The sequence below is a fragment of the Cygnus olor genome, chromosome 10, assembly GCF_009769625.2.
Source record: "Cygnus olor isolate bCygOlo1 chromosome 10, bCygOlo1.pri.v2, whole genome shotgun sequence".
Lineage (NCBI taxonomy): Eukaryota > Metazoa > Chordata > Aves > Anseriformes > Anatidae > Cygnus > Cygnus olor.
The window spans coordinates 19,115,659-19,360,054 of record NC_049178.1 but is presented as its reverse complement, the minus strand read 5'-3'; the positions used below and the strand labels follow the sequence as shown (position 1 = coordinate 19,360,054).

The 244,396-nt window shown below is 40.1% G+C and overlaps 1 protein-coding gene and 2 long non-coding RNA genes across 13 annotated transcripts; all 3 read right to left on the bottom strand.

Annotated features, from left to right (window-relative positions):
• Positions 1–39,503: 39,503 nt before the first annotated feature.
• On the bottom strand, positions 39,504–168,463 carry CHL1 (cell adhesion molecule L1 like). 11 transcript variants are annotated; one of them, XM_040568696.1, is made up of 29 exons: positions 167,984–168,198; positions 136,548–136,628; positions 97,023–97,212; positions 94,778–94,883; positions 93,146–93,336; positions 84,446–84,568; positions 83,278–83,448; positions 81,641–81,688; positions 79,589–79,709; positions 77,063–77,247; positions 71,486–71,617; positions 70,909–71,046; positions 70,101–70,212; positions 69,180–69,346; positions 67,689–67,854; positions 66,538–66,662; positions 64,299–64,400; positions 63,892–64,089; positions 62,830–62,900; positions 60,019–60,241; positions 57,674–57,789; positions 57,306–57,510; positions 56,947–57,069; positions 55,757–55,936; positions 48,451–48,612; positions 47,642–47,773; positions 46,915–46,987; positions 46,180–46,183; positions 44,792–45,006 (listed from the first exon to the last, which is right to left on the bottom strand). In XM_040568696.1, the coding sequence occupies exons 3-29, from the start codon at positions 97,111–97,113 to the stop codon at positions 45,004–45,006; spliced, it is 3,468 nt and encodes a 1,155-aa protein (XP_040424630.1). In that variant the 5' UTR covers positions 97,114–97,212; positions 136,548–136,628; positions 167,984–168,198; the 3' UTR covers positions 44,792–45,003. The 11 variants fall into 11 exon arrangements, with proteins under 11 accessions (XP_040424623.1, XP_040424620.1, XP_040424624.1 ...); XM_040568689.1 differs by lacking the exons at positions 46,180–46,183; positions 167,984–168,198 and adding an exon at positions 168,314–168,463 and having other exon boundaries at positions 39,504–45,006; XM_040568686.1 differs by lacking the exon at positions 46,180–46,183 and having other exon boundaries at positions 39,504–45,006.
• Positions 168,464–175,338: 6,875 nt separating this feature from the next.
• On the bottom strand, positions 175,339–181,888 carry LOC121075648. Its single transcript, XR_005823078.1, has 3 exons — positions 181,698–181,888; positions 177,219–177,372; positions 175,339–176,104 (listed from the first exon to the last, which is right to left on the bottom strand). It is a non-coding gene; the product is annotated as an uncharacterized LOC121075648 (long non-coding RNA).
• A 3,895-nt stretch (positions 181,889–185,783) lies between these two features.
• Positions 185,784–234,227, bottom strand: LOC121075647. The gene is made up of 6 exons (XR_005823077.1): positions 234,074–234,227; positions 205,678–205,796; positions 188,823–188,992; positions 186,683–186,853; positions 185,966–186,043; positions 185,784–185,868 (listed from the first exon to the last, which is right to left on the bottom strand). It is a non-coding gene; the product is annotated as an uncharacterized LOC121075647 (long non-coding RNA).
• Between the last annotated feature and the right edge of the window lie 10,169 nt (positions 234,228–244,396).

Below are 244,396 nucleotides of genomic sequence, written 5' to 3'. Positions count from 1 at the left end.
AGAAGTCCAGAAGTGAAGAATGGAGAAGCTACCCTTTGGGTTACTTGGGCTTGTTTAAGCCCTGGGAGCTCAACTAAACATCAACCAGAAGACACAAAGAAGGAGGAAAACTGACTGTTAATGACTTCTAAATTAAGAGGTCATTTTTTCTCCATTTCCCAATTTTTCTATGAGCAGAGGTGGAGAGGGTCTCCACAGCATGTCAGCACAGTGAGGAAGTTCCCTGCAGAGCATGAATTATGTTTTCTTGCCTGATAAGTTTTCAACAGTTGGAAGAAAAACTGCATTTTAGACACAGGGTGTAAATCTCACATTTTCAACCAAAACCTCCCCACCCCCATTTCTTGTCAGGTCAGTCAAATTAATTGGTTTCAACTGTTTTTTAATATAAATTCATTAAAATTTTGAAAAACTGTCATTACAAGAAAAAACATAATCTTCAGTTAATAGTATCAAGTTGCTATTACACTGGCTTCTTTTTCTTCTTAATTGGGTATGTTGAACCAAATTCTGTTTAGCAAGCAGTTTTTATTTTGGCAAATCAGCATTTTTTTTTTCCAGTGGGAAAAAAATTGTCAAGAATTTCCAACCGTCTCAAATAATTTCCCAGATGTGGTGCTAACTTAATGAAGTTATAGCCTATTTAAAGCTACATTCTTGTATCTTTTAGGTCTTCCTGAAGTATCAAGGGACAATCAGTCACCACATGCGCTCAATAAACCAGGAGAAGATGATACTACAGGAATCGATGTAGCTCTGTAGAGATTTGGAAGGTGTATAGATATTGGAGAAAGCACTAAATAAAAATAAGGTCTCACTGGAATTTAATTTAAGCATCCAGTGGGTGAGTTTGTACTTAGGTGCGTATATAAATAACTTAGACAAAGGAAAGGGAAAATTGTGAACTTAGTTAAGTATTACTTACTGTACAAAATGTAAGGCCAATGTTATCAAGTTATCCTCAGCTATGCTAATTCTGCAACACTTTTACACAAAGGCCCTTTCTGATTGGATGCACGTAACTTTGGACTTTCCACTCCATCAAGAAAATTCAGTCTGGGGACCTTATAAACTAACATTTCTCCACTTTATTACAGATGTTTCTTTCATAAACAAAGCTCCATTCCTCATACAGACAAGTTTCCACAGCTAACAGAGGGTGCCAGTGGTAGTGTAGGTATGCAGAAAGCATTAGGAGTAATGCTGTGTCAATATTGAGCTAAACCTAATAATGGCAACATTTTTAAAGACTGCTTGGACAACTCACCATTAACATTTATTCAGACTTCTTAAATTATCAACCATTATGAAAATAGACCAAGTCATTGTTTTACCTGTAATAAAGTCAAAGGGATTGCTGGAGATATAGCAAGAGTATTACACACATAATTACCACCAAGGTAATTTATTCAATAACGCTCCCATTTAATTACAGAAACCTATTACACTGAGTGATGTGTTAAATGTGATTTATATGTCAGACGTAAATATTCAAAAAGAGGCCTCCCATAATGAAAGCAGCTCCTGGCTCCTCTCCATCTGCGTTTCACTTGGGGGTGCAGATACAATGGGGAGCACCTAGAAATATAGATAATTTTTTTTCAAAATGTGGAAAATTAAATATTCCTCATAGTTGCAAACTGTTTCCTACCAGTGTGGCATTGCACACCTATAAATGTAGTGTGCTCACAGCTGCCTGTATGCACTCACTGCCCTCATTCCTCTTCTGCCTGTGCCCTTGGGACATCCGAAGGCCAGTGGAGATTCTGCAAAAAGCTTTTAAACCCCAGAATTTTTAGAGGGAAAGATATTTAGCACTGTAATAAGTCTCTGCCTCTGCATGAGCTGTACCTGCGCTGCTTTAATACCAAAAGCTTGGCAAATCACTCTGTTACTTAAGTCTTGTCCTCCACGGATCTCAGAGTTTTCAGCAGAAACAGCTGAACGAAGCTGTTTCTGTTTGAACATAGCAAATTTTTCAACACCCATCTCTAAGAAAATGCTTGCTTCTTTTATCACAAATTTAAACAAGGGTAAAAACTTCAAACTCATTCAAACCTAACTATTTCAAGCCTGACAGAAAGTGATGATGCTCATAAAAGCCACAGCTTTCTAAAGAGATATCTCGCTCTTGGAAAGTGTTAGCCAATTGATAATACAGGTAATATTCAGCATTCTGTGTCTATGCTGATACTGAAAACTGCTGTCAGAGCTGCTCTTTATTGACATCCTCACAAATACTTTGCTCCCTAGGTAAAGACATTCTTGTCAGAAATAGCTGAAAACATTATATAAGATATTTCTCAGTTTAGAAAGTAGAAGTCTATTTTAGAGACTTTTCAAGCTTCCTTAACAACAACAACTTGTGAATTTACTTAAAGTCTCACTTCAAGCCTTCAAAGAGTGTTTTAACTGAAAATTAAACCAGGTCAGTGTCACCGGTCACTACAGCCATGGGCAAGCAGCTGTGTGTGCTCATGCTGCTTCTGGTCTCCCGTGCACAGACCTGGTCAGGGGTCGTACAGACTCAGAGCAGTCCTATTGCCTGCAAACCACCCCTGTTACACCATGGAAGACTTTCTAATGTTCAGGTAGCACTGCTTAGTGCCACAACATGTACTGATTCCAATTTATCATGACATATCTGTATTTTCTGACATTGTCCTTCATGAGCTTTTAATAATGAAGGAAGCACTCAACAACCAATGCCCAAGAGGCTGAAATAAGAAAATCACTCCAGCCACACAGGGCCCCTTGCAGAACTCTGGAGTTGTGTTTCTTTGTCACAGCATGACAAACATTAAGGAGCAACACCGCAGGAATCTGTGGAGGAACAAAACAAAAACCTCCTTGTGCCTATTGCTGCACCCCTTGCTGCATTCCCCTTCAGCATGCACTGAAAATAATGCTGGAAATAAAAAGAATAAACCCTCTGCGCTGACTTTATTTAACCTTGCTTTAATGTGATTGTTAAAGCAAGTCTCCAAAGACCGAATCTACAAAAGATTTAAACATTTGCCACCTAGTGGAGTCAAAACCCACAGTCGCTGGCTCAGGGACTTGTGGCTCAGTCCTGTTGTGGTCTCAGCCCTCACTGATGATCAGAGGGGATCAGCGCTGAACACCGTTTCACCCCATTGCCAACCCCACAGCATTTCATCCCACTCAGCCCTTACCTCTAATCTAATTTGACTGAGATGTAGAAACCTCACACTCTCTAGAGATTGATTCTCCTCAAACACAGCACATAAATGAATATTTTACAAGCTATATAAATGAATGCCTTTCCATTTTTCTTTTTCACGTTTGCTGCATGAAGGGAGATGCTGGTGCCAATTTGCGGATTTAAGCTCCCATCTGAGGGGTCAGGCAGACACTCCCAGCACTCCAGCTGAGCCCTCTCACCATCCTCCCCCTTCTTCGGGCTCTCTCCTAAGTTCCAAAAATAACACATGCTGCTATTCAGGTTAGTGTGTAACTTCGGACATCATTTTAACTCCTGCTCAGCTGCAACGGTTGATTATTAAAAATGTGTAATTGCTCATTTGTTCTGGAAAACATCTTCCAGAGGTTCTGTGCTTCAGAGGTCTTCAGTGACCTCTTTGCTAGTAAGAAACAATCTGCACTGAAATTACTGATGTGTGAAACCCTCTGCAGCAAGAAAACTCTGCATGTGGTTACATCCTTTAGCACTTAGTGGTCAATAGCTGATACGATGTACCTTAAATGTGGCTATGGGGAATTAACACTTGACATGTTAGGATCCCACTGCAATAACCCTATGCTTTTGACTTCAAAGTCAGTAGAAGACTAATGTTGAGATCAAAGACTTCCAGCACAATTACAGTTTTTGAAGTTTGCAAGCCATAGAAATTGGAGGCGTTTTAGTTTATTCACTCTTATAGTTTTCTGAACTCCTGAATACTTTGAGTCATTGTTCAAACTTTTGATGCAAACTAATGTTTTGATGCACAAGGATCTGAAGATGCCAAGGAATTCCAGATTAATCTGTGCTGACGGCAAGGGCTTTCTTTAACTTTCCATTGATTGTGCAGATAGCTTGCAAAGTTTTCCAATGTAAAAAAGAATATATATATATATATATGCATGTATATACATATATGTACATATGCTCTATATTTTGATGAAAAATAAGCTGTTGGGCCAAACACTATCTTTTCAAGTCTCACTTCCTGTAGATTTATTACTTTTGTACCTGCTTTATGAACATACATAGCTTTGGCTGCATGACAACTTTCCATCCTCGGTTGGGAAGGATACAAATGAAGGTTTAATGTCCCTCTTAACACATTAACCAAGGAATACTTCCAGTTCGACTTCCTTTTATGACTGAGATACCAGAAACAAACAGTAAGGCAGACATTCAGAAACCTATGATTTCCTGATGCACTGTGACAGATACACGGTTGTCCATTTTTCTGGTACATACATTTATCAAATCCATTTATCCTTTTCTCTATATGAGCAATCTTTTCCTCTTGCTCATCTACTTGCTTTTATCAATACTGGTTGCCTTGCTTCCTCTGCTGAAAGTTATCTGGACTGCTCCATGATGGATCATTTCTGTGTTTATTGTGAAATTCAGTATTTTTGTGGAAAAGAATTTTTAACTTCTTCCTGGACTGCCATTTGTAACCAAAATCTCAAAAGCACAAAGAATGCTCTATCTCTTTCATTGTTCTTGAATGGAAGAGCAGATGCTGATTTAAGGCTATGATATAATCTGGATTTGTAAGTCAAATAATTGTTCAATTACCATGACAACATGCCTGTGCTCAATATACCAAACTAACTATAAAACATCAGTAGCAAATATTTAAATCAGGCCTTGCAATCCACGTCATTTAGTGACCCTAAGTCATATCAGACAGTACTGCATGTAAAAAGTGACCGATTCAAATTGCATCCCAAGTGCTTTCTTTTCTTTTATGAGAGATAATTTTTGAATGTAGTGGTGCACTGTGTTAACCCCATTTGTCCACAAGACTGTCCTGGGCAGGTAAAATGATTATAAATTCTGGCAATACATTGCATATCTGGGGAGCTAAGGTTGGGTTACATCCTCTTTCTGCATTACGGAGTCCTTGTGAAACAGACTATACATAGCAATAAATCTGTTTATTTTTGTTATGGTTCTTCCATCACTCTCTGACTGCTTCTGTTTTCTTTCTGAAAGCACTTGATTGTACCATTCTCTGTCTGTTTTCAGCATCATAAAATGAAATTCACCTCATTGATCAAACGATGACCTCTATCCAGTGCCTCTTAGATTAGAGATAACAGCAGGCTGCTGTCTAACTGAGAAATAATTTCTTCAGCTCCTTCAGCTCCTCTTTATTATGATTGCTTCCTAAAATATCACTTAAAACTGGAATGGAAAACAAATGAGAATATCTTCTGTCAGTGTTTGTATTTTGACTTACCAACACACATACACTGCAGCACACGTTGTTTTAGAATAATTCATTTTTCCTGTGGAAGATGAAGAAAATATTTAACTGTACGTAACTGATATGAAGAAAGGAGTAAGAACAGATTGACATAATATCTACCTTTTGCCTAAAAGACTTTATGCTTGAAGCAGGAAAATGGTAGATGTGCATTCATGTGAAATTTAAACTGTGTGTATTCAGGAACAGGTTTTTAAATATCAGCATTAAAGATCATGTTAAAATACATTATCACATTCTGCACTATAGCATGTGTTACATATTTGTAACAAGGAAAGCAGGAAAGACTAATCATACGTTATGAATAATGACATGTTTTTATGGTGAGATTTGCAGAGCATTGTCCCAGATGTTCCCTTCTGCCAGGGCAGGAAGAGGGAGTTGTTGCTCCACGCTGTACCTTGCCTGTGCTCAGCATCCACTGCTGGATGATCCTGCTCTGAAGGTGTTAGGTGTTTTGGACATTTGTCCAAAAATAAGCATAAGACGGTGTATTATTCCAGCCATTTCAGGCCTAATGTTGAACTTCAGGAGGGATTTCAGACGGCAGCAGACGCTGCACTTTGTTCTCACGGCCCTGGGCCCTACCACCTTGGCTAAGCAATGGAGTGTTAGGGGGGACTTGTCTGCATCAGTAAAGCCTCTCAGCTTCAGCCTGACCATCCTTCACCATATCAAATGTGCTTTTCAGGAATAAAATGAACTTTTTTCTTTTTCCCCAACAAAACTTTGAGTGCCTCAGACACTGGAATGGGTTTTTGACAGCTGACCTTATTTTATCAAGTAATATATCATCAAAGCAACACAATTCTGATAGTGTATTACACTAGTACAGATGAAATATTACACAAATGTATCAACCAAGTAATGCTGTTTTTATGATCCTTTTGACCTAATATAAGCTACCCAGCAGAAGGCTTTTCGCAGGTACTGAGCTTTTCCTGCTTTATTTAAAGAGAGGTGAGAGTAAGGGTTTACAAACCTTTTTAACGACTGATAATAGAGAGAAAATGTGTTTCTTCGTGCCTGTGGTGTTTACCATTGCCCCTTTCTGGCGATGCAGCAAAAGCTGTGACTGCAGTAGTCTGAGGGAAAATATTATGAAGCTAATAAAAATTAAATCTGCCTTCCTGCTTTGATTAAGGGATATAGTGCAGTAGCCTACTCTGCAGGGTCCTGAGGAAGCTTGCCAGGGTGCATTGGGATGCTGTGTGCAAGGGTGGAAAGACAGCACGCAGCCTCTGCAGAGAGAAGCCTTCCATCTCAGGCATCTATACACAGATTGTACTGCAAAATTTTTAGATTGAGATTACGAGACTGGGCATGAAAGAAAATTCTGGTAGCAGTTCTGCAAGAGGGGGTCATGTTCAACAGATAAAGGATCAACAGCAACAGAGCTTGCCCATTAAGCACACTGGTGACTTTTCGGTATTCTGCCCCAGTAGACAAGCAACAACCTTTAGAGTCTCTAATACCATATCTGCCATGGACTCTTTGTACTTCACTGGCCAGTGGTAATGTCTAAATAAAAATTGACGTGCCCAGGCTTGAAAACTCAGAGCACATTCCCAAGGGAAAAAGGTAGATATTTCTCAAGGTCAATCTCTATCACAGAGTCATAGATAAAGAAAATCTGAACGTCCCTTAGCTGGGAAAATATCATTTGGAAATCATCTGTTTTCTTGAGAAGGGAGTCCTTGGGACACAGAATCTCCTCCGAATAGGCTTGGTCCTTGACTTCATACTGAAATAATATAAACATTAATTCAGAAAACTTGCCCTGTGTGAAACTTCATGCAACCTCCAATGTGTCACTAAATGTTTCTGTGTCATGCAGAAAAAAAAATACATAAATAAATAAAACTTAAAAAATAAAACAAACAAACAAATGAAGAAACAATTGAATGTTTACGGTAATAGCACCACTGTTGCCCTTTAGGTGCAATGAACCCAAATTCTCTGATGGTCAAAGTTGTTTTGAGATAATACCAGATGGTTGACTCATAAAGCATGCAACACATTGCAGTGCAGAGCCTGCCATTGCTTCAGACAACTTTATCCATTCTGTGATTTTCAAGACTAGTAAAAGCACACAGATAGGTTGACAGATACATTTGCTGCATAATACTGGCTCTGCAATGCTAATATTGGCTGTTGCCTGACATTTTATATAACAACATTTATATAACCAAAGTTCCTGTAATTTCTAAGTTACCTGATGCACCATGAAATTTCAAACCAGTGATTCCATTTTCTACACTGATCAACTTAAAGCTGATGATGAATCAAGTAATATCAAAGAAGATAAATTATGTGGCTGTTTATTTACAGTTTACATCCCAGCAGTCAATGTACCTCATGCAGAAATTGACCTTTGGAAGAACTATAGCAGCACATTATTTTTGCAGCAGTAAAATTGATGGAAATTGATGATGCCTGAAAAACACACAATTACAGTGTCTTGATTAAAAATGGAGCACATTTCAATGAACTTTTTCCCTTCTTTGTATGATTATGATACACAAGTACTAGCATTAATGGTATTTTTTTATATAATGAACCATAAAATTACAGTTGGCAGTCAAGAGCACTCTAGCAGATAAGTAAGGCAATTTTCCTCATCATTTTTCCCTTTGTTGTCAATCTTGTTGCATAGCCCATTGCCTTTTCAATGAGCTGTAATGTGAATATTCAAGATCTTGCTTTTCCCCGGTGTATATATTCCAGTTGAAATAATTCAGTTTCATGCCACCCATTTTAATAGGTTTTATTAAGTAAACTTAATATTTTTAGGTTTTCCGGTAGTACCAGAAATTGCCCGCACATTGGCAAAAAGAATAATGGCATCTAAATTATACAGGTTTTATGATCAGCAAAAGTGCTCATTGAGCTTGCTGCGCAAACATGCTTAAAAGTTTGGTTTTGATTTTCCACTAATACTGTCTTTCTCTCTATACAGGAGGTTTTATGAAGTTTAGACATGTTTGAGTACTTACACACATAAGAATTACAATCCAATTAACTATCAGTTTAGACTCAACCAAGTTACAAGAAACATGCATTATAGCTATTAGTTCTCATTTTAAGAAGCATTTACCTTGTGCTATTTCCAATTGTCTGTCAATTTACAACTTGAAGTATATTACAGTTACAGGAGAATGAGAGATGAGTAAAATGTTTCATCACCTCTGTCTTACACAGATTAAAATCGCAATAGAAATTAATATGTTATATAGTTTGGAGTTAGAAAAAAAGAAAAGATGTGAAATGTTCTTGAGGGGAATTATCATTCTTACCTCCCACTACATGTAAACAAATGGCTGTCATATAAAGAGAATTTTCTTGTGCTCCAACAGCAGGATGAAGTCTGGGCTCCACTGAAGATCTGATGTTGGTGAATCTGACCTCCTCCACAGCTTGCGGTGATGGATAGGTAAATCCTTCTCAAAACAAGTCTGAAAACATTACTTTTGTCCCTCAGCTCTAGTATTTGCTCTGAGAGCTTCGCAGTCAGGAAAGATTATTTAGATAGCTCGGACTGGATAAGGATCAACATGTTATCATCACAGTAAGTGCAGAGCTATGAGAAACTCATCTCAGTCCTTTCGCTGTCTGAAAGTCAATCTGGTTTTAGGCTGCCAACTGTTTCCCAATTCTCATTCCTATCTTTCCTGATCATTCTCCTACCCTTTCTTTGTTACTTGCACTTCTACAGGGACAGATGCTCTTTCTTCTTTATTTAAAGACGATGTCAAGATGCTGGTGGGTTTCTATATGGCAACTAGTAATGCTTAAGAATAGCAATAGCATGAGCAAACAAAAACATGTAAACTCCCTGTTCACATGTAGAAACCTCAATTAGAAAAGGCTGCCCTAAAAGTAGAAAAAAAAATATTAAAAAAAAAAATAATCTTATAGTCTTACTTCCTTGCAGAAATCTAGGAATTTGCAAGAATGTACATGTCAAAAGTGATGTTAAAAGAATTAAAAAAAAAAAAAAAAAAGGTATTTTTAACTATTAAATATGCTTTGACTTCAATTAAAGTATTATTTATTTAAAGACTGCATTACTTCACCTATTTTTGTACTGAGCATTACTTGCTTTTGTTTTACCCAAACTACCTAAGATGTTTTTTCGAGGAATAGTATTAAAGTATTAAAGTTTTGGAGGTTATTTCAACATGGAAGTGTTTAGAGCCAGGCCGGATGGGGCTTTAAGCAACCTGGTCTAGTGGGAGGTGTCCCTGCCCATGGCAGGGGGGGGTGGAATTAAAAGATCTTTATGGTTCCTTCCAACCCAACTCATTTAATGAGTATTTAATTGTACTGTTAGTCTGGTAGACCACTGTGTCTGCAATACTGTACTTGACAATGAGTAATGTTATGTGGGGATTTTTGTTTATTTTTGCAATAGCTCTTTTTCTCCACCAGTTTTCACTGCAAGGAAACTGAAGAAGCAACTTGTAGTGGGAGTCATACCTTACTTCTTTAAAAGGGGCGATTCCAGGGAGAATTTCCTGGTGGCATCAATTCTGGTTACTTCTAAAGTTGAGGTCCAACAACTGAATGTTGCAAGGAATTACCGTAAAGAAGTGAGGCCAACTTCCAGGTGAGATGGAGCTGATGAGACCGTGCTGGCTGCCTCTCCAGGTGGCTTTGAAGCAATGGTTACTTTTACCAAATTGAACATGGGATCGACTTTCAACACTCACAGAAGTGTTTACACCCTAGTATTATAATTTCAGTGGGCTGTATTTCAAGTACAGGCTGGCCTGCTCTGTAAAACCTGTTATTAAGCCAGACAAAGTTCATAAAATAAATCAGAGATTAAACAAATAGCAATTAAATTTTTGTATGAGCTATGAATGATGAGATGTATTGCTGATGTAAAATATAATCTGGTGAATAAAGGATCCAGTGTGAAAAAGAAAACACTATGTAGGCTTTTGATACGTGCCCATATAACTTTCATATAAACAGTGGTGGCTAATCTTGATTCAGAGAGCTCAGAAAAGAATCTGCAGCTGAGAAATGGAGAGTGTCAGGTTTGCAATGAGCTAATGTGGCAGAAGGTCAAGGTTGACAAATCAGCACCGGCCTAATGCCTTGAATATATCCACTTCAGTGTTAGACCACGAAAGACGAATGAAGAATCTGTCAGCCAGCTCCAGTCTAAACAATGGGACAATTTAAAGTGGAGGAAATCATAATCTGAAGCAATTTGTTTCGTACTGTACAATCACGATAAGGAGAATCTCATCTTATTTTTCTATCAAATTGGGGTGTAAATAGGAGTTTCAGCTGAAAATCTTCCATCAGAATAAAAGTCACATTTCAAGGTAAACTTAATAATAACAGCCCAGTTTTAACCTCAGTGGTAGTGCAGAGATGAGAAAACAGTTTGGGCTTGGTCATGTAGCAATCAATAAAATGCTTCCACTTGTACTGTCCATTGGAGGTGAACAAGGACAGGTAGTGAAATATGCACTCACAAGACATTGTGCTTAGCAGCAAGTCAGAGGAGCTCTGAAAAGCAAACTGGTGCACATCCCTTGATGAGGAAAATCATATTTTCAATTTATTTCTAGAAGGGGGAGAAGGATATTTACCTTATAAAAGATTCCTCCTGTTCAGGATATTCTCCTATTTTGGTCTCTAAGATAACAAATTGAGAGCAGAGTGCAAGGATTGTTATTTCTCACAGATATACTGATATTTGCTCTTCTGGTCTGTCAAAGACTTTATAGGGGTCTCCACCGTGAGCCACACAAGCAGAACAGCAGAGGGAAGACCCTGGAAAAAGAAATCTGAAGAAATGGGTTATAACGTGTATGTTTCACTACATAAAAATGGTAAAGTAACAGTTAGTACATGTTAAACCCACAAAGTGAAAGAAATTGAAACTTAAAACTCTCACTGATCTGCTCTGTAACTTCACACTTCAGTTATGGATTTTTATTTCAGCTCCTTCATGAGTCTCTGATCTTACGATTTTCTTTCCCATTTTCCAGATTTTAATGAGTCTATCAAGACATTTGTATAGCACTGAAGAGAAGGTTATGCAAAGTCTGAAGTAAATTCAAATTGATTTTGAGTACAAGGCAATTTGACTTAATATGCATCTCCCTCTACTCAAAATGGCTCATTACTACCACCTCACACTTCCAAACTCACTGTGGTTGTATTTAAATAAAACAGGTTCCTGTTATCCTGTGTCATTAATAATTCACGGCCTAATCCTGTTGCTGTTAATACCAATGGGAACTACTCACTATTGGCTCCAAAGGGAAGACGTGTGAATGTGGTGGTGTGAATGTTTCAGCTTCACTCCGATAGGTGGCTGATCTATCAGAGAGCTGATAGTCTGCAGAGACCTTGCTTTTGGGAAACCCAGAGAATATATCTTTACAGTTATAATTATCTGGCTATATTTTTCTCAAATGTAACTATTCCTCATGCAATATTTAGTCCTGGTGACATGGAAGAGACACTCTCTTGTACATACTGAGCCTAGGTGGCCTCACCAAGTTCATCAGCAGTGATGTTCACATGCAATGTTGCTGCTGTTCTTGGGGATCAATCTCAGGTCTTTTCCTCTTGTACTCCAGCAACAGCCTTGAGTGTATTGTTTCCCAGCAGATGACTTCCCAAGCACTGTAGCTGTGCCCCCGCAGGTGGAGGTGGTACGACCATGCAAGTCATCCCAATATTTTACATCCAATATATTTTGCTGGGACCACTCTCCTTTGAGAAAGGGCTGTTCTGGAGTTGTCTCTGCTGATTCTCTGCCATTGCTTCAGTGGATGAAATGGCACCACAAGGACAGAGTGACTGTAATGGCAGTTCATTGTAATAGCAAGAGGCACTTACATTTTCCACTCATTTCTCATGCTTCCATAAACCCACTGTTACAATATGTACCTTGTACTTAAACTTTAATCCCTCAGCTCACATACACTAAGGAGCCCTGGTAACTCCTTACACAAGGAAAATACTTTACTTTTTATTTTTAAAAAATAATAATTCAAACTTTACCATAATGATATCCTGAATGTCATACTATAAAAATAAATAATAACAACATATTTAACAGAGCATTTTAAATATATTTGTATTTCAACAGTCCATGTACTCAAAGTTCTGGTGAGTATAGTATGAATATAGATTTATAGAATAACAAAATCTGAAGCAACAGAATTTTATATTCTTTATATATATATATTAGTTTCATTTCAGTTTCATTTGTAGATTGGAGAATGGCAAAAATAGTCCTTTAAAAAAAAACACACTTAGATTATAATCAATATTTATAGTGAAGATCCATTTAATAGTAGTAGAGAAATCTAGGAAGACACACGTTTAATGAGATGTATATAACACCACAGATTCTTGGATTGAAGGAGCCCAGGTATGATGGAGACATGCACCATAGCAGGTTTCAGAGCACTAAAGGAATTTCCTATCGACAGCTCCCAAAGCCTGCTCATCATTAGGCTTCGACCCATATAGGGTGAGATGTTTTCAGGTGCTATATCCATGCAGATTTTATAATTAAGCGATCTTCGAAGGAAGTTCCATACAGGCAGTAAAATCACTAGCAAAACAGCTGAAGCAACAACAACAATAACAACAAAAACAAAACAAAAAGAGGAAGACAAAGGAGACTGGTCTTAAATTAGTCTGTGTTTTTAGGATATGTCTCACAAAATGATTTTCAGACCATGTTGGTGTAAACCAACCTATGCTATTGACAGAACAATGACAGACTATTGACTCACGTGGGGAAGGATCTGGCCTGTGCATATCACATCTGTCTCACTGGAGTTTGAGCCCTCTAAGGTTACAGAGAATGAATTCTATAAAACTGAACCTAAAAAGTGTATTATTTCTCAGAGGACACAATTGTAACAAGCTTTTCCTGATGGTAAAAATCCAATTATTGCAGTAAAGGCTGTGCTCAGTCGTTTCTCACTTTATGTCAAAGCAAATTGTAAAATAAGGTGCATGGGAACTCTCCTGCTCTACCTTTACTGATACATAAGCTTACACTGTACCTTTTTTGTTGTTGTTAGTAAGACAACAGAGAGAAAAACTGAAGGCTAATGTCATCAACTGCTGGCCAAGACTGTGATATATAGATTTTTTTGTATTTCTCAAGAACTGCAAGGAAAAGTTTAGCATGGATTAGATCAAATATATATTTTTCTTTGGTGACAGAAATAAAGTTATCTTCAACTCTATTGAATTTTTCTTCTTCTTAGATAGTAGTGTATGTTAAACTAGTACAAGTGCTGTTTCTATTTGCTTGGCATAGGAAAAGGAAAAACTCCACTCAAAACTAAAGGCTAAAGCAATTATTCCTAGCTGTATCTTTGGTTTCTGTGATAAGGAAGCAGGACTTGTGAGGAAAGCTAACTTTTATTTTTTAAGAAATAAGTATGAAGACCTTGGCTGATTTTCTGCACCCACCACTGGAAATGATTGATCCCATACTCCTCCCCTGGAGCTCATGGCAATCTAACCTCAGAGCAAAGACCTCTTTGAACAACAGCCCCCTGATTTCCTAGCTGAGTGTCATTAGTGCAACATAACACTTTTTTTTTTTCTTTTTTCCTGTTTTAGGTTTCCTTTCAGATATGTGCCACGTATCTGAAAGTGCTGCTATGCCACGTGCAAAATATAATTAAGAACAAAATCCAGCCTTCTTCATCTCAATGGGATAAAGCAACACTCACAAAGCAGTGAGGAAAAGGCCGGCAGAATTGGGCACAGTAATTAGTTTTGACCTCTTTGCATTACACAGATGTTTGGAACATCTTTGGAACATCAGTGATCATGCACCATGAATACTGTGTTCAGAAAGGTGCTCAGCACTCACAAAGATGCATTACTTGTTGATGGGGAAATGCTATGTCCGTAGTTGAAAATAATGTCTGTTAGCTCAGTCTGAAGATACTAAGTGTACGCCTTCATACACTTATTTGCCATCTCAGGTGAGATAGCATTAATTTGGAATTGTTCTGCTGAAGCTTACTAGGAATAGAGAGAGAGATGAGTCCATAACTGACAACTATGTGCTGTGTGCTAACAATATAATCTGTATTTAGACAAGAATTTCACAAAACAAAGACTAAGCATGCTGCATACAGCGTATATTTGGGAGAGGGCTTGGGGTAACTCCTTTCCAGCCATTCAAGACATTTGCCCATTTTAATTGTTATATGCAGTGATTAGGAAAGAGAAAGAAGGGCTATCCTCAGTGGTCCTGCTTAAGTACATTCATTGGAGTCAGCAATCCCAAATAGCTAAGACTCAGATTCCTTTTCTGTTTGGGGCACGATGTTCAGTAAACATCTAAAACATGCCATCAACAATAAGCTTCTTTCATTCAGAACTCCTCTAAAAACAGAAAACTGCCAAATGCCCTGGCTTGTATAAGAGCCCTGGCTTGTATAAGAAGCAGCGTGGCCAGCAGGTCTAGGGAGGTGATTGTCCCCCTGTACTCGGCTCTGGCGAGGCCGCACCTCGAGTACTGTGTTCAGTTTTGGGCCCCTCGCTACAAGAAGGACATGGAGGTGCTCGAGAGAGTCCAGAGAAGGGCGACAAAGCTGGTGTGGGGTCTGGAGAACAAGTCTTACGAGGAGCGGCTGAGGGAGCTGGGGTTGTTTAGCCTGGAGAAGAGGAGGCTCAGGGGAGACCTCATCGCTCTCTATAGGTACCTTAAAGGAGGCTGTAGAGAGGTGGGGGTTGGTCTATTCTCCCACGTGCCTGGTGACAAGACGAGGGGGAATGGGCTCAAGTTGCGCCAGGGGAGGTTTAGGTTGGATATTAGGAAGAACTTCTTTACTGAAAGGGTTGTTAGGCATTGGAATGTGCTGCCCAGGGAAGTGGTTGAGTCGCCATCCCTGGAGGTCTTTAAAAGACGTTTAGATGTAGTCCTTAGTGATATGGTTTAGTGGAGGTTTTGTTAGTGTTAGGACAGAGGTTGGACTAGATGATCTTGGAGGTCTCTTCCAACCTAGACGATTCTGTGATTCTGTGATTCTGTGAAATCTCAGAAAATGCTGTTGGATGTAGTTACATTTTCTATAAGGCTCTTAGTAATACTAATACATAAAAGGCAATAGAAATGGTTTGTGGGAATCCAGCACAAAACTGTCCTTCGCTCACCCTGAAAGGCTTTTAATAATGGTGTGACACTCAGACATGCTACCACCAAGCCAATATTTATTTATTGACCCCAATTTTGTGACACAGGTCAGGGCTACAAAGGGTTATTTGCCAGACACATGACAGAGGCTTGCCTACTGGCTATTGTCAGAGTCCTTAAGTCTATTTTCATTTATCTTAGCAAAAAATCTTCCCCAAGTAAAAGCTGCAGGGCTTGACTCCCAAGTTTAGAACAGATTCATTTCTCAAATTAAAATTTTATAGAGCCCTGGCTGTCAGGGCAATTCCCAAACATGCCAGCCTTCATCGCTCCCACTGACCCCACCACAGGAGCATATGCCCCTCTTTGCTCCTCCTGCACCCCAGCCCAGGCATGCTGGCCTTGTGCTTTCCATTTCATTTAGTTTACAGGAGCGTTTTATGCAGCCAGGTTTATGATTGCTGTTTCTGCCAAGTCTCGGTCTGGTTTCATTTATCAGTCTAGCTGACAAGGGGTGTAAAACAGTTCTTAAATATGGCTGTGAATGCATAGTTAAAAATAAATAAATAAACAAAACACCATCTCTAATACTGAGAAAAATGCATCTTTTGGAGGAAAATAAAACCAAAGGAAGTAGACAGGTTTACCTGAAAGTAAACTAAGATAAATAAAATTACTCCTGTGGAATATTCCAATAATCTGTTTTTAATATTTAGACTGCTTTAAAAAGCATGTAGGTTAAATTTGATATAGAAGAATTTGCAGCCTCTATTTATTTGTATTGATACATACAGAAGCAACATAAAAACCTCTTGAGTTTGTAGAGGAGTGTGTAGCAAATTTGCAAATAACAATTTCTACAGCAGCAGTGCATAATGTACCATTATAATATACTGGAAAATGTTGTCACTTGTTTGGCAATTAACACTGATATAGGAGGGAAAAGGAAGGAGAGAATATTAACAGATTAATCTTGGTCCCTTTTAGGTCGCACTGAAGTAAGATGACAATTGAGTTTACTCTGACTTCTGTTGGATCAGTGCCCTCTGCTGATCACTGCTTGAATTAATCTCCACACTATCTGCTCCCACACTGCAGTCAAAATATATAGCTTCACATTTAAAGGAAGAAACCATGTATGTATTTAACCCTCAACACCATATTTCTGAGTGAGGCTACAGACAACCGAGGAATGTAGCAACAACAACCTCTACTGACAAAATCACCTAAAAATAAAAGCATCTTAAATTCTGTAGCTCAGCCCAGAAAGAAACAAAAAACTCCTCTGCCTGCTGTCTTGTTTTTAGATTTTGTTTTTTTTCCTCCTTTCTTAGAAAATGATATTTTTTTAATGCATTTTGAAAAGATGTGATTGTGAGTTTCATACTGCAGCTCTATATTGAGGTAAACCACCTCACTTTGCAAATAGCCCGTGCCATGGTACTTGGTACTCAAAGAGTAAGGAAATACATAAGGTGAGTAAAACTGGCACAGCCAAGACCATGGATGTAAAAATAAAGGATCAAAAACTTACTTGCAGCTCTTATGCTGAATGAAGTACAATATAAAATGCCAAACTTTATCTTTCATATCTATAACTTGCTATACATATATTAACAGCTTGATATCCTTTTTTGGCTAATAAGTAAAATGTTAGCATGGGATAAACCTGAGATAGTTACCAGCTGTCATTTCATCCAGCAGATACAGGTGGAAGGGAATTTTTTCCTCAGCTAGAAATAGCACAATGCTGGGGGATGCCCACGCAGCCAGGGTCATACTCCATGACCAAGTGAATGCTGCAAATGCATAAAGCTACAGAAAAATATGAAGACTCTTTGGTTTAAAAAAAAAAAAAAAAGGCAAAAGAAAGGTAACTACAAGAAAACAGAACAGTTATGAAAAGAGGAAAAATCCAATAGCTGGGAAATTTGACAGCAGACCAAGTTTAAATGCTGCCTGAAGGAAGGAAGAGATTGTTCCATGAAGAATAAAAAGAAATGCACGTAGCAGTTTTTAAAAGACTTCTTGGGGTCTATTGATACTATTTACATTTAATTCCTACTTCTTGTTAGTTTGAACTTTCAGCTTATATGAATCAATAAGATTCAGCCAACTTTGAAAAAAAGCACCAGAACCTTTTTCATCTGGGAGCCCATTTCCCAGAGAAGTATTGTAAGCTGCTTTACCGGTATATAAACCCAGCTCACTGTTCACTATTCCTATATTTTTCTATTCTCAGAAATGACAATAGAAGAATATTTCGGTAGTGGTTGTGCAGCCACGTACTCGTTATATGTGCGTGTGCGTGATCTCCTCCAACAGCTGGTACATTTGGGCTCTGGCTTTGTGCTTTGGATTGGCAGATCTCCCCGTGCCACATCCCTGCCTTCTGCAGTGTCACACAGCCCTGCAGCATGAAGCATTCCCCCCAGATATCTGTAACATATTGCAATGGCCAAAGCAAAGTCTGTTACGTATGGGCTGCTGAATATCTTTAGCTGTCCCCAGAGGTACCTTATCTGAAAATGCAGCTAGAAGACAGAGGGCCAGCGTTCATGTAACTCACAAGCCTTGCCACGCTCCCACTCACTGCTCCTGTGCAGGGTTTGTAACACTTGGCTCTCTCGTGGTTGTCCTCTCCGTGCTATGAAAACGTGTTGTTGCACACATTACAATGGGGTGTTTATGCTAGGAAGCAATCAGAAAAAATCACTAACCGTTACACTGAGGAGTGGAAATGAAGAGTTGATGACTTCTTTATCTATTGGCAATCATTTTAAATAGATATCAAATTCCTGCAGCAGGCAGGAACCCCGTCTTTATGTGTGACTTTGCTCCACTCAGCACAGTCCCCCCCGAGCAGAGTAGGGACAGCTCACAAAAAAAAAAAAAAAAAAAAAAAAAAAAAAAAAAAAAAAAAAAAAAAAAAAAAAAAAAAAAAGGCAGCTTAATGGCCAGGTCAGGGCTGGGAACTGGAGATTTTGTGGTTATGGACATGAGTAAGACCCTCATGCCAGGGCTCTGAGTACCCTGGTTTGTCAGCAGCACATAGGGATCAGCATGTATGGCCACAGCCTGAAGCCAGCCTGATACTTGAACACCATTCTTAAGTGCAATGTCAGTATTAGTGCTGATTCAGTGGCACTAATGTCTGCAAGCGTTGCTTTTGGGAGCTAACGTTTAAGCACAACGGTAGTGCTGGCAAGGTACTACTTGGCAGGATAAGAGCGAAAAGTTTGGCAACTATGGGCCGACATGGGTAGCAGATGTTTTTAATGCCAGCTTCCCTCTAATTGTAGAGCAGCAGCAACAGCACAGCATGAAAGGAGAATACCATAAATCTCCAACGTAGGGACTAGTCTGTGAGCACATAAATTCTGCCACTTGTTAGCAGAATTTGCTGACAATCTCCATGCTCCACTTAAAAATGCGTGGTGTGCAGTCCCGTTTGGCTTCCTAATAATAGGCACAGCGAGCTGAGGCTGGGCTTTGAGACACAGGCTACTGTGCTATAGCACACCACAAGAATCACGGGGGCCAATCTGGAGTACGAGGCTGAATCTTGCATAGAGTGAAGCCTTGGTGCCAGGCATCTTCACTCAACAGTGGAGGATTAACACATACAATCAAAGCTTTTTTGGTTTTCAGGCTGCAGTGGTAGTAACAGGCTTTTCCCCTTGCCCGTAGATAAAACTCAAACAAGCTGTAAGGGTCAAGCCTTTGAAAAGGTTTTCACCCCATGAGTATAACTTTGGCTTTGTGCCCTCACTCCCTGAATGCAGCCATCTAACATCTATTTTCCTCCATGGCACTGTAAAAATCCCAGCTCCCTCGTGGGACAGGCAGGGCCTCGTGGTGGGGGGTGGCTCCCTTACGGACAGCAGTCATCAGCAGTCACTGCTGGCCGCCCTCGCCCCAGGTGCTCAACCTGTTAGGATGTGCTCTCATAGCATTCGGAGATGCTCTTTGCTCCTGCAGGTTTTTGTACAAGGAAACCCGTGTGATACTATTCCTCATCCTCAAAGCTGGGTTACCAGGCTTGCACGTTTTTGTCCTGGAAGTGTTAGTGATGTGACTGCTCCCAACAGGGACACCCGGGAGCACGTCGCTGCTCCTCATCCAATATAACTGTGCTGCTTTTGTTAAACACCAGGGGTCAAACCACAAACATAAAAATAGTGATTTAGAGCTGACCTGGAAAGCAAATTATGAAACATTTATTCACTGTTCTGACATCTGGAGGGAGATACTTCATTTAGGTCATGAATTTTTCTGTTTGGATCCAGGCCGATTGCTTGTGGTGACATCTTCCACCCTCTGCTTCTCTGCATCTTCTAGCCCACAAATAAGTTAAAACAGAGAAGGCTGACTATCAAGAAGACTTGCTAAATAGGCTGTTTCCTTTTCTTTTTTAAGTGGTGGGAAACAAGACAGTTCTCATGAAGAGCAAATGTAGGTAATGTTTGAAGAGTGAAGCATTAATCTGAAGGAAAGAAAACCTTGTACATTCATAAAAGTAGAATGAAGAAGTGTCCTCTTGAACCTTGCAGTCAGAGCAATCTGTTCTGAATGAATCAATCACCAAACTACTGATAGGGAAAGAAATGGCTGGTTGGCAAGCTGCTTGCAATGGGTATAGATGGACAGCCTAACATACCAGGCCATTTTTAAACAATTAAGGACAGACTGCCAGCTAATTCAAATCCATAAAGCACCATCCTAATCAATACAGCTGACGTCCTCAGGCTACAGATATTGCTTGTTCAACTTTTATTGTCCTTAGTTTCAAAATTAGAGAATATGGGCTCGACATACAGTGGTCAATGTCACTCCAAGAAATTTTGTTCCTTGGTAGGCAATGCACTTCTCAGCCCCCATAAATGTTAGCAGAAAACTGGAAGGGTATTTTGCAAAGGAAAGGGTGAAAACAGCCAAAGAAGTCAAAACCCATACTTCTGTCTATTACAGTACTTCCTAAGACAGAATCCCCTGAAGGAAGAGACTGTGTGAAAACCGGAGCTGCTTTTCTCTCTTGACAGAGAATGGATTGACAGATTCTGTATTTATTTTTAAAAAATGCCTAACTAAGCAGCATTAGTCACTCATCATCCATATTCCTATCTATAAATGAGAGTGCATCAAGTTATAGAGTCTCCAGAGAAAGAAATTACAATATTAATTTCAACTAAATGACAACGAGGAAAAAGAAAAAAAATTCAGCAAGTTTAAGGAGCTTGGTTCTTTTAGATCCTGATTATGAGAACTACTTCACAAACACCAAAAAACACCAATCACCCATATAATCTTTAAATGAGATCCCTGGAAGGCACTATGAAGAGCAATATCCGTGTAGGAAGACATTTCAGCAGTAATGAATGTGCAAGCTTTCAAGTCTGTCAAGCTGCAAGTTTGACCGTAAAATAGGTTAGATCCCTGAGGTGGGTGAACCAGACACACAGGCAGCCCATTTACTTAGTTAGCTTTATTGGTATCTTTGCACTGAAATTCAAGGAGCTATAGTTTATGACCCAGCTCTATGGGCTGTCCCATGCAACTGGGTGTTGTTCAAAGCCTTGGTGAAGCCCTAAGTGACTCTTGCCTTGAAGGTTTCATGGGTGCATAGAAATTTTCGCTGGAGTGAACCACAAGGGATCATCATTTCCCCACTCAAAGTCAGCCATGAATTTTTCTAAATAATTTTTTAAAATCTCCAAGGATGGCAATTGTGTAGCTTCCTGAGCAACTGGCTCCACTGCTGCTAGAGGAAAATTTAGGACAAAGGGCTCCCCATCCCTTCTCAGACTGGAGACCTGAAAGAAATATTGTAACTTATTCCAGCTTTGAAAGAGGATAGAGGCAAAGTCACAGCAAGACAGTCAAAAGTCCCAAAGGGCTCTGGCTGTCTCCTCGTCTTTACTCACTGCTAGCAAGGTCAGGCCAGTAACCTCTACACTCAGCTCCACTGCACTGTGTGACCACTTCAACACCAGTGAGAGCCTTTGCCCTAATTCAGATCTGAGGCCAAATTCTTCTGATGAAATGGTTTGAGATGACGCCAATATAATGATTGTCTAGTCAATTTACTTAATAACGGAAAACAATTATATACCAAGAACACTCACCTTGTGAGCTATTTTTCTTCTCACCAAATAGTCCTATTGGAAACACATTGGCCTCTCATCCTCAGAGTATCACAGAGTATTTTATCCCACTTGTACAGCTGCCAAACACACGCTAGAATGTGCTCCTGCCAACACTGGCAAGATTGATGGGATGTTGTGTTCTAACTACACTGGCTGTTTCTGGACATAGGTTTAGCTTTTTTTTTTTTTTTTTTTTCCTGGCAAAATATTTCACGTTAAAAACTGTAATAACACAATATTATAAATACATAAAATTGGAAGGGATCTTCAGAAAAATTCCAAGGGACTTCCTACTTCAAACCATCCTCTTAAATGGAGTTCTTTTTGTGAGAAAGGGGGAGTTGGTGATCGCCAAAGCCAGTTTAAAAGTTGTCTTCAAAAGAAAAAAAAAGAAAAAATCCTCCACTCAATAAGCTTCATTAACTTCTAAACATGCATAATTTGTCACAGAACTAAGTCTTTCTTCAGAGGGCTGTGAACACACCTATGTGCCTCTATCTGATGGGCTAAACTACGCCTTGTGGAACAAAATGTCTGGGACATCATGCAGCTGGGAGTCTTTCAGAGAGACAGTATTTTGCAGAAGCTGTGTCATATTTTCTGTTGACTTGGAAAATAAGTGAAAGTGCTTCATTCTCTGTCTTTATCTTTGTCACATAGATTCACCCAAATGAAGATATGAATATAAGAAGCCAAATAGAAGCTGTATCCATTTTCTTGAACTTCTGCCTATGCTTTCAGATCTGACAGATTCAGGTTTCTGACCCCAGTTAAGCAGTTTCATCTCCATACTTCAACCTAGGAAACAAATAGGTAGAAGGGACTCCCATATGTTTTGGTTTTCAGTTCATTAAATCCTTGATTGTGCAAAACCTTTTAAGAGATACTACCCCATAAAACTCACACAAAGCGATATTTTTTGTTGTTTGGAAGAATCTTATTAAACACTTTCTCCAAAGAAATATTCCAACCTTTTGTGAATCAGCATGACACTTAAATGAATTATTCATGCAAGGCTCTGCAAGATGGGCAAGTTTCCTGCCAAGACTTGCACAGTGAGGGGTGTTATAAAACTGAAATTGGAATGTGGAGAGAACTGATGGAAAAGATTTCAAAGATCATCCCTGTTGAAAAAAATTATATATATAAAAACAAACTAAGACAAAAAAAAAAAAAAAAAAAAAAAAAAAAACTTCAGACCTTTAAACTTGCTTCTTCACAGGAGAGAGCCTTTTAAATGTCCTGCTTCATATCCACACCCAAATTCTTCAGTTTTAAAATGTCCTCTCAAGCAGATACACACTTTAAAATGAAGCTGCTGAGTGATGTAAGTGCAATTTCTGAGGATCATTGCAACATTATTCATTTCAGCGATCCTTAAATGAGGCTTCCTCTCTGAAAACTTCAGTAAGATTTCCCTTGCCATCTTTATGGAGGTGCTACCCACTGATGCAGTGGAGATCTTCCTAAATTACCAAGTGCTGGACAAACCAAGAGCTTCCCTGTGCACACATGTACCTCCCTTTTCCAGCCCACCCACCCCCATTTACTTTGTCCCCAACAAGTGCACTGCATTGAATAACTAATAACTAAACCACATTTTAAATAATAGAGCACACACAAGAAGGGACTACTATCATTAATGCAAAGCTACTTTCTACCACCAAACACTGTCTTTGTGGCATTTTCACAGGGGAAAAAAAATAAATAAATTGTAAACACAGAAGCTTGACATAAGCGATTGTTGAGCGCATTTAAATAATTAATTCCACAAGTAAGTGAAGTCTATTTTAATTTCACCTTAGACAGCATTGCTATCTCAGTGGATTAAATTGCAAGTCCTATTCTATTACCGTACCCAGCACTGACACTTTGGAAACGTTACAAAAGCAGCAGGAATGTAATGAAAAATATATATAGTGCTGAGATTTCTGAGCTATCCAAAGAGCTCTTTAAGATCCTGCAGATAATCTTCAGGGAATAATCCAAACAGCTCTGTTGTATAAAGTTACATTAAATGACTGTACATCATGCTGTGATTGAAAAGTCATGCCCCAAAATGCTGATCAGTTTGATTGGACATGGATTCAGTTCCAGCTCCTTAAAAGACCTGTAAAGAACAGCTAATGAAGAAAAATAACTAAAACCACCAAAGTGATCATCTTTGAATGTTTCAGTATGAAACATAATAGAATTATTTATCTGTGAAAGGAACTCCTAAGAGGGTCAGGTGAAAAATAAATAAATAAATAAATAAATAATGTGTAAACCTCTGTCTCTCCTGAGCTAAGATAAAAGCTGCTTTGTCCTGTGCTTTTACTCCTCAAAAGTTTCTATACCAGTATCCCTATGGAAAATGCCACAATACTGCTTTGCAAAGCCCTAACAGGGATCAGTATTTTGTACAAGAAGAATCTCAGCCACAATGAGCAGGAGAGGTGCATGCTTCTGATAAGTGAATGTTTGAATTTACCCAGCTGCCTCCCACACAGTAAGGGTTTGAAATGCATCCCAATTTGGGGGTTAAATGTAGGCCCTCATCATTTATATGTGGTTTGATTTTTTTTCCCCCCCCGCTTTCTTCCAAAGAGACTGGATTTCATCTTGGGAACTCTGGCATTTCTTCTTATCTCACACGTGACTCTACCCCAACGAGGAATCCCTGCTCCCTGGGGCTTTGTCTGCACAGGGGGGACAGCAGCTTCTTTAATGCTTTACTGGAGGAAGTTCTCTCTCAGATCAGAAGGAATGCGCTTTTGGAAGAAAGTTCAGACTTTTCATAAGTATTAGTTCTCAAATGTATTTCTCTGGTACCTGAAAATTCATGGCCCTATTCCAGCTTCGACAGAAGAATTACTGTGGATACAACAGCCATGATGTATGTTTTACAAGAAAAGCTACTTTGCCTTACAATTTCTTTGCATTTTGAACAAAAAGGACTTACAAACAATATAGCCCAAGAGACTGACTTATTATATTGCATCAGGTACACATTTTATGCCTGCTACTCCGAAATGCTACAATTTGAAGTTATGCTCAGACTGTGCTGTAGACCTGCATACTTTTTCTGAGATAAGACCATTGGGATTTTTTGCAGATCAAGTCTCACAAGAAGAAGAGATTATAAACACATGTTACAGAGTTGTCCCAGCCTAAAGTATATTCAGCAAATACATCTTAAGGTTCTGTAAATAAGGTTACTACACATAATCCCACAGGTACCAGTATTATATGTACATATTAAAGCTTAAGATCTTATTCAATTTTCAGGTATTTTATGAGGAAAGATACTGACAGATTCTCAAGGGCCAAATATTTCATTCAAAGGCAAGAAGATATTATCATACTTTGAATAGATATAGTAGTTAGTTTGTACAGCATCTCATAAAAGTGTAATTTACAGACTTCAGGAGAAAAAGAAATGCTTTAAGGAACACAGGGAATATTTATGTAGCTACACAAATTACTTGGTTGAGTGGGGTTGATTCTTCAGAATGATTTTAGAAACTGAAATTACTCCTTGCAATATGACTTTTGCCATTATTATCATCTCTTGCACTTAAAGATATTAAATCCCTGACTTGAAATTTGGTTCATGAACATGCAATTATGATTAAAGCACTTCATCTTTTTGGCCCATTAATTCATCACAATAACTAGCCAAATTCCACTGCATGCAAATTCTAGAATAAATGGAGCTGGCTTAGGCAACCTCAATACAATGTAGCAAATACAACCACAAGATAAGCACATTCCCTTTTTCTTCCAATGACAACACCTCCTCTGTCTAAATATGTATTTTTAAAGTGTAAAGAGTTGATGTGAACAGCAATCTCAAAGTAATGACCCCCAAACCTGTAGCTAATAAGTTAGAATCCTGTTTCAACAAAGGCTTGTCATAAGACGGAAATAGGACTCAAATCTACAATAAAGTGCCCAAACACATTTGAGTATGTTTATTGCTATGTCATGCACTGAAGCCAATAATCACCCCACTACAAACACACACACTTGATTGCTACTTGTGCTCGCACGGGAAAACAGTGATTTGAAAGACTCGTGGGAAGGTATCACATAACAACCAAAGCACAGAACAGCCATCTAAGAAAGGGGCGCTACCTAGAAAAAGGGAGATAGGGATTTCTGAGGAAAATAAGCAAAAAAGTTGCAAACTGAAAAGGCAGGGCTGTTTTCTGTAAATTAAAGGGTTTGGGCTGAGCATGTACAGTTCCTATGAAGTAGCACCAGAAAACAGCCAGGTGCATGTCCAGCTGCTGAGCCTCTGGGTCTCTCTCACTGATGCCAAGGGGTTCACCTGTATTTCAGGCAATATGCAACAAATAGCAGATAAACTGGGTTATCTGGAAAATGAAGTGACTTTCACATTTTCCAACTAACTGTGAAAATAAAATTATTAATATATTATTAATATGAAAGGGAAATTTTCTTGTGCTCAGACAAAATTGCTCCAGAAGGTAGTTTCCTTCCTTCTCTGCTTTCCCTGAATGAGCTGTCTCTCAGACCTGCATGAAACATGTTAGGCTGAAGATGATATTGTTGGAAAACTTGTATTAGATAAGACTGTAAGATTCAAATCATGATATTCAGAAGGGCTCTAGGACTTGAGTGTTAGTATGCTCACTTTATTATTAAAGTTAATGAAGGCCATTGCTTCAGACAAGAAGATATGCCTATCACACGTGTATCTTATCTATCATCACTACATTTAGTCAATAGACAATGATGCTGAACATATCTGTGCAAACATACCTAATTTTTTACCCTGAAAGCTAATCAATAATATTTCTGTTAGCATACCTGAGCTTAAATATTGGAAACAATTGGCTGGAAACATGTAACTGGTATTTCCTCCTTGTCGCATATTTGTGGATACTAAAACCTTATTAAGATGACTTCTAAGCCTTGTAATGACACCTTTGTGTCATGGAAAAAAAATAAACTAAAATCCTATTTTGCTGCACAAACACCCCCACTCTTCCACTCCTGTTCCCCTAATCTGTCATTTATAGCCCCAAAATATCAGGGATACAAAGGTCATGACAGAGAGATGCTGCAGGTGGTCCTCTGTACTCTTCTGTGACTTACACTACTTTGAAAATCATGTACTGAAAATCATACTCTGCTAAGACACCTCTGTTTTGTTTGTTTCCCCTGGCTGTAGTTCCTGATATGTATGCATGATGTTAAAAAAGGAACAAATCTGCTTATGTGATCAAAATTTCATATTAAGTTTCTGATACTTCACTCCCAAGGGACTCATACAGGAACCAGAACCCCTAAATGAAATTACAGCTCCATGTAATTCATAGCCATTTGCAAAGAACATGTTAGCACTAACACCAATGAAAGACAGCTTGACAACACTCAAGATATGTACATATTACAATAAGGAAGACTTCATTAGAAGCCTTGTAAAAAGTGACTTCCATATGTTTCACAAAAATTGGATGTTATCTGCCCATTGATTGTGGTTTTGCTCAGCTATGGAAAGGACATTTTTAAGTATTAAAATGATTAAACACTATATTTTATATTTTTGTAGGACATGGAAGCTGAGGACAATCTGTCAGCTGACCAGAAAACAAATTTTTATCCACTGTAACTCCAACTGGCTATCATTTGACAAAACGAAATCAATTAATAATATTCTGAACATCGCTGATCTCATTAAAAGACATTGCAGTTGCATAGACACCCACTTTTGTCAGTAGTTTCTTTAGTGGCAAAAGCAAAGAAGCGCTCATAAAAAAAAAAATGTTGATTTTCTTATTGTTAAGACTAAAGAGATAGCATATTTAAAAGGCATTCAATTAAGATCTGTATAAATGATGCATACTCAGGAAAAAAAAATATATTTTTTAATTGTTTGGGGTTGAAAGTGATGCTATTCTACTAGTTATATTCCATTGAGTTGAATTTTGTTGATTAGAAGTTAACCTATAAATCTGACATGGTTCCACTCAAATCAACAGAATTCCATCAACTTGCTAGAGAAACATTGATAATCAGGCTCATTAACTTCAAATGAGCAGAAATTGATTTACCAGTCATGAGGAAGAACCAAATCAGACTCCCAAATATATGCTAATTCTAGTAGACATCCTCACAGACATTTTGTGCATGAAGATATCCAGTAAATATTTTAATAATCTTACAAATACAAGCAAAGTTTACAAGTCCTACTGTCCTGAAGAAAGAGGAGAAAAAAACAATTTAGTAAAAAGGGATAAAGAAAGTTAAAGGAAAGTCTGTGAATTTCTGGAAACAAGCATATTCTAGAGACTGCAGCAAGATGTAACCTCATCACAGCAGGGGTGAGATGAATGGGTTGTCAAAGCCGTTAGGAGCCATTCATACTTTCAGAAGAGCCGTGTACTAGGATGATTTTCTGTTGCACTGAGGGACTTCAGACTTCAACTTCCTGAAGTGTTTTTTTATGAGTAGCTATGTCTAGAAGACAAATATTGGCCTATTTTGTGTGAAATATCAATATTAAACTTTACCCACCCAGGAATTAAATGAATGGTAGAAAACTTAACCTAGTGTAGAATGGTAAAAAAAAAAAAAAAAAAAAAGAGAGAGAGAAAGGAATTATTCTACAAAATGAGAACTATAGTTTTCTCCTAGTGTAGGATTTGAAGGATTTCATTTAGTTTTGATCTTTCAAAAATAGAGGCTATCTATTTAAATTGCAAACCGAAACGTTTATAATTTAAATACTCCAAATGAAACCTTCACTTAAAAATAAATAAATAAATAAATAAATACCTGAAATGCTTATATTAATTGGGAAATTTGTCAAAAATATCTTTGTTCCCACCACAGAATATTATTTCCACATCTCCTTAAATCCAGGTGGAAATCAGGATAGTAGTAACCAAGACTGCTCTGCAGCCTCCAGAAGTCCTTCCAAACCAAGTTCCTCCAGAACTCTAGGAGATTTGTGACTTCTTCCTTTTTTTTTTTTTCTAAATACATTTGTGATTATTTTTTCACGTAAATACTTTATCAATGAAGCATAAATGCACAAATTGCATTGGTAGTGCTGCTAATGAAATCAATTAATTCAGAGAAGAAAGGAAGTTAGAAAAGAATCTGGACTGTGCAGGATTTCAGTCATTGTTTAAAATTCAGGAAGGTTGTGAGCAATAATTTAAAGAATGCTATATCTGGAAAATATTTTTAGATTTCGCAGAGTCTGTAGACACCCGTGCATTCTGACTTCCAATGGAGGTGCTAAAAATAGGCTTCAAGGTAGATTTACACTGCGCCTTCAAAAATAGCCTTGTAGCTTGCATGGCTGTTTAGACAACTATAAATAATAGAAGAGCTTATGTAGGAATCACCTCCGAGTGTGGTGGTCAAACACATTTTGGAAACCCGAAGGGTCAATTTTCAATTTCATGTTTTATGGCAAACATGTTTCTTGTTCCTCTGACTCCAGAGGCCTTACTGTGAGATGCACCAAGGGGACACCCCCCCCGTGCCCAGGCCCACCAAAGTCAACAGCAAAGCTCTGCTGACCTGCGGTGGCCACCAGCTGGACCCCAGCACGCCAGGCAAGGACCAGCCAAGGTCCCTCCCAGTTCCTGTGATGGAAGATATTTTTATGAAACAAACAGATTGTTGCAGAGAAATCCAGTGGTGGAAATTTGCCACAATCTCAATTTTTCCGGTCAGTAATTAATGACCCTGATGCAGATGAGCTTCCCAAGTCCAAGCTGCAGCCACTACATTTTCTGCCACTGTTATCCCAGAACGTATTGTCAGAGACTGACTGGAGAAATCCTTTGCCTTTCCTCTGCAGCATCAACAATACCATTTTTTAATGGCTAGCCTGTAAAAAAAAAAAAAAAAAAAAAAAAGTATTCTGCTATTTTTTTCCATGAGCTTCCTCCAAATTTCAGGCAGCTTCACGAATTGTGGACACCAGACCAGGACAGCCGCATTGCTGCCGTGGCTTCCCCAGAAGCAGCGAGAAAGCAAGTTTCTCCACGAACTTATTCAGCATTCTCCTATTGTATGCTGCTCAGGATAAAATTTCCTATCCTGCAAGTATCAGCTACCTTCATTATTCTTGGATATATGACCTTACATTTGGTGGTATGAAACACATATTGATTGAATGCTCATCTGACAGGCCTGTAATTACTCAGGTCATCCCATTTACCCTTTTTAAATAATGGCAGAGCATGAGCTTTCTTCCAGCCTATTGAAGCTTCCCTAGTGATCCAAGACTTATTAAAAATAAACATTAATGATCCAAAGAGTAGCTCAGCTGGCTCTTAAAAATTTTAGGTGCCAGTTACCCAGACTTACCAATTTAACAGAGCCCGACTGCAGGAGCTGCCATTTTACTGCCTGCTAATCACTGCTGGGATGTAAATTATTCCCTCCTGCAATGCTTCCCCCGGGCCGGGGAGGACAGGAGCTCTGACAGCAAATGACTGGTGCATTTGTTAAACTTTTTTTCACTCCTTTCATACCTAAAGGACATTATAAAACAGGTTTAAACTTTCTGGCCGTATGTTTTCTCATGCCCTTTCACTGATCAATCTCACTATGTCCAACTCCCTGTTTGTATTCTCTGCTATACGTTCCTAACTCACCTTTTGGTATAGATTATTTTGCCACGGGCAGGGGGGAAATTTGGGGAGGTTTGTTGTTTTCATCTCTGTGAAATTGGATCTTCTGGAGAACAACTAATAAATTACTGAGACTTGTTTTCCCCATTAGCACATGCTCGATATAATCAAATCATGCCTCCACCAAGCAACCACTACCTTTTCCTTCGGTGATCAATTACCCTCTTGCCATGGAGACGAGATCTGACATAGAGTTGCCTTCTTTTGGTTGCAATGCACCTACAGCTAAGGAAATGTGAACCATAGTGTTTAAGAAACACCCAGAGCAACCTCATCCCAACACTGGAGCCCTCACACCTCCGTGTCTCGGAGGGGAGGACCCCGCGATGCCGATCTGCTCCTCCATAAGCCCACCTCCCTCCCACCCTGCAAGCACGCACTGCAAAACAGAGTTAACAGGACTCTGCACGATTTGTTTTCCTAGCAGACATGGCCAAGTGCCTTATGTCGTATTTTAGCTATTAGAAAACTGAGCTCAAACTGTGGTGGCTCATTTGTATTAATTGTGTGTGACTGAGAAGGGTAATGCACTCTGGTCTAAGTGCCATTTCCCTGTGCCTTCTGCCCGCTTCCTTCTTCCAAAAGAGCAGAAAGAGCCACTAATGGTTATATTCAATACTCTGTATTTCCTGCAAGCTATACCAATTTAATTAAATTTACACAGTTGTAAGTGACCAGCTACAATTCCTCTTGTCTGTTTATACAGGCCACTAGAATTGATATATCTCCACTTCATTGCTGACATCTTCATTTTAAGTGCTCCCTCAGTCCCTTACTGTGACCCTTTTTTTTTTTTTTTTTTTTTTAAAAGAGCTGTTTTCTTATTTTCTGGACTTCACATGCAGCTACTCTCACTGCCCTAGCTGAGGCTGCTTGAAGTGGAGATCCTCTCCTTCCAGAGGAGGCACTGGGAAGTGCATCTCTTTTAAAGCCATTCACAGGTGAAACCAGAGGCTGCAGTGCCTCAGCAGAGACCATCATCATCATCACTGAAGCCTGCTGAGACAGCACTGTAATGGCACCACTCTCCAAAACACAAGCAAACTGGAAAAAAAAAAAAAATCTGGTTTTAACCACCACCTCTTCAAAGAAGCAGGGGTTGCCTTTGAATGGGTGGAAGGAAAGAAACAAAACCAGGTTTTCAGCTGTGTATGACAGGGGGACGGGAGGGTCGTGGCCTGGGCCGGCAGCTCCAGTGGCTCTGCCCGGGGCAGCCTCAGGGCCCAGAGGGATGTCGTGGGACGGTGCCGCTCTGCTCCTGACCGTGTCCTGGGGGATGGCCAGCGCTGCTGCCCTGCCCTCACCCTCGGTCAGAGCACTGCTTTTGGGCGCCTAAAGCTGACTGATGTCTCAAGAAGGTGACAGTTTTACAGGCCAGAAAAAAAGGGAAATTCTGTTTCACTGGAGCAACAAGAGAAAAAAAAAAAAAAAAAAAAAAAAAAAAAAAAAAAAAAACGATGTAAATGGACATGGAGACAGGTTGAGGCCAATGTCACTGCTGGAATGCTGGGGACAAGAAGCCACGTAGAAAGAAATCTGGCTGTCCTCTCTTATCTCCCACTTGCCTCTTATAAGAGCTCATACCAGAACCCTCACTTCATCAGGGAAAGGCATGCAGCATCATCCATGGAAAATTTCTGCTTCGTGTATCCTGCCAAATTTCTGAACATAGTCATTAAGAAAAAGAAAAGTATAAACACTTTAATTTCAACATGTACTGATAATGAATGCATTGTGAGTGGACTTCTATTTTCTGTGGAAAGAAAGGAAGAAAGAAAACAAGGGAAGAAATCCTTTTCTGAAGAGTAAACAATAGTAAACTTATTGAAAAAAAAAAAAATCCACACTCCTGAGCTGAGAGATACGCAAACTGACAATGAAAGTGCAGCTCAAATTAAATATATTGTAAGAATCCCTTTAGAGTTTGTGCCATGTCTAATTCACCTTGAATTGAAGTCATCACTTTTTATTTTTCATGAGAAGTGTAAGAAAAATAAAGGAAGTTTGGCTCTCTACGAAAATAGGGCAAATCTTTAGCACAATGGTAAATTATTTCTAATTCATTGCAAGAGAGTCATAAAATAAATGACACAGCTGTCAAGTAAAATTTATCTAAACAGCTCTACAAATCTCAGAGGGAAACTTCCTTCTTCTCAAAATATAGTTACAAGGAAGTTAGTCAGCTGTATAAATCTGAATGTAAATTCCTCAGTATACTGAATGAAACCACGAGGAAATCTCAGTTTGAATATCTGAATTGATTTATCTCTAATGCAGACAGCAGACTTGTAAGATCTGCACTAGAGGCAAACAGCTTCAATATAAGGACTTCTTAACATCAAGCAAGGGGCTGATGTCAGACCCTGATGCAGAAATCAGGAGTCCTCGCATCTAAACTGACCTTGACTTTGGACCAGCAGAAGATGGAGGATCTTTGACTCTCTCCAGGCTTGACTTGGATTCCCAGAGCATCTTTCTTCATCCTTACTTACCAGCTGGATCCCAAGGTATGGATGTTATGTACAAAACCCAGCTAAAGGAAGATATATATATGCATTCCTTTATATATATAAATTCATATATATATGTACACACATTTTAATTGCTGTGGTCTCGTTGCAGCTCTGTGCACACCTGACCTCTGTCAGAGCAACCCTCAGGCTATTCTCCCCAATTTCTGCTGCAGCTACCACGGGAGGTCTGCAAAGGCAAAGCACTGCAGGGGCTTGGGCCACTTTCTTCTCATCAGACAACTTTCTCCTGCACTACCTGTAGCAAGGAGATTGTCTTCAGAGTCTTACATTCACTGTGAAGATGCATTTGATATGGAGTGAAAGCTAAGCAGACTGATTATACCGCTGTTGCCATGTGTGTTAAGTCAGAGACAGAACTCAAAGCAGCCAAAAGGCAAATCTGGCCCAGTTTCTCCTCTTTCCCTCTAGGGAGAACTCAATCAAGAATTGATTAATGCTTGAATTCTCATCAAGAATTAATGAGTTCCTGATGTGGTGAAAATGAATAGTCTCAGAGAAGCAGCTAAGCTTGTTGTTTTGTACAGGGGAAAAAATATATTTGGCAACTCCGATGCAATGGCTAAGCAACAGAGAGGGGGAATTCTGAATTCCCCAATTGTTTATGTTTTTTTAATAATGTAATGAATGAATTGACTGAAGGCCAGTTCTCACAGATCACTTGGAAGAGATGGTGTTTCCACCGCTGATATCTCAAGCTCGTGTATGATGCTTAGACTCCCTGCACACATCTTGGGAGAGATCTGGGCCCATCCCTTTGCAACCATGGCAGAAGCTAGATCTTCATAAAGAGGAAACCCTGCAGCTCAAGATACCTTTTAAAAGTCTTAAATGTCATGTCTCTCCAGAGCTTTTGCATTTTACTGCTAGGCAAGAACAGTAACTAATGCTGAAAGAAGACTAAAGGAGGTTTTTTGTTATGGGATTTTTATTTTATTTTTATTTTTATTTTAAGCACTCTGATCTCACTGGCCATCTTCGCTGGTTGGAGCACTTATCCAGGAAGAGCTCTTCCAACCTCAGAGATCTCCAGGATGCACCTCCTGTCCCAAGGTCCTCGCCCCCAGGCGACCCTGAGGGGGTCCAGCCCCATCAGTATGGGCACATCTTAAGGACTGGACGTGGTGTCCTGCTGCCCCAGCATCCAGCTAGGTCTGCCATGGTCAAACCTGCTCAACTGAGGCTGTGAGGAAGGAGGCGCAGCTGGCAATCCTTCCTCCACTCGTGCAGGAGGTGCTCTGTACAGTTAAGACTGAGAGCTTTGTGGTACACACATCCAGGAAAGGAACTACAGGGAGACAATAAAATTTAATATTAAAATACAGCTGTGCTTGTATACCTATGGGTGTCAAGCACTTGCAGGTTAGGCCACAGGTAAACAAGGGTTTAAGAATTGGACTGGGATGCGTTAGCTGTTTTGAAGGTCTAGTCTTAAATCCCCAAGCAGCAAGAGTTTCAAGAATAAAAAATAGATGGTGAAACACAGTTGAAACTCAAGAACTGGAGGCAGGAGAGTTAGAGCACACATTATTGAGGTGCAGGGAAGGCTGTCTTTCAGTCCAGGAGGGAGAAAAAGCAGGGAAATAATAATCTCAGGTGATTTCTTACAATCACTATGTCCTCAGATCCTTCCAGAGGACACAGCCAAGGAGGTTATAAAAGTTATTATCTCAAGAGACACAGGAACAAGCAATATCCCTAGCACAATTGCTGCTTGTAATTATCTTGAAGCATTTCCTGGAAGAGTCATCATGCATGTTGCAGCATCTGCCTATTTCCCCGGTGTAACCACAGCAACACTTGCTTTTCTGCTCCGAGTGGCAAAGAACAGAAGGGAGTTGGGATAATAGCAGGGAGCGGAAACGCCAGGTGAAAGCTGCAGAATATGAAACTCTAGAATACATTAGTTTGTATTCAGTAATTGGTTCCTCTTATGAAAAAAAAAAATGTTATCAGTTTGTGAGCATCTGAAATTAAAAAAGCCAAGAACAGCTTCTGTTTGCATCACCAGCAGATGTTTTGGTCTGCAGAAGACGGCGGCATGAAAGATAGCTGTGCTGCGCTGCTCTCGTTGCCAGCCTCGGATGTGGATTGCAAAACTTAGCAATCACAACCAATGATTAAAATTAAGGCAGAACTGAATAAAATACTGCTGTAAAAATAATTAAAACTCTATATCAGGTATCTGTTACATACAGGGGGAGGTTATTTTATTTTACTGCTTGCTGTTCATCTCGGAGTAGAAACCTGAAAGCAGATTTCTGTTTTATTCCGCTCATTTTCTTCTGTTGGTACAGGAAGACTCATTTGTGTACATGCAACAAACTCATAAACATATATTCCCACACAAACTCACATAATATGCTGAATTTCCATGCATAAAATGTGCAAAGGGGAAAAAAAATATGCAAATGTGTGGGACAGGAGATTGGGGCAGGGAGGGAAGGGCATACCGAAGCCCACTAGAGGTGACCGCTGCCTCCTGTCCCAGCTACTAAGCAAGCAGTGCCACAGAAAACAGCCAGTCTCCAGTCAGGGAGTCCATACAGGGCTTTGTTTCTCTTTGACAAAGGAAAAAGATGTGCCTAAATAGTTGATAAGTTGCAAGACAGAAAAGACATTTATATTTAGCCGTCGCTGATACGCGTTTTCTTTCATTCACATGAGTAAAATCAGAGCCGAAACTGCTGCGTAAATCCACTGCTCTTGCTGTACACAGAGCAAGGAACAAATAAAGCTGCACACGTTTCTGCATCTTCGCAGGGCTGTGGGTGTCAAAGTCAGCACAATTCTTTCTTTTCTTCCAGCCCCAAAAACCATGTCCTCGCCATTTTGTGTGGCAAGCGTTTCTTCTAACAACAGTCTTGGAAACCACGTGTCCTTACCTCTGCCTTCCTCCTGCTGGAAAGCGTGGGTACCACAGAGTAAAGGGATCCTACGCCTGGCCTGCTTTTTGCTCATGGATTTTTTCAGGGACTTCACTACAAGAGGATATACCCATGAGCAAACGTGTTTTCTTAAGCAGCTATGTGGAGACGCTGAAAAGGTGGTGAGCAACGCGAGTGGTTTATATTTTGGGAATGCCATGGGTACCCCAACCCATCACACTAACATCACACATCAAACCCGTGCTGTGAGCACCAGTTTCTTGAAGAGCTCCCCACAACCTTATAGGATGGCCCTAAATAGGCCTCCTTATATATCCCTAAGTACTCCTCCTTATAGTGGAGCCCTAAAGCAGAAATCTCCTTTTTGAGCCCCAGCCCAGGCTCCCAACCACATTCTTCAAGGCAGGGCAGTGATGTGGGTCCATATCCAAAAGCATACGTTTGTAACAAAACGGACTGAGCAGTGCCCCAGCCTGACATGAACAGCTCCTTTTGGGAGCATTTAGGGTGCAGCAGCTCAACCACAGCGTGCAGAAATAGCCAACGTGCTTCTTGTGTCCAAAAATAGCTGTGGTCTACACCATTGCAGTAAAGCTCATTCCGTTGCCCAAGGAAAGCTTCACAATATGGTGAAAATAAAGAAAACCACAAAACCAGTCAATAATCTTCTCATCAGAACCTCAATATACCTGTATAGAGTGGTTAAAAATGAGTCTCAGTGTGTACAGTAGGAAAGTGATAAAGATAAGAAATATTTAGTGACATTCTTAGTACCTTCTTCAGCTGCCTGGATAACTCAGATACCTCCCAACACCCCACCTCTACAAAAAAAAAAAAAAAAGAGAGAGAGAGAGAGAGAGAGACATGAAGCTTTAAGACTAATTGAACCAATAATCAAAGGCTGTCTCTAATTCCTGGACTAGGAGGTCAATTACTGAAATAAATTTGACAGCGGATAGATGGTAACAGTGTGCAATTACCATTTAAAGACTTGATAATTATGGCAAGAATTAGTCTGTATTTTCAACTGCAGAAAAATCCATCAGTTTTTAGTGGTTATTATCATGATTATAAGAAATGGCTCAGCTATGTCTTGTCAAACTGACAGAAACCTGAAAATACAATGGGCACTGATAACAGGCTGATGAAATGAGCTGGTTCAGTTTAAAGTTTCTTTTCCTAAAGTGGAAACTTAAATTGCAGATGTGAGAAAATTTTAATGTTCAGACCATTTGGCAGGGAGGGATGTAGACAAATTTACACTCATAAATAATAGGATTGAGAAATGCATATTTTTATGAGCTTTGCCAAAATTAGTCAGAACATGTGCTGCTCATTCAGAGAAACTCTCAATTTTGAAAGCCAGAGTCACAGTCACAATCCTGCCTGTTTGAAGAATTCATGTGCTGCTCTTCCATTCCCCTCTGCTTTTTGAGCCTTTAGGCTGTGCTCTCAGGGCTCCCCAAGCTTGGTGATTAGGTGTGGGTTTTGGTTTTTGGGGTTGACTTTTTTTTTTTTTTCTTTCCTGTTGAAACAAACCCAAAAGAGAAGAGTTAAGCTCTCCCTGTTATTCACAGATCCGAAGTCCTGGGATTCCTGGAGCTGGGAAGTTCAGAAAAGTCAGAGGCAAACATACCCACTTACAAAAGCATTCCTTAGTTCTCCCTCCCTTTTCTTTACTTAAAAAAAAAAAAAAAGAAGTCCACAAAAGTTCAGAGATGTTGACCCATGGCACTGACTTTCAGCATGTCAGAAACATTGCCTAGGTCTTACTGAGTAAGATTTCAAACCCGCAGAGCTCATGAATTTCAGGTGAATAGGGCTGATGAGTGGGGCTGGTGGTATTTCACCACAGGGACGAATGAACAGCGCTGCATTTCAAGCTCGTTAACAGATGGTAAAAGTCTAAAAGTAATGACATTTTATCGTACTATTGAGGACAGAATATAAGATTTTAACTTTAGAAATTATGCTCTGCACTCAAAATACCAATAATGGCAAATTAGTATTAAAAGCAAAACACCAAAGCCAAGAATTATCCCCTCAAGCTTTTGCTGGGGATGTGCAGGCTGGGTGCCACAGGGGCAGCAGGGCTGGGACCTGCAGCCCAGGCTCCTGGCGGTGGCAGCCGCCACTTTGTTCTCCCTCCAGTGAAGCACATGATTGTAAGACTTTTTCTCTCCATTATGTTATTGGGAAAAGTATAAATCTCATTATTCCACAACATGAATAATAATGGAAGTGTGGAATGTCCTTGATACCTTCCTGAAAGGTGAATGCTTGTTAGCACGGTCCTGCTTGTTCCTGCATCTACATTGAAGATATTCAGGAGCTTTTGCAGGTGAAGAAAGCATTAGAAAAGTCCTGAAACCTTCCTGCTAAAGTGAAATATCTAAACACAAGAGAAAGAGAGAAAGAAAGAAGGAAAAAGAGAGAGAGAAAGAGAGAGAGTGAGAGAGAGAGAAAGATGAGCATTTCTCTCCCTAATAAATATTCTCAAGATAGTACAGAAAACTCCCCAGGGTTAGAAGGCAGTGAGCAATTCATGTCTCACACTTGAGCACAGACTAGCAGAAATCTGAAAGATCTAAGGAGGTTGTTTTTTTTTTTTTTTTTTTTTTTAATGGAATTGGTAGCAACATCAGCTGTTACAGATTTGTCTGATGACTTTTAATGAGTTCTCAATAGCAGTGATTTTACTGGTTTGGGTGTAGGACAGGTGTGACACTGCCTGGTTAACTGTTCTCCATGGACAGGCAGCATGGAAATAAAGAAATCATACAGTGCTGAATATTGTGAGAAAACCAACCAAACAAAAACACACACGAAGGCAGGATAACCATTTTAAGACTTAGCAGCAAGAGAACTACAGATATTTTATTTTTCTAATTTCCTTGAGGGGAAAAAAAATCTTAAATTTCTATAAAATAAATACTCTTAGATTTCAGACTTTTAGCATAATTGGGGATTTCCACATGGGAAGAGAAGGAAAGAGAGGGAATTACTAGGTTATCAACTCACTATTTGATAACTACCTTTAATCAGAGGAGCAGAGACCAGCCCTACTAACCTCTCTAGCTGGGTTCTACCACGTGTAGCTGGATCAGGAGCTTTCACCTCTGGTCAGGTCTGGTTGTGCTGTGGCCATGCTGTGCCAAATGTGCTGTGTGGCCAAATGCTGTGCCAATGTGGCTGTGCTGTGGCCAAATGCTGTGCCATTTCATTGCTAAGTGTATATTAATACTGGATAATTTTATTCTTGCAGGTATTTCACCTGCCACTTGGGTTAACGCAGTGTGTGCTTAGGAGGTTATGTGATGCTACTGACACAACCAGAGTATATAATGCATAATATACGTGCTACCGTTACAGAGAATGATAATTTGGTCCAGGAAGTTTTCATGCCATGCACCTGTGCCAGCAGTTCAGGTTCTGCCCTGCTTTGCTTTGGTGTGGGTCAGGCCAGACTGTCTGTCTGTTTGTCTGCAGCCACACAAACCCAGCACACACCGCAGAGGCTATGGATGGAGACTGGCAAAGAAATATTATCCAAAAAAAAAAAAAAAAAAAAAACCATCACCAAAATCACCACCATCAACACACACACAAAAACAAACCAAACCTGCTGATTGCAGCTAAGGCTTTTGAAGATTACATCAAGTCAAACTTTTATTAGCAAAGTTGAATTTCATGTAAAATGAAAATATCTTTTAAAACCATACGTGCACGTATGCATGATACAAACAGCCACTACAGTACAATACGTTTCTCTAAACTTTAATAAATGCACACTAATATTTAGCTCAAAAAGGAACATTAACGGTGACACCACATTTGCTTTGATCTTTTCTCATGAAATTACAAAGTATCTTGTTTAAAGTAAAAATAATAAAAAATGAAACAGACAGAATGCTTTGGCTCAAACCCACGCATTGTTTCCTGCATGACAGCTGAACAAACCAGTGCAGATCACAAAACTCACTTGCTTCATCGTGTAGTTGAAACTTTTACGTGAAAGATACAGAACTGCAATGTAAACATGTACTGGTACTCCAACATTGTTGTACGCCTTACTCTGAAACACTACACATTTAAAGAGATGCAGCTGAGGGCTTGATCTGTTGTCAAAGAAAGGAAATATTCTTGCCGTGAAGAACCGTATTTATTTATTCATTTGTTTATTTTACTGTCCTTTCAGGTACTTGAACTAATCTAGACTTACCACTCACCTGCAAAATAAAAGCTATAAAAAGTTATAATGAGATTTCCTTTCAGAAGTGTCAAAGGATCAGTGAATGTCACTCTAATTTTAGTTTACAAAACTACATGTGGAATTACCGTAAAAACAAACAAACAAACACCACCCAAACATCCTTTGTATAGAAAGATTGTGCTAATATTTTTTTTCATTTCGAAAAGAATAACGGCCTAAAAAGTTTTATTAAACCCTCTTATGCGTTGGATCTGACCCATTAAGTCAATGGAAGCAGCTAGCAGAGAAAAGAGCTACTCATTAAAATTTGTATAATAGAACAACAAAACAGAAAACGTTAAATGATATGCTATTTAAATCCATTTTAACTTGCATAACAGAAGTTTTTATATTGCTACACATACAAACATTTTAATCCAGAGGGGAAAGCCATTTTCTGATTTGATTTTTAATCCTGCTCTCGCTATGGATCCAGCCCCAGAGGAGCTTTGATGCTCAGCCCTACATGCAACTCTCTGCTGAAGAGTGGCACAGAAATAGGGATTTCTTGTGATAGGTTTCCAGATTTTCCCATTTTAGTATATATATGTATTGAATAAAAACTTAGGTCTGAAATTACAATCTATACAAAATCAATGATGCACTGCTCTGTGAATGCAAACTGTTGCTCACTAGCAATGAGCTTGCACAGAGGGTTGTTTTTTTTTCCCCATTAGTTAGGAGGAACTGATTTTATTTGCTTAATCTTATGCACAGTCAAATCCTTACAGCTTTTTGAGAAACATCCGTGCCTCTACTGCTCAAAAGAACTCTGCTTAAGTCTACAAGCGAGGACCTCTGGGGACAGGGAAATGCCTCCTCCTTGCAGGACGAAACTGCATCCAGGGTTGGCGGAGACATCCAGTGTGAAAGTGTCATTTCCCACACTCGTATTGGAAGCAAATTGTAGTGGCACAGCAGAGCCAAACGTAACCAAGTGAACACCCATGGAACCAGGGAATTAATAATTACCTATCCGATGCGGTCTACAGGCTCACACACTGGCCATGGCTGACTTCATCATCCCATTTTAATAAATACTCCTGGCCAGAGCAAAACTATGTTATTTGACTAATAGGCCATTTTGGAACAGCTCTACAGCTGGTGACACTTTTTATTCAACCTGCGTGGCCACATTTCCTCTCACCTGTAACAACGTGCCCTGGACAAAAATTGAACCCATCTCCTGGCAATCACAGAAATCTGCTCAGGAAAGTGCAAGCTTGCTCTGGTAGATTACTTCTGAAAACAAATCTCTGAAAATCCATTTGTATCCTACACTTTCCAAAATACGCTGTGTGAGTGCTGCCCTTACAATGTAAAATAAAATGACAATAGAGAAAAAAAAAGTAAATGGAAAAGAAATGATTGGAAAAGAGAAAAACGTTCCTGTGAGTTAGATTCCCTGGGAGTTTCAGCCATTTGGTTAATATTCATTGTGCATATTCCTCAAAAGTCAGCTCACACTGCACAAATTCCATTGCACATCTTTTTGTCACTGTATGATTTTTAGGCCCTGAGGCATAATGAAACACTAACATTAAGATTTAAGGATCTGAATTAAAATTTTAATCGAAAAAGCACTCATACCAGCACAGATGAGTAGCACATCACAGGAATGTCATAAACATCTCTTAGCAGCAATGGAGCAAGTGATAGCACAGGGGATTTATTCATTCTTCAATAATTTGACACTCGCTAATATGATTTGAAATTTGTGTCTGTTTAACATAGGTGTTTTCTGGGACAATGAGTCTGGTTGATCTGCATCGACCCAAGTACAAGAAAACACGACCATGACTGCTGATGGGTTGCATCCAGCCTTGCACTGAGGAGGGTCCTGGGTGAGGACTCCACGGGTGAGAAAGCTCTGCCTGTTTCAGCCCCTCCTGAGCTCTGCACAGGGAAATTTGTGAAGCCATGGCGGGGAGCCTGCCCTAATTTTATTCCTTGACTGTCCCTTGAACATCTTTGACTAATGACACTCTCTCAGTGTCCCTCCAGGAAAAACGCCCAGGGGTTTTGTAAGCTTATGCAGGTTTGGGAGATGCTAAGGAAGGTGAGGAGCAATGTGAGATGGCGCTGAATCCTTGGTATGGGCAGACCGGTTTTTTCAGGATCCATTTCTCCAAGGACTGGAGAAAGCTGCAGGTGGTCCCCTTTTCACCACTGGAGATGCCCAGTGGCTGGGAGAGAGAAGACTTGGGGGCTCACTTTAATATTTACAAAGTATCAGCAGAAATATCTCAATTCAAAACACAAAACATTTAAATGAAAATGACTGAGAAAACAAAACAATGGCTGCCTGCAATCAGTGTTGCAGTAGTTTGAGCTAGCGTAGATGATTCCTAGAGGAAATACCTTAAAACCAGAAGAAGATTGTAACAGAGGGTGTCACAAGCCTCATCACCTCTTAGTCTTCATCTGGGTTGGGCTACAGCAAGACCAGATGAAGATAAAGATCCTGGTGGGAAATGTCTCTATTGACAAGATGCTAGTTTTCACATTTCTCCAGTTATGCCCTCCCTTCTTTACAAATGAAGATTTTTATTTATTTATTTATTTTTAAAATGAGAATGACTTTTGGACTTCCTCAGCATTTGGACTGAGTGAAACAAACAAAAAAAAGCCTTATAAATAATAAAAAAAAGAATGACTCAGTCAATTCCTTCACACCATCACAGGGGTCATGGACATGGAACAGAACTGTTTTGGATTCAGGGTAGATTCCTGCTCATCCTGCCATGCTCATACAGTTGGGATTTAGGGTGTTTTTTGTTTGTTTGTTTGTTTGTTTTTGTTTTGAGGTGGCTGTTTGGGGTTTCCTTTTTCAAAATCGAGGCTGCAGGAAAAGTCCTTATGAAAAAAAAAATAAAAATTAAAAAAAAAAAAAGAGTAACAGATATTCAAAAGCACTGAGCACCCAAGACCCCTCACTATGTTCAGAAATCACTGAGCATATCTGACAGTCCAGCTGCCCAGTGAGGATCCCACATGCGTGGTTAGCTGCCTGTGGTCCATGGCCTTTCCTCTTCCAGCCAAGTACATCTCTGTGTGCGACTAACAGAGCTTTAGTCATCGGCATTACCTGTAAACCCGTAACCATACGAGTAATCCTTGCTTCCTCTCTTTCTTCCACTGAAGTAATGGAGACCATGAAGGAACCATCAGGGATATTTCCCTAATTAATACCATGACACAAAATGGCTTTTAGGACCTCCTAGAGTAAGTTTTTAAAAAACATTTAACTTGAAGTGACGGTCACTTGTAAGTTCAAAAAGAAATGAAACAATATTAACACTCAACTCAAATAAGCATATTTCAAAATACAAATCTTTTTAAAGAAAATCAGGAGATTCCAATACAAAAAGACCAAAAAAATGTGCTGTACAGCTTTGCTGAGTTAGTGGTGGAAAGGACTGGTAAAGAACAGAACCAGATTCAAACCAGCATTCAGTAAACAAAATATAAAAGAAACTATACCATAATATTTTCTCTTTGCTTTTGCCTTTGTTTATTTAACAGTGAACTGGTGAAAATAAACGATCTCTCAGAAAGTCAGGTAGATCTATTTTATGGGACCCTAGAAGGAAGTAAGACTTATATGACCGGTATACACACAACTCTGTCAAAAACTAGTTTTGCTGGCTGAAACTCATACTGAGAAGCAATTCTATTCCTACACAGCTATACAGACCCATGCTAGCAACATGTCTCATTTCAAAATAAAACAAGGCTAATTTTCACTTGTGTCAATATTAATATCATCTGTACAACGTCTCCATGAAATGTATGCTAGCACACAAATATACAGATATGAGACGGACAAAAAGCGCTTTGCTTAGAAATGCAGCTTGCAGAGACTAAGGAAAATAAAATAAAATTCTTTCCAATGATGGTGAATGGGAACCCTGTTTCGCCTTGCCACAGGAAAGTTACTGCAGCTTAACTTATTTAAGGAAATAGTGCCAGCTACTGGACAGAAGATTTATCCACAAGGCCAGAGCTTCATCTTTTCAGAGCATATTTTCTGTGGATGAAGTTGCATTTCAAAGTACTGATAATTGCAGTCAGCTGTAACCACTAAAATACTTTTAGAATATCAAAAGCAAAGGAGTTTATGTATTTATGAAAAAAATTATATAATATATAGAATATATTTCTTAAGTAGTTTAAAATATCATTTTTCTCGTTAGGATGCACTGTGTCACTTTGCAGAGTAACCTGCCTTTTTGTCCACTTTCCTTGCTCTGTTCTGACCTCAGTAACGCTGAGGTCATGATACATGAGGGAATAGTATGTATAAATGTATGTACAAAGTGACAACAGCCAAACAAGAAAAAAAATATGCTATACAGAGAAACATATTCCAAACCTAAGAAACATGGCAAAGCAGTTAACTATACATATGTAACACTGAGAAATTCCATTTTGGTAAGACTGAGTGACACATTTTGTATAATAAAGAATGTTTTGTTGTGTTTCAATTAGAATAAAACACCTGCAAATTAGGATGGAAAAGTCTCAGAAATCATCTCTTAGTGGCAGTGACTTTTTTTTCTATTACCTGGATGTCAGGTTCCTGACTGTCTCAACTGGCAACCTGCTTCCAATCACTTGTGGTAACTGTGGAGTACTAATCAAGATAAATAGCACAATTAAACATGAATCTTCTCACTAGTATTTTACGCGTGCAGAGGAAAAGTTGCCGTAGAGCTCCCAGTGCTTTCGACTGATCCTTTTTCCTTAGATCCAGAATAAGCTCCAATAAATGAACCATCTTCATTGAACATCCCGTGCTCCCCTTCTCCATAATCTACCAGACTATCAGCACTTTCGGTGGCTTTAATGTCCCCGTTAATTGACCGGAGGCTGCCTTTCAGCGGCTTTTCATCGCTGTCACTACAAAACAAAGAAATGCCTTTCCAAAAATCTAGCTTTTGATTGCATGCACGGAAACAGCTCTTCTACTGTGAAAACAGGAGGGAAGACCAAAGGAACATTTCTCTGTGGGTTGTACATTGAGAACAACATGAACATGAGTTCTGCTTGGTCCAGTGGATATCAGCCAGTTCATCTACACCGACCTATTGTATGCCTGAACTTCCCACAGGTATGATGTTCTGATTAACAGAATTAATAAATAACATATTAATCTGCTCATATAACGTATTTGTTTAATGGCAATTTTTTGGAAATGGACAAACCACCAAAACTAAGAAAAAAACAGAAAATTACATTATCTATTCATCCTAATAGCAATGCAGAAGAACAACCAAAGCAGCCTAACCTCTCCTGACTGAACATGACATTTGGTTGACCTTTACTTATCTCTAAAGAATCAAGAAAACGCTTTCAGCCAAAGGCCACTTTTAACTTCCTGTTAAAAGGAAGTTAAAATTTTGCAGTGCCTTGGCTCACTCAATAAAAAGTGACAGTGAAACCCTTCTTAACTGTAGAGATAGGTCTTACAGCCATACATGGCCATATGCATCTCCCATGTCACTGCTCGTAATGTTTACCATCTCCTGCAAGGTGCCTTCAGCAGCTTTGGCTGTAACTGATTTCTCTGTAAATTGAAGCTGGTCCCAAGCAGCCCGCCATGGCTTGTATGGCTCCAGCATCCTGCACATCCTGCAGGCTGCTCACACACACGGCTAGAGTCTGTCCCTGCCTCTGCAGCCAGACAGGGGCTGAGGGTAAAGGAAACGTTCCAGATGTGTCTGCATATTCTAAACATGCTTTCAGCTCTCAAAAATAATCATACACAAAGGGGAGGGGGAAGGTAGATTAAAAACAAAAATTAGGGCTCTGAACTAGGTACATAATCACTCAAGAATGGTCCTTGCTAACACCAATTCAGTGTGAAAGCTTTGGTGATGTTATATAAGGAAAGACAGAGAAATGCACCTGAACTTTACCTCTTCAGCATATAATCAACTACATGTATAATCTATACAGTAAAAATATTTGCTACTTTTCTGCACATGGCATTTCTATTTATAAAAAAGACAAGTTTGGACTTTGAGGGGAAAGGAGAGGGGGTTAAAGTTATTAACCTCAGGACTTTCTTACCTTTCTAAATATTTGTCCCATTAGAAAGCATTAAAAATTAAATAAAGATGAAATTATGCAGAAAAAAAACCTATTCCAGTACAAATAATGTAGTATATATAAGTGGGATTTCATCAGAAATTTCATGTCTTTAAGGCCAGCATAGCTCTTATAACAATGCTTTTTTCTTCATAACACACTTAAATAATATCGTAAGTTTTAGATATTTTAAAGCAGCCAAAGTGATTATTTCAGTTCTCCTACAGAAACTTCTGTAGTGAGGTGTTTTGTTTGCTCATTTGTTTGTTTTTGTCATCTCTTACAGTATTTCAAACTTTTCTTTGTTTTATTCCACAAAATGAACATCCCCCATATTACATGATTAGGGCCTGACTGGCTTTCAGAAGCCCACTGAAGACATAGAAGTCTTTCTATTGACTTCAGTTGACGTCAGAGCAGGATGCCCAAATTATCAAATATATTTACATTATTCATACAACGCTAAATAATAATAATAATAAAAAGTGAAAAATGACCACTGATACATCAACATTTACTTATATCTCAACCTGGGCGGATTTAAGTATACTGGATATACCTGTATATCCCTACTATTATCCGCTCCTGTCAGGTTTGCTTTGAAAATGAAAAATAGAGTTACTTGCATGCTAGAAAAGTGTCCTAAATAATGATGACATCTGAAAACAAACAAAAGCCCAACAAACAGAAACGCTTGTTAAAGCAAGTCCTATTTACCTATATTCCCCAAAGATTTCATCTTTTATTGATTGAGCTTCGGGATCTGGATGCAAATCTTCTTTTTCTTTCACTGTACAAATAAAATAAAGCACAGATCTGTATGCTGTGTTCCGCTGTGGACTTTTTGTTTTGCAGGCACAATGGGAAAACCACCTGTCATTACCTACAGCCTAAACCTGAGGGCAGCAGCTTGCCCTACGTGTCTGACAGTACCAAACAAGCATGCTTCCACTGAGAGCTTGGTGCCACCACTGAATTGTTAAGAAAGCTGGCAAGTGCTTACACATAAATCCTTACTCGTCACTTTGAAAACTGAAGAATTATGGTTAGCAAAACATCCTGTTGTTCAGCAGTTTGGCTGCACATGGAAGTTATGGCAGTTGTTAAGCAGCATTTATCAGGCTGCAGTGCGCACATGTTCCAGCCAAGGGAGGCTTGGAGGTGCAGCTGGTGAAAAGCCTCTATAGGTGGATTAAGCACTGAAAGATTCAACAAGCAATATCCAGGGCCTGAGCTAGATCTCTGACCAGCACATAGCACTGTCTCATTCAGAGAGCATGGTTTTACTTATATTCATTAAAATCCATTCAGTGGATATTTATCAAAAGCTACAAAACCTAATTGGATGTTTTTGCTTATGGCTTTGCAGCCTCCAGAGATAAAAGTCTGAAGAATGTTTGTTGTTAACATGCGAACATAGCAGAAGGACAATAAATTCACTTACCTGAATATTTTCCTCCTTTATTTCTTCTGACAAAGCAAATAGTTAGCAGCAGTAGGGTGAGCAAGGCAACGGCACACATCAGTCCAATAAACCACCCCTGGGTGGAAATCCCATCGTAAATGCCAGCGTAGGCTTCATGAAACAGAAGAGGAGTTCAAAAAACAAAAACAAAGACATTAATCAGAGGAAAATGGCAACGCCCGCCATTAAATGAATACATAACATTTTCTTCACTGAATCATAATTGAATCAGACTATCACTACTTATCATGTTCAACTTAAAGAAATACAAGACAGAAATATGTCCAGAGCGTGACATTTTTAGACTTAAGGTGAATGTGCTGTCTACAGGGCACAATATAGACATTTTGGGAAGGTAATTCTGAGAGAGTATTTGACTCAAAGGATTAATGCCAAATAGGAAAGCTGAACAGAGAATTGTTAAGCCTCTCATGCAAAAGCAGTTTTGTGAAAGAAACAGAGTTAAAAGTGCACCTGATGCATGCAAAGCACTGGACTGGCACATTTAAAATGGGTTATATCACAGCAATACCCTTTCAAAATCACATAGGAGGTAAAGCTATGTTTTGTAAGGGTTTGTAATTGTTCCAGGCTCTTGTGCTTCAGTTAAAGCACAGACTTATTTACACACCTATGGGACTCAATTGCAAGAGTCAACTTAAAAACCACAGGACACATGATGCATTAATGTCTTTGGTACACTTTCACTGCACAATGTCACATGAAACGTCAACATTTATTGACATTCAAAAGAAATCTTTGTCACCTTGAAGGGTTTCATTTCTCACCTCTCCCCCTTGTCTCAATTACATCTTCAAAAATGCTATTGTTATCAACCCAATTCTTAGTCACTAGACGAACTGTATATTCAGTTCCAGGGTCAAGTGCCTCTATGGGGTGAAACTTTTGGGTGGGGTTTACTGCTTCTGAAATCTTGCCGATCCCTTTACCTATGGAATGTACATATTCAAGTCATATTGATTAATTGAATTCATTGAACAAAAGGCCCGTGAAATACATAGTTACAAATAATGCAAGAAACACAAATATGACACATGAGGACTTTTAACGTTTGTCATCAAATAATCTAATTTTCAAAAACAGAGAGTAAACTAAAAAACATTCCCCCATTTGATTTTTAATATTCCATCAGATAAAACAAACAGCAGACTGAAATAATCCTGATGTTTATGAAGGGTTTTGTACATCTCCCAGGATGAAAGTTAATATTGATGGGGGATTATGGATCTGCTTTAACTAATGCGTGCTTAAAAAATTACAACTTGAAAAATGGGCTTGCTTCGTATAGATAATCTGGGGTTTGATGCTTCTCCCATTGAATGGAACTCAGCAGGGAAGCACAGACAGCTTGTTATCTGGAAATGGATTCTTATATGTCTCATGAAAAAAATTAACATTGGGATTTGTAACTCATTTCTCCCCTGACAGTGATTTTCCATGTCCTTTTAAAGTCCACAGTGCCCACAATGCACTGCTTTAGTTACAGCGGAAACTTTCTTTTAAATCGACATTTAGGTATTTAAATGTTCTTGATGAGTTTATTATTTGATTAAGAGGCAGAAGGGAATTTCCAATAGGTCTCATTTTAGAGCCTCTTTACTTGCAAAAGGCCTGCTGTAACTTTAGTCTGCATTAAGATTGCAGAGTATTAAATATACTTTTTAAAAATATCATTTGTGGGTAAGAGAAAGGACTTCTCTGAACATGAGCACTCACTTTGTGAACACCACAAACAGTCAATTCAGCCAGGCACATTCAGACTTGTGTGTTCACATGGGGAATCTCTGTAGTTAACCAATGGGTACAATACACATGTGCTTGCCCTCGATGTCAGAAAAAAAAAAATTGGAAGCTACCACTGATAAGGGTAGCTCTTTAATTGCATTCAGTTGCCTAATTTGTGTGATTTATCTGGCCATCCTTTTGAAGTCTTTTAAATTAAGGATTGAGCCCATGGTATAATTTGGAAACTACTTGACCAATTAGCACTGAAAGTAAAACGATGCTCATTAATACTTAAACTAGTAAACAAGCAAAGCAAGAAGCTTTGAGAGATTAGGGCTTAGATGACAGCTGAAGGAAAAAAAAAAGATTAAGACCAATGTAAGCACAATCAAAGAAGCAGTTCAAGAAAAGTTTTCGAAGACAAGTGTACATGTATTGCAATAAGCAGTTAAATTAGTAGACCATTGGGACCCACAGGGAACACATACAGCTGAAAAACTGCTGATAGTGAAGCACAGCAAATTAGCATAAATTAATCCATCAACTGGTAGTTTTTGCTAAGTGAAGTATACGAAACTCAGACATAATTTTAATCCAACTACAAATTAAGCAACAGGATACCACAGGTACATTTTAATTGCATGTTCTGAAATCAAGACATCACAAAAATACATTTAATGGAAACAGTATCCATAAAGTAATAAGAATTAATGTGAACTTAAAACCCATTGTGCATTACACACCATGTAACACATATGCATGCCAAGCATAAATGATAATCACATATTCCAATCTGCAAACTGCATAGGTCTCCTTGGGGTCACTGAATTCCTAGGAAGCAAAATGTTCAACACAGAGCTCAATGGTATACCACAGCTGTGGTTCATGGGCATTTTGTTACACCACTCTCACAGGTCCACATATCCCACCTATTTGTTCCCCCCCCTCCCCAGGGAAATGGGGATGTCTTTAAGACTGTCCAGTGATAAGCGATTATGTGATATTTTTTTTTCCACACGCTTTCTTTCTGGTCTGTGTTAGACAATCAATTTGGCACCTAAAGAGGAGAAAGGATTGCTAATTGGGACAAGTGTGGTAGTTGGAATAGAAAAAAAAACAGTGTACCATCCTGAAAAATAAGGAAAAGCTCAACATACAGAAAGGTCAGTGAGCTGCAGAAATTAGCTTCAGAAAATTGAAAGCAGTTGGGTTAGATTTTTAATCTACGATAGGGGAGAAGCATTAGTAATAAAGGCATATCACCAGCACTTCTCATCCTCCCCCACTATTTATCAACCATACCATGGGACTTACATGAACATTAAACACTGAACTGCAATTTTACAATATTCCTACTGGGCTTTGAGATTTATGAGAGCAACAGAACACACTTTTTTTATAGAAGCTTATGGTATAAAGGGAAAAAACAATATAAACTGCCCCCAAAGACTTACAAGTGTGCTAGTTCTCCAAAAGTTAGCACATCCGTTATAAAACACGCCTAACTAAAAAAGCTGGCAGTCTAACAGCTAAATACTAATTGTGGGCAACATCCTAATTTATAACCATACCTTTCTAAATACATCTGCTGCAATAAATGGGAAGATGAACTTTCATTAGTTTTCCCCTATTGCCTGGCTATTAAAAGTGTATAAATATGCATCACAAGTATCCTTCATCTTCTGTGCTTTTTTAGTGCAGGAAGTAATTCATGCTAAATTGGAAATATTTTGAACTGTAGATTAGCAAACCTGCTGTGTGCAAAATTTATTGAGAAGAATTTATAGGTGAGGCTACTGAGTTAGCAATCAACTGTTTGTAGGAGAGATCTGAGCTCAGGCAAGAAGAAAGGTTATAGTTTGTTTCATCTCTTGCTGCGTCTCTTTTGCACTGGCTGCACTGAGGAAGGCTGGTAGCAGAGAAGAAAGGAAGGCACAATACATAGCCAAGGCATACAGCTAACTGCAAATTTGCTTAAAGTACTCAAAGACTGATATATTTAGCATATTACATTTCATATGTTTATTTTTAGGCATATTAGACATCAAGCTCAAAGTGAGAGGGTTTTGAAGCAGTGACATATCACACCCTCCTCCTCCCTGTGCAGCAGGTGCCCCGGCTGCAGCAGAGGCAGCAGAACAGAGAGGCACAAATGATAGAAAAGGAAACTTGTCAGCAAAATTTCAAGTTCTCTTCATTATGACAAAACACGGTATGCTTTCTCCCAGAATCTGGGGCTCTGGTGGTAACAATGCCAGTGGTTACATACAGCTATGGCAGTTATATTTTTCTTCAGCTGTGCCCGTGGCAAAAGAGAACTAAAACCATATGTTTTGTTACAGATAGTTGCTTTCCTCATCTTATGATGTGTGCTGAAGGTTAGTACTTCTGGTCAAGATTCTCAAAAAGCCTGGGGGAGTTAAGTGCCAATTGCCATTGAAATATAATAAAACTGGTGAACTTCTATTCCGTGACTTCTGTGCAAAATAAAGCCACAGTTGTGCAGCTTCCTCTGGATGAAATTTTCATTAAAGCTTGCAATTTTGGACACACAGTAATCATTGTTAACATGTAATACATATTTGGTAATCCTTCGGAAACACTGGTAGTTCTAGATAAAAAGAAGCTTTGTGTTAAAAAAAGAACCGTTATATTAAATGATTTTTTTTCATATATGTAAGACCATTATTTTGTGTTATACTTCTGAGAGCTAATGATCATTGGGAAATCAACATTTTCAAGGGGAAAATTAATTAGTTTGTAGGTCATTTAAGAAATACTGCCTGAAAATGAAAAATTAGAGATAAAACATTTTCTAAAGACAGCATACCTTCATCTCTGGAATGAAACAAAGATAAGTCCACAAAAATTAAACTATTATTTATTTTGCAGTACAATGCAAATACCCCTTTGCCCAGGTTCTTCGTGATTGCCCACAGTATTTTATCAAAAATAGATAAAGACCTTTGGTTGTATTAGAACATTTCATATGTGAGTAATTTTTGAATAAGTTTAAGATACTTCATAGGAAAGTGGTATTTCAGTTAAGGGAGTTTGCATTAGCTGCCAACGTGCGTGGTGTTTGGTCATGCAACAAGGATGCTATAAATGAAAGCTTTTCTATGGCCTACTTCTATTTCTCACTAATTTCAGTGGGTCTGCATTTAACCCTAGAGACAATATTAAACTGTGGTTTTCCCCTGTTAAATAATTACAGGGAGACAGCACCTTCTGACAGAGGCAGCGCTGCGGTGCAGGGGGTTCTGCCACTGCTGCCAGGCACGTGCAGGCTGCAGAGCAGCACTGTTCCACCGAGGAATGAAGGAACAGAGATGTGAGCAGATGTTTTTCTTTTCCTATCACACCCACTCACTGACCTTTTGGTAAAGAGTTGCTAACCAAAGGGACGTGTAACTCCTGATCAACAAAAGAAAAAAAAAAAAAAGAGAGAATCTGAATAGTTCATTCACAGAAGAAGATGCTGCAACTGTAGTCAGAGAGTAGAATTTATCTGCACAGGGATTTATAGTTATTTAATTGGCAATTTTTATTTTTTTTCACTAAATTCAGTCATTCTTGCCTGTCACTGTCAGGAAATGGTTTACACAGAAATTACATGCTTGCAAAATTATCATTTAGAGCATAATAATTTACCCCAGTCAGACTTTTTTTTTTTTAGTGTTGATGCATACACACTCACATATGTTCATATGAAAACAAACAAAAAAAAAGACTTGTCTCTCAGATTCCAGACTATGCCAATAAGGCTAACTACAAAAAAATGAGAGCAATAGAAGTGTTGCAGATCAAGTATATCAATGATAAAATGTGAATGATTTCATTGCTCCTACTTTGACATCTCCACTTTCCTGGCAGAATGCATTGTGAAATTCTGCAATACCCCTGGCACAGCCTGCACAGGCCGTATCGCAGCAGTGGAAGCTATTCAGAGACTTAAAATGAACAATGAGAACTTTATGTTTTCATTACCAAAAGCGGGATGTACTGGATATGGAATCACTGAATCAAAACCCAAAGCAGCTTGGAGTCCTCTGTCATTGAGTTTCATTTCAGAGGGCACCACATTTTATATCTGTCATTTATGTGGGTCATTTTAAGCGATAAACTTTGACTTTTGAAATCACTCCATTTTTTCAAAGGGAGAGATTGGTTTAATTTTGAGCAATCACCTTGCTTCCCATACCACAGTTTAAAAACCCAAGAAGGTCACTGAAAAGTGGTTTTGTTTTTTTTTTTTCAGCCTATCGTGTTTAGTTGAAAAATGTCCAAACAATTTAGCCAGCAAATAATGACACAAAACTCTAATGGCATTTCAGTGACAGATGCAGTGTCCTAACTTAAGGTGGCTTGAGAACGAGCAAATTTGTGCAAGGAGCACACATTCATCACCGAACTGGACCCTTGCAGCTTTTGCTAACTGTACTACTCTATTCTACATGTGTTCCACAGGAAGCAGTTGTTGCCTCTGCTGAAACAAAGCCTTAGGAAAGAAGAGAATGAGAGCAAAATGAATGGCACCATTATTATCATTTTCAACATGTCATTCAGGGATGTCAGAAATCTGACAAGGTTACTTAAAGAAATAATAGACTTTCAAGTTGCCAAAACACATCATTCTGAATGCCCAATGAAGACCAGAAGAGGTACCTAAGAAAGTGAAATTGTGTATTTTTAGCTTAAAAAAAATATCTTTTACTTTCCTTACTAAAGAATAATGTTAACCCATGCTCATTTTAATTCCTACCACAAATACCTGTATATTACAGCACGTCTGGAGTCTCCAGAACATTGGGGAAGGAGCTGACTTGTATAGCAAAGAGGTACCAAACAGTCTGCAAGGATGCAGTGCCTCACCTAAGGTGAATGGTATGGTACAGGCAGCCTACCAAGCACAGCCTCTGTAAGAGGGAGGGGATGACTAGAAAGCCTTGCAACAAAGGCAAAGGGGATTTATCATCAAAACAGAAGTTTTCAAGGTCAAAGTCTGTAAAATCTACAGAGAAATACAATGAAGTAATTTGGGACTTGGACATTCCCTGGGATGATTTTCCACACAAGTCTCTTAGAAACAAGTAGGGAAACCCTGGCCCAGATTTTTTCACTATGCTCCAGCCTGGGCAGGGCAATTTCCTCAAAATAATATCTGTGGGACTGCAGGTGGAAGGGGAAACCACTGCAGAGGGGAGGAAATGCCTGTGTGACAGGGAAGAGCCCTGCGGTGCCCCTGCTCCAGCAGCTGAGGTCAGCCAGGACATTGCTCCTTCAGTTTATGCATCTGTTTGGAGAGATGTGCATTTTGTAACTAGATATGGAGCAGAGAAACATGTACGGTAGCCTAAATTCAGCCAAAAATGGAGGGAAAAAAAAAAACAAAAAAAAAAAACAGAACAAAACAGAATCTTTGTTCCACCAGTGTAGAAAGCAGACAGTATTTAATGACTGGATCCTGATCTGGGACCTCATAAGTTAAAGTACTTCGTACTTGTTTCTTTTGCACAGTTCCAGTCAACGAGGAGATTTTGCAGCTTGGAAGTCTGATAGGACATTGTGCAACACGGACCATTTTTCTATTTTATATCAACATTGTTCCAGACTGTTATCATTGATAAAAATGATGAAGCCAGGGCTCTTTTGCTTATCACGTTCTCCTTCCCCATGGTAATTGCACAGCAATGGTTTCTGATTAATAGCAAGGACTTGTTCCTTGGTACCATAGAGTTTTCAGACTTGCTGAGTACAGTACATTTTATTTCATTTCAACTGTACGAGAAAGATGAGCTATGATACAGTGCCTGTAGAATTTCCTTTAAATCACCGATTGTCAATGTTTTAGGATGTGGTAAAAGTGGCACAAAAATGTTTACTTCCAGTCTCTGATAAAATAATATAAAAAAATGGATTAAATACCCTACAGTCATATTTACGTTCGTACGGATTTCCCATGTCACATAACTGTCCCTAGTACACTTGGGAGTCCCCCATTTTCACACAAGGGCAGAATTTCTTTTTATAATATTGCTGAGGACAGATTTAGATCTTCAATTTTCTGTTCACAACTACATGCAATAGGCTGATCCTAGTATAGCTTGCAGAGCTGATCAGCAGGGACAGAAACACCGTACTTTATGGCAAATGGAGCAGATAAGCTCAGCTTTTCCGAGGAGCTGCATGGCTACATTAAAAACTTCACTGGTTGTTCTTATGGCAAGAAAAACAAATTTATTTCCTCTAATTCCAAAGGAAATGTCAAGCCTGGAACATTCTCAATATTGTTTTCCATTATTGTTAAAGCTTCTTCACATGAAAACATATTGCCCATTAACTTACTCCCTTGAGCCATCGTTAGTCCTTCTTCCGTGACCGGCTTTCCGCAGCCCTTGGCTGTGCAGGCCTTTACATAGAACTTGTACTTGGTGCTGGCGCTGAGGCCCGAGAGCCTCCAGCTGAGCGTGGACCGGTTTGCCACACTGATGTCACTCAGAGGCCCGATTTCATGTGTTTCGTTTACTGAAAGAGAAAGGAAAGTGAGGTCAGATCCGGCATCTAAAGCCTGCAAAGCCTCACAGTGCCAAGGGTGCTCCTGCTAGGGAGGCACCTTGTGGCACACCGCAGGGGTGAAGGCTCGATGAGCACACTGCACCCTCCTGCTGAGCACCAAGATGGGATCACTCCGGCCCATGCCAACCTCCCAGCTGCTCGGTGAGCTATCACTGATCTTAAAAAGCTCCCTGATTCTAGATATGCACACAGTGAGTGGGAGGGAAGAATTACTGTCTCCTAGAACATTAATTATATATGAATTGCTTTTCGCTTTGCTTCCAAACATCTGCAGACTTTCACCAGCAAGTTAACGGTGGCTGTTGTGCCTCATTGAAGCTGGCAGCAGCAGCAGGAGGGGCTGTAGCTCCCAAACTGCCTGAATAGTTGGTCTGAAAGCAAGCCTTCTGTACATTCAGGACTTCAGATCTTACTCGATAACATGACTCAGGTTGCAATTACCTGCATTTCTGCCGAGCTACTGAGCAGGGAAGAGGTGCCTACTGACAAGATGTGAAAATCTTAATGAACACGGCCGAAGCGTTCTCACTATAAAGTGTTTTGTGTTGAACAAATTTCAATTCAGTAAAAAGCACTGACAATTTATTGATTTTCTTAACTACAACATTAGGTATAATTTGTAAATATGAAACAACTGAATTAGCTAACAAAATGTGGAATAAGGCATGGCAGCAATGTGAGCTTACTTGTATCAGTAACATGAACAGAAAACGTTTTGCTCTGGAAAATGACCTTGCCCTGCCCTCTAGCAGGCGGTGTGCACATCACAGCTCGAAACAAGCTGCTCGGATGCTGTGGCTGTTACACAGATAATGGAAACAGCCTTTCTTATCAGCCTCTGTTTTATATAGTTCTGCACATACAACACCCACCCCCACCCCCTTATTTTATTTTATTTTTAAAGAAACTAATAATGCTTAAATTCTAAAATCAAAAATCAAAGCAAAACAAGCACATACTTATCTGGTACTGCAAAATGTAGCCAGTAAGGTGGCCGTTGGCCTTCTTGGGAAGTCCCCACGACAGAGTGACAGAGTCCTTGTCAAAGTTCAGGATTTTCAGAAAACGGGGTTGTTCGGGGACTGAAGACACAGGGATTAGTTTACAGAGAGCACTGCACAGGTCTGTCTCTACATGTGCTTGTTAAACGAGAATATAGTTTAGCTCAATACCTGAAGTTCCCCAAACTACAGTTCCCCTTTCTAGTGAACAGTTTTATGAACACTGGCGATTTTACAACCACTTTAATTTACGAAATCAAGTTGCTTTGTTACTCGGACGATTTCAATTTACTCCCTCCCATCCCACTTTTTCTTACCTCCTTCTGGAGTTTCAAACACCACAGGAGAGCTTTCCGGTCCATCGCCCTTGGAGTTGTAAGCCAGAACAGTCAAGCGGAATTCACTGAAGGGCTCCAGACCAGGAATCATCCCATAGTTTCTGTCTCCTACAAACGTTAGGAAGTGTTTCTCTGGGTGATGCCTTTTCCCATCCAGCATGCTTTTTGTTTTCCACCAGCTGACCTGCATTGAGATTGGCATTTCTATAACAAATTACCTTTGATGGGGCTGAATGCTATATTGATTTCTCTCATCTTCCCAGAAATGAGAGATTGTCATCTATCATTGACAGAGGATTCATTTAATAGTTTGTTAAACTGCATGCAATTAAAGAGAAATTCATAACCTTATAGCCACTTAAATGTCCACGAACTCTGTCCCTTGGTATTCCAAACCAGAAGACTTTGACCAGCGTGCTGTTGACAATATCCACTGAGACGCCGGAAGGAGCAGCATCTGGAGCTGTAAAAACAGGAGCGATGCATATTAAAGATGCTTACGGGAGCTCAGTTTCACACCATTTGTATGCTACAGGGCTTGGCTTTCCAGCTCAAGCTGTGCCAGCTCATGCAGTCTTCCTGCAGGCAAGAAAAAAGTCATACCACCTGCATCCAGTGGGTGAAACAGGCCAATAAAGATTATTTTGCGGTATCAGAGCTTTCTGCTGAGGGCTGGAATACAGGTGCACTGGGACATATGAATTTCTACACCAGTATTTATGATTTCCTGTTTCAAGTAATGCTTACAGTAGTGAGAATAATAAAAAAAAAAAAAAAGATTAACACAGCATTCAGAAAGGCAATCTCATAGTGTTTTTTATTTTTTTACAATCAATTTCATTTTATAGCTAAACTCATTAAACAGTAGGATTTTAATCACTGCACAACAGAGAGAGCTATTATAGAGCCTAAAAAAAGGGGGAAAAAAGAAAAAAAAAGGAATCCACTGACAACTGAATAGTAAGGAAGATTTTCCACTGATAGAAGCAGATGTAAAATTAGATCCACCCTAGACACACAAAGCAAACACGCACGCTATGGTGTCTCTTTATTCTTGCTATCCTCCACCTCTTCTGTGATCCAGCAAATGGAGGAGAGGAAATATCACCAGGGCTCCCCAGTGTCTACCTCTCGCTGGGCAGGGGCTGCTCTCCAGCCCAAGGCCATCCCCAGCGCCAAAGTGTGATGCTGGTGAAACACTCAGGAGGTTTTAAAATCAAACTGGAACTTTTTGACCATTTGATTTCACTTAGGATGAATGGAGCCACCTCACCACAGCTGCTGCAGAAGCTGCAGCAAGAGGAGGGGTGGCTGCAGCACCCCCAGTGACCACAGCGGTGGGAGTGCTGGCTGCAGGAGATGGCCGATAAATGCAGCTCATGGCCGTCTGGGCATCTCACTGAGCATAAAACACATGCTGGTCTTAGCAGGGTAAGCCACTGTAGACCTTCCAAAGGCTATTCAGTCTGTCAGTTTATTTCATTTTGGGGAAAACAGTTGAAAGATTTCAGATTCTGCATAGGATGAAAATTGTCTGCCTTTAATAAGATTAATTGGCAGATCTGAAAGGCAGAGCTCTCGCTGACACCCCTGCCAACTGTTCCCAGCCTCTGCCACTAAGCGTTTGCAAATGCAATAACCATTTGTATTTGGGATCAGGGAAGCTTGGCACCCCACACTAGCTGGCCACCAGGCTGTTTACTCCGTCAGTGATATAAATCCTTAAATCCTACAAAAAAGGTTCTTTTTTTTTTTGAGGTGGTGGTAGTGCTTAACTGGGTTGCTTCCTAAAGGGAGGTTGGCATTTCATTACTGCAAATGGATACATTTCCAGTTGCCCAAATACCTTCTGTAGCCATGTAGTAAACACCAAAGGGGAAAGGCTGCTTTCAGAAACGCTGGGATGGCCCCAGGAGTGCCATTATCCGGTGTCCCACAGATCATATAAGGGTTGTCACAGCCCCTGTGACACCAGCATTAATTCTATTAGCAGAGAAATCCTCCTTCATGCTCACCTCTCACAATGGGAGATGATTATTAAGGCCCACCATGAAATTGGAGCTCGAAGAGGACATGTAAAGGGTCGGTATCAGAAGTGGTGGCTGTGACCTAGAGCGGCCCAGGCAACTATTATCTGAACGTGGGTAGCAAGGGGAGAAAGCTGCTGTGGTTTGGCCCAGACTATGCACAGTTGGCAAAGCCCAAGAGCAGAGGTGGACCAGTGCTGAAAAGCTCCATGGAGAGGGCTTGGAGCAGGAGCAGGCCCAAAGCTAGGCCTTGTGGTGGAAGAAGATTTCTCCAGAGACAGGGGGAGGCCTGGGAGGGGGCTGTGCCACCAGGGGGGCACAAAAAGCTGCTGGACAGAAACCCAAGCTAAAGGTTTGTCCTACTGAGCTCAGCACAACTACTGCTGCAATTCACAGGCTTCTTCATGGACTGTGGCCTTCAAATGACTAGCCACATTAAATCTGCACTGAGATGAATAAAATCACAAGGGATGTGTCCACAAAGCTGGAGTCCACTGTGCCCAGCACCAGAAGTGGCTGTGTCTCTGGCAGCCCAGCACTCTCAGCAGTTGTATTTAGGCATTTTGGCCACAGGCTGCCCAATCTATTGCTCCCCGTCCAAACATTTTGTATCACAAGACTCACTCACACAGCACGTTTTTCACGGGAAAGTTCCTGTTACTTACTGTCCTCTCCCGAATATCCAGTGGTGACATTTGGTTCAGGACCAGCTCCTAAATTATTTACTGCTTGGACCTTGATCTCGTAGGGCACAAAGGTGGGGGTGTTCCTCAGGGTCAGGGAGTGTTTCTTCACCAATTCCTCATTCCAGTCAGTCTCGACGCCCCGCTGCCGCCAGCTGACTTTGTACTCCAGCCCTGGCCCATTTCGCTCCGTGGGCTTCAACGGCTGCAGGAGAATGGGAGATGTTAAAAGAAACCCCCAAGTTGTTGGGGTTGGTTTATTTTGTTTTGCTTTGATTTTTTTTTCTGTGATGTAAACTGCATGCCTTTTAGCGCAACTAAAATGCATATTTTGGCATAAGGCTATTTGTGCCTTTTAGTACAGCTAAAATACCTTTTATCTTAGAATTTTATGTAGCACAGCAAGTTGGGTCATTAAAATTTAGATTTGTTCTAAATATGCGCCAAATGCTTGAAATTATGCCTGGTCATTTAATGGGCAACTGCTGTGCTATCAGTTCTTACTGATCAGCTGAAGACTTCGCCACAGCATGGTTCTCATCTAATTAACACAAATTTATAAAATATTAGAAGACATATAACAATAGCTTGTCATGAGACATTCTCCAATTGAATTTCTTTCTCTGAAAATGTACCTCTTTAATTAATAATGTTAATTGGTCACATGCACTACCCCAAAATGATGTGTGTGTGTGTGTTGGGGGGAGGTTACTAGTCCATTGAAACATCTGCGGGTATTTTCCACCACATAACCTACTCTTAAAAATATTTAAATGATACATTATACATATCAAACACATAATGCCTGATAGGTAGCCAAGCCACACACAGAGCCCAGATCAGCACACTTTGGTCAGAGAAGTGCAGAAGCCTGAAATGAAACCACATCGACCGAGTGTCAGCAGAGCACCATGTCCCACCGACCAGCTCACCCTCTGCTTCTCATGCGTGGGGACTGAAGGCAATGCAAAGAGCATCTATAAAACTTGAACAGCCCTCAGCAAGGCATGCCAAAAAACAGTGTTGTTACATGATGTTAATTTACCCTATGAGTGGACTCACCAAAAACTCACTGGATTCTGTTCAGCTGTGGCAGGACAATGATAAGCAAACCTAGCTCTGGGGCATCTGCAAATTCCCTTTTACTTGCTCTGAGGGTACAAGGACCAAAGCCATGCACCCTTCCATTTAGGACCTTCAGGATGACTGTGGTGAAAGGTCTGGTATGCCAGACAGCTTTCTAACAGGCAGTGCTGGGTTGAAGCTCCTCCACGGCAAAGATCCCAGGGAATGGGATTTGCAAGAGAAGCTGGAGAAGTAAAAATTCCTACTCAAAAATAACTTCTGGTTTGGAATTAAATTTCGGCACTGCTTGACTCCTATTTTGATCTCCCTTAATGCTGCAAATCCTTGGCTGAAAAGCTAGTCACTAATGCTCATCTGGTCTCTTAATCCAAAGTAGGCAGATTAACATCATTTTGCAGTCTTTGTCTGCCAGAAATTTTTTTTTTTTTTTTTTTTAGCAAATTCAGTGCCTAGCATTTTCTCTGGAAAGCGTGCAGAAAACACCTTAAATAAATGAACATCCTGTTTATGACATTTAAATGATTCAACGAGATTTAACAAAGCCTGTCCATCCCATTCTCTCTCTTTAGCCTCAATTTTCACTTTTACTTTTGCCGTGTCTGAGCTGGGATTACTGGCAGGGAGGGTGGTTCCTTCCCTGCTCAGCCAAGCCTTCAGCCCACTGCTGGTCCCAGCAGCATCACCCACCCGTGGTGAGTACCACCACTCTGCTTCTCCTCCAAGAAGCAGGTTTATCTTCCCTGACCCTGGACTATGGCAGTCAGCAAAAATCCACTTTCAAATCCAAGTCAACAGATCTAGAGGGTCACCTCCTTTTTGACATGATTATAGCTCAAAGTGCAAATTCGCACTGGGGAAACATTTATTGTTCTTTGCTGCGAGCAGCAGATTGAGAAGTAAATCTCATGTAAATTGTGTTTAATTCAAGCCACAAAAAAATATGCTTCCTTCCACAGTTGTTGAAGCTTGTGTTAAATGGAGGAATATATATCTGTCTAAATTGTTGGCACAGAAGCTGTAAGCTTAAAAGCCAGAGAAATTGAAGTCTGGAAACCATCCTCAACACTTTTATATGATTCCTTCGACACATGATCAGGAACTGTATCTGCACTCCTTTAGCTTGTGGTGTAGAAATTCAAGCTCACGTTCTCTTGGCCAAGTGATCTGAGTCATTTTCAAACCTCCAGGCTCAAGGAGCATAAACTCTCTGCAAATGGTCCTCACCTGGCCCTGGCTGCTCCTCCTGCAGAGCAGGGTTAGACCACAGCTATTGCAAGCGCTCCCTTGAATGCAAGAAGCACAGAAGAGGAGCATACTCTGGGAAATTCTCAGTGTACATGCAGGACCTCTGTATTTCCTTATAGCCTGGAAAGTTTTGTTGTAAAAAATTGCTTTTTGAAACAAAAATTAAACAAGGGATGGAAACTCAGATGTCATTTAAGTCAATGGTAATTTTACCTTTGACTTCAGTAGCATCAATGATTCTACCTAAGGAATTTGCTAGTGTTTCCTAAAAAACATTAACTTTTAATGGGAGGAAGGGGAGATAAAGTCAAGGGAACCATTATTTCTCTCTCTCTCTCTCTTTTAAAAAATGTATTTACATTAAAACAACATCCTGATAAATTTCATGCTGCCCTCGGAACTGCTGCTTGAAGAGAGGACCTGTTCTCAATATTGTAGAATTGACAGACATGTTTGCATTACCTCCCATTTCATCACCATTTCATTTGGTTCAGAAGCTTCAACTCGGATGTTTTCTGGGTTCTTGTCAGGAGCTGGAACCACACAGATAATAAGGTTAGTATCCATATTTCTGTTTTTATTTGCATTTGTTATTTAAATAATAAACAAATATGTATTTATTAAATACATATTTTAAAACTTTTCTTGTTTCTTTATTACTGAGAGCGAAAAACACCTAAACAAAGAGTGTTCATGAGCTTAATTACTTGGATCAGCAAAAGCTGCTGTGAACGGAATGAGTTGTTTATGCAGTTTTGATTCCTAAGTGCTCCTGTGGTTGGAGCCACCAGCTAACATGAAACTGTGACTTTTGGATTTCAAAGCACCAGATGTAGGGGGATTATTAGGAAGAGCTTTTTCTCCCTGTGGGGATAGTAAACAGAAGGTATATCATTAGTGGGGCGCGCACAGCTGAAAAGCTGAAGAAAGACCTGGAATTGAAGTGAAAGGGGAAAAAAAGAAAGAAAAATGCGGGGGAATGCAAATGCCAGGTTGAACAGTTGGCCTCTACAATGACTTTCAGGGATACAACATTTTCTGTTATGGTGAGAAATGCACTGTGAATGAACGCTTTTGACAAGCTTATAGCTGCTGAAAGGCTCCCCATAAATCCTGAAAATTCTCTCCAGCACCTGCTTGTCCATAAATGGCTGCAATGGGCCTTAAAAGCGCAAAATCAGCAGAGTTCAGGAAAGCTTTGTGTTACAGGTATGTGGGTAGGAAACACGCTGCTGGCCATAGCAACATAAAATCCTCATTTTGGCATCCCCAGACTGATGTCGGCAGCTGCGGGGGTGAATCCTCTCTTTGGGGAAGCTACTGCCTTGGCATGCAGGACGGCTGGATTTGGCTTTGTGGTGTGCAGAGTGCTTTAGTGTTTCATCTCCTACCATGCCCATTGAGCAGAAAAAGTAGCACAAGCAACCTGACATCTTCATGTCCCTCAGAAGGAAAAGAGGGCAATGCTATTCCTGGTAAAGCATTAAAAATATTCACATAAAAAAACTAGATGGCAGTGTTTACCAGCTGGAGGCGTTGCATAGCGCAGCGATGGTTTACTAGGCTGGCTCCTTCCAACAGCATTCACAGACACGACACGAAACTGGTAATTCATGTATGGGGCCAGGGTCAGAAGGGCTGTGGTGTCATTCCCCGGGGCTCGGGTCAGCTCCTGCCACCTCCCCGGCTCCCACTGACTCTCTTCATACTCTATAATGGACTCTGGGGAGGAGAGAAAACAAAGCAGAGGAAAACAGGCAGCACCCGTATGAACTGCTTATAAATAGCAGGATGGAAGTGAACTTAGAGCAAATTAACTGTCACAGGAAAACCGATTAAGGACAGCTTTGAGCACGGTTTGATTATTCTGACAGCCGTGATGTGTCATTATGCTAAAGGATGTAAGGTGATGCTACCAAAATCCTTCATACCATTAACAGGGCTGTTATGGCTGGCCCCAGCCCTCCAAGATAGTCGAACACTTCGGTTTTGATGTTCTGAGAGCTGCAGATCTTCTGGCGGATCAGGAACATCTGAGACACAACAAAGAGCTGTCAAGAGCGTGGCAATTATTCCTGTTTATTTGGTATTTTTGAAAGGACTGGAACAGCAAGCTCCAGTGAAGGCAGTTGTAAAACATCTTCTTATTTCAAAGTGGACAGGATTAGGAAAGTAGGAATTGCTTTTAAAGATCCTGCTTTGTTACAGAAAAACACACTGAGTCTTCTGATTCTGCTTTCTCCCCTATAAATGCAATATCCCTTCTACAAGTGTATTTCCATCTACTCTCATTACCTTGCCTGGAGCAACAGATTTTTCTTTGCAAATCATCACTAGGATTTATATAATCACTAATAGATATTGACACTGCTCTCATCAGAAAGTTATATTAGAATCGCTTAGATTTACTGTGGTGCAAACCAGAGTGCTAGGAGGAGGCTTGGCTCTCACAGTTATTGAACCTGACTTTTAGAGCATGAGTGAAAGGATAACATTCATTATCCCAGCCATGGGGATCTATATTAAAAGGAAACAACAAAATTCATTACTTGCCAGCTCAATTAGTGCTGTCCAGAGAATATATCAAGTCAGTTGTGTAGCTCGTGGTTGGTGTGATAACTGCACTGCACCTCCTGGGGACTATCGTGGGACTACCCAAGCCTTGAGCACAGGACTATCCTGCTGCTGCTCTACACACACTAGAGCTCGCTTTTTATGTACGCGGTTGTCAATTTAAAATCTGATTATATTGGATTAGCTTGGTAATTGGATTGCATAAAATCTGATGTAAAAGAACAATTTCTTATTGCAGGGGGCTGATGGTTACCCCTCATCCCTCCAAAGTCGCACACACTACTCTTCCTTAAACATGTAGTCCTGAACACAAAACTACATTCACCAGGAAAACAATCTCAGAGCTTGTGCAGGAAAGCTTCCTGGGCATGAAGCTAGAGTTTCAAAATCTAAAAAATGTACGGACCAACGAAATGAAATTACGCAGCTCTTGATGGGTGTTTGACCTCCTTCTGCCCCAACATTCTAACTACATTTTGGTTGATAATGTCATTTCTTACAGGAAAAGCATCTGGCTCAATGAATAACACTGTCCCTGTCATTGTGAAAGCAATTAGTAGGGACTAAACAGAGTTTTTAAAATAACAATCTTGAGGTTGTTTTTTTTTTTTTTATATCTCAGGGTACATCAAAAATTTTAAAAGATTATGTTTGTGTGCTATGGTATATGGTGCTATGATTTTGTATTTGAAGACAGTGATGGTATATCTTTGAGGTATCCATCCTGCTATCTGTTCATTAACAATAGAACAAATACCTAGAAGTATTCTAACAGAATACATCTTCTGCGCTCATTTGCCCATATTTTCATATCTCCATCTGTTCCATGTTTAGTTCTTTAGTCATCTCACAGGTCTTTCATTGCAAAAGAAGCCTGAATTGTTTCATTTGGAAAATAACAGATATTGTTAATCCACCAAGACCTTTCTTATGTACAATATATAAGAAAAAAACAAGCACAAGAATGTTTTTCCCCTTCTGTAAATCAACTTTTAAAAAAGAAATAAAATGCTTCATGAAATTTTCATAAGTAATGTAACAGTTTACAAACATTTTGAATTATATACTACTAAAGAATACAGTACCGTAAATAATGTGCATAGCATCTTCTTAATTTACTATTTACTAAAAAATACCATTCATTTAAAGTGTGAAAACATCCTGAAGGTCAGATTGTCTTAGCTCCTGTTAACAATCACTGCCAGAAATAAACAAAAATATAAAACAAACAAACAAACCCTGAAATTAAAACAACACAAAACTCTCAGCAAAATAGCATTCTAGTGATTGTCTGATGTCCTTAGGTAAGTGTTAGAGGCTGGTGTTGCAAAGGACTCCACATCACTACACAAGTTCATCTCCTTAATTTTGAGCAGCCCTTCAGGACAGGAGACTGGTGGTAAGGATGCTCAAAAGCAAGGTCAAGCTTCAGACTCTGTGGGTCAAGTCCTTTCTCTGCTATGAATTTGCTGTTTGCCACTGGGCAATAATTTATTACTGAGGTTTGGTAACTGAAATGGGTAAAAGAACTAATTAAACAAAAGTGCACACACTATTGCACCAACCTGACTGCACACTAGGAAAATATTCTCTTACCAAGAACAATTAACCGTGATTCCGCTGCGACACTGTCTAGGGAAGTGCTAGCCACACATGTATAAACTCCTTGATCCTCCAATGTCACAGTTGAAATGAACAGTGTATCCATGTCCATAATTATCCTACAGGACAAGAAAAAAGGCACATACAATTAAAAAAAAATATATATAGAAAAATATGTAAGATAAGCATATGTCTGACACTGTTCACTGAAAAACAGTTCATGAAAAATCTTGGTAAGGGAACATTTTGAATAACATAATTGCGTGTTAGGCTTCTTATTTTAAAATGCGATTGTAGTTGTATTATACACTGTGCTGTAGACTATTATTTGTATTTGGTAGCAATTTAGCCTCCATGGCTGGAAGTTGGCATGTCTCCCTTGATCTAAAAAGAGCCACATTGATATGCATCAGCTGAGGGTTTGGCACATAGGGTTTTGGCACATCATTAATGAGGGAAATACACAGGCTTTATATATACATTTTTAAGAGGGCTGAGTAAAACCCAACATTCCCAGCCCACGTGTGTCACGTCCTATGCACCAGGGGCAGTTGGCCTTAATCCAGGCCCATGGGTTCTGTCAGGGTGAAGGCTGATCTGGTCTTTACCTGGTACTCTCTCTCTACCTTCTGTGGCCTCAGCAGTATCCTCTTCCACCCCTCCTGTGTTTAGGAAATCACCTTTCTGCTGTGACTAATTAATAAAGACATCAGTGTGCCCACTGTGGGACCTTTCATATGGAATAAAGTCTAGGCTCCATCCCATTAAAGGGCCAAACAGGTATAAACACAGGAAAATACTAGTTCAATCCAAGTGGAGAAACAAAATCACAGTTGACTACACAGAGTTTAGAGTTATATTTCTGGGTTAAACCAACATTTATACAGCATTATACGATGATAGTGAAAGAGTAAACAAAAACAACAGTAATAATAATTTTCCAGTCACAGCTTAAAACTCATACAGATGCATATATATTTATGTAGACAAAATGCAGACCTATTCATATATCGCATGAAGAATTCCTGCAGATATAAATTTGCATTTCAAGCTATTAAGTTTCATGTTTATTAATACTCATGTTCCAGCACTATACAGCATTATTTCAGCTGAGCTCAAGAAAACTCTTGTTCTTCCCTGCTTACCTGCTGTCTTGCGTGCTGTTGACTGGCAGCTGATCTCCATCTTTCCTCCAGGATAATTTGAAGCTGTTTTTCAAGTGTGAATCATACTCAGACTGACATTTCAACAAAATCGAATGTGATTTCAACACTCGGGGGTTCTTCGGAGTAACGGCAATTTTTGTAGCATCTGGTTGATCACAGAAAACACTTTGATTAGGAGAGAGAAACTATTACATCAAATTTTCACCAAGCACTTCATATATAAAAATCAACCTCAGGAGCAATGATCATATCTTCATCTATCTATCTATCTCTATATACAAACATTTCAAGCGGAGGAGGTTGGTTTTGAAATGGAGATTTGACAGGATATAATTTTATATCTTGAAAATTTCTATTTTAGTTCAGTCCCAACCAACATATTCAAGAAACACGCACGCAAACACACAAAGTCACAGGTGAAAATCCTTGTTAGCAGACTGTTATGAAATGGATGATAAAAAAAGCTTGAATATGATTTTTATGTCCAATTGTCATTTGAAATAGGCTTTGGCAATGACCCAAGAAAAATTACAAGCTTATTAAAGTCGAGTGAGAAAAAAATATTGCAATCAAGTTTGTTCTTTTAATTGACTCTAATCTAAATGCAGAAACAGATGAATAAGTAGGAAGAAAGCACTTGGCTGCACTTCTCTTTACAGTGAAATATTGCTTTGTGAGAATTTTATTGTACATTTTCATGTTTATTATAACTGTAAAACTTACAAAGCAAAGAGACTGGCCTGAAATAGAACACAAAAAGACTTTTTTTCTTGAGTTAGTTACAGCAAATCTGCATCTGAGAGTGCTTTTGAGGATTTTGTTAATTGAGTATTGAAGTTCATTGTTTTTTTCCACCCCCTGTGTTAACAAATACTTGTCAAGCTGATAGTCTGGCAAAGGCCCACTGCAAAGCCCCCTCACTCATCCTGCTACAATGTGCTTGGTGTTTTACCAAGTTTTGGATGTACCTTCTGATCAGCGTGTTGGAAGCAGCATTAGGAGAGGAGGAAGCTCATGGCTATGGGAAAAGCAGCTGGGGAACCTGTCTGTCTCAGCAAGGACTCTACCAAGGTCATGTACATGAGGAGGGCTCTGAGCCCCAAGAGCCACCCAAGAACCTGCTCTGAATGTAACAAGGCTGATGGCAAGAAGGAAGGAAAATCCTTTCAATATAATAAAGTTGAAGTATTTGGGAAGTAAGCTGCAAGTTTTTGGTGGCTTGTGTAGCTTCTGCAAGTGCCAAGAAGAAGGTAAACATCATGTATGAGCATGGAGAAATCACACACAAAAATAGGGACAATACTAACTGCTACATGTATGTGAGACCTATGGCAATTTTAGGTCATAATGTACAGAGAATTTATAACCTCATAGTATATATCAGTATCTTGGACTGAGTTTTTACTAAGTACTTATTTAATGAAAAACTGTAAATATCAAAGGTCTTTCCGTTCATAAGTGAGATATTACCTCTTATATCCAGATTCGCTGTGATTGCTCTTTTTCCAACCGAGTTTGCAGCCCAGCAAGCATACGATCCTGAGTCTTCTTTCTTTGTTTCTTTGATCTCTAGGGTGCCATTTTTATTTAATTCGTAGCGTAATGCTGAGAGTGGCTCTATGCTGTCATCCTTAGTCCTAAAGAGGATAATAGTTACGGCTTATTTCTGGGGTTGTAGGAACTATTATTCCATAGAAACATAGAATGGCTCGGATTGGGAGGGACCTTAAAGATCATCTAGTTCCAAACCCCTGCCATACATTTTCATATTTCATGGTTTGCAGATAGTGCAGGGGACTCAGGAGTCTGGGGTCAGCAAGTCACTTTACCTACATGCAGGCAAATCATAAAGGGACATAAGATTTCTGCAAACCTAAAATACACTGACAGTGTCTACCAAGATCTTTAAACTACTCTGGCTGAGTCTTTAATCCATAGCTGTCATGTGCAATTCTATTGCACCTGTCAAGTGCTATGGCAATCCAGTGATTTCCAACTGCATGGAACCATTTCCACGTGAACGTGCTCTGTAAGTCATTGCCTTTCAACCCCAGCAATGTGTCCAAACTTTACAAGGTACCAATGTTAAACTAAGACTAATGAAGCTGTAGCAGGATTTGGCTACATAAGGCATGGTTCTGCTTAATGAATATCCCAACACCTCTTCACACAGGTATTGAGGACTTTCATTAACTTTTTTTCCGCCCCCTCTTTAAATCAATGTGGCAAGGTTCTTGAGGAAGAGTACACTTTTTAAACAGGATACTTATACTAAACATAGTTTAGTTACAAATTGGTAATTCTAATTCCACAACATGAGCACATTTTTTAGTGTTTGGGAAGCCTGCATGAACTTGTTTCACTTGAAGAAGTCAGTTCTCAGTAGCTTACCATCTAATATCTGCTGCAGGTGAGGCAAAAATTTCACAGTGCAGGAAGGCACTGTAACCCACAACTGTGGCATAGTTTTCACCATCTGAGGTCAGTATTAAGGGAGCAATATCTGCAAAACAGAATGCAAAACAAGCAGCACTCAACTTCAGAACTGGGAATATAAATACAGTCCCTGCATCACACCCTTTTCCCACCATAGAAAGGTCAAAGGCTTGGTCACTTAGCAGGAATTTCACTGCCTTTTTGCTCCTGCACTGAGCAACTGAGTTCTCATAAGCCTCAATGACAAAGATAACAGTGGTTGACTTCTGGACATGTCAGACCATGAAAGCTCAACTCCAAGACAAAAAAACAGACCATTTTTTTTTTCCTCTAGAGACCTCTCTTATTAAATAAATTCCCATGACAATCTGTCTTCAAAGAAGAGGCTCAGAATCACAATCGAAATTAAAGATTAACAATACACAGTACATTTAATAATTCAAAAACACAGTTGTGGCCACAATCTAGTCCCCAGTGGTCTTAATACATTTGAATTCCAAAGGTTTTGAGCCTAAAACAACAACTACGTTGTTAAAATAAAGAATATATCAATGCTCATGACCGCACAAGCTAAATGTATAATATTGCCCATGATAAGGCTTGTTGCACTAGTTTGGACAACGTATTTCTGAAAATCCGGGGCCAATGCAACAGAATAGAGAGCTGGTTATAATCCCAGAACAATTCTGAAGATTTAAGAGGTATCAAAATGGGACGCTTTAATTACATCTTAATAAACGTGAAGAGGTGGGACACTACTCACTGAGGACATTCACGTTGGCGCTAGCAAGGATGGTACCATGCTTGTTGCTGGCCTCGCACTGGTACACGGCACTGTCCTGAAGCTGAAGGTTGGTAAGGCTGATCTCTCTGGCAGAGATTCTCCCTCTGAAGGTCCTACCTGGAAAGAACCAGACCCTGTCAATTTTCAGTTAAAACCAAACCAAACCAAACAATATAGGAGTTTCAAAACAGTAGTGATAACACCAACACACCTGGGAGCAGGGCCTGTGCTCCTCAGACTCGTTGTCCTTTGTGCTAATTCTGAAGCACTAAGACCAAGAGCCCTCAAAAGCACGCGTACCACCCCATATCCCAAACAGATGGGAGCAATACAGGGTTAGGTACTCACAGCCACTCCACACCTGCACCGCTTTCACCTCCCTTCAAGTTCATGTTTAAATAGAAGCTTTATTAATTAAATAAATATGAAAATATGTTTAAAAAGATGTCACACAAGACATCATTTGGTGCATTAGGCTTTGTGCATTCCAGGGGCACAACACAGACGCGTCCTACCTGACCACCTCCTAAAGAAGGCTGTAGGACCTTGTACTTACTGTCAACGGGCATCCCGTTAAGTTTCCACTGAATGGTTGGCTCTGGGTTGCCAATCGCCTCGCACAGCAGCACAAGGTTCGTTCCTACGCTGTAAACACCACCTTCGGGCTCCTTAATCCACCGAGGAGGCTCTGTAAAGAGGGGACATGGCAGATAGGTGACACAGCAGGACAAGTCTGACTGCTATTACCGTGGTTCTCCAGGAGATGGCAAACGCTGCCAACAGTTGCCACCAGCTCCTAGCAGTCCTTTGTGCACCTGGAGCGTACTTCTTGCAAACCAATGCTACAAAAGGTAAAATTAGCATTAATATTCAACAATTTCTGTCCTTCAGGCTTTGTAAAATGCAAATGTCAGAGGGAAGAGTGTAGGAAATGGGCAGTGTTTACCGAAGTGGAAAACAAATGCAAAGAAGATGAGAGGTGAGAGGCTGGGGAGGGAGGTAAACCTAATGGTGTCAGCATTTTCACAAGGACCCTCAGATATGAGACTGTGGTCTCTGAAATGACGTGAGACTATTTCAGCAACTCAAACAAGATGCAAATAACCATTCAGCTCGAATACTCAGCAGACATGAGCAAATGGCTTGTATGGGCTTGCCCAGGAGCAGCCGGAGGGCAGAGCGTGATGATGCAGAGGTGATGCTGATCACCTCCATCTGCTCATCTGTGGGTGCTGAGGAAATGCATTGTACTTTTCAATATCCCGGTTTTCCACCCTATATTCAGCCCATATGCTGATCCATAACATATTTAGATATGATGAGACATTTTCTGACCACTGATTGAGGACCAGTCCTGAAAAGTCCCCCACAGGGTGGTGGTAGAGGAGCAGCAGTTTGCTGCTGCATTCCTTGTGCCCTCCTCTTTCCCCAGCACTGCCAGCTAAACCAGAGCAGCCCCTGAGCATCAGCTACTCAGAACTCACTGGAAAAACAAACAAAAAAACCACCACAACCGTAAGGGAGGGAAGGAACAGAGAGGCAAAATAAATCATTAATCTCATGACAGCTTTCTGATATCTACAGACCAAATGCAGATCCCTGAGCCTGCGTACATTGCAGAGGGTGGCCTTAAAAACAAAACAAAACAAAACAAACAACAACAACAACAACAACACAGCCTTGTATTTGTCATTACTTCTCCCTGAGAAGCAACAAACTTCCACATTTTAGTTCCAGACCTGTCACTACCTCTTATGCTGGCCCTAAGCAGATCACTGGACCCTTCCTCCCTGCCTTCCCTGTTTGAAAAGATGAGCTAATGTATGGGATACATGAGGATTCATTAGTTAATGCTCATAATATGCTTTGAAGATTAACAGAGCTGTTGCTTGGTAATACATCTCCAGATGTTATCAGTGTGATATATTAAAATAAAACATCATAGCTCACACAGATATATTAAAAAATACCTCTGATGTGTGATAAACGAGCTTCTGCACAAACTCCACTATTTCCACAGTAGAGAACCCACGTAGAGGCATTGACTAGCAACAGCTAAAGAATGAATTAAATGTAAGACACCAAAGCTTATCAAAAAATATAACATCCTTGCATTTCATTCACAGTACAGATTTCTTCTACTGCCTTCCTCGCTGGAGAGCTGGTTGCCCTCCTGTAGTGCAGCACGTAACATGACCATACTTGCTATGCTTCCTTTTATTTGACTCCAGGAAAAACCTGCATGCAGCAGAACATTTTGGGTTTGCAGATCTCTTTTTTTCTCTCTCATACATTATACATACATCAGAGAAAGACAGTCAAAGGCATGGAGGTGAAAAGGTTTCTAACAATCCTAATGAATTTTTTTCCCCCAACTATGTCTGCCACAAGCACTGTATTTGAGACAGGATGTTTTGGAGGAGGTGAGACACTAAGCAAAACCTGGATACAAACTACACTATAGATCCCTTCCTATTTTAATTTGTGCATACGCTTTTGAAAGTGAGCTGCAGATATATTACACTGCAGTATGGGAATTGCTGTGGTTGCCCCAAGGAAGTGATGCAGCTATGAAGCTTCAGTCAATGAGATTTTGTCGAGTATGAAATGTAATTTCACAGAAAGACTGAAGAACCTCTCTCCTTTGTGGCAGATATGCTATAGTACTTATAAGTAGATAAAATGTAAGAATAACAAAATATACATATACAGTCTAACAACCACAATAACCTGTGGTTGGACAGACAAATCTGCAGTTAATCTGCACAAGCAAAATGCTATAGCATATGTTTCACTGCATAATGTGTTCTTCTAGGTAAGAGTTATAGATGTGGGCTGCCCAATCAAGAGATTTATGTCTTTATGGGAACATAAGGAGAGGTCTGAAAACAAAAGGGATCTAAAATGGTCATCTAGTCCATACTTCTGCAACAACACAAGTTCACCTACACTTACAGTGTTCCTGATGGATCCAAAACTCCACAGTCTCCTGTGCTGTCTACAGCAGTGCTATCCTTTCTCTCATAACTAGAACAGACTTAATGTTAACCAAATTCACCTCACTGTAGTTTAGATCTATTGTATTATGCCCAGGGGAGACAGGGAATGGTGTGTAACTGTGAAGAAACTTTTGTGCGTTTGAAGGCTGTTATATGTACCCCGGATTCATTCTTTCCTAAATTAAACATATCTATCCATTTATTCTCAAAGGCCACATTTTTGAGATCTGTGACTACCCTTACTGATTTTTCTATATTGTCTTGAGTGAACCCCATCCTCGATGTGAAACTGGATGTGTTACATGAGGCCTTATCAGTTCTCAGTAGTCTTTTTTTTTTTTTTTTTAAAAAACAACACTTTTCTTTAACCTTTCCAGAATGATTATTCTTTTTCTGCAAGAACAGTATTTCTGACACTAACACACTTTGGGGTTGTCATCTGCAGATTCAGATACAGTTATCACCTTTCCCAGTGAAACACCGAGAACTACAGCTTGAGTCTCATTAAAATAACCGGGCATGTATCTATATCACACTAGTTTTATCTTTTTATTTTTCTCTAACTCAGTAATGAAAGTAGCTGCAAAGGCCCTTAGGTATTCCATCATTAGTATAATTAATCATTATATTGCAATTATTTCTATTAAACACAGCCTAGAAGCCTCAGTTAAGATCAAGGTACCATTAGAACAGGCACTATGATAGTGACAAGATGTTGAGATTGTATATACATTTTATATCAGGCTTAGGGGATTATACACAATAACCAAATAAACAAACATTTGAGATCAAGACAATTTGAGAGCTTGTTTTTCCTTTTTTTTTTTTTTATATATAGTTGATTCTCTCCCTCTAATAACAATAATAGGCTTTTTGTGCCTCTTCCAGTGTTCCAGGCTACATCTTTCCTCACAGAGAGAGATTAAAATGTTCAAGCAGTCAAGCCATTTGCTGGCTGAATATTTTCATATACTTGGTAATAATTGCCTGAATCTTTGCCTTCGGAGTACTGTAGGATTAGTAAGTGGGCTGCATGAAAATATCATAATTTCAGGCTGTTATTTAGAAGGCTGGGGTGTTGCTTTGAGATCCTCAAATACCAGAAACAAGAACAGAAAAAGTGAAATAGTGCAGGAACAATAACCAAGTCCTCACTTCTACTCCAGCACTAAATGGAGAATAGTTGGTGGTTAATGACTGAGGTATTTTTTCCTTCATATTTAATTTTCTTCTCCCTGCACACATCTTTTGAGAAGTGCCTATCAGGCATAAGGATGTCATACGACAGCATAACTTCCCTGAAACCAACTGAAATTAATGCTTACTTCCACCAGCTCAATACCTGCCCTTGAGTGTGCACACAAGAGTCACTACAAGAATGATGAACATACCCATCTCTGTTGAATGTTAATGACATTTTCTGGTTTGAAATTATAGAAAAAGATGGTATTTTTGCTCAGTTTTACCAAGATAATATGCATGTGATGACTTACTAGGATGAATTCCTGTTATTGACAGCATCCAAAATTAGTTACACAAATGGAAAATTAATTTAATAGGAATTACATAAACATTCTTTATATTGGAATTGTTAGAGTGGTTTACTTTACTTCTTTCTTTTTTTAAATAATTGTTTGTTAATGAGTAGGAATAACAATTTGCCCAGAAGCCTTCCTCCCTCTAGAGACTGGGGGAGAAGAGGGGTCAATAATCTGAACTGCTTAATTAATGTTATTTTCCTGGTATTTTGGTATTTGCAGCTCCTGCAATTTCTTTGAAGGATTCAATTTTTACAGGCGAGAAAATCATAGCCAGATTGTTAAAATATTCAGCTAGAGCAGAGATGCTCCAAACCATCTGGAATGATTTCTAGGAGTCAGCACTTCCCCTCCATTGCAGCTGAAAACTTGCCATGCCCTGGTATCCCCCTCTGACTCACTTCCAGGAAGGGAAAGAAGACTACGACACACCAGGCTGTGTTAAGTGAAAGGGGAGAATTCTTCACAAAGAGGGAGGAAAGGCTCTTCCACAGCAACGAGTAAATAAAAAGCAGGTAGCTGAAAGCACGTGTCCTCCCACCACGACTTCTCGTGACCAAAGAGTGAGAAAAAGCACAGATTAAAATGAAGTGGTTGACAGACCCTGGCAGTTTAATATTGCCTTTTTTTTTTTTTTCTCCCTCTGCAGAGCAGAGGCTGGAGAATTTTTTCATCAGGAAAGAAAATGTTTTCAGCACGTTTTTCAGCTGTGCTTCAGGATTCTTACTTTGCAGCTATTTACGGGGGGCATTACTGAAAGAGTCATGGTGGCAGTGATATGTCTGCAGGGCTTGCTTGTCCCTCTTAAATCTCACTCAAGCTTTGCTTTGCTCCTATGAAAGGAAGTGCAGGAGAGCAGCATCCACGCCTGCATTGTATGAAGTGTCTGGGGAGCAAGGGAACAGCAGATGGAAGAAGGAGGGAGAACAGGCACCAAGTGCCTCTACCTGCACTATTTGCAAGACACCTGTTATGAAGGTACCTTGGCTGGCTTCATTAATCTCCTTACTTCTACTGGCAACAAAAAAAAAAAAGAACTCAGCTCAGGTTGTTCCAATACAAAGCTGATAGCAGAACACACAGAGGAGGGCAAGAAAGGAGTGGTACCATAGGAATTTAATTTTGGTGAAAATCAAAGAAAGAAAACTGAGATAAACAGACCTCTGATCTGGCCTGGTAAGGCCATTTTCATATTTTTTTAAGAGCAAGTAGAATAATTACACCTTCTGGTCTGACTTTCAGATTAATACAAGACATTTTGTCAATATCTCTGCTTGACTAACTCTCATCTTAATGTATTGGATCTATAATTCACTCACATTTGTACTTCTGCTCAGTGCTTTGTAAAGCCTTCATGGTTTAGGAAAAAATAACAAAAAAACATTAATTCTATTCAAAACCAAAACAAAACAAGAAAAATGATGCTCTTTTCTGCCAGCTTCCCAAAACTACAAGGCTGGTCCTACTAGCATAAATTGATACAGTTGGTTGAGTTTATGAATTATATCAAGTGATATTAGCAAAAGTTCTTATTTATTTCCCCCTGACTACCTCTCAGTGTTCAAAATAAAAAGTTTAGTAAAATGTACTCCGCACCTTCCACATGAACATGGAATTCATGTTTTGCTCTGCCCACGGGGTTGCTTGCCGTGCACTGGTAAGTTCCTTCATCGGCTGCAGATACTTGTTCTATCTTCAGGATCTTCCCAAAATTTTCTGTTACCGGCTTGTCCTTGGGCAAGTTTCCAGTAACTTTGACCCAGCTTAGATGAGGAGTTGGGCTAGTAGCAAAGAAGAAAAAAATGATTTTGAGTTGCACAACAGGATGCTGTTATTTATGTTACAGATTTCATTTTAGCAGAGTTCAGGCACATGGGTTGCAAGGAGAAGTTTTCAGAGTCTTTTGAACTCTTCAAAAAAAAACAAGCTATATTGCAGGCTATAGACTATTGTTAGTCTATACTGTTCCTTGATTTGAAGGACCCCTATGAATAAGTCCTTCACAGCCAAACCCAGGCTATGGCATGAGGCTGCATTCCTTGTAAACATTGGCATGAACTGTGTCAGAGGGAATGGAGTTTATTTTGTCCAACTCCAAAAGGCCACTTGAGGACAGACAAGGAGGTAAAGACTTCATTACAGTGACTTCACTCAGTGCCCTGCTGAGTTAGGAAGACGTCCAGCCATTGGAGATGGCTGAAAATGTTCCTTACATTTTTAGAAAGCAAGTGGCAGTGACACAGAAATTCAGGACAGACTGCTGCACGCACAGTCCCAGCTGGGATTCACGACCCCGACACCATACACTGTGTCATATCTGCTTACTCTTGTGTCCATCTGTCATTGTGGCAAAATGCCCAGGCACAAGCCACTCAAAGCCCTAGGTACCAAGAAATTATGGTTTTCCAAGAGCAGTGAGCATAACAGTACAAATGTCCTATTTCCTGCAAGGGTCCTTTTCCTGCTCTTGTACCAAAGTCAGGCACCGTGTTGCCTCGGTGTTGTACTGAGGCAATGCCCTCCTGACACTGGTGTTAGTCAGAATACAAGTCTTCAGAAACAACAGATTGGAAATGTACTTATTTCCTTATTTTGCAGTTGGCTGCCCCTGATATTAGTTACTTGAAATCTGGTTCAGTCTATCCGCTTCCGTGATTTGTGGACATTTGGTTGGATGGATTGGCAGAGATATAGGCAAAGCTGATCATTTTTCTGCTGGAAGTGGGAAATTTAACAAATATTTTATTTTTGTCTAAATGCTGTGGTTTCAAAGGGTTTCCATGGAAAAATATTAATTCAATGAAATAACTTGAGAAATAAAGTTCCTCCTGAGAAGAGAAGCTCTCAAAGAAGTACTTTGTCTTCTTTCAAAAGCGACTACTTTAAAAAAAAATGCTTTTTGTTTGAAAAAAAAAATACTGGAAAAATTTGAATGAAACTAAATTTTTTTTTTTTTTTTTACTATAGACAGACTTTTTTTTTTCTCTTTCTCTTCTTGTATGTGGTATTAGTTCTTGCACATGAAAATTCATATTTGTGTATTTCCATGGTGATTTGTCTATTCAGTACCTTGACAACATTGTAAACTCATACCCATGGATTTGTGGAGGTTCATGGGCCTGTGAATTAGCTTGATGGGCAGTGAATTAGACAAGGAAGTGCTGAAACAGGGAACTAAAACTCACTGCAGATACTTGGAGCAGATCCAGTGGAGACAAGTAATTCACCTTCTCTCAAAAGATGGCAACCAACTGCAGAGGCATAATCTTGCCAGCCCAAATGAGCAATGCCCTTTTAAGTCCACATGGAAAAACAAAATGTCCTAAACATGTTTGTTCAGGCAGATAAATATCCTGATTTTGGAATTTAATAGAGGGGATAATTGCACAGCCTCTAATATGAGTTATCTGTCTGCTAACCACAGTCTGCATTCACAGACCTGCAGCTCCACAATACAGCATGAGAGCACAATAATTTAAGACTCCATTTAACAAAAAGCTCTATCACAAATAAACCAGAAGCAACTGTGCTTTCATTGTGGGTTTAGTGGTTGCAGAGATTTTCGCTTTATCCATTTCTCTGGTGGCAACTCTTCAAGGGCAGACAATTGCATCTACAAGCAGATAGTAAAATTGGAAAACTGGACTGAGGGCATAGTGGGGCGTATTTCTGCTCTGAGCTACTGCAGCAGGAACAAGGTCCAGAGAGGTATTCACAGCTTCATTGTGAGGACTGCACTTCAATCATTTATTTAGCCATTTGCTTTCTTTACTTACCTTATTTTGTCCTGATACTTACAATAAGGAACAAAATTATCCTGATCCCATTTCCCAGCACATGCCATCTGCATGAACCCTCCCCTGTATTATTACAGTGATCACATCCTCACTGAGATATTCTGCCATGCTTAGGACAGACAGAGCCACGACTAGAGCTGTCAAAACTCTGTGCTGCTTTACAAGGAGTATGCATGCTCTAGAAAAACTTTGCATAAAGGTTCAATTTAAAATTGAACAGATATGTACATACATTTGTAGGAGAATACTTTTTTACTTAGCTTTTTCTTTCCTCAATTATGTTTCAAAAGGTGAATAAGTCTGTGCATTATTGTGCATTACTCACAGCCCTTCAGCAATACACTCGAGTAGCAGGACACCTCCCTTGATAACAGTGACTGATGAGCTACTGCCAGCAGATTCAGGAGGGATCAGCAGTTTGGGTTTTCTTTCCTTGATAAAATTTGCTAAAATAAAATAAAAATGAAATAAAATAAAAGTTAGATATGAAATCTTAGAGCCTTTGCTTATCCTTCAATACTGCTACAAACATTACTCCTGTCAGAAGGCTTCTGACATCAATTTGTAAATTTTCTTTTTGATTTATATGATTTAAGACCAATCCAGGACTCTCCCGTTTCTCCTTCTTACAGTCAGAAAATAGCTACAGTAATAACAGCAGGCAGAGGTACTAAGGAAGCTTCATTTCCTATGGTTTCATGCACTAAATTCCAAACATTGGCCCCTTTCTATCATACATCTTGGCCAATTTTTGATACACTGGTCATTTCAATCACTGATCAGGTGTGCACCATCTTTCTTAGCCCCTTTGTTCTGCATTGACCCCATTATCTTTTAAATCTCAGGTGGAAACCCATCTTTCCTGAATTGAATATCCCACAGAATTGTCCATCTTGTTATAATTATTAAATCTCCAGTAATGGAGATACAATTTGTATCGAAGACTGTTTAAATAATAAGACAAGATTGACCTGCATTTGATTTCAACGGACCATTTGTTCCAGCCAGCCAAACAATGGTTTCACGACAAAATATGCATAGAGTTAAATGGCTATCCAGTTATCACTACAATAACAGTTAACACAGTAATGAATGTCCCCAGATGGTACTACTTCTACAAAAATAGTTCCGGATGATTTGGTGAAAAGCTACATGTATCTTTCTGAAAAATCTTTCGTCTTTTTTTCACCCCCTTGCTTTTTATCTCTACAATCCGGTGTCACAAGCTCCGAGCTGCAGCAGAACACTTTGGTGCCCCTGGACATGCTCACCTGCCTTCCATCTGCCCCCTGCCTCCTGCTGCCAAAGGCAGGCAGGCAGTCCCCCTCCCAGACACAAGAGTTCAGGCATTTCTCTGAGGCAAAACCATTTTTGGAGTGTCAGTCTCTCCACACAAGCCCTGCCTGTTCTGCTCACAAATGGCAGCAGCCTCCATGGGCAAAGTCTTGAGGATTTATCAATGCTTTGAGCTATCCATCCCAAAACACTCGGGAAGGACCCACTTTTCAAAAACTCCAGCGCTAGTCCAGCAGAACAAGGTCTTTCGAGAGTTTCAGATTTGGCATCTTAAAAAACAGACACTCTCAGGAGGAATTTAACCAAAATAAATCATCATCAAAAGTTAAATATGAAAACTCAGACTCTCATTCTTAAGTATTTTTAAACAGAATTAATGGGGTGGAGAACTGCAAGAATAACCACTAGCTGCCTTCTGACTTATCCACATTGTCTGCATAAACTTCAGCATTTTCAGGATATGGCTCCACAAAGAAGTAGGCACAAAACAAGGGAAGACGTGAATCCCCAGGATGAGAAGCGCTTTGTTGGAGCGCTTACCTGTGGAGAATATCAAACAGCACAATACAGAGGCAAACCATCTCACACTCACCCTGCATACAGCTACAGATGTGCACAATTAACATGGAGCAGCTAAAGCTCTGCAAATCCAAACCTTAAGCTTGCCCTGGAGTAAAGCAGCCCTTGTTAGACATGAATTCATGGTTCAGACCACAGCAGCCTAATACCAGCGTCTTCCTCACCACCAGAGGAAGATTCAGAGAATCCAGCTCCTGCTCTGAACTGATAACACAAGAAACCCAGGACGCCAGTCTCCTTCCTTACATTACATTATGAGATATGAATGTTTCTTTCTTGAGTAAGAAAACGACCTCTTTGTTAAAAACCCTTCAAATTTCTGTCAAAAAGTACAAGATGAGCAAATTGTACTCCACAGACCACTTAAATCCATCCCATTGCAATAAAAAGCCTTTTGTGATTTATTCTTTTTTTTTTTTTTTTTTCTGAGCAGCACCTCACATTTCATTTCAGCTGGTAGACTCTCAGCTTAAAGGCTAAGTAACAGATGCATTCAACTCACCCTTAGTAACCGCAGCATTAGGTGAGCCTGAGTCATTAGCATGCTTAACTGAAATAAATAAAAGTGACAACCAAATACAAACATGCATATTGATACAGAATGAAAAGAAGCAATAAAGCAACCAAAACAAAACAATGTCCCCCCCAATAAATTTCTGCCATAAAAAGAAAAAAAGAAAAAAAAAAAGAATGTAAATCAACAGATGAACAATGAATTCCTGAAAACAAAGAAAGCCTTTAAATATATGCAATATTCTGCAAAATACTTCATGGGTGATATAATCATCCTAACTATCAGGTGTAATAAAAAAAAAATCACTAAGCCCGATCTACCAAAAAGAAAATTTTTTTTTTTTCCATTTTTTTTTTCTTATTGCTTAAGCTTTTTCTGTGTATTTTTTTGGTATAGTCCCTCAAAAGGAACTTGGCCTGGAGCAGAGGGGGCAGTCCCCAGATAAGTTTACAAAACCTTGCAATTGCACACCTCACTTCTACACTTGCACCCGGTCTCAGGGATTCGATGGCAACATGCAGGCACTGCAGTCTTTCCTTCAGAGGTCTCGGAATCAAACCCTGCCCCATTTTTCTCTAATCTGCATGTGCATGGGTGTGGGACTGTAAAAGCTATGAAGGGCAACATGTCATTTTGCTATTTGCCTCACAGTTATTATCCCAAGATATGGTTTAAGCAAGTATTAAGACATACAAACCCATTATTAATCCCTTATCTATTTATCCCAACAAGAAACTCTCAAAATCATACATTAAAAATCAGGCTTTCATTCACAAAGAAAAATCTCCTTTGCTTTCTGGGCTACATAAGCCCCAAAGGTCAGAAGCATTAGTGAAACTGAAGACTGATATCAAGGGCACAGGCAGTCTTAGCTCATGCTACAAGCCTCACCAGAATTTATTACATCCAAAAGAGATTCAAGCGAAATGGGGTGGCTCTCTCCAGCTGGTGTAAGCTGCCTTAGCTCCATCAGCATCTGCAGGGCCTTGCTGATTTAATGCAGCTGAGAGTGCCCAAAAAGCATCCTGTCCTGCTGCCTTGGGCCATCACGGAAGTCACTGCTGCTGCTGAGGTCCCAAAAAGGGATTTACAAGGCTTGCTGCTGACTAGCATCCCGTTTTTCGCTGGGGAAAAGGGGAGGGACAGTTGTGCCTTCTTTTTTTGTGATGCATGGTGAAAGCAAAGGCACAGAGGCCTCCAGGGCTGAGCCTGCAGCCTGGTCCCTGAGCGCTGTTCTTCCTGACCTCACCACTGCACCCAGAGCAACCAGGCCTGCACCTAGGGACAGGGAGGCCACAAAGTCCTCAAGACCCACTAAAGTCCCATCAGGGACCCACCGGACCACCAGAGAAGCAGATTTCCCTCATGCACCATCATCTTTTACTGTTGGGAGAGCAGAAGGGAGAAAAGGGTGCGTTTGGGCCCCCATATATGCAAAAAACTTTTAGCCATTGAATTTAGTGTTAGAACAAGGTTAATAATGCAGGAATAAGCACAGTAGAATGCCTTTTCTTCAGAGGGAATCGCATCAGAGACACAGGGCACACATCTGGATTCACTGTTGCCTGGGGAGCTAAAAAAGAAAAAACAACAGAAAGCAAGAAATAACCCAGCCACAAACTTACAACGGGAAACCTTCAGTGTCATTGGCATTTTCTGAACAATCGTCCTCAGTCTTGGAAACGCTGCAAAGCAACAATAATCACTTCGACTGTCATTTTCTTCCACATTTGCAAAGTAGAGATCTCCCTTAAGGCTCATGGAGACCCTTTCATCTTGCGGAATGTGCTGCAAATCTAGCAAGAAAAAATAATTATGATATGGTAATGATACTGAGCTGTTTCACCAATATGACTACTAATGCTCTCTTGTCATATGTTTGCTTCCAGATACAGAATTTAACTTTGACGCGAAAGAGGCAGAAGGCCCAGCCCAACCCATGGGTTATTTACCAATATTCTATATACAATGCCGAGGGCACGGCTCCTGCTCAGGTCAAAGGAAATGACCAGCACCTGTCCCTGATACAAAGGCCTGCGATGCTGGTACGGAGGTCACCATTTGCAAACGTCCCCTATAACCAGTCTCCCCAGCACTTTGCTCCTCTGTAACTACAGATTAGGTCAGGACAGCATTAGTATGGACCGAGGATGCTGTACTGTCTCATTGTTGATCCAGCCAAATGCAAGCCTGTGCTAAATATGTATATAAGGAGTAGCGAGGCTGCCTCATAAGATCAGAGGTTTAATCTGGCACCCTGTCTCTGCAACTACTTGGTTAGTGTCAGAAACAAACCCTTCATGTCATGGTGCTACTTTGCTTCTCAAGAGCCAGAAATTCCTACAGAATACAAATGCTGCAGATGTGGTAGAAAACCACAAAGAAAGAGTTGTGCATACCTGGCACAGATGGTTTTTTCTTAACATAAATGAATCATTAGTTTATGCAACGAAGAAAATAGTAATGATAGACATGATATATTGACACATTTTACTCTCTGCTGTAAATGCAGTAGGCCTACTTACTGGTAAATTTATTTACTGATATTTAAGCTTTCTGATATCTAGTATTTAATAATATATTGCATCACTGTACTCTACAATTTAACTTTGAGTTATGTAAAAATATAACTCCATTCCCAATTTTTCAATTTTGTTTTCCAATATTCAGATCTTTTTCCTAAGCACTTGCACAATTACCACTCCCATCAGTTATAAACCTGTAATGAAAGTGTTCTGGAAGACAAATGTTTTGAGTCTCCTCATATGAATTGTGTGCAAATTGTTTACTTACCAATATTCATCCAATAGATATGCAAAGGTGGAATGCCTTTTGGGGGGTTACAGTGCAAGATCACAGAATCACCATGCTCCACATCAAGGGGCTCAATTTTTTCCTTTGGGAATTTTGGTACACCTGTACAAAAGCAAAGTTCCTCTTTTATTGTTACCCTTTGAAATTTTCCCCTTTAATATGGTCCTTAATAAGATATTTACCTTAACATCACCTTTTGCATTCTCTGCCTTTAGTTGCTACTATTTTTAACAAGTGATACAGATTAATAATGCATTCTACTAAGAGCAAGATTTTTTTGCTAGCTTTATTCATTCCTGAAGTTTAACATTTGCCTGTGATACCTATGAGCTTTGCTTAAGATTTATTTTAATGCATTTACTTTCAAATGCTTTCTACAGTTCATTTATTTGCACTAAGAGGGACAAGTAAAGGCCACAGAGAACTGAAGTGGGAGCCTGAGATGGGCATAGAGGAGAGGGCACAGGTGGATCCCTGGAGATACGAGATCAGTCTGGGAGTACAGTGTCTTTTGGGAAGTCTTGGCTACGCAGTAGTTCCCAAGAAGCCACTGCAAGTCAGTGCAGGTGAGCACAGACACCAGGCAGCTAGTCTGCCTTGTGGCAGGAGTCTGTCTGTCTCTTATCCCTCTCCTGAATTAGATGAAGCAGAAGGCTTCTGTAAAGACAATATTGCCTCCTCACCCCCTCAGGTGTGAATTGTCTGCTGTGCAGACCTGCAGCCTTTCTCAGAAAGGCGCAGGTACAGGCTTTGCACAAAGGAATACACAGGGGTGCAAAAGGGAGGCATTATTATTAAATACAGGTTCAATAACTCATGGATTAAGGACTCAATTAACACCTTGAGTAAGCAGCCTATTCAAAGCCTGAACAGCATTTGGTAAACCTGATCAACCCGGACAGTCTCGGCAGCCCAAAATGCAACTGGAGCGCATCCGAGCAGAGAGAAAACTGAGCTGGGTTGGAACCCGCCCCAAACCAAGCACTTGGGAGGCTGCAGCTCAGACATTACTGCAAAGAAATTAGTCTGCAGAATGCAACCGCTCCTTAAATGAACTTAGCTAAGACAGTTTCTGGGCGGACACTGTCTTCTGATTTCATTCCAGGCAAGTTTAAACTCATGAAAGTTTCAGTTCAGACAACCGCATTAAACAGTAAAATTAACAGCAATTAAAAGCTAAGGAATGAAAGCATCCTGGCTGTGCAGAGCCAACTTGGCACAGCAAATATTGCCTTCCTGGTGTTCGAGTCATAAGAAAGAACTCTGATAGCAAATAAACAATTTAAAACATCAGTGGTCCAGCATCACTGCCCGATAGCTGCAGTGTCACACAGCAGAAGTCAAACCAAAGGAAGAGGGTGAGAAACACAGGGCCAGGACTCCGAGGAGCCTTTATTCATTTAGGATTAGTGAACACAAAAAGAAGCAATCCCTATAATGCTGATTGCCTGAATGCAGATTGGGCATAGATTTTATCGCCGGAAGGATTATTAATACAATAGGAATTCTTAGGAGAGACAAAATGGAGCTAATGAGCATCACACATTCTGTAGGCGGTATTTCAGATAAGGGAGGGAACAATATGTGCAATAACCTATAATCTTCAACCCTTGCAAAGTGCATCTACTGACTGCAGGGGAGGGGGAACATTTTCCAGTAGGAAAAAGACAATTTGTTGATCTAAAGCTTGCTTACTTTTCCCAAAAGTACACCACTCTCAACAAAGGTAAGAAAGCTGGATCAGGTGAAGGATAAGGGATTTCTAAGGGACTAATACAACAAAACCAGGAGACCAGCAAGTAGACCAATAGGGAGATTACTCATCCAGGGCATTGGAAACTCTTATTCAAACCCATTTTCTGCCTCAATTGGCACAACAACAAAATATGGGTCTCCAATATCCCAATTGGGTGCCATAGCCACTGGCCTTTTCAGTCAGTTTCTGTAGCCAATAATTACCTAATTAAGCAAGAAGATAGTAATTCCCACCAGAAGACAGTGAAAAATCATTGTCTTGGAGTCAATAGCTGGCAGCGCAGGTATTCATCTAAATGTATGGCCCAAATGTCCACTTTGGTCCCTACTAGGTGAAGCAGCACCACGAATCCCAGTGTCTTGTATCTCTAATAGATACTTGAACCATGAGGTGGTTGGGGCTCCTGTTTTTTTCCATGCTGTTTCGTTTCACTTCGTTCGTTGTGAAAAAACATTGAAAAACTTTGATTTTCCCTCAATGCGTAACTTGGAGTGTTTGTTTTGAACTCTTGAAGTTTTGCTAGAGAGGAAAATTCAATTTTCATAACAAATTCCTGAGTCAAACCTCCTGACAAACATATTTACTTGATGGTGCCCCATTGGTCTGAAAGACTAGAAAAATGATTGCTTCTGAATTCCGCATGAGGAGATTTATTAAGACTAAGAAGCTAATATCACATTAGGCTTCAGCTCTTGCCCATTAGTCTTCAGTACATACATGCAGGCAACATATTTTTTTTACCATGCTCCTCTGTTTTAATTAGTGGACATTTCAGAATCAATCACTACTGATTTGTGGCCAATCTCAGAAACTATCACAAGCAAATTAAGCTCGAAAGTAGCGTACAAGATTAATAGTATCATGAAAATGTTTAATACTGTATAGAGTTATCAATGCAGCACATGGACACTGTAAATTTACAACCAATTGATCTCTTTGCAGTGATACCACTAAAAATGTCGTGTCAATCCTTCATGCAATTCCCAACACACAGATATAATGAGAGAGGCCAGAGAATCCAGCATAGCTCCAAGTGCTACATCACACATATCCATAACACAGGGGAGAACAACGTTATTTAATGACTCCAAGAAAGGCTTGCTGAAGTACAAGCTGGAGGACACTCACGACACAAGCAATCAAGTGGCATGTGTGAAACAGCCACAGGGCAGACAAAACACCTGACTTCAGATATGGAAAAATCTTCTAAAAGTACACCGTGTTATATAAAGTTCTCAACAAACATTGGGAAAGGCATTACTGCCCAAGTACTTTTTTCTGCCAAGGCTCTATCTTGAATGATGTACAGCACTCAAAAAACATAATCACAGTGCTTTGGCAGCATGTAAACCATGGAAATGAAATATTTTCAGTTTCCAGAGTCATTTGTGTAAGGAACCAGGCTCTGTTAATCCCTGGGGTGACTCAAAGTTTAATGACCAAACCGTACTTGAGATTAGGCTGAAATACCACTGACAAATTAGTTTGGCTGAGAGAAATTTCAGAAAGGAGACTGGGTCAGGTCTCTCCCTCCTATTTCTTATCTGTTCAGAAAATGCAGTATCTCAATGAAAAGCAAACAGGAGGGAGAACAATACAATGCACTATAAAATGTGAATTTGAGTTTAGCTGTATAGAAATACAACAACCTGAGTCATGGTACACAGGCACCAGCAAGACTGCTGCAGATTTACTCACGTATCTATTAGCATGCTTCATCCTATAGCTTAGTTCCTGTCCTACTGCCACAACTGCAGTGACTTCACCCAACTATAAAAGTATTGAGGATGTGAATTTACACCAGTTAGAGAATTGAGTGCATTCAGTCTGGCATTTTACATGTTTCTGGGAAAAGCACTGAGAAGCTGAACTGAAGGGAAAAGCATTCTGCAAGTAACTGTAGAAGTCCTTGGGACCACTGCATCTGGTTCCTACCAGTATCTGATGTAAAATAAGAGTTGGCTCGTTATAAGTCAGTAATTAGCATATATTTTGGGAAATCATTGCAGGAAGACAACACTGTATGTGAGGTCTGTTTTTATGACTTTCTCTGTGTACATTGTTGGAGATGTGTCCTGGACTAGATGGATGTTTAGTCTGATCCATCGTGGATGTGAAGTTCTTCTCCACAACTAAATCTTTAAAAGATATAATGGTGAGGAAAAGTAGAAATAGTCAAGAAATTTCTACATCCTGGAAATTCCCAGCTCCTCAGACACTTCAATTAGTAGCTAAGCAATTTGTTATACATATTTATATCTTGTGTAGTGAACAGTTAAACATATCAAAGAATTATAAACATCACTTACAATCACCAGCTACATGAGTTATACTGAATGCAGCCTGGCAGCTCCCAATACTCATCTCAGTACATCAATTGTGATTCTGGTCCATGTTGTACAGGCAGTAGTTATATCTGTAATTTTCATTGTAACCTTTGTACAGTTTATAATCTGCTTATTGACATATATTTTTTTTAACTGCTGCATTATGTTGAAAAAGTTAGGAAAGTCTGGCTGTCAGGAAGACCGTGGCTGTCAGTCCACTCACTCTCAATGAAGCTTTTATGATGGAATCAGTGACAGTCTGTTATTCTGTGCAAAACTCTATCACCCTTTCCAAAATAATGGTCACTGGCTACAGTGAGAGTGATCCCAATGATTTAGTTGGCCAGAAATGTTGTCAGAGGTACAGGACACTGGTTTAGGAGGCAGGAAGTTTAAGTTTTAGTCCCACTATGTGAAAATTCTCAGCAAATTTCTCTTTTGTTTTCTGTTCTATAAAATGAGTATGCTGTACTGAATGCCTTCACAAAGTGTGTTACTGAGATCTCTTATTCTTGTATCAACTCAAAATCTTCTGATCACTTCACTTTTTTTTTTTTTAAATTATTATTATTTCTTATATTAATATAGGCTTGGATTTCCTTTGGAGTGTGAAACTGACACCCTTGCCTTAGCATAGGCTGCCCCTGGACAATTTTATGTTCAGGTTATGTTTCCATCCTCAGATCTTTGGTCTTTTAGAGCAAAGGCTTTAGAAATACTGAACATAAATTTAACGGTCTACCATGAACAGTCTTTTACACTACAGTTAATTAAAAAAGTTGAAACCCTACTTTTTCTCCTTTTTCTGGCATTGGGCCTACTCAGTAATTCAAGCAATAGATTCCCTAAATACAGGAGGAGGGGAGCTGAAGTCTGTGTTCTCACCATTTAAATTCATTTTCTTTCTGCATGTATCTAGTAACAATCTGGACTTTGTAAATCTTGACAATCTCGATACCCCATTTTTCCCCACTCTTCTTAATGTCATCGTGTAGGGGAGGGTGTGGTGCTTTCATTATGTTGGTGACATTTAGTGATCATTTCTGCTGACATTTCTATTGCTTTCTTGGAATGACTACTGTGAGTAAACAGTCTTTTGTTCTCCTTTTCAGCAGCAACCTCACTTTCCTTACAGACCCAGTATTCTACTTCTGTGCAGTGGAAATGTAATTTATGAAAAAACTAACCTAGTCTGACTTGCTGGGTTTTTCTTCACTTCATTGGCATAGTGACTTGCCAAGTAGCTTAAATTTTACTTGAATACAGCTGGCAAGGCACTGCAACCTCTGCATCATTATCATGAATGCATGTAGTGATCTCACATGTACCAGTCTCCACTTCAAAACTTGTGGGTGAATAGAGGTAATTTTTCCCAAACTCTTCTGTGTCTGATTGCTTAATTTACAGCAGTTCTGTGCACCAGCAGATCTCTTTCACTCGAGCAGAGCTGTAGACTATCCAGCACTTTAGAAAATGAAAGGTGTCTTCTGTTCTCCCTGAATCCTGATTTAATTTGCAGTATCTACATTGCACAGTCAAATGAAAGAATTAATGGCAGAGAGTATGAATAAAAGGAAATGTGCCTTAAAAGGTGTGGGGGTTGGTTAAATACCTTTAATATATTACCTGCACAATCTATTTATTTTCTGGATTTAGAACTTTGCATGTGGTAGCACTGAAAATCCTCTCATATTCATTAACAAACACGTTTGGAACTTCTCAATTTGTTGCATCCTACCTCCAGTATATTTAATATCTATTTAAGCTGGTATAGACAATTTTTTATTAGAAGGAAAAATTATCTGCCCTAGGTACAGATTCAGCAGTCCCAGATAAAAACATCAACCAGTTCTTGTTTTCCCTTTTTAAGCATCTGGTGTGGTCTGATAGCAATGGAGCCCTGGGCTGTCAGTGCTGCTGCTGGAGGTGACATACCTCCACTGAAACATGACAAGGAGGTCTTTAACTCTTTAACTCTTCTGACAATTAATGAGTCTGAGACACTTTGCTTAATATAAGAAGCATTAACCCCGTTGCCCTGGCCAGGCTCCAAAGTAAATAATTATGTCCTGTCCAAAGCTCTGAGTGTCTGCATTGCTCTCCTGATCCTGCCTGAAAATCCAGTTGTCATCTGGTACATAGCTGCATTGTCCTACCTGTGGAGACAACGTAGATCACTAGTTCAGTAAACTTTAACCTACTGTCCTAAGCCTTGTGCAGCTCTCTTCTGCACCAGGAATGCTAGTCCTTTAAAGCAACTGCAAGTTAGTGGAGACAAAACAATACAGCAATATACATACTCTTAATAATTCCTTACCAAATGTCAAGCATTAATTAGGCAATACTATGCAACACAGTGCAACATGAAATAAATTTCCCAAGGGAAAAAAAAAAAAAAGAGAACACATTAAACTATCTAAAATGAAAATAAATCCTACCTTTCATGCTCACAACAATACATTTACACATTATGCTTAGCAGCCCTCCCACAGGAACAATCCCAGCCCCTGCAATGTTTTTTACTTCCAGCACGACCACAGTGCCACCACTCCCCCCTGCCTGGCTATGCCTAGAGTACTTCTCAAAATTATTTACAATGACAAAAACATGCTATAAATGATTATGCATGTTTCTTATAGCCCGTTTCATCTGAGCTGAGTTGCTAGACATAGGCTTTTATAGCCAGGTGGCCATCTGTCACTGCAAAGCATGAGAAGGCAGTGGAAATGCGTCCCTGTGTGGGCAGACCAACTCCACATGAGCCTGGTGCTTTCAGATCCTTTGGTATCAACATGTTGTAGGAACTTGGAAATGTGTGATCAGTGGGAGACTGAAAAAAACCCTCCCCTGCATCGTTGGTTCTCTCTCACACACCTACACCACATATCTACTTTTATGTGCTTACCCTGCTTCATCACATAGACACTGAAATTTCTTGTCCCTTCTACTCCACTGAGAAAGTACTGCCTTAAATTTTTCTCTTCTAATTTCATGAATTTCTATCCAGAATTTATGACCAATTGTGTCTTTATCGTCCTCCGCTACTCCCAAAATACAAGTGATCAAATTTCTTGGTACAAAGCCATTGTAGCCATATTGTCCTAACCAATGCCCAGCAAGATGACCTTAAAATTTTTACCAGTAAATTTCATCCCACTTCCATAACCCCAGTCCTGAAAGTCACCCAACTTCCCCTTTGCCTTCTATGCTAACGATGGAAGGACACATTTCTGTGATCAGTAATTTTAACTACTATATTTTTGAGATAATTTCCCATTCACTTCCAGGACTTTAATATTCTCCCCTTAAGTATTTATACCATACCCTGAATGCTACTGACATCGGACTAATGAACTTACAGTTGATTAGATCACTTTCCCCTGAGTTTTCAAACATTTGCATTGCCTGCTGTTTTGCAGTAATATGCCATTATTTCTCCCATCCTCCCCCCGAGCTCCTGATTTCATGTTCCTTGTACTGAGATGGAGGCCATACTGTCTTCCCAATTTCTGGTCACTCAGTCATGGTTGCCAAGCTGAAATATTATAGTCTTATGACTCTTAGCAGCTTTTGCTTTCCAATAAACATTTGGAAAGTAAAAACGTCACACGGTTCCTAATTCTTTATCAAACACATTTCTCTAGTATTAGAAAGATGACTTCAACTCAAAAATTTCCCCCAAATTTCTTTCCTCAATGAGATTTAATTCCAACCAGTTTTGTTTTCACTGACAATGACTTCCTATTCCTGTATTGTTCACTGTTTTTAATTTTTAATGCATTCTTTTCACAATTTCATGATTTATGCCATTCTTTCTTTCTTTCTTCCTTTGTCCCTACTTGTTTTCTCTCACCAAATATTTTAATTTCTATATATTGATGATGTGCTGGCATCAGCTCACACACAAATAATGTCTGGCTAGATTAGGCAGAGAATTTATCAGACTACAATTCTCATGAATATTTATGCTTTCTTCTTTACAGCAAGAGCAAAGTATTACAAGTGGAAACATCACAAGAGGAAGTAGAGGCTTTAAGTAAATACAAACTAGAAAAGAATTCTTATGGGTTTTATGGAACAGGCAAAGCAAGTGCTTTATAAAAGCTTTTAAATAGCCAAGTCAAAGCAAATAATTATTTTGTCACTGAACACCCAGTTCTCCTGAGATGGCTATTAAAAAGTTTATACTAATTTACCCACTAACCCATCCTCTAGAAGCAAACTGTGGTAGAAGATACTCAGAAAGCAGAAGTAAACAATAAATGTTTTCCAAATTAATAGATCTGGGAAAACATACACAATTTACTTAGTTGCTTTTGTGTTCAATAAAGGTAGTAAGGAGCATCAGTATCAGCACTTGGAAACCTGCAAGACCAGTGTTATTGTCTGAACCCCTGCATTCAGATTTTGTCATTCAGATTTCTGGCCTCAAAAACTGGAATGAAATAAAATCATTACAGGGAGGACAAAGTTTTCCTTCCAGTATTCATTGAATTACAAACCATACACATTTTGCTATATATTGCATTGGTAACTGGTCCTTCCCATAGTTTTTAATCTTAAAAAGCATAATGAAAGTAAAGCAAAAGCCCTTACTTGGAACAATTAGTTCGATTTCTTCTGACATGGCAGTTCCGAGCACGTTGGATGCATAACAACGATATTTCCCTTGAAAATTGGTGATGATTCCATGGTTCTGAATCACAAATGTCCCAGAGTTGTTGAATGTAATTATCCTTGGATCAGACAATAAATTGAACGGTTTTCCATCCTTAGTCCAGTTGAAGCTGAAAAATAATACAAGTGTCACAAAGGACCAGTCACGGTAGAGTGCACTACAGTACAAAGCCACTGGTAAATATCATTCCAACACTGCAGTGTCAAAACAAAAGAAAAAAGCTTGAAATAAAAGGAGGTGGATGGTAAAATGAACACAGTGCTGTCATAGCTTGTGCAAGCTATTGGGCGTGTCTCTGTTATTGGACACTTTACTTTTGGGTAACTGATTGTGACATGAAATAAGAATAGAGAGCTTAAGGCAAGGACAATAAATGAGAGATGCAATCTGTGAAAGCAAGAGCCACACTGTGGAAGGAAGTATAGGTCTGCAAAAACAAACAAAAAACACAATACAACACCAAATAAGACAACTCTATCTGTAGGATAGTTGGAACTTTTGGCATATGTAGTAGCTCTTCTCACCATCTACAGGAGGTACCATCACCAAACCCAGGAGAAATTGAGGAGACTACTGAGTTTCTCCTGGTTTTGACATTGAACACAGTTTTGTTGCTACTGGGGTGTGATTTTGATTAATGCCTAAGTATTGGTCACAGCTGATGTATCTCAAAGTCTCAGGTAGCTTGAATGTGGGCTAAAACTGATGGGCTAAACTGATTCAGAATCTGAGACAGCTGGAAATTACAGTATAACAGGCATTTAGTGAAATGTATGTTTGTCAACATTTTTCAGTGTTTAAAAATAGCAACTTAACGCCAACAGAAATGTATATTTTGGCTCTTCAGCAGTATTGGCAATAATGCCTTGCTACATTGCAAAGAGGAATACGGGGTCCTAATGCCTGGTCAACTCTAGCACATATATTTAAATACACTGGAGAACTTTTCACTGATCCACTGACAAACAGTCAAAGGAAAAGGAAATGAAGAAAATTTGTTAAGATACAAATCTCCAATCGGAAAGAAAAAAAAAAAAGAGGAGGGGAAGGATTAAACAGCAAAAATTACATGCAAACCAGTTGTTAATTTAGCCCATACACCACCCAGTGGTGGAAGTCTCAGGAGGAGCTTTCATTACGTTATTTTTATGTTTTTGTTAATCACAAAATATATTTGGTATTTTTAGGGTTGCTGTGGAAAAGGCAGAAGAGCCACAGCACACCCCTTGTCTTCTGCAGCATAGCCCAGCCCAGGTCATGAGTATCATGGGGTGAACTTGGCCTGTGCTAGAGAAGTGAAACACCACCTAACAAGAAAAAGGCATGTTAATATCTAATCATGTAGTGAGTGAAAGAAGGAAAAAAAAAAAAAAAAAAAAAAAAGGCTGAATGGTCTAAATGTAAACACAAAGTTTAACCTCGCCTTGCAATTACGAGCTGGTTCCTGTACACCAGCTGTTCCTTTCCTCCTCAGAAAAGGAATAATGTTTGGCAAAGGCTAAAAGCAAACCCAATTTCTACTTGGTTCTCCAGGTGAAAGCAGTACTTACGTGGGCTGTGGATTTCCTCTAGCTTCACATTTAATTGTAAAGTCCTCATCGAAAGGGTAGGCAACCTGGGTGTGAGATTGCTCCGTGATTGTTGGAAGCTGTGCAACTGAACACAAAGAGGCAGCAGATTAAAACCCCTTTCAAACAAAACTGCTGAAGGTCTTTCTCTGAAACGTACAATGTCAGAATTGCCTTACTGCTGCAAAGAGTGAGGCTTGCTTTAAGTAAAGGATGATGATCATCATCTTCCTGGCATTGACAGCACTCTGCTCCCAAAACTGCACACTTTCATGCCTCGGCAGCATGAGCTGGAGCACTGACTGCACTTGGCCATGCCCTCAGTGAGCACTGCTGGTGTCTGCTTCCACGTATAACCATCCCATCCAAACAGAGAAGAGGTTGGGCCATGCTAATGCCAAATCCAAAGCCAGAGCAGAGCTGGAGAGCAGGGCTACAGCAGGACTGACCTTTCAATAACCAGCTGCATGCCTGACGGTGCAGCTCCCAACATGTACCACACACTTGTTTATAAACACAGCAACTCAACAGCCTGTGGCTTTCACCATATGGAAACTTGTTTCAGTAAGAAATTATGAGGCAGAACTCACCCCAAAAATATCCCCCATGAAATAAGCCCACATGTGTATGAATATCTTGGTTGCCAGAGCACTACCTTGCCTCATGTTTATTCCATGGTGAAGTTAATAGCTGGCTTTTTAATACACAGACTTACAGACACAGATACACAAACATGAAGTAGCAAACTTGTCTCCATCCTGGATAAAATTACAAGGAAATCTATTGATAAAATTACAAGGAAATCTATTGGCTGCACAGACGACCTAATGCACCCTCCAGAGCAGACAAGCCACTAGCAGTACCGCAGTTATGCAGTGATGTTTCACTAACTTTTCTTTTCCTAAGGAAATTAAAGTGTTGCAAATGTCTGTGTAACAGAGCTGCAGAAAGGAGGATGCACCCTGCTGTGGAGCAGGGGATAATAGGATCATCATATTGTTATAGGCAACCGGGAAGAAAATTAACATCTTTGGTTTCTCTTTTAAGCCCAAGAAGCTCAAAGCTGAAGCAAACCAGGGTATCATACCATACTGTGTGGTCTCAAAGCCAAGCACTTCCAAGCCCACCAGCACCACTGATCAGACATAATTCCTTTTTATTAAAACATAAAGTGCTTCATTAAAGTACATTGAGGGCTCGATGGCTCCCCCGTGTAGGTACTTAAGGACAGTGGTTGCCCAGACAGTTTGTTCTGCGCTTTGCAGTCCCAGCTCCACTTCTGCTCTACTGAAACACTGGGAGCCACTGTGGTACCTTCCTTCAAAACACTTCCATCTCCTTCACTGGAGTTTGGGTAGCTTTAGGAAAATATGCTAGAAACCTGCTTGATCATCATCTCCTTTGCAGCCAGGGATCCCGGCAGCAAACAGCCCGTGGCAGGCCCACGCAACGCCCTGCAGAGGGCCCATGTCCTGCTCTGAGGCCACAGCACCTAAACACCTGCAAAAAGCCTACATTTCCTTCTCCCTCAGCATGCTTCATCCAAAACCCAGTACTGCTGAGTTTTGTTGTACCCCAAAGCAAACTGTAATCTGTAATCCTTCTGGTTCCCCCGGGCTTTGGCATCCACAGGCTTTCACGGGGTTGTCCCATACGAGCCTCATCCCATATTTCCCATGTACTGAACACGTAACAGCCATGTAAAACAGGCAGTTTGAATGCTTCCCTGTCAGAGATGGATAAAGCCAGTGCTCCCCAGGGTGGTACGTGAGGCATAGGAAATTCTTCTCTGGGGACTAATGTACTCTCTGAGACATACACCTGCTCCTTCTTCAGGCTGAGACAGCAGGTTGTGAGACAAGTAAATAAGGCTGCGTGTACATCATCCAAGCTTCAGGGAGATTTAGAGCCAAAATGAGGAATTTACGTGAAGGACAAAGCAGAACCCTTGGAGCTAAGCGGTGTGTTGGATCTTGAACATCAAATAGATGTTATTAGACAAGTTTACTGCTGCATTTAAACAAGTCCAAACAAAGTGTCTTACATTTTTATCACTTCTGGATTTCCCAAAGGCCATGTTCTGGCAGAATTAAATTCAAAATAAAACAACTGAAAAGTAGGATTTAATATTTTTTTTTCTTCAGGGAAAGGTAAAAATGAAAAAAAAAAAAAAAAAAAGGATACCAAAACACAACAGCAAAGTGTTCAGTAAATAGCTACAACTCACCTGATAATGGTATTTCAATAGCTGCTGCCAAACTCAGTACAAAGAAAAACAGGCATATGGTGATCCTTTTTGTGTGTAATAGCATCTCCATCACTCTTCTGTAAACAAGGAGTCCAAACAGAATGAGAGATACCTTATGCTTCCTCTCACCATCAATTCAAATCAGATGTAAGTATGGGAAATTGGACGTCTAGCAAGGAGAAGAAAGAGCCATATTAGCTTGCAATATTAACTTGGTTCTAATGAGGTTACTAAAGTAAAGCAATGCTTCAGGATTTGCAGCTAAATTGCACAAAGTGGTACAGTTTCCTCTCCTCTCCCCCGACCCCTTGGCTTTGGGAAGGTTCTACATTAAATCTCTAACAAAAAATACTTGCAAAAAAAGTACATATCAATTATAGCACAGAACTATAATTCTTTTTTGCTTTGCAATTAAAAGCAGGGATGGCTTAAAACATGGTATATTTGTAATCATTCCAGTTCATAAATTTTTCTAATGAGAGTTGTGCAAGTTGGAAAGTAATGTAACAGACCTAATGAGAGAAATTTAGTACTTTAATGACCTTACTCATAAATCTCATATGTCTTTTATCTTTCATTTATGTCTAAAAAAGGAGGCTTAATCCAATTTAGTTCATTAATAAGGACCAGAACATGAAACCTCCGCTTTTACTCCATAATCCCAGAACTACTGCAGGTAGGTTTTACACAATCCATTGTACATCATTAGGCTCTGCATTACAAGGCAAAAATGCCGGGCACCAGCCAAAGGAGAAAAATTTCAGCTCTAATTAGTGTTTAAGTGCAACTCACAGAGGAGTAAAGGAGAGAGAGCCCTAGAAATGTAGGTACATGGAGGGTTTCAGTTATCAGCACCATTTGCAATATCTCAGTGAAATATTAATGAGCGCATAGTATGTTTTGTATCTGCTAACTCATAGCACTTAAAGGACATGCGTCATGAAAAATTTAGACTTCAGCTGTCAGGATAATTTTGCAGGAGCAGTTTCTGAGACAGGGCTGCTACGATGCAGGGACAACCCGATGCATCAGCTGCACAGCCCCTTCAGCTTGTTCAAGCCAGGTCCCTACAAAGCACAGAGCTGAGATTTCCTTCACCCAGCACGTTCCCTCTCATGTCAGCTCTCCTTTCTGCAAAGGTGCTACCAGGATAACTTTTATTCCTTCAACCTTCCTGGAAATCAACATCTTTGAGACCAAAATCCCTGGTTTAAGATTGAAATTGGCCAACGAGAGGACAACAGACAGACATGATAATCCCATAAGCCTAATTTGTGTAGAAATGAGGCTAAAAAACAGATGTCTTATAAGTATCTTAGGCACCAAGCATTCACTAGTGGAAGAAGCTGCTGACCTGCTCAGTGCCTCGCTGGGCAGAGGGGAACAGCACAGACAGGGACACGGGGACAGGGACCCACTAGGTGCAGCTAAGGCAGCACCCAGCAGCAGCAGCACACTCTGGTTTGTGGCATTAGAAATTTCCTTTGACTTGATTCCTCCCAGCCCTGACTTGCGAGGAAGAGGCCCTTCCAAAGCTCTGTCTAGTAAAATCCTTATTCCCTACTGCAGCCCAGTGTGTGGTGGGCACACATGGCCTGGAGGCACCCTGATCCCCCAGGTGCCGATACCTGACAGCTGCGCAGCCTCGGCCTGTGTGGGATTTCCTGGTGCTCACAGACCCTCAGGTCCAGATCCACCCCCATCATTCACAGTGACACAGAAGCTCTGACAGCAATCCCCCAGCCACACAGCTGCAGTTTCTGTTCACAGAAGTCCAACCAGGCTTGCTGCTCCCAAGTGGAGCACTGATGGCAGCAAGGCCCTCTTCTTCCCTCACATGCTGAGGGTGCTCTGGGGCCTAGAGCAGCGGCCACTGACATTGCAGAAGGCAGGCAGTTTGCTATGGCTGCAGACCAAGGAGGAGGAGGGAGTTTCCTTTTACATGAATGGCACAAAGCGTTGTGCAGCTACAGATTAAACTCAAGGAAAAAAAAAAAAATGATGGCCCTCAGCGGACGGACAGGTGGAGACATCCCTCATCAAGCCAGTAACCTCAGTTAGGGTGACATGCAGGCAGGGCCGGCAGGCACCATGTGCTTTGTACGACAGTCATGTTTTGGCTCTCCCACCAAGCCTCAAGCCCACAGCTCAGATGAAATTGCCAATTCCCTCACCCACTCACAGACCTTCCCCCCCATATCCAGCACCCAAACACCCCCTCAGCCCCTTCCCAAATCACCAACCCCGGCCATCTCCCAGGCTCCCCCATCCATCCCAGCCTCGAGCGCTGCCACGTACCCAAACAGGCAGCATGATGCTTCGCTCCTATGATGATTAAAACCCAAACCAAAATTTCTCATCTCGTGCCAGTTCCTAGCAAATGAACAATTTAACTGCTTAAGCAATTTGGAGAAATAAATGAGGTAGCTGCACAAGAACTTGGCAGCAAGGGGCAGGTTTCGGTCTCAGTAGTGCCAAAGCACAGCACTCTCCTGGGGGCCAGTGTGAGCCAGATAAAAACCTGCAAAATCTTGACCTTCGTAAAAACAACTGCTCTGCTCTGCAGGAAGCTGGAACAGCCCCGCAGCTTGAGTTGGATACCTGTTTTTTTTCCCAGGAATCCCAAATTCTCCTTTGTTCTCCCTAGGAGTTAGCTGCAGCATCCCTTGCACTGGGGTGGCAAAAGCTGATGGGAGAAAACCTTTCCTCAGCACAACGAACAAGAACGCTGCAAGAAACGTTACATTTCTGATCCCTTCTCCTCCTTTTTCCTTTTCCCCTTCCTCCCTATTTTTCCCTCTTCCGTCAGCCTCAGGCTTAACTCAAGTAATTTGAATTCACTGCATATACTTATCTGTAGTTCCTTACCTGCAATTCATTATTTACTGTGCTGTTTGGTTAATAGTAAATACTGATTGCTCTAAGGACAGCTCATTTGTTTGTTTAATGAGCTGCCTTTTACTTACAGTGAACGAATCTTTCAAAATATCAGTATTTCTAAGGAATGATGCCGTTCCAGATTACATTATTGTATACCATTGCTCCCAGAAACATGTAATATAAATATTGGACAACTAAACAGCAAAAGTAAATAAATAAATCCCATTTATCTCATAAACCTAGTGAACAATTTTCCCTACATGTAATTACTGCATTAAAATTGCTCATAAACAGTAGCAGAATGACAGCCAAAATTCCCAGATTAGAGGTCTAGTGCTTCCAAGAGAAATTACATTGTACTATTAAAAAAGGCATCAATCTCAGCTATTTGTTTCCCTCTTAAAATATGCACAATTTGGTTGCTGTGTAAGTTCTGTAGAGTGCAAATATTAATGCAAGTACTGAATTCCCACAGCTTAATATTTGGTACATTTCTGAAGTGACCTTTTCATTAGCTAGAATCAGATTTAATTTCTCAGTGACATATATATTACAAGATTGTTAAATAAAAGCTGTTGGTAATTAGAAGTTACAGCCTTCAGGGGTGGCCCCAGTCACAGAACAGCAGAACAAAACTCGGGAAAAAAAAATTATATATATATATATATATATATATACACACACATATAAATGTTTCCTGGTATGAGAAATGAAAATTTGGTTATTTAATTAGACCATATGTTGCAAGATAAGTGTCTGTATAGCACAGGAGTTTAATTAAGTACGCTAATTCTTGGATACAGTCACAGATAAAAAGAGAATCCCAGCCTGAGTGACAGACTTCCCCCATCTCAGAAGACCAGCAGCTTCTCTAGCTTCCGATTTTCTTTATCGCCTCCCACCAGGTTGGCAAAGCCACCCTCTGGCATCCAGAGCACTGACTAAATCCCACTGGCTGGAAGAACACACCTCTGCGCTCTCCCATGCCCTGAGTAATAAAACCTTCCTGCTTCGCTAGTTAGCTGAGACAGGCTGATATTTATGCTAGTGAAACCTTAAATGTGATGCTACGACTGCAGCGTTTATGCTGCTATAGGGCTTTTTATTTCCCTGAAACACAACAAAACAAACAAAACACAACAAAACACAATACCGCCTGCAGACTCATTCATATGTCTGGATATATTTGGAAAGGATGAGGAGGAATATTCATAAGGACCCATCCTTTCACTTCAGGTGTCAATGTTATACACGGCTTTTCTCCTAAAAGCTTTTGGATGTCTCAGTGCATGTAGCAGTGAGAAGATAACCTTCACCTGACTCCATCCCAGTAGCTTATTTTTGGAAGTTGTTACTCCTCAGGAAAGTAGTCCACGATGCAAATTCTGGAGGTGATTAAAGTAATCATCCAAATCAGAAAGGGTCTTCCTGCTGTGGTAAAATATTTCCCAAACAGGTACTAGGCTGTAGCATATAGACAATGAAGACTTTTTTTAGACGCAACCTCACTCCCAGGAGGTTTAGTGAGAGGAGCCTGGGCATTATTTATCTTGCCAAGGACTTTATGAACATTATTGGACAGCACAGGTAAAGTACTAGCTTTTATTGCACTTAGACAATGTCTCAACTTTATTTTAGAAAAAGTGTTTCGAACATGATTTCAGCTTTTGTGCCTTCCCAATTTTGGAATCTATTAGTCTTTAGATCTTTCAACCACCCAAAATGAAAACTAAAAATGTGACAGAATGCATATAAAGATTAAAGAAATATGCACGCAAGACTGTGAAACATTTTACAGCAGGACAAGCAGGAGAAACACCGTTGATTTAAGAACCAGTGTAAGTAGTACCACGAATTTCCCTGGGACAAAGCTTTAGGAAACAAGTAGGGGTGTGGGGAGCCTGGCTCACCAGGTGCTGTTTAGCTGGAGGAGAAGCCAGGCAGTGGCTGGGAGCGCCAGACGTGACCTCACCGGCAAGGCGAGGCTGGGAAATGCTGCACATGAGCATCTCCTGTCCCACCGCCTCCCCACAGGGGACCATTTTTGCACATTCCCTGTCTACTCCCAGCTGTTTCCAGCAAAATCCTAAAATGCTATCCTCCCAGTCTCCGCACAACACACCCTATGCTTGCAAGCCATCTACAAGCTGGCTGTGAATGGTTAATGCTTTCTCTTGGTCATCACTCTGTCCTTATAATTGCCCAGCACCTGACAGCTCTGATTTAATTTGTTTCGTACACCTAGCAGCTGAAGAGCTGTACTGCTAAATCATCGGGTACAGGCATCATATTTCTTAAGGCCTTACACATCTTATACATGCACACAACGACTGGAAACTACAGAAATGGGGCTTCTAACCAGTACATGTGGTCTGCTTGTTGGTAACTGCTTGTCAATGCAAAGCCTCACTTCTAGGATCTAGAGGTGTCTGTGAATGTGAGATCTTCAGGCTTTTCTAAAAAAATAAAATAAAAAATGATTCCCTATTGCCATTTCACCAATGTGATTCATGTAATTTAGGATTATCTGAATAAATTTTTGCTTGCATTTCCATTGTGCTCTTTGGATGGCTCCCTTCAAGTCTGTATGAGTTTGGTTTTACTACCAGCGTGGAACTGGGCAATACATGGTATTTGAACTGAATAAATAATACATCAGTACCCATTTAGGTCTAGCTGCTGAACCCACCTAACGGTGACTGAACGCGACCTGGCCCTGCAGAGGATCATTTGTAAACTTAAGCTGAGCAACCTTAAATAAAACTCCCCACCCCTGTATCTGCTCTCCGTGAAAATTGTGTAAGCAAGCTTAAGACCCAGAACATTTGATAAAACAACAGAATTGATACAAATTACACAAAAGCTGAAAACAAAGTTCCCGTCTGAAGCTGAGGATATTCATGACAAAACCTACTCGGAAGTTGGCTGCCCTGCAAGGCCTGTGGGGGCAATAAAGGCTCAAAAACAAACGAACAAACAAACAAACAAACAAAACCCACAGAGTGAAAATCAATGTCTAGCTTAACTTACTCATAAGCAAAGAAATAAGTATTAACTGTGAACAGTATGTTGTTTATGCTAAATACATCATTAAACTTTAGTTATAGCATCATGGACACAGCACATATAAGTAAGTCGAGATAACTGCTGGCGGGGTCATTCCTACAATTAGGTGCGTACAAACCTAAATGCCCCATAGCCAAATGCTACCATTATGGATGTTCTTAAATATGTGAATAAATACAAGCATGTGAACTGACTTACGGAGAGTGGTGGCGTTCACCACTGAGCCGAACTCAGGTGACTCCAAGGCCTGATCCTGCTGATGGGACCACATGGGTCAGCAGCAGCACTGCAGAGCACTGCTCCCCAGGAGCATGCATCCTGCTGCTTCCTACAGCTGTGGAATGACCTTCTGAGACAGGTGGTGCACCTAAACTTTTGTCCATAACAGCTACTAATGGGTGTATCTTCCACAAATTTAAGTACCTTTTTCTTTTTTCTTAAATGATGATGTATTTTGATCCCCATCACCTGAGACAATGAGTCTCTCATTCTGGGCTCTTTCCCCAGTTCATTTTCAAACTGGGTCACCTGGTTCGCTCTATGTGAATTGCCACGCGTAGTTTTTAGGAGCCTTGGGGACCAGCCAGGAGCATGAGGACAAGGGAATATTGCTGTCTCACGCTCACATCTTCCCATCCTCTAACATCAGCAACCAGGACATGCAACACAGACTTTTATGGCCTGACATAAAAACATTCCTCTTGTGGGCTACAGAATAGCCCTCATTATTTTAGGCACTTAGAGCCAAGAAAACACAGAAAATTAACGGCTATGAGTTGAGGGACCCAGAGGGGCCGGGCAGAGCTGAATGGGTCCTGCACGCAATGTGCAGGGCAGAGGCAGCAACTCCCAGCTACAGGAGCACAGGGGCTCCCTGTAACAGGTGTGTCTATAGGGATGAATTTGGTCCTTTCCTGAGTAGGAACCCATCCGTACCTTTGCCCTTAACTCCTTCTAGCCTTCTTCTAGTTTTACTATGGCAGCAATCTCTCTATTTCAGGGGAAAATCTGGATTTAAGATAGTGTACTTGAGCTGTATATACTACATCCTGCAGCATAAATTGCTTTTTTGTAAATGCTTTACAAACTTCTAAGAGATCTACAATTATTTAATTAGCAAGTTTTTATGATATCTAAAGTTAAAATTAAATTCAAAGTATCCTACTGTAATTTTAGACTATATTTCTCCATCGCATTATAAAGCACAGTTTACGTAATACTTGCACAAGCCATCATAAAATTATAAAAATATATATAAAATATATAAAAATATACATTTAAAATATAAAATATAATAAATATAAAAATAAAATGTAAATAAAATATAAAAATATAAAATATAAAAATAAAATATAAATTAAAAATAAAATATAAAAATATAATAAAATATATAAAAATATAATAAAATTATAATGGTTTTATATATGCATACATTTACAGAGGTAACAGCAGTCTAACCCCCCCAAGTGTATCCCTTGCATCACCTTTTCCTAAAGGCATGGCCATACATTTATTCAGTAGTTGTTAAACAGTGGAATCAGCGTGCCTGCTCCAGCACCAGCAGATAAAGCTGTAAGGGAGGAATGTTGTACACATGGCTTTTTCACAAGCCCGCAGACACACAGTGACAGTCATTCCCCCATGCTGGTAGCAAAACAGCAGAGATGTGAGCTTTAGGGATATAGCTGAAAGCACACCAGCTGGTTAAAAATTAAACCATAGTCTGAAGCTTTTATTATTACTATTATTTTAAACTTGAGACACAACATGTCCTAAATGACCTTACCACATTTCTGGCTGAAACTAGTTTCATATTACTCAAAATTTTCATCAGCGATTAGCATTTCAGCTCATAGGTCAAGCATGAAGCCCAAAACAAAGTACAGTAGCACCAGGGCTGAATGACTGGAAATGACGGCGTGTCAGCCGGGCACAAAAGACATAAAAGCAGGTTGCGGTCTGTTTTCAGATGAGACTGCAGAAGACAGCCTCCTCGAGTGGAGGCGATGCAAATTCTCCTGGTTTCACAATGAATTTGTGGCAAAGGCACTTCGTTCTTTCGCACGCTCATTCTCCTTGTTTCAAAGCGGAGAACAATGGGAAAGTCATGAGCTTTCTCGTGGCAATAGCAACAAACGCCTTATAGCAAAGCAACGCCTCCGGGAGGATCCCTGCCTCACCTTGAGACCCAGCTCGGGCCAGGGGCTCTACAGAGCCCTGGTGGGCTGGAGGCGTGGGCAGGGTCCTGCCCCGCAGCCCCAAGGTTTAATGAGATTGCTCATTCCCCATAAAACCCGGGTAAATCGGCACATCCCTCTCCCAGTCTCCTGCTGGGAAGTTACTGGAGAAAGGCTGCACTTTATCAGGTAGTAAAAGAGGGGGGAAAATTTAGAGCACCCAGGAGCTAATGGGCTGTATGAAGAGTGTGGCATGCGCGTGGTATGGGGGCCATCCCCGTGGCAGGAAAATCACCTGACAGTGACAGAAACCACTGCAGAGCGATGAGGTTCCCACCTTGTGTAGTGATTTTCACAGCATGGGTCCATGTTTACTTGAGTTCCCTGTGCTTGTAGCAAGGTGACAATGTGCACAGGGAGAAAACGGTATTTAACTGCAAGTGAATTACCCTAAAAACAGCAGCAAACAGCAATTATTCCTACTTGATTCATTAGGGATGAATTGTTTCTGATCCGTCCCTGACAGGTGGAACTGCACCGTTCCTTCCTTTGCCCCAGGTGTGTTCCCAAGATCCCAAGAGAAGAATCCCAGCAGCTTGCACGCATCAAATCCTAAAACCAAAGGAGAACAACCACAATGATCTCTTCTGAGGCACGTGAGAAACTGACGGGATGAGTTTTTGACTGGGATCTCCAGCGAGGAAGAAGTTCATAATCTTAATGGAAGTGCCTGAGATATTCTACTAAATAGCATAATATTACAATTTATCGGGTCATCATTTTGCTTTGATGGCTTATGTTAATGGAAATGTTTTGTATCGAGGTTTTCAAGGGAACGGGGTTGCTGATAACGTGAGGATTACTTCTGGTCGTGGGCAGCAGGGACTGAAAGTTTTCTGCACTTGCTCATGCAGCGTTTCTACTGTCATACTCTACAACCAGAGGAGTTTTTAGCTGCAGCACTTGCTTCTCTCCATTAATGCCTTTGTTCAGAGTAGTGAATCAAGACATCAATCAACTAAAGTGAAGACAGTTAGCTGACAATATATTGAATGTATCTGCAGCAGCTCTGAAATAAAGGAAAAAGACAAATTCTGTTTCTCTTTTGGATCCATGTTCATCAGCCCTTTCACTACTGAGAAGACAGAGAAAAGCAGTTTCCAGTGTCTGCATTATTTTCAGGTGATCACACAGAAAATCTTCATACAGATTTGAGTCCAACTAAGGTGCCTAGGTACACAATAATGAGGAAGCAAAACACGCAGCACACACACCATCCAGACAGTCTAGAAGCCATTAAATATGTATGATTACCCATCTATTTACCAACAAGTACATGGAGATAAGGAAATTGTGGGTAAACCGAGTCTGTTCCCTCAGCTAGCTGGTAGGAGTTAGGTAAAGCATCTCCCAAAACCAAAGGACAGAAATACAGATCAGAACACAAAGGCACTGCCCACTAACTACACACAAGTGTGGTTACAACAGTAATGTTCCTTTCTCTTTTCTTTTGGTGTTTTGCTTTCCATGGGAGCAGTAAGATGTATACAACTAAACTGCACTGCCCACTGCCAAGTCCTTGTTCCAAAAGCTGGAGCTGCTACCATTTCCCTGGGACATGACTGTACCAATGTCAAGCACAAACGTACCATATTTTTCCTTACCCCATTTTTAGAAAAATCTGAACTCCATCTCACTTAAAATTAAAGCAAATAAAAATAAATTAGAAGTACAATGTAAGTAAACATCCATCAGAAATAGAAAATTCTGCTTGAATTATTACAATCTTTTCAAGTTGCATAAAACTGTATGGAGGACCTTAATGTTAAATATCAACAATGCAGAACCATGGCCTTCGTTACCCGTTCAGCCCATAACATGATATTCTTCAGAACAAGTGTGACTTTCGCTCATCAGCCCATCCGCAGATGTGTTGTACTAATCAATTACATGCACATCGGGAATAAGCGCTTTCCACGTTGTGCACGTGAAAACTGTGTCATACACTTTGCACAGAGCTTCTATAAGCACCGTCTGTGTTACGCCACCTTTTCCTCTAAAAGCTGAAGAAATCATAAATACTGTTGATCGTGTTGTTTTTCACCTCATTTGTATTGCACCACACGGATAGATCCATCTATTGCCCTGTAACCCTTACCCATAACGCACATCTCGCTACGCACCTTAGAAATGCTGATCAGAGAACAGCTCAGAAAACCACAGAGAGTCAGTTATTAAAAAGACAAGCACTGCAACGTGACCTTCCATGCACTTTATTCTCAAACATCTCTGACTTGGCTTCTGCTTCTTTGTGCTCCCCTGCACCCACAAAGCTCCCTAGGGCACAGGAGAGCCGAGCATAGCTTTGTTCCTTACAGGTCTGAGCGTTTCAAGCAGCTCTCCGCAACACAGACAAATTTTCACTCAGAGTGTGGTAGGGCACTGGAACAGGCTGCCCAGAGAGGTTCTGGATGCCCCATCCCTGGAGGTGCTCAATGAGCCCTGGGCAACCTAGTCTAGTGGGTGGTCTATGGCAGGGGGAGTTGGAACTGGATGATCTTAAAGGTTCCTTCCAACCCGAGCCATTCTACGATTCTAGGAGTCTCTGAAACGCCCCTCCACCCTGTGCTCTTCTTGCTTGTCCAGCACCTTTGGTGTGTTCATCATGTGCACCTCCTTGGGGTAAACAACATCAGTTATTCTATGGCTGAACCGCGTCTTGCAGCCTGAGGAATGCTCTTGGGCATTGACTGAGAAATGCTGATTTATTATAAATAATATTTCATGTTAGGTGAATAGCATGGGTCTTTCAGAGGTGCAGGCCACAGTGTGCCAGGTTAAGAAGGTGCAAAGAGGACTCACAAAGAGACTGCTACTAAATACAGAAATGTGCCCGTGGCCAGGGCAGCTCCCTGGCATGAGGTCAAAGTGGCCACAGGCCCTAGAGCAGGGCTGCGGCTCTGTAGTTCTGTCAGGGAACACTAGAAAGGAGCAAATCTTCTAGCTACTGAAATAGAACACTCGAATAAAACTAGTATTTTATTCCACTTTGCAGAACAGCCAGTGGGAGACTTCCTCATTAGAGCCAATATGTCTAAGGCATGGGAGAGCAGGAGCTGCGGGTGATGTATTGCCTGCCTTCACACTCTCCTCTCTGCTCTTTGGCAGCAGTGTAAAACCCCCAGAGCTTGTGGATATCGTGGTCTTCCAAACAGGCAGGGAAGTTGCTAATGGCTAGTAAAGACACTGCAATGTAAAAATGAAAACTTCTTTTGCAATTACAGTTCATGCCCTTTGAGCTTTCTCCTCCACTCTCCTCCGTCTTTTATTTAGCTGCAGTTATTTAAAGCATTGATCTCTGTTTAAGCAGCTGCTGCCACAACTAGTCAGCCCAAGCAGCTCTTTTAATTAAATATTTGCTGCTGTGCAAGTTTTCTCTCCCCTTCCTTCTGTCCTCATGGACATTTGTTCTTGCAGAGTTAACAAGTCTGCTGAGCACCCTCTGCCTGCGCCTGAAAGGTGTCCTGCACTCCAAGCAGCCCAAGTGATGCAGTGTCTCCACAGAAATTAATTTTGATATGCGCCCTGTCATTTGCTATCTAGGGGAACCATTAATAATAAGGAAAAGAAATAAAACTTGCTGGGATTTAGTAATCATTATTAAATTATGTCATTTACATAATTATGCTGTAGCTATTACACCAAAGTTTCTCATTTTATGGCGTGGTAAATTGGCAGAGTACTTCACAAAGCGATTTTTTTTTCCTTCTATCCCCTGTCTTTCACCTATAACTGCAAATATAAAGTTGACCAGGTAAATGATGCTAAACCACAACAGACACTAAGCACGTTTGCCTACAGAATGGGAAAGGAGATGAGATTCAAAACATGAATAAAAGAATTCTCAAGAACACTAGTTTTCCAGCAGGTTAGAAATTTCTCTCTTAGAGTTTCTTCTTAGTCAGCAGAGCAGGACCCTGTGCACAGCCAGGTACAGCAATGCCTCCGCGATGCTTTACGTGCCTCCCAGCCAGGAGCAGCGAGCGCTGGATTCACCCCCGCAGAACTGCCCCATGCGTTGCTCCCACAGGTAACCCCAGGCATAGCACCCGAGGCAACCGGGTTGAACAAATGCCAATAAAAACTTACTTTGCTTGGGCAAAGGCTGCTTTGGGGCCGATGGCTCACAAAGCAGACACCTGCCTTGACTCATCTCTACGTGGTTGAAGCATGACTCAGAGACTCTCACTGCTTGCAGACAGCAGAGCCAACTTGGTGCGAACCCCCCCCTCCTTTAAGACCCCCCACCCATTAAGACCCCATTTGACACTGGAGATAAAACCGATAAAGAGGAAAAAAAAAATGCTTTCTGAGCCCAGATGTTTCAGCAGTCAGCATGGATGCTCACAGTACCTGTTGATGCAGAAATGAGAGCGCAGCACAGGCTGGAGCTGAAGGGGTGCAGTGCTGTGAAGCCACACAGACAAACATGGGACTTGGAGCATGCAAAGGAGATGGGGAGATAAAAGTTTATGGAAAAAGGAGGCAGCAAGAGGAGAATAGGAGGAAATTAGACCAGACACCAACAAGCATGATAGAGCTATGCGGGGCCTCAAAGCAGCTGCTGTTAGATGTAGATGAGAGAGTGAACAGCTCCTGGGAGAGAGCAGAAACTGTCAGAATAGCAGGGAATGCAGATGAGTTTGGGACCAGCGCTGCACAGAGACAGACAGGGCAGGGGCTTGGGAGAACTCATGCTTCAGGAGCAGGAATGCACTAGGGAAGAACTGAATGTAGCACCAAGGACCACGTGTAGGACCACGCAGGTCCCAAAGCACTGCGTGGGGAACAGGAGATGCCGCAGCGGTGCCAGCGGTCTGTGGGGAGGGGAGAGGAAAGCAGCTCACTGAGGCACAGCAGCAAATGTTCCTTCAGCGCAGGATTTCAAACCCGCTTGATCTCTCCAAGTGGAGAGACACAGTGGGAATTTATTTCAAAAAGAAAGACTAATGGCAGCAAGAAAATCTCATCTATATTCACATAAATAAATATAAAACGAGAAACATTGTGAAATACAATATTGTACGAGTTGTTCAGTAGCACTTGCTCCAGAGGATGCTGATCTGCACCAGGCTGTATCCTTTGAGGTCAGGATAGAGCTCCTGACTCGCTTCACCTTAACTGGCAAAACCGACCAACCAAATAAATAAATAAATAAATTGATCTGTTTCTATGGGAAACGCATCAAATTCCACTCATGTGCACCAAATCTCTTTCCCAGACTTTCCAGTTAGTGGAAGCAATTAGTAAAGCAAAGCAAGGTTAGGTTAGAGCCAACTTCTGTTACCTATTGTCAGGAAAACCTTTATTGGACAGCGAGTGGAGAGTGAAGATTTATTAAAATTATTTATATGATTTGTAAAATGTTACCAAATGTCTGCAATTCAGCCTGCTTCCTGAGAGAAACATAAAAGGGCAACGTCTGAAATCGTTGTTTTCCTCTGATTCATTCTCCAGTAAAGCCCAGTTCCTTAGCACCCTGCTGGGCACCAGACAAGTAAATGCAAACACCACAAACAAGTCTTCCAAATCAGCAGAGTCCCGAGGAGGGCTTGAGAGCTATTATAAAATGCCATTTACATTTAGTAGTAGCCAGAAAGTTAAAAATAAAAATAAAATAATAATATTTTTTTTAAAAAAGAACAGTGATATCTAAGGGATGGATTCCCACCTCTACCAGACTTTGCCAGACTCTGAACACTGTCGGGCTGGAAGCACCAAAGTCAAGACAAACGAGAAACGAGTTCCTCCTTCAGAGGTAACGCCTTCTGCAGCTGCTAATGAGCCCCACTTAAAAGGCATCTTTCTGTTTCCTAATTTTCTCTGCTTTCTTTTGTAACACCGTTTCCAATTTTGAAACTTTGCTTTATGAGCGCGAAGGTTGTTTCCATTCTCAACTTGTCTAATGTTCAAAGCTGGCTCTCCGAACTTGTTGGGTACAAGGAATACTGCTTTCACACCCAGAAACCAGTGTTTTCCACAAAGACTTTAAACCTGCATAATCCAGGACAAGTTTGGGCATCCCAGCCTTTCAGAGGCAGCTCTCACTGTCTGCAAAAGCAACTCCGGGGCTGCTACCACCAGGATGCAGCCAGGAGGATCCATCCAGGAGCTAGTTGTTATCTCTAGCACCACTTCTTCTTGAAAGGGACCACCCAGGACTCCTCCACAGCACCCCAGACTGGCACACAGTGTGGCTCCTCTCTTTCTAGACCTAAGGGATGTGCAGACAGGACCAGTGCTGACTAAGATGTCCCAGCACAAAGCAGGCTGGGGCTAACCCAACACCTGCTTAACATGCCAGGTCAGCACGCTGTAAAAAAGCTGCAGGTGCAGCATACACCCTGCAATATTCAGCTCAAACACCCCGCGCTATTGTTTCACCCCTGCTCAGGGGCTAACCTTCTTAACTTGAAAGACTCTCAGCAGCTCTTTCACAGCAAATAACAAGGAGTGAGATTTCAATTTCGTCACAAAGATGGCACCACCTTTGCTCCAGGCTCTGCAGAGCTCAGGCGCTGACACCGAACCTCTGGGAAGGAAAGACCCCAACGGCATCCCAAAGTCCTTCCAGTTCCCTGCTGGAGCCAGAGCTTCCCGCAGCAGGCAGGGCCCAGCAGCCTACATCCTACCCTTGCACATCAACGTGCCACTAATCCTGAACCACAAAAAGGCTTAAAATATCTGTCAATCATGCTCCCTCCACGCAGTCCTCACAGTCTTGCTGGTAGAACCGTGACTGCGGGCTGGAGCGCGGCGCGGCAATGTGCTGCGGGAAATTAAAGCCCAGCCAGGGAAACAATTGCTGCCATAATGCGTGTAATCAGCAGGAGATGGTACGGATGTTTGCAATTCCAAGCCATGGAAGGCATTTTTAAAGTGCTTTTAGTCTCATCCATTCTCCTTTAACGGTAATATTTTGCTCCCTAATAGTTGCATTTTATATCTAGGTCATAATTTTACGAGGCACAAACTTCTATGGTATATGTCAAGCTATGTAGTAAAGTCAAGCAAACGCTTGTAGTAATTACATGCCCAGGAGATTTCATAACGTCACAGAATTAACAAGCAGTTTAGTAAATTATATATCACTTGATCTGCAATTGCTACATCTCCAGCAAAGAGCTCCGCTCCGTCTGCAATGGCAGTGACACGGCACGTCGGCGTGGTGCGAGCCTGTCAGGCGGTTATCGCGCACTAATATTAGCCTCCACCTTATCTCGTCACGTTTCTCTTTGAAGATTTAAGTATGATTTTCTTGCACTTTCTTTTCAAGAGGGCAGTTTGCAGATTTTAGAGCTTCTGCATTGGGAAAATGAGGTTCTGCTTAACAGAAACATAATCCCAACCCGCAGAAAGAGACACATTTCTCACTTCTCTTGATTTGCACTAGAAATTTTTTACACTTTCCTTTCACTACACAGCAACCGTTTAAAGGGACTAGCTCCATACAAAGGTGACTAAGTCTTAATTCAAAATGGGTGTCTTGACACACATAAAGGCTACACGGATAAGCTGAACAGGGACGCAGCCTTCACGCTGGGCAGAGCGGCGCGCCCAGCCAGCGGGAGCAAGGTTCTTGCTGCAGACATGTTACTGAAGTCACCGGTCTGGCACAAAGCTCATTAAGTGCCCCGACAATCATTTTGGTAAAGAATAAGCCTCTACTCTTAGAACTTAAGAGTTCTGCTCTGCCTCTACTCTTGAAAACTTAAGGATCTAGGATGGTTCAAAAGATTTCAAATAAAGAAAATGCGGGATATTTATTTTTAAAACATTTCTTTCTAGACTACTTCAGTGATGCCAAGGTTACCAAAGGGATTACAAACACTCTGTACAAGGATGTATCTGAGCACTGCAACAAATTGCCCAGGCAGCCATTTCATTTCAGCTCAGAGGTGAGCGCCCTTCACTGTTTGCTTAAAGGGATTTCCTGCAAACCCTGCATCATTTGTCTGACACTAAATGGGAAGCGTAATGCATTTAAAGAACTCACAGATTAATCATCTGTTAATTCTGTTTTCTGAACAGCACAAAGCAGAGAAAATGGTCCAGGATTGACTCCATTCATAACCGACACAAATTTCCAGGCAGACTGCTTTCTGCCTTGCATGTGGCCTACTGGGGCATCTGACCTCTAGACAGGCTGGAGTAAAACAACGGAGTAAAACCTGCGAGGTGGGAAACCTGTAACAATGGTGAGCTCCGTTCTGACACAGGAATTTTATTTTATATTGCTGGCAAATTTGATCGCAATTCTAACCCTGTTGGTTGAATGGCCAATGCACTGGAACTCTGTCTCCAAACAGAGTTGACCTTACTGCTCGTGTATTGTTTTCTTTAGCAAGTGACTAATCTATACTGTGCAGACCTAATACCTCAGCTGTCTGCCAAAAGTTGTACAAACAATCCACATTGTAACCGAGTCTATTAATATGTATTAAAAGTCCTACTGCAGTTGACATGACATTCCTGTACATGAATATGAAAATACAACTACTATATTAAAAAAATTCAACTAATCATGCATCACTGATTTTCTCGCTGTGAGTTTATAATTTAAACTTTTAACTGTATCACAGCAACCTCATCAAGCCACGATTTCTTATGGCTGTAGAACCAAGAAAGCCCATTACAGTAACAAGAATAAAAGAAAGCAAATACAAACCTGCTCTTGAAGAAGAAAGAAAGAAAAAGGAAAAATGAAAAAGAGTAAAAATGAAATGGAATTTTACATCAAAGAAAAAAAATCAGTGAGATTGTGCATCTGCTTCCCCCGTTGTTTCATATTCTACTGGTCATAATAGGAACATGGTCTATAGCGTAAATCTGTCTAAAAGGGCACTGATGCCCAGCAGACAGAAGAGCCATGACAGGTGACAACCCAGAACAGAGAGACTGGAGGTGACTTCTGAATAAACCTATGTCAATTACGGGCCAGACCCGGGAAATCAGACATCAGATCCAATCCACCCATACAGCTTTGACTTCCACAGAGGGCAGGAAGCATTACTTAATTCTTGTTCCACTCATAGGTTTAAGCCCTTTACTCAGCTCAGCTTACTTAAAACCTTGGGACTCAAGAGCCTGGAACCTCCAAGCCCTTGAAGCCCAACACAGGAGCAGCAGCTCCCAGTTCTCTCCAGAAACAGTTCCCTCCAGGAAAGCAAGTCCTTCAGGCACTGGACATGATTGAGAGGAGGATTTCAAGGCATTCGGATGCTCTGTTCACATTAATATCATAAGTAATCTCTGCACAATCTCTAGGGGTAATTTGAAAATCCCAGTGTGGGTTTTGGGTTTTATCTTTTTGGTTTGTGTACTCTCCCCACGCACCGAGGAAGCAGATCCACTTATTAAAGCATTTATTAAATTTGCCGAGCTGTCTTTTTCCCCCATCTCTGAGCTACCCTGTGTGAATGCTAATCATTGTCATTACACAGTTCATCCTCAATGAAATGTTTACCATGATTCCCACACTGACCCCCAAAACAAAATTAAAAACAGCTCAAGAAAGAAAATAAAGAACACAAGCCTAAACCTGGAAAATATTCAACAAAGATTATTTTCCAGAGTTCCCTATCCCTTCCCCTACGGGCCACGTTCCTCATTTCCAAACTACTGACCACCTCTTCCTGTAATTGTCTTCAAAAGCGATCCTAAGAGAGCAAGCAGAGCTCTTCCCCTACTGGGTGGATGGGAAACTGAGGCACAGAGGAGATATTTTTGTGAGCAAACACAGCTTAGTAAGAGTACAAAGATTTCAGGTAGGCGGAATATCTGAAGCCATTCTGCAGACATGCAAGCTCCTGGAGCTCCCCATCACAACAAACACGCACGTGGAGGTAGATAGGCATGGATACATGTAGTTATGTATGCATGAATGTGTAAAAGAGACCGACGTTACATCAATGAACTCCTTCAGCTCACTCCTTATCACCAGGAGGAGTTGATTTCAGGTGTCAAAAGCAGTGAGGCAAGAGCCCTATCAGGCACTGCGGCTCATCTGCACCCTCTTGCAATCAGCAACCTCTCTGGGGCCAGATGACAACACCCAAGACAAGGACAGAGAGTGGGGTTGAGCTGGAAGAGCTCTCATAAGTACCTCTCAATACACAGGTTGTAGCATGCGGAGATGCTCTCACAGAAATCACACCACTTCTTTCAACATCCCTCACGAAAGGAAAGTTTCCTAGAAAAGTAATGTGCAGGAGAGGGCTGCTGAGTTTCTATCTTGTCCAAGTTTACCTTCTTACCTCCTCCAGACCTTTCTGTGCACTAGCACAGAGCTTTGAAGCTGATCTCATCTTACCTCAAAAGAGCCCTGAGATGCCAGGAATTCTGGTAAAACTAGAGGGAATTGGGTGTGTTTCAGTGAAAATAACAGGAAAAAAAAAAAAAAAAAAAAAAAAAAAACCACTTTCCTCACAGTAATTCTATATTGATTTGAGACGCAAACCCCCTCTACATGTAAACGGGAGCTCTGAACTTGGAAAATCACTCATGTTTTCCACCCTCTTGCGTGCCATTGAAGCCACGAGTGAATTGCAGCTCCCCAGCTAGGTCTCATCTTCAAAACTCACTGATAAAAAGACCCGCATACGAGAATTTGAGAATTTTGCAGCATGTACAAAAACAGCCTTTGGGGTCCTGGAACTACTCCCCAAGCAAGTGTCTGAAAAGCAAGAGAAACACACACCTCAACCATGAAGGAAATGTTCTTTGTTCCTCTCCTTTTTGTAATGCTGACTGTGATAAATCTGCCTCCTGTTTTAATTATCTCAACAAGGTCTTCTAAAAGGACCTGCTTCCTGATCTAGAGATGCTTCAAAATCTAATGTAGAAGATTAAGTAAATGATAGAAGTAATTAAAGTATTCCATTAATTTAATTACCATTTAAATCTAATTTCTCATACATCTAAATCTTGATATTCTATTCAATGAACACTTTTAGTGTGTAAACCCATTACAAATTAAATATATGAAAAAATATTTGAAATATATGATTTTTTTTTTCCTAGCAAATCTTTCTCTTGTGTTCATGTGTGTGCAAGTCTGTAATTTCAGAATAAACCAGCTAGAACAACAGTCCCTTACACTACTGCATCAGGAACAATCTGCTGAAATTTCAGTTCCTTCCTCCCCTCCTTGGCTGTCTCTCAGTTTCTGTGCCCTGCCTGGCAATGAGTCACACCTTACGTGAAGACGGACTCGACTCCAGATGCTGGAGCCCCGGAGGTCAGCGTGTTTGCAGAGAGCAAACAATACACGCTTGTAATGTGAGCCGTAGCAAAACAACATACCACTTACAGGGGCAAACTACAGTGAAAACCCAGATGGTATCAAACACGAGCGCCAAGAAGCAGAAGAATTTAAATGCAAGCAAAAGCCTGCGAGTCTCTGGATCCTCTCATGAGTCCAGATTTTTACCCTTGCCTTCCTTCAGAAGTCAGTGAATATAGGACTAACTATCAATCTCAAATGCTGCACGAAAAATACTGCATTTAGAGCTGCCAGGAGCTACTGGGAAAGGGGACAAGGACAACAGAAATTTTTTTTCTAAGGACCTGGAGAACTTCCTTGTTTTTGAGACTGAAAAAATTTTGGGGGACTGAAAAACTTTTGAGACTCCACTGCTTGAAACTAGGAGGTTAGAACTACCTGGAAATTAATGTGTGTGTAAGAGTCCAGGCTATAAAATAAAGATGCTTCCTTCCCATTTGCTCATTATTCCAAAATTATCTTGAGTAGTTTGTGCCCTTCTTCCTCTGGTGACTTTGTACCTGCTACATTTTCCAAAGTGATTTATATATCTCTTAATTTGGCCATTTTCTACTGAATGTAGAAATGTGTCATTTTCCACTCAGGCCACTTCAGACCACGGAGGCTAACATCACACCCAGTTTAGTACAACCAAAAACTTTCAGCTCTTTCCTGTAGCTCCCTGGCCTCTCACTTTTGCCATTTCAGATGGGTAATAACCACCCTGACCTGCAATGCACAGATGATTTGGGACAATTTGCTCGCATCTCCAAATAACACAAAAATATCTGCAGCTGTAGCTGTGATATGAGAAGGCCAGAGGACTGGAAAGGGAAAGACAGAAAAATAGAACAGATGATTTCCTCCTGCAATGTAACAGGCATTGCCCTTAGCAAGAAATGCAGTCAAGGAAGGAATTCAAACATCATATTTCCATACTTGAGATCTATGAATAAAATTCATGAGAAAACTGTAATCTTCCAGCTTTTCGAAGTGTTTGTTTATACAAGTTATAAGACTCAAATACTACAAGAAAAATAATCTAAAATGGAGGTGTGCTGAAGGATCAATGGAGAAGTAAAGCTGGAGTAATCACCAAACATCACTTAGTAAAACAAGCACAGGGCCTCTCCTCTTGCTCAGCTCCTACACCTGAAGGAGCACCTTCACCCTCCGATCTCATGCACCCTAACATCACCCGTGGCCACCACCATGACAGGGCACCCCCAGCTCTGTTGCACAAAGCAGCTCCTGAAGTAAAAAAAGCAACTCCAAACGTGAATTAATAAATAAATAAATAATAATCATTTCCTTCGGAATGCATTTTGTTGCAGATATTAAAGCTTTTTCCCTGAATGATTGTAAAAATGTAGATAACACCCAGGAATGCTTCCCACATCTCTTGACTGACTGCACACTCGCTGCCGTTGAGGTGGGTTACAGAAATCTGTTCTATCAGGAGGTAGACTCAAATTTATCACTAGGATGCCTCCAGATAGAGAGGTGATACTATGATTAATTTTAATCCATCAGAATAATGTTTAATTATTAACAACTTTCATCCCCCAGCTCACTTGAATTATTAATACTTGATTATCTATTAATTGATTGTATTATTTTTTCATCAAGTGCTGGAGTTTCTCTCTAGGACTATTTTTGTTCCAGCTCTCTCACCACACTGAAATCGTCCATAGCCCTGCTCAGGGTATTAAACACACACCTAGCAGTGAGAAATTAGCATTTGTATCTCATCTGTGTCAGAAGCTAGACTTCTGAGGAAGTCCATTTCTATGAAAAGAAAATATCTTTCATTCCAAGGCTATTATCAGTAGTGACAGCTTAATTTTATTACTTGGTATACTACTGCATACAGACAAAATCCAGGCCATCAGAGAAAAGCAATCATCTCTTACAAGGCAAATGTCTGCTGTGTTGCAGATGTATCATTGTACAAACTTAACAGTTTGCTTTTCTTGGTAGCAAAATATTTAATCACACAGAAAGTAAAATGTGCAATTTCTTTCAAGGGAGATTGTACATCTAATAAAGAATTCTTTTTAACCTGTATGTGAGGAACTTCATACTTGAATATGCCCAGATGCAATACAGCATAAAGCCATAACGTCATAGTATGCGTGTCATTAGAGCTCCAGTGCAACAAACTGCATTTAGATTATTAAAATGAAACTATTATTTCACCAGGATCTTCTGATCACTGCCTTCAGCAATGCACAGGAAATGGACCGAAAAGGGCCATAAGGAATCTCAAGGTATTAAGGGCGGTACTGGGAGGGCAGCAGCTGCTTGCTCAGCATCTGGGATTATGCTGGTGGCAGGCAGAGACCAGGACCTGTGTGCAGAGCCTGTGCTGAGCACTCACTGGTAGCTTTAGCAGGACAGTATAGGTGCCTTCATGCTCTAGCAGCTGAAAACTCAGACTCCTGATCCACAGGATGCAGCTGGTACATTAAGAAGCTTGAATTACAGGCCAGCTTACCCCATTGTATTTATTCTTAAGTATTGGTTACTCATGAAAAATAAGACCAATTTTTGTATCTTTTCCCCATCTTAAGAAGCACTTTGTTTTCCACACTGATTTTCACTTTCTTAGCTTGTCTTCATCAGCAGAACTAAGACCATTCTTACACAGACATGCAGTGGCTTACATACCCAACAATTATGGTATTTTAGTGTTAGCCAATATAGCTTGATTGTGACTGGGTTCTGAGTAGCACTAAGACACAAAAAAGACTTACTACACAGCCATACCAGTTCAGCTCATATTTTGCAGAAATGTCACAAAAATGCATACAGCATTCCCATTCAATTCTTATGTAAAATACTTGACTCAGTCCTTTCCTTTCGTCCTTCTTCTAGTCCTTCACCTTCCCACCACACTGGTTTACGTCTGTACGAAGGTGCCCTCCCACCCAGGCTAAGCATCCCTGGGGGCAGACAAACCCACACCCGCTTTATGCTGCCTTAGACCCACAGCATGGCTCACTGGTCCCTCGTGCTTCAATCTACCACTGTCACATTACAAACATCACATTCTCCTTTTTGCCTCCTGGCCACCACAGTGCCATACACCAAAAGCCTCTGGGACACCTCCAGGACACCATGGACCATGTGTGACCATCCTTCTACAGAACACACTGAAAAAGCAATTATTGAGGGCTGCTCCAGCTTTAGAACGAGGTTTGTTGAAAACCAGTGCACGCCAGAAGTCAGATAACGTTCTGATGCAATGTGTACGCCACCCACCAGGACACATGACGACACGTTGCACAACCAGAAGCCATAAGGGAATGAAATGGGCCAGAAGCAACACTTGGATGACCTTTGCACTCATAAATTAAAATGGGACAAGTAGAGATCAGAGAGAAGACTTTGACTGACATCATATTAAGAGCTTGCTCACGTTAAATTCATAAGAAATAATGAACATTTAACTTCGGTTCATGTTAAAAAAGAAAACGTATTCATGTTTTATTTTGTCGTCCTTAATGAAACAAGAAAGCAGGCTACTGATTCCTAATGATATATATGGTACACCAGCAAAATTACTGGACCTAAACAACTGCTCTCCTGAGTAAGGGCTGGCAGGAGCTGGCAGCTGAGGCCTGAGGCGAGCACTGTGCCGAGCATCGGTCTGCATTTCAGATGGTACCAGCTGCATCCACCAACCAGCACTTCTCCTGCACTGAAACAAATGCTTGCAAGTGCAGGATGTGATAGGAAAGCCTATGGGACAAACCCAAATTTCTTATGAGAATTTCAGTAACTTGGGTTCAGCTAACAGAAGTTTTCCTGCAGTGCACTTCCCTGCCATATTTCAGCCATTTACTACAAGACAGGACATATGTGTGCAGATCTATTTTGCATATGCTATTCCTTACCAAGAGCATTTAGTAATAAAACCCTCTGGAGAACATTTTATGGAAGGTTATGGACCAATTTGGCCAAAGACTTCCCTGGAGAACGTGAGTGTTTGGTGCAGGAGACAGACATGACTGCTGCTAGGGCCAAAGATAAAAGCATCAAGGAGGACCAGGGAAAGAGTTAAAGCTTTTTACACTGGATTCTCTACAGACTAAACCAGTTACTAATCCTTAATAATTTAATTTATTTGCAATACCTTACTATGGAGTCAATATTTGTTTTAGCCAATTGCACAAAATAGTCTCAAGTGTTTCTTCTAAATCTGGTTCAATTTCATACCTTAATGCTAAAAATAAGCTTATTTTTTTTTGCTTAGATATAGTTCACAGTGTATCAGTAGCATAACCAACATTTCATGCTTATTATTTGGGCTCAGTCTCACAATAATCAATTCTAAAAAAGCTACCACGGGGCCCTAGTTAGGGTGCTTAATCTTCTTTTTTCATATATGTGGTGCACCTCTGGTTTGCAATGGATTTGTACCAAGCTGATTTGTTTCTATTATCATGCATTCACCTTTATGGTAAATTAGAAAAGAAAAATAAATGTATCATTGTCTCTACAAATACAGTATTTATTTCCTCTCCATCTTAATTTTTTTTTTCCCATCTGCACTTTATGCCTGTGAGCCACAAAATACAGAGCAATTTTCAAACATTAAGTTTCTGCATTTAATCTAAATTAAGCCCCATGTCCAATTTGATAACAAATCTCTGGAATGTAAGTATTCGCACTTACTAAATGCATCATGATTGTAATTACATACCTAAAAGTCATCATGTGATAGTGTTAACTTGTGCTTCAGACAAGATTTTTCTACCATTCTATACATAGAATACATCTGATACTTCTATATGCGATTGGTTTGCTTGGCCTTAGGCTAGAAAATAAAGTCAATTCTTTCAACCTATTTCTTCTCTTTATAACTGTTTCTACTGGGGAAATTGAAGAGCACTTTCTTTCTCATTTGAAAACCTTTGAATTCAAGTCACAGAGCAAATAAATATCCCTTGCATTTGCTTATTTTCTGGAAATAGCATCTTGGCTTGTACTGCAATGTGGATCACCCTTAGAAGATGATGGGGGGATTGGAGCATCTGTCACGCAAGGAGAGGCTGAGAGACCTGAGCATGGTTAGCTTGGAGAAGACAGAGAGGGAATCTTATCCATGATTCTATAACTCTATGAATGTATATAAACATCTGAAGGGAGAGTGTCAAGAGGATGGGGCCAGACATTTCCACAGGAAATGTGGGACATCGCTCCCACAAGTGCATGCATCATGGAGAAAGAATGAGGAGAGCATGAGAGAACGAGGAAAGAATGAGCTTTTCCTGTAGAAGCACACATTTAATTGAATCTGTGCACAATTTACGGCGAGGGTGCTGATACCTGTGTTTTCAGTGTTTTCATCATATATGATTTTTTTTTGCAAATGTAGAACCAGTGCAAGAAGTCTTAAAACTTGCTTTCTACAAGTAGACATGCAAAAAAAAAAATCCTAATTACATCAATGTTCATGGACCATAAGGTGAATTCTTTTAGAAAAAAATAAAAATAAAAATCTAATTTAGCCACTGAATTCCTCACTTCTCTTTTAGGGATATTTGCTTTGCAAAAGGCCTGACATGGCCTTCCACAAATAAATGTCAATAAACCATTGACCTAAAGGCACAAAAATATCTCCATTAATATGAAAACCTACATATGCCAGTGTGGAGAATTTTAAAGATAGTTTTATCCTCCTGCATCTTGTTATCCGAATGGAGAAATGTCAGCAGTGCAGTAAGCAGATAGGAAAGATGAAAGACTCATTAAGCCACATTTATACTAAGAGAACATGCAAAATTGAATGTTTTCCAGGATCATTAAAATAAGACTTAATTACAGAATTCAGGTTTATCTATGTCACCCAATGTCACAATACTTCAAGATGGATGATGAGGGAAAAAGGCAAAAAGATCCTCAACCACCGCATTTAGTGCTACAGCACTATCTGCATTATTCATCATCACTTGTGCAATGACAGATCCAAAATAATTAGTATTACTCACATTAATTAAGTTATGCAATTCCCCCGCCTAAAAGAAGATTCATAAAGAAACACAAGGTAATTATATGCTGGTCTCAGGCTCTGTTGCTGATGCGCAGCCACCTTGGCCTAACAGTGCCACAGGTGCCTGCATGGGCTGGAGAGCTGCAGCACCCCAGACCTCCGGCTTTCACGAAGAAAGAAGACCAAGGCTCATTCACACATTATAGTGACAAAAAATGCAGCCGTCTAAACAAGATAGTAAACTAATTAAAAGTTCAGGTGTGTATTTGCAACTCAATCAAACCTCCTGCCTGACATTTTAAAAGATAACTTTTTTTTAATTCTTTTTAAAATTGTCTCTTTCTTTGATTGCCAAACCTCAAAAACACACATCTACCTTAGAATACGGAAATTCACCACCATAATTGTCTCTTTCCCTTCTAAAGACAGCCAATGGAGACTTATTTCCACAATTTAGAGCACTGACCCAGTACTGGAGACATGGGAGTCCTGCACCGCACCAGGGAAACCCTTGGGGCAGCACCCCTCACTGTGTCCGTAGATTACCTGACACCATTTGACAGTGCCACCTTCAGACCCCAGAGCTAGAAGGACAGTCGTGCCTTCATCCTGTCTTTTCACAAAGGCAGAGAGGAGACAAGGAAGAAATCTGACACAGACAGGGAAGGGCTCAGGATGGGTCCATGAGAGTTGCACAGTGCACTTCACATGAGACAGAAAATCACATCAAAAGCTACCAAGAAGTGTAGAGTCTACCATGTGTACATATTCTGATGGTTTTACTGTGTTTGGTACATTTTAATACTGTACTTTCTTTTTCCTGTTAATTTTCCTTCGGCTGCCGTAGACATGAAAATTGACTCACATCTTACAAGCAAGACAGATTTCTGTTTTATCTTGAGATACAAGCCCCGAAGCATTCCTGAATGGGTTTTCCCAGAGAAAGAATTTACCTGAGGCAAAATTACTCTGCTTGTATTTTGTAAAGGAAAATATTGGTTTACCACTGCAAAACACACAGCTGTGGAACATAGAGAACTTAAAGACCTGGACTTGAGGATGGGAGACAGATGAGAATACTAGCCAACTTGTCAGAGACAAAAGTAATCTATGCCTACAGAGAGGATTGATTCTGTGGCTGTAAGTAGAATATTCCCATTTTTCCCCCAGACTCAGGGCAAATAAGGTCACTATACAAACTGTCAAATAAGCCACAGCATTTCTTCTACCCAAACACACCTTTTGAGCCAAACATAGGAAGACCACTAAGGTAACATGAAAGTTAGCAGAAAGATTCACGTTAACTTCAGCTGAGTTTGGATCCTTCTTCCATAAGGAATTACAGGAGACTATAATACAGTATATCCAAAACCTGAAAGCGGATAACTATTCTTTCTTTCTTTCTCCCCTATCAAGGTTCAAAGACAAAAAATGAATAATTGAACACAGGAAGCCAAAATATATCTGTACACCCAACCAAACAACAAAAAAAACAGTAAAGGTTCCTCAAACGTGGATCAGAAGCTATGCAAAAGAACCATGAGAGATGCTGCCTTGATGTGCAGCTCCCTCTGCTTATTGAAAAAGACAGAAAGAAGCTGGTTGCACTCAGAAAGAGGCAGGGAGGCAAACAGGCTGCCACTCACAGCCTGGCACAGACCGCAGCCACCGAGCACAAGCTCGTTAGGCATGCTGGCACGTTCCTCCTGGCTTCACCCAGCTGTGCCAGCTGAGGCTGTTCAGGGCTGCAAGTGGTTGTATTCCCAAGTCAGATGAATGCTTAAAAGGATCTGCTTTTCAGCAGATGAAGTTAGTGTTTTCTGAAAGGTAGGTTCCTACAGAGTTCCTGAATTTAGGGTCTTCAGAACTGAAACACTCAGTCCACTACTGTCAGGGAAACAGCAGAGAGAGACTGAAAAAGCAACTTTATTGGAGAGAGGGGAAAAAAATCTGGGCTGAGAAATAAATTCAAAAATACAGACTGGATAGAAAAAAGATTCTGTTCTCATTGCCAAAATGTGCAGTAAACAATGCTACATGACACAAAACAGCAAAGAGATCAAAAGAATATGGAAAGATAGACCTTGGCACGAAGTAGTTACTACAGTTCATGCATCAACAGATCACAAATATTTCATAAATGTGGTCTCGTAAACCCCTGTGCTTCCCGAGCCCTGCCTCATGCACTGTAAGTGGCACACTGGGACAAGAAGACAGTATTCCAGGTACACTCCTTCATGGTGACCCAGGTAGCCAACCAGCTGATTAGCACCCAAACCCTGCTTCAGATCAGCTTTTAAATCAACTCAGAAATTTCAAACCTTATTATGGGAAGCCTCCGTGTTCCTCCTCCTCTCTGCTCAGGCTGGCGGTAGCAAGGCTGCTGTCACCTCTCTGCCACCCGCTGTGCCAGGACCTCAGCCCTGGGCTGCCGCAGCAGCACTGGCTCTGCAACACGGAGCTTCTACAAGAAATCATTGCTATTTCAGAGAATTTAACCTGAAATACTCTGCAGATGCAATGAATGGCCATTTGAGTAGTGAGTCACCCCGTCTCAGATCCTTTTAAGGAACTTAGCTGGCATATTTTCAAGGCATATTTCTTAATACTTAGTTTTGCAATTTTCAGGGTGATGCATCCTAGAGCTGGAAATATGGATCATGTGCCAGCAGAGCCATGTTTGTTGGGGGAAAGCATTCAGTACTTTATCTTCCTATATGTGGTACTTGCAGAGCCTGATCTTTAGGACACTTGAGCTTGTCCTCCTGCCTACTATTCGATGAACTCATAAAAGTCAATTTAAATTGAGCAAGAAATATTTTAAATTCCATCCTCCATTACAGCTGAGTAAATTTTATAAAGTAAAATGTATTCCCAAACTCAGTTTATTTCTGTCTTTGATTGTCACAGTAATCTCAGGCTTTAACCTTTTCTGTTTTCCACAGCTACCAGCATCCTATATCTGCACACGCTTTCCAGGAGGGCTTCTAGCAGAATCAGCTTCAAAGTGGGACAGTTGGCCAAACAACCTGATGAAACTACTGTATAATTCCTGTAACATTTAATCCAAAATATTATTTTACACTTATTTTCCACAGAAAAGTGGTCATTTTTCCAAAATATTTCTCTTCAAGTGACAGCACTGCTCTGATTTGCTCCCTGACGGCACCATCGTCCCCTCCCGCCAGCAGCATTCAGACTGCAGCTGTTGACTCCTGGTGGATCCAGTGCAGCACTTTCCATCAGACACAGCACTCTGAAATGACAGGTCACTTGTTCTGGAAGTGTGAGAATGACTCTGAACAGAAAATGGAGTGAAGAGAAAGTGTAGCTTGAGTTAATCCTTACACTAAGCAACCTTTTCTCACTGGTTTTAATACTTCATACAAGAAGGAAAAATAAAGTTCCAGGTCTGGACACTGCCAGCAAACTACAGGGAGTCCAAAAGCTACAGCTCTAAATGGGAACTTCAAAAAAATATGTCAAAAGCATTAGCAGTTTAGAGGGAGACAAAAGGCGATGTTTGCATTCAAGCCCATTTGCTAAGGAAAGCGTTTAATAATGAGCGGCACCAAGGGCTGGTTTCAGCTATTCTCAGTTGCAAAGTAAGCAACAAACAGAAAGTTTTGCAAGGGCTTTCTTGATGTCGTTCTTCCCGTGCTTATCACAGCCCTCTGATGATGCCAATGCCCGGGCAGCTGGGATGAAGGCCCTGCTTCCCTGCACGTGTGTTCCCCGGGGATGCATCGCCCCAGGCTCCATCCTCGCTGCCAGCCCCAGTGTGCACCCCTGAGCCCAGGAATTCACCCGCAGATAACACCTCCAGCATAAACCCATCGGAGAGAAATGAAAATCCTCTGTAATGAGCAGGTTTTGAGCAAAAAACCCGCATTTGGGGGACAGAGATTATAATGTTGAAATAGATTGGTTTGATGAGAACTTTCTTTTTTTTCTTTTTTCTCTCTTGGCCAAGAAAAAAATGCCATTTTCTAGGACAGCTTTTTGAGAAAATAAGGTTTTTATACTTTTGCGGTCTGTCCCATCTATCCAAACCCCTCAATCACCGATGAACGGGGAAGTTTCAAAAGAAAAATCTCAAACTAGCACCTCCACTGAGAAAAAGGACACTATAAATGCTGTTTGAGAGCAGCTGAATGGCAAATCCCAATATATTCACTGGCAAGCCAGCCTGTATATAATCTAGGCTGTGACTAACCCAGCATTATCTCCGGCCCATTGGAGAAGACAGAAATTGCCTGAGTGCTGTTCTAAGATGAGCAACGGGCAGTGCAAATCAGTAGGAAACCAAGTCAGGCTTTTGGGTTCAGAGCTTGCAGAGTACCTTGTTTTATTAGGAAGGCTTGATTTTCATTTATCATCAACTTTCTACATAAATCTGAATTGTGAAAAGGTAAACCAAAGCTGGTTACTGGAAAAAAAAAATAAAAAATGTAGGGACAAAACAGATCAACAGATGATCAAAAAGATCTTTTGCATAATTAATTTGAATACAGTATCATTAAATCATTCAAAGGACCTAAGAGTAAGTATTTATTGTAGGCATGAAACATCCTTCAGAAGGTTTATCCCCCCCAACAAGTAGTTTGCCCAGAACCAGTGCACAGCAACAAAGACTTCCTCAAATATGAAACCAAATCATTAAGCAGAAAGTGCTCGGTGGGAAAGCAGCTCTCGCCTGCTACAAGGGGTTTCATAGCCATCCCATCTGTAGCCTGCCATTTGTTCATTAATTTTCAAATGACAGATTATGAGCATAGACAGTGTGCCTTTGTTCTCCAGCACAGCACATTGCTGACACAACGCAGGGTCCCTTATTAGCGGCTGTCCTCTCGCCCCGCGCTCGCAGACAGAGCTCTGGTGTGCCGGCAGGAACCGCCATGACCTCCAGCCGACGCAAGCTGCTTGCAGCCAGCCCACAACAAGTGTTTATTTCACAGCAGCTTCTCCCGAGCTCTGGGTACATGCAAAATCCCCTGGGGCAGCATCCCTGACAGCCCTTCTTCGGCATTTGTCAAAGCTGCGACCCTCGTTGGATGCAGGAAGATGCCGAGCATCTGTCAGGTGTCTGCGTGTGCCACGCAGCACATTACAGAAACGCAGCCCTTCGGAAAAAGCATGCATATTAAATCTAGAGGAGGGCTAACAGTATCCAAGTTCTTGGATTTAATGAGCCAGCTCACTTAGGCCTGACTCTTGGTAAATGTATATAAGGGAATAATTCCCTTGTAATGAACTCGTGTGGCAATTGGCTTTGCCCTTTCTGCGTGCTAATAATAATGAATTTCACCCAAATTATTTCAGGCACTGGGTAGCTGGAACACTCTACTTACCTCTAGCCCTGTGTGCGAGGACAAAACAACAACTACACTAAAGGGAAAAAGGTTCATCAGGCCATATAGTAGTAAGTTTTTTTTGTTTGTTTTTGCTTGTTTGTTTGTTTTTTTTTCCCTTCTGCCATGCTTGGACATGATCAGGGATTTTCTGCTGGAATATAAAATACTGAGCTTGGACGGGAAGTGCTTAGAAGGAAACAAACACACACCTCACCCTCCCTAACCCCCCAAAGGTAGCAGTGAAAAAGCACACAAAGTGGGGTATCTTGAGGAGGTATCTGCCCACTTGGCAATCCTGCCTCTGTGCAGCTGAGAAAGATGACGCAGCCAAATAAACGGATTGCTGAGCAGCAGCTGTCAGCACAGCAGAACAACAATCTCTCTTATAGGTACATAGGAATAACTTCTACTGCAACAATTTTTGAACTAGCATGACAGGATGGGTTTTGAGGAGCTATCTCAATAGCGCAGCAGCATTTAAAGAAAAATCCTAAGTAATCTGTCACGTTTCTGTCAAGACAGATTCAGGCCTACAAGTCATTCTGTTACACATCATCAGATTTTAGAAGTGCAATCGCAACTATTTTCAAGACTGAAATCTTTAACTTGTTGCTGATTTGGTCAGCTAAGGTGTAATTTTGTGAGTCTCCTTGGCGTGCACAAGTGGCACGTAGAGCAGCAGTTGTATGGGCACGTGTCGAGCATCCTCAGTGCACGACACTGACGCCTGAGGAGCAAGCAGCAGTCCATTCACCACTGACCTCTGCAAACATTTCCCCATTGCTACCTTAAGTGGTTGTCACACGCAGGAAACACAAGCACTCTGTGAAGCACATGGGATTTCAGAAGAGAAACCGAGGGCTGAGCCTAACACGAGCTGACGTGCTGCTGTGGCTTGAGCTGCTGAGGAGGGAACGCGCGGGCACCACCTCTGCCCGCTCCTCCTCGGGGCGATCCCTGCGCGGCCTTGTTCTTTTGGGGAGAATCATCACTTCTGTTAATCAAATCAAGGCTGGAGACGGGTGTCAGAAGCAGTTTTCAGACTGTCAGAGGACAAAACAATTTCTCACTCTTTACAGGCTGAAAGAGTTCCTGCCATCTGAAGACAAAGTACTGGCAATAGCAATAACAATATGGTTCACAGACTAGAACTCTCTATGCAATTATTTTGCTTTATAAATTTCTCCACAAACCACATTTAGAGAAAAATATCATGCCATTTTCCAGACTGATCATCATTTTAATCAATTTAATTTTATCATTTTACCTGAATAGTTTGAGTGGGAACATGATAAAAAAAAGTGAGTACAGATTTTTTCTCTACAATAACTCTTTGGGTTTGTCCTATTGACCCCATTGGCATATTGGCACATTAGAGTTATTTGTGTCACCTGTCCCCAGGACATTTTCTAAAATAAATGCCAGTTGTAGGTTTATTCTTTAATCCTCTTTATGTCACAGGATGTAAATCTGTATATATAACAATTCCTTGCCTACTCTTTACTGTTAATTCTTACATTTTTAATCACTTTCCATTCTCTATTGCTTACTTACACTAGTCTGTCAAAGAAGTAATTTAGAAAAGGAATTTAACACCCTGTCACTTTCAGAAAAATAATTTATCCTTTCATTTCATGGAGGATATTGGTATTTTTTCTAAATATTTTCCTTTATTCCAGACTACAGAACTGTAGGCAGCCAGTTATCAGACCTGCCTCAGAAGCGGCTAACCGGAGTGCGGCTTTGCAGAAATGGTGGCTACTCCTCTTAGCAGAAAGGAAAATATGAATACTAACATCTATGGTAGCAGGGCTTAGAAACAGAACAAACTAGGAAGAGCTAACAAAAAATAGGCTGTACTTTTTCAGGAGATAATCTCATTATGCGTAATTTATCCCATCTTTTAAAAACAATTTATTATATTTACTATTTATTTATTATTCCTGTGTCTACTATTATACACTTCTACTATGATGGACAGAAGCCTCAGAGAACTGCATTGTGCTACGCACTAAGTCTATACCTAACTGTACAACTGATGCATTAACTTATTGTGTCCGTATTTGTGCTGTAGCAAAGCTTCAATATTATACACATTCCACACACATACCCCTCACAAAACAAAGCATGATTTTTAAGAACGTGCTTTGGAACAATTTTGGCTTTTAAATGTTGGCCCAAACCAAGCTTTTATCATCTCCTCAGAGCAGAGGGCTGGGAAGGACTTGCAGAAGCCTCCTGGCAGATCCTACCATGGCTCTGCTGCTCCGGGAAGTGCCAAGTGAGGGCTGCTCCTGCCCTGCCTCAGCACCCTCGGGCTGGGCTGGCTGGCTTGTCATCAGCAAGCCTCTTTCCAATGTCCATCCTCACTTATCCTTAGCAGTTTTTGGACTTCCTTCCTATCCACAATGGAATTTGGCCCTTATATTTGCCTTTTCCACACCTAAGGACTTGGTCCTTCACAACCACGTTTCCCTCTCTATATATTTTGTGAAGAACTAATCAGGTCAACCCAATCTTTTTTTTTCTTTTCTTTTTTTTTTTTTAATAAAAGGATAACTACCCTATCATAAAGGAGTTAGATACATTTTGATTAGTCAAAAATATTCTACCACAGTAAGGCAGATCTAACTTTATTACTTTATTTTTTAACTAACAATAAACACACTCATAGAAGAGCTTTCCACTGCTCACTTCCAAATTGAGAGAAAACACCAGTGCATCTCCACAGGGGCTGCACTTGACCCAGTTATTCATGAATGACTTTGGTAACACAAAGATACCAAGTGTGGAGAAGCTGTAAGCACTCAGGAGGACAGCACCAGCATGCCAAATGATCTCGACATGGAGGAAAAGCATCCAACATCATGAACACAATTAGGTATAAAGGTACACAAAGTCCAGCTTCTTTTGGAAATAATAAAATGCAAACTTTAAGATGTGCTTTGTAAGAAAGAGAACATAGAGGTTAGGAAGGATAAAGCCTAAACACGAATCAGCAACGCAAGTCTGCTGCCAAAGAGACAAGTGGTGTTTTGGGAAATGTAAACAGATGTTAACCACAGGACATGGAAGGTAATTATTCATATGAGATTTAGAAAACATGACCTAGGAAGGAGGGTATTTACTTGGTCTATAAAAAAATAAGGTCCAAAAAGTAGATATAACAGCTATCTCCCAATATACAACAGGCTTTAATTAAGAAAACCACAATTATTTATACTTTGTGAACAGAAGTGACTGGCTTAATTCGCAGTAAGAAAAATTAAGGACAGATAGAATTAAAATTTTCTGAACTATATAGACAGTTAATCGTTTGAATACGTTTTCTCCAAGGAGGCTCTTGGGACCCCATCACTGGAAGCCTCTTAAAAGGACTCCAGACGAACATCGCTCCTGGAAGTTGGGTCTGTGGTGCGATGAAGCAAGTTCATCTCGATGACCCCTCGAGATCCTGGGTCAGATTTGCATCCTAACACTTGTCAACACCACCCAGGAAATAATATCTGCATTATCTCCTCTGGAGCAAAATAACGGTGAAAGTATCATTTCATTTGGCACCACAACTGAGTACTGCTGCTCAGGACATCACCAGCCTCATATTGTCTTTAAAATTCATATTACATACTTGCAAGTAAGGACAAATATGTACATTTAGCTATCATACTTCAGAGTTTGCAATGACTCCATCCACAAAGGCGCCTTTTATCCCAGTGCTGCCAGTTTTATGTTTTCTCAAGAATCACATTCAAATAAAACTAAAGTAGGAGAAGCTACCTCATTACACTTCTGCTTTGTGTCCCTGTATACACTGGTTTCTTAACAGAGTCTATCTTTAGGAAAAGGGTGGTATGTAATATACTTCCTTCATTGCAATAATTTGTGTTGCATATTCTTATTCATTTTTCTTAATTTACCCTGCATTTGGTTGTCCCATATGGTACTTTGCAGGAAAGCTTATTTCAACATCAAAACTGAATTTTATATTTCAATTTACTGAACTAATACATGAACTTTGCTGATGCTGAATTTATTCTACCTTTGTATTTTTACGTAATTTTATTAACTCTACTTTATATAAAGCTGAATCACAGTCTCTTACCAATCTGTTTTCTCTATGTCTACATGTATATAGTAATATAGTAGATATATTCGAAATAATAGGAATAACAAAAGTAGCATTATGCACAATTAGAGCTAGTAGCACACAAAATCAGACATTGTTAATAATAAATGGCAATATTATATAAAAGAAATACCATCTGAAAGCTGATTTTACACGGCATATTAAAGACTTGATGGCTCAGGAGATTGGTAATAGAATAAAAAGCCTTTCATCTCAAGGTCATCAATTCAAATACAAGTCAGACTGATAGCAACTGAAAGCCATTTGATGAGAGTGCTAATGAACCTAGTCTCATTTCTAAAAAACGTAAGAATAACCATAGCATTTAGCCCTTTCTCCTGCCTCTGACAGCAGTCAATACAGAAATAGCATGGAGGCACAGAACCGATTTGGCAGGTAGAGCCGTATTCCCCTTGTTATATGCTGCCAGCCCCAGGCCATCACTATTTTAGCAGATTCCTAGCAGGTACCTGCTACAGGTACCTGTTTGCTCTGTTCCAAAATTCAACATTTTCAGTGCTGCCAACTGTGTCTTTTATTGCTTGGAGGGCTGAAAAACCAAACTGGGCTTTATCTCCCTGCATGACCACGTGATACACAGGCAGAAGTCTGGTCATTTGCTGGTGCCATAACAATTTGGTACACTAGTGCATTGCCTTTATTTGATACCTTACTCTTCTTTTTCCGGTACGTATCGAATAAACCAATGCTCCAAAGCAAGGCAATACATTAGGAAAGAGAGGAATCCCAGCACCAAATAGAGCAACCGTTCAGCTCCCCTTGTCAGCCAGCAAATAAAGAAAACCACATATTGTGAGAATTCACAAGCAAACTCAAAATCTTCTGGTATAAAAGCCCTGGTATCATTTCCTTTGATCCAGTACAATCCCTCAATGCCTATGCAATTTACTACTGGCTGTAGTATTAACATGATGCAAAGCACTGATAAGAAAACAACTGATGTCCTTGTGACTGTCTTTTTGCGCTAAGTGACATTTTTGCTTTTTAAAATCATCTTAGGATGAATTTTGCTTTTATATCTTCCATGGACAAAGTTTGCACATGCAAACTCAGTGCCCAGAACATCTACAAATACTTGCGTGTAGGTGTACACAGGGACATCCAGAAGCATCATTCAGTGAGATATACAGTAAAAAGACAACTTTTGCCCATAATCTGTACTTGGAACCTATTGATTCCTTTCTGAACTGAGGCATCCAGACAACTCCCCCAGGTACCTTCCAGCCCAAATTATTCTACAAATTACCAACCTCACAACTCACGTAACCTCCATCTTCAGTAGTCCCCAGGCTTAGGAGGGCTGTTTGGCTTCTCAAAAGTGACTAATGGATTAATTTTAAAGGTGACTAGGTGCCTAAAGATGCCATTTACAACCAGCATGGGCTTACAACATCTGGGTAATCAATTCCCTTAATGCAATTTTTCCCCAGCGCAGCACAGGTGCCTAGCAGCCATTACAAAGCCAGTCCTGGTGCAAAGCAGGCAGTGGAAATCCCCAAGCTCTCCTTGTATGGGAAGGCTGTGCTTCCACTCAAACCTTCCCATGGAGCACAGGAACAGCTCCATCACACTACAGAGCATCACGTTTGGGATAGCTCATCTGCAGGTCTGGGAGAGAGAATTTGCTCATGACACATACAAAAGTGAGCTTTACCCAAAAGCTTCAATGTCAGGGAAGCTCTCCATGTGATGGAGGCAGCATGTATTCCTGGACCCCTGTCACACGAGCCGAGTGTGTCCCCACCAGTGTTGTACTGGCCATGGTGCTGGACCACTAACCTGAATTTTGTCAGGTTTGGACCTACTCCAATTACTTAAGGATAAAGCTGGAGATTCCCTTGTTCCAGCTCAGAGGTACCTCCCATCTTGCCACCTCAAATGGCTCCACTTATCCCATGTCTGTCTAGAAGACTGCCAAGAGTACAGAGATCTGGATTGAAGTGGACTTGGGAGTGTGGAGAGCTCTTGAATACATCAGTTAAGGTCATTAACTCCTGTGACACACCTCGCCGATGTCAATTCTCAGAGATAAGTGTGTGACAATCTGACTGGAGGAATTCTCCTGTAATGTATTATTAATCCATTTATTATTACAGTTATTATAATCTTTTTGTGGAGCACTGTAGCTCAATTTATTCTATGGCAGCTAATGTTTTTAATGAACCCTTTCTTCTCCTCAGGATGGGAGCCTCCTTCACCAGACATTTGGCTTTTAAGCAAGTAGAAAATGACACAAAGGTGTATCCTATTTATAAATGCAGCTTCACATGTCAAGCCCTGAATTTTAAATGCAAAGGAGTACTAACTTTCAAGTCGACAAGTAACTTTTACAAGGTAAGACTTACAAACTCTAAATATATGAAGGCTTACAATTAAATTTATCACACAGTTAAATGCAATGAAATCTTAATGACAATTCCCCTAGCTGAGAAAGAGATGTGTTCAAATGAAAAGGTCCTGTGTACATGCACTTATTTTGCGGGGCAGCTGGGGGGCATACATTAACTTAACTCCGAACCCTGTCTGAATGGGTTTGGGTTCAGATTCTGGTCAGGCCAGGCGAGGGGGTCACGGTGCTGAGCTGGGGGGGAAAGGGCACCGCAGGCAGGGAAGGGGGTGTGTGGAGAGCTGTCAGCCCCAGGAAGGGGAACAGCACATTTCCCAAACATCCACAGCTCTGACGCATGGAGAGCCGAGCGCACAGCTGGTTATAAAGGCTGCATTACTCCGTGACCTTTTCTGCTAAGAGCGAAGGGCAGATATAAAAATCTGCTCAAGTTTGCACTCAGAATGTTACGCCTACACTTCCAGTATTTCTCCTTTGAAATGGCAAAGCCCAGCCCATGCGGCAGCCTCAGGGAGGAGACCGGAGGAGAGTCTTGCTTGTTTGCTTGGTTTTGTTGATGGTTGGTGGGTGGGTTTATTTATTTATTTTTTGGTGGTGGGGTTTGTTTATTTTAGTAAAATGCATGTGTTTTAGGGGGTAAGAAGAAACAATAACATTGTGTGTCCACCCCAGTGGAAACAAAAGCAAAACAAACCAAACAAAAAATGAGTAAACCCTTATTCTCTTTGCTCATGCAAACCTACAAAATAGGGGCAGTCTTCACAGGGTGACCCTTCCAGATGGCTGGTCATGAAAAAAAGAAAGTTTCTAAGCTAACTTGTAGACTGACAAAGAAAGTGAGCTGTTCAGAGCTGCTCCTAAAGGGACAGGAATCAAAACAATCAGATTTTATAGAGATCTAGATGTACACAGCATCTGAAACCTACTGCTTGATTAGTTGAGGTTCATCAGAAATCAGAAAATTATTCTCTACTTGAAACCATCACTGGATGTAAAGAAAAACATTTATCAGCTGTATAATAAAGGAAAAAAAAAGTTTTACTAAAAAGAAGTCAAAGCAACATTTAGACAGACTAAATTTTACCACCAACTTTGTCATTAAGAATTTTACAGACCACAAAAGTGTGCAAAATCAAATCCAGCAGCAGATACATAAGAAGGATGTTCTCAGCCCTGCCCTCCACGATAGTAAGAGACAGGGATCAGAATACAGGGAAACAAAAACAACAAACACTATCTAAAAAACATAATAATGTTAAGGGATACATAATTCACACTATAAACAGAGCTTTAGTCTTAGAGCTCTCATTAATAAAAACTAATGAGAAATGCATATTTAAGCTCCATGTAGCACATACTCCCTGTTCATCAGCCACAAACAAGAAACAAAACACAAAATTATAATTGTTTAGCAAATAGGATTAAAATAAATAAATAGACAGAACCCCCTTGCCAGTGTGCTTATTTTCTCCAAGCACATCTCAGGATGGGTCCACAGGCACTGGAATCCCTGGTAGGAAGCTACCCAAGAGAAGCCACAGGCGCAAGTACCCCGAGGCTCCAAGTCCTCCTTCCACTCCACAGATGAATGAATCCCAAAGGCCCTGCTCTTTTCTCAACATGCTCCACGGCTGCTTTAACTGAAGGAAAGGTCTGGGGCTTTGCAGCCAGGCCCTCAGGTGCCTGGGGCAATGCACTATCACTCCTACCCCGACGGCCACCACCACCAGCTACTGGAAAGCAGGATTGTAGACGTGCTTGGAAATAATCAGGGTAGAATGGTTACACGACCTTTTCTGTCAGGTTGAAAAATGAAATAGATTTGAGGTTTTTGTTTGTTTGTCTTTTTAATGTCAAATTACAAACTACTTAGCAAGAAGATTCTATTACAGGATAAAGCCTAACGTAGTGTTCAGCTATATGTATAATTATTGACTGTATGCTTAACTAATAAAGAGCTAAAGACAAACAAGTCCCATCTGAAATACCAGAGCTTTCAGACTTTGAAAGTATATCTGTATACTTCAAGCAATTCAAATCATAAGGAATTATTCCACAGCTAAATACATGCATAAATATATGTAAATGTTTATGCTATTATAGAAAGCATATTAAAGATACAAAAGATATCAAATAGGTATAAAACAGTTATAATGCATTTAACTCTTACCATTCGGAAACAAATACATTAAATAAATAAATATATTCTAACCAGTACATGCAGCTGTTTCTTCATCAATGCATGGTCAATTTGCAGTTTCACACCTGAATCATTCTCCCCACCTTACTGCATCTAGAGGGAAAGAGAAACGTGTGAGTTGAGCAATGGTATGTCGGATGTTGACTTTATCTAAAAATAGCATCTTTATCAGTCCAATTCCTTTGTTTTCTTTTTCTTTTTTTTCCCCCCTCTCTCTACACCACTGTGTTTGTCTGATCTTACTCTTTGTCCTCTATTCAACTAGGAAAGGACAGTGTTTTCCATATTTGAATAACAAGTAATGTACCCCATGGAACAGAAAAATGGGCTGAGTCTGATTCTAATTCTAAATCTGGTTTGTGACCTTGGAATGAAGCACTTCTCTGCACCTCTATTTCCTCTCTTTCTTTGCCTTTCTTGTGTCCTTAGATTACAAGCTTCATAAAGCCAGCTAAGTGGTTTATATAGTACTAAACAGATAAGACTCAGTGACCACTGAAACCACTAGATAACACAAAAACAGAAACAACTCTTATCAATCATTACTTGCACAATTGCTCTCCTATAGGCTACTAATGTGATACAAGATTTCAAAATGATTTTCAATACTTACTTTCATTTAAAATAATAAAAAAGTCTCATGAAAGAAGGGTGTATTCAAGACAAAAAAAATCTTAATTGCCTTTTTTTTTTTTCCCCCCAATAATATATCCCCCTACTTCAAACATGTTGAAAGAGTTACATTCAAGGAGTGACATTTCCGTATCCCTCTCAGGTGGACGTGGACATGTCACACCTCTGCTACTGAGCAGACACCTCCTGGCCTTCATGACCTTCACCATGGGAAGACCTGGGAGCTTTAAAACCACTTTTCTTGCTCAAAGACCTCCGGCCCCAGAAGAGACTACACGTACACAGTGTAAATCCCAGGCCGTGTTCCTATGCCACCAAGAAGCAAAAGTAGTACACAACTGCTTTCCCCCCCTCCTTTTTCCTCCTTTGTGGGTCACCTTTAAAAGTGAATTTCTTTCAAGACTCTCTGTATGAATGACAAGATATTCAGTGAGATGTCTTAAGGGAAAAGAAGTGATAAAGAGAAATTCATCTAACCTATTTTCTTTCTTGTCTCTACTTGATAATCTCTTTATCTGGACTCATTTCACCAGTTGCAGACAGACTTATTTCCCCACAGACAGACCCTAACCCTTTCCCAAAGCACACACATGCACATGCACCTCCTTTCCCACAGCATTTCAAATTCATATTGGAACATCTCTTTGCTATTTTGGAATATATAGCCAAATTTAGCATACACGGATGTATGTCTATGCTTATTGTCAAACGCATCTCTCATCTTCCATTTAGTTTCTGCTTTGTGGGCAGATACACAGCATTTATATGGACCTCCCTGCCAAAATAAGCATACAATTTCACTGAATCACAATTCACTAGCATATGTATTTTAGAGTTTGTTTGTCAATAAATTACGGTTTCTGACATGAACAGAGAACATTTCCTTAAGCTCTACAGTGATTTAGGAACCTCAGTTCTACTTCCAGCTGCACTGTAATCCTTCTCAACACCTACTGAGACTTTAGCTTAGAAATGTTTACTTTCCTGCTGGCAGCACACTCAGCCCTTTATAGCATCTTTACCTTCCCAAGGAAATGCAACTGCAGCTTGTGATGCCAAACAAAAATTGCCTGATCTGCAGCTTGTGCCAGCTGGGTACAGCCGAGCCAAGCCCAGTCCAAGGAGTGTGAAACGTGCCTCGGCTAGAAGACAAAGCAAGCCCAAGCCCAGCCCCATGCACACTCACCAGGGCTTGCAAAACAAGAGTAGAAAATCCCTACTTTGTAAAACAGTGCAAAACAGAGGCTATTGCCAAGATTTCAGCTTATCACAGGAACAGATTCAGAGTTTGAGACCAGAGATGCTGTTATTACATCAAGTCTAGACTTCCTGCCATTACATTTTCCCCAGCTACCTCTACATTAAGCTAATTCACTTGCAATTGATTAAAACAGCTTCTCCAAATAAAAAAATCCACTTTTTATTTAGAGACAGGAAAAAAAAAGAAATTCACTACTATTTTAATTACAGACTCTGAGGGAGGAGGAAATTACAATTTCTCCTCTCCCCTCCTTTTTTTTTTTTTTTTTTAAATCTAACTCAAAAATCACAGCAGAGAATAGTAGCTCAGATGCTTTATACCAGCCTTCTTTTTAATCAGCTGTCTCCAGTCTTTATCAGCTGTTTGTCCGCTTCTCCCACTTACATGGTGCATCTTGGACTTATTGATCTAGTAAGCTTTAAATTACAGCTATCCATGAAAAAAAAGCAGAGGCAAACCATAACAGGAAAGAGCAGGCCTGATAAAGGAATTCTGAAGGGCTACTCACCTTTGCTCAGAGAAAATCTTAATAGAATTTCCTGGAGAGAAGGTCTGGGGGACTGAAGTTATCAGTGGAGTTTGCGAACAGAGGAAGGATAAATAGAGCTCACAGGCTGAAGGAAAGGATTTATATAAAAAAATTCTTCCAGTGAAAAATATAGGAGAGCTTGATAAAAAGAATAAATAAGATACAATATTAGGAACCTATCTATGCTGCTTGGTATTTCTTATTGGGTTTATCAGAGTCAGACAACTTTTAGCTGTTCTTGTTGTTTCAGGCGTAGTATAAACCAACAGTGAGAATTCAGCGTTCCCCAAACACACAAAAATAAATGTTTAGAATTAGAAAGGCAGAGTACAATCAGGGCTACTTTCAGTGCTCAGGTGCAACTACTGCAGCTTCAGCTCACAGACTGCCAAAGGGTATTGCTCTTGATTTTCATCAGAGAGCATCAGGAGCATCCTACTGAAGGCACTAAATTGACCATAAATCCCAACAATGCTGCTCCACCTCAAAGCCACTATCCCACGCAGTAACACTGCTGTTCCCAGCTCCTGGCAACGGGCATCATCTGGGGAATGTGACCTATCATTTTGCCCAAGTTTCTTCTGTAAGATGAAGGAAGATTCACGAGTTAGTGGTCATCGTCCATCACCCCCAGGCTCTCCTGTCCACGTGATGCTGCCAGTAGGAAAGCTTTATCGTTCCTCCTGCGTGGCAGCTACACAACAGGCACTGATGCCTCACGCTTCCCTTGCTTAGGCAAAGGCTGTTCAAAGCTGCAGCAAATTTGCAGCTACACAAGTCCTAAAATGACTGAATTTAGCATTACAGTAGAAAAGAAAGCATTAGTGAAACAAAGTATGCCTTAATGAAAACAAATGTCTCATGGTCTACACTGAGAATTTAACTGGTCGTTTGTTTTTTCGTGCCTTGTGTACTACAAGGGAAAAATAAGCAGCCTTATAAATTGGGATTCACGACAATTGTCCTAGAGACCTTGTGGCCCAAATCACAGAGGTTAGGTGCCCTGGCCTTGTAAATCTGCTGGGATTTTTAAAGATGAGAAATAAAACTAGGATATTGTTTCCTCTGTATGCATGCACAAAGGATCTGCATGTCCATCTTGATACCCAGTGCTGCTTCTGCCTCGTACTTCCCAATGGCATTTTATTGTTATTGCAGTCTGCAAGTACAGTCACTTCGGCCTTCCTGTTCTCCAGAAGAGCTGACAGATTGCCACGTGAGGGAATGCAGTTCACACTTTTATTCATTCAGCTGGTCCCTTGCTGCGCTTGACATTGAATTTCAGCTCGGTGCAGAGAAGGGGAAAAGCAGCAGGGCACAAAACCAGCTTTGAGTCATCTCTGTCCCCTGTGCTGAGCTACCCTGTGGCTGCTCAGTCTCTGCACTGCCCGCTGCCTGCGGTCACAGTGCAGATGGCACGGACACCTCCTTGGGCTCCTCCACTCCTGGCTGGAGAGGAGGAACAGGCTGGGGTAGGGACGTGGGGGCCCTGCTGCAAAGTGACCTTCCTGCTCAGCCATCCGTTTCTCTCTAAGAGACGCGTGAATCGATGAAGTACCAGCCTCCGAGCCAGAGTCCGTTCTCAAAAAGTGAACCTAAATACGGAAACATTGCTCGAACTGTGCCTGCTGCAGACCCCCACTTCGCTGAGGGGAACCACGGCCAGCTTTGGCCCAGAGGACTGGGCAGAGCAGCCCCGTGTCAGAAGAGGGGAGGGCTGCTCAGGCCAGAGCTCCAAGGCAGCCTTGGCCACTTCCCTGCAGCAAAGCCCCACCGAAGCCAACTTGCTCACCCAGCAGCATGCTCGTCACATCTCATCTGAGCCCGATCGATCAGTGTCAACCACAAGCATTTATCCTATCGCAGAACGCGGTGTGTGAAGAACGGGTGGCAAAAGGATGAAAGGACCCAAATCCCAGCCTGGCCTGGCCAGCATTCCCATCACCCCACTGCAAGCGACAATGAGCAATAAGCTCCAGTTCTGCATATTAACAGCAAAAGGTTTGGAGGAAGAAGGTTTTTTCCAAGCAATAAAGAGATGCATTGACCTGCTTAGAAAATATCCCAATATGAAATGGACAAAATGCAGTCACAGCAAAAGATTGCTGTCCTTGGAGTGATTGGGGGCTGGATTCCACACTAGAAGCACATGTACTGCAATGACAGCTTCAAACTGATACCAAGTACACAAATTTGATATGAAAATTGATATGAAAAAAATAAAAATAAAAAAAGATCGAGAGAGAGAAGGAGCTCTTAACCATTTAAGAAAGAAACATTTTTAGACATAATTTTACCCTTGGGCGTTATAAATACAACGTAACAAAGCTGTAGCACTGTTGAAAAAAAGCCAACAACAGTAAGTTTTCCTCCTTCTTAAATAAAGCCTATTTCATTTTTAGCAACAGTAGAAAAGTACTAATTTCACAGCAGCGAACTTTAGATGTTCAATTTAGAAGACCTGTTTTGCCAATATTTCAGTTTTCCCGCTAGGGAAAAAAAATAATAAAAGTCAAAGAGCGCTTTGGGTCAGTCTCACCGTTAGAATATGGTTGCTCCCAATTACCGCAAACACAACATTGCAAGTTTCTCAAATATCTATTTATTTATTACTGAAGGGGCTACCACAATATGAAGGGAACCTTGAAATACCAATCACAGCTGTCTGAGACCATCACACCATGTTAGCCAACAATTTCTGTGATTTACTGTACCTATAAAAGAAGGCAAGCATGAACAAGTTTTCATAAATCAAGCTTATTGGGCCAGATTCTGGCCCATGATTATTCAGGCACATGAAACACTACAGCTCGTTACCAGTACATAATTCAGCTCTGTAGGGATCTCAGCAGTAGAAAAGTATGGTGTTAAAAGCTGTTACAATGGTCACCAGAAGAAAATCAACTTGGCTCTAACACACGTGTAAGGGCTGATGCATACACATGCACTTTCTCATGGACTTTTCACCGCATGATGGATATTTGTCCCTAAAGAAAACATCAAGGCCTGTAAAAAGCATTCAGATCTCATGTACAGCATTGCCACAGGATCACAGTAGGTAGATGTTCAGCGGTTAAACCCCGTGCCATGACACACATGAATGTATTGATTTCAAATTTACAGCGAACACCAGGTGTTATCGTCCCTTAAGGAAAATTGTGACTGCTAGGAATCACCTCTGTCAATATTTCCCTCCCGGGTCACTAAATCCTGATAGTCAATAAAAGTCAGTGAGCTCAACCGAGCTATCACAAGAGCCTGCATGTACCTTGGGGTAAAATTTGGCACACTTAGTATCTGCTTATTAGTTAGAATGATTTTGCATTTAAAATCCCCAAGGCATAGAGTGCACTCACACTTGATTTTAATAACCTTCTAATACACAACATATCTCTGCATTACAACCTTTCCCTGGGCTCTTCAACAAGGCATATGTGCAATTGAATGCCACGCGAGCTGAAAAAAAGATTTCTCCTAAACCGGTAACACAGCATCACAAGTACCTACATGCCAGCTAAAAAAAAAAAATCCATTATTTTTCACACAACCCATTTATTCCTATCACAACACTGGAGTTTCAGGAAATAACACATCTAAAATAATTAGTTCTGTGTTTTCCACATTAAAAAAAAAAAGGTTTCAGTTTTGCACAGTCAAGTGCCAAAATACCCAGTCACCCTCAGAAATGTTGGAGCAAGTCTTCAACTGGAATAAATCAGCATAGTTTTGTTGAAAGAGTTTTTCTTTACATCACCTCACAAACAATTTCCCTAACGTTTTCTGGTTAAAAATTGTAGGCAGGCAATGCAGAGGATTCTTTTCACCACTACAACTCAGTTATAGGACAACTGTGGTGACACATGAACTGAGAATGAATCAGAAAGGTTTAACATGTGAGGCTAACTGCAGACAACGTATAAAGGTTTTTGAATTTTTTTTTAAATCAGCATTTTTTGCTGCTGCCCTGCTCACAACATATTTAGAGGATAATTTTAATGAAGAAAATTCATTTTTTTATCCTGTTGTAAAGATTCTTCATTATTAATCTGTAGATTTCAATTGTTCTCCCCCCCCCAAGAAATGCTTTTTGAATGCAACTGAAAAATTGTCCAATATTGATATGCAATTCTATGGTCAAATTTCTAGCAATCATACAAACTACTAAGCAACTTATTTAGCATTTAAAATAAGTAAAGCAATGAAAAAAAGCAAACCAAGAAGATTTCCAAAGCCAACTAGCAAATGATGTACAGGTTTAAAAAAAAAAGTCTCTAGAGATTGACTTACAAAAATTACTGACTTTCAAACATAAAGATAAAATCAACAGACTGAAGTTGTTCATTATAACCAATTTGTTGAATTCTAATCCTGTTTTGGTCATCAGCTCTCTGCTTGCTTGTAACATGGTCAAGCCATGGAAACAAAGTGATACTTGTTCCCATAACAATATTGAACCCTTATATAGCACTTTTCGTCAGCAAATCTCCAAGCACTTGACAAAGAAGGAAAGCTTTGTTATCCCCAAATCAGATAGAGAAATTGCAGCAGTAGGATAATTGCAGAGCCAGAAATAACACTTCCGAGTCCCAGGCTAATGGCCTAACTAATAAGTAATAGCATAGGGCATTTCATTAACACAGGAGACAACTGAGGTCACCATGGGCCACTTCAGTACTGCTACTTTTGAAATGCTGAAAGTGCAAAGAGAAAAGTACAACTGAAAAACACATCAGCCAGTTCAATGAGTTCTTTACATTGACTCTAAGGACATAAAGCATGCTATTAACTCCTTCCGTCCACAGATCTGCACAAAGACTTCATGCTGACAATTCTCCACCCAGAAAGGTTACTAAGCTTATGTTTAAGTTATTGTGGTACCACAAATGCTTAGAGTTGAACACAGTTTCAAGCATGTTTGTTTTTCTTTTTCTTTTTTTCTGTCTATCAGGAAAAACATATGTTTCTGCTGGAAAATGAATAGCAGAGGATTAAAAACTGTAAAAGCCCATGCTCAAAAAACGTAATTTTTCTCAGAAGAAAGTAATGAGTGAGATTTATTTTTCAAGACTTTTTTTCCACTGATGTTAATGCTCGGAGTCTGCTGTGAAACAGATGATGGGGTGGTTGAGAGTTAATGCTTATGTGTCAGCATGCGTCAGAAGCAGAGAGGCCAACAAAGCTGCCGCTGCTGTAGGTATTTGCTGCCAACTACATGATCAAGAACTGAAGGAGGATACAGCTTTATTTGGCCTTCACAGTTCAACACCCTGATCATCATGGGGGCCTTTAACCACCATGATATCTGCTAAAAGGGCAACTGATGGTGCACAAACAACCTAGATTTCATAAGCGTATCAAAGAAATATTGATGCTTGACTTCAGAAGAGCAGAATTTGGCTTGCTCAGGTAACTAGCAGGTGTAATACCAGGGACAACTGCTCTGGGGAAGAGTACTGGGGAGCTCCTTTACCTTCGAGGAAAACCTCCTCGAAGCGCAAGAATGATCCACCTGATGAGTAGGAAGCAGAGCAGACGTGGCAGAAGGCTGACTTGGCTGAATGTGGAATCCCTGGCTGAGCTCAAACACAAAAAGAACGTGAACAGAAGGTGGAAGTGAGGACAGCCTGCCCAGGAGCACTACACAACCCTTGCCCAGACGTGCAGGGGTAGAACTGGGAAAACCAAAGCTCAGGCAGAGTTGAAACTGATAAGGAATAGGATGGACAACAAGAAAGGCTCATTCATAGGTACATTTGCAGAATAAATAAATAAATAAATAAAGGAAAAAGAGAGTCCCTCCTGAATATGGGCAACAGAATTACTGACAAAGGGTACAGAAAAGGATAAAGAATTCAGCGACTTTTTTCACTCAGTCTTTACTGGCAAGTCCTGCTCTCAGGTGAACTCATGACCATGACCTTTAATGACCATGGCTGAATAGGAGTCAGCAGTGGATTGATGAACCAAAAAAAAAAAAAAAAATTCAGCAGAGGGGACCAAGATGATTGTGGGCTTCAGCACATAATGTATGAGAAGAGGCCGAGAACTGTGTTTGTGTAGTCCAGAGAGGCTAATTACTGTTTTCAACTGGACAAAGCCCTGAACAACACGATCTAACTTCAAAGTTGGTCTTACTTTCAGCACAAGGTTGGACCAGATGACCTCCAACAGTCCCCTCCAACATTAATTATTACACTATTTTAATGGTTTCTCCTTCACTTATATTTATTGCAGGGCATTCACTTGTAAAGTAGCATTTGGAAATAATTATTCTGCATTTATGCAACATTTTCAGATGAAATAAAAAATTCCATACATATTTGAGAAGCATCCGACTGCTGGTGAAGAATATCATGGCCTAAAAGCCAGTCAGCTGGAGCCAATTAAATCGTGATCAACCTCCCATGACACCAAAATGCCTAATTGAACTTGTGCCGTCTGTGTGAGATGGAGATTTTGCCTTCTTCACAGAAGCCCAAAATGGGGGGTTCACTGTTGTGTCTCTGTAAATCAAGATCATTATCAAAAAGTAACAATCAAAACAGGAGATGGCTGCATTGATTAAAATAATGCTATTCCTCTTCTAAGAAGTAAAGATGACTTCGCTTGCAAAAAGACAACCTCAGATGTTTACTCACAAATACCCATTTTTACCCTCCTGGCAAATGGAAAATGTGAGCAGGAGCAAGTGATGCACATGCATATTTAGAATTAAACTTCAAAAGCAAGTGCTTCATTAGTGGAATATGATAAAAAGTAAGACGTGTTTGAATGAACAGCTATGGTTTAGTAAATCCTGACTTTGGTTTTAAAAAGAAGAGAAAAACTAGTGTATTTGGACTCAAACTTACAATAAAAATCAATTTGTATTTATAGATACTGAATAACACACTCATTACTATTCATGCTCATTACTGTTCATTTTGCTACTGTCACAAAAAATATGGTAAATGACTGACAGCTTTTACAATATATGGGTGTCTGAAGAACCAAAACAGCTGAAAGATCTGGAGTTTTGAATTCAAAAACTGTAGGCACTGCCAATATTATACTAATCTAACCTGATCTTAATTCTTTTTTTTATTTTATTTTATTTAAATCTCCCCAATCTTTTGAGTTAATTTGAGTAATCTTTTTTTTCTTTTCTTTTCCTTTTTTTTCCCCTCCCTGAGAGGGTTCATGTTTCACTTCTATTTGGTTTCAGTAAGCTGTGAAAAAACCACTGCACATCAGAAAAAATAGAAGCAACATTTTTCCCTAATTAGTCCATAAAAATGCTAATTTTTCTAATGAATCAGATTGAAATATCACAGGAGCAGGTAATAGTGCAAATACAGAGGTTGCTTATGGGGTAGGCTTTCAGATTCATTTTGCTAATCACTACAGCACGAAGCAACTTACAAAGCCAATATTTTAATGAGGTTTGAGAGGCAAAATATGCTTATTCAATTTTTGTGCAAAATAATGTTAGTTATATGCATATGCACCTACTCACTGCAACCATGCGTTCAGTTATAGGTGTCAAAAACCAGACCCACAGTATTTACTGCCTGGTTCCTCAGCTGCAGTGAACCCTTCTATCCCCATTACAAGAGCTCCTCTGCTTGTTTACTCAAGCTGAGGATGTGACTATAAATCTTTATTCTGCCCAATTTTACTGTTAATACAGTCCATTTCTGAAAACGATAAAATAATACTTTCTTTTTTCATGGACGAGTAGCTAATAATATCTCTAGTCTGAATCAGACAAGCAAGAAAGTGAAATCATTGTCTGTCCACTCCACAGTATCTTTATTTTTTTCTGCCCTTACACTTTTGCTCCTGCCTTCTGTGTTGGCACATACTAAGGCACTTGTATCCAAGCTGCAGATCGAGGAAGGAGTGGTCTTTTTTTCAAGTCAAAATCCAGTAGAATCAATGAGCTCTTAGAGGAAATCTCCTAGGGCTTGACCTTCAGGGTGGCCTTTTGCTCTCTAAACCCCATGTAAAACCACGATTCTGCCAGTCAGTCCTTGGTAAAAGATTTAAAGAAAAGGACTGTTGCCTGTTGGTGCCACCAACAATCTAAGCAGGAATTAAGCAGCTTGAAAAAGCCTTTAAATTCAACTTATCACTCTCCCATAGCTCCCCATATATTCTTTATGACCCTGTGTTCTCTTACCCCTTTGATCATTTTATATTGAAGTAGTCTCTTGTTTAATATGTAGCTAAGATGACTGCATGATAACATCAAAACAGAAGGGAACATAAAGAACATGAAAGAATACGAAGTCAATAGCTTTGCAAATCACAACGCATAAACAGGCCTAGTTGAAAGCTGCGGTAGTACAGTGCTGCTTTTATGCTCTCACAAAGTTGCACGCAGTGTTAAGACCAACTACAGACTGAAACTAAAGATTAAAACTACATTGGGCTTGCTTTCTTCTTGCTTTGATTGTTCATTCTCCTCAAATGGTATAGATCTACAGATTCAGCACCTGTTTTTGTCCAGCGCATCAGCTGATCTAACTGTTCCTCTGCTGGACAAAAGGGTTTCCAAGCCGGTGTTTCCTCAGTGCAAAGCTGCACAAGTCCACAAAACATGGTCCTTCACCCTCATACCACTATCCTTACAACACAGCCCAAGCCATCTCCCAACCTGTTCCAACATTATTTTTGACCAGAAGCAAAAAGGGAGATATTCACCAAAGTCTCACTCATGCTCTTCTGAGAGTATTAATTCAAATCTAACAACAACAAAGTCTCTTAACAAGATTTTGTCTTCTTGATCCCCAACTTCTTTCTGCTGTAGTGTTTATATAAAACTACGTGGTATGTGTCAGAGGCCAGACAGACTGAAAAGTTGATGCTTACTGTCTAGGACTCATCTCACACTTGGTTTTCATACCATATTTCTTGGCTGCCTACACTCATGCTAATCTGCTAAAAATCATTTTATCCGCTTGGAAGACGACATATCACTTGTACTCAGTTCTATTATTCATCAGACTACCAGGATGTCAGCTCTGTGACTGAGTGCTAATTATCCTTTCCCACTGAATGTCAGAGGCAGTTGCATTTTCGGCAGCAATTTTTTCTTCTTCCCATGGAGTCAAGAGGTGGAAGCTGAGACCTATTGAAGTCACTGACAAAAGCCCCATTGACTTCAATTGTGTCGGGAATTCATCTTTTAATGGAGAGAGACCTGTTTAAGCGTTATTTAGTATATGATGTCAACACTCTGAGATAACAATTGACACCAGAACAATATGCACATTACCAATGGTGCCAGGATGGGACACAGCACTCAAAACCTCTGCACGCCATCAAATCCCCGTCACAGGACCAGACAGGATGGTGCAACACTCACGTTTCAGGTGCCTATGAACAGGGAATGACCTCTCGTCTGGTCAAGCCCAATGCATGCAACGTGTCTGGTCCTATCTGAGAACAGGCACGCTTTGCTGGTGTGATAGAGACAGCTCATTCACTTGGTAGGTTGGATTGATACCACAGCTAGTAGACGGGCTTTTTCCTATATGGTGTCATATGGAGATATAAGCCCATCTCCAGAAGTAATCTGGAATAGCTACGGTGTTACAAATTCACAGCGTACACTGCATCTTAATGTCTGTAATAGAGGCAAGAGCTAAAAAGGCAAGGAACGAGGAGGCAAAGTAACTTCACCTTTCACTGACTTCCTATTTCTCCCCTCCAAGACATGCTGGCAAGGAATATGGCAGCGTTGTTCAAAATGCTCACTTTTAACAGGAAAAGCCCTACTCATCTTGGAGAATGTTTCATGTGATAATAAATGAAAGGCAAAATCCAAGTGTTGACATGCACACCATCTGAATTACGTGCTTTGCCAACACTTTGTTTTCTACCCCCTCCAAATAAGCTATCCCAACCTGCCCTTTCATTCAGCTGGTGCCACTGCCTTTCTCTCCCTCACCTGCAGACTTGGATTAATCCAAGTGTCTCACTTTCCCATCATTCCACTCCCAGCTGAAGGACCCTCTTGACCTGAACTCCCAACCTGAATGACGGGGACCTGCACTGCTCCTCAGCCCTCCTTCCCTCCCTCCCTCCTCAATCCTTCATCCGATAGAAACAGGGGATGCTTTAATAACCCATAAACTGACCACCACATAGATAGCAGGTACCGAAGCAGCCACACACATACTCTCAGGACAGGACTTTTCTCTTATTTCTGCACAGCCTCCTATAACCTTCAGGTCTTCTCTCTTCCAGCTGTCTCTGGATTACCATGTTTCCTCCAGCTAATATCTAGTCTGTTCTCACTGCCTGCCTCCTATATTGCTTCCTAGCTATCCGTGCAGAAAGCTCTCTTTCAGTTATCAACGCCCACAGCTTCTCTCGTTTACACCAGGTGAGGAGGTGGCCACCAATTGCTCTAGCCAATGTGTTGGTCACAAGTGAATACCGATAGCTTCAGCACAGCTGTTTGCATTTTGTGACAGCCCACGCAGAGCAAAGTCATTCATTCCTTGGGGTGAGCATATCAGCAGGCTGCAGGAAAGCAGCCAGGTCCAGGGGGTGAGGAATCAGCATGAGCCCATCATCATCTCCCCCCCTGCATGAGCCTGAGCAGGTAAGAGGATAGCCATCTCCTGAGGACAACAGCAATGACAACTCAAGCTGGAAGGCAGTTTTTAGCAGATGGTTCAGACCAGCAGTTGTTTTAGCAGCCATCCTGCCCAAATCCAGCTGAAGAATATTCTGCATTGCTCCATCTTTCTCACGCAGCTAAATGGGATGGAAATCTACTGTTCATGTGAAAATCATATTTCAAGAACTCCACTTTAGAAAGGCAGGCTCAGATACATTTAAAATCCTGTTCAAGCCAAATTCACAGCACAGATTTTATTCAAATGCATTTCTATATGCTTCTGCATCAAGAGGCTGCAACTCGCCATCCTTTCTTCTGTGCAGGCTCCTGCTCCTTTTACTGTTCCTGTGCCACAGCCACCAAGCTCACCTTGGGACAAGGCAAACCCACTCTCCTTTTTCAGTAGTTGTGTCCAAAACATCTAAACTACAGAAGCCTAAAAAAAATAAATCTGATTTTGCTTTTTTGATGCATCCTATCAGTCATTTTGTTTAAATACAATGCATTATTTTATATATATATATATATATATATATATATATATATATCATATATATAAAGCTTAAATTAACAATCATTCATATATGGAAGGACAAAGAAAAATAAGTGATACTTCCTACGCAATTTCATATGACAAAATGGTATAAGTGAAGACAGAATGTAAAAACTATTTCCAAATGAGAAGCAGAATCCATGACAGCAACACACAGAATTAAAAATAAATAAATAAAAATCAATGTGCACTGCACTGGTTGCTTGCAAAATTAGACAATTAATTCTGTGTAAACTAACCTATCAGGAAACCACACTGTGGGGATCCTGATAGCTGTTATTGCAGTACACTATATTAAGAAAACAGCGCTTTAATGAGATCCCTGGAGAGTCTCCATGGACTTGGATCTTCCTCTTGAAAAGACCATTTTTACCCCATTTAACTGCTAGTACTTTGCACCTCTGATACACACATGAACAACAAGAAAAAGCTATTAACACAATTATCAGTACCAATAATCATTGTGCTTCCTGGGATCAAAAAAGACATTATGCCATTTTCAATATGTAAGATCCTTCAGAAATAACGTCTGCATATTGAAATCCAGTGCACTTAAAAGCACTTGCAGCCAGCATAGCAGAAGCACAAAGGCAGCTTTTATACAGGTATTGTAAGAATACTGTTTTTTTTGTTTTTTTTTTCTTTTTGTGGTGGTGGTTGTCTTTTTGTTCTAATAAGTATGATGTGATTTAAAAAATAAAAATAAAAAAAAATCTGCAACATGACTTCTATTAATATCTCAATTTTTCTCTAGATAAAGCTCTTGCGCAGACCTTGCCAAAATACAATAAATGCACCAGTTTAGCATCTGATTTTTCCAGTAAGTACTGGAGAATATCACCTTTGCACCAACTTCAAAATGGCTGTATGTCTAACTGATTCCTGGCTGAAAAACAAGAGCAAGACAGAATATTTTGATTAAAAGTTTAGTAATAGGGTTGGAATCTGTTCTTCTGTATGCAGATTCTCTGAGAAAAAAATAAAATAAAAACACATCACAAAAACGGTGTAACCACTTTTACAGCTTAAATCTGAGCAATCAATATTCTCAGGTTTCAAAAAGCTTTTCCAGTGAAGCCTGTGTTTTTTTCTCATCATATTAGCTGTTTAAGAGAAGTGGCTCTGCTAAGTGATGCCTTAGATTACAGGGGCAGAAACTGTAAAATGGTTTTATTAATTGCACTTACCATGAAGTGCAAATAAATAAACAAGCCAACAAAGAAACTCATAAGCCTTTAACCCACCCTGTAAATTTAGATGAATTACTCCATTTATTCTCCTACAGTGTTTCAGACCTTATATAAGATCTATCAACTCTCTACGTTACTAATATAATGGACTGGACATTACTAATATAACAGACAAAATTATGATACCAATATTGATTTGCAATATTGTCATAATTCAGCAAGTTAATGGGTTAAAAAGTTAATGGAAATGCTCACAGATCAGGCAGTTAATGAATGCAAACCCATGTGCTAGTATGTGCTGTGTTATTATTGTGTGGCTTCCATCTTACCTAGGCTAGTTTATGGGGCATCCTCTGCCATCAGGACTCCTGGCTGGATGGTCCAAGACACGTTACAGCACCCTGGGCTTAGGTGGAGTAAGCCAACCTGCAGAAGCTCATCTATGGACAGCCCCTGCTGAAGTCGGCCCTCCATGATGAGGAAGCTGACTTTAGCATGTTTCAGGCCCCCCTAATTGATTTTACAGCACCAGGAAATGGAAAAAAGAGTTCAAATGCAATCTTTCAGTCCTAATATTTACACTGGCAAACATTTGTTTATCTCCCAGCTTTGTAATCTCAGGGCTTCTGGAGAGCCTGGGACAGTCTCCTAAGTAGCTTCCTCCAATTTGATTAGTGGAATCCATCGCCAGCCCTATAAATATTCCTAACATTTGCACCCAATGGACCAAGTATTTTGTTGAGCAGACTAATTGGTTCACAACCCCTGCTAAGTATCAGCCATATCATCCCTAACTGCCATAGGCGACTATCATCATTAGTCGAGTGACAATCTCCCAGAGAATTTTGGCTCTTTAATCTCTGTTCTCCCCGAGGACATCAGACTTATTACGGGTTAAACCTATCAGAGTTCGCTCCTGTTCCCTTCTTATGCTGCATCTCAGCACAGAAGAAAAAACCTTGTGAACACGGCAACACAAAGGAAGCAAATGTCCACATCTCCCAGAATGGGCCACAACAACGCACAGACCTTGGGGCTAAGGCAGCGGGCCGGATCCTGCCTACTTACAAATCGAAGCAGCTCTGTCGCTGTTTTCCAGGAGTCTACGTGGAGAAGCGTGATTTAACGGATCCCATGGATGAGGGTCCTTGATCCTTTTACTGACACGGCGCTAACACCAAAATGCCACAGTCAGGATTGTCAGAATTTTTCAGAATTTGTCAGAACAAAAATTGAAAACAAGGCTAAAGGTGGGAAGAACGAAAGACAAGCTCAAGGACAGATAATGTAGTCAGAGAGCCAGAACCCACTCAAAGGATGCCAGCCTCAAACAATGCAAAACTGCTCCCAAACCTTCCTTATGACTGTGCCATAAACATGGAGATTTGTGCAAAGAATCAATGTTTCTTTCCCTTTCTTCCAATTCATTATTAAAAAAAAATAAAAAAGTTCTGCTCTTAAACTCAGGAAAATCTTTAAACTGCTTGAAAGACCTGGAGTGTTAAGGAGTATTAAGGTCTCTCACTTCAAAAGTCAGACACATCACAGACACCAATAGCTCACAGGATGGTACTCAGAACTATAGATGTTCCTTCTGTTAATTTTTCTGAAATAGGGCAAAAAACACAGTTTCAAAGGAATTCCTCTCCTCTTTGCACTGCTCCCCTTTCAAAAAGGGAGAAAAGCAATCGTCTTGCTGCAAAGTCCTCTGGCAGCCTTCAGCAGGGAGCATCCTCTGGATTGCCTGCTTTCAGATCAAGTTATTTGTCATCTTAAAAATATCTTTAGCTCGCTGATGCTGCAGATTTACCTGACCATTTAAGACAAGTATGGAAAACGAGCTTTTTAGCCACTGATCACAACCCCAGCCTAGCTGAAGGCAGTGAGATGCTCACTCACCTACCTGCTGACTGTATTATTTTTACATGCTCACACATGGCACTGACTCTTTTCCTTGGTTAATCAATGACAGGACCTCTTTAGCTCTTCCACTGACATCTTCCAATTTTCATTTTTATTCTTCTTATTAGAAAGGGAAGGAGCTGATAGGCTTTGGAAGAAATTCAATAACTCATGAAATAGTGAGAAGTTCAGGAATCAGCTAGTGGTCAAGGATCTCACAGGGCATACATGAAACAGTCAGATCCCTCGTGTCTTTGGGTCAGTGAAAAAAACACCTCTTCCAAGTTGGCGTTGATAAAACATTGCCTCTGTAAGCATCATCAAATATTAATATATACATCTTGACCTACCTAATATACTTGTGGGTTTTCTTTACAAAAGCCTTCCCTGCTTCCTTCTCTTCCAATCCCATAAGCCTTGAAACTATCCCAAGGTTTGCTTTCTTGAAACACAATGACTTTCCTCTATAATTTCTGGGGGCTGCCAAAGAGAGGCATTGGGAAAGCTGAGAATTCCTTGCCAATTCCAGCCCAGACCCATTCACTATTTCCTTCACACGTTTGGCCTCATACAATTTTCAGTTTCATCTTCCTCCTCACTTCTCCCCCTCCTTTCCCTATACTTCTTGACCAAAACTAGTATTTCAGTACTTTCTTAATTTCTACCCTATCTGTGACACCAATTAGGAAAAAATTAACTGAAGTGGTCAAAGCAGCAAGTGCTTGAAGGAAAGTGGTTATTAAAAGAACGAAACCAAAGCAGATCAGTTGCGGACACTGACTCTCATGTCCAAATCTGTAATAAAGCAATAAACTATGGCTTTAACCGCCAGAGCTACACCGCAGCAATAACCCGCACCACAGAAAACCATCAGCATGCACAACACTTTTTTTTTCTTTGAGTCATGCTGAGAAATCTCTGCAATTTGTAGCTTTGGAAAGCCTCCACATTCACATTCTAATTTGAAATGATATCTCCCCTGTCAAAACATGCCTGGGGGCAAGCCACTTATGAAGGAAAAAAAAAAAGGGGCAAAAAAAATAGCAGTCTGAATCTTCTCGTCTGCTCTGAGTCATAACATCTGCCATGGCAAGGTTCTGCAGCCAAATACAAGGAAGTTACTATTCTACAGGGAGGAACCCCCAGATAAGGGCAATACCCCAAAATACAGGGAAACTGAATCAGTTCTCCAAAGCTGTGGAGGCATAGCCATTAGATATTAGGAAGCAGCAAACATTAGCATACAAACTTTCCAGCTCTTCCCAGGTTCCTGCCCAAGACAAAGATATGAACTACATACCTATATCAGTAGCCACACGTGCACTTGTGCGTGTACTCACGCAGACACACACATTACAGATGGATAGTTTCAAGTTCCAAAATCCACGTCTCCACAATAAATCTAAAGATCTTATACCCTCCATATTGAGTTTCCTCTGTTTTGTTTGTTTTCCTCCCAGTCTCATCAAATGCTGCCAGTACTCCGATTACTTTCCAGGAAGTTGAAGTAATATCATATTCAAAAGCCTAAGGCAAAAGCTATTGCCCATTGCACAAAACACTTCGGAAAAATACATATGCTGTGAAGACCTGCTTCCTCCCAAACTGTTTTCTTTTTTTCATGAAATGCCAGGATAGTTAAGTAAGTCCATGCAAAGCCATACCTAAACAGTAATCAGTTTAAGTAATATAGATATATAGACACTATTATGTTTATATCCACTGTATCTTCTAAACACCTTATCCACTCAAACAGAACAGTCTGAAGAAACGGCCAGAATATTTGGTTTGAAGGAAACTGAGAAACCTTGCAGGAGGCAGTTACAGGATCACCTACCCAGGGAGACATTAATTTCAAACCCCTACATTTGGAAATGACTTTTGATCTGAAACATGAGAGTTTCCCAGGATCATAACAGATTTTTTTCATTTTATTTAAGTAAAATTAAATTCACCAAACGGCCCCTGGCTTATAAAAGGCTGAAAAAAAAAAAAAAGTGCTTCTATTAGATTTTTTTTTCCAAAATAAATAAATGTATATATATTTAAAAAAAATAAAAAATCCCTTCCATAGAAAGCATCTGCTTAGCAGGCTAAGGTGGTCAAGATGTAACTGAGATAGGAGGCTGTGTACAGAATACATTAGAAAGGACTAAAAATAAGTATGGTGCAAAATTAGCAATTTAGATCTACTGCTAATATATTCTTACCTTTGACAGTAAGTATAACTGCATTCAGAGGTCATTCAAGGAATTATAGGAAAGACGAAACAGATCAAAAATAAAGAAACTATTAAAGGCCCTTTAAGAAAGGAATGCAAAGAATTGTCAGTTAATATTTCATTTATCTATAAAATGTTTCAAGGAATGAACATCACAGACCCATATAGGTATATATGAAAACAGGTGAAATAAGGTCAAATAGTCACTTTAATTATCACGCTGGAATTAAGAGAGAGTAAATTTAAAGAGGAAAAGAAAATCATAATAAGTAATTAACTCTATGAACCCTCCGACAAAATATTGTCATCATGGTTAGGAAAGTGATTGGATGTTTGAAGTGCTAATAATACTTTCACAAGGCAGGATAAGAATTTATGGGCTATTGATCTCATGTTTCAGGATGGAAGTCAAACATTAAGTGCTCAGTAAGAGGGAAAAAACTTCTTTCAGGGATGCATTGTTCCTTAAATGTTATAAAGGGAGTTTAGGGGAGGAGGGAAGAAGGAAAAGTGTTGTTTTTTTTCTTTTCTTCTTTTTTTTTTTTCCCTCCAGGATGTTGAGTCATCTAGTACTAGTTACTAACAGAGATAGGTTTCTAAGTTAATTATATCTTTAATCGGATTGAATAGGGTAATTCCTACCTCTCTGTGTTCCTAATGGATGTCACAATGTCACGAGCTGAACGCTGAAGTGCCGCTCTGATTTGAGAGCAGCTTCTAGGGAATCCTTAGGCAAAGACAATTATTCAGATGCCCATTTGAAAAAGAAAATGATTGTCAAGGTCAATATACCTCCAACAGTATTTTGGAATAATTACTGCCCAGTTAGTCGATTATTACAGGTAGCGAGGACATTCTTGCATGATATTTTTCCCCCAAGAAAACAGTTTCTTACAATTTATCCATCCTGCTCGTTCCAAGGAGAATATTACCATAATAAGCCCAGGTTTTAGCACAGTCCAGAAGATACCCATAGTCTAGCCCAGAAATAAGAAAATTGTTATTCAATATTTCTGGCAATGTGTAATGTTTACAGCCATAGGAGACCAACATTGTTGAATTACCTGCAGCTCTGTGTAGGTCAATGCCCTAATTGGTCACCAAGAGTTTATGCTTCTATTAAACAGTGCAGAGGAAACGTTGCTAATTTCCATTGAAAAAGTCCAAGAATAATTATTACCTTCAAATCCTAAAGCAGTATAGGAAATGTTGCTAAACAAAACTAATAGCTTTGTGATGGCAAAAAATAACATATGCAAGCTATCTCTGCATAACAAGTACAACAATATTTTCTACTGTGGATGTAAGACAGTGGTTATGAATATTTTTCCAGAAAAGCTATTTTCAGTCCTGGCTAAAGAGCTTCCACAACAGCAAAGTGACTTACAACCTTTACAGCACCTGTTTCACTTCCATTATAGCTGTAGGTCCAGACGGAAAACATGCATTTGAGCAGTAAACATGCCCAAACCATGATCTTGACTCAATCATTTCACTTTCTCATAGAAGAAATACAATATGACATTTAAATTAATGATTACCCAGTTATCAGGCACTGTGAAACATGCTATGCTTCTCTGGAGAAAGAAGACAATCGCTGATATGGTGAAAGTATTTCATGAGGACAAACACATATAAAGATGTTACACATCAAAAATAGCTGAGACCGCATAGGTTTCCCTGCTGGATTTCCCAAGAGTTTGTTTTAATGGCACAAAAATGGGGTTCTTTTAAAAGCATTTAAAAGAACCTTTTAAATGTATAACGTTCGTGTCAATAAACTGAAGGGCACACAAGAGACCACAGTGACAGCTTGCTGCTGATAAGGTGAAGCATGCCGCAGCCCAGGCAATCCATGACATGCCCTTCACTCCTGGGGAACACTGCAGGGCTCTCGTGGTGGGAAATGGCCCTCAGCTCCATCACATCTAAACAAAGTTGATGGTGCTGTCGACTCTCATAGCAGCAGAATAGGGAGCCAGCGGTGCCAAGAGCCCAAATGACAAGTAGGAGGTTTCTCCATCATCATTAACAAAGCAGAGAATCCAAAATTGCCATTTTGACTATGAAACAGATGACTCCAGCACTGCCAATGCTCAAGGTGTTTCCAATGCCAAAACTCACTTTGCTGCAACATATGCTCCCAAATTCAGAAAAAAATTTACTCTTTTCAGACAAAATTCATCTCTTTGTCCTTCCTTTGGTTTCACGTCTCCTTTTTATACTTCCCATGTACATTCTCCCTTTTTGCTTAACTTTATGTGATTGCCCTTTCAATGCCCACAGATTTGAAGGCATTTGCACCCTTCCGTACTTTTCCTTATTGCCTGCAAATTATATCCAGTAACCTGTATTCGACTGATCCTATCACACAAGATATCAGGTCATGATTTGAACACATCATAGTGCATTCCAGCGGTTAATCACGGATGAAAATTTGTGTTTAATGTCTAACTTGAAATTGTCTGCTTCCAGCTATTGGACCTTATTATTCTTTTCTCTTCTTGATTAAAAAGCAGGGTATGCTTTCCTCATGAAAATACTTGTCCCTGTAATCAAGTCCCTTCTCAATCCTCTTTTTGATGAGCTAAGCAGATTTAGCTCTCTAAATCTCTCACTGCAGGGAATTTTCTCCACTCTTCAAATCAATACTGTGGTTATTTTCTTGACTTCTCAGTTTCGTAAACTTTTTAAAACTGTTGACATTAAAACTGGCCATAGCTTTCCAGTATTCTCATGTTCTTGGATAAAAGTCATGCTTACGAGTGCAGCTCTTATGTCAAAGGGTCCCACTGGTCCTTCAGCCATAGCATCACATTGGGAAGTCATCTTTCTTCATCCGTTATGACCCCTCCATGCCCTGTCAGGGTGACTCCCCTCACAGATACACACCCCCAGCATGTTCATTTGACTTGGACCCCTGGGAGGTTGGGAGGAGGAGAAATAGCTTGCCAGCCAGTCAGTCTGCCCCTTGTAACTTCTCATTTTCACACTCTTAATATCGCCTCATCCACATCTTTGGCAGCAGTCATTTAATTTTTATGTTGAGACTATTGATAAAGATGTTAAACAGATTCAGGACCAGTTCTCTTTCCAGTGAAACTGCACTAAAAGCACACATCTTTCAATAGAGAATCCCCATGGACAAATACCGTTTCAGCTTTGTTGGCTGAATCTTAATCCATTAAACAGGAGCACTGTTAGTACTACATACTTTTTTTTTTTTTTTTTTTTTGAACTGAAATTTCATGAGATACCAAATCTAACACCTGGAAAACTCCACCACAACACTTAGTTACCTGTACCTAGCAAACCTGTAACCTATTCATCAGGAATAAGCAGAAAGCTGTACTAACTGATCTTAATTCCCTCTCTAAACTCCATATTAATTCAGTCCTTTATCAACTTTTCCACTATTTTTCTGGGATTGACCATCCCCTACCACATTCTGCTTTCTCTTTTTGTACCCACGCTCCTCCAGTGTTCCTGCACCATGACACACAAGAAGTCAACATCTGAGAGCAGGAGGTCCCCTCCGCTCATGCACGCGGTTCTTGGATAACTGGTATTTCTGCCTGCTGATTTGGAAGTGTTTAACCCTAGTGAAAGCTGTCCACGATCCTTCTCACATTAGTAACAGAGCCAAAAATACTTCAGCATCCTTGTACGATGCATCACTCTATCTTTTCCAAAGATACTAAAAAAGGCTTTCTGATAGACATGTCATCCCTTTGAGCAGCCTTGCCTCTTGCAGCTCCACTTCCATCTATCCAGCCCAATTAATCCTCCCCAGCTTTGCCAGGGACGTGTTGCCTCACTCCACAACATCCTTGTGAGTCCCCGCTCCAGAAACGCATTGAGCACCAGACGGTAATTGAGCTCAAGCTCCAGCCCAGCAATCAGTGATCCTAAGTGGACTGGACACATCTCCTCTCAAAGGTGTGCTGCAAATTGTCATATTAGCACCACACAACCCTAAAGCGGTGAAGCATTTGGAATATCAGCTGTCTGACACTATTTACCTGTAGCAAAGTTACAGTTCAATTACTGAGGTAATATCTCATTCAGGCAGAACAACAACAACAACAAAGTATGCAAAGTAGTGAATTTAAATCCATTTAATTTAAAGGCCTAATTTTTTTTTTTTAATGGGCCATTCGCTCTCTAGGGACATTTGGATTCAGGGATTATAAGAAACATAAAACTATAAATGGTTAAATGGATTGCTGCTGCCTGAGCTTCAAAGCTTTGCATACATTATTCTTTTCAGTAAGTGCATTATACAAATAACACTGAAAAATGTAGTACTCCTTTCTATAGCAGCACGAGGTAAGGATAAAAAATTTGGTCAAACCATGACCCATTACAAGGAGCTTTGTGCACAGACAAGCTTAGCATACATTTTGGAGGATGACAGAGGAGCAGGTTTGTACAGAGAATGCTGCTTGTCTGCTGAATATAAAGATTATTCCTTTTTTTTTTTTTTTGGTGATACACATGATAAAATTTGTGAATAGCCCTTGATGTTTGCTGCCCGTTGTTTTTCTTATAAATGCTGAGGCATAATTCTTATGCACCACAGATGAGATTTTCATCTTGCTGCACTATGGAATTACGTGAGGTTTCACTGCAGAGATACCTGACAGCAGGAAGGGCTCACAATGAAGATTTGCTGCACTGGCAGGATAATTAGATACAACACTCAGAAAGGCAGGATCCTGCACACATGGAAGTAAATTGGAGAAACTTCCTTTTCTGAGGCTGGCTGCACAACGAGGCGGGCTGTATTACTTTCTGGTGCCACACCAGCCTCTGCGCTTTACCTTTAATAAAGCAGTGTGCTATAACGTAACTCGAGCAGATCTCAATTCTCAGCAGTCCCCTGGGACGCAGCAGGAAGCTCCAAGTGCTTGGCAGCAGGTCAGCACAGTTTGGGCAGGTATCAGCCCGAAACCACCTGCCAGCAGGGCAGGTACAATCACCACTGCGTGCTGCAGAGACACAAACAGCAGGAACGCTGCAATTCAACACGATAATCAGAGATGATCAAAATCCCAGATTTAGGTGAAAGCCTAAGTCCAGCCTCATCCCATCAATAATCAAAAGGGGCATTTGTCCCACAGGTAGCAAACCCTGAGCAATTACTGTGGATTTCAGTGGCAGCTCCATACATTGAGTGCAGTAGGCATGCCTCCGCTTGGCCCACCTGGGACAGTCCTTTAATCACTACTGTTTTCTAGCTTACGGCACAACGTTCATAATTTGTATGACTCAGGAAACAGAAATATTCATTACTGTCTGCTGGTTATTTGTTTCCAGTCAAAACGTGGGACAAGAGTATGCCACTTGACAGGAGGCACTGCATTAAAGCTCACCATACGTTTGTTTACCCGCACACACAGCCTGTTGCAGCAGTGCTGATGGGCACAGCGAGACCACATGGATGCCTGACACCATCCTCCAGAGGCCCAGGTGGTGGCAGCCAGCGTAACTCAATCAGCCCCAGCCCAACCGCGGTCATTTATATCAGTCAAGGATCTGAGCCATTACGCCTATTTCTCCAACTGGTTAGGTTGTAAATTAGATTTTCATCACTCTTGGGACAAAAACCTGACTCTGCTGAGGTCAGAGGGAGTTTGACCATCTATTTCCGTGGCGCCATGACTTCACCATTGGTTTCTGTGTGATGTTAATCCCAGAAGTCACCCCAGCGTAGCAGGGGTTTTATTTTAATATTTTCTTAAGAAAGTATTATCATCCATTAGTACAAATACCATCAGTTCAGTGCTGTGTTATTTTTTTCTGTCCAAACGTAACAAAAGGAATTTTTATTTCAAAGTATTTTGGATTTTGATTACCCAACTAGCTACGTTTTTGATAAACGCTTAAACAGAACTCATACAAAGTAAGCATCACATACAGGTTACTCAGACGTAAAAGCGTCTCATGACCAAGATCAGGTGGGACCATCTCTGACTCAGTCAAGACAAAACAGAAATCCTGTAAAAATCGATGGTCTACAATGAAATTTTATTAGAACAAAGTCATTGGTGAAGGAATATGAAAAAATAACCAACAGAAACAGCATAAAACCCCTACTCAGCAAAATAGCCGAGCATTAGCCTCAATTCTAGTTAATAAGTTCACTGAAATCAGCAACCATATTGTGGTTTGGGGGTATTTTGCATTTGCAGATGTAAACCCAACAAATCAAGCAAACAAGCGTGGGTGCAAGTGTGCACACAACCCTGTATCAGCAAACACAAACAGCCACAGCACCACAGGGAGAAGGATTGTAGCAATGATGGACACACCAGGCTGGGTGTGAGACTGATTTTTTAGGTGCTCCAAAACCTACAGACAATATGTTATTATTAATTATTCTCTCATTTCAGTAAACAAAAACGACAAAAAAAAAAAGTATAAATAAAAGCCACCAAGTTAATCGCTTTTATTAGCTGAAAGCATTGTTACGGTATTTTCCATGGGGGGAAAAAAAAAGTCTGCCCTGGAATAATAATTTTATTTTCCCTATAAGCAGAGTGATCTTTTGCCACGACTAATTCCATTTCAAACACCAGGGATAGGGCAATGGCAGCAGCCATTATTTACTGAAATGCTGTTACAGGTTTCCATCAGTTTTAATACTGTACTACACAGGGCACAACGAAACGACGCATTTTTCAAACACCCTGTGAGGCTGCAGGGATGCACCCTTGGAGGCAGCCCTCTCCTCTCCTTTCCTCCAAGTGGCTGCCGAGCCCTGCAGGCAGCGCTTGTGGCCACCCCTTGGTGGCTGAGGCTGGCAGCAACTCTGTAGTGCCACACTCAAAGAGGTGGTAAAGGAGATACAGGACAAAAGGTGGGTTTGCCCAAGTCTTCATTTTCCCTCCCTCCTTTTAGAAGATTACAATTCTTTGAAAATGAAGCTTCTGTTGTCACTGCTTGCTTAGATTTAAACTTTCCACTCATGAGGGCAGTGAGACTTCCCCACTTTTGCAGATCCCCTCCCGTGGGTTCACCCCCCAAGAAAGCTGCAGCCACGTAGCTTTATATCTCAACACTCAAAGACTCCCTGCCCCATGCCAGCACAAGCAGCACCCCAAGCCGGCAGGGACAGCACTGGCCCTCACCAGGCCTGCACCAGGCCGAGCGATGTGGAGGCCCACGGGCACATTTCGCTGCCACACCACCTGCTGCACACCAAGGTCACCCTTCTGTACCTCCTTCACTGCAAAGGACAGGATGGGAGCACGAGGAGAAGCTCCGTTTTCTCCCCACAGCTGAAGCCACTGGCTGTAGGCTGCCTGCAGGGAGCTTGGCGTGGGCCTGGCCGACCGGCCCGCTGCCACAGTTACAGCCAGACCAGGAGCCATCTGTCTGTAACGTCCTCAAAAGCCACACTCCAACAGGAGCAGCCCTACCTGGGCTCAAACGTCGGCTCCTCCTCGGCCCAGCTGCTCGGGCCTAGATCCAGACATTGCTGCTTCCTCTGCATGGGACAACAGGAGCAAAGATGAGGATGGCTCCCACCTGCGCAGGCCCATCCCTGTCCTTCCTGGTGTCCTCCCCACGCTCCCTAACCGAGTCACATCCCCACCACACCTCCACTTTATCCCATCTGCTTGCTGACTAGGCAAAAGGAGAAAAAATACCCGAAAAGAAAAATCGGCAATTTTCTCAGTAAGTGCAGAAAAGAGAGGGCTAGCAAGGGTCAAAAGAAATTATGAACACTAATGGAGAAAGTAACATAAATCTTGTCCTTCTTAGATGGAACAGGAGCTCACACTCACAGCAGTTAACACCAGTTCAGCTATACCAATATTACAAATACTAATTTTTATGATAAACTGTTTTCTGTCTGCATTTTATGGAGTTTCATACATTCAGGTGTAATGAAGGAAGAAGGAAACATCTGCTAAGGAATTCTGCAGTCCCAGAAATAACACATCTCCCTGACTGTGTGACCAGCACAGTGCATTTCTTACAGCGGTGCTGGGACCTGCCAGGAGGATAAACGCAAGGCACCAAATATCACCGCATACCTTAATCTGTTTATAATGCACAGGCAATCACTGCAATGGAAAATGAACTAATCAGCATTTGGGTATGCAAATGTGCTTACAGAAATCAATGCATAAAACAGATACAAGGACACTAACCCAGAGAAAGAAGGAAAAAAAAAAAAAAAGCACCTTGAGTTTGGGGTATTGACTTTGCCACAGAAACAAAAAGGTAAGCTCACATGCACTTAAAACTGGACCAAAAGTTTAATACCACGAGTAATAATATGAAATATTAAAAAGATCCATAGATGACTTCTTCAAAAATATGAAAATATATTTTCTGTAAATAAAAGCACACCTTAAATTATGCTAAAAAACTTCTAGCTATTGGGACCAATTCTAATTCCTCAATAAAACATACATAAGCGCTTTCCTCTTGGCATTCATGATTCTTCCTGGAGGTGACAATCTGTTACCCACTGAGTTTAGCTGGCCCTTGATGATGAGTTGGACGTATTCCTTTATATTGCATGGACATCTATGGAGCATGGAATCTATTCCACAAGTGAAAATTAGAGAAGCAAAGAAATACATGCCAGGTTTCTCAGAGAGAAAAAAAAAAAAAAAAAAGCTAACTACAACATTTTTCTCGCCCTCTTCACCACCACCACCAGATATATTTGTTCCCTGAAAAGTAAAGGTATTCCCTTGTAAAAACAAATTCCCAGTCCTTACAATGTTTATTTTTGTAGTGATAATAGTTTGCTGTGGAAGGTTGTAAGTGGCCAACTTGTTCTACAGAACCCAGATTGACCCATTTCCCTGGAATCCAAAGGGACATCTGGGAGCAAGATGAACACAGGACCCAGCAGACACACAGAAACACGACAAAGCCTAGAAATGCAATTTGAAGTACAAGATTATGAACTATAATAATCTTAGCCTAGCACTATTGGCAAACAATGAGTTGAGACTTGGATCACTGTGATCCAAACACGGCAGCTACACATCCTCTTTCAGTCCAGCAGGTCAGTGGATCACACAGTACCCAAGCTTTGTTTAGGAACAAGAAAAATACCTGGATTCCTTTTTCTCACCAAGAAGGAGAAAGAAACCTTCCAGAACGCCAACCTGAAAAATAAATGCCATGACAGCCTGCAGTTCTCCCAGCCCTGAAACCCTTTTTCTAAGTTACAATTTTAGACAGAAAAGGATATTTGTATACTAGCAAATAGCAGAGCTCAAAGGAGCAGTCAAGTATTGCAAAATGTTGCTGAGAACCCCAAATCCACCCATAAACATCGCAAATGTTTTGCTTTAGCTCAGTCAGGAGGACACAAATGAAAGCCCATTAGCAGCTGGCCTGCACAAAGTAAACCCCTGAAACAGATATTCTGCCTTCAATTCAGTTTGTGCAGTCTTCCTCTAAAGCAAATCACAGCACAAGAAGCGAGGATGGGACAGCTGCAAGACTCCCCTTCATTGTGCACGCAGGATTTAAGATATCAGCAGAAACGGATCCAAATGTAACAATAAACAGTGAGCTACTGAAATAAAAGTATAATTCACCAGGTATGAGCTGTATGAAGGTTGGCACAAGATGGTTAAGGCCACTATTGGTACTTTGGGGGTATGTGACCACAATGACTTTTATCATCCCTCTGCCCTTTGAGTACTAAACCCATTATTTCCTTGCACAAAATAAAGAACACAATTTATTCTGCAAGGACAACCTAGCCCATGGGCTACAGGACATGTCAGGCTGCCCTGACATAAGTTGGACAATGACCAAGCCCCATGTTCCATGTTATGTTTCATTTACTCATAATGCATCATGGTGTGACCCCACAAGGCTTTGCAGGATCTCACATCTCAAGTCAGCATGACGGGAATGTTTCGAAAAGCAGTTGGTAGATGAGTGTCTTTGTCAGACTTGCTTCTCCCAGTAATGATGATTTTTTTTTTTTTTTTTTAAACAGAAGTCTAACTGAGAAAGGACAATTGAATCTTGTTATAAAACACTGAGCACATTAACACCAGAAGATGGTTTACAAGTAAGATTCTTGCTCTTTTCTTCATGCCCATGCTGCTGGCCAGACTCAGCCCTGATGCATCATTTTTAATTATACATAATCTAAGGCCTTTATAAGGTCAGCTTTGTGCTCGCAGAAAAAAACACATCTTTAACAAAACGGAATTTCTACTTTGCTGGACGAATATACCAAAAGAAACTGTGGCATCTTGGCGGGTTGCTAAGCAACCAGCAGCTCCAGTGTCACTTGTTTGGGATCAATTCAAGTCATTCATCAGGCGCCGAAAACCAGCTCAGGAATTCCAACAAATCTGCGCCTTGGGAAAGCCACGGGGAGTTCCTGCCGCACAATAACACTTTTTTTTTTTTTTTTCCTTCGAAGATAAACTTTGTAGATGTTCTTTTGATCTGTGTGATACGTTAATTCATTATTCTTAACATACTGCTAATGGGAAAAGCTATAATTAACCAACTACAACATTGTAACGCATGCGAGATAAACTGAACTAATTAGTGGTGTTTAAAGTAGTCTGTCCTCTCCCACCAGGGAAGCAGGAGAATCCTTCCTTATCTCACCAGCCGCTGTCCACGACATCATTGTACATAATGCATATCTACCTTCTTTCATTTTACCTTCCAAACATAAGTGATAAAGTATATTTTTACTGGCAAACAAGATGGCTACAATCCAAGCCACCTGCAGTAAACATAAATGTTGTGAATAATACAGTCCTTCATTTAAAAGAAGGCTTATCTGCTCCTCTTCTTGGGATAAAGAAATGGAGCATTATGTTTTGATTCATTATGTTTAATTAATGGAGTAACACATACTAAATGCCCAAAGTAATTACATTCATTTACATTTAGCTCTCTGTCCGTAATCAAAGTGTATATAACTGAAGTACAGCCTCTTTATTTCAGCCTCATATCCAGAGCTCATTTTATTCCTATTTTGATAAAAACAATAACAAATTGCACAATTTTAGAGCAGGAACTGCTTTCAAAGCTGTGTTACTTCAAACAAAACTTCCGCAACTCTTGGATTGCTGAACTTGTTTTGACTGTAGACATTTAAGGAGACTTTCATGTATACTGTGCAATATTTCTGAAGGAACACCAGTACCTCCTTCAACCATGTAACATGGTCTTGCAGTTCAGTAAGCCAAACTCCGCTGACAGCAGCGGCATGGCCCAAGCAAGGACCACGGAAACCACCTAGCAGGAATCTTGTATTTTCTTAAAGACCCATTGGGAGAGTGTGGGGGATTTTTTTTGTTTGTTTTAATACAAAGAAAACTCATTACTTTTAAGCAACACAGAAGTATCAACAGAGTAGCAGCTCCACAGTCTAATACCTCAGGTCAGTAGAAGCCAGGCGCAGCATCACGGGAAGCAATGGGCAAAGGAACACGTGCCCAGCTCCAACAGGGCAAGGCTGCATGTGTTCACTTAGAGGGGAAAAACCAAAAAAGCAGCTCAAGGTTCACGGTTTTTGCCATCTCCTTTTCTCAGGCCTAAAGCTACACTCATATTTGTTATTTATTGTGTACAGAACAATATTTCTGAGAGCTGCATAACATGTATTTAACTCAGTCACATCAAATGAACCCTTGACAATCACACAAAAATACTACCTGTCAAGTCTCTGGTGAAATTTTCAAAAGCGTGTTTCAAGCAAAACTATTTTCAGCTTGCGCTGAGAATAAATATGCTTGGTTTATATCTGTCGAGTTATGGTTGAACACCTGAATGTTATCCAATATATCATAGCTTAGCTCTTTTCTACCCCAAAACACGAAGAGAATAACGTTCGTCATACAAGCGATACATGAAAAGGCTATTGCTGCTTCCTGTGTCTGACAATTAGGAAACAGTACAGAAAGCACTGTCTTCTTGCATTACAAAGACCTAAACCTAGCTGAGACCACTGATGGTCTGATCGTACAGCACTAATTAACAGCACACAGCACAAGATAGAGACGTTTAAAGATTCTTATAGCTCTCGTGAGCTGCAATACAACCACACCACTCCCCACAGAAAAAATAAAAATAAAAATAAAAGACACCTGCTGAAGACATTGGCAATTATTTAGGTATTGCAAAAAGAAATGCCCGTATCGTAATGGGGAAAAAACGGAAAAAGAACGAAAGAGCGAAGTACTTGCACAGAGGGACGCCACCCGGGTTGCAAACTTGAACCCATGCAAAGAGCAGGGGAGCAAGAGGCAGCCCCCCCAGCCGAGACCTCGGCACCCCCCGGTCTCCCCCTATTCCCCCCCCAACTTCTCCGAGGGGGGCAGCCCGGGGGAGCCCCGCTCGGAGCCCGGCACCTGCGCGCCCCGCTCCCGTAGCCCCGCTCCCTCTCCTTGCCTCTTCCCCGCCCGGCAGCACCGGGCGCGGTACGGGGAGCAGCAGCGGCAGCAAGGTCAGCGCACAATTAACGGGGTTTTGGAGGGCGAGGCAGGGCCATTGGTCCCGGCACCCCCCGGCCCGGCTCCCCCTGCCTTACCTTGGGGCCGGAGGAGGCTCGGAGGCGGCAGCTGGAGCTGCGGGTAGCGGCGGCGGCTCCGCAGCCCTGTCCCGGCTCTGCAAATTAATCGCTCCACCCCAAAAAGAAAAAAAAAAAAAAAAAAAAAAAGCTAAACCCAGCCTTGCTCCACACCCACGAGAAGGAAGAGGGGTCCCTCCGTGACTGGCATCAGTATCTCCTCCGGCTGCGCTTGCAGGGAGCCATGGCAACGAGCCCCGCACCTCCCCAAACCGCTGCCCGCCTCCCCCGGGGGCCGAGCCGCCCCTGCCCCGCTCCCTGCCCCTGTCCGTGTCCCCGTCCCGCTCCCACCTGCCGGATCCGACGCCTCTCGGCAAAAGCCGGGAGCCAGCGGCGCCTCCGCCCCTGGCGGCACCTGGGGTGCCGGGGGGCGAGGGAGACAGAGGACGGCAACGTGGCTAACGGAGGCGAGTTCCCCCGCACGGCCCCTCTGCGGCTCCAGAACGCGGAGCAGGAGGCGTAGGCGCGGCCAGGGATCCGGCCGAGCCCCCCACACACCCATTTTCCCTCCTCTCGGGGCACACAAGTGGCTTTGCTTTCGGAGAGAAGGGAGCGAAACCAGAAAACCTTGGATGGGGATGGTCCCCATCCTCCCTGTCCACCTCTGCGCTCTCCCTTCCCCAAAACCCCACGCATTCGTCATCGCAACACCTCATCCTTTACGTGTTCAAACCTTTGAAAATACCTTTTCTTTATTTTTTGCTAACGCCCCTTTTACTCTTTGCTGGATGTTCTCTGCAGCACAACGGCCACAACAAGAGATCAGTTTTGTGCGCGCTTGAACAGTCGGACTTTCTGCCTGCATGGTTTGCTTCTGTAACCCCTTTGTTGCACGGGCTAAATTTGTGAGTGCGTGGTGAGGCCCGACCTCACAAAGGTGCCAGTCATGCTTTAAGCACTCCGGCCAGAGATGCTGCCTGGAGGTGCTGAGGGTCAGACACAATCATTTCCGCCAGGACTCGGACTTCTCGGGCAATTTTCTGTCTCACTGCTGACCTTTGAGGTTTTTTCCTTTTCTCTGAGCTTTGTCTAATGCGATGAACAATAATCATAAAGAAGCATTCACAGACATTAAACCATAAAACCACCCTACCGAATCACAGCTAACACTCGTGGGGATTATTATCATTTGGGTTAAAGATTTTTTGGACAGTAGCACTCAAAATTTGTTGGCAAACTGATGTTCGTCTCCAGCAGACTTAGGTGGGTGAGCTTACTTTTTAGTCAGGAAGTTAGTAGTCAAAATCAATGAAAGGTATTATAAACTAAATGTGGTAGTAAAAGAGAAAATCTGAAAGCTAGGAGGGAAAAGAATAGAATAATTTAATATTCCGTGCTAAGGAAGCAAATGCAAAACTCTTCAAGCAATGTTATGCTTGATATTTTAGTCATGCAAAGTCAGGCAATTCATAGATAAAATTTTCATATTAAACTAGCCTTAACTCAACTTGTGCCTATATAAACGCCTAACTTCTGACCAAATGTATAGAGAAAAGCTTCTGCTTTGTAAGGAAACCATGCTATGTTTGCCTGGAGAGCTCTGATGCTGAGCACTTGGATTTATGCACAGCTGAGGCCAAGCCCAAAGCACATGTAAGGAAATGGGAGTTTTCCCTTTGAATCCAGCTCTCATATCCAAATCCTGAATTGACTTACTGTTTAGTCCAAAGACAGTAAAATGCTATATTTACAGCACATTGCTTTCCAAAGCAACCAACAGCTAAGCAACAGGGCTGTGCCCCCATGCAGCGGAAACCTCTGAAAATAAATGGGAAAAGAGGCCGCTGTGAAGGAATTTTTCAGCTGTGTCAGGGCTGCCAACACATTGGAAAGCCATTTGACCCCACAGAAACACGCCCGTCAGATATCGAGGCAGTCCAGAGGTGACTGGAGATTTGCTGAAGCGCTGGCAAAACCCCACGTGTGCCAGGGGGAGAAGCTGAGTTCCTGCTCGCCTGGGAGCAGAGGCAGTGGAGATGCTCAGGGAGTGGGGGAAGCTGCAATCACCCCTCCTGACATTGCCAAGAGGACAAAAAAATGGGAACGAGGACTTTTCCCCACTCCTGGCCAACAGCACCCTCCTCCCCGGATGCCTTAGCGGCCCCAGGGGTATCCAGGTTGATTTTTGCAGGGCTCTGACACAAAGAAGAGAGACAACAATCTAATTACCTCCAGTGCCTGCTGGAGGCAGGACTGCTGCCAAAGTCAACTCCCTGCGCTGCCCATACCTATGTTGCCATACCCACCCCTCGGATACGCTCTCATGCAAACAGAAACAAGCTGGGATTGCAAAATGCTGTGACCACTGAGACTCTCATTTCCCTGTGGAGCTGGCCCAGCTTTCAGGTCCTCTCTGGCAACATGATTTCACCAAGATCTTCCCACGGTTCCAGGTTCCAGCTTGTAATATGCAAACCATTACCCACTTTTCATTTTTTTGACACAGAATCATGCAGAAAGTTCTCCTTCCTCTAGGAAGTTAACTGATGGGAAAGTCAAAGTACATCAGCTCACCAAAAGCTGCTCCAGACTCAGAAAATGAAGTGTGTTCATGTTCATAATCAGACATGGCACCATTCACATCCATCTCCAAGACTACGGTTTGCTTTAAGTGTAAATAGACATAGTCCATTCAGATTTCCCCGGTTAATGAAACAGGACAAATGTTATAGCACTTAAGTCACCACTGCACAAAAATAAAGACAGAGAAGCACAGTTTGGTTGTGACCATTTCTCTACAGAACTGCTCTTTATTTGGGGATTTCCAGTGGAAAATCAAGGAGCCTTTTCATCATTCTCGCTACTTGCTGTGAGAATGAGAGAAACACTGCTAGAAACACTGGAAAAAGCCATTTAATCTCTCTAGGCTGGCATTGTTTGCATATTTAAAATACAAGTTAAATGCCTAATATTGTCTCATATCAACTGTGAGAAGAAAGCTCTGAATATTTATCTCAGGAATTGTCTAAAGAAATCAGAAGCAACAGCGGGTGTGTTTGTACCTATTTCAACTTCAACTTGTTACCTGGTTCACTGGACATACTCCCACAGGAAACACCTACCGTGTGAAAATCAGTTCCAAAGTCCAATGAGAGATTTTTCCAATTTTACTCTAAATGCCATTTGAGGTACACAAACTGCTTGGGACAAAAGAACAGATTTTCTTTATAGAAAATTCATTTTGCTTTTAATTGACAGAATGTATCCCACTGCCACAGCTTATTAATAGAGATGATGTCATTTTTTTGAACAGGTAGATATGCAAAAATGTGAATATACTTGAATAGCAAGAGTTATTATTTGATTTATTTATTTATTTTAAAGAGGGATCTATTTCTGGGAATCAGGTCTGGTCCTGGACAAATATAATATAATTGATATAACTGACATCATGCCAACTGATAGTTTTTCCATATCAAAATTTGTTTTGTCCTGCTACAACGTTTCACAGGAATTTCATTAACTTTGGAATACTTATAATATTTAAATTATACCAGCTAAATGTATATTGAGAAGTGTAAAGCTGCATTAGAAATTAAAAGCTGAGAGGGAAAGATTTTAACTGTAGGGAGAAAAACATAGATGAGACAAGGTGATTCACATGACACTAATGGTTTATTAAACACATACCTGAGAATACATCAACAACGCTCAGCTTTGAAATGTTGAAAGTTAGATGGGTCTTGACCAGAGCAAAGAAGCTATAGATGTGCTAGAAAATGCTAATCTTTTCCTTCATAATGAGAATACAGGAAAAATCCACGTGATCAAAGGACAGCAAATTTAAAATGAATAAAAGGAAATACCACTTTTCACAGTTAGAAGTAATCCCAAGAATGCAGGCTTTGAAGAACCTGGAGTGAAATGTTAGGATTTTTTTTTTTAATATAATTTTTTTTAAAGGCTGGATAATTTTATGACTGCTAATAACATTTGTAACTATGCAAGCTAAGATAATAACAATGGTAATCAAATCTCATGCTTCAGGGCATAAATTGATTGCTTGGAGGGGCTACGGAGGTTTTTCTTTTTTTTCCCACTACTGAGTACATGATTTCACAACTGACTAAGTGCATTACAAGGGAAGTGTTTGCTACCATGGCTAGACAATTGATCTAATCTGTAATAACACATACAACACCAAGATACATTGAACTGCCCGTATACCTATCTGCTTTGCAAGCACTAATAGACTTAAGGCCAAATTCAGCGTTTGGTTCTTAGTTTCCATTTAGCTTCCAACATTTCTTTTGATAGAAAACAGTAAGGTTTAGATCCAAAACAACACACACACTCTCCTACTGAGCAAGAATATTAGAATGAATCTTAAATACCCAAGTTAGGCAGTGGGTTCCTTCATAGAGTCAGATCCAAAGCTAAGGATGAAAACCATCCTACTGGTTGGTTTCAATTCATAGGGTATCAGCTCACCACGCAGGCTGGCCCATGCACATCCTATGGCCAATTTGTAAGAACATGCTTTTGGAGACAACCATGCATTTCCATTTAAAAAAAAAAAAAAAAAAAAAAAAAAGCATCATAGCTTTGTTTCTTTGTAAAACAGCCATACAAAGAGGTGAGAGGGTTCAGCCTGGAGAAGGGGATTTAGGTTTCATTTCCAGCCGTACCAGGCAGCTCCACAGAAGTTAGCACTCTGCTCCAGGTCAGACAGACTTTGTGCTTATAAATCAGATTTAAACAAACAGAAACTAATTCAAGATTCCCTGGGCCCAACTTGGAGCAGAACTGAGCCTCACCATGCTTAGGGTTTTTTGGTTGGGCTCCAGCGGTGCCACAATCGATTCTTCATGCTTTTTTTCTTGAGACGTTCACTAAAGGTCCTAGAAGTTGTCCAGAAAACTTCATTGTGAATGAAACTTGGCAATTTGTCACCTTTGATGTCATTGCTTGTTAAGTGAGACCTTTCCCATTCCCGGTTTTAGGTGTGGGTTGGTTTGGTTGTTTTTGTTTGCTTGTTTTGTTTCTGTTTCTCAATGTGCAGTCCCAGATACAACCCTTCAAAGCAGAACTGTACCACATGCTTCTTCCTTCACACAGTTTTCAGGGGAGTGCATGTATTCAAAGCATAGCTCTGACACGCCAGCCTACTTGGCCACTCCACCCCAGACACCTTCTCCTTGGAGGTCTGCCCAGTTATCTGGTTGGCGTGCACCAGTTTCTAGGATGAAACTGCAGAACTTAGGTCTGAACAGAACAAGTGTGCTCAAACGGCAAACCAACCCATGCCCAGTCATCCATCGATGGGACAAGCTCACTTACAAAGAAAAACAGGTACCACGCTCGCAAAAAAATGCTATCTGAAAATGTATCTTTGGTCTCTGAGCAGAACTGGCACTAATCCCAGAAAGAACAAGCCACAATATTCAGAGAAATGGAATCATGACTCATGTCAGGACAATGGCATTGATCTCATTCATTTGTGTAAGAGATTAAAGAGGCCTAGGGATAAAGATTTGCTATTTCCTTAACAATAACTGCTAGAAACCGGACAAAATGTCAGCAACAAGCTCTCCACAGTTGTTCTTATTCTTGCCTGGCATGGAGGTGGGATGTGTAGAACAAAGCCTCTGCATGGTTAACCCATGAATGCAGTCTTAACTTTATTCAGTGATGTAGATGACACCCACTATTCACTAACTGCTGAATAAAATTCCTTTTTTTTTTTTTTTTTGGCTTTCTGTCATAGTCAACAGGTATAATTTGCACAGAATGTCTACTGTCAAAACCCTACACTGATACATTATAACCTGATCATTTTTACTTCCCTATGCAAAAATGAAAATACATATTTTAAATAAATAGTATGTCCATGTTTTTCTACTGAGTCAAACAGATTTGGATTATAATAACAGGTGATGTTTACAGAATTATTATAGCTACCCTTGAAACTAAGCAAAGGCACGGTTGTGAGAGTAAGCACCTGATTCAGAATTACCAGGGGCCCCCATCCCAGCTTCTGCAGACAGAAAAACAAAGTGATTGGGGGGGGGGGGTGTCCTTGGTTTTTATGAGAAAAGAAGAAATAAAATTGATCTCCTAAGACATGGACAAACAGTGGTCTTGGCTAATGTTGTCATTTATATTCTTCTGGTTTTTATGTCCATATAGTGCACTGTTTTTATTAAAACAACCCCGCATTACAGTCCAAATGAAAATCAAAACACTAGATGAGTTGTTACTGAACCATTTAGTGATCCCTGCATTCCTTAACCAATTTAATCTGACTGTTGGGTTGCAGGGTATTCGATAGGTCACCTACATCAGCAGTTCCAGTCCAGACAATTTGCTTCTGAATACTACATGGTATAATACACATTTTCCAATTACATTTCAGACTGCATTCAAATCCTACCAGACAGACAAAGTTATATGAAGAACAGAAGTCTTAGGAAACAACAGCATACACATACCTGATATAAAAACAGTATTTTTGTACAGTTATCAGCAGTTGTACAAAATTATTAATGCAAACAGGAAGGCAATAGCTTGTTCACCAGTAAAAATCTTCTTTAAAAAATATTGGCAAATCTCATGAAACAAAGTGTATAAATGATTTATCCCTCTTTGGTGTCCTTCAGACAAGACATTCAAGGAGAAAAAAATATAATAATACTGTGATTATCACAAGCAATAATTGGGAAAATGCTCTGTGAAAAGAAGCATACTTCTGGCTTACCTTTCAGCCTTAGATAAATTAATTATTAAATACATAAACTGATGTTAGGGAAACCCTAGAAAATGTATTAAAAATAAGCATCACTCTGGAAGTACTAACACCAGGCCAATGTGATGAGCATGCATCAAAAATTACATTCTTACAAGAATGAAAACAAGGACTCCCCCTAGAGCCTGGGGATTATCAGAATGGTCACAATTGTACAATTGCATGCCTTACAATTGTACTTGTAAGGTTTAATGGCATACCCCAATAGTTTTAGTAGACTGTGCTGGCCATACTTAACATTTTTTTTCACTATCAAGATTAAAAGGATCGATACTTCTAAAACTCTCTGATTAAAACTAACAGTAAATGGAAGTTCATGGTGCAGGGTGACCTTAACCATTTGGCTGTAAGCAAGCAGTACACTTTTCGGAAACAGAGAGTAAATGTAATGTGATGGAGCAAGGAATAAGGGATGTAAGTCATCATCCCAGGATCCATATGGAGAACCTATACTCTGAGTGAAGCATAAGTCTGAGAAGGATTTCTGAATGATTCAGAACTATCTGAAGGTCTACAAAATCCATAGCTGTATAAGCAGAGGATATTAAGTAGATATAGAGAGTCTCTATTGCTTTCTTATTTTGTGCCAGTATATATTTTGGAATTGAAATGTCTACTACAGTCTGCAGCTCAGGATGGATAGCAAAATACTTCTTAGGATTCAGATGGGAGCCAAGCAAACAACTGCAAGGTTGGAAAGTGCATCTCTTAGTGAGCAATGAGAATTCATCAAGTAGCATGTTAAGAGGTGTTTAGATCCCAGTCTGTGGGTACCAGAGGGAATAGGTATTTTGTAATGGAGAGCTTCTCTGTCTAGCTGACAAAGTATAACAAGATCTAATTACTGGCAGATGAGAAAATTGGGTTTTGCTTTTTTTTTTTTTTCCTAAACAGTGAATTTAATTAACCCTATGGCAAATTTTTCCTAGTCGTGGTAAATTGTTCACAATGTGTTACCGTAACATGAAGACTACATATTTTCTTCTTAAAAATACTTTTTATTTCAAGAAAAAAGATTGAAAGAGGAATGTACATTATAAGAAGGTTATGTGAGTTGGTTACAGTGGTTGTGCTGCAGCTGCAGCCCTTGCTGTTACATACTGGTGACCAAAGCCTAACTAAGGACAAGGTCCAGGCCAACAGGACCCTGCAACAAACCAAGGGTGTACTGCTGTGAAGATTACCTCAAAAGAAACCCATTAATCCCAGTCCTATGATCAGTAAAAACAGAATCTGGTTTTGAGACCTGCCTAGATCTGAAGTGGCTCCAGCTGCAGCGAACTTCGCAGGCTTATTCTGCTCTGGCATCCTCCTATCCTAATCAGCGTAGTCCAGCCCTGGGAGGGAACAGGAAAAATCGCTGGTTACAACACCTGTATCTTGCCTGAGAGCTTGGAAAATTGTCTCAGAGAAGTCATATATTCCCCCAAAATCAACAGCAAGAATGGAGGTAGCTGTCATCTTAAATGTACATACCAGTTTGGCTAGATGTTAAATCCAACACTGAGGGAAAACAATGCCATCTGAGAAAAACTGCTGTCAAATTCACCTGTATTTAGATTCACATGGGTGTGCTGTGTTACATACTGATTTAATGATACAGAATGCAGCCTCGGTGTAAATTACCATAGTTTCACTTGAAGTTCAAGTTGAGCTGACTTCAAGCTCCTAGATGCTAATATAGCTGTGACAGCTTCCACCAGCTGAAAATTTATCCTATATGCTATTCTAAATATATCTATCATCTCTAACAGCTCCCAGATTTCAACTCTGTGAAACTGCTTTCTCAGTCCTTTAGCCATCTGTTTTTTGCTGGGCTCATATGTGTTTCTCTGGCAGTGACTTTGCAGAACACACCACAGCAGGGAAAAGCACAATGGAAAGTATATTTTTAAAGTGTCTTGCTTCATTTGTGAGTTAAATGCACTTGTATTACAGATTAATAATATTTTTTTAAAAATCACAAAAAGCAAAACAGCTACATTTTGGGTATACAAAACCAACCTCTTAAGAGACCTGTGAGCGCAGCCTAGCGTATATTCCACACTTGAAGAGTCGCACACATCCCTTATACAACCACTGAAGAAAGAAATCCCCATGCCAACATCCCAACTCTGGACAGGAATGCAAGTCAGACATAATTTTGCCATGATGACAGTAATCACCAATGTACAAAAGGAAGTTTTCTAAAAGCAATTGTTTCTAGAAAGCTATATTCAACCCTGTGTCCACATTGTGAACACCCAAAACATTTATATTTCTCTTACCATTATTAGAATACATATCCTTTCCCAGTGTTATTAATGATGCACTGAAATGCATTAAGAGGTTTACATGCTTGCTTGACAGAGGGAAGGGAGAAGAAGAGGTTACCATTTCCTTTCAAACTGTGAATAAAATACAAAACTGTTTCAGATGTTTCTTCTCTGTATGTGACTACCTCATTCTTACCTATATAGATATCTTCAGGATTCATTGGTCATCCCCTGGTTTGTAGAAGGGGCCATATTTTCTCTTCTTGCCACAGTCAGTAGATATAATCTTATGTATTTGTCGAAAATGGATGATTTTGTCTTCAACCTTTATTGTCAAGAGATTGGACTAACTGCAGAAAAAGAGAGGGATGTTAAATAATGTAACCACAGCAAAAGTAAAGACAAAAACAAGCAAACAAACAAAACAACAACAACAACAAAAACCCTAATACTAGCCATTAAAAAAATGTAATTCTTATAAACTGTCTGTCCAAGGCAGGAGGAAGCAGGGATTGAAACACAAAGGAAAAATTCAATATAGGCATGACTTCCTCTGGTCTGACTTTTGCACTCATAAAATTTTTAATTCTACATGAAGATGCATTTCTTCAGGCACAAGAGTCAAAATATAATGGGGCTCTTAGGTGGAAAATTAGAATATAAAGGCTATCAACTGCCCATTAATCTTGTGGGGTCAATGGGAATCAGGCAGAATTGCTGTTTCCAGATGGGTGAAAGGATGCTGTGGGATTTAATTTACCCTGTAACCAACGCACTCTGGCAGATCTCTGTGCCTACACTCCGGAAGAAGGAACTGAAAGACGAAAGAGTCAGCAAGATTTGGGGCTCTAGGTGTCAGCTTCCTATAATCCCTAGACTGCAGATGTGAATTCATTAAGCAGCTAGATGGGACACGTTTCTGTGCTGTCCTTATTTGACAGTTTGGGTCAGCCTGCACGTGGGTGTGATCCTGTGCCCAACGGTGACGCATTGAGTGTGTGTATTGCATACAGCCCGGGAGATACAAGAGAATTATTTATTCCCTAATATTACCTGACTGTTAATTCAGATTTTAGTAGTGCTGTCAAAAAATCCACAAAAAAAGTTTAAAAGATAGTCACATTTTAGATCAAATTAGATATTTAAACAGGAGACAGTATTGATTTACCATACACAGCTATTTTTAATGTTCTGTGTCGAAATGTAAAATGGGATAGCAAGTTATGCTTCTCAAGAACAGCCGAGATAAATTCATTTTTTTAAAATGATTATGTTTTCAGTTTAAAAAATAAAAAATAAAATAACACTTAAAACTTCAAAGCAATGGCTGGAGGTGTGAATGTTTCATACAGCTTTGTGCTTCGCTAAAACTAACGAACAACAAAAATCCAACAAGAAATACTTGAATTCCTATGTGTTTTGACTCAAGATTTCTCATGAAAAGTTGTTATTTGAACTTAAATTACTAGACAAGCTGACAAAAGCTGTTTTAAACCACAGCTGATCTAGATGTGGTCACAGACCATTCTGCCAAGGCTGATTTTAAATACCTCTGTAACAGAGTCAGGTATCCCAGATAACCCCTGCGGGCATCTATTATAGTCACTAACATATCAATTGGCAAATGTAGTTTAAAAAATGGAGTAGAATTTATAAATACAACATCCTGTCTCTTCAAATTATGTTGTTATGTGTATTGGCTCATTACATGTGGTGTGAATATAATACTGATAACAGACAATGGTATAGATGAAATGACATTTTCCCTATGATATCAGTTCATGGAAAGTATTTAGTCTTCAAGATATGCAGTTAATCTTTATCCTAAACATAAGTTGAGGGAAACCTTGCATGCATGTTTCCCAGAAAGCTCTTCTTCTGTCCACCAAAGATAAGGTTATTAGGTGGAAACCAGGGAGGCCATAGATCTCCACTAGCTCTGTAGGCTGACAAAACTATGGAAAAGCATGCAAGCAGTGCTGCAAGTTGTGCACAGCAATGGAGAAATTCCTGTTGCAAGAGAAAGTCAAATATGGCCCAACCCACGATAAAGAGGCTAAGGAACGGCTATGGATGTTTACACTCATGAGGTTAGCTACTTGGACTGCAACCCAAACAGTAAGATAAATTGCACCAATGCTATTGTCTCTATCTCATGCAAGAATGTCAATGAATAATGAGGCTTTAATTAGCACCACACTTTTCACCTGTAGTGTACAAGTGCTTTCACTTGTGCCTGCAGGAGTTACAGAACCCAAAAAGGCCAAAGAAAGCTGGAATTATTAAAAAAAAAAAAAAAAAAAAAAAAAAAGAGAGAGAGAGAGAGAGAAATAGAGGAATGCAGTTTTGACCACGGGTGTAAATCAAAAGTAATGCCAACAGGCAAGAGAGTGATACCTCAGTGAAACAGGGGTGTGATCAAAATGAACAAATCACTTCTGAATCAGGAGAGAAATATAATACTGGCTTAAATTAAAGCTTCTTGAGAAACATTTTTTGCTATCCAATTTGCACAAGATTTGTTTTGCTCGTAGAACAATTTATCATTATTTCTATGGCAGTAATGACTACAAGTTCAGTGTTATATTAGGCTGCGTGCACGCTCCTGAGATAACACTCAAAAAGACAGAAATCAGACAGAATAGCACAAACAATGGCGATGTAGCAGGGGGTTGGCAATAAAGCCACATGCTTCGTAGATTAATGTTCTTTTGCAGTTTTTCTTAAACATGAAATTTTTTCATCTTTCCATTCTGTGGCATTATGATGGTTATTTTGGACAATTTTCTCTAATGGAAGGGAGTTCAGGGGACAGGAGGGGAAGGGATCTTTTGAAGTTAAAAGAAAAAAATGAAGTTAAAAAGGAAGAGAATTGGGAAGGGGAAAAGGGCAAAGAACAGGGAAGGATGAGCGAGTGCTGGTGGAGCCAACACTGTGCCATCCCTCTGCACCCAAGATGGGCTGGGGTAGGGACAGCCCCAAGGTGCAATGGAGGTCAGGCCTGGGGCACCCTGGAGGCCTGGTCAGGACCAGCAGGAGATGGGGCCAGGCAGGTGACTAGGGGGCCCACCAGGAAGCCCTGTCAGTGAGGAGGGTCCATGGGGGTGTAGGACCTTTTCAGCCTGGGGAAGAAGAGAAATCTTTGGGGTTTCGTGGAAGTGGCTGGCAAAGGGCTGCTGGGGTTTTGAATCTTGGATGTGCAATGAGGACAGTTAGGTAGGGGATCTCTATGTGTAGGTTCAAAGCTGAATAAAGACATGGATATTATTTTATATATACTAACTAAACACACATATTCAAATCCTTAACATGAAAGCATTTCTAAAATGGCATTGTTCATAAGAAAGCCCAGGGGTGTGAACTTCTGTGACCACCTGTAGGCTTTTACAGCATCGCTGTGCTGAATGCCAAAGGTTTTGTCTAAGGAGACACCTGGTTATACCCAGTGACTGTTGTACGTGGTGCACATTTAATGAACAGATGCCTTATGTTTGTCCAATTAATTTCAAAGTTGTATCCACCCCAAAGCTGCAGGAAGAAAGACCTGAAGACACAACGCTGTGCCAGGATAACAGTGGTGATTTGGAGATAAGAGTTCCAACACCTGAAACAATTCAGCAACTCTTGATGCTCTAAGGCTGAAAATAATCACTGCAAGTGTGATATTTCATCTGGGATAACATGCATCACTCAAGCCACTTCCTCTAATTCCTTTTGTGGCAAATCAGCCTGGTTTCGGACCTCTAGTCCTTTGCGCAGTCAGTCTGACGCTCCCAGCCTGCGAGCCAAGGCAGCTTTCTCCCAGAGACTTGATTACTATATTCAAGTATGAACTTGCACGAGGCAGGTGTTAGGTGGATGCATTCATGTGAACAGGCCAGGCAAATGTGTCTGACTACAGAAAGGTCAGCCTGAGGAGGCTCCAGTCATCTCCTTTCTATCCCACCTTCTCTGCAGGCCGTTGCTGAAAGCAAGCCCCTTTCTGCCTCTCCCCAGGCACACCTGGTTTGCTTGCTGCTCCCACTTCATTCAGCTGTGCAATCTGCCTAAAACTGTTCAAAGGCTGCAAATCAGACAGCAGTATTTAACCACAGAATCAAAACCACCACAAGCCAATTCACGCAGTCTCTGCAGGATGAAAGAGGAAGGCCAAATTCACCAATGCTGTTTCGCTAATGAACCTCACACCTTTGCGGCACAAGTGAGATTGCATGCAGTTCACTCTTCCTCCCAATTATATCTTCAGCTCTTTGCTAAAACTGCTAATCAACGTACCAGTTAATGCCAGCTCTGAGTATCATGCTGTGCATGAATATTTGTCCGCTCAGTACTGTCAGTAGGAAGAAATTAACCTACACAGGGCACTGCCAGCTCTTGTGGGTAAAAACCCAGCCTCCCCAGGTCAGACCATGAGGTAGTTCTGAATCTAGGAAAGAAGGGGTATGTCCAGAAGAGAAATGTTGCTTTGTGGGTGACTTCCTCCTGTGCACCTCCAGTCCTGGGGCACAGAGGAAGAGTCAGGGCTTCTGGTGCCCTCTCCTGGTGCCACAGCACCACGATCTTAACCGTGGCACTGGAGCCACCAGTGTGGTTTTCTGGTAGTAGACTATCATTAGATGTCTTATTTAATGGTGTCTGTGATACTCTCCAAATTCAACTCAGAAAAGCTACCTACCTTGTGAGATGTAGGACTTTAGCAAGCCCACAAGGTGTGTGCCATGCCAAGGCTGTCCAGTCAAGTGAACGATGCTGCAGTGAGACACAGGCGTACCATTTGCTTTTGGAAGTACCATCGCTGTTTGCTCAGGTCTGTGAAACAATCCCAGATTTTTTAAGGTAAAGCAAACGCTTCTCATCTGAAGCTGGTTTCTTCAAGGCTAGCTTTGCGCTGCTCTGTACTGCCTGATGTAGGTAAATCCCAAATACTTTCCTATTTGTAAGTCTTGTGGAACAGACTTCTTGCGTGAGGAGTCTTGCAAACAGGAGACACAGGCTCACAATCTGAGCTATTGCCATTGTGGGGATTTCCCAAATAAATGAACAAGCATCAGACCTTTAGCGTAGATAGATGCTGTCAGTTTCTTCTCTCCCTACCTACAACACACACACACTTCCCTCAGATAATATTCTCCTTCCTGAGAAGATGCAACACTTGGTGTGACCAGCTATGAACTTTACTGTAACTGCTAAATTCACAAGTAAATCATTAAGATACTATGACACAAATGACAGAACAAAACCCTCTGGCGAATAGACAGCTTCTTGCTACCTAATGGTATACCAGACCCTGAATTTCAGTACAGAAAAGGTAGAATTTGGTATCCTGCCATCTGTCCCTACCTTACTGCCTCTGTCTGACAAGGAAATCAGTATTTTTTCACCAATGTTTGCTCCTGAAAGTTACCCTCACTTCAGTTGACCTGACCTAAACTGAAGAATTGGTTGTCTTAAAAGCGCACTTCTTGGAGCAGAAAGCAGCTTGAGGACACTATTAACATGCAGGAGCAAGGCTGCACTAATTGGAGAAATCAGTGCTTCAGCTGCTGCTGGTTTGGAGAATTGGAATGAATTAAAACACATGAAGCTGACACTAAATAGTTATTGAGAAAAAGTATCAAAGTCAGGGAAAGCAGAGCTGTTTGCAAGATGAGGTGTTTTATCGATATGCAGTGTGTATAATTGTATAGCTGCTTGTATCAGTGACTGCTCAAAGTGCTCCGTGCCCTCCTGCAGCCTGTGTGTGGGATGCAGAGGAATCATCCTGCTGCCCATCTGCAGGAGATGCCCGAGGTCGCCCACCTGGTCAAGCAGACACCTGGCAGAGAGCTCAGCCTTGTCCCCTCCCCAGGGCTCATGAGGCCTCCTCAAGCCTTCAGCACACAAGTTGTCCCCTCAGTTTCCATGCGGAAACCTCTTCAACATGAACACAAATCACGTATTTACTGTTTTTCCCTATGTCGGGGCAGTGCCTCGCTAGCCAACACCGCAGCCTCGTGGGGACCTGTCAGCAGAAACACAGACACAGCCTCCAGCTTAAAGCAGCACCAACAAATCTGTTTGAATGCTGAAAGGCATTGGTGGAAGAGAAATACAAGATTATGTGAGGCATTATTCACTTCCACAGGGCTCTACAAGGCCATATCATACAGTATCTTCAACTGAAATATATATAATTTCCTTTATTAATCAGACAAACCAAAACAGACACACAGACTGCTGCTTTCTCTATTTCAAGCAGACTCAACATGAGCACTTTCTAGAAAACACCAATAAAATGAAAATATCCTCAGGGAAGCGTATACCATTTAATTACACAGCTAGTTCACATGGTTCATCATATGGGATTTTGTATCTCAGGTGCTGATAGGAACAAAAACTGTACCTGACATTTCACAAAGAAACAACTGTTTTGAAAAATTTCTGGACTCTGATTTTATCACTGGGCAACATTTGGGAGAGTTAGTGAGGTAAAGGCAGAACTAGATCTGAGTATGTTGAAAGGTGCTGCATGAAAATATTCAGAGGATAAATGAATTGGGGAGGGGAGAGGTGTTGTTCTCAGGCGTTCTTGCTTATAGTCTTTCATTTACATGGTGGAATAGTCTTCCAGATAGGGATTATTATAATGTCTGAATGCCTAATTGAAACAAGGTGCTGCAGCTAACTTAGGAGCAGCTTAATTTTAAACCCTTTTATCATCCCCAAATGTGAATCCACATTTAAACATGGAGGAAAAATTCATGGTATATGCAGGAACAAATAAAGCTATTGTCTGACATAAGGAGCTTATGTAAATGTGTGACGGCGCAGCTCCTTTTACAGTAAACCTTTCAAATACGTCCATAAATCATGAAGAACAACAATAAAAAAAAATAAATCATTATTTTAAGGAAGTTTACAATCGGATTTTACCTGTCTAGGAGTGATAGAGACTACACTGTTAAGGCAAACAAAAGCTAGCATCTTCCTAAGCAGTAAATTGCAAATAAATATAAATTTCTGCTACAAGGCTTTGTGTGAGAAGGTTTCCATTATGAACTCACTGAAAATTTGCTAGTTTTAAAACAAAGGCATTTGTTTTCAGTCCCTCTTCACAAGCCCATCAATTTATTTTTGCTTTTAAAGACAGAGCATACTAAATAAATTAATTAAATCAAAGGTGTGTGTACTAGAGTGGCTTGAAAAGACCATGGATGTGATCCAGTGGACAAACTGGTGATTCAAAGCCCCTGGACATTGCTGTTCTACTCAGTTCAGTCACTGCCCTCCCATCTGAGCTCAGCAGACTACTTCACCTCCTTCTCTCTTGCTATTCTTGCCTTTTCATTCTCCATTTAGACTGGAAGTACTTAGGAGAAGAAACTGTCTCCTCCTACACATCTACAGAGTACTCCAGTGAACAGTGACCCGATCTCAGTTGTTCTTGGAAGACCAACAATTATAATTACGTGAAGGCAGGATGCATGTGGATGCGACATTACTTTGTTCAGGCTAATCAGCTCAATTCCATCAGTGAAATCTCTCTCAATTATAGAAGAATCCATGTGTGCAACCCAGACAGCAGAAATCAATTCTAATTACTCCCCACTGCCTGCACGATTCCCCTGTGCAAACAGAGGAGAGACACAAGGTGTTCCCAGCACTGCACTGCTCACATGGGTGGCGATCACCTTAACCTCCTTCACGTGGGAGTCCCATACTGTTCCATCAGAAAACACAGAAATCCATATGTTTTCTCCTGGGTGAGAACTTCATAAAATCATTTCCTTGTCCTAACAAGAGGCTAAATATTCTCTTCTTGGTAAATCCCCTTTATTTTGCCATAGACTCACAAATCGGTCTTAAACCAAGATTCGCCTATGGATATACATCAGGTTTACCTACCACTGACAAAGCACGTCACTGCAGGAGAGGGCTGGGTCACCTCTGTGGTTAGAGGAGGCAGGCAGAGAAGCACACACCAAAATTAGCCCACAGCTGGCAGGACCAGAGTCCCTATCCATTGGCTCCTTCTGCAGCCACCTTCTGACTGCCCTGAGAAGTGCTGGTTTGATTTTCAGGAAACATTTTCAGGAAAATCATCAATGACTGAACAGGTATAGGCAAATTTACAGCTGCTCTGCATACCCCTCGAGCATCCCTGACAATCAGCCTTCATGTCTATGTGTACTATTACAAAATGAGGGAGTGAGCAGGTTGCAGTTTCATTTAATCTTTGTCTTTACATTAGACTCCTGCACATGCTCCTTCATGCACATGAATAAGTCTATTTGAGTTACAAAAGATATTCGGCACTGTCTACCTGAAACAACTCTAATGGGAGCCTGTGCTCGTGACTGCAGTGCCGTTTCATTCAGGTTGCTCACCTCAGCACATAAACCTGCTTTGATTTTTATCCACCAAGATCCTTGTGCCTGTATTTTGAAACGCCTGCTACAAAAGCACACAGCAGCCACACAGGAATAGGGAAGCTGCTCTCTCTCAGAAAATAATTTTTCTCTGTGGTGTTTACAGAAAGCAGAAATGAATGAAATTATTCGTCACAATTGAAAAGTCAGGACAAGGCAGTGTAGTGAACCAAATCAGAGCAATGTGTGAAACCCTCCTGTAGCACAGCATCCTCCATTCATTTGATAAGAAGACAGAACGCTGCTTCTTCCTAGCATGGATCACACCTCCAGAGGTTATACCCACACGTCAGAGAATACAGAAAGAAAGCAAAATTGGAGGAAACAATCAGAAAGATTTTATTTTAAACTTATGGCTGGAAGATCAAAAGGTCAACTTCAAGTTTCTTGCGCTTCTTTTACTAACACCACCCTGAATTAAGCTGCTCTTCTCCGGGGCTAGTTGGGGAAAATTTATACATTCTTTGTTATAATTTGACCTTGCAGTGATCTGCAACAATAGGGATTATGGTGTTGTCAGAAGATTATACTGCACCTGTTTCCATGACATTTGTCCCTTGCAGAGAAAGTGTAAATACCGGTGACATCTACCCAGAGCAACGCTTTTTTGTTCCTGTTGAGACAGTTTGGAAGCAACAAAAGAGAAGTAGGAAAAAAGGTAATGAAAAAGATAAAAATAAAATCATAAATTGGAATGCAGTCTACTTTTTCTCCACCTTTCACCTCTCCCAACAAAGCAAAATGAAAAAGATACACAGGAAAAAACAAACAAACAAACAAAACCTACAAGTCAGTAAAGAAAAAAAATGTTGAAAATGTCCAGAGAGAGATGCAGGAACACCCAAGTCATACTGAAAACTGTATCTTTCTCTAAAATACTGGTCGTGCCTGGATTAGATATGTCTGACATAAAGGATTCCCAAGTTTGAGCTAACTGACAATATCTATGGGGAAAAAGAGGGAGATGAAAACAGCTATTGTAGACGGATGTTCTGACTCAAGTTAGACATTTCTTAGCAGGGGAGAAATATAATAGCTTTGGAAAGAAAATTAAATAAAGTTATAAAGCATCCTTTACAGAAAGTGTGAAAGACTGGTATCAAAACAACTGAAAAGAAAGCTTGATGCAAGCATGAAACCCCAGTTTCCAAGTAGCAAAATGCGCTCCTTCTGTTCTGTATTAGCATGCCATTAATGACAAATAGGAAAAAAGGGCCTAATAAAGTTATTACTTTTTGCTATTTTTTATTACCTGTAATTTCATACAGACAAGCTCTTCCTGGCTCAGGGCCCTGTAATATTCCTTTGCCACATCCCTTGGCTGTTGATGGGAAATGGGAAACAATCTCGGTCTGTCTCTGTATCACTGAGATATACTGCCTGGGCAGGGACCACATCTGTAACTCCCAGGAAAGGAGTTTTCCTATGAAAAAAACATGGTTTTATTTATTGAACTGCATGGTCTGCCACAAACAAATCTCTAGCTTAAAGAAATGTAGAGATGGAAACCTCTCTTTTAAATAATCTTGAATGCTTTAATCCCATTTTACTTTAGTAACAATATGAAAAGAAATAAATCTGAGTTTTGTAGCCACATGACACCAAAATTACATTGATTTCAAATAGACTATAAATGCAGTCTCACACTAGGAATGGACTATACTACAAGCATTGCATTGTTTATAGTCCTTACTGTTCCAACACTTTTGACGATTCACATGCAAATGATTTTCTAAACAATTTACACTAGATTCTGATCCTTTTGATTATGGGGTAGGGTAGTACATTTAATTCTCATCTCTCACTAATCTTTTCTTGGAGGGCTTTTTGTTTGGTTGGTTTGGTTTTGGTGTTTTGTTTTTTTTTATTATTATTATTTTTAGGACCCATGACTATTATTTTTCAAATATGTTCTGTATGTACATGCAATAGGTTTCCCTAAAACAAAAAGAGGTCCACTTTTAGACACTTAGATAAGTTGAGGTATGACACCCAAAAAGAGATATTAAGATAAAGCAATGGGTCTTGAAAACTGGACATCTCATAACGGCTATAGTACTGCTGACATCACTCCCTTTCCTGTGGCTTCTAGAAAACAAATCAATGTCCCAAATTCTGTTTTCTGTAAATACAGTTGGAGGTTTAACACAAAAACAATTTTTTTTAAATACTCACCAGTATTTCATCTTCATTCATTCTGATGCACATTTTTAAACAGTTTCCACTATTTCAGTTTTCTTGGTCAAGCAGAAATATTTATTATACTTGTTAAAGTTTATATTACCCCGTAGCAAAGCAATTTATCTTTACTGTACATGGGTGATTTTCCTGATTATTAAAATACCATTAAAGTGAAAACTGTTCAACTCACACCACACTTCTTTCTTGTTGTTGGATATTGAGTGGAATATAACTACAAAATAATACATCTGGTTTTTAAATTGAGACATAAGAGTTTAACTAGTGTTGGACTACTTGAGCATCTACTGCACTGTACCAGGCTCAAGAGACTGAAACTGTTCCCCAGGATTAGATCTTGACTATCACAGCTTGTATCACAGGCATAACAGGGAAGGTGAACATCACCCATCCAGAGCTGGATACAGCAAAAGGAAAAGATAATAAGGCATCTTTCTCAGCTATCATCACTTCACTTGATATGACAGGTAATCACAGCCTGAAACTATTACTTCTAAATTCTTTTCAAATCAGAATGGAATCAGATTTGGAAAATGAGTGAACTTCTGCTCGCAGCCCAGAGGACCAGAGATGTTCTGTCCCAGTGGAACTGGCTGGTGTTTCAGGCTGTGTAGTCCTGTGCTACGGAAAACCTTGCATAGAGAACGTGCTCACTTGTTACGTGATTAGTACTACCTGCAGTTCTTACAATTAAGAGCTGGTTCCAGAAATGTAATGGGTCAAAAAGCCCTGACCCCTCTTCAAGAGGACCATAGGAGTTTGGGGTGACATTCAGTTGTTCTGTCAGAGTGGGTGGCCCACCAGAAAAACACTCTCCAGGGGCAGGAGAAGTTGGGGCTGCCCCGCTTCTTCAGCTCTGCTGCAAGCACCCTACAGCCACGGATGGTGCACAGGTGAAGAGCGATGCACTGTACCTCATGTGCCTGGAGTTTTCTTCCTCTGAATTTAGATGACAGCTTTGGAGAAAGTACAGTCATTTTTAACATTCCCAAGGGATTTCACGTTACAAATGTACGAAGAGGAGAAGTAGGTAAATCTTTTTTTCAAATCAAATAAAAACATATTGTTGGGCTCACATATTCTCTTTGAGTGTAACAGGAATGACAAGAAATTTTCTTGTTGTTTAGAATACCTCCCTTATGTATCTTTTTTTACAGAGACTATGACTTGACTCTAGGTAGAGTTTTACATACCCAATTTCCAACCAGCAGTGATTATTTATGGCTAACTTGTCAACTTCTGCATGCAGGGAACCACGATGGAAATGCTGACAGCCTACAGCCCATAAAAGCTTCAACGGGTTCTGCAATGAGTTTTGTATTCGTTTTTAAGCATAACACTTCCTGAGCTTTTTGTGAGAATCCTGTAAAATTAACACACAACAAAATTCAAATGCTTGTAAGCAGATAAGTGTGTTGAGCTTATTATGTCTGTGCCTTTCATTCACTTGCAGTTACATTTTCTCTATCATTTGCTGTCTTTGTATTGATAACTCACATCATTTTAGAGCTGTCATGAAATGAGATATTCAACAAAACATTTATTTTTCAATCTGAATTCACTGCATTTTAGGTAATATTTCCACATCTTTTTTTCTGAAATTGAAACTCAGGTCAAGTTGTAGACTACTCTTTGCTGGCAACAAACAATTATACAAGTCAGAGTACACGTTTTACTTCTTAATGAGCTGAGTTTTTTCCTATTTCATCCTCCCCATTGTCTTAAAACGCAGAGGACGGTAATTTAGTTTGCTATACAGAAAATCCCCTCCAGTAAAAAACACATTCTTCTGAAGCTGTAGTGACCAATAGCAAATAAAGTTCAGTTCTTTGGGTGATGTCAAAACAATGCCTGATAGTAACAAAGCCAGCTGCTTTGATTTATATTGCCTTCCTCCAGCAATACAAGCCAGCATTCTGCTTGCCCTTTTCACTGCAGTTGCACATTAAGCTGAATGCTTTAGAGATTTTCTACAACAACTCCCAGATCTCTTTCCTAATCAGTATTCGACACATCTTTCCTTTTAGCAGATGCGCTATTTTTTCCCTTTGTTCCAAGATTCATTGTTCTCCATTAACTGCAGTTGCCATTTATTAGTCCAGATGCAGAAATGATCCAACGACCCCTTATGAGTCGATGTGTGTTCACCCACCCACACGTCTGTGCACCAGCACGCAATAGGCCCTTGGATCATCACATATTTAAATATATGCACTGAAACTATAGACTGTTTACATGAGATTTATGATGTTTCTGAAATGTACATAGGATAATGAAATGGGATTTTGATCTGTTAAAAGTGAACCTGCTTCAAAGCTAAAAATGCGCTCTTCTGGGCTTTGAGAGTAATAAAACAATACATAGAAGCAGATCCTCAGCTGGTAAAAAAGCTTGTTAGAATTAACGCTGTGTTGATTTACACCAGGTAAGAGTGTGATCAATTAAATCTGTGCTGTGAACTATATAATTTTTTAATGAAAAATTTAAATCTAATAATTCTTGGCCACACTACTTGTTTTTGGGGAGGAAAAAAAAAAAAGAAGAATGGAAACACTGGGAGAAACCATTCTTGAAATTCAGACAAATTGGCAGGAAATGGAGTGTGTAATGCTTAAATATTCAAACTATTGATAATATAAACAGGTGGCAACCATATAATATAAAGTACATTAACTTGGAATTCTGTAGACACTTGGAAGATAGGAAAATAGGATTTCACATCGTATTAGTTCAGTGGTCCATGAAGTCTTATATCCTTCTTTCAACATTGGCTAGTAGATAATTCTTCAGTGGAAGGGAATCCCGCCCCTCATAATGCATTCAGAAATATGAAATGCTGTAAGATAGAAGCGGCAGGAAAATAAAGGACAAGAGAGTAGCGAGAAAATTGGAAAAAGCCAAACATATGAGGTCGCAGTTTTAATAAAGAGGAAAGAATCATTGTCTTAAAAACAGGCTCACTTGAGCATAGGACAGCTACAAGTATACAGTGCTTTCTACCCCCCAGGTTACTAACTCAGCTCATACCCCCATCAACAACACTGCCTATAATTTATGATCGCAGTGGCCTTTGTGAATAAAGATGTTTCCACTTCATAAAATCAACAGCATTATTAGAACCCTCTCTTCCCCATCACCTAGCAGGGGCAGCAGGGATAGAAACTCAATGAACCTCCCTTTGTGACTGTTCCTCCAAAAGGGCACTGAGCCATAGTCAGGGGATGGCTGGGAAGCCAATATCAAATCGGCTGAAATACTGGCTTAGCTACCATACAAATAAAACTGGATTTATATTCAGTTAAACGTTGTGCCATGTTCTGACAGCTAATACTTGCAGTTGCCAGGGGTTGTGAATAAATGAAATTAATCTGCAGTCGTTTTCACACCAGAAACTGCTGTTTAAACAAAACTAAAAAATACTTTCCATCCCTAACATTGACATGTTTCTAACATCTACACCTGTGCTTTTCTGTCCTGAGCAGGTTTCCTTTGTGCCAACATTCTCAGAAGACCCATAGCCCCTTTGCAAGCATCCTTCCAAGCCAGGTTGGGTTGCTGCAAAAGGAGCAGCTCCTGCTTCAGCAGCCTAAGTGCTCTCCTCAACTGCAGGAGGACAGCGAGCCACAGAGAGGCAAGGTGGGGACCCGAACCCCACCTGGAACTGGCAGAAGCCTCCACAAAACCCTTCAACCCCTTTCTATCAGATCCAGGAGAAGAAAAAGAAGGGAAAGGAATGAGGTTGGTCCGGGACTGCTGACGTTGACAGACCTGCTTTCTAATGAACATTGAGCCAGGCCCTCAAAGAGATTTCTTCAGCATTTTTCTCCCTGACTGCTCTCTTGGAATTAATTACATTTCAACTCTCTTGTAATTGCTAGCAGGTAAGAGAGATACCACTGACAACTGTGCTAAGCTTAAAGCACATAAGGGCACGGGGCTGTAAGCGTGTGCCTCTAGAGACAAACAAATGATGCTGGAGGGTAGCAGAGAGCATGGCCAGTGGTACTGATGGTGGGAGAAGGCCCTATACTGTACATGAAAGGAGTCGCCACTGCACTTTCTGCACTTTCAAAAGGTCTGCAGCAACCTGCTTACTTTATCTATTTCAGCCCAGGAAAGATGAAAGTATTTATCCATATTTTTTCTGTTACAAAGATTCAAAGTTGCCTTTTACTGCCGTGGGACCATATGTGAATAGAACACATTACAGCACTGATCACATTAATCTCCAGAGAGCTGCTATAAGACACGTGATCAGAAACATTCAGATAATGGCAATTATTCTCATGAGCCTGGGACCATACGAACCTGAGAAGGGAGGTTATGGATGGGGCTGTGTTAGATTATCCCAAGCAACTGAAAATAAAACAGTTTACTACACTCCTGTCTTCAACACTATTTGAAATCAGTTAGCATAGAGCAGCAGCTTTGGTGGAGCACCGAGGACTATCCCCAGCCCTATGCACATTTTGGTTTCCTCTACCCTTCCAGAGGGGACAAAACACATGCAAGTCAGGGGAAGCATCTCAGTAATGAAGAGAAAATTGTTTCTTTGTATGTAAACTAAAATGACGGTATTTTCCTGCTAGATCTAGTGACAGACCCTTGTTAAACAGCATAGCCAGTTCTTTCTTTTGTTCCCAAATGATTATTTTACAACACACAAAAATAAAATGACAATTTACAGTGCAATGGCTACAGAACTGTAAAGCATTTTAAAAGCTGAATTCAGGCAGAAGCTAATGATGCAGCAGATTTACTAAGCCAGATCTAGGCATATGATACAAAAATATACTGTCCAATTTTTTTTTGTTGTTTTTGTTGTTGTTTTCTCTTAATATATTTTGGATACAACGGCACACACAGCAGCATCATTTAATATATTAAATGATCCATCTTGTCATGTTACGGCTTCATCTGATATGATCCATTGCTTTACAGCACACTACTATGCATATAGAAAAAAAAACTAGCTTGTAATAAATTACCACTGCAACTATTTACTTTTCAGTATCTATTTACTTTCACGTTTAGCCCATGCCAGCATGAGTCCATCTGCAAAAAAGCATGCCCCTTTCTGAATATTTGTGACCACTTTATCAGCATGGACCACAAGGTGTTGTGATCTCTCTCCTAGACAACAAATATTCAATACACAACCAGTAGACCTGAAGTCTCGCTAACAGACTTTAGTGCTGGAAGAATCTTGGTCTGTCTTTGAAGGCGATGAGTGAGTCAAATCCCACAGCTACCAGGAAGAGAACAAAATCACTGGGAGAGGCAGTCCTAGTTCCTTTTCATGTTCCTTTCATGGAAAGTTTCTTTCATGATATTTGCTCCACTCTTGAAGTATCTACTTGATAAAGAGCTTAAGCCTAAATCTTACGTGTGGTCGTTGTGCCATTCCTATAGCAGAGAGCAGCTGGATATTCCAAGAAGAGCATTGCTCCTTCACACAGCCCAAAACTGTGTAGCAAAGGGATTGACCCTGACAATCATGGCTGGGAAGGTATAATTTAAAGGAAATCTGGCGATGTTCTAAAAACAGATCTCACAGAAATGTTATAATAGGACAGGCAAGAGAAACCTTCTAATTTATGTATCAACAGGCTGTTCTCCAGTTCAGGTGCGGATATAAACACAGTTCCAGATCAAGACTAAAATCTCTTCCATTTCTTATACCAGAATTCTTAAACAGTTTCTCCTCCCCCTCCCATTGTAAATGACATCTTTTGATATGTTATCACATTTTCTCATACAAATTCCATTGAAACAGTAGAATGGCATAACAAAACACCAAATTATTCCTGCTACATTCAGCAACTAAAATTAAAGAGTTTTTTCTCCTACTTGATCATAATTGTAATATTTCAGATTCTTTCTACAAAGAGCAGAATTTAATGGCTGTTATGGATTTTTCACCCCCTTAGAGAATTTCCGCAAAATTCAATTATTTTTGGAGACTGCTTGAGTTTATATCTCAGAGTTATGATGAATTACCTATTGTACTGGCTGACTTAAAAACAATACACAAAAATCAATTTTTTGACAAAAGGAAAGACACAGAGAATTCAGGACTGGCACACACTGTCTTTGTCCTGATTTTAAAATGAGCTAATTTCAATCTCTTTGCCATTTAAAACCACTTTCTGTAACAGCATCTGATTACATTTCAGCTGTTTAGGTTTCCTATAGAGATTGACTTTGCCAACAAGACGATTTGCCATCAAGAAATTGTAATTAACTTAATGAACTCTGTCTTTTAAACAGTTGGAGATTTTAGAGCTAAGAGTAATGATTATCACAAGTATCAAAGAATTTTGTTTTAAACATACATATTCAGTGCCAGATATAAGCAATTTGCATGCTAAGATTTTCATGCTCAGATGCGACAGTGGTATTTAGGATTGTTGACTGTCTAAAGTAAGAATAATTTTATGCATCAAATAATAGCAATAGTAACGACAATAAATAACACTGAAAATGGAATTTAAGTAATGTCATTTATAACCATGTGTTTTACAGCTCAAATGTGCTAATAACAGAAAAACATGGCACCAGACTAGAGCTAGTGCTCTTCTGTGAAGCCCTGAGACAGAGTTTGAAACCAACTTCTCATTCTATCCTTGAATCTAAGAACAGATTAGATCACACACTTTAGGCTTGAGTAGCATATAAATTGTCAGGAAAAAATATAGTTAGCCTGAAGCTACCAATAAAAATTGCAGTACTGCCAAATGCTCAGACTTTGTGAACCAGCTGATCTTTTTCCCCCTCTAGAAGGATTTTCATATTAATCTCATGCTAAACAAATCAAAAAGTATTGCACTAGTAAAACCTGACTTGGCGTACTGCTGTGATTTTACACAGCAAACACTCAACCTGTTCTCATCCCTAGACAACCAGATGTTATGTATTTGTGTGTCAGGAGAACAACTCTAGTCATTGAGCAGACAGAAAAAAAAAAAGACTAAAAAAGGCATCTTTTTCAGGATGAACTGTAATACGGCCAAGCTGCCGTACCTCGCACCTCCTGGCCATGTGGTTAAAACAAGCACCAGAGCACTTTGTACTCCCAACTTTGTGGGAACAGAAACACCAACACACTTGCCACTGTGGAGTTAGGCTTTAAATGAGGCTGAAATGATTATGTGATGTAAAACAATGAGTTTCCTGAGAATGGGCTTGAATGGGAGTGACACCGAGCAGCGACCAAGGAAATATTCCTCTAAGACAGGCATGCAGCGTGCCCTCCCTCTGAGCAAGGCTGATAGTGGTCTCCACTAGAGGCCCAGATCTTTGTCTCAATTTTATTAGGAAGAACATCAGCTCTGAATGTAATTTCCTACACAGTGGAATCAGTGTTAAGGAATGGCATAAATATTTATCATCTGCTTTCTTGAGAAAGTGGCCACTGCACCTTTTTGTCATTAGTGGTGAGCTCAGCCTTAGCAGTGCAGCACAGGAGATCATCCCAGCAGTGCAGCTCTGCTGAGTCTCTCTGAGGCATTTGGACAGTCATTGCCTGCCTGGGGTTCACCTTTCCTCTGAGAAAAATAGATATTGAGTGAGAAGGAACGATACATCTCGAAGTAAGGCATGCATGGCTTGCATTGAAATCGCAATGGCTGCTTGCTGATTTCAATGGGTTACCTCATCTCAGGCACTTTGGAAAGACAGTTCTCAACAGACAATCAACATTTCCTGAGAAAGATCAGTCTCCCTGCCATGCAGTCTCCCTGCTTCATGCTGAGCGCCTCTCAGGATAGAGCTACCTTTTATGGCTTAGGCGAAGAGATGCATCAAAAACGTGTTTGTTTTCCACCCAAGCAAGCCAGCATTTATTCTGTCTCAGGTTTTTGTTATTGCTAAGATACAGATATTCACATTCTAAGAAACATGTTCCAGTTTTTAATGTCACTCCACAGACCTCATGCCATAACACACGCACAATAAAGTCACTGAAAATCAAAAAATTTACATCTTATGCATGGATGTAACTTTGTATGAACAAAGCCTTCCCCAGTGGCTCCTACATTGGTGAGTTTCTAGAGGGAAGCAGTGAGCAATTCCTAAACTCACCAAAGGTAAGAACCAAAAGTTTTCTTACTGCCTAAAGCTGCTGCAGGAAGCGCACCATAAATCGTAGATTAAATCTGACTTCTCTTGGGTTTCTGTGGCACACAGAATTAAAACTTGTGTAAAGCCCTATAACATCATGGAAGAAAGAGATAAAAGCTACAAGACAGTAAATATTCTCAAAAAAAGACAGCTGTGCATAAAAGTACAGCTCACATCTAAAATAACTGAAGCCCAGAGACTTGCCCTGGACTTGAGCAACAAGATTTTTGTTGTGGTCTTCTTCCAGAAAAAAAAAAAAAAAGCAATGAATGAATTCATCATTTGTGAGACAAAGTAAAATATTCCCTTCCCTGTTTTAAAATGTACATACAAGCATCCACACACAGGCACACAATTTGGGGGAATGAAGACAAATCCTGACATGGTAAAGTGCAACCAGCTGACGATATTCTAAGACATGTACCTCAAGGGCAGAAATCAGCCCTAGCGGCCGGGCAGGCTTCCCCTGCCATCACTCACCTCTGCTGATAAGCAGTCTTGCCAGCGGCGTTACGGGGCTGCTCCTGGAGCTGCTCCTGCAGCTTATCTCAGCTACCTTCATTTCTGTGAAATCCTGGCTGCAAATGTAACAGCTCACTTACTTTCTGTAAGGTTTTCTAAAAATCAGGACACCTATGACAGCCACTGTTCAGCAAATGTACTTTTTTACCTTTTCCTAGAAAACAATTACCAAGAAAATGATCGGAACAGATGTAATTTATGTGGACAAGCAAATACGTTGCAATGTAGCTACGGTACGAGACAGGCTCAGCACCTCCATGTACTGAAAGAGGAAAGATCAAGAGTTATTATGCTCAAGAGGATAAGGACGAGGTTGTCACCATTCAGCACCATTCCCCTACATTGCCAGGGGCAGGCACATTTCCATACGGCTGGTAACATTAATTAAGATTGCCTTTTAGGGAATTCCTGAAGGGATCCATGCTATCCCAGAAGTTAAACACTGCATAAGCAGAAACATGCAAACAGTGCAGTTTTAAAATTTGTGAGGCAGAACACCATCCCACCTACATCAAAATAAATAAATAAGAGATGAAAGAAGAGAAGAAACAAAGCCACAGAGAGAAGAAATATGAAAATCACATCCTTTTAGTAATATCTTTACTGTTGTTCATAGATATGTTCCAGCATCTACCTACCTACCTACCTGCTTCAGACAAACATTCATGTTTTTTTTTTTTTTTCTATCAAGAAAAATGGAGAGGAATTCTGAAAATAGAAGTAAAGCAGGCATCAGTGAGGGCTGCAACTGCCCCACAAACAGTATCCACCCAGGACAGGCAATGGCCATATTTCAGCCTGTAGCCCTCTGCATTTCTTCCTTTTTTCCTTTTCTCAGATGTTATGATACTTCCTCACTTTTTGGTTTCTCTCCATTCTCATTAAATGATACTAAACCTAACTTTTTGATAAAAATCGCAGTCTGAGTCTACAGCAAAGGGACTGCTCTCCTGACTTGGCACCTTCTGCTTTCATAATAAAGTAGGGAAATAAAAAAAAAATAAAAATAAATAAAATAAAAAGGATAAATGCAAAAGCAGAACTGGTAACATCAAATGCCTCTATTAGAAGTGTTCCCCCAGTCTTCTGAAAGCCTTTGTGAGTTTTATTAAAACAAATCTTACAGACTAGTCCTGGATAGCTGACACAGCTGATGGGGTGGAGGAGTGGTGGCATGAGGGAACCCCAAGCCCTGCACTTGCAGCCCCTGCCAGAGGAAGGGAAGGAGGTGAGCATCGCTGCACTCCAGCAAGCTCTCAGCAGTGCACGGGCCCCTTGAGGGCTGTTAGAGGTTCATAAAAATCAGATTAGGTCAGCTTCAGCTGGGGACATGTGAGCCATGGGGCTGCTATTGAGCTATGTCAAAGCCACCAACATTCACCTTTGCCCTTTCTCCTGTGGTGACACTGCTCAAACACAAGTACTGGATCTCCTTCTAACCTGGATTTGGAGACTTTCAGCTCCTGTAAATCTTCATCACAGACACCTGCATAACATCAGGGCTACTGCGTGTGTGCTAGGAAGAAAAGCGTGCTCTGACCTTAAACACTGTAGTCTCCTGGGCTTACTTCCAGTGCCTCCCTATGTGTTCCAATTTGGGGCAAGCTTGAATTTTCCACCGGCTTTGAACACAAAAATAAACCAGTTCACCAGCTTCAGAAGCACCCGTAGACTCATAAACAGTTAGCTGCAGCTGTCACTTTACACAAATGTTTCTCACTGTGATCAACTGGAAATGCAATGTGTTCCTCATTGAAATCATGCTTAATTGCAGCTAATTCCGGTGCTATCAGAGGAAACGTTTGCACATTTCCTTATCGCGGCCCCACTGGCAGACACTGACATTGGTTTCCCATTTATTTCATACCCAGTTCAAAGCTGCCTTCCTTGAAATTCTCCACAGACCGTTTCCAGTCATCTTCACAGATCTTGTGCCCATGCTAGTTTTCATTGAAGTCACTCGGCAAATTTCCATTGATTTTAATTGGACAGGCTGTTTAACCTTTTTTCGTCTGGCAATGAAACATGCTAACAAACAATTCAAAATCACATAGCTTGGGTCTCTTATTTTATGGCAATACTGAACATCAGCTCATATCCATCCTATGTTTTACAGATATTTACAAATAACCACCCTTTCACGCATTTTTCTCTTGATATATACACCGCTTGTGAAACTGAATTTTGCTTTGAGATTTGCTTGAACAGGACTTTTGAAAACAAAAAAGTACTTTGCATTATATGTTATACTGACATATAATGTATTATATCTTGATTAGTTTGTCTAGTAGTCCCTCCCCTGGCCCCAGGAATAATATCATAATTCTCACATAATTATGAAAATGGTAGAACATACCACAAGCATTCAGACTGTCAAAGTTTATTCTTATATTTTGTTTTAATGCTGTCCAAAGTACCAGACTATCTGAACCCCCAGACTTGCTTCCATGCAATGGAGAATTATAGGAGGGTGAAAAAAGGACATCTACATGGTCCTCATCCTTTTCAAGCTAATTGGAAATAAAAGAAGAGAACAGGAAGATGGCTGGAGAAGTCCTGTCGGGTGGCAGTGGTGAAGGAGACTTGCCAAGTCCCACAATAAAATGCCTCAACTCCAGGCATCTCCCAGGGCTGACACTCCCTTCCTGCCTTCCATTCCCTCTTGGGAAGGAGGATTCCTTATCTTTGTCAAGTTCTATGAATATTTTGCTTGCAGCATTAACAAAGGTCTGATTTCACTCAAGGGCTGTGACTGAGCCTATTCAGGGTGGTTATTATGACTGCAGGAGCGTACGCCAAGCGTAAGATGCCTTCCATGGTAATGAAAAGAAAACCACAACAAAAGAAGTCCAGAAAGTTCAAGTCTACCTCAGATTCACTGGTTTCTGTGCTATTCTTTCAGGCTATTCATTTACTCACAATGAACTGCTGCAGAATTTGAACACATTTGCTCTGTTTTTTCCTCTATACAAAACAAGGTTGATTCAATGAAATAAAAAGAGCCAGGCTGCCTCTTTGAGATTCAAGTATCTTGATACAGATACTACCCAACAGATAAGTGAAGTTCATTAATTACCTGGATTGCTCACAAAATTAAGTCCTACTAGCATCAAATTCCAAAATATTTGTCTCTGAAAGAGCAGTACTTAATAGGCAGTGCTGAACGTTTAATATTCCTCTACATCCAATAGAATGTTTATTGCATAGGTCTGTCATGATATTACTGGGAAGGATTAGATTAAAAAGCTAACCATCTGTAAACTGAGCCATGTTTTTAATGGGAAAAAATAAAAGCTAGCAATCATGTGGTGAAGTGCACCAAAATGTTAACTACTTACAGCCACATGCTTCTGAACTAGTGGATAGGGTGATGCAGATAAGGTCTAATAAAATATATTTAGAGATAGCAGAAGTGTCATTGATAGAACTGGAAATTAAATTCCAATGGTAAAACACTGAGAATAAGTGATGATAACCAAAGTTGAAAGAATGATATTTCTCTTTTTGGTTTCAGGAGCTGGCTATTAAAAAAAAGAAAAAAGAAAAAAGAAAAGTCCAAGTGATGTGAATGAGCATGTAGAAACAAAGTCAAACAAATGAACAAACAAACAAGAACTATCATCACATTCCTCATAAAATGTGGAGCTCATGGCTCATAGAGCCTTCCTTAATACAGAAGGAAATCAGTACTGGTTTTAATCTAATGAATCCCAAAATTAGGTTCTCAAAGTCACACGGAGCAGTCCTGATGAGACCCCCTAGCTTTTGCTTCTTACTCTTCAATACAAAATGTCCTCTCAAATGCCATAATGAGAGCTTGCAGGAATGAGAGTCTGGGGAATTTTAAAGTGTTAGAAACATGCAACTATTGTGGATTAGTATTCCACACAGGGCCATCATTTGCAGTGTTTGCACTCATTTTAACATTCCTTTTAAATTAAAGGCACAATAGGTAAGCTGGCAGCATGCAGATAGCTTAAAGAGTTTAAAACATCCTTATTCATAGTTTTAATTTTTATAACAGAAGCTATTTAGAACCCAATTTTTGTGCTCTTTGAAAGGTAACGGGATTTGTTCTGAACACTAAATTCAGCAGGAAACCAACAGGTAATTTGGATTAATGGGTTTGCATATTTTAAATACAAATAATATGAGTTAATAATATCCCTTCAGATATTCAAACGTACCTTGAAATACAGACATCTAGCTGTGTAGGAAAGGCTACAATGGAACAAAACTGTAATCACTATGGAATAGGCATGGCAGAAACGTGCCACAGTCCTGAAGTAGATCCAGGAGAGCGCTGCTGCACTCAAATGCATGCAGCTGGGGGCAGGTGAAAGATGCAGACACTACTCAGTAGGGTACTTTTCGGTAGAACTTGGGAAGTAGAAGTGTATAAAGGTAATCAGACATTTAGCAAAATAATAAAAAAAATAATAAAAAAAATCTAAAGCCTGTGGAGTCTGTCAGCAGCAAACACTGAAGGAAGGCTCAACTCATGCTATAAAGGTGTCCCTTCCATTTGTAATTCTAAGTCCAGCCCCATCTTCAGAGGTTGATTGAAATTCTGAGAAATTAGCATGCATTTGATATATTCTGGTTTATAGTCTGCTGGTTTCTAGCAGTGATGGCCCAGGTTTGCTTTCCCTCTCTGTCTGAAGAGGATCTAACAAGTCAGAGAAAAATATATTGCCAAAGAGCAATGGGACAAACTGTGAACTCAGCCAGAGGTGGAGGATGCTCTTTGCTTAGAGTAAGGCAGGGAAACTGGGGCTTTCCTCTTATCTCACTATTGTGTCGTTGTACCAAAGGCAACTGCTGCTGTTGCCACCTTGAAAGAAAAGGTCATAGAGCAAGCCCCTGAGAAGACTTGTTGCCCACCACAGCCCAGCCTGCATGGTAGGGACAGTGACCAGCTCAGGTGTATGGCATGCATTGCCTGCTCCTTTGGGGGCAACTCTAGGCATGGAATATTAGCATCAAAGGCAAGGTGACACATTCATTTCTTTCTCTATCTTGGTGCCTTAAAAAATTCCTGTCCCTTCCACAGTGTTTAAGTTGCTGACTGTAGGTGCCTATGAGCACATTTGCAATGGAGCGTCACAAGTTCTACTTGCTAAGTAGTACAGTGCCACAATCTAGGGGGAAGAAAAAAAAAAACAACAATCCAAACAAACTTACCCTATTATCTTGCTGTCAATTATCCTTGATGGGTAATTGCACCAGTGGCCAGAGGGAAATGCCAGCAGGTGTAATTGCTGGCTTCTTTTTCTGAGGTTATAACCTCAGACTTGCACACCCTGTTGTCAGGTACGCGCACACACAAAACATTGAATAAATTGTAAGTTTCTGCCCTGCATAAATAAGGAAGCTTTTAATTTAAACTGGATAATTTTACTTGCTAAAACCATTTTACTTCCACTGCTTCTCTAACCATGCTGGGTGATAGGAGCAAAGACCTTTACAAACCATGTGGTCTCTTGTTAGAACATACAGGTGCTAGTACAGAATATCATACGGAAAAGCATTTGTGTGGAAAAATGTTGCATGCTGAGTTGACAAGAATCTACTTGTGCATATCACAAAAAAGTACAGGGTAGTTTAAAACTGACAATCCATTACTAGAAATCCATCTTTTGCTTAGGATGATAAAACAAGATTGAATTATAGATTTCACAGCAGCAATTCCTACATTCTGCATTTAAATCCACACCTTCTGCTTCCCCAAAGCTTTTTAATCCATTAATTTGAAATGAATGTTCATGCTCAAAAATTGCCTCAGTTTATGAACATTTTCATTTTAGGAAACACGACAACACAATCCCCCAAATTGTTCAGAGACCTTGTTAAAAGGAGCGCTCTCATCAAAACCTAATTTTCAACATTTATTTATTTATGGTCAGCTTGATTTGTAAACAAGTGCATGCCCCAAGTGTGCAGCTGCATTTCCTCCTTAATTCAAATTTGCTGAGTGTGTTCATATGTAGTTATACTTTGGGCAAGATTCTGATTTTAGACGCTTGCATGCACGTATGAATGAACATGAAGCCCTCCTAATCCAGTTTGCCTCACAAACAAATGGGATGTTTGCTATCCACATTCTCCGACTAAATTAAATCTGTCTTATATGAAGTGATTTAAAATTGAGATTTCCATTCTCTGTACTCTGATCATCACTTTATCTCACAGTTCAACATCTGTAAATATTGGCCAGTTTCTTCAAACTGATTTTACCCCAGAGAGGGATACCAGCACGAGCCCAAATCCTGATTGTTGCTGTTTTCTGCTCATTTCACTTTGATAATTCAGCTATAAATAAAAACACTCCAACCAGTCAAAAGCTTGCTGGACTGAGCAGCCTGGGCCAAACCTCGTGTCACTCTTCCTAAATAGCCGGCCCAAACTTGCAAACAGATGTGTGTGTGGGAGAGAGAAAGACTTCCGAACTCTCAGCAATAAATCTGAAAAAAGTTAAACATTCAAACTCCACCAAATGTTAATCAGTCTGCCACCTTTTGTTGTTCTTATGAATGACTGTAGTCAGGCTATTTAAAGCAAGTGATGCATTCAGTTGTTAATTGTAAGTGCCCATTGAGGGTACCTCAAATGAACCACAAACTCCCTTCAGTTCTCATCCCCCCTTCCCAGCAAAGGGCTGGACAGACTTTTAGAAAGTACAAGAAGTTCATCAACTAAGCCAACAGAGTCCTTCAGAAATTATTATTGAGGGCAATCTTGGAGGAAAGAGGAAACACAAGTATTTTAGTAGCTTTTATTTCTCACCCAAGCCTACCGTGGCTCTGCACTTGTCCTCAGACCCCAGCAGCAGCCACATGTCCTGAAGCAAAGACTGCCCAGGCTCTGTCCCCAGGCAGCCACTGTTCCTACGTGTCCCCTGCCCAAGCCAGGGAACAGGTGTCCTCTGTGAGGAGACATGACTACACTCTTACTGCAGTGGTCACTATTTTTATTTTTATTTTTTCCCCACAAAGACAGAAGTGTTATTCCATGCCTCAGACTTTTTCCTACCTGTTCAATCTCTCTGCTCAGGCAGGGCCAGAGGCTGTGTGCTATCATCCCATAAATGTTATTTTATATGCTAGAAAATCTATTTCAGCCCACTACATAAATATTGAAGTACTGGTCTTGTGGAGATTCATGAATGATTTCAATTTAAACAGCCAGTCCCAGTAATTTCAGAGGGCTTATTTGCAGAGTGTAAAAGCAAGTATGGTCACGTGCATTGGCCATGCAGTGCAATAACTGGCTCAGCACGTATGTGCCAGATAAATGTAAGAAAGCACCTGTACTATCCTTTGGAAAGCCCATACAACCATCTGCAGGATTTGATCAGAAATTAAAAAGAAAACCATGTTTGTGGAAACAGCATGTGCCAGTGGAAGGAGTCACAGAACTTGTTCCTTTAACCTGAGCAACGTCAAAGGGAAACAAAACAAGGTTGGTGTTGTCAGAAGATGTGACAGTCTTCTAAGCCTCTATTTGTGAGTCTTCCTGCTTCAGATTCAAAGCAGAAGGATGTGAAAAGGTGCCACCACTGGCACAGATGCCTTTCATATGGCCCTGGCCACGAGCAGTCACTCTGAGCTCAAAGCCCCAAGGGGGAACAAGAGCTTTCATCAACAGGACATCACTGTGACCCCTCTGGAGCCTCTCCCAGGCTGGAGAGCACTGCACAGCCTGGGCTGAGCCAGGCAGCACAGTTAGTACAGGTGATGCGGACCTGAACAGTATCAGCATGACAATGCAATCTCAGCCCATGTCATTAGCTAAATATATAGAGTTTATGTATGCATAAACCAGAACGCTGAGGCCTTAGGGATACATAAAAAGTATTTTTACGAAGAACAAACATCCATACCTAAATCTGAATGTATACAGTCTAAATTTATACAGTCTAGAAACTTCAGTTACGTAAACAGAAAGCATATCAAGCAACATTTCTGCCAGACTGCCATACTGGACACACAAAGTGGTTTAACAACACAAGTCTACTCAGCGTGTCCAAGTATATCCCGCAACTGTTTCATCTCTATTACATTTCAAACCCTGTCATATACAGCTTGTGGCAGAAAGGTTTTTTTCCATAAGTGAAGGTGACCAAACTCCATCTCCCTGAAAATGGTAGAAGCAAACATTTCTTTGGTCATTTTTTCTGCTTTTAATTGGAGCTGCATTCACCATTTCTGTCTAATCACTCCATCCTCAACACACGCACCAATACCCTCAGCTCCTTATTTGCAGGCACCACAAAATACATGTTAATGAATCAACCCCATGACGTAAGAGTTTTTGGCAGTAGTTTTCACAACAGCCAGCTTGTATTTGTTTTTAATCAATGTGTAACAAAAACTAATAATGAAAAATAATAATGATCTTACAGCTGTTTCAGTAGAAGTGTTATTAACTTCAATGGAGATAAAAATTCTGGGAAAAAAAATGTGATTTATCTCCATGTTCGGTACACTTCCCAAATATTTTGAAATTTTAATTCAAGTGAAAATATATTTTGTCCAAAAAAGGATCAAGTAAATGATACAAACGTTGACTTAAAATTTCCTTTTGTAAATAGCCCACACAGATTAGTTAAAGAAGGTTGCATTTGTATTAGTAAAGCTGTTTTTTAATAGGTGGTCCAAACACAAGTAGAGTGGTTGCCAGTTTCCCTTCTCGCTAGTTCCTTGTGAGTGAAAGATCTGATACGGCTGCCTGTAAACATAGCTGGTGTAAGTACTAAGCAACCAGATTTGATTTCTAAGGAATTTTCTTCTACTGGCATTTAGGTGCTACATCTTTGTAGAACGAGAGACACTTCTAGGCACCAGCACTACCTTTAACAGAAGCTTTTAAGCTTCTCATTGAAGAGTCAGAACAAGAACTAAAACCTGGATCTTCATGCAGTCTGATTTAGCAGCCGCCGTACTTCACAAAATCAGAATTCTATTACCAAAGAAACCCTGCCAATGACGATATTACACAGCATGAAATCACTCCAACATCTAATCTTCTAAGGGACTTACATGCCAGAAAGAATCAGGAAATCTATGCAGTCATCATTTCTAATTTTTTTTTCCAGTTTCCAAGCTTAAAGCAGATACAAGTCTGTCTTCTGAACCCTGCATGCATTTCAGCATTGTTCAACATAAGGAGCCATCCTGTATTTGAAAAGAAATCACGTTAGGATTATAAATTAATATTAACAACAATTCCACCACTCTCACTGTCTTCATAAAGAAACAGAGGTCTGAGAATGAACTTGAAAGGAAGTGGATTACAGCAGATACAGACTACAGTTCCTAGTATATTGTTTTTAGAAAAGTGGAATAACAATAAGGCCTGGAGGTATTATCCATTTTCTACATTCTTTTCATAGCATTTTCTTACCTTTTGCAGTGGCACAAGCCCATCACATCCAGCTCTCACGAAGTTGCTGAGACTCAGCGTTACCTGGAAGCACTTGTGACACTGACACCAATCCACAGCCCCAGCTCTGCAGCTTACACCTGTGAATGCACAGTTAATTTTTTTTATTAAAAATTGTAGAGAAGAAAGAAAAAAAGGTCAGTTCCAGAAAAGTAACAATCAAGTATCTATTCAGCTTTTAGTCAAGCTTAATCCTTCCTACTTGAATTCATCTAGAAACCCAGACACCCCTGTTACAACTGTTGGAGTTAGGCGGAGACACCCCACTGGGTGTAGGAGAATTCAAGCATCCTCAGGGAAAGGGAAACACGGGAAACACTTCTCCACCATCACAGAAATAGATGAGAACAGACTAAATCTGAGTCTGCCAGTTTTCAGAAGCTTTTTTTTTTTAAAAAAAAAAAAAAGCTGAAAGAAGTGACCTGCCTAACAGAAGAAATAGCCTGAAAGAGTCACATGCTTCACCTCCTTGTCCTCTTCACCCTTTGTGGGAGCTTACCCAAGTTAGAGGCTACTTAGCAACATTTGGTGAGATGTTTGGCACCTGCTTACAAACAAAAAAGTATTTTGAAAAACCTGCAAAAGCAAATGCTGTCAATTCCCAGGTACGTTCTCCAGAGCTAGGCAGTCCCTGTGCCACGATTTTAACTAAGGAAATTGAAGATCTCCAAGACAAACAAAATCAGCTGAAGGAAAGCTAAGGAAAATGGTTAAACTCAGTCACTTTGTCCTAGACTCATCAAGGTTTGTTTGATTGGTTGGTTAGTTTGGTTTTATTTGTGTTTTTCGTTGTTGTTTGTTTTGTTGTTTTTTTAAAACTCTGAACCAAGGACTCAAAACATAACATAAAGGAAGTAATCTGTGAGGATTCCTGGGGAAGAAAGCTGATATTCACAGAAATTAAGCTGGAAATATTTTTGAAAATTACCCTTAGTATTTGTATTAGTACACTCTACACCAAATAGCATAACACACACACAAAAAAAGATGACTAGATGCATATGTTAAGGGCACATCATTATTGGGTCGTGCTTTTATACTACATAAGCCTGGTGTCATTTCCTGACTCAGCTCTGGAGAGAACACGTGTCCCAGTAATGCCAGTACACACCAGCCTGAAAAAAAAAATGCTTGCAAAATGTAATAGATATATAATGCATGCCAAACTGAAGCCTTGAATCTCTAAGTAAATACCACATCATTTTGATCTGTTAATAAATAAGCCCTGTCCTGCTTAGTCCTGAGCATGTGTCATTAGGGAGACAGAAGAGCAGCCACGTGGGGGAAGGCAGGGGCGAGGATGGTGTCTGGAGGGTCAGGGGCACATCAAGGATCCTGTTCTGTAGCAGCTGTCCCTCTGCACAGACACACATGATTTAAGATATCAGTGTGGATAATTCATACTTCAGAACTTCTATGGTACCTTTTTACACAAACAAACTCAAAAAAATAAACAATATTTAATGAATTTAATGAATAAGATGAGAAGTTACATTGGCAGATTGCAGCTATAGCCTTTAATCTTCATTATGGATTCAAACACAAGCATCTAAAATAAGATTCAAGTGGAGAGAAATTCTTTTTGTTTAATGGATAACAATCAAGTAACACATAATCCCTTATAGCAACGGTTCGGCAACTACTGTCCCTTTTATGTGAATAATATATCTTAATGGGCTTTACAGCAATTTAGGCCACAAGACGAAGCATCTGGCAAAGACTAATTTATGAGAATGTCACTCATGAGTAACGTATACCATCCACAGAGTTGAAATATTTGATGGTATAGGCACTCAATCTTATTGCGATCCAGAAGTCCTATAAATACTCTTCAAAAGAAGAGAATTTCAAGAAAAAGAAAGCCTCCCCAATGCTCTTACCCTTTATAGCATTACTTATCTTCCAGTTGTTATCCTTTCAACAACATACTTATTTTTCACTCATTAAGAAGATTATCTCACATTAACAAAGCTATTGTCTGCTTCTTTCCTAGATATTCTTGCATGAAATCAGCTCCCTACAGCTTGTAGGAATAAAGCAGTCAGCACGTAAACAGCTTTATTAGGATTTTGAATTAAAAGTGATTTCAAAGATAAATGTAATATTCAGCTGAGAATATAAACACAGCCCACAGATTCCAGTCATTTCAGAGACCTATGAGGAAAATCATAATTTCAGTGTACGTGTGCAGGAATGACAAGCTGTGGAAATCACAAGTGTATGGAAATATATGATTTCAGTGTTCATTCTAAGTACATGCAAAATAAAGATACTAGTCTGGGATGCATTTGTTTTGGAAAATCATGACTACACTTCAGTAAAAACAAAGTTACTTCCCATTGTTGTAAACACATATACAAGCGTATGCTATTTGCATATTACTCACACTGATCTACAAAGCCCTGATAGAAAAAAAATAACGCATTTTTTAAAGGATATTAAATTTCCCAAACAGATCCAGATGTTGAACAGTCTTATGACAAAAACAGTCAAAAAGCATGAATGCTGTATGAAAGGACAACCTGAGGTTTTTCAGCTCACAGTTCAAAAACACCCTGAGAAAGTAGCACCCACAGCTTCAATAACCATTTTATCTACACACTTCATAGCTGTTCAGCTAGGGTTTTGTCTGCAATTAGCATGTGTACCAGCACTTCCCTCTCTTCTATCCTGTCTTCAACAGACTTAGAAGGGTGATGGGTGGATAAAATTACAAACTCTTTCCTGTATTCTGGTCCGAACAGCAAAGAAATTAGATAGAAACTACAAGGTTTGCCATCCCCTCAGTGGGTAGCAGGTACTAGAATTTCACTCCCTTTGACCCTTTTGGATTTAATCTGTGGCATCACACTCAACGCACCTCTTCTGGGTCAGATGCTACCATTTTGTCTTGCTTGCAATATAATCTTGCTAGCAGGATTTTCATGGTTAATTTAGGTTTGAGGGTTGTTTTTATTTATTTTTTAATGAATGTGTGACCAAGCCATCTCCCTCTTCATCTGCTCCGTAGATTTATTTTGTATTGGGCTACATCTGTTTCAGTACCTTAACTGTTCCAATCTGAGGACTATTGACATTTTAATTATGTGTGAGTTGACAGTACATGGCTATATTAAGGGATTTCCAACTATACAAGGATGGGGGGGGTAGAATCACTCTTTGCCGATATTTCTAGTAGATAATGCTCTTCAGTATAGCAAAATGACCAAGCAAAAGGAAAAAGAGTAACATTTTACTCAGTGTAAGAGGCCAAAAAAAATAATCACAGCATCCTTGTGAAATAAGCACTGGCTAGAGAACAAGGTACGTGTTATTAATATATATCAGTATCTATATTCCAGAAGGAGATAGCCAAAGACTATAATTAGCTCTGAAGCTAAAGTACGAGCAGCATAATAATAACTGTTAGACTAAAAAGGAATGTAATGAATAAAAGCTCAATTCACAAAGGAATACAATGTTAATATTGAAATTTGGACATGTTAAAATGGTGAGTTGTAAAGAGGAGCATTTAATGATACCGTCTTTGCAATTTATTTAGGGTAGATATGAAAAAACAATTATAATTTACAAGAACAGGGAGTGTTTTATACATATGTTTTATGATATAGCCTATCGAATCAATCATTGCCTTCAATTCTGCTTCCAGTGTACATATATACATGCTCTGCGCTGCACAAATACACATTTAAATTCGGTTTGCCGTTTTCCTATAGCATTAAAAAAACAGCGAGAACAATGTTGGAACAGATAGACAACAAAATTCACATACCTCTGCTTGTTTTCCAGATCTGACCTTGAAAGACTGCTTACACATGATGGTCAGTAAGTACCTCCCTCTCTTGTATTGATAAATTATTTACACATTCCTATTCAAAACTAAGGCTTGAAAAAATGGGCAGAGGGAAGGAAGCCGACCATTATTTTGAATAAAAAAGAATTAATCAAAAATTGTGAGCTTACAAACTGCAGCCACATTCTTCTCCTAGTGTTCTATTACCTCTCCTTTGATTTTACCAGTCACTTACTATTCTACACATTAAAAAAATTCTATCACTACACATAAAAGCTTCCATGCTCTTGACCTGGCCTACATATTTATTCTTCTTCCTCTAGAGTCTGTATGGAACTTTTTTTTTTTTTTTTTTAATTTCTTTCCCTGTATATGCATTAGTATTTTTACAACTTCCTTTACACTATCATCCTGTCACCTGTACCTGGAGTAATCTATTTTTCTCTACCAAATATTCTAACTGACCACATACAAATCTCCTTTAAAAAAATTTAAAAAAATCAATTTATTTAATAAATCATTGTTCCTCACCGGTGTTAACAACACAGTTTTATTATTTACATGGCAGCTTGCTAGGAACTTTATGGATAAGTTTCCTCCCTCCACCTTATAGACTTTAAAAAAAAATTACTTAAGCGTAATTCATGCAGGAAGGTTCTAACAATTTGGGTTAAATCAGGTTGAACACAAGTGTAAGTTTCTGCCTATTTATTAAAATAAAACACTCTTAAATCCAAACTCAGACTTTTTACATTGTTGTCAAGAACAATTTAACTACATTGGCCGTATGAAAGCAGATTAGTGAAACCTGTACAAATGGAGTGGACAGAACTACAGAATACAAGACACATCACCTGTTTTCTACATGACACTGCCAGCACTTAATACCTTAGGATGCAAGACAGCAACACATCAAGTCTACTATTTATATCCAAAAAGATCCCAGAAGCTTCAGATTGTCTCCAAAATTCTGGGGACCTTCTCATTTGAGACAAAATATTATATGTATAAAACCAGCAACAAAGTGGATTAAAATATGCAGCATATTTTGAGAGTCTATCAAGAATTCACACTACAGCAGCATGGAAGATCAGCAAGGAGGACTAGAAGTTAACATAGCTGTAGACAAAGCAATTAGCATCTTTATCATGTGGATATTGATCCAGCTGATCTCTGTTAACAAACCTTCCAAAAATGAGACAGGAAGGCACTTGCTAATAATGTAAGATGAAACAGGCAACAGCGAAATAATCAATTAAATGAAGTCATGTGATGCCCACTTTGAGCATTAAGAAGGAGTGGAGAGATCAAATGAAGAAAAAATGATAATTTACAGTTGGGAAAACTCTCTAAGATGTTTATTTGAAGTCAAAAGTGATAACGTAATCCCATGAAGCAGGAACAATCAGCATCCTGGAGGGATGAGAATGATCCTCTCCAACTTGAGAAGAGCCTTCCCTGCCTCGCTCCAGGAGCAGGGCTGTATCAGCCCTCACTTGTGGTGGTTGCTGTAACAGCGGGAGCTCTGTCCAACGCCGACATGAACAGACAGAGCCAAATACTTCACATAATGAGATCCGATTATTTGGAGAAGCAAGGGCTGATTGCCAAAATTAGTGTTGTTTTTTCTTTTTTTTTTTTTTCCCCTCCTATTCTCAGGCTCCTATCAATATTTGTCTCTTTCCCCCCCATCTCCTCGCAATATACGTTACTATCATCATACCTCGTCAGACACTGGATCCTATTTGCTAGACATGGTGCAGATATTCTCATTTCTGTAGTCCACAGAACAGTCACGTCACACTCAGAAGTTTAAATGGAAATAAATACATTAAAGAGAAAGAAAGCTGCTGGCCTACCTTACACAAAGATTATTAGAGCGACGAAGAAAACCCACATCTCTATCATACAGGGTCCAACCACCAGGTCCTGCTGCCTACATGTTGTGCATCTCTTCATCTCCCATCCACACAGATTCAGAAGGGCAAAGTTTCACTCATCTGGGGCCATTTCTCACCATGAAATCATGCTCAGAAATAATGCTGTTGGAATTACAAATATGAAATACTTGAAGCACCTCTAAGTGAACATAACATAAACCCTTGAAGGAATAGGTAATTCTGTCCTTTGCTGTTCTTCCCTTTCATGTTTAGTTCCCAAAATATCTTTTTAAAGATATCTTTTTATATAACTTTATTTTATATATATATATATATATATATATATATATATATATACACAAATATATCTATATACACACACAAATTATATATATATAGAAAGAAACAAACTCAGCTGGAACTTGCAATAGTCATTTTCCAATAGGAAGTAATTCACTAGAAAAGAACAATAAACCTACAAACAATAAACCTACCTACCAGCAACATACTGGGGCTTTTTGATGGGTCAATAGTCTTTAAAAATTCCAGACCAGCATTCAGGGATTTTGGTACTTGAGATGAGCTGCATGAGAATAATCAATCATTCATCACAGATATACTAAAAAATAAAAATAAAACAATAATCAATTATTTGTAACTTACAAAGCAAATCTGACATGCTCAGTATCACGCACCATATCATTTTCAAATAAATGGGCTGGAAAAAAAAGTATGTTTTGAGGAGTTAAAATGCCCTATCTGAATATATGATGCTGCATATTTCTTCTCTACAAAATAATAAAGAATAAACAGTACACAAAGCCTGGTTGGAATCTCTGCTGCAAATTCTGGAGCAATGTAAAACTAAGATGATTCTATTATTTAAATATGGGGTCACCAACTTAAAACAGATTGAAAATCAAGTCCAAGGAATAAAATGCAAAAGGAACGAATGTTCCAGTGATTTTTTTTCGCCACTGGTAAACCTTGGTTCATTGCAATTGGAATGCCTTGGGCTAATGCAGCATGCCCTCGACACTTGTGCTGGCAGGATTTCAGCCACCTTCCCAGCCGGCTGCTTCGCCAAACATCTGCTGTCCTGCAGCAAGGCTGGAAGCCTGGACTCACACAACCTCACAGGAGCACACCTAACCTGGGGCCCTGGACTCCCTTGCTCAATAGACGTCAGCTCATTGAACCTAAAATGCCGGTTTTAGATTCTGCACTGGAGAGGTCTGACCTTTTATCTGTTGCTGTGAAATGGAGCTTTATAAATGAGTATATTTTGTGTGGGGCAAGGAATCGGAGATGGTGAGATATGATGGTGATGTTGTCTGAGGCACAAAAAAGGGATGCTACTGACGTTCAGAAGAGCTGCCCTCCTACAGGAACAGGTGCAGAAAACAACTACTGCAGTGAACAGGGGACGGGAGTACTTAAGGACACAACGTTCACCAATTTTTACCTGTTCAGCCTTAAAAAACAAAAACAGGATAGATACCCCTGTCTGCAAATACATCACATGAACAACAAGGAGGGGGAAAGGATTTGTAAGCTAAAGGAAAAAAAAAGTATAAATTAGCCAGGAATAAATTTAGTCTGAAATTAGATGAAGGTCTCTACCCATTACTGAAGAAAGGTTACAGAGCAGAGTCCCAAGAGGAGAAAAATTCTAATTAGTTTTAAAACAGTGCTTGATCACTTCATGGAAGGTATTGCATGGCATGGATATCTCCTACAGCAGAGAACTGAACTTGTGACCCAACAGATCCCTTTCACTCCTAGGAGTTTCCTCACATTAATGCATATGAAAAATCAAAACCTTCCTCTTTTTCATACTTCTTACACTTTAGGTCTATTTTAATATTGATTTTTGTGTTTCCAGGGGTTAAATTCATATTTTTAACATTTTATATGTTGTTTTAATGTTGAATTATTTAAAAGAACCAAACCAAACAAAACCTAACATCGTGCTGCAGCCATTGATTCCATGCGTACTGTCATGGCCCCTTTATCTGAATGTTATTTAATGAGTGTCCCTGAAGGGATTAGCATGTCAATGTGTGTATATTGATTTCCTAATCCAGTCCATCAAAGCTGTTATGATCTGGCGACAGCACAAGAAACAGGAGTTCAAGGTTCTTCACACAGCTCCGACAGTATGTTCTCAAGCCTCTTGATGTGAGAATTAGCTCAGTCCTGAAGTCCAATTAATCTGATGAGACTGTCAACAAAGATGTCATTTCTAGTCACATTTTTGGGGATGTGGACACCTGTCTAAGATACAGAATGAGATCACCAGCTCATTAACATTTTCTAACAGATGGTAAAAAGCTGCATTTTATAGCATTCTGGACCGTTCCACATTTTATAGGCAGGCCTCTAAGCTACCCGTTCTGAAGGGCTGCACACCAAAGTCAGTTTTAGAAATAAAAATATCTGGTAGACCTGTATTTAGATACTAGCCTCCGGATGTTACAGTGGAAATTGAAAGTGTTTGCAATCCCTTCTTAGCCCTTGAAAGAAAATGGTACAGGAAGAAGGGAGAAATATATGTTATATCAGAACAACTGGGGGAGGGAAGATGGTCAAACAAAGACTTTTTCTGATGAATTTGAAATATCATCCAATATTTTCCCAAAAAAAATATTCCAGCATGGAACTCTTCACTCCTGACACTTTTGCTGGGTGGTGCCATGACCCCATTCTTTCCCGAGACCTCTGACCAGGGCCCCCACCTCCTCCCACAGCAGGCAACTTGCATGGCACGCAGCCCCCCAGCTATTCCTACAAGCAAATCCTGTAAGGAGCAGAAGACTCAGCAATAGGCTGTGGGCAATGAGACAGACTGGGAACCGCTTTGGCACTTCTCATACAGACAAGACGCAAGCTGCTTTTCCTCAGTAGAGATGCTAAGGTCTCAATCCTGTTACTACTGCGTTCAGCAGGAAAACTGTTCAACATAACTGGAGAAAAACTAGATTCTAACAAGTTCCCAGCTGAGCAACGATAGACCATGTACATGCATGTTTGGGTTAGTATTATTGCAATAACATACAATAGGGTAGTTTTATCATCTAGCATCTCATGAAATTGCTGTGAAATGAACAGAACAGTTTTAACTGCTTGATAAAGAGACCCTTTTTCTCTCAACTGCTATACGTTCAAATAAACTATTCTTATACCATCCTCATAATGCTTTTGCTGCTCAAATGTGTCACAGCACAAATTGGCACGCTTCCTATTTTTGATATCATCTAATTCCCTGGGTCATTAGTTATATAATCATAATCATTTTTCTGCTGGGCAGATTGGTGTTATCTATCTCATCTCCTTTTCTCATCTCACCTCTTTAGTAGCGTTGGAGCAGAGATGGGAACATCCAAGTCCCTCAGGGCACCATCTGGTACTACCCTGTACAGAGAGGGCTAAATGAATGACATACTGCATGGTACTTCCTACTCATTATTTACTGATTCCTTATGTCGTTGGGGTTTTTAATTCATTCCATTACATATTTTTTAGTTATTTTGTTCTTCTCTTTATCCCATTTCCTTTATCCCCATATCTAAAGGCTCCACAGAGTGGGGAAAAAATGAGCCATGAGTAAGAATGTGATGTGCTGGAGGGTTTAGTGGATCAAGAGTAATATTGTGAACACAAGAACAAAGGAGATCATACAGGATCAACATTTAAACTACATGCAGGAAGCAACACACAAAATACTCAAAGTCATCACAAAATAACAGGGAAAGAATATAAATGTACGTATAGTACGAGGCACCTGCCCATGGATAAATGGTTATATTACACAGCCTATTAACATTAATAGATGAATCTTTTATATGTAAATAATACCAAGTCTAAAAGCTATTGTGTCCTTTCCAAAAGGAATTAAAATCCAGTCTGTACTGATGCAGAAACAATTACCAAATGCCTCTGGAGTTTCCATTACTGCTTGTGCACCAGCCTTTGTCTACCTGCACTGCTCTGAGACAGCGCTGCCTGTAGATAAAAGAAGCCTAACATTTGTGTTTGTTACTGCTTTATGTTCAGCTCAGTAAAACAGATTGTTATTTTTTTATTGTACTATGTAGCACCATAAATGTAGATGGCCTCTTAAAGAGAAATATCCCTCTTGCTAAGTAATTGTCAATTAAATTTGGTATTAATTATTCTTAATAGCCCAATCTCACGCACTGCTTCCAGGGCTGGGCTGCCCCAGGCTGCACTCCATGGCCCCAGGGGTGGCAGGGCCAGGGCTGCCCAGGAAGAGCTGGACCCACAAACCTCATGCCCGACATTTTGGGGGTTTAAAACCATTCCTCAACAGCACGCCTGGAGGGCGAGCGCCGCATCTGGCAGAGCCTGCAAATCCCCTCTGAGAGGGAAGACAAATGAAGCCTCAGGTGTTTTCCCCTCTGATGTGGAATCTAGTAAAGCTTGGCGGTTATTTCTAATGGATTAGTTTAGTCTGGCCTCCAGGATGGAGGTGCTGGCATTCCTCCGCAGCCTCTTCCATGCCTTGCTGACAATTTCTATGCACAAGTCAGTTTTGCAGCTCTGCCTTAGCAGTTCAGTGCTCACAAATAAGCGGGGCCTCATTAGGCAAGAGGCAGCGATGGTTGGAAACAAGACGACAAAGGCAGTGCCCACCCTGCTCCTGACCTGTCCTGCCCGCAGGGAGATGTGACCAGCCACCGTACTGCGTTCGTACTGACACAGGGCAGCTGTTCATCTTGAAATGGATGTCTACATTTGTCAAAATTTGCTTATCCCTTTTACAATTTGCACTTGTCATAGTACCAAGATGCATCGTGCGCAAACGGGGAGTCAAAGATACTCGCAATCAATCTGTCACCTTCCCTGTGCAATGAAAGGAAATGTTAAATGATGCTACAGATCCATGAAATTCAAGGGAATAATGTCAGCTCCCTAAAACGGGAGTTCTATTTTCCACAAAGCAGCCTCATATCAGAGATATGGCAAAACAGAATGTAGGATAAAATTCATAACAAACACATTAAAACAGATCCTTAGTTAGGAGACTGTAACAGACATTCTTGAGATGCCTCACAGCTATTCATTCTTCTTTATATCCATTTGAATGTTTCCCCCTTGGCCTTTTGTTTTCATTTTAGCTTTCTAAGCCTCTGTGCCATTCCAGAAGCCTTCCCCCCCGTCCCCCCCAGCTGTCCTTTCCCGTGCAGCCCTGCTCACTCTGCCTCTGCAAGACCCTTTCTCATGTGTTGATTACTCACTTGGCATGTGTTCTGTTTCTAAATTCTGTTTTGCTTCTTAAACCTTTTTATTTTTTTTTCCCCCTGGACTGATTCCCCTCTTTTCATTAAGCTAGACTTTTATTTATTTATTTATTTATTCCACCCCTAAAAAGAGCATTTTATTCTGGCCAAACTGAGGAGCTTTCCATGTTCTCATTTACAAATGTCACTGCAGCATGGCTGAAATTCTGCTCCAGCCCTGAATGCTGCACTGGCACAGAACAAAAGCCTTGCAGTGCCTCATACACCACTGTGTTGTTTTCCCTCGTTCCTCCTCCTGGCTTGCTTAATAGTAACAGCTTGCAATGACATTTTAGCAAAAGCCATGTTCTTTGCAGCTCCTCCCCCTGCTTACAGCGGAAATTAATAGTAATAGTCCATTTAAGAGAAGCCATGAAAGACTGGCCCTAAGCTAGAGAAGGAAACAGGCAGCCCCACATTCCTCCTCGACCTTCTTTATTTCAGTCCATCCCACTATCTGATATTTTTTTTTCCCCTCATCAAGTATTCAGCTGTAATTTCTAACCCTTCCATTCAGCACATTAGCTTCAGCAGAGTTCAGGGTGCACACGAAGGTGTCTGCATAGACCTGAAGGGATCAGAGATAATGTTTGCTTTCCCAGAACTAAAGCACTAAGTGCGGTTCTAGCAGAAGCGGTGTAAGATCATATTCAGCAAAAGGTTATCCAAAGCAACCTGCAATTTAATGTGGAGAAAAAAAAAAAAAAAAGAAAGAAAGAAAAAAAGCTATGCACCAGCTCTTGAGGCCTTATTTTTTCTTTCCTAGCAGCCATCTTACCCTGCTGACATTGTCCCATGTGTGCCCCCAAACCTCACCCAGAGCCCCTGGATGTGGTTGAAAGGAGGCAGAATAAATTTCAAGGGTTATTGCTGGTGTTGCTTGTTTTACTTATTCGCATACATAAGTGTATTCTTAGAAAACAAAATTAAGTTTGATATAAATTAACGTGCATTGTGAAAGCTCACTAAAGAAGCTCAGTGTTTTCTTTCCTTAGGTCGCCTGTGGAAACCAGCTCACCAGCAGATACCCCATCAGCAGGGGAATAAACTCTAGGGAGGGGGAGGAAGAGCCTGCAGGGGGACAGCACAGCACCACCGCTGCGCTCTGGTTCATCCGAGTCCACTGCACACGGACAAAAGAGCGCGCAGGCTGCTGCCGGCCACTGGCACCGACTGTATAGAGATATCAGGAGGCATCAGGAAGTCCTTGACTAATGGGCGAGAACTTCCTAGGCCTGATCCAACAGCGAGCTTAGCCAGTGGAAAGCCTCCCACCGACTGCTGGCATCTACGTTAGCCCTACAGAAAACAAACAAGATACCCCTCCAAATCACCAAGGGAATTACATAACCTTTGGTAGCTTCAAAGCGCTTTTCAGAAGCGATAGTGCTGTTTTCTGATGGAAGAGCCTCGCTTGGCTCCAGCAATTACTCTGACCTCCCCTTCCAATGAAGGAAGAGGGGTGACAGAAGAGCTGAACACCCAGCTCACGGCCAGCAGGCTGAAGGTCAGGCAGGTAAGTTAGCAAAACACAGGGGATGTTAAAGCTAGGCAGTTTTATAACAAGGCAGCATCCCCGTGTAACACGGAAAGCATCCTCAGCATCCCCAGCTTCTCAGCGCCTGAGCTGCCAGCACAGCCACCAGCCATAATTAATCTCATTTACCACTTTACACAAAGCAAAACAAAAACACAAACCATGCAACAAAACAGGTTTGTGTGGATTGGACTGTTGGTGTAAATTTCTGTCATTCCTCAAACTAACAGCCAAACAAAGCAGGGAGTAAAAGCTGAAACTTCTGTCCCCCAAAAGCCCAATTTGCCCTGATATAACTGGCAACATCGCATTGCTCATACAGGAACGATAAGGCTGTGTTTACAATAACTTCTGTTATCCATTTAGCATTTTGATTGCTTTAGTTTACGGAATAGCACAATAATAAACAGTGCTTTAAATGACCATAATTAAATGCCATATGTATGAAAGAGCTGAAGTGATTTATCACCCAAAAGCCACTAAGTGCTTGATCACTTCATCAGATCATTAATCTGTTTTCCAGAAATGTGCTTGCCACATATATACTCAATTGTAAACATTTTGAATGACTGGACATCAGTATATAGTCACGCAATTAGATCAATACTGGGTTAATTCGGTTTATACATTCCATCAGATATTTAGTGAGGTGTTAAGATACTTTTCTTTTATTAAGGTAGATGAGTAAATCTTTTTGTGAACATATAGATCAGTGACTGACCAACATGAAATAGAAAACCCTTTATATTGACAGCTGCCACGTTGTCCTCAACTTCTACTACTAAAAATTTTAGAGACAAACATAGCCTGTTTCTAATTTCTTCTCTGCTATAACGAAGGTACTTCCTGAACGCATTGGGTTGGATTGCTACTTCCTTGCTACTTCACAGTGTCTCTCTTGCCTTTCTTTTGACAGAAGTTTGTGTTGTGGTGCCTACAGACGTCTCTTCTACATCCAAAGAATTTTTGGTACAAATACAGTACTAAAAATAAACACGTACACTATGGAGAATGTCAAAACAATCTTAAATGTTAAGGACAAGGAAACATCCTCAACAAACAGCAGCCTGTAATCTAAATTAAGAAGCAAAATAAATATGAGTTCTTCGTTTCAACTTCTTCTGTAAAAGCTGCCTTCTCATACACTCTCTTGGATCATTTGAGCTTCTTTTCAGCTCCCCTAGCCTCTCTCTCTCAGAGGGAACAAGTATTATAGAATGCTGGGCACACCACAGACTTAAGCCTTTCAATTCTATTTTATGCTTTTAAATTCCATATGTCTGATAGCCTTATAACAACCTGGATAGTGAGAAGACAGTAGAAGTTTGGGATTGTTAAAGAAAACAATCAACAGAGGAATCAAACCACATGGCTGAGGGCCTTCCATGAAACCACCTAATTATCTTGTCAATGTTGTGTCTTGTACAAGAAGTAATCCCTCAGCCCAACGTCCTTAATTTACCAACTCTCACCACGTAACAAGGTCATCCTTATTAGCACCTCCCCAAAAATCCAGTCTGATACATTTTCTCACTATTTCACTTGGCATAGGAAATACCTTCTTCAGCTCAATGCGTTGGCCAGAGTCAGCCTCCAATTTCCCCTCCCAGTTTAGCTTTAGCACATCTAGTCTACTCCCAAGCTGTTCCCTCACCAGCCAGCTTGCCAGAATCTCTTTAAGACATCCTTCTTCCTGACTAGCTGTGCTTCACCTTTTTCATAACTTTCTGAGCAGCCTCACAGTAAACACGAGCAGTTCTCTGAACACCTGCCTGGCCAGGGACCCTTTCTTTTTTGTTCACCTTCAGCAGATTTGTGACAAAAATACAGCCAAGATGAAATAAAAAAGACCAGATTGAGAAGTTTTGCAGGCAGTCCAGAATGACTTTGTTCACCTTCCTATTATTGCTAGTTAGAAAACAGAGGTAGTTCATTACACCTCTGAAGGCTGTCTTCTGATGCCACTCTCTTCTACTTACAATACAGAAACTGCCCAAGTACAAGCAAACCGATCAACCCAACCTCATCTGTGTGCTTTGTAGCCTGTATATACAATACAAGTGGAATCACAATGAACGTTTTAAGGAAACAGGAAAATATTAGCACTAAAAAAATAAAAAGGGAATGTCATAGCAATATTTGGTTATGTAGTTTGCATACAAATTCTAGTTATATAATATTTATGTACTTCCGAAATGATCAGTTTCATGAAAGCCATTGCTGGTCTTCAATGCCTCCTGAATCCTGCCTTTTGACTCTTGGCAAAGAAGATAAATTAATTACCTGCTTAGTATTCTGGGTTTGCTTTAGTAAAATGAGCAGCCAACTTTGCAGTGGGCCAAAATTCAAACAGGAACTCAATTCATGCAAAAGAGATCAGCCTCACTTTTCAGCCTTAAAACTTGGATACGCACCATACTGTCTCAACAGCATCTGTCAGCCAAGGGGGTGATAGCTGAACAATGCAAAGCAAACATCCTCGGCAGCAGCAAAGGAGAGCATGTTTGCCATGATTCACTGCACCATGAAGTGCATTGAAACCTGTCTTACAACATCTAAAAAGGTCTCTTTTATTAAAGCACCCGGCTTCCTATGTTCTTCCTGAAATAGGTTGTAAATGCCATGTGCCAAAGACCAGTTTGCTGGCACTTGTGGAACGGCCAGTATGGAAACAGAATGACTTTGTCATAGGGCAGGAAAATCATTGTCGAAAACTTCAGGGGATACTTACATTATTAACTGGATCCAGGGAGTGTTCTTTATTGGAAACAACACTCTCCCTTATCCTAAATTCAAACTTTTTTAAAAAAAATGTAGGTATTGATAACTTATTTAGTGAAGGCATTTCTCTGTCCCTCATAGAAGATGTGACACAAGGAATCTTTGCGATATTTTACAGTTCTAATTTCACATTGCTTCCAGAAAGCAACTGAGGGTCAGTTTGAGGCTCTGATAGCCATAAAGAGCTTGGGGACTGGCTGGAAGTCACAAAACCTTAACGCGTTCATAGCAAGTGCCAAGGGGAAAACAGATGCAAGAGCTTGCCTGAAACTTCAGGACAGTCTCCTTGCTCAGACAACTGAGGAAAAGAAGAAAAAAAGAAATAAATGAAGCCAAACCTTTGCACTAATCCCAAGTGAATATAATGGCACTTAATGGCCACATTTCCTTTGGGATTTCACACTGACACCAGTATTGTTTTGAAACAACAAACTTGTCATGATACTTGCACAGAAACAGTCACTTAGCTCGTGTTAACCATAGGCTCGTGTTCTGAAAGACATCTTCTCCAGCTCATTACCAGCAAGTATCTCACCAGCACGCGACAACATGACAAGACCTACCTATTCCAGTGGTGTGGCATAAGGAAGTGTAATTGGGAAAGCACATCTTTCGTTTTCCAGTTTGCTTTCTTGTCTAGCCACAGTTATGATACAGTAAGGCAAAGAAATAATAAAACTAAAAAAGCCCCAGAAATCTTGTAGCAGCGCAACCTTTTTATGTCTTCCTCATATCAAGGAATGAGCAAACAATAACATATTTGTGCAGAGAGAACTTCTTATTGTACAAATAAAGAACGGCTTTGGATTTTCACCAGACACAGACCTTTCCTTCTTCAGAGAGGGCAACTGTAACACCAACTGTTTACCCACAAGAACAATCAAGTAATTGCTCTGCTCTGAAAGCAGAGATTAAAGTAAAAGAGACAAATCAGCAACATATACAGATAAGATGGTGGGAGGAGTCAGAAAAAGATTAGTCACTATGGATAGTTTTTCCACAGCTTCCAAGTATGTTAGGAAACCAAAAAAGGCAGGCCTAAAATACATATCAAGGTAGTTACTGAAATACATAACCAGAATTTGTGAACTCACATTGTTTCCTCCCATGAATGCTTGTCCTGATCCTTGTTTCAAAAGGTGAAAATATTGAGGGGCAATAGTACAATATGGAAAAAGAATTAGAAAAGCTGATTTGGAATCTCAAACAATTCATTTATGTTGTACTTGGAAATCACTTTTAATGGAAATAAAATGTGAAATACAGAGAACCTTACTTGTAGCATTTAATTACCCATCTTAATTAACTTGAACAATGAAATAATCCTATTCCTATTTAAATAGAGCATTTTGCATACTGAAATATGTAGCACAATTAAAAAGAAAGGCTATATGACTCTTGGAGATGAAAAAATTAATCCTGAAACCTGCTTCTATATAGGCTAAGGCAGCAATTCAAAAGTATTGATTAGATTTGATTTCTATGCAGTGAAATTACTATGAATTCCCACATCTTGCCAGGATGCAGAAAAATGAGAAGTAATTGTCTTCTTCATTTCTCTGATCTTTATTAGATGGTATTCTGTGCCAGTTTATTGCTGTTATCACTCCAGTCATGCTGGAATTTGTTGCTGTGGCAATGCAAAACACAATACAATGAGAGGATTATAGCAACTGCAAACATTCAGATGAGTGATGGTGGATAATCCAAAGGAAACAGCCAAAGTCCCCAAACCTGTATACCCGGAGTCAGATTGCTAAAGCCTATGTACAGGTACCAAAGCCACCTGATTACCAAAGGCATTAAGCACTTACAGGTTGCATTTAAACCCTTGCATTAAAGCAGCAATCTAACACTCTGTGTAGCTGTCAGCACGTGGAGAAGGGAAGCCTACCTTTTGGGGCAGAGACAGGCTGGAAGGGACTCTCTCCATCGGCTCCCACAGCCACATCCAAAGCAGTCAAATTGCATCATTAGGCAACCAGACAATACTTACTGTAACAAGTGTTGTGATCAAAGCTGCTGAGACCTCAACCTATAATTATGTCAATGAAAGTCAAATGCCATACATTGTTCCCTGGGTGAGATACCTAGCAAAGCTCAAGAAAACTTCGTAAGTGCATTATAGCATTAATCTTCTACAGCCTACATAGCAGAAGCAGACACAAAATGCCTCAATAAGTTTTCTGATAAGGCCTTTTCCAAAATCAAATTATGCCTTCATTGATTGTTAGGTGTAGCAGGCTGGAGAATCAGCTTTTGACAAAGTATAACTGGAGAGAGCTGAGGATCTGATGTGCTGCAGCATGTCATAAAAGAGAGAGGTATCCTTCTTGAGATTTCTGGAGCAGGGGTAAAATGTAAAAATCTATATTTTAAGGAATTTGTATGCTGAATACATAACACAAAACATTCTGATATTGAGGGACACAAAAGGGTGAGAGTCTGGGGACAAACCTTCAGATTAATTCTTACTTCCTCCTTACTTTCCTAAATCCAAGCTCTTTGTGAGTCCTTTCTCAGGAAGACCACAACTGTCTGAATTAATCTTCCCAATCTATCAAAGAATATTTCTCCAGTGCTTCTCATTATTATTAAAAAGCTGTACAACTCTCATAGAACAAACTACAACAAAACCTCCTTCAAAGCCTGTTGTGCTATGTTCCACCTTACAATCCAAATGTTTGACTTCTATTTCTCATTACATTATTATCATATCAAAACTCAGTTATAGAAATGTGTGGGTTTTTTTTTTTTTTTTAAAGAATAAGATATTTCGTCTTGGCAGCTCACTACCAGATTTGTTCATCTTTGTGTTTTCATCAGCTCTGTCTTTTTCTGCATGTTTGATGTTCTGCTATACAACACACACAAAACCAGGAAAGAATGGCTTTATTTCCAGATGTATAGAACAAAAATGACTAAACACTGATTTTTTTTTCCCTCCAAGTATTTGCCTGACCTTTTGCTCTCTTCCAGAACAATGAGACATCCTCAACCAGCATAAAGCAATCTCTCACAAATAAACTCATCACAATACTTGCAATTACTGGCTGCAGCCACAATGATTTTTGATCCAATGGGGAAACATCAGCATACGAACATTTGTCAGGCAAATTTTTTTGGATCTTGATCGTAAACTTCCAAAGTCTTCTGTGCATTTGTCCATTTCTGACGTACAGAACACCACCTTCCAAAGTTGTTCTGTGTTTTTTTTAGGGTGCTATGAGATGAAGCAGCTGCATCTTAACAGAAGCTTGAAGCCTCAGACAATCCTGGAGCTCTTTACTCAAGGGGAGTTAATATACTTTGCAGCCTTAAGGGACATAAAATAAATGTTGGACCTGACGATCTTTCAAGGTCTCTTCCAGCCTGGCTTGTTCAATATTTCTATTAAAATATTTTATGTTGTTAATATGATTCAATGTAAATGAACTGCCAGCTTCCCTTTCTTTCCTGAAAAAGGTAGAAAAAAGAAAAAACTACGACTTTCTTGGTACTGTTTATTTGGAAAGAAAAGGAACAGCATGGCAAGGAAAATAGCAATGCTAATTTCTGGGGCCAGGGCTTGTATGTGTTTTGATCACTTTCTGAAGATGACAAATATATTTTGATAATACATTCAACTGAAAAATGCAGTTTGTGTAAACATGGATTCTACTATTTTTTTTCCCCCACAAAAACCCTTTTTGGTGTCTGCCAAATGATGAACTTTTAACAAGAGAAGAAAGTGTCCACATACATACAGAAATTGTTGATTTTATGCATTCAACTTTGCTTTAAGGTGTTGTGGTTCATCCTGGCAGCCATACACATTCTACTCAGAGGTGGATTCAGAGACTCCCTGCACCTGGCTTTTGGTCTCTGCCACGGGATTGAGCAGCTGGAACAATTTCGCAACCCTATGCCCATGAAGCATATTGTGTTTTCTGATGATAGCAGAGATGGAAGAACCACTTGGATCACACCAAATTGCTGAGGATTTCCCTTCCCAAGAAGGATGAGGTTTGGATGTTGGGACAGTCCTCTCACACCAGAAAAGCCTGCGGTGAAAACAGACAGACTTAATTCGAACAATAGAGCTCACTACTGGGCTTACAGCATATGGGAACAGAGATAAGAGAAGTCCCCAAGCAGTTCAGCCTCGAATTTTTTGCAAGAAAATAGATGTGGCCTTACGAAAAACCCAGATGTGGACTTGCACTGGTGTCTTGCTCCAAAAGGACTGCTCAGCTACTAATTTGCTGTACATCTCCCAAGACAGACTGTGAGAGCTGGTGGCATCCAGCAACAAAGTCCCCCGCTCCACTTCAAGCAGGCATCAGAAAATGTTGCTGCAAGTTTTGAGCAACTTCAGCCATACAATGAGAAGTTAAGTGGACAAGCACAGCCTTGGTTCGGTCATTCTGGGTTCAAGGGGAAAAAGAGCATGACATATAGTTGGTGCTTGCTGGTTAATTTTGTACTTGCTGCCCAGAGTAATATAATTTATTACATAAAAACCAGCCAAATACGAATCACTCTATCTGACAACGAAGAGCTGGATCATGAGCTGTGGTTTCTGAGCCGTCCTCCCTGGTGCACAGCTCTGCCCCACAGCCATGTTGCCCTCCTGCCAGCTTTCCTCAACACATTCCTTACACTAAAACCTAACAACAAACCCATTTTCTGCTCAGATAACATTCTCCCGGAATTGCTACAGCTCTTCTTGGCTGTAAGCATCCGTGGAAGAAGTTATGATGCAAGGATGGCTTGAGAGCATCCCACCTCTCGTCAGACATAAACAAATACCTGTTCCTTCGGATTACAGCACTTCGGGGAGCAGAGGAAGCTGCATTACAGCACTATTTAAACACAACTGTTATTTTACATTTCTATTGAGAATTATTTATCAGCAATAAATCCTGTTGCGATGTCTGAGAAATCTTTGTATTTAATACATGTGCTGCCTTTTAAGAAAAAGAAAGATTTAAGGGCTCTGAAATGGGTGGCAAAGTAGCGAAATGCAATTACTGAGTGCCCTCTAGTGATGCCAGGAGGGAAAAGCTCTGCCTGCATTTCAGGTGGAGGTCCTGAAGGACAGTGCCACACACACTTGCAGTGAGGAAATTCACATTTTTTTAATTGATCTTAACTTCTGTGTGCATTTCATTCTTGCATTTACAGAGAAATGCAATTTATAGCATTTTGGTCAAGCTCAGTAGAACAGTCCCAGCAGCACAAATCAAGAGCAAGATACAGCTTTCCTCTATACTAGACTTGGAAAAAAAATAAAAATCAGATGTTACACTCTACATTTATCCACCGTTGTTTTACTTTCCGAGCCAGACAAACATATTGAATCCTTCCTATTACTATTATATATTCTGTACAGCAGCATCTCCTAGTACAGCAGGATCTAGCAGTCCCATTGCACTAGACAGTAAAAAAAAATGAAAACCTCAAAGAACATATATGTTAATTTAAAACAAAAAAAATGTAGGTAAATTAAAAAAAGATTTTGATAGAGACTTGAAATATGAGCATGTTTTCTGAAATAATAAAGTACTAGATGTCAGTGCAGAAGTGGGGATGCCTGGTCTAGACTAACTGCTCCCATTTGGTGAGTTCCCAAGGACAGCTGTGGCTACAGCCAACATTCCTCTCTTACCTAACCACCCTGTATTCCTCATTCCTCTGCTGAGGAATTGTCCTCTTACACACACCTCATAGAACATCCTTTTTTTTTGGGGGGGGGAGGGGGATGCATTTTGGCAGCCATGTATTTCTGTACTAGCTCAGGTTTTAAGGCAAGAATAGGGCTTGGGTTTACTGGAGTGGAGGTGGAGTTTTCCCCCAACCCGCCCCATTCCCTTTATTCTGCTTCCTTCAGGTCGTTTCTTGCACACAATGCCCATGGTTTTACCCAGGCTTTTCATCAGGCCCAGTAACACAGGCTTTCAGCCAAGTTTGACACTACATTTGACAGACCAGAAATCATTGGATTTTAAGACAGTTTATGAATCTGTGAACTGCATTAAAAAACAAACAATTCATGGAGCACATGCCTTGAGGTATGAATAATTCAGATATCTTGCACTGTTTCAGACATTTTTTCCCCCTCTGAAGTTCCAGCCCATTTGTGTTAGCATTACAAAATACACCGCTTGTGAAAGAGATATAAAATATCTGGCTCACAAGGTCAGCATAAGTGGTTAATAACAATTCATTAATTAACCTGTGTGATATTCTGTTAGCTTCCCTGTTGGTTCTTGGAGGTGGGGAAGAACGCTTTCTTCCGATGACGGAGCATCATGTTCTATAATTATGGCTGCCGCATGTGACTGATTTCAGTACCATTGACTTCAAGACTATAATTACCAGGTTTCTTTATGGATGAGTCAGTCATCTAACTGTATGATTTAATTTGATTGATCACCATGCTATAACATTTGCAAATCAAGCACCGCAGGACAGACATTTTCTGGTTATACACCCACATATCGGAGTTATTTCTAGAGCACACATCTTTGTAAAGTCCTTGTAATGGCAGTATTACTATACACACATCTAGAGAACCTACAGGGGCAGTCAGTGAAGTTGCCAAAAAGAGTAGAAGTATAGCACTGTTCCTGATTTATCAAAAATCACTTTTTAGATCAAATATAAATTTGTGTATTCTCTTGAGTCCACAAACTTCAATATTATAGTAAAGGTATAGGAAAAAAAAAATAAGACACCTCTCCAAAATTGTTATTCCACTTCGCTCCCCATGTAAAGGGCTTACTACAATGGCAAATTATTTGCTAACCTGGGCATAGAGGGAAAGCTCCGCAGGATTTGTAGGGCTTGTCTGGCTTCTAATTCTCAACAAAGAGGAAGACAAGACTTAGTTACCAGTCCCAGAGAGTCTCAGCCTAAGACTGATTAACATGCATCGCAAACATTCCTTCTGGCTGGGAAGATACTTGACTGTCATCCCACCCACCCAGCCCAAGGCATTTTTAACCATCTCTGCAATAGCAACACTGCACATGTCTGAGTCAGCACAAAGTGACAGGTTTGAAAAATAGCTAGCAAAAACTGATGGCAGGTCTAAAACATCGTTTTACTAGAGGAATAGCTTTTGTAAGTTTAAAGAGCTTGCTTTCCTTATGAAAAGGAAACGCTTGAATGACATGCACACCATTTCTAAGCATACATTTACAGTCTCTTGCGTTTTGTCACTAACCTTTTTATGTATGATATAGCTGTAATGATCTGTACAAAGTGTACTAAGTGTGTATTTGCTTCCCAATGTGGCTTATTTTCCTTTCACCACAATGCTGGGGTGGGGGAAATCTCTGTTAATAGAGAGTGTTTCTTAGTGGAAGAGGCATAGAAAATGTGTCACTCTGAATAAGCCTTTTCACCCCTTCTCAGCAAGAGTACAATTTGGATAACAACTTGTATATTGAAGAGTAATTTACAAGTTTTCTTAGGAGTTTTTCTTTACATGAAGTGGAGCTGTTTAAGTGTCAGAAAGGTCTCATTTATTATCCTGCGTACACGTTTAGGTTAATTGCAGGTACACTTCATACTTCCTCTGCACTATCATTGGCCACTGCTTAATTCAGCATGAGTTTCACTCTCAGCCAACTATTTACTGTATTAAACTGAAGAGCAAGAAAGATTGGAATTCTCTATTTTCTTGGCATCATACTGCTCTGCTATATCTAGTTCTAGTCCAGCCAAAACTTTTCAAAATACCAGCAACAGAATTTTGACCGTGATAGTTACACCATTGCACAGAAGGTTAATGAAAAATGACACAGTGTTACTCAAAAAAAAAAAGTGTTATATTCATTTTCTGAAGAGATGCTGGCTTAGATTTGTTATACTCACATAGGTAAAGCTCCCAGTGAATGCTACACCAGACAGCTAAGTATTACACAGTAATCACCCTGCCAAATAGGAGCTGCAACTAAATAATTCACTAAGTACGAGGGCTGATTGGAAATTCAGTGGGATAAAAACTCATGAAAGATATGATAAGCTGGTAAAATGATTTTTGAGAACTGCAGCACACTTGAAATCACCTGTATTTCGCAAGCTTTTGTCAGGTGTGCCATCAATAACATGCAACTATATGATTATGAGGACTGCTTTCATAATCAAAGCAATCTCAATCAGTGAAAATACTCAATGCATTTTGCAGAGCTAATTGTAATTTCAGGTAGGGGGCAGGCAAAAGTAGAACTGGTCTTTAAAAAAAAGAACCAGGGATGGGCTACAGACAACAGATTTGCTACTCAGTATATCATTTAAAACCCATTAAAGTTAATGTACTTCGTATTTCAGTCTTAACATGACATACATACAGGAGAACCACCAAGAGTTTGTGGATGTGTTTATAACCTACAAAAAATATTTGGAAAACAAGTTATTTAGAGTTCTATGAAAAGAAGGTTGCTTTCTACGTCACGATTTTTCATCATCTCTATTATGCACAAAGTAATCTTTCATCAAGTGCATTTATCTATTAAATAAATAAGGAAAAATGAGTGTCATTAAAATTTCCACTAATGAGGACTTTTTTCTTTCATGAAATGTTAAGCAAAATATATTATAATAACTGGAACAAAATAGAAGTTTTGTGGGTTTCTTCAGCCAGTCTCTCCAGTCTATCAATGAGTGAAACCTGAGCTTTGTGCTCAAACCAGAATAAATAAATAGTAATTAAAAAATTAAAAAGCTTCCACACATGCAGTTTCATAGAAGTACATGCATGAAATTTGTGTGTGGACAGGCATTTTTAAAGGAAATCTTAAGACTTCTAAAATACATATACAAAATACAGTGGTATGTGAAAATGTTCCAGACATTCACAGAAGCAATAAATAATCACCCAGGAAGAAACTTATGAAGAAATAAATACCTTTAGAGTTTCAGGCTCCTATTAAACCTGAGGTATTCTCTGGTAGAGCTTCTGCACTCATAACATAAGATGTAGGGGGGAAAAAGAGGATTTCTGCTCATTCAGTTCATGCTAGCCCACGTTAATGCCAGAAGCTTAGCCCAGGAGCCCTGGCATCCCACTGCTGCCCTGTGGGAACGCAGCAGCAATGGGGGCTCTGAGGCAGGTGCCTAGCTCGGCTGCACAAGGATGTGCCACTGGAAGCACTGGTTACCTGCAGGAGCTACGAAAGGACAAGCCGTGACCTTTACATGATCTTCAACTTGATTGTTGAAGATGTGTAAAAATCAATGCCTTCTTGCTTGCATGAATACTTTAATAGCGTACATCTCTCCAGAGGGGGGGGGCAAAATAAAAAAAAGATCATAGATGTAACCGCAGAACGGTTATTTTTTTATTTTTTTATTTTTATTTTTTTTTTTTTTTTACACATTTCATAGTGGTTTTTATTTCTACATTGTTTGCACGTTTGTTTGGTTTTTCCTCATTTTCAGGATAGCAGTCACCCCATAGCTGTCATTTGGTTGCATCGAGCCCAGCACAAGGCCACAGAAGAGAACAACAAACTAACCTCCCATGGCGAGCCTCTGAGCTCATATCAAGTCTACTTCAGTGGCAGGATATTCTACTCAAGACTGCTCCTTTAAACTGATTAAATAAATAATTAAAGCAAGCATTAAACATTACTAGTTGTTTTAAAATAAAAATTTCAGACCACCTTGCCCAAATAATAAAATCTTTGGTTCTTTTCCACTTCCCTGATTCTTCCCTCCATTTTCTGTTTCCAGCCTTGAGTCACAGAATTACTGTGCTCAGCTTTTTCATTATGTTCTCATCTTGGCAGGAGTCTTGATGACCACTGTGATCAACAGGACCCTCAGTACAGCATACTCTGAAAACAACTCTGCTCTTGTAGACCCCCAAGGGCTACAGAACAGGAAAATCTGTTTGGGTGGAAACATGGGGAAAGTAGGCTGAAGCATGAAGAGAGCAATTCCTATTCCTCCATACCACAGAATTCAAGCAGAAAATTATGCGTTCAAGTGGTAGCGAAATCCTGCCTTTGAGATGATGGTACATTCTTTCCAATTACCATGATTAGAGAGAATCAGAGAGAAATTACCCTGTACAAGACTGTTACATGTAAAAGTAAAAAATAATAAGATAGTAACAAATTACAAAACTTAAGCTACCCTGATGTTCAGCTCATCATTATTATATTCCTTACTATGTATTCAAAGGCAGATTTGAAATAATTAGAGTGCACAGATCTTACCTAGTGGATTACATTCATATATAGTTACAAAAAATAAAACATAATGGCTCTGAGACAGTCAGAAAGTTAAACCTGTGAACGATGTGCTGAATATTTTAATAAGAAGCAATAATCAAACCTGACTTTATTCTATTTGAAATATTTAATTCTATAAATTTAACAGGAAGAGAGTAAAGCAGTAATTCCAGAACAAATAATGTCTTAATATATCACTGCTCAATACCATACTGGAATGCATGTTTTCCACAGGTGTTACTTGTAGCTCAGTAAATTATGACTAATACTTAAAGATATCAGAGATCTGATCTATCTGGATGTAGTGAATCTGGAAAACAATAGCATAATTCTTTATATATCTCCTCTAATGAGCCCAGACAGCAAGAGCTGAATGAATAAGCCAGATATTAGATCTGTACTGTGTTTTCGAAAATTAAAAATTCAATGTTTCAAACCCAATTGACCAAAATTAACTTTCCTTCAAGAAAACTGCACCAAATGAAGACATTTAACCTGATCTTAGAAGCCATAAACCACCATCTGCTTCTACATAAATCACATCGGATATACCTGTTTTATATTCCACACCTGAAGAACATCACCACAAAATGGATTAATATTTTGAGCTCATTGGTTGAGAGTTAGGCCACATAAAATTTACACAGCTTCATCTGAGCACTAGTAAACTGGAAAGAAAAAAAAAACTGTAAACACCTTTCTGTGCTTTTATTAATGCAAAGTAGAATTTAACAGCCCCAACACAACAGTGAACCCTATGGGCAGAAGCCTGCAAGAAAGTCTCTGACCACACAGTGGGACTGGCAACAACTCCTGTTTCTGACAACCTGGCTAGAGGGAGTTGCCGTGCTTCAGCAGTGGTTTTCCAGAGAGACCTTTATTTGTATGCCTGATTTTCAACAGATAATACCTCAAAGTATATACGCTGAATGAATATTTGATGGTGTGTTAATCATGGTGACGTTGACTACAGTTTCCAATTAGACTTCTTAAGAAATACCTTCTTTGGGGAAAAAAAAAAAAGAAAAAAGAAAGATTATCATCTGTGAACGTATAAGTTACAAATTTGCAGTTGTTCCATCACGTCTAAGGATGAAATGTGGCATGATCATAGCAAGCAACCAGTCCCCAATGAGACACCACTATATCAAAAATTCTCCATTAATACATTACAAGCAATTTTAGAGTTTGCCACCTAAAGCATTTTAACAAACATCAGCATCCGAAAGATGACAGACATTGTTTATCCTCTCACTATGCTCAGAAGATATGGTAACTGGCAGAAGCATAAACCACAATGTAAGAAAAATCACCTGAATCCGGTTTTTGTTTGGAAATGTTTTAATGCCTTCTATTACTTCCTATGTACTACAGGCACAATGATTATTTTTGTTTGTAACATCCCAAAACACATCTAAGTAAATTGACTTCTCTTCTTCACCTGGCATTTTCATTACCATTTTGCTCTTTTTCACATTAGTGAGCCCTATTTTTCCAAGGCTCATTTTGTGGCAGAAGATGATGCTTGGAAGATATTTTTTATAGACTTCTGCTATAGTTTGAAATTCACAAAATCATTATATTCTGATTACCTGAAACACACACAGACTTTAATAATGTAACAATTACATGGGTCAAAAATACAATGAGAATGAATTGCTTCATCAAATTTTAAATGATTAAGGACAAGCGATTTTGATTAGCTAGCTCTGCTACCTTCATCATAATAACACAGGGAAACATTGCTAACAAAAATCCAACCTCAGCATCAAGCTTATTAACCCTTTTACTTTCTAGATGTGCTGAGATCAGTATAGAAACTCTACTGCAAATAGGGGCTTACAATCCCTTTATAAGCATTTATCTTGGGGCCTTTTTCTGGGGAACCCATCATAGCTCAACTGAAAACAAATAGCAGCACAATAGAGAAGTTATTAATAAGGTATTTAAACATCCATAACTTTCTGGCTTGAAAGGGTAGGTACACTGTTATGAATGCTTTCATGAACCATTTATACATCCACATATAATACTGAGTATGTGACCAGGAAACTATGCTATCCTTCTTGCGTTTAGCAGCAGGGGTAGGTCTGAAGAACATATGATGAAGATCAAGGTTAAAAGTTGAATTTGCTTGGCTTATGTTAAACATATATAATTACTTGCTAATTACAGAAGTGGCTTCTGAGAAAAAAGATAAGGTACTTAAAAAACTTCGTTCTGGACACCACATGGTTATCACCTAATTATAAAAGCACTATTGCTCAAGATCTTCAAAATATCTCTACATAAAAGACATCCACCTCTCATTAAAGTTTTTTGCTCTATTATAAAAGCATTTTCTCTGCTTTAGCAGAGACGTCTTCATTTTTACACTGAGACGTAACAGGCACAATTAAAGATTTTGTGCTGTTCTAGAAGTGAGTCTAGTTTTCACGATTCAAATTCACTAGAGAAGAAATAAAGCAAGGGGTTATGAATTTAATGTAATGCAAAATTCAATACAGTTATACTTTCAAACATTTTTCACCTAATAAAGGTCATTAGCTTACAAAGTATCAAGGAAAATTCAAAACAAGTTGGAATCTACCTTTCCATACCATTAAAAAAAAAAAAAAAAGACAAATAGCAAGATTCAGATCTAATCAGCAAGTTATGACAATAGTCAGATGCAGGCAAAGTGGCAAAACCTTAGACCTGGGAAAGATCCATATTCAAGTAACATCTCCCACACAGCACAATCATGACATAATCAAACTTATACTATTAAATGCTCTACAGTAAACAGGTCAAAGGACTATTGCCCATCACACAGACACACAAGAAGGAGTTCATACCTCCCAACCTCCAGCCATGATGCTCTACAGGAAACAAGGCTTGCTCTCTTTCCCCTGAAAAAAAGAGGGGGACTCCCAAAGGCAATTGAAAATACAAATCTAAAACAGGTGCTCTGAGTTTCTCCTAGAAAACCTCTTCTTCTTCCACCACTTATAACCCTTCCCCCAACCTCACCCCTTTATAATTACCTATATGAGCTTTACACATGACTCTAAGCAGTTAGGAGTGCCTGTTGCACTGGCATTTCAAGGTGTAACAGATTCGTGGAGATGTAACTGTCAAACCAGTTTAACAGCCAGCTGAAAGCAATAGGGATTGAAAGATTAAGTAGCAGAGAATAGATCTATTGACATTTTATGGGATGGATCAAGGCAAAGAAAAGGGCATCAATACACCAGGCTCCAATCTGATTAGAATAAAAAACATTTCTAGCCAGTAGAAATTCATCACTAGACACTGAGATTAACCAACAGACAAACATGAATATAATACAGACTTCCCAAACCCTGAACAACAGGAATCCATTGCAGAAGGTATTGATCCTGCTTTGCCATAGCAGCAAAGGGAGCTGGCTGAGATCCACACCACCGCAGCTTTACATCCCTTTCTGGATGCTCTAAAGCAGCGCACAGCAGTGGACTCTGCTGCTCTCCTGGCTCACCTTCTCTGGCTGCAATACCCAGAGCTCTTCGCAAATGGTCATACATAATAGAACATGGGTTTTAAGGACATTTCAGGGACTTTTTTTTTTTTTTCAACAAATTGTGTCTTTTTCTTTTTCTTTTTTTTTTTAATATAACCAATTCTCTTGATTAAAGTTTCCTAAAAATTATCAATTATCTCAGTATCAAGGGATTATGTTTATCCTATCTTTACCCTTTGGACTGTAGGCAGTCCAAAACAATCAGTTCTGATTTTAAATACTATAGGAAGTGAGATGTTTGCTTCCAAGTTACATAAACGTGAGCCATTAAAAAAATAAATAAATAAAATAAAAAAAGCTTTGACAGCTTTACTACAAAGAAAAATTTACATTACACAGTCATGGAACCATGCAATGCCCAACGTCTATTAAGAGAACTCATCAAAAATATAGATATAAAACATACACCTTACTTTTGTCTCAGTACGTTGCATGATTTTTATCTCCTGTTCATAAATAATGGAAGCATCAGCACATTTGTCTGTGCACAATAACAAATCCCATCCTCTTGGTAATTGTAAACACACTGAAGCTTGTTATTGACCTTGTATAAAATACTGACACAGGAAAAACGGAAAAAAAAAAAAAAAAAAAGGGAGAGAAACAAAGTTTTTTTCTCCTCCAACCGTTACATCCAAAGCCTAACCTGAACTAAACCACAGCTGAATTTATAATCTGTGATGTGGAAGGAATGAACAGTAATAAAAAATGAGCTGAAAAATAAAGTGTGGAGCAAATATAAAACCTAAATTTAATCTAATAAGGTGTATCCATCCACATAATGACAATTTACATGCATATTTTACTTGATTTAATCAGTCTTAGTTTTAAATCTTAAAATACTGGTCACTAATGAAACAGAATTTATTTTCAATCTGTACAAATAACACTGCTGATTTTCATAAATAATCCATTTATATACTTTTGGACATTTGAATGACTAAATTCATTAGGCACTCAGCTCTCGCCAACTGCTCGCCTACCTCCTTTATGTCCCTTTGAAATTCTCTATGTTAATGCAACACTACCAGTACAAAATAAATTATTCATCTGATTTAGTAAGTACATTTCCTGAAATGTTCTTCGATTTGAATGGATGTTTGAAAATATATTTTTCTATAATGATAATACAGCCATAATATTTTGACATAAAGTATCCTTTCCCACATTATCAGTTCTCAAGGACTATAAAGGATTGCACTTATGTACTCTATTCAAAATGCTCTGAATGAAACAATTCTTCCAGCATACCTCTTAGAGGTAACAAAGTGCTATATCAGATCCAAGGACGCATCAGGTTAAAAGGACCACAAAACTTTGTGTACAGAAATATTGTGTTTGATGGGCCATAAGGGATAAATTGAGGGGTCTGAACCATCATAGATCATAATAGGAGACATACAGCTTCCACTGGCAGTAGATGCATGTATGGCACAGTTTAGTGTCTATTACAACCCTATTTTTCCATGCTAATAATTTTCTAGAGAAATTTTCCATGCCTGGTGTTACTGCAAAGGCAAATCCATTTATGAAAGATCTGTATCAAAACCCATTTATCCATTGACAATCCTGTCCCGAGGAGGCTGGTAGTATGATGTATATGTATATCTATTCACCTGGTAGTATGATGTATATGTATATCTATTCACCTGTCCACATGCTCCCATTTTCCAACTTAAAGGCATACAGTTTTAGAAGCTAGATATTTGGGCTTCAAAGGGGACAATTCTTATCAAATTCATAAAATAAATTTCTATAAAAAGTAAAGTCCTGTTTACAAAGCCACATTACAGAAATGTTATTAGGAAATAGGTGCCTGGTAGTGCAATGTAAAACCAGACCAACCCCAAACAAAAACAGAGGAGTTAGCCTGCAAAATTGCTCATGCAAAATGAGTATCAAATTATTTTTAAAGAGATGATACCTCATGTACTTGCAGTACAATTGCTTCTATCAGGAAAAGTGTCTTATTTGTTGAGATAGCATCCATGAAATGTGGAGGACAAACATTCAGGTCTCAGCATTGAATTAGGTGAGGAAGCACAAACACTTGAATGGGAGAAGTTTTAGTTCTGCTGGGTGATCCCTCTCTCTCTTTCTGTCCTCAACATACTAATGCCATTGACATCGTTCCATATTACAGTATGACCACATGCGAAATGTTCAAATATTACTATAAAAATCTTGTTTTCCAGCCTTCCCCCCTCCAAAAAAAAAGTAATCATATTATCTTTGATGTTTTTTATATAGATTGTTAAGACTTAGAGATATCTTATATAATTCTTATTAAGTGACCACCACTGAGTTATTAATACTTTGCCTGTAACTGAGATAGAGTTTCCTTTTCATTAGACAAAGTAGTTTGCCATATAAAATTAGTGAAATAACAACCAATTTCCTATTATAATAATGCAATTTCAAAGTAGCTGTCTTCAGATCATTTGGGGTCAATTTGACAAACAGTAAATACTGCCCAGCTCAGACCATCCAGATTTGCCTGCTGTCATGCACTGCACAGCTCAGTGGATCGGGTAAATTGGCACCATGGCTTCTTTCACCTCATTCTAGTTTCTCCTCTTCACTCCTCTTCAAGCACAAGAATATCTGGCTTGAGATCTCCTTTCACTTTTTTATTATTATTATTTAACAGTTATTGCATGTATTTTATGTTCCCCCGTATTTCACTGTGAAGGGGATAAATCCTTATTTCCCTGTCACTGGAGGTCTTTGAGGGGGATTAAATGAACACATGCATGTTCATGCTTGAGACACTTGTGTATTGTTTTTGAGTGATCGCTAACAAGCACCATGAGCCTGACTGATGAATTTTTAATGTGGCAGGTAGACCAGCCAGCAGTGCAATGACAAGTCCTTTTGCAGCAGGAAGGTGGGCATGCATGTCCCCCAGGCTGCCAGGCTGCAAGTTTGGAGTTAAAGCAAGCGGAGGAGAAATAATAAATATCTACACCATGTTTTAATCAGCATGTTCCAAAGGTGCTTGCATTACATTTGTATAACAGTCACTTCGCCTTACAGATGGATATTCCTCAAGCTCTGCACCACGTTTCTAACTCCCAGAAACAGCAAAAGCCAATAGCAGTATATTATAACTGGAAAAATTAAACCTTATAGATTTGTTTTCATATACAGGTTTGCACTGAATTAGATGTGCCAATTGAAATACTCATATATTTAAGAACCAGTCAACTACTTTAATTTAATTTTACATTAACAGCCTAGCTTTAACAAAGTGTAAAGCATACTTCATATTTAAATGCAGGTTGGTTGACCCATGAGTCTTCATGGAAGCCAGGAAAAATGAGACATTGCAGGTTTGGCAGCTCTAGCTAGTACTAGAAAATATTCTAGGCTTTTAATATGGTTTTTATGCCTTAAGAATCAAGTTTGGATTGTGGAGTTCATATTTTCTCCAAAATATACTCCTCACCTTGAAATTATTCCCCATCTGGGATATCATCACTGAAAGTAAGTATCACAAATGGGGATCAGGCTTTCAAGTAGAAAATTGAAGCACATAATAAGACAAAAGAAAAGCTGTATTTCTTCACACATCATGAAACTGATAACATATAAGAAGAGAATAAATTTTGCAAAGATATTCACAAATGTGTTTTTAAATGTATTTTTTTGAAAGTTTCTAGGAGATACCACCTGCTATTTAGATAACCAGTTCAAAAGAAATAGTCTAGCTTTATTTTTATGCATCCATAAAGTTCCTTCCACTAAATGTTCAGTGAGGTATCAGACAGTTAACTGTGAAAAACAGAACCATAAAACTGAAAAGTAAACATGGGAAGAATATACAAGCTTTTTAAAGAGATACATTAAAATGAAATTCTGCATCTATTTTAGACAGTCTAATAAATGTATTTATTTCTGTGTGGTACAGAATATAAAGAACATCCAAGATACAGAAAATCTATGGATATTAAAAATATGCAGTGAGTTCAATCTCCAGTACTATTTGGGGAATGTTGATAAGTAAAAACTGAACAGCCTATTAGATTTTAAAAGGGTTGTTTTAATTGGTAAAATGTTTAACAAATTAAACATTTATAAATTCAGCCTTGTGTGGTTTTCTCTCTGTGTGCTCATAACTACAAATCCAGACCTACAGGAAAATTTTCTTCATGGGTGACTCACTGTTGGTTGGAGTCAAATCAGGTTGAATCAGGTTAAGAAAAAAAGGTAAACATGAACTGATAAAACCAAGTAAGACTTCTGTTATTATTAATCAGAAAAAAAAAAAAAAAAAAAAAGAAAAAAAAAAAAGCCAGGGGTGGGATCAAGAGAATACTTGTAGTAGAAAAAATAATTCATTTTCTCTTACTTTCTTTTTTTGTATCTTCAGTTCCAAAGTTCCAGTGCTGAGAAAAAGGAAAAAAATCCCCTAATGCATTTCCTCCAGAAGCTTTAGAAGTGCCACGAAGGGTCCCGGTGGGGAGCTGGGAGGCTGTCACACTACCCAGGCCTGTGCAGCAGACCGAATCACGCGAAAGCTGGTTAAAGTTGTTTGCATGAGCTGCAGAATTCAGAGCAGTGGTCGTGAACTACCACAGCAGTGAGACGAAATCCTCTGCGTGTGCACAGTAAATCCTTTTTGACAGGTTGCTGTGCATGATCTTCTACATCAGCATCAGCCATGCACTGGCAGCGAGCTGCTGGAGCCTCCTCTCCAGTGGGGATAAGGCAGACGGTGGGGAAGGCAGGTTGTGGAGACTGGCATGGGGTTTGGACACTTCTGGCTCATCGCAGTCTTGCATTACATTGCACAGCAATCTGACTTATGCAGAGCAGCCTGTTTCCTCGCAGATGGCCAAGAAAGAGGCTCATAATCTTGGAAAAGCCTCAGACCTCTACAAGATTATGAAAAAATGAAGCGAGCGTAACAACATGAAACCACCACTTTCATCCATACACGAGGCATGGACACTATGATCTATGTGCAGTGTAAGTATGTATTCTGCTGCTAACAATATGCAAAGTCTGAACGAGTCACTGGTTTTTAAAATACATTAATACAATTCTAAAAATCAACCCACAGTTTGGATATTAAGGATTTTTGACTATTTGCTGTCCTCATGAAAGAAATCACTTGATATTCATGGACAACTACCTACTTCTATTTTGTTTAATTTTGGGACACTTGTGATAGTAACAGGAGGAACAGTAATCATGTGAGATGCATTATACAGGGTACCAAAAAAAAAAAAAAAAAAGGTAAATTTATCACATGAAAATGAAAAGGCTAAGAAAGTCAAATTATACAGTATAATAATTGCTCACTGGCATAACTTTCCAACAACGATAAGATTGGCCTTTTCTTATAAAAGTGATAAAACCCAGTGCTTAAAAAAAAAAAAAAAAAAAAAAAAAAAAAAAAAAAAAGATTAATTTCAGATAGGCAGCCTGAAACACAGATGTTCATCAGAGCCTCTGAACTATTTTCTGCTATCTGAAGCACCCAGGTCTCACACATGGTGTAAGCAATTACAACGCAAGGTGGAACATATGAGCAACACCAAAATTTCTTCCAGAGAAATAGCTTATCATCCTTTCCTGCGGGCCCAGGTCTTCCTTGCTCTGAAAATTTAGCGAGGATCAAACAGATCTGGCAGTTCTCAGTTTAAGCTGCCTGGATGCTACCAGATACTCAGACTGTGGTTGATGAGCCCATAAAAATGGATTTAGGCTTTAGTCCTGGATCTAAATCATCAAAGCAAGATGATAGAAATGCTGATCTTTGTATTCAATCCTCTGCCAAAAAGTTTAACTTTTTAAAGGCAGTCTTCACATTGGATCAAGCATTCAGAGTGGTACTGCAGCCAGCTCATTTTCATACATTTTTATGGGTATAAGGGCTGTATCCTGTGTTAGCCTGAAAGGAACATGGTTGTACACAGGTGCCTGATCCAGCTCAGACCTGCATTTCTTGGTCATCCAGAGAAGTGCATATCAAGAACTGAGTGTAAAGCAGCAATCCATAGGACTGTGGCTGATATTCTTCAATGGCGTCCAGAGGATTTCAGTGATGGGAGCTGGCATGTTTATGGAGACAAAGCAAAACCTAGAGATGCTATCTAGAAAATATAAGAGTTTACAAGGATGCCAGGAAAAGGTGAATAATGTTTCTTATTCAATCTGCGCCTTAAAACCCCTTGATCTGTCTGTTCATTTTGGTACTCATGATGAAGGGGAGAGTTCACAGCATCACTAACCATGCAGCAATGCACACGTGGGGAAGAGGTGAATGGCATCCCTGAGCCAATCTGGTGGCACACTGGAGCAGAGCTCATCCAGCCTGCTATGAGAAGGTGCACTAGCAGCATCAACACAGAGAACAGGTATTTACTATAAATCCTGAGTTAACATTAATGTATACATTTGGACACAATAGGAATCTCAAATTTACAACACATATATTTTAGATATAGTAGCTAGAGAGCTGACATGCTGTGGCCACTCCTATTTACTATTTATAGAGCTGCAAAAACAAGTCACAAGCATTCAGATCCTAAGGATCCTCTTTATGGATATTCATGCCTGTCATTAACATTTGTAAGACCTTATGTGAGCGGTTGTAGTTCATGTGAGTGCTTGGGAATTAGTCCTTCATTCCAAAAGACACAACTTAATGAAGAAATAGAAATTCACTTTCCAACAAATTAATTACTTTTAATGTTGCATACTACTGCTCCTCAGCTTAATGTTTTAAAGACCCTAAATTATCCTGACAACCGAAGCAGGACTTATGTGATCTAATGGTACACTCACTTTTTAACACAGTAAGACCACAGGGTTTTTTTATAAGGTCTTCTAGCCACACCACTGCCATCATGCATGTAATTCGAAGTCCAAGAACAAGGGGCTAATGGGACTATTGCAGTCACCATCTCTAAGCACTAGCCAAGAGAACAAACGATGTCCCACAGACGCACCAAAGATCCCCATGCTGCACAACATGTCTGTAAGGCAAATAAGCTTACAATTATCAGCAAAAAAAAAAAAAATATATATATATATATATATATATATATGTGACTTCCATTGCTCTTTTGTAGAATAAAGCTATTTTACATAATTTACCGTAAGATGACTTACCACCCAGTTTTGCCAAGCAGATTCCAGCCCTGCTGTGCTCCGACAGGCCACTGAGTGGTGCGTGTGCCTCTGCAGTCACGCAGCTTGTTCCCTAATTCTGGACATTTGCTATTCTGCCACTGTTCTCTAGTTTTCTGCTTTCAGTGTGATATAAATTGCTTTGTGTATTTAAATTTCTAATCAACGTGGTGGAAATGTTGTACAATTACACCATTAAGGGGACTTTCTGTAATTTGAAAAGGAAATTACACAATTTAATTAAATTTTAGTGCAGTCAAACCTGACCTATAGCACTGATTTATTTCTAGGTACTCTAAACCAAAGCCAAACATCCAGCAGTAGAACCACTTTTCCCTTGTAAAACCTCATTATACCTTTGAGCTCTGCCATAAATTTCAAGATGAGTAGTCTTATTTATATTTGTACTTAAAGAAATACCTGATCCAAGTATGGGTTATCTTCAAATGTTTCTGACTGGGAGAATATTTTAATGACATTATCAATAAGGAACTTTAAAATGGAAACATTAGTAAATGTTCCTTATTTGAAATTAAACATCTTTTCCAGAAAAGATATCCAAGTGTCAAAGATGCTGGTAGAGTGGAAAAATCTGAGTGCCAAATGGCTTTGCAGTGGAGTCCAAACAACCAACCTTTTGCAAATAACTGATTCTAGTCTTTCAACTTATTAAAACTGAAATCCTAGTTCTCTTGATTTTTCTAACTATTTCAGAATTAACTGCTAACTCCCCAGCTTTTGGGGTTAACATTTGATTCTGACATGAGATGTAAATTTAACAATCTACACTAGCATGAGTCTAAATTGAAATGCATGGAAAGCAGCTGAGAGGAGGAGTAGGTGTTGATCACAAGCCTAACATTTTTAACTTTGCACAGCTCCTTTTTCAACAGAATTTTTATTTTTCTAAAAATTTAGTGCTGTATCATAAAGCCTTTTTTCTTCTTTTTTTTTTTTTTTTTTTTTTGGTAGCTGATAAATAATGTATGACTAGACATAAATCTAGTCCAAGTCTAGCTTTGGACATTCACAGCCTCCACTGTAGAATAAATTTATAACTGACTGACTTTAACAGCCTTCTTTTTCAGTAGTTCAAAGCATTCTGTACCTGTCTGCACACTTCGTAAAGTTTGCAGTACCTGGGAGATTTTTAACCTTTCTTTGAGAATAAAAATAAATAAAAAGGAAAAATAAAAATAATAATAATAATAATAAAAAGAACTGTAATGCTGATTCCTTGCAGCTTGGACTAATTATCCTGTTCTGCATTAAAGCCACTTGCATCAAGAGCAACACTGATACTATTTAAGGATATTTCCAAGGACTGGGCTTCCAAAATCATGGTGAGAGGCAACCATTTTCTTTGGAGGCACAGAAAGGCATACAGGTCTCTTTGGGTACTTTTTGCACATCCTGTGGTGGGTACCTTGAAAAAAACATTGGACAAAAAAACATTGGACAGCTGCACAAACAGCACTACAGATACCGCCACGAGCTCTTCCAAGGTGACAAGGTGACAGCTCTCCCTTCTCATCCTCTGTGAGTCACCCTTGGAAGTGCATTTCCACCAGTGATTACATTTTCTTATTCTTTACTAGGTTAAGACTTCATGCAAAAAAAATAAGGAATCACAAGTACACGACATGATCCCCACAATACTTCTTAGCAAAACCACTAGCAGGTGATTAATGCAGTAACACAGGATGACGATGCAGCTTCTGCTTAAATATTGGAAGTTATCTACGAACCCAATTGCAAACTTTAATGAGAATTGTCTCTTCCTGAGCAGAACCCCTGTTAATCTATTCCCTTCCCACTCTCTCCCTTTCTTTGCTCAGGATTGCTGATAGGGGATGTGTTGTCACTTTGGTCTGTGAGAGTGAAAAGCACGGACGATACTCCCCGCTCCAGTCTATCCCTTCAGAATGGGATCAGAAGCCCAAAGTATAAGCTCAACGTATATTTACAAATATTTCCTTTCCCCAGAATCTTTATATTTCATGGTTCTGAATGACATGTGGCAGTGACGACAATGACAAGCTTTCTAAAACCAGTGCTGTTTTGGTAAAATTTAGCATGTTAACTGCAACATTTGTAAGGAATAATTGAGTTTGCAGACCAAAACACTGAGCTCACTTGGCATTTGTTCTGCCAGGGTCCCTTTTTGCTCTCAGTGACATGGGCACAGGTCTCACTAAGTTGCAGCCGTAGTTATTTAACAGAGGGCATGACCTTCTTAGAACGAATACATTAATAGACTACATGCTGTCAGCTTTGCAGCCACCGAAAGTCAGACAATTATTTTAATGAATCAGGAACTGGAAAGGCAGAAGGCATTTATCTCTACTTTTGGATCATTTTAGAGACTTTTTTTTTCTTTTTTGGGCACAGAAGATGAATCAGAATCGGTTTTCAAGTTAACTTTCTCAATTAAATCACTGAAATTACACGTTAAAAAATTCCACACAAATTAAAAAGT

Coding starts and splice junctions, on each gene's coding strand:
- CHL1 (XM_040568689.1), bottom strand. CDS start 97,113: ATGGAGATGCTATTACACACAAAAAGGATCACCATATGCCTGTTTTTC. Junction 93,337..94,777: donor AGAGGAAATCCACAGCCCAC/GTAAGTACTGCT, acceptor ATTATTTTTCAG/CTTCAACTGGACTAAGGATG. Junction 71,047..71,485: donor TAACGGGATGCCCGTTGACA/GTAAGTACAAGG, acceptor GGTTCTTTCCAG/GTAGGACCTTCAGAGGGAGA.